The sequence below is a fragment of the Marmota flaviventris genome, chromosome 9 (assembly GCF_047511675.1).
Source record: "Marmota flaviventris isolate mMarFla1 chromosome 9, mMarFla1.hap1, whole genome shotgun sequence".
Taxonomy (NCBI): domain Eukaryota; kingdom Metazoa; phylum Chordata; class Mammalia; order Rodentia; family Sciuridae; genus Marmota; species Marmota flaviventris.
The window spans coordinates 8,289,399-8,566,664 of record NC_092506.1 but is presented as its reverse complement, the minus strand read 5'-3'; the positions used below and the strand labels follow the sequence as shown (position 1 = coordinate 8,566,664).

The 277,266-nt window shown below is 55.2% G+C and overlaps 7 protein-coding genes, 1 long non-coding RNA gene and 1 pseudogene across 19 annotated transcripts; 6 read left to right on the top strand and 3 right to left on the bottom strand.

The window, feature by feature from the left end:
• Positions 1-855: 855 nt before the first annotated feature.
• Positions 856-2,762, bottom strand: LOC114099770 (uncharacterized). The gene is made up of 2 exons (XR_003583952.3): positions 2,018-2,762; positions 856-1,497 (listed from the first exon to the last, which is right to left on the bottom strand). It is a non-coding gene; the product is annotated as an uncharacterized lncRNA (long non-coding RNA).
• On the top strand, positions 1,491-62,230 carry Mark2 (microtubule affinity regulating kinase 2). 8 transcript variants are annotated; one of them, XM_071616085.1, is made up of 20 exons: positions 1,491-1,839; positions 29,526-29,615; positions 46,658-46,837; positions 47,070-47,123; positions 50,319-50,367; positions 50,679-50,744; positions 50,832-50,902; positions 51,047-51,103; positions 51,797-52,033; positions 52,354-52,473; positions 52,579-52,678; positions 52,756-52,868; positions 53,788-53,920; positions 54,150-54,328; positions 54,600-54,697; positions 55,480-55,641; positions 56,243-56,500; positions 57,453-57,479; positions 59,418-59,462; positions 60,099-62,230. In XM_071616085.1, the coding sequence occupies exons 2-20, from the start codon at positions 29,580-29,582 to the stop codon at positions 60,457-60,459; spliced, it is 2,346 nt and encodes a 781-aa protein (XP_071472186.1). In that variant the 5' UTR covers positions 1,491-1,839; positions 29,526-29,579; the 3' UTR covers positions 60,460-62,230. The 8 variants fall into 8 exon arrangements, with proteins under 8 accessions (XP_071472186.1, XP_027800034.2, XP_027800038.2 ...); XM_027944233.3 differs by lacking the exon at positions 29,526-29,615; XM_027944237.2 differs by lacking the exons at positions 1,491-1,839; positions 29,526-29,615 and adding an exon at positions 36,053-36,229.
• Positions 62,231-62,486: 256 nt separating this feature from the next.
• On the bottom strand, positions 62,487-68,235 carry Rcor2 (REST corepressor 2). Its single transcript, XM_027944241.2, has 12 exons — positions 67,629-68,235; positions 66,884-66,940; positions 66,513-66,593; positions 66,112-66,164; positions 65,862-66,023; positions 65,651-65,775; positions 65,505-65,574; positions 65,198-65,413; positions 64,800-64,877; positions 63,810-63,867; positions 63,444-63,673; positions 62,487-63,336 (listed from the first exon to the last, which is right to left on the bottom strand). Exons 1-12 carry the CDS (start codon positions 67,753-67,755, stop codon positions 63,022-63,024), a joined length of 1,572 nt encoding a protein of 523 aa, XP_027800042.2. The 5' UTR covers positions 67,756-68,235; the 3' UTR covers positions 62,487-63,021.
• Positions 64,355-64,455, top strand: LOC114100166 (U6 spliceosomal RNA; annotated as a pseudogene).
• A 21,780-nt stretch (positions 68,236-90,015) lies between the features above and the next one.
• Naa40 (N-alpha-acetyltransferase 40, NatD catalytic subunit) lies at positions 90,016-107,022 on the top strand. 2 transcript variants are annotated; one of them, XM_027944754.2, is made up of 8 exons: positions 90,016-90,276; positions 97,200-97,295; positions 98,415-98,467; positions 102,380-102,475; positions 102,562-102,720; positions 102,873-102,956; positions 104,117-104,194; positions 104,458-107,022. In XM_027944754.2, exons 1-8 carry the CDS (start codon positions 90,271-90,273, stop codon positions 104,597-104,599), a joined length of 714 nt encoding a protein of 237 aa, XP_027800555.1. In that variant the 5' UTR covers positions 90,016-90,270; the 3' UTR covers positions 104,600-107,022. The 2 variants fall into 2 exon arrangements, with proteins under 2 accessions (XP_027800555.1, XP_071472184.1); XM_071616083.1 differs by lacking the exons at positions 90,016-90,276; positions 98,415-98,467 and having other exon boundaries at positions 97,248-97,295.
• Positions 107,023-113,981: 6,959 nt separating this feature from the next.
• Positions 113,982-116,701, top strand: Cox8a (cytochrome c oxidase subunit 8A). The gene is made up of 2 exons (XM_027944405.2): positions 113,982-114,182; positions 116,374-116,701. Exons 1-2 carry the CDS (start codon positions 114,069-114,071, stop codon positions 116,467-116,469), a joined length of 210 nt encoding a protein of 69 aa, XP_027800206.1. The 5' UTR covers positions 113,982-114,068; the 3' UTR covers positions 116,470-116,701.
• An 8,365-nt stretch (positions 116,702-125,066) lies between these two features.
• On the top strand, positions 125,067-133,172 carry Otub1 (OTU deubiquitinase, ubiquitin aldehyde binding 1). Of its 2 annotated transcripts, XM_027944057.3 has the most exons (7): positions 125,068-125,177; positions 127,048-127,109; positions 127,359-127,457; positions 131,944-132,062; positions 132,283-132,367; positions 132,482-132,676; positions 132,817-133,172. In XM_027944057.3, the coding sequence occupies exons 1-7, from the start codon at positions 125,120-125,122 to the stop codon at positions 133,012-133,014; spliced, it is 816 nt and encodes a 271-aa protein (XP_027799858.1). In that variant the 5' UTR covers positions 125,068-125,119; the 3' UTR covers positions 133,015-133,172. The 2 variants fall into 2 exon arrangements, with proteins under 2 accessions (XP_071472183.1, XP_027799858.1); XM_071616082.1 differs by lacking the exon at positions 127,359-127,457 and having other exon boundaries at positions 125,067-125,177.
• Positions 133,173-133,961: 789 nt separating this feature from the next.
• On the bottom strand, positions 133,962-271,675 carry Macrod1 (mono-ADP ribosylhydrolase 1). 3 transcript variants are annotated; one of them, XM_027944056.3, is made up of 11 exons: positions 271,245-271,675; positions 262,204-262,305; positions 261,477-261,593; positions 146,856-146,885; positions 135,781-135,897; positions 135,195-135,316; positions 135,059-135,089; positions 134,833-134,906; positions 134,426-134,507; positions 134,285-134,320; positions 133,963-134,131 (listed from the first exon to the last, which is right to left on the bottom strand). In XM_027944056.3, the coding sequence occupies exons 1-10, from the start codon at positions 271,537-271,539 to the stop codon at positions 134,316-134,318; spliced, it is 975 nt and encodes a 324-aa protein (XP_027799857.1). In that variant the 5' UTR covers positions 271,540-271,675; the 3' UTR covers positions 133,963-134,131; positions 134,285-134,315. The 3 variants fall into 3 exon arrangements, with proteins under 3 accessions (XP_071472182.1, XP_027799857.1, XP_027799856.1); XM_027944055.3 differs by lacking the exon at positions 134,285-134,320; XM_071616081.1 differs by lacking the exons at positions 134,285-134,320; positions 146,856-146,885 and having other exon boundaries at positions 133,962-134,131.
• On the top strand, positions 164,899-234,784 carry Flrt1 (fibronectin leucine rich transmembrane protein 1). The gene is made up of 3 exons (XM_027944054.2): positions 164,899-164,968; positions 221,342-222,279; positions 232,085-234,784. Exon 3 carries the CDS (start codon positions 232,134-232,136, stop codon positions 234,156-234,158), a length of 2,025 nt encoding a protein of 674 aa, XP_027799855.1. The 5' UTR covers positions 164,899-164,968; positions 221,342-222,279; positions 232,085-232,133; the 3' UTR covers positions 234,159-234,784.
• Positions 271,676-277,266: the final 5,591 nt, after the last annotated feature.

The following is a 277,266-nucleotide window of genomic DNA, read 5'->3' as shown; positions in this document are numbered from 1 at the left end:
ACTACTGCCTCTTCTTGGTGGGACAGTCAAGGGGGAAGCGAGGAAGGACCCAGGTTGTCACATGGACTTTCTGTTAGAGTCAAGAACTTCCAAAGCTGAGGACATCAGATTGCATAAATCCAATAAACTCACTTTACTGATAGGGAGAATGAGGCCCAATAGAAAGAAAGAAAAGGAATTTCTCCAGAGGCCCATTCTTTTTGCCTGAGGAAACTTTTTTGTTTGTTTTGTTTTTTTCTTTTAGTACTGGAGATTGAACCCAGGGCCTTTTGCATGCTAAGCACATGCTCCACCACTGAGGTACACCCCCAGGAATTTCTATTTTCAACATGTTTCCTTTTTCTTTTCCATGAGTTCCTTTGTCTCAGAAGGATAACTGAGATGCGAATTAAGATGAGAATATCTCTCCTGACTTAACCTTGTAGGACATTTAAAAAGGTAATTAGAACTCAAAGATGTTATTTCAAATGTCAACGCTGGAACAAAGGAATGGATCCTTTCAAATATAAGGAAGAAGAGCCTAACCTCAGAGATGTTATGTGATTTTCCAAGACCACACAGCATTTTCATTTGGTAGGGCTGGGGCTGAAATGCAGGGTCCTGCCTCTGGATGAGAACCCTGGTCTTGAACCTTGCAGAGCCCTGCACACTAAACTGAGAGAATGTCAAATAAAAAGAAACCACATAGACAATGTCATGTGGGAGGTAGGTAGACAGGTAATAGACTGACATTGCATTTAGCAGGTGACACAAATGTTGATAGAAAGGTTGGATGATAAACAGAAGAGGGATTTTATGAGCTGACCAACAGATGGACAAACGGAGACACAGACGGGAACCAAAGTATGCCAATCGTGGGTTGGGTAATAGCTTTATTTTCTATTCGGTCCAATAATACGCACAGGTGACCCACACTTTCTGTTCAAGATTTGAAAATAACCAAAAACTGACGGAAAGAAACGAAGAGTAAGACCCTGGTACTACACAGGGAAATAACCCGGGGCTCGGCAGGCCTTCGGGTGTTGCCGGAAATGGCCGACGACCGCCCTCGGCTGAGCTGAGGGATGGGGGCGTGACCCGCGCAGCACGCGGAGCCGCTTCGGGTGTTTCCGGAAACTGCCGAAAGCCAGCTCGAAGTGGGCGGGGAAAGGTCGGTGGGCGTGGCGGGTGGTTCAGGAGTGCCCGGAGTCACTTCGTGGGTTTCCGTAAACAGAGCCGAAGCTCGGTTTTCGGAATCGAAGAGGCGCGCGCGTCCCCGGGGGTTACCTTCTTCGGTTGTTTCCGGAATTTATCCTTAGTCGGTGGCAGAGAGGAGAAGGCACGTCCCCCTCCCTTTCCTAGACGCTTCGGATGTTTCCGGCTGCAGCAGGCGGAAAGAGCCGAGGGCCGGCGGTGGTGGCGGCCATGTTGGGAGCAGCAGGTCCGGCGGCGGCTGCCTGTGTGCCGGGCGCGGAGCAGTGCCGCTGAGGGCAGGGGAGGAGCGAGGCAGGCGGCCGGCTGCGGCGGCAGAGAGTAGGCGGAGCGGCGCGGCCCGGCCAAAAGGCGGCACAGCCCAGCCGGGGGTCGGGGGGGTGCGGTCCGGAGCCGCTCGGAGCCGGCGCGGCCTAGCCCGAGCGGCGCATCCCCGGGCTAGCGTGAGCGGCTGCCCGGCCTCCCCGCACCCCCGGCCGGGGCCCATGCGGCGGGTGTTCGTACTGTGAGAAGCCCCGCCCGGCCGGGCTCTGCGCTTTCCCTTCCCTCCCTTCCTTCAAGCTTCTCGGTTCCCTCCCCTGAGATACCGGCGCCATGTCCAGCGCCCGGACCCCCCTACCCACGCTGAACGAGAGGGACACGGAGCAGGTAAGGAGCCCCGAGGGCTCCCCGAATTCTCTGGATGGGCCCCTGCACCTTGCGGAGCCTCCTCCCTGCTCTGCTGTCCTCGTGCCCCTGCTGCCATCCCGCAAGCCTTGGCTGTCCTGTCATCTGGCCCCGGGATCCGGCCCCCACGTCCCTCTTCGAGTCCTGACCTGGGACCCACCTTGTCTTGACTCGGAGCTGCACACTTGTCTTTCTGCCAACCCCTGTCCCCTCACCACCGCTCTCCTGCGCTCTTCCGTGTTACCTCCCCAGCTTCCCCTTCTCTTCCCTTTTTCTCTCAGGGGCCTTTCTGGTCTTCCTCCACCCACGCTTAAAGCAGCCACTCTCCCGCTCCTCGAATAACACCCCGCGATTTGCCACGCGATTTGTCCATCTCTTTCAGCGTCTGCCTGGCCTTGCTTCCCTTCCACCCGCACCGGTTCTCCCAGTCCCAGTCCCTGGTTATCGCCCTCAGGGTCCTTGCCTGGGATTGGGTTCTAGGTCCCCGTCCCCTTTGACTTCCCCAGCTTTTTCTACCCTGCTTCTTCCCGTTGCAATTTGTGCTCTCCCTGTTGTTTGCAACCCACCAGCTCCACCCTCATCACCTTCCCAAATGGTTCGCCTACTCTTTGCTCATCACTTTCCCTTCTTTTCGCCAGGAGCTCCCTGGTTCCTGGCTGTGGCATGTGTTGCTTCCGTGTTTCCCATACAGCTGTCATGCGCATAGTTTTCCCACAGGTTGTCTTTGGGGTTCCAATCACCACTCCCTTCAGACTCTGGATCCCTTTGGTTTTCTTTCCTCTGAGGTTTGGCTTTTAAGTCCCTGGGCCTCCTGTTTCTTACTGTGTTCTTCCAGCCTTTCCCTCCCGCTGTGGTAGGAAAGACACTCACTGTTGCAGTCCTGCTATTGTAACATAACCTGTTGCTCGGTCCTTTCCCTGCCTCGCTGCCTCACAGTCCCTGCCTTTCTGCCCTCTTTGCCTGCTGTGAAAACCAAGATGCTTTCTATCTCGACACTCTGTGACTGTCACTTCTCATAGTGTCTTCCTCTTGCTTGTTGCTTCCTGTTTCTCAACCTCACCCCATCTTCTTTAGTGCGCCTCTTATTTGGTGTTGCCTTTCATGTCCATGTGAGTCTCCTGCCCTCTTCACAGCATATTTACTCCCCAACCCCGTGGGTTCCTATGCATTCCCTTTCTGTTGGCTAGTCTTGGAAGTTCATGAATTTTGCATGCTAGTCTCTTATGCTACATGTCATCTTCATGACCCTACACACTTCCCCTTATCCTGGCAATAACTGTCACCCAAGCCTTGCCTTTTCTGTGTTCTCATCTCACCTCTGAGCCGAGAGGCGTCCACTTTCTTTCACCATCTCCAGTGTTCCTTTCTGCCTGGTCTGTGGAGAGGTCTGTGCCCAGCAGGCCTTTCTTGGTAAACTTTACTAGGCAAAAAAAACTTGTCTTGAAAAAGGAGCCCTTCTACCCTGAGGCTGCAGTGCTTTTTGCATTCTATTCCCTTATTACACCCTTTGTTCCCTCTTGTTTCCTTTTTTCTTCCTGTCCTGGTAAGGTAGAGCTGTTGTTGTAGTCTCTTGCTTATTAACCTCCTCTGCAAAAGGTATCTCTTTTCATTTATTGTGCTTTTTTGTCTTTTTCCCTTTTGCTCTCTATCACCTGGACAGTTAGGAACTTAAGAGGAGTCTGGATGGAGCTTTTCTCTGTATACAGTCATTGACCCTTTTGTTAATGGAATATATGCTTCAGGGGTGAAGTAGGGGTTGAGAGGGAGGAATGGTTGATTTGTTTCATCACTGGGTCTGGCAGCTGTTTTTGCACGGCACAGTGGTCTTTGGAAACCAAGGAGTTGGGTCTGTGTCCCATAGTCCCTCGCTTGCCAGCTGGTTCCCTCCTACCAGAAACCACTTTCTCCAGGCCCTCTTGAGGTTGCTTGTTCCATCCTTTTTCTTCTCACAATCTTTGTTTTAGCAGGTAGATCCTGCTTAACTGGAGAACTTTTCAAACTGTTGAAAATGAGCTTGTAGGAGGAGGCCAAGTGACTGGCACCTTCAGGCATTTGGGGAGAGGCTGGAGTGCCTACTCTCTGTGAGGCTGTGGGGGCATTGTGTTCAGCACAGAGTAAGAGACTACCTCAGTGTGATTTCTAGGTGCTGTTTACTAATGGCAAATACATCATTGCCATGGTCTATTTCTTGTGATGTGTGCACTGATTTCCTCTCTTCCTTAACATGTCTAGCATACTACTGAGCATGTGGTAGGGACTCGTGCATGTCCACTGATTTCATGACAATAGTCACTGGTGACCATTTTGGAATGTAAGCTGCTCTGTGATAACTTTATCCAGAGCACTGGCTGCATATATTATCCTGTTCCAAATTATGAATTACTCATCCTGTCTCTACTCTTTATGGACTTAAGTTCCCTGTAGTTCTCAGGATAGCCAGTCACACTGTTGATGTTATGTTAAGTCTCATACCAGTGAAAGCCCAAACTTTGGAAAATCTGGGATGCATCTCTTCTGGGCAAGTGCCTGTAATTCTGTTTGTTTGGTTGTTTTGGTGGGGATGGAACCCAGGGCCTCCTAGTGCTTTTATCACTGAACTTCATCCCCCAGCCACTGTATTCTTTAAAGTAGAAAAAAGAGACAAGAAGCAGCTTCTCTGGTCACAAGGACAGGGATGTCAGAAATATTGGCCTCCTTTAGAATAGATCATGCCACCAACTGAAAGTAAGAACCCTTTTCTTGGTCCTGTTGTAATTTTAGCTAAAGTAGCCTTGGGAGCTCAGTCATTGCAGTAATGTTAATGTTAGGAAATAAGCAAGGGATTTGGCTGAGCAATTCGTTCCCTCCCCCCCCCCCCCCAAATAAAGCATCCACAATCACCTTATTTAAATTATTTATAAAACTTGTTTCACTAGAAAATAGGTAAACAGCTGGAGCATGCCTATAATACCAGTGGCTCGGGGCTGAGGCAGGAGGATCGCGAGTTCAAAGCCAGCCTCAGCAAGGCACTAACCAACTCAGTGAGACCCTGTCTCCAAATAAAATACAAAATAGAGCTGGGGATATGGCTCAGTGGTTGAGTGCCCCTGAGTTCAATCCCCAGTATCTCCCCACAACCAAAAAAATAAATATAGGTAAACAAACTTCAGTGATACCTTTAATCCATTTTCTTGCTTTTTCTCCCTATTCTTTAAAAAAATGTGGCTGATGAGAAGCTGTTTCTAGGAGCTCTTTGATCATATCTGAAACATACACAGAAAATGTTGAAGCATAAAAATAAACCTTATGTTGCAGGGAGATTGCCTGTTTGCTGTCAACTCTTCTTCTAAAAGAAGATAAAAGAAAGTCAAGCCCTGTCTTTAAGATGATTTTTGTGACACCTAATTCTAGCTATGTTTTCACAGCCTTCTTTTTGCAGAAGGATTCTGACCTGGGGCGGGTAGTTTTGGGGTTTCTTAGTCTGTGAACTGAGCTTTCTGTTCACTTCTTTTCCAAATGGCTCTGCTGGCCCGGAGGCTTGGCAGTCTTGAAAGCAATCAGCAAGATGACTGTTTGTCTTCCAGCCAGCACAGCAGTAATAGGCAAGTGTGGAGAAGGGTCCAACTTCCAGAGTTCACCTGCCGCCAGCTGGAGCATTTGGTAACCCCGGGGGAAGGGCCACATGGCTTGAACCTACCCTCCTCTGGGTCTCAGGAGCTGAGACAGAGAGCTCCTAAGAGAAAACAGGAGCCTTTTGCTGCCCACTGAGCTTTTGCTGCTATGGTCAAGGGAAGGCACTGTCACCACTCTTCCAAAGTATGAGTGGTATAGTATATTCTTTCAGATAGTTTGAGAAAGAGGAGTTCAGAAGTCTTGATGAAAAAGGGCAAATCTAAATTATAGGATCCTGTAAAGAACAGCTGAGGGGCTGGGGTGTGGCTCAGCGGTAGAGTACTCGCCTTGCGAGACCCTGGGTTCGATCCTCAGCACCACATAAAAATAAATAAGTGATATAAAGGTATTGTGTCCAACTATAACTAAAAAATAAATATTAAAAAAAAAAAAAAAAAAAGAACAGCCGAGCCACTAAACACACCTTCATCAGACCCTGGTGTCGACTCTGGCCAGTGTGGCCCTGGACGCTTTGTCTCTGATCTCCGCCAGGTCAGCTGGCTGGATTAGCTAGCTTCCTAGTTCCCACATTTTGAGCTGTGTGTCACCTTGCTCCGGGTGCTGGTGCTAGAGTCTGGACTTGTTCTCTGGCAGAGGCTCCTTGATGGGGTTGCTGCCTTATGCTCAGGGATGCAGGCGAATATCTGACCAATGAGTCTAACTTCTCCTGGGCCCTAGAGATAGTGATGAGGTGTTAATTAGAGCAAGGACTCCATGAACCTATAGTCTTGCCATGTCATATATACTCTTTGAACCTGATGAAACTAAGTAGTCAATTATAATAATTTCTGTACAATCTGTGAACTTGGGGAAGTAGTTGAACAGAGGGATGCAAGGCAGTCGTTGAGAATTGGCCTGCTTCAGGTTAAAATTCAAGCTCGGACTAGGTTATCTGAATCTTTCAGGTTGTAACCAAAGATTGGGCTGGAGATACTTTTCAGCAAACACATCATAAGCACAGTTGATGCCTAGGACGTGGGAAAAGATGGAAAATGTGTTTGCCTAAGAGGTTTGCATGGTGAGATATCTTGGAAGTCGAGCCTCTCAGGCTAGACTGTTTCTCCTTTGGAACAGCAACCCAATTCTCAGTGGCCATTTGACCAGGACCAACCCAGGCCTTCATGAACTCTTTGCCATTGAGCACTTAGCCACCTGGCTGGCATTTCCCTTCTCCCAGGAGCTTCCGTGACATTCCTTTCCTACATATGTATTATGTCAACTAGAATGAATATTTTATGCCTAGAGTGCAGCCAGGCCTCAGACATTGTGGACCATTATTGACAAGTGGGGTGGGGGCTGGGCGCCACCTTTGGCCCCCTGATAGTGTCTCTGCTAAATGGACTCCCCCAGCAGCACTTTGAAGCCCATTAATGGATTGGCATGAAGTAATCTCAGCGAATGGAAAGGGCCAGAAGGATGGTCATCTTCCTTCCCTGGAACGACTTGATGAGGCTTCCTGCAGTGCCCAGGAGCAGCCCTGATTCCCTCGGCTTGGTTAAGCTGGGGGCTGGAGGTGTTCCCTTTTAGCTGTGGTGGTGCTGCTAGGCTCACCACTTTACTATCAGCAGAAATTGAGAGGGATACAGAAAGGGTGATGGAGTGCAAACCTGGCTGTTCCTCTTCCTTAGAAATGAGGAACAAAATGACAAACCAGATAGGTGGCCGAGTTTCCTTCTCTTGATGGGAGATTCCAGTATTTGTACATTTTGCACTTGAAGCTTGGGTTCTCCAGGCTTTCTCCCAGCCTTCATCAAACACGAGTGAGTCACTGAAGTGTTAGCTGTGCATTTCTCCCCTCTGTCTCAGCACAGGGAAGAGTAAGCCTTTACAAACCTTGTGGGGGAGGAAATCACCCTCTCCTGCTGCTGGCATGGAAAGAGGCAGGCTATCCCCAGGTTAACCCTGAAAGTTCTTACTCTCCCAGTCCAATGTCATTGCCCCACCTCTGCCTTTTGGTGTAGGCCATTGAATGTCATTGCTCATACTTTGGAGAGGTGGTACAGCCCATTCTGAACAGCACCGAGAGAGAACCTGGCCTCTTGGTTTGCAGTTTTCTCTCAGGAGGCATCCCTGTGCCTTCACAGACCATTAGAGCAGCTCCTCCTTTGGGGATGTAGGTAGGCTGGATCCCTTGATCTGCAGGTCTGTTTTTGTCGAGTGAAGTTTCTTGGTTTCTGTGGGGAGTTCTTTCCATAGATGTCTTTAGGTTAGCACTCATTTCCCCTATTTCTAACTATTCCTTACCTTTCTCATTAGAAAGTAGCAAAGTGGCCCAAAAGAAATGAATTTCCCCTTATTCACCAATTCATTAATTTTAGCCTTATAAAGCTATAAGATCACAATGTTTGGTAAAAAAGAATGTGAGGTGGATACTGATATTGGTATGGGGTGGGGATGGGGGTCTTGAGGACAGCTGGAGCTGGGATGAGGAGAAAGAGAATAGGGGTGTGTTCAGTGACTGGCTGCAACTGGGCGAGGTGACACAGGCCTGTAATCCCAGCTACTCAGGAGGTCAGCTGGGGCAACTTAGACCCTGTCTTGAAATAAAAAATAAAAAGGTCTGGGGATGTAGCTCAGTGGTAAAGCCCCCCTGGGGTTCAATTCCCCAAGTTGGGAGTGGGGACTGGACTGGTTTCAAGCCACCTTTTTGGCTTTTTCTTTTAAACATAAGGAAGGTGGAACAGACCAGGGGCTCCTCTGTAGAACCAGTTGAGCTGGTTTTGAGCAGCCTTGGCCTATTTTCCTCTGAGCTCTCTGGGAAGTTGACAGTACAGAGGTCTGCCTCTTCTGGGGCTGTGCTCATTGAGGCATGCATTTGGAAGATGTCTGTAAACAACTCCTCCCCCTCCCCAAATACCTAGTGGGTCTTGGAGCTGGTCCTCCACTCCTGTGAGGGGGCTTTCTTTGCACCCCGTGCTGCCCAGCAAGACCTCTGGTCTATCTTGTACACCTTCACTGGAAGCTCCAAGGCACGGCTTCTTTATTGGACCTCCTTTTCCAATTCAGTTTGGCAGAAGGCCCTCAGCCTGGCCAGGAGGAAGGGTCTGCTGTTGGCTGCCCATTTGTGCGTCTGGAAGGGAATCAGGACTCCTGATTCCTGGTCGCTGTGATCTGGCCACTAAATTCAGTGAGACCCCAGACCTTTGGGGTCAGTGCAGTGGGACTGTCTCTAGGCCTGCTGGGAAAGAGTGAGGGAAAATGGTTTTTGGTGTTTGGCAGGTCACAGAAACTTCAGCCCCAGGAGATGGATTGTCCTCTCCCCTCTGCTCAAGGTGAGAGAGAGGAGCTCTCAGTTGCCTGGCGCTTGTGCCCCCTGAACAGCACTAGGAAGCCTTTCTCAGGGAGTAGGACTGAACCAGATTTGGGGACTTGTGCAGCCATCAGTGCTGGAGCAGAATTGTTTTCCAGGGCTCATCACTAAGTAGAAACTTCCCAAGTAATTCCTGAGTGAAGCCACTTGCAGATGGAGCTCCAGTCTGTGCCCTTATCTTTGGGGGCTGGCAGCTCCTGTCACTGCTACAATGACCTACTCATTGCTTCTATTAAGTATTATTTTGCAGGAGTTTGTTTTGATTACTGATAGTCCATATGCAGGGTGTGTCTCCCCTTTTCCTCCACCTTTAGACCTTTGCTTATGCCATCACTTCCTACCTCCTCTCCACGGATGGCCACTATTTGACTGTCTTTGCATGTAGTGTTGGAGGCACTTGTGGATTGTTGCTTTTTGTCCTTGTTTATGAGTGTACAGTAGTCTCCCCTACTCCTCCTCCTTGTTGCTGGAGATAGAACCCAGGGTCTCTGTGCATGCTAGACAGACGCCCCTATCCCTCCTTCAGAGTTTGAATGACTGGTTCTCCAGTCACGGGAAGTGAGTGGTCCCCATTGGCCAGTTAGATCTAGCATAGCATACTGGTGGAGCTTCTGGCAGAATTGAGAAGAGATCCCACTACTTTCTGATTTCTGTCTAGCAAAATGGTTCCCCTGGGATTAAGAGCTGGTTTTGCAGCTAGACTTCCTACATTGAACTCTATGCCACCCTTAGCTTCCATAATCCCTCTGTGCCTATTTGCTCAATTGTGAAATGGGAGTAATAATAGTAACTATCTTACAGGTATAGTTGCTGTGAATATAAAAAGAGCTAATGGCTGGGCGAGGTGCCACATGCCTGAAATCCCAGCAGATAGGGAGGTTGAGGCAGAAGGATCTCAAATTCAAAGCCAGCCTCTGCAAAAGCAAAGCACTAAGCAACTCAGTGAGACCCTGTCTCTAAATAAAATACAAAATAGGGCTGGGGATGTGGCTCATGGTCGAATGCCCCTGAGTTCAATCCCTGGTAAACCAACTCATTACACCCTACACTCTCTACCCCCCACAACCCCCCACCCCCGCCTGCCAACAGAAAAAAGAGCTAATGAGGGCTGGGGCTATAGCAGTTGTGTGTAGCCTCCTGCATGTCTGGGAGGTCAAATCCAAAGTCACCAGAGCATACATTGTGTCAGAGTTGGGCCCCAGGTGTTAAGAGGGAGCCCTTGGGCTGTTCTCGGCAAAGACCCACCAACTGCATGGATTTCTTTCATCACATCTGTTTTTTGGTGGGCAGTTTTGATCCTTTGGCCACAGGGTAAACCTCTTTGTTTCTCTTAGAGACCACAAGGGACTTGCCAGCACATGATTGTAGGTTCCTCTTTCCCTAGCCCAGAGGGCCTTCAAGGGCAGGGTCTCCTTACCTCCCCTTTCAGAGTTCAGAAAGATGCAGTGGTTTCTCAGATGCTCTGTGAGTTTGTGGACTTTGGATCTTGGGCTGAGATGATGGTCTCTAGGGGTTCCTGGTTTATCTTCATCTCTTCCCATTTCTGGAGCAGGAATGCCTTGTCAGAACAGTGAGTAAGTTGCTTGATTTTTTCACACTGCATCTGTGGCCAGGGACAAAAGTAACAGCATCCATTCAGAGTTCATCAGGAAGCGTTTTCTTTCACGTATCTTCACCTTTGGACCCCTCTGCTGACTTGCTGCGCTTTCTCCTTTCTTTTTCCTCCTTTGGTGTTCCTGGACTCCCTTCTTTAATCGTCCCTTTTCTGTTCCAGTTCATCTCAGGTCTTCATCCACTTGTTCCGCCTTCCCTTACCTGTTTCTGTGCTGTTTGTGGCATGGCCCCCAAGAGGCATTCCATCTCCTGAGAGCTTCTTCATACCTAATAGGATCCCAGCATTACCCACTCCTTTCTTTTTTCTATTCCTCTGATTTCTGTAAAATTATTGATTTTCTGCTTTGGAAAATATGTTCTTTTTAGGTCTCTGGAGCCACCTTCCTCAGTAAAGCCAGGCTTGTCAATCTGGCAACTTATTAGGGACAGGATCCTGGCATCCTAGTTTTCCTGGTGACAATCTAAACCAGTTCTGGGCTATTTTCTCTGACCTGTCAGGAATGCCATAGGTCTATACCCTGCCTTAAGATATCTGGGAAGTTGCTGGTTAATTTTGGATGGTACAGTTTTGAATTTGGTCTAAATGTGGTCTGGGGGTCCTTGGGGACACTTAGACCCTTTCAGGTGGCACATGAAGTTAGAATTATTTTCATTATAACATGAACACAGCATTTGCTTTTTTCACTGTCATTCTCTCACCATTGTACAGTCTTGTTTTCCAAGTGTTAAATGATGTGTGATGACATCATGCATCACTAATGGCCAATGAAATATATAATTCTGTATTCTTGTATTTTCTTTTCTTTCTTTTTTTTTTTTAGAGAGAGAGAGAATTTTTAATATTTATTTTTTAGTTTTCGGCAGACACAACATCTTTGTTTGTATGTGGTGCTGAGGATCCGCACGCACGCCAGGCGAGCGCGCTACTGCTTGAGCCACATCCCCAGCTCCTGTATTCTTGTATTTTCTAGATTTTTTTTTTTTTTTTTTGTACCAGGAGTTGAATCCAGGGGTGCTTAAACCACTGAGCCACGGCCCAGCCCTTTTTATATTTTATTTTTTATTTTTTTTTTTTTTTAAATCTAATTTTATATATTTTTTTTAATTTATTTATTTATTTTAGTTCTCGGCAGACACAACATCTTTGTTGGTATGTTGGTATGTGGTGCTGAGGATCAAACCCGGGCCGCACGCATACCAGGCGAGCGCGCTACCGCTTGAGCCACATCCCCAGCCCCCTTTTTATATTTTATTTAGAGACAGAGTCTTGCTGAGTTGCTGAGGCTCGCTTTGAACTCAAGATCCTCCTGTCTCAGCCTCCCAAGCCACTGGGATTATATAAGTGTGGGCCACTGTGCTGGCTATTTTTTAGAAATTTTAAGATAGTATTTTCAGGTGTGTGTATGAATTTTTCAGTGATGAACTCAGTTTGTTCTTGGTTCTTGTGCTCTTATTAGTTTTCTTTGTTCTTGTTGGTGATTGGGGTGGAACCCAGAGCCTGGAACATGCTAGGCAGGCACTCTACCACTGAGCTATATACTGGCTCTCTTTGGTTATTCCTGCTATAATTTCTCTATAAAACTCATTGTTGTCTAATAAATCATTATTTTGAAATCTCAACACTTTCATAGCACCTTTGAGGAAACAGTAAGAAGTAAGTACAACTTGTAAAACTTGTAAAAATTTTTGAAAACTTTTATTTAAAAAAAATATTTCTAACTTAGCATTTAATTCAACTTTATTATTATTATTATTATTATTATTATTATTATTATTATTATTGTCTTATGGTACTGGGGCTTTAACCCAGGGATGCTTTATATATCCCCAAGTCTTTTATTTTTTATTTTGAGACAGGGTCTTGATAAGTAGCTTAAACTCTCACTGAATTGCTGTTGCTGGCCTTAACTTTGTGTCTTCCTGCCTCAACCTCCCAAGTTGCTGGGATCACAGGGTTTGCTAGTATACCAAACAATTCTGCTAGATTCTGAAATAGCTTTTATTTTTTTTGGTACCAGGAATTGAACTCAGGGGCACTCAACCACTGAGCCCCAGCCCCAACCCTATTTTGTATTTTATTTAAAGACAGCTCTCAATGAGTTGCTTAGTGTCTCGCTGTTGCTAAGGCTGGCTTTGAACTCACGATCCTCCTGTCTCAGCCTCCCAAGTTGCTGGGATTACTGGCATGTGCCACTGTGCCCGGCTTGATTCTGAAATAGAAAATAATTTATGTTTTTCTTATATTTAAGGATGGATTGTTAGCTTTAAAAAGGGAGATCTGCCTGTTTGTTTATTTATTTATATATGTGGTGCTGAGGATTGAACCCAGTACCTCACACATGTTAGATTAGCACTCTACCACTGAGTTACAATCCCAGCCCGCAGATAAGAATATTTTAAAAAGGCCGAGTATTAATCTAGAAGATAACTTTGATATACACTACTTTTATAAGATTTTTGTTTTGTTTTATACTTGGTCTTCATTTTTTATACATTAAAATAATTATGTATATATTAAAAAAAAGTCCGAGTATGGTAGTGTACTCTTGTAATTGCATTGACTCTGGAGGCTGAGGCAGGAGGATTGCAAGTTGGAGGCTGACCTCAGTAACTTACTGAGACCCTTTCTCACAATAAAAATAGAAAGGAGAGGCTGGGGCTGTAGCTAAGTGGTAGAGCACTTGCCTGGAATGCGTGAGGCACTGGGTTTGATTCTCAGTACCACATAAAAATAAATAAGATAAAGGAATTCTGTCCATCTACAACACCTACCAAAAAAAAAAGAAAGAAAGGACTGGGGGTGTAGCTCAGTGGTAAAGTGCTTACTTTGCCACAGGTTCAATCCCCAGTACCAAAAAAAATAATAATAATAATTAAATAATAATGAATGCTGTCTCCTCCTTTCTAGATGCTAATAAATTATTAGCATTATTGTATCATGTTTTTGTATAATGTTATGGTGCCAGTCAAGTTGCAGCATTCTTACAAGATCATTATTAATAGTGTTTTTTGTTTTTTTTTTTAAATATACCTAGGATTGAACCCAGGGGTGATCAACTACTGAGTCACATCCCCATCCCTTTGTATATTTTTATTTTGAGACAGGGTCTCCCTAAGTTGCTGAGGGCCTCACTTAGCTGACAAAGCTGGCTTTGAACTTGAGATCCTCCTGTCTCAGCCTCCAGAGCCACTGGGATTACATGCTCAGTTCATTGAGTTTAAAGAAAAAAGGAATTTAATATTAATAATACATACTATGATAGTGGCTCAGGAGGCTGAGGCAGAAGGATCACAAGTTCAAAGCCAGCCTCAGCAATTTAGTGAGGCAATTCTGGACTGCTCCCCTTTCCCTCTTCCCTTCCCCCCTGCATTGGTTAGAAGGAGAAAGAGTCATAGCAGGTGTAGTGGCGTACGCCTGATATCCCAGCATCTGGGGAGGCTAAGGCAGGAGGTTTGTGAGTTCAAAGACAGCCTCAGCAAAAGTGAGGCTTTAAGCAACTCAGAGAGACCCTTCTCTAAATAAAATACAAAATAGGGCTGGGGATGTGGCTTAGTGGTCAAGTGCCCCTGAGTTCAATCCCTGATACCACACCACCCCCCCGGGAGAGGGGGGATACATACTATGAGCACTTTTTTGTTTTATTTTTGGTACTGGGGATTTAACCCAGGGATGGTTTACCACTGAGCCTCATCCCTAGCCCTTTTTATATTTTATTTTGAGTCTGGGCTGATCTTGAACTTGTGATCTTCCTGTCTCAGCCTCTCTAGCTGTTGGGATTACAAATGTGTGCCACAGTGCCTAGCACTATGAACACTTTAAAAGACAGAATTTCTTCCAACTTTTCAAACTAGAGTTGAAAAAGTCACTGAAGCCCTGTACTGTTGTTCTATCATCTTGTTGGCTGAAGTCCCCCACATAATAGCTGAGAGACTAATTAAGTCTTAGCTGACACTCCTGAATGCCCACTGGATGAAAAGCAGTAGAATTCACAGCACTTCAGATACTATAGGGCCTGGTGAATAAAGATTAGCCACAAACATGAAGACCAGGTTAATATCTTGTTTACAGATTTTACTTTCACCTAACAGGAGCAGATCTATAGATAGGGCTCAACTTGCCTCACTAGCACCTACTACTCTTTGAAGAATTACTTCTTTTATGTGACTGCTCAGACACAAGTGCTGATAAATATTCAAAGTGTTGAAAAAAAGTTTTTTTGTACGTGGGATTGAACCCAGAGGTGCTTTACCATTGAGACATACCCCAAGCCCTTTTAAAATTTTGAGACAGGATCTTGCTAAGTTGTTTAGAGCCTCACTAAATTGCCAAGGCTCCTGCCTCAGCCTCCTGAGCTCCTGGGATTACAGGACCGTGCCACAATGCCTGGCCTTTTTTTTTTTAAATATTTATTTTTTAGGTGTAGATGGACACAACACAATGCCTTTATTTTTATGTGGTGCTGAGGATCGAACCCGGGTCCTGCCCGTGCTAGGTGAGCACTCTACCGCCACAATCCCAGCCCCTGGCCTTTTTTTTTGTTGTTGTTTAAGTTGTTGCTGGACCTTTATTTTTATTTATTTATACATGGTACTGAGAATTAAACCCAGTGCCTCATGCAAGTGCTTTACCACTGAGCTACACAAACCAAGCCCCTGCCTGGCCTTTGTAATTTTTATTTATTTTTTTGTTGGTCCTGGGGATGAAACCCAGGAGTGCTCTCCACTAAGCTACATCCCCAGTCTTTTTTAGTTTTTTTTTGTTTGTTTGTTTGTCTTGAGACAGTCTAAGTTGCTGAGGCTGGCCTTGAACTCAAAGTTGTCCTGCCTCAGTCTTCTGAGTGGCTGGGATTACAGGCATGGGCCATCATACCCAGCTCCCTGAATGACTTTGTGAATCTCACAGTTTACCCTGGAACGACTTCATTTCCATTTGCACTGTTGGTGCAAAGCAATGGCACAGAAAACTGTTGGTGCCATAACATGAATCGAGGTAGTGGCACCAAACCACAGGTGATTGTAGTCATGGTCATTACACACTTGCAGTTGATGGAGGAAAAGCCATTTGCACTTAAGTATATCATGAATGAAGGACTATCATTATTGATTTTCATTAAATACCATCTATTTAATAAAGATTCCTTTAATATTCTGGGTGGCAAAATGTAAAATTTGAAGCATTGCTTCTGTGTGCCATTGCACAGTGGAAAAGCACCGGTGTGGCAGAGCTGAAGCAGCTGCATGGACTGTCATTTTGGGAGGCGGGTACCGGGAATTGAACTCAGGCACTCTACCACTGAGCCACACCCCATATATAAATAAATATTTTATTTAGAGACAGGGTCTCACTGAGTTGCTTAGCGCCTCTCTGTTGCTGAGGCTGGCTTTGAGCTTGTGTGGATCATTTTTTTTGCTTGAGATAATAACCAGTGGACAATCTATAGTTATTCAATCTTGAAAATCTATAGTGTTGGGCTGGGGATGTGGCTCAAGCGGTAGCGCGCTCGCCTGGCATGCGTGCGACCCGGGTTTGATCCTCAGCACCACATACAAACAAAGAGGTTGTGCCCGCCAAAAAACTAAAAAATAAATGTTAAAAAATTCTCTCTCTCTGTCAAAAAAAAAAAAAAAAGAAAATCTATAGTGTTTTTTCCTGTTTTTAGATGGGGTCTCACTGTGTTGTCTAGGCTGCTCTTAAACTTCTGGACTCAGGGGGCTTCTCTTGTCTTGGCCTCCTGAATGCTGGGACTACAGGCAGCTTGGACATTTTCTTGGGAGGGAATAAACCGAACCCTTCATTGTTGCCAGTGATAAAATTTAAATTGTCAAGTGAAAATTAGAATTTTAGAAAATTTGTATCTGTCAAAGAGTTTTAGCAAGACCCTGTCTCAAAATAGAAAATAAAAGAACTGGAGGTTGTACCTCAGGGGTAAAGTGCACTGGTTCAATCCCTAGTACTATTAAAGAAAAAAAAAAAAAAAGGAATATAAAACAATGCAACTCTTTCATCAAATTTCAATTTGTTGCCATGGTGTGGTGGTACATGCCTGTAATCCCAGCCACTTGGGAGGCTGAGGCAGGATGATTGCAAGTTTGAGGCCAACCTCAGCAACTTAGTGAGATCCTCAGCATCTTAGGGAGAACCTGTCTCAAAAAAGACTGGGGATGTAGCTCAGTGATATAAAGTACCCCTGGGTTCAATTCCCAGTACCAAAAGAAAGCTTGAGGAGATCCTCCTGGTGTTGATGGCGGATCAACTTCTCGTGGAGCCCTTGTTTTGTAGCTCCCAGCCCCTTTGTAATCCCTGGTGGGTCTCAGGAAAACTCAATCCTTAGAATTTTCCAGCTCCATAAGATGGTTGTCTATGAAGTGAGGCACTTTGAACCAAACTTAGCTAATTTTCTTCTGATTTTCCTTTTCTCCCCTCTATTTTTTATTTTTTAGGCTCATCTTTTTTTCTTTTTCTTTTTTCATTAATTTGTTAGCTGTTTGCTATGTGTTTGTGTGTGTGTGTGTGTGTGTGTGTCTCTGCCACTATGTTTTTTTATATGTATTTTTTAGTTGTAGATTAACATAATACCTTTATTTTATTTATTTATTTTTATATGGTGTTGAGGATTGAACCCAGTGCCTCACACATGCTAGGCAAGCGCTCTACAACTGAGCCACAACTCTAGTCCCGCCACTACAGTTTTTAAAAATATTTATTTTTTAATTGAAAGATAATGTATGGGTTTATTTGGTACAATATGATATTTGAACATATGTGTGTATATATAAGGTGTATTCATTATCTATTTATCTATCTATCTGAATATGAATGAAATGATCAGTTCAGGATATTAGGTTATCCATGGTCTGACCAAAGAAATTTTCACAAATGAAGACCCTGTGTTGGGGCTGGGGCTGTAGCTCAATGGTAGAGCACTTGCCTAGCATGTGTGAGGCACTGGGTTCAATTCTCAGCACCACATATAAATAAAAATAAAGGTCCATCGACAACTAAAAGAAAGAAAGGAAACTTTAAAAAAATAATTAAAAGACCCTATGTACACAAAGAAATAATATATTTCTTTGAGATGGGAACATTTAAAATCCTTCTAGGTGTTTTGATTTATATAATACAGTATTATTAGCTGTAATCACTCTTCTGTGTCATGATATTCCAGAACTTAGTCCTCCTATCCAGCTGTCTTGTACCCATTATAACCAGTCTCTCCCATCTCCTCTTCTGTACCGTTGTGTTTTCTTTTGTGTGTGTGTGGTGTTAAGGATGGAGCCCAGGGTCTTAAAACATTCTAGGCAAGTGTTCTACCTCTCAGCTACCCCCAGCCCATGGTTTTGATTGCAAATAAGATCAGTTTGCAGATTTCATTTGGTATATGTTTAGTTGTGATTTGAAAAATATAGTTTTATTAAATTAAAATAACTCATTTATGTTTATATGTAATAAGTGTATTAATGTCTTTTAAATGAGTTGATACATAGTTAAAACTTGCACTTCAATTTCTAATATATTCTGGTAGATATAATCCATGTAAACACAAACTTCTTGGGAAATCACTTATTTTTAAGAATGCATAGAGTTCTTAAGACTAAAACATGTAATAATCATACTTGTAGACTAAATTTGGGCTGATTTTTCCTGGTTTATTGGTTGGCTTCTCTATAATGTAAGAAACCTTTATTTTGCAATTCCCAGCCCTTCTTTAGTCTTGGCTGTGCCTGTGGAAGGCATTTGCTGCTTTGGATTGCAGTTCTTATAACTGAGGAAGCTAGTCCCAGTGACCTGAGGGTCTCTGATCAAAGTTGACTTGTTTCCTCCTTTGAATACATAACATCAACCTTCTGAGTTTCTTTTAGGAAAAAAACAAATTGTTTGTTTTTAGGTGCTGGGTGTTGAACCTGGGTCCTTGCACATGCAGAATACATGCTCTAGTACAAAGCTATACTCCCAGGTTCTGAATTTTATTTTCTAAAACTTTGAGATAATTTTAAACTTGACAAGAGTTGCAAAAATACTCCAAAGACTTTCCATGCATTCTTTACCCAGCTTCCCCTTATGTTAACATTTTATGTAACCGTAGAACTGTATCAAAACTAAGAATGAATCTTAGTGTGATACTGTTGACCAAAATACAGAATTTACTCAGATTTCATCAGTTTTTCCACTCTTGTATTTTTCATGTTCTAGGATTCCCTGTCCAATTTAATTTTAAGCAGGGTGTGGAGGGGCACACCTGTAAATGCTAGCTACTCAGGAGGCTGAGGCAGGATGATCTCAAGTTTAAGGCCAGTCTGGGCAACTTAGTGAGATCGTGTCTCACAATAAAATAAAAAGGGCTAGGGATGTATCTCAATGGCAGAGCGCTTGCCTAGCATGCACCAGGCCCTGGGATCAGTCCCCATTGCTGCAAAAATAGTTTGTAAACATAAATATGAGAACTACTTCTGTAGGTAAATATCAGGCTGGTCAGCACTACTCTTGATTAGTTGGTGACTTGCTATGACCTCATAAATGAGCCTCTGTTTTGCAATTTCCAGAGTCCTGGCCCAGCCTCAGGAAGGCACTTGCTGCCTTGGTTTGTAGTCATTCTAGCTGAGGAAGCTGTTTCTCAGTGACCCAGGGGACTTTGACCAAAGTTGGCTCATTTCCTCCTTTGAATGCATAGCATTGGATTTTTTTTTTTTTAATATTCCATTAAAAAGATCATTTGGCTTACTTGAATTTCATTATAACAGTAGGTATTTTTTTCTTTTTTTTTATTTTGTATATTGGCTATTGGTCAGTTCCAAATTTGAAAACTGCAAAGCTTGCATAGCTTCTATCCTTGAAGAACCTTGGTGCCTGCAATAGCTGGAGGCTGCTAGGCTGCAGTCATTGAAGCCAGAATACCCATCAGCCTGTTCCTTGGATGGCTACAGGGCCTCCATACTTTTTTCCTTCTTCTTTCATACTTTACTTTCTTAGCCTCTGCTTCTTAGTGAAGCATGCCTGCCAAATCCCACACTGAGGCAGGTACTCTGTATTTTGTCAGGTAAGCATATTTGGTGTGTTTGTAACAGGGTCTCTTTCCTTGATTAGTCTTGAGAGGCAGGTAAAAATGGCCAGGCGTAGGGGCTGTGGCTGTAGCTCAGTGGTAATGCACTTTCCTGGCACGTGTGAGGCACTGGGTTTGATTCTCAGCACTGCATATAAATAAATTAAAATAAAGGTCTATCAACAACCAAAAAAATATTAAAAAAAAAAAAAAAAAAAAAGGCCAGGCGCAGCGGTGCATGTCTGTAATCCAAGTGGCTCGGGAGGCTAAGGCAGGAGGATTGAGCGTTCAAGACAGCCCCATTAAAAGCAAGACACTAAGTCACTCAGAGAGACCCTGTCTCTAAACAAAGTACAAAATAGGGCTGGTGATGTGGCTCCGTGGTTGAGTGCCTCTGAGTTCAATTCCCGGTACCCCGTTCCCCCCAAATGTAGTAGACATATAGTTTCTAAACTACTCTGTAATTCTCAACTTTGTTCTTTTGACATATTCATCCCCCAATTTCCATAGCACCTGTGACTTTTAAAAGCAACTACTACAAATAGTAGCCCGAAGGCCTTCTCTAATAATCACTTAACACCAGCTTTAAGCAAATCATTTGCTCAGAATTACATTGGAATAATTTTTAAAAAACAACTGTTTAGTCAAGTGTTTAACTTCTCTTAGTTTGAGTCTACACATAGACTTCTAGGATTATAGCTCCATTTCCCATCAACCCTCCGTTCTTTACACAAAGCATATTTCTTTTCGGATTCACATGTGGCTTTCATTTTGATTCCAGAATTGAACTTGATATGTTATTTTCGCTCTGGCTACTGGTGTGTACAGAAGATAAAGACTTTTGCTTTCAAAAATTTGTGTACTCCTATTAGCTAAGACAGTGACTCAGTGGTGCCTCCTGGAAGGCCCTTTAGGTTATTATTCTGTCCCAAGTGGTTGGGAAACTTGGTCCTAAAGGAGGGGACTGAATACTTGAAGAATAGGTAGTGCCTCACCCCTTCCCATTCACTTCAGCATGGCTTGCCTCTGCAGCTGTCTTTCTGTAGCTATTCACAAAATAGCCACCATTCATTTATTGAGCACTTTCTCTGTCCTAGGCTCTTATTTAACTGGTTTACATTCATTAACTCATTTACTCTTTGTGAGAGAATAGGTCTTATTATTTTGCTCACTTTACAGATGAGGAAACAGGGTTAGAGATGTTGAGTCACCAATTTAAAACTGAAGACCCAAGTGGCCCTGAGTGAGTGTTGTGAGTGTTTTTGGCTGTGGATAGCCCTTCATTCATCCCTGGCTTCACTTTTATCCTCACAGTAGAAGGTACAAGTTGAGCATCCCCAATTCAGAAATCTGAAATCATCCATTCTAAAACGGAGACTTTTTTGAGTGCCAACATGACTATACAAATGGAAAACTCTGCAGATGACTCTTTGTCACCAGTTGCAGTCAAAACACAGGTTAACTTAAAATTTTCTATGAAATTACCTTTAGACTGTATGTATAAGATATATATGAAATATAAATGAGTTTCATGTTTAGACTTGGGTCCCAACTCCAAGATATCTCTCTCTCTCTCTCTCTCTTTCACACACACACACACACACACACACACACACACACATGCAAATCCAAAACAGTTTTGGTCCCAAGCATCGTGAATAAAGGATATTGAATCTGTAGTTCCCTGAGGATTAGCTTCTTTAGGTGTGGGGCAAAAAAAAAAAAAAAGAATGTCTCACAGACTGGATTTTGAGGGGTAATGGGGATTGTATCTAGGGGTGCTCTCCCACTGAACTTCATCCCCAGCTCTTTTGTTATTTTTGAGACTGGGTCTTGCTAAGTTGCTGAAATTGGCCTCAAACTTAATGATCCTCTTACCTGAGTCTCCTGAGTCCTGAGACTACAGGCAGCACCACCACACCCAGCTCATAGATTGGATTTAGAGTCCCCTCTGACCTCAATGGTTTCTGTCTGTCATCTATTTACACAAGTGACAGCAGTGGTGTGTGCAGTAGCTGCAGCTCTAAGGTCATCTGCTGAGTACACCCTGAAGAACCATGGGAAACTCAAGCCATCTTCTTGTTTGCTGTTTTATCTTTTCACATCTTCTGGAATTTCAAGAACCCCTTTAGTAAAACGGAAGTCCTGTTGGTAACCAACAGGTAAGAACCTCATGGAAAGGACAGTTTGGATTTCTAGATTTGGCTGTCCTGCTCAGTGGCGCCCATGAAATGATGAAACTCTTTGGGTTTTTTAAACCCCCATCCTTTCCCCCACAAAGAAAAAGTAAGAAGCTTTTGTGTGTAATTCTTTACTGTATGTTTTTGTTCCTATGAAATGAACTCAAGTTCTCTCTTTACAACCCTCTGTGTGCTACTTGCTCTTTTTTTTTTTTTTTTTTTAACTTTTAATATTTATTTTTTAGTTTTCGGCGGACACAACATCTTTGTTTGTATGTGGTGCTGAGGATCGAACCCGGGCTGCACGCATGCCAGGCGAGTGCGCTACCGCTTGAGCCACATCCCCAGCCCGCTACTTGCTCTTAACCTAGACTGTTGAGAGTGCAGAGCACCATAGCTGGTAGTGTCAGACATCTGTGTGCATTTGGGGCTTGCTGTTTCAATCCTGGGAGTTGAACTCTGGCCGTCCTGATGTGTCTTTAGCCTGTGGCTTGTGTAATATGCCACTTCATACTATTTGCATTTACTTGGTCTCTTTTTGGTTCATGTCTCTCTCCTGAAGCTGGTGCTTATAGCTATGCCTGTGGCCCTTCTAGACCAGGAGTGGATGCTGTGTTGTCCTTCTACAGAGTTTTAGTTAAACTCTAGTTTAACTTTGAGTTAAACTTTCCCTTGAAGATGCCAGTCTGGGGTGAGGGCAAAGGGATGAGCTGTAGGCCTAGATTCAAGCAACAGTTTGCCACTTATACGCCTCTTGGTGCCCTAGTGGAGGAGAAGCGGGAGTTTGATTATATGTTGTTCGTGCTCAAAGCTAATGCACTTCTCCAAAATTATGGCTGTTATATCTAAATTACTTTAGAACTCATCTCTGGTAGAAAAGCCAAGGTCCACATGAATGACTTGGAGGAGCACACAGCCTGTGGACTTTCTTATGAGTGGTTCTCCCCTCCCCACATTCCCATCTCAACATACATTTTTCTCTCAGCAGAGGTAGCTGCTAGTCACACGCAAGCGCTCTTCAGTGTTGCAGCCACGGCTTCCTTGGAGAGTGCGTGGCAGGGCTCTCCTCACTAATGAAAAGGCTGGCATGTTGGGCTAGTCCACAGGGGCTCTGCCCTTCTGTACTCTATTCCCAAGGAGAAAGCATTGTACCTTAATTACCAACGGCATGCTGGCAGAGAGGAGTGGCTGCTAATTGATTAGATGACAGTCCTTTGCGTGGATGTGGAACCATTGGGGTGGTTTTGTTTGGTTTCGTGTTTTTGAGTAAACATGTAGATTTGGGCCAGGTAAATTGACTTTGGAGAGATGAAGATCTGTGTAGGGATTCCCTTTATTAATCTCATGTTGTTAATGTCACTTCTGTGTCCTCATTTCCTTTTTAATGTGATACTGGGGATGGAACACAGAGCCTTGCATTTTCTAAGCACATGCGTTACCCTGAGCTATATCCTCAGCCCCATCATTTCTCACTTGGTAGTAAGAAGTCCTGAGTCGGCCTGCTTCTGTTTTGGTGCAGGTGGTGAGTAATATCTCTTCCTACCCTGTTCTCCCTCTGGTGTGCCCCCTTTTGTTTGGCAGCACCAGATTCCTTTATTTGGTTTGGTTTTCATTCCTTCCTTCTGTCTTGGAATGGTTGAACCCTATTCTAAAATATATTTTTAAGATAGTGTTTGAAAAGCAAACACCCTGCCTTCTTGAAACCACAGAAACTGCTTGTGAAACAGCCTATAGGGCAGGCTGCCAAATCTAGACTGTTAAAACCAATCCTTTAATGACAAAATGTCAAACACTGATGTTAAACCTTCATTATGATTGTGGTGTAAGGATTTTTCTGAATAATAAATGTTTAGATGCCGAACTCCCAGCTTCACATTCAGCATGCGTACACTATAAAATTCTTCATGGTAAACCACTCCACAAGAGTCTCATGTAGCTAATCTGCTCTCTAAGGAAAGGTTTTAAACAAACCCATTCCTATTTATGCTCATGTGCATTTTTTTCTTTAATTCCAAGAAGTGATTTATTTTATTTTTTTTTTGCAATGATTTGGACCCATCCTTTCACCAATTTTCATATTCTTTTTAAAAAACTATATGTTTAAATATATATATATATATATGAATGATATATATTAGTTGTAGATGGACACAACACTTTAATTTATTTATCTTTATGTGGTGCTGAGGATTGAACCCAGGGCCTCACATGTGCTAGGCAAGCACTCTACCGCTGAGCTACAACCACAGCCCAGCTTTTCTATTCTTAAGGCAGGAGAAGAACTAGTTTAGAATTGTGTTTTTCACCCCACAGAAAACCTGGCCTTAGTGTTTATCCCCAAGCGCTGAATTAACTGACTTTTTTTTTTTTTTTTTGAGATGGCAGAAAATCTTCTGTTTGTCTAGGCAGTTTTCTTTCTTCCCAGTTACCTTCAGGAACAAGTATTTATTTCTTCCTGATCTCTTCCTGAAGAGCTCTGAACCTGCTAGAAGACTGAAGGATAGGGGTAAGATTTTAAAACTCGTGTCAATTGAACTGAACTATAGGGACCAGGCTTGACTCCCAGCAACTGGGTAATAAAGGGAAAATATACAAACGTGCCTCCCTATTTACAGCCAGTGTTGAGATAGGGGTTCTGGTACAGAACTTCAGGAATCGCTTCCAAATCTTTGCCAGGATAACTGGCTTCAGTTTCTGTTGTAAGGGCTTTTTCTGACTTTATTTCTGTGACGAAGAGTCCTGAGCAGCTTTCTTATTTTGTGCTTTTGAAGTTCTCATATCATCTTTGCTTGTACAGTAGGCTTGACTGTAGCTTCCAGATGGTGATGAAAGACAGGAAGGCTAAGCCATGCCTCACGGAGTCCCTTGAGTTGTCGTCGTCGTCACTCTGGTACTGCGGGACATGGTACACTTGGTGCATAGGCGGCCCATTCATTAACGACCCAGGGTCTGGACAGATCCTGGCAGAACTGATAGTCCTCACTGGAAGTGAAACCTGGCATCTTCTGCTCTGATCCCTCTTAGCTCATTGTTCCTCTGAAAAATAACAAAGACCACAGACCACTAATAAATCTGGGTAATTAGGCCAACCGTAACTTCTTGGCTTTGTCTGTACTGGACTGTGTGATTTGTGCTTCTCTCTCCTGTTAGATTGTCAACCCCTTTGAATGGACCAAGAACTGTGAGAGGTTGGGCTATGTTATTCCTCCTGGTCCTACTTCCTTCCCCAAGAGCCTATTAGGGTGCTTCGCACATGGTCATCTCACTCTCTCTCTCTCTCTTTTTTTTTTTTTTAAAAGAGAGAGAGAATTTTTTTTTTTTTAATATTTATTTGTTAGTTTTCGGCGGACACAACATCTTTGTTTGTATGTGGTGCTGAGGATCGAACCTGGGCTGCATGCTTGCCAGGCGAGCACGCTACTGCTTGAGCCACATCCCCAGCCCAACATGGTCATCTCTCAATGAATTATTTGAGAAATAAAAAATGGGCTGGAGATGTAACTTGGTGGTAGAGTGCAAGCTGTTTGATATGTTGCACCACAAAAAGTAAAATAAAATAAAAATTGTAATATGGGTGTTCTCCACTATAACCATCCTCAAGAAAGTGTATATATACTAGTTTGTAACCCAGACATCTGTCTCTATCCAGTTATTTGGTTATTTAAGTCTTTTTTTTTTAATGTTTATTTTTTGTTTTTTAGTTGTAGTTGGGTACAATATCTTTATTTATTTATTTTTATGTGGTGCTGAGGATTGAACCCAGGGCCTTGCACGTGCTAGGCAAGCGCTGTACCGCTGAACCGCAACCCCAGCCCTCAAACTCTTAATCAGTATCTTAGGTACAATAATTACTAAAAATAACTCCTTTTTGGAGTGGGGATATAGCTCGGTGGTGGAGCATTTGTTTATCTTGCACAAGACCCATGCCAGCACCAGAAAAACAAAACAAACAACAAAATACACACAACTTTTTGAGGATGAGAGGGAAGGTTTACACTATTGCTGGATTAAGAATCAAGAGAGGAAACCACAGGGAGAAAATCCTTTGCTGAGGAATCCCTGCCTGGCTTCCCGAAATAGGGACCAAAGCAGAAAGCTAAGCCCTTGGCTCTGCCTGAGTTCTATTCTTGCTCTTGATGCTCAGGCCATATATGCTGGGACTTTTGCGTCACCAGCCTCATCCTTTCCTCTGTGTGGTGGGTGAATAGGTACTCGGAGTGTTGAGAATTTTGTCCAGAGTTGGAGAGATCATGCGCTCTGTGTCAAATAGCTGCAGTTATTTATAGGGGAGAAAAACTTGGGAGCATGGCACAGGAAGAACTGATTTCACACCAACTCAGCGCCTGGTGGTGGCGAGGACCCAGATTGTGCTTCAAGTGTCTCAGGAGATCAGTTGCTTTTCTCCCATTCAAGTACCAATCAGGCCAGCCCTGCTTAGCTTCCAAGATTACACGAGATCAGGCACATTCAGAGTGGTGTGGATATAGACTGGTTCCTTTTCTGAGGCCCAAGAACTGTGAGGGGTTGGGTGCAGTGGTGCATGCCTGTAATCCCAGTGACTCAGGAGGCTGAGGCAGGAGTATTGCAAGTTTGAGGCCAGCCCCAGCAATTTAGCAAGACCCTATCTAAAAAAATAAACAAATAAATAAATAATTAAAAAAAAAAAAGAAGACGAAAAGGGGAAAAAATAACTCCGAGGAAGTCAGGTACGAGGTTTTCCAGGACCATTTTGGGTAGGGCAGGAGTAAGAAAGATGACCATTTTCTCCCTTCTTTAGTCCCTGTGGTCTTCGTGTAAAAGCTCCATATGACTTCTCTATCTCCCGTTCTGAACCCATGAAGAAGGCACCAGCTGGCAGGGTAGTTGCAAGAAGGACCTGTTAGACTGGTCTGCTTGGGTCTCCTCCCCTCCCCCAGCTGGGCACAGAGACTGAAACTGCTGCTCGCTAGGCTTTGCCAAATCAGTTTCTCCTCACGGATTATCTACTGGTGGCAGTCAGGTAGCTCCCCACCCAGGAGCCCTGAGGAACCGAGCTGCTATGGGAACCATGCAGGTGGGGGCAGGTGCCAGCCCTAGGTGTGCCGCTCACCCCACCAGGGGCTGCGCCTACTCAGCTGCTCATAAGAAGGTTGCAGAGCCCTGGGGCCTGTGGGAACTAGACTGTGTCTGCATGGTTCCTTTCCCAGCACCTTGTGGCCATGTTCCTGGTGTTTAGAGAGGCTGGGAAGGGCCAGTAGCTTGTAAATGGGGTAATTGAAGCTGGGGCTGGGGGGTTCTTCCCTAGGGCATCCTAGGTTAGGGTTGTGTGTTTGCAAGGTGTGCAACTTCTGGAGTTGTCACTTATCTTTAAAATCTTCATCCTAGGTGAGGTCTTCCAGTGTGGGAGCCCTATGTCCAAGATATGTTAGGTGATGTTTACTTACGCAGCAAGACTTTTAGGCAGGTTGACTTGACGTAAGCCAAGGTCAGGAAGTGGTTTTCAGGACTTGCAGCCCATGCTCACTTCCTGCTGTGGTCTTGGGGACAGGACTGAAAGGCTTGTGAGCCCAGAGGTACCGAGAGCCCTCACATCCACACAGGACAGACCCTTACAGCTTGTCTTAGTCCCCACGTTCTCAGTGTAGAAACAGGTCCCAAGAGGGTAGATGACTTGTTCAAGGTTACATAACTTGTTTGGGTAGAGCTAGGTCTAGAATAGATCTCCCCTGGGACCCTTGGCACTATGCCCCCATTGCCCACACTTCAGAGGCAGTTGTGTTGCTTAGATGGCCTGTGTGGGGACTACCTGTAGGCCTCATGGAGGAAGCAAACTGGGAAGGGACAGCTGGAAGAACAGCAGGCCCCAGCTGCACACACCAGAGATGAGCTCTGAAATCCTGCCAGAGATTGTGTCCATTAAGGCCCCAGAAAACCCTAGGGAATGGATTTAAGACAGAGGACACCCAGCATTCTAGCCCTAGCTCACACTGAAGGGGTCACATGGAGCAGGGCTGTATCAAGAACTACTGGGTGAGAAGCCTCTCTGAACAAAGCAGGAAAACCCTGACCCTATGACCTTCCAGCATGTCTTAGGGATGCATTTCTGGAGAGACTGAGGTGCCAGGCACTGAATCTGAGCACAATGACAGAGAAATAATTGAGTCTTGGAAATTCCCCTGAGGTTGTGGTCAGTCTTGTTGAATGGTGAGCCACATAGCCACCAAATGTCAGGAAGGCCACTGAGCAGCAGTGGCGTCCTGAGTGGGAGATCACTTGGAGGGGCACACTAGAGACCCATGAACTGAGCTGGGTGGGTGGTTGGGTGGAGCTGGGAAAGCTTCCTGGAGAAAGTGAGATCTGGGTGGCTCAGCAGTAGAGTGTTCGCTCGATCCTCAGCACCACATAAAAGTAGATAAATAAAGGTATTGTGTCCAACTACAACTAAAAAATAAATATTAAAAAAAGAAAAGAGCCTCGCATGCACAGGGTTCAATCCTCAGCACCACAAAAAAAAAAGATCTACAGAGAGGCTTACCAGGAAGAGAAAAGGGAGTGGATGGTCCCAGAAGGTGGGAGGCTGCAGCAAAGACCTGGAGGTCTGTGAGAACATTCTACGTTCAAACACAAATGTCTGGAGCCCAGCTGCAGGCAGAAAAGATAGCAGCCAGGTCACAGTGCCATTGTAGAGACAGTCCAGGAACCTGTGGGTCTAGAGCGGAATCAGTTTTACATACACACATAGGAAGACATATGAACAGTTGTGATGTGGAGAGGTTTTGTTTTGTTTTGGTAAAGACGTACTTTGTATATAAAACCATTGCTTCCTGTTCCCAGGGCTGGGTGCCCTGTGTAGAGGAGGCTTGGTGCACCATCCACTGCAGTAGTGCCATGTTGTAGAGTAAGAAGGACTGGTTTTTCTGTGCAGGTTCCTGGCAGGGGAATTTATGGCTGTGGATTTGGCTTTGCAGCAGGGTTGGCCTGGGACACTGGGGCTGTATCAAGCCCAGGGGTCAGAACTGCTTTCCCTTTTCTCACGGGGGAGTGACTCACAGACCTTTTCTGCCACTGGAGGTTCTGCAAGCTTCTCAGGCAGCCTGTGAAGGAGGCCCATGGTAGCAGTTGGTGAGAAAGAAGTACTTCATGGCCACCACTCCTGAAGAACATTTGTCTCGCTAAACAGCACCTCTCTGTGGCAGCCTTGGACTCTGTGCTGGCAAGAGAGGCACCCTCCCCTCCCTGTGGGAAGCCATCATCTCTGGCTTCTGCTCTGCCCCTGGCCACAGACTGAATTGCACAACACAGCCCGTGAGAGTCCTGCTCTCCTGTCATTGGCAGTCAGTGGCACAAGTGCTCCGAATAACAGACCTTAACTGCTAGGATTGTTGAAATGACCGTGCTCCACACTGCAGGGGTCAGGGCACAGCAGCAAAGCATGTGAAATTGACCTAAGGTTAGAATGTGACTGTCCGGCTGGGAGAAGCTTCACAGGACCGCATTTCACTTCTGGCTGCATAGACTGTCTCTCTCCCACCAGGGATGAATCCTGTTCCATGCTAGTCTTTTTTTTTTCAAACTGTTTCCCTTTTTGCCTTTCCCAGAGACCATACACCTGCCCTTCTCCTGTTGTGTTCTAGTTATGATAGGAGTACCATTCAGAGTTCTTGGCAGGAGACCAACCTCTTCTACCCCAGTTGGTTCCCCCTCCTTTCGCCAGCTTGTTTGATGTGCACATTCCCCAGAGTTCTCCTTATGCAGCTGGTTGGCTCTGTAGTGGCCAGAGATTGGAGCTCCTGCAGTGGAATCCAGCTGCTTCCCTCCTGGGCTTTAGAGGCGGGGCTTGAAAGTAGAGAATCATAATCTCCCTTCCTCCTCCTCCCCCTACCCCCATGCTGCCAGGCAAACTGGAGTGACCAGCTCTGAGTGGGGACTCAGCCTGCCTCACTGCTCTGCATGACAACAGCGATCTGGAGGAAGATTAATGGATGTGTGAGTATGTGGACGCTGAAGTTCATTACCAACTCTGTGTGCACATTATGAGAGCCACAGAGGCTTGCCCTATGTGGCAGGTACGGACTCATTTTGATATTAGTGGAGGCAAGGGATCCTTAGGGGAGATGGTGACCCAGCCAGGTGTCTGCCAGGCCTGCCCAAGGCCTACCCCTGATCTTCAGGAGAGCTGGGTGGGTGGGTGATATGGGAAGTGTATTCTTGGAATTCCTTGCAGCGCCACCATCCCCACCCCAGCAAAGCCAAGTTCTTTAGTTCCTAAGCTGGGAACTTTCATTCCTGACTTACCTCCTTTAGTTTCTTTAGCATGGATTCATCTTCCTCTCAACAGGATTGTGGGTAGAAGGTTAGAAAAGCAGTAGCTGGAGAGGGAGCCCAGGTTCCCCTTCAGCTGGTTAGAGGAGGGGCAGCACCACAGCCTTCAACCATTCTCTGGCTCCCCACAGGACATCCTCTTGCTCTGAGGCTGGAGTGCCTAAGGCAGTGGTAGCAGCCAGGCTTGCTGAGTGGGGAGGCTGTGACAAATGGTTTTACAGAGGAGCAGGGGAGAAAGAGTCTGATTTCACAGAGCCAAAGGCCAGCTTCTGTAGGCTTAGCTGTTAGAGCCAAGATTCAGGTGCTGGTGCCTTTTACTGTCCTTCCTGTGTCTGTGGCTGTCATTGTCAGGTTGACCTGCTGCTTAACCCTCTCTGCCCTGGAGCTGGACCTAAAGGCAGTTTTTTCCTTCCCAGTTCTGACATGGGAGAGAGGCTGTGGCTCAGTGGTAGAGCACTGGCCTAGTATGCTCGAGGCCCTGGGTTCCATCCCCAGCACTGAAAAAAGAGACAAAAAACAAACCATAAACAAACAAAACCCAGTTCTGAAGTTCTCTCAGGCAAGAAATGGTCATGGAAGATATTGTTTTGGTAGTTTTGCTATTGGTCGGGAGTTTAGATATCTCAGAACTGAACTCTTTCTCTAACCAAACATACAATCAAAACATTCCCAGTGATTTGGGAGTCTGAGGCAGGAGGATCGCAAGTTCAGAGCCAGCCTCAGCAACTTAGGTTCTAAGTAATTTAGTGAGACCCTGTCTCAAAAAAAAATAAAAGGGCTGGGGATGTGGCTCAGTGATTAAGCGCCCCTAGGTTCAATCCCTAGTACCAAAATAAACCCCTCTTTCTCTTGAGGCTGTAGCTTGTGGTAAAATACATGTCTAGCACATGTGAGGCCCCCAGCACCACAAAAAAGACAAAATGTCCTTTCTTTTTAAGCCCTGTACATGTATGTCTTGGTAGGCCAGGAAGGTGTTGCTTTGCTATTCCTTGAAATTTAGGGCTTTTTAGGGGCTCTCTGTTGCCCATTTCCCTTAGTCTCCCCTCACACCCAAGCCCCCAAACATAAACCTTTCATACAAAGAACATTGGAAAAATTAAGCAGTGCCTCAAGGTCACTTGATCATAAGTGGTATTTGGCATAGGGAGCTGGTTTGGCATTTAGTGAGTGATTTCTGCTTTATATTTGAGCAAAAGATTTCTTGGCAGGAGGCCTCTCTGCTCTGTTCCCAATGCTGTCCTGTGCACAAGGTTTGCCCCCTCCCCTCCTTTGACAGGTTGTTTTAATCCTCCTGCCTATAAACAAGTGCAGCAGAACGTGTCAGCCCAGTTCATATGACTGGTTATCTCTTCACAGGGTAGCCAGCATCAGCGTTAGATACCATAGCCACTTGACAGAGTAGAGCTCTCAGGTTAAAGGGGGAGATGCCAGGCAAGCCTGGGTCTGCCAAGGAACGGAAACAGGAGGGTGTGATCCCTTAGTGAGGACCACGCATGAAAAGTGAGCGTCCATGGAGCAGGACTTTAAACTGTGGGAAGATGAGGGTTTCATTCCTTCTAGGTTTTGTTTTCCTGAATTCTTAGTTTGGGCATCTCATTTATCTTTCTTCTATTCTTTGACTCTGTCTCCAGGGGCCTAGGACATGCAGCTGTCTCAAGAAACTGCCTCTGAGACAGATGCCTGCTAGTTCATGGGAGACAAAATCCAAAACCCCAAATCCCCTCTCCCTCAAACAGTGAGCCTGTTATGTTGTGTGAAGGACAGCTGGCAAGTCCCAGGTTGGGTTTTCACCACCACCATCACTCCCCGCCGCGCCCCCTGCATGCACACACGCTTCCTCCTCTCACAGCTGAAGTGGCAGCCTGAGCTTTAGTAAGTGTATGAGGTGCACTTGTTCTGGTCCACTGCACATTCGTGTGTCTGAAACACATTTCCTACTGTGACTGCTGATTTACACAGCTTCTAGGTCTATATATCTAGAAAGTCCTGGCAGGATTGCTAACGCTTGGTACCTGGGGAGCCGAGGTGTGCTCTTGTCTTTTCCTGGGGTGGGATGTGTATGTTTAAAGTGCTTTTTAGGGACTCAAGTTGAGGCTCAGTGGTAGAGCACTTGCCTAGCATGTATGAGGCACTGGGTTCAATTCTCAGCACCACAGATAAATAAACGAGTAAAATAAAAAAAAGTCCAACATCTAAAAAATATTTTTAAAAAATAAAAATAAAGTGCTTTTTATCTGGGGCAAGTGAAGTGGCCTTTTATGGAAGGGATAAAGCAATTGAGCCGCTGGAACCTTTTCTGGCTCTGTTAAGAAACTCAAGTCCGTGTCTGAGCCATGGAGGAGACGACTAGAACTTGACCTTTGACCAAAGAACTCTCTTGGGCCAGTTTGAGAAGATGCATCTCTTTTTAGAAATGCAGAGTATTTGTGGCAAGTTTCAGTTAAAGCCTTCCAGACTGTATCTTCTGGAAACCTACCGAGTAAGGAAAGTATATAGAATTACCATCGTACTAGCAGGCATGTCGTGAGTAGTTGATACTCGCAGGCATTGTTCTAAGTGCTTTGAGTGGTATTGATTATTTGCTAATTTCTGATTTTACTTCTGTTTTCAAGACTTGGTAGAGACCCCCTTATTCCTGTGGGGTTCTTTGTCCTTGGTTGTTATCAGGGACTAAAATGGGCAACAGTACAGTTAGCAATGACCCCCTGCTGCCCAGCCCGGTTCTGATTGGAGGTTTTGGGTGGGTTTTTCCTTCATTGCTGGATTTAAGTCACCGTGCCTGTTGGCAATTAGAGCTGCCCTTTAGAGTTTAATGGGAGTGGACGAGATATGCATTCTTCTTGTAGCCCTCCTTTCTTCCCTGCCCTTGTTGAGTGAATTCAGAGGTGGAAAGCTGCAGACTTGGCTGCCTGCCTCCTTCAGAATAACCAGCATTCTCTTGTAAGGCCTAAAAGTGGCCCCCTTCCTCCCCAGCACCACCTGTTAATTGGTAGTTCTAGTTCCTGAGGGCTTCCACCAGCACATGAGCTAATCTTCACCAAAGAGTGCTGTTGTCATGTTCCTGTCAGAGTTCAGAAAGCCCAGAACCCAGGTCTGCCAGCTGCCCTGGCCAGGGCTGAGCTGGCCCTTCTCTGGACCATTCTCTTCCCTTGGAAACTAGTGTATTCACGCTATCTTCCTACGGGCTCTGAAAAGATGAATTAACATGCAAAAGTGTTTTTAAGCTGGGTATGGTGGCACAGCTGAGGAGACTAAGGCAAGGGGTTTCCAAGTTAGGAGGTCAGCCTCCACAGCTTACTGAATGAAAAAGGACTGGGAGTGTCACCCAGGGGCATCCCTGGGTCAAACCCCAGTACTGCCAAAAAAAAAAATAGTTTTTTAAGAAGACACTTATAATGGAAGATGGCTTTCATCTGGTTTGCTATACTCTTGCTCTCAGACCAAAAGTACAAACAGCCAGGGCCCCCTGAAGCAAAACTTTTGTTGCTGCCATTAATTGAACAGTGTTCTTAGGGTGCAACAGTGCACCCTGGGCCTAGAGCCATAAGCTTACACACACTGGGTCTCACTGAAAAGTTCGGGCTTTCCAGTCGTTACCTCACTGCTAACAGATGAACCTTCTCCCATTTATGGGGCAAGTGAGCCAAGGTGCCCATTCAGGCCATGACCACTTAGTGACAGGTCCCAGCATTCTCTGCCTTGAGCTGCAGTGGTGGCAGGCCTGGGAAGGGAGATCGGAGGCACCTCTCCTGCTTCAGTTGGCAGTCGGGAAGCCAGCTCTGGAAAGCTCTGGCCCTTATGTTGGGACACTGGTGCAGGCTCCCTTCTCTCCAGCAAGAGATTTCCCTCTTTGGTCTTCCTTCGCTAGCCCTCTCTCCTGGAAGGCAGCACCCATTCAACTGTCTTTCCTGCAGCCTCAGCTTCCCCTTCACCTGAATTCTCGCCTCCTCCAGCCCAGTCTCCTACTTTACTGCAAGCTCCAGCCACCCCAAGTGCTTTGAAGCCCTCATGTTTAAGTCCTCACCCAGAGTTTGGAAGTTAGGGAGCCCCAGTGTCTGCTGCCCTTGGTGCTTAGAGAACAAAGATATTTTCCAGGGTTCCAAGTTCAACTATTATTTAGCTTTTTTTTTTCTTTTTACTTATACTTGACAGAATGTATTTTGACATGTCATATGTACTATATGGAGTATTAACTTCACAGTCTTGTTGGTTGTACATGATGTGGAGTGAACACTGGTCATGTATTCATATATGAACATAGGAAAGTGATGTCTAGTTCATTCTACAGTCTTTCCCATTCCCATCCCTCTTACCTTCCCTTCACTCCTTCCCCCTCAACCTGGTGAACCTCCACACACACACACACACCCCACCTATTTTGAGTCAACATCTGCATATCAGAGAAAATATTCGGCCTTTGGTTTTTTAGGGAGAATTGGCTTATTTCACTTAGCATTTCATCCTTCTTTATAGCTGAGTAATATTCCATGTATATATGTACCACATTTTCTTTATCCATTCATCTGTTGAAGGGCACCATATCTTAGCTATTGTGAATTGAGCTGCTGTTGACATTGATGTGGCACATCGCTATAGTATACTGATTTTAAATCCTTTGAGTATATGCCAAGGAGAGGGATAACTGGGTCAAATGGTGGTTCCATTCCAAGTTTTCTGAGGAATCTCCATACTGCTTTCCAAAGTGTTTGCACCAATTTGCGGTTCTACAAGCATTGTGTAAGAGTACTTTTTCCCCCACATTCTCACCAAGAGTTATTGTTACTGTTACTTGTTTCTTGATAATTGCCATTCTGACTGGAGTGAGATGAGATCTCAGTGTAGTTTTAATCCGCATTTCTCTAATTACTAGGGATGTTGAACATTTTTTCATACATTTGTTGACCGTAATTCTTTTTTTTGTGAAGTATCTGTTAAGCTCCTTTGCCCGTTTATTGATTGGGTTATTATTATTTTTGGGGGGGTATTAATTTTTTTGTGTTCTTTAAGCTCTATCTGAGGTGCAGGTAGCAAAGATTTTCTCCCACTGTATAGGCACTCTGGTTACGTTCTTTTTTGTTTGTTTGTTTTAAGAGAGAGAGAGAATTTTTTAATATTTATTTTTTAGTTTTCGGCGGGCACAACATCTTTGTTTGTATGGGGTGCCGAGGATCGAACCCGGGCCGCACGCATGCCAGGCGAGCGTGCTACTGCTTGAGCCACATCCCCAGCCCTGGTTACGTTCTTGACTGTTTCCTTTGCTACATCATTTAACTTTAAGTACAGTTCTTACCACTTAGATCCAGTGGTGGACCCTTGTGGGCCCACCTGAAAACACGATCACCATCAATAAGACGTTTTTATGAAAAATAGTTCTTTCAGAAGGAAACTTTTTTCTTTTTTCCCTGGTGCTGGGGCTGGAATCCAGGGCCTGTGCGAGCTGGGCAGGCACTCTACCCCTGAGCTGCACCCTAGAAGGGAACTTCTGGTAAGTAGGGGGTTTCTTGAGGAAACCTGGCAGCAGATTTGCATGTGCTTGTGGAAGTGTTTTGCACTTTGTAGTCCTAACACCATCTAGCTCACAAGTAAGTCATGTTAGATGTCGAATGGCAAAGTGGAAAAGAAACACCTCTCTTCTGCCCAGGGCAGTTGCTGGGGGTTGCAAATACTTGTGATGGCACCAAAAGATAGGTCTGCCTTCCAGCTGATGAGCCATGGTCCCGTAGCCTCATCCTGCAGCTCAGGACCCTCTATGGGTTGACTGTGAACTGCTGCAGGAAGCAGACAGCACTCTGTCCACCAGTGAGAGCAGCCCAGTGTGACTTTGCTTCTGGAAAAAGCAGCCAGTTGGATATTTAATGGTCACTTGGTGGAGCAGCCACAGTGCTGAAAGCTTGGTCTGATAGGGACAGTTGTGAGGCCAGGGTGGTGGGAATACCCTTGGCGGTTTCTGTTGTTTTTTTTCTTATTGGCACTCTACCTCTGACCATGATGACTTCTAGAGCAGCAAACTTTGTCCCAGTGTTCTTTCTGACATTTATTCTTCCTTCTTCAACTTCTTTGAACCTGGAGGAGTAGGAGGCAGTAGTTTTTTCCTCTTCCAGGGGAAGATGCAGTGGAAAGAGGCGCATGTCTTGTTCAGCACCTTCCAGCGGCCACTGGAACTGGACAGGAGCAGGAAGGCCCGCTTCCCAGCCTGGGGATGGCTTCGCTCCTCAGCATAAAGGCATCAAGGAAACCACATCCGCAGGACAGGAACAAAGGGTTAAACCTACACCCAGGTAGAAAGGCTGTTGCATAAATGCTGAGAGGTTTTTTTCTTTTCTTTTTTTTTAAGATCTCGTGCTTCTTTTTTACTTTTGTGTTGGCAAAAACCCCAGGAGAAGATGGGAGACTCTGGGAGGAGATGATTATGCTGGTGAGTCAACTGAGCTCCCAGCTGCCGTTTTTAGTACCATTGCTTTGCTGTAACTGGAGGCAATTTGGGAAGGTGGGGGCAGGGTAGAAATGCTGTTTTGTGCAGCAGGACAGGAGACAGGTGTGTATTGGTGAGTTTTTTGGCCTCCTAGGATTGACAGGGCCTTACGATCAGCACATTGGTTCAAGAAGGAATCATTAAAGCAGGGCTGTCAGTGTGGTAGATGGTAAATAAATGTCTTCAGCGAGCCTGATATGGGTCATGATCACTTAGCTGATGAGTAACTTTTGGAATGGCTCAAGTTGCATTGCATTCTAGAAACAAAGCACAATGGTTTTTTGTTGTTGTTGTTGTATTGTTGTTGCTTTTTTAAAAAATATTCTTTTTAGTTGTAGATGGACACAGTACCTTTATTTTTATGTGATGCTGGCGGTCAAACCCAGTGCCTCATGCATGCTAGGCAAGTGCTCTACCACAACCCTGGCCCCACACAGTGGTTTTGATAGCAAAGCAGTGCAGGGGCTGAAAGTAGAGAGGCAGAGAAAAAAACTGTCTATCACTGAACTACATCCCAGTCCTTTTTAATTTTTATTTATTTATTTAAAAAATATTTTTTAGTTGCCAATGGATTTTTTTTTCTACTTTATTTGTTTATTTATATGTGGTGCTGAGGATCGAACCCAGAGCCTCATACATGCCAGGTAAGCACTCTATCACACTGAGCCACAACCCCAGTCCACTTTATTTTTTATTTTGAGAGAGGGTCTTGCTAAGTTTGCTGAGGCTGGCCTTGAACTTGGGATAGCCTGCATCAGCCTCCTCCTGAGTCTCTGAGATTACAGGTGTGCACCACTGCACCCAGCAGGCCTGGGTTTGATTGAGGGGGCATCAGGAGGCAGGTAGAGTGGGCCCTGTATGCCAGTATTCTAAGTCTCTCTTCAGTTTCCTTTAGTGAGTACCTTTCATCCAGGGGGTTATGGGACTCACTGTCTACTTGAATGTCATCTGTGTACTCTGATGGGGTTATCAGTTTTGGGTTCCAGAGACCATCATGAAGATACCTCAACATGTTTTCTTTTTTAACATTTTTTTAGTTGTAGATGGACACAATATTATTTATTTTTATTTTGTGCTGAGGATCGAATCCAGTGCCTCACACATGCAAGGCAAGCACTCTACCACTGAGCTACAGCCCCAGCCTCCCCAACATGTTTTCTTATTCATTCATTCATGCACATTTATTTGATCAGTACTTGATTAAATACTGCATTAGGAGTCCTTCTGGGTCACAAATAAGACAGACCAAGGTTCCCTCTCTTTGACAGTAATCAACCAACTTCTAAGGCAACAGCGCCCTGAAAGGGGAAATTGGTCTCGTGGCAAGTTTTGATCTTCCTTCCTCTGCCTTTTTCTTCTGGGGTCAAGAGAAAGCAACTTTAAGGATCAAAAAATTGAACCTGTGAATATGTTAACTTGGGCCAGCCAGGTGTGGGCATTGTTGGGCACTAAGGGCATATGAAGGTGAGTGAGACACTGGCTCTGACCCTTCAGAGAAGGAGGGAGTTAAGGTTGTGGAGACAGTAAAGGTAGTATGCTGGGAGAGTCCAGAGAAGGCAGTCACACTTCTAGAAAATATGTGAATTTGGAATAAACAAAGAGAAAGAGGATTTGCTTAACCGGATCCCTTAAAAGACGGCATCATGGACTGGAGTTGTGGTTCAGTGATAGAGTGCTTGCCTCACACGCGTGAGGCACTGGGTTCATTTCTCAGCACCACATAAAAATAAATAAAATAAAGATATTGTGTCCATCTATAACTAAAAAAAAAAAGACGGCATCATGTACTAGATAGTGCGCTTCTCCCCCAGTGCAAGTGCACCTGCATAGTATGTCCCTACATGGCATCCAGAGTGGGTGGGGCTGCATCCCACCACAGATCTAGCTTCACAGTGACCCCTTCCCTGCTGTGCCACACAGCTGCCCAGTACACAGCAGCAGGGGTGGGGGTGGAAGCCCAGAGTGCAGAGAATACACCCAAAACAAACTGCTCAGTTAGGCTAGCAGGAGGCCCAGGCACCTCAGGTGCACTGGTTAGAATTCATGCATTCCCCCCAGTTCCCTGTGAAGTGAGCCAGACCTTAGGCTGCAGACTGCCTTCTGCCTCCCCCCACCACCCCCATCCCCCAGAGCCCTGGGCTGCTGGCAGGCTGGCTCTCCTGTGATATGGAGGAACTTGCTGGTCTCCATGGTTACTGTAACCCACTGGTATGGGAGGAGCCAAATGAAGTGCAAGGCTGGCAATGTGAGCTTCCCCCAGCCCTTGGCACCATGTGGTACTGGTATGTCGGCTGTTTCTTGGACCTTTTTTGAGAGGAAGAAGTTAAGGAAGTAACAAGGAAAGGAAAGACCTGGGTGGGAACTGTCAGGACAACCTTCATCCTCCTTGGACAAAACAGTGCAGTGGCATGAAACCTGCTCATTCATACATGCCTCTTGGCAGGAGGGCTTCATGTTAGGAAAAAGGGTCCCCTTTGCCTGACAGCTCAGCCATGGCAGGAATTTGACTTTTCCTTGTTCTAGGAGGAAGACCATGGCGGTGCAAATCAGCTTAGTGGCACTGATACTTGTAGTCACTACGGTTCTTTGAGATGTGGAACAGAAGTGAACAGAGGCAATAGGAAACATCAAGACATTCCTGAGCATCAGGCATTGTGGATAAGCACATGGGTGCTCTCATTTAACCTTCACTTTGGTCCTAGGAAATGGGTATAGCTGGTATCTTCATGTTCCAAATCAGAGGAGTAAAGTAATCTTGCTCAGGTACAACCAGCTAATAAGTAGCCTGGCAGTGCTCGCTCTCAGGCTATCTGCCTGCCAGCCCACCTCCCCACCAGCCCACCTCCCCTTGAGCCAGCAGTGGAGACTACAGATGTCCTTTCTGTAGTTCCCCTCTTCTGAATCTCAGAAGCAGGCATCAGTTCTCACTCAACTTTGCAGCTGACCCCTGTCTGCAGAAGTAGGTGCTCAACAGAGTCTTGCTGGATCAAAAGTAGTTGGGGCTGGCTATATAACTCAGTTGGTAGAATGTTGCCTTGCGTGTACAAGGCCCTGGGGTCAATCCTCAGCACCAAAAAAAAAAAAAAGAGAGAGTATTTGGAGAGAGACAGAAACCAGACTACAGTGAGCACATTCTCAGGGATGAGGTGGTGCTAGAATCTTCTGAAGTCCTGGGTTCTCAATAGATATGCTGTTTGGGGCTAAGGCTGTAGCTCAGTGGCAGAACACTTGCCTAGCATGTGTGAGACACTGGGTTCGATCCTTAGCACCACATAAAAGTAAATAAAATAAAGGCATTCTGTCCATCTGTAACTACAAAAAGTTTTTAAGATATGCTGTTTTAAAAGGAGCCCAACATTTCCCGTGGCTCTGGGATCCAAGACTGAGGCAGGCTATTGCACTGTGGCTTCCAGGCATGAAGGGCGAGAACTGGAGTTCTCTGTTTTCTGACTTCTTGCTAGTTCCACCTGCTTTTCCCTGATAGCCTCTGGCTTTTGCTGTGGGGCTTCTAGTCAGGGTTTGAGGCGTGCTCTTTCACTGGTCTCCTTGCCCAGGGCTGAGGATTGTGGCTAAGAGGGCAAAAAGGATAGCCAACAACCTAATCATTGGCTTAAATTGCAGACTCTGCTGCTGTCCCTTACCTGGTGGCATCCACCCTGGCTGGAAAAAGGGAGATTCCTTTGAAGCTTTGCATAGTTCCAGCTTCCTGCTACAATGGGATATTAAGGGAATGTGGATGTTCTCAGTTAATTTGGGAGGCTTTTTTTGTTTGTTTGTTTGTTTTTGGTACTAGGAATTGAACCCAGGTGTGCTTTACCACTTAACTACATCTCCAACTCTCTTTAATTTTTATTTTGAGACAGGGTCTCACTAAGTCCCTTAAGACCTCACTAAGTTGCTGAGGCTGGCCTTAAACTTGCTATCCTCTAGCCTCAGCCTGCTGAGATTACAGGTGTGTACCACTGCACCCTGCTCCTTTGGTTTATTGATTTCTTCCAGTTGAGAGTGACAGTTGCTCAGGATCAAAGGATGCAAGGAAGCCTCCTGGATACAGTGAAGGAGGGAGGGAGGTTTGAAAAGCTGAAGGTTTCCACAGCCAATACCTTTTCATCTGATCTACCCTACCTCTCCATAGCCTCTCTTTGAAGTCAGTTCTTGCTACTTCCTCAAGTTCACGAAACCCCTTACTGTCTCCCACACATAGGACTGGGGAAACAATCCTTCTGTCACATTGCAAAACCCTGGGGACTGGAAAAACCAAGTTGTGTGATCCTTCTCTGGCTTTTAAGTTTGCCAGTTAATGAAAGGCCAGGTGGTCCCAGGCCAGCCTGAGTTCGGGATCCAGTGTAAACCATGACCTCCCCTGAGATCAGGGTCTATTGGGGAGGGGTAGGAGGAGGAAGGCTTGCTGTGGGACCATCTGGATAAATTCCCTAAAGCCAGACTCATTCCTGGTCCAATGGAACCCTTTTTTCCTGTCGCCCCAGGCACTTTACTAAGCTTCTGTCTTCTCCTTCAGCTAGTCTGTAGGAGCCAGTCTTACTTTTGGGGAGAGGTACGCAAAAAAGCAAATACAGGGGTAGGGGTTGTAGCTCAGTGGTAGAGCACTTATTTAGCATGTGTGAGGCTCAGTGTCCCTAACAGGATGTTTTTTTGTGGGGTGAGTCGGGGTTGGTAACTAGAGACTTGGAGATGAGCAGAAACCTAAGGATAGACTTCCAGAAGCAGGGTTGGAAGGGACTTAGGAGGAACATTTGGATTGTTCAACCCGAGTGTAATCTAGGATTAAGACTGTTTATTATTCCCAATTTATCGAAAAAGGCATCTAAACCTAAACCTCCAAGGGGCTTCGCAGTGTCCTCAAACCCCTGATATAATCTCTAAAATACTTAATACTTGGTATCCAAGCAGGGTGTGCATTTTTATAAGGCTAAGTGCTGTGTTGTTTGGAAGTGGGAGGTTCATCTGCCACTGGGGGCTTGCTGGCTCTGCTGCAACCCTGAGGGAGGCTTGCCGATCTCACCAGGGTTGCCCGCTGGGCCAGCACATGTGAGTCACACATAGCCTTCCTGGCCATGTTTGAGGCCTTGTTAAAATGCTGTGCCCCTACGCAGATCCCACCTGCTGCAGGTGAGATAAGGGCTTTATGATTGCCCTGGCTGAAGGGAGTCTCCTCCTCACCCTCTGCAGCTGTTACCCAGCAGAACACCTAGGGAGGGTGGGGCAGCCCACTTCCGGGGAGGGAGGAAGGGGGAGGGGATAAGGAAGTTGATCTAAACCCGCCTCTTTCTCTGTTGCCCTTCCTGCCCTGTGTCTCCTGCCCCTCTCCTCCCACTCTGATCTTGGAGCACTGTCCCAGAACTGCACACCCTTCCTGACCACCAGACCCTGGTCTTCCAGAAGCCCCAGGCTTTGTCCCCGTTGCTCTCCTTGCCAAACCACTCTCTCTCTCTGCTAGTGGTGGTTTCGGTTGCAACACAGACCAGGTTCCCAGGCAGGAGCCACTCAGCCTGGCTGCTTTACTCCTTTTCACTGAGGAGGTGGTGGAAGGTGTCGCCTGCTCCGGCTGAGTAAGGGTGGCTGGCTGAGCAGGCAGCCCCCGCCCTGGGCCTGGCTCTTTTCGGCCTCTGTACTTTGCCCTCGCTGCCTGACAGGTTCTGCTGTGGGCTGTACTGAATGGAAGTCGCTGATAATCTTTGTCCCTTTCTCCGACCGGGTATGTTTCCCCCTTTTTACCTCTGAGACTCCTCTCCTCTCCCCTCCCTCCTACATGAAGCAAGGGTCTCTCAGGAATTGCTTAGTGGAGCCAGGCACCAGCATGGAGTGAGTGGTAGGAGTCACGGGAAGGGTGTCCCAGTGCAGCGTTGAAGAGATGTGTGACTAGGAAAGGAAAGTCTCCTCTGAGTTTGCATCTGCTGGGGCAGATGGAGGCCTGGAAGGTGAGCTGCAACAGAGAGGCACTCAGAAGCTATGGTGAGGGCCAGCTGGGATCTCAGGCCAGTGCCCAGGGGACGTTTTTTTTCACTGTGCCTGGCCTTGTTCCACCTCTGGCTGAGGAGAGCCTGCCGATAGGTGATAACCCCTTCCAGCCCTGGAGAAACCTCAGAACATTTCCATGCTGAGTCCCAGAGCATAGTTTCTAGAGGGGAGAACTGTTGGTGGGAGCTTCCAGCATTCATGCAGGGGGCCCTGCCTACCTGAGTCAGTGCCCAGCCTCTCAGGGTGGAGGCTCTTCCGGGCAAGCCTGGCAACACGCCTAAGCCAGGTTCTCAGCTCCCAAGCTGAAGGGCTCTAGCAAACTGTGTGGGTCTAAACAACTCTTCTCTTACCCTTAGTGCCCTGCCTTCTATCCTCTGTTTGATTGCAGGCCCCAAGTTGTTTTCACCTCACTTCTATAGGATCAGGCCTGCTGAGTAATAGTAATGGGTCTACCTTGGTTCCACGTACTGCCTTGCAGGGGAAATCCCTTATTTCTGAAGTCTTTTTGGGAGCGTTGGGGGTCTCCCTGGGATAGATGTAGATATAGGCCAGAGCTTTGGGGTGTCTGGTGTTGTACATCCTACTGTGAGCAGGGAGTTGGTGGTAAAAGGGAGACCAGGGCTTTAGCCAGATCCTGTTTCTTTGGCCTACAAGGGCAGATAGGCCTCAGCCTGCCACCCCGTTGGTGAGATCCAGAGCCAAGATGAATGGGCCTTGTCTGAATCATAGAAGGGAAACTCCATAATAGCCACCTGCAGCTTGCCTCCTCTTCACCCTTCAGAGCAGCAGTGGAGGCAAGGAAGTTGCCTCGCCTGAGGCCTTGGCCCAAGCAAGAAGCATTGTCAGTGGGAAACTCCTTTCTCTATTCCTATCTTTTCCTTTCTCTCCTTCCTCCTGGTGGACTCTTCCTTACCCTGTCCTACATCCCTGCTACAGGAAACATTCTGCTGCATAAAAGAGGCATGATGAGAAGAACTGAGTATTTTGAGTCCCAAAAGTTAGGTGGTTCACGCCTGAAAAGGCAATTGGTGACTCTGGAACAGGGAGTCAAAGCCCACCCCATGTGAGTGTCTGGTTCTCTCCTGTCTTGTGAAGGCCACAGGTGCTGGGATGGAGGCTAGCACATGCTCAGCCTGGACCAGTCTCCCAGGTAGAAGGTCCCATGGTATCTGATGGCCTGCAGCCACCTTACCAGTACTTGGCTTAGATGTAGACATTTGTAGACAGACAGACATTGGCTTAGTGGACAATAACATTTGTTTTTGTTTTAAGAATTTTTTTAGTTGTAGATGGATACAATACCTTTATTTTGTTTGTTTACTTTTTTTTTTTTTAAATGTAATGCTGAGGATCGAACCCAGTGCCTCACACATGCTAGGTGAGCGCTCTACCACTGAGCCACAACCCCAGCCCTTTGTTTGCTTTTATTCGGCATTGGATAAAGCATTTTAGGTGGATTTTCTCATCTACCTATGAGAAGTAGGGAATGTTTTATTTCTTTTTTATGAGATAAGAAAACTTGGGCTGGGGATGTGGCTCAAGCGGTAGCGTGCTCACCTGGCATGCGTGCGGCCCGGGTTCAATCCTCAGCACCACATACCAACAAAGATGTTGTGTCTGCCGATAACTAAAAAATAAATATTAAAATTCTCTCTCTCTCTCTCTCTCTCAAAAAAAAAAAAGAGAGAGAGATAAGAAAACTAAAGCTAGTAGGTAGGAGAACCAGTACTTAAATCTAGTTTTGTTGGTCTGTGGAACTCCTTAGAACCCAGTAGATTACCTCACAGATGAGTGGAAACACCCATGGGTCATCTTTTGAGTGATTTCCCCCCAAACTCCCACCTCTTGCATCCTTACCTTCTTAAGGATGATGTTAATGAAGTTAACACATTAAGTGGCAGCTAGGATTTGAACTCTGGCAGTTGACCTCTGGTATCTACACTCTTAACCTTAACCAATAAGGAAGAGGGTGGATGGCGAGTACCACTTATGGTTGTTGATGGTTCTTTTTTTTTTTTTTTTTTTTTAATTTTTTTAATATTTATTTTTCAATTCTCGGCGGACACAACATCTTTGTTGGTATGTGGTGCTGAGGATCGAACCCGGGCCACACGCATGCCGGGCGAGCGCACTACCGCTTGAGCCACATCCCCAGCCCCTGTTGATGGTTCTTGAAGTCCAGCATGTAGCCAAAGCTGAGGGGGATGCTGTCCAGCTGTGCCACAAAGACAAGCTCCAGGGCCAAAATCACCAAGATGGATGGACAGGGCGGGCTCGGATGGGCGTGGCGTTCCCGGCTTTGCCCCATCCCCTGGTAGATGCCAAGTCCCTATTTCAGGTTCAGGCTTGGAGGCTGTCAGGCTCTTGCTGCCTTTGGCTGTGCCCTCAGAAAAACAGTGTAACCAGAAACCCAGAAAGTGCATTAGAAGCTGCCAAGGAAGCTTTCCCACCCATCTTCCTCTCGTGAGAGCTGAAACAGAAGGAAGGTTTCTGTTGCTGGCTCCCTGGAAGTGGGACAGGGGCACTGAAAGTCCAGCAGCTTGTCGGGGAGGATGAAGCTGAGAAGTGGTAGGCCCTGGAGGCTGGGCCTTCAGACCTACTGGATGGGATGAGTATCCTTCAAAGGAAACACCCCACTTGACACCAGCAGGGCCTACAACTGCCCTTGTCTCCAGGGGGTGGGAACCCCGAAGTTCGTTAGGAAGGGAGAAAGCAGGCATGTGAGAATCTGGTCATCTAGCCGGACTCAAGACTCGGTACGGGGAGAATCGTAGACCAAAAAACTCTGCAGCTGGATGGAAGACAGAAAGGATCGGTGTCTTCATGGGGAGACGTAGCAGAGAGGGCCATGGAGGCAAAAAGGGACTCTTTTGGTCTGTCAAGAGCCCCTGCTTCACAGTTTGCCATGTGCATAGGGTCTTTTCTCCTTCAAGGGGCTTCTGGGATCTGCTCAGGGAGCTCAAAAACATAGCCCACATGCTGCATATAGTGGTGCAGTCTTGTAATTCCAGCAACTGGGACAGCTGAGGCAGGGCTGGGATGTAGCTCAATGGAAGAGCACCCCACATGTACAATGCAAAGACCCTCTGTTGACAGATTGGCAAGCAGGGCGAGTCAGAATCAGGGTGCTTGTTATTTTTCTGCTTGAGAAGTATCTATCGAGCTAGCAAATGTCTTGCAGTTCCTTGGGTTGTAGCAAGTCATGCTTTTTCTCTGTGGTTTTAAAGTATTCACTTGGAGCCAGGTGGGGCCAGGAAAGGAAGAACCTTGACTCACCCGTTTCTGATCACCCTATTATCCTCAGTCTCTTTGAAGTTTCTAAGGTAGCTCCAAAAGGATCTGGAATGAGGCTCTGGCACCAGGTGATTTGGGGCTCAAAATAGGAATTAGACCAGACTCTTTCTTTTCTCCTTTTATTTATTTAATTTTGGGGGATTGAACCCAGAGGTGCTTAACCACTGAGCATCCACATCCCCAGCCCTTTTTATTTTTTATTTTGAGATAGGGTCTCACTAAGTTGCTTAGGGCCTTGTTAAGTTGCTGAGGCTGGCCTCGAACTTGCCATCCTCCTGCCTCAGCCTCCTGATTCACTGGGGTTACAGGTGTTACTCCACTGTGCCCAGCTGAACCATAATGCTGTTTTATATTGTCTTATATTATTATATTTGTATACATGTTCAGAGCCAGTTATAACTTCTGCTGCCATGCTTGGACCCAGTTATTCAGTTCATTTGTTGTGCAAGGATTCATTTAGTATCAACCGTAGTTCAGTCTGTCTAAGTGCTGGGATCTATCAGTGAAGAAAATAGATATGCAGGCCCTCATGGGTCTCTCTTCTCACTGGGAGCCACAACAAATAAATGTAAAGTGTAAAGTGATAAAGGGGTTGGGTGTCAGTGAAGGCTTTGAAGCAGTTCTGCTCATGCTGCACCTGTGACTTTGGATGTGGTGATCTTCTCTTGTGAACAGGACAGTAGGAGGCCATTTCTTCTACCTGAGGCAGAGGAGCTATTGCTGGGGCCTCAGTAGCACCCATGCTGGAGCTGCGCTGTTCCCTGGGATCTTGGCTGTGCTTTATGCCATGCTCCTTTGGACTGAAGGCTGGCCGCCATGTCCTCCCCTCCTCCCTTTTCTCCCTGCCTATCATCCCCTTGGAGTCTGCCCCCGCCTCTTATGTCTCTTGAAGAGAGCTGAGGGCAGGGGTCTAGGGAACCTGAAGGTTAGTGTGTAAAGGTATGTCTGTTTCTACCTACAGCCCACCTTGGGACACCTTGATTCCAAGCCCAGCAGTAAGTCCAACATGCTGCGGGGCCGCAACTCAGCCACCTCTGCTGACGAGCAGCCCCATATTGGCAACTACCGACTCCTCAAGACCATTGGCAAGGGTAACTTCGCCAAGGTGAAGTTGGCCCGGCACATCCTGACTGGGAAAGAGGTGAGCACTGGGCTAGGGGTATGGCAGCAGCTCCCATCCTGTCGACACTCCACAGGTAGTGGGGGGACACCAGCAGCCAGCCTCTTGTTTATCAGGCCGAAATGAGATCTGACTGAGGTGCTAAGAACTGAGGGATGAAAAGGAGCAGGAAATACAAAGGAGGAAGTAGAATCAGGTCCTAGGCTTAGCCTGGTCAAAGAAGTGATCTTGGGCTTTGTTGTCTCATGTTCAGGTAGCTGTGAAGATCATCGACAAGACTCAACTGAATTCCTCCAGCCTCCAAAAAGTAAGCACCAGCTCCTCCTCTCCCTTTCCAAGCTTCTCTCAGGGCTCAGTGATCTACTGGCTCCATTTGGATTCCTACTTTAAGTCCTCTGGCAATTCCTCTGTGTCCACCACCCACCCCACGTGGCCCTGCTCTCCAGGACTTTGCTCAGATCTCTTGGGTGGGCCTACTGGCCTCAGGCACTGGCTCTTCTGCAGTCTTTCTGTCCCTTTCCAGCCACTAGGCCCACCTGTCTCATCTGCTTCCTATACCTTGTTCTCTTCTGGCCTGTGGCCAGCCCTGTGCAAAAACACGTGTTTACAGCATTACTAGAAATACACACAAGCTACTCCAGCCTGGAGGAATTCAGGAGACTGGCTCTAGAAGTATAGGGTAAAGAGGCAGGGAACCTGGCACTGTGTTCTCTGCCAGCTCTATTTCAGAGTGTGAATATGGAAGACTAGAAGTTTTAGAAGTTGGACTGTAGTTCTGAGTCCCTGACAAGGTGTTCAGAATAAAGAGAGGTACTTCCAATTTGCCTTCTCACCTCTAGGCTCACTGTGCTAAATGTCACAAGTGATTTGCACATGGGTTTTTTGTTTGTTTGTTTGTTTTTGTTTTTGTTTTTAAATATTTTTTAGTTGTTGATGTACCTTTATTTTTTATTTATTTATATGTGGTGCTGAGTGCCTCACACATGCCAGGCAAGTGCTCTGCCGCTGAGCCCCAGCCCCAGCCTCTGCACATAGTTTTTGCTGGAGAAGGTTGAACTTTTCTTTCACTCATTTAACAGTGGGAAACTGAAGTCCTCCATATGTAATGGAGGAATCCCCCAGCAGTAACACAAACCCTCTACCCAAGGAACTTTAGAGTGTGGTAGAAGTAAGAAAGGAAAGGGAGACTTTCTTTCGCAGAGGGGGACAGCTTGCCAGTGACTGATTACCATAGAACTGGAAACTGCCTGTCTTCCCTTCCTGGGCTCTAGCAGTTAAGAGAAGGAGAAGGCGCCTCCCTGGCTCCATAAAAGTTGTCCCTATTTAGATCTGTCAAGCTTCATTTGGGCCCTTCTGTAGCTGACCCTGACTCAGATTTTCTGACCAGAACCTGGTTCTGTATATCTTGTGGCCAGTGGAGTTTTTCTATTCTTTCTTTTTTTTTTTTTTTAACATTTGTTTTATTTATTTATTTTTATGTGGTGCTGAGGATCGAACCCAGGGCCTCACAGCATTCTACTGCTGAGCCACAACCCCAGCCCCGAGTTTTTCTTTTCATGAGCACATTGTGGTAATTGAGCACTTTTTTTTTTTTTTTTTTTTTTTTCTTTTTTCTTTTTGTGTGCTAGTGATTGAACTTAGGGCCTTGGGCATGCAAAGCAAGCACTCTACCAACTGAGCTATATCCCTAGCCCCACATTGTGGTAATTGAGCCAGGTAGGAGGGTGACTCCACGAGAAGTGTCAGGCGAAGTGGTATGAAGAGGCTCAGGACTAGGGGCCGGGGACTGTTATGGAGGGCAGTGCTCCTGGAACTATGGTAGATGGCACAAGTTTCTGATAAGCTGACAGCTGGAACCAAGGTGTTCCCCTGTGTCCCCTGAAGGGTTTGGCTCAAAGGAAACACTGCTGTCTCACCAGGGCTTCCCTGCTTATTACAGGAGGATGGGAAGAAGGACTGGTGTTTATTTTATTTTGATATTGGGGATTGAATCCAAGGGCACTTTACCACTGAGCTATATCCCCAGCCTTATTTTTTGTTTTTGTTTTTTGAGACAGAGTCTCACCAGATTGCTGAGGCTAGCCTTGAACTTGTAATCCTTCTGCATGTAAGCCTTCCGGGTTGCTGGGATTATAGGTGTGCACCACTGTGCCCAGCTCCCAATTTTTTTTTTTTTTTTTTTTTTTTTTGAGACTAAGGTCTCAAAGGTCTCACTAAGTTGCTTAGGGCCTCACTAAATTGCTGAAGCTGGCTTTAAACTTCTCATCCTCCTGCCTCGGCCTCCGGGAGTCACTGTGATTATAAGCATGTACCACCCACCCAGCTCCCAAATCATCCTTTAAATTTGATCTTAGCAGTGATCTCTAAAGCATCAAGAAGATAGCCCCTTCAGGGTCTGGGCAAGCCCAGAAAACTCCAGTCTCTCCTAGGAGATTGCTGCTTCCATGCCAAGAGGATGTCCTCAGGGGAAGAATCCTGGCTGCTGGTTCTGGGCCCCATTACAGTGCTGCTCCCCATTACTGCCCCTGAGGGGAGTCTAGGATTCTTTACTTTTTCATCTACAGTAATTGTTGAATCTGGGAAGGAAGCAAGAAAAACCTGGACCCTAACAAAGAGGGAGCTGCTAAGGTTCAGGTTCCTACAGATCAGAAAGGCACTTGCCTCTTTTCCTTTCTCGTTAACGTTCACTTTATTCTATAAATTGTATTATGGATTAGGGCTCCAGACAGCCCCCACCCCAAATCATAAAACAAAAAACAACTGGTTCTGTTCTTTGTGCAAGTGGTGAGGCCTAGAAGTTACCAAAAAACTCCACCTCCGATTCTCTGGCCCCCGCAGGGAGGAAGGAGTTCATTTCTGTCATCTTTCTTTATGGAAATGTATGGTTTGGAGCCCCTGATTTTGTTTCACAAAGAGAGCGTGAGTGTGTGGAGGTGGATTTGATTAAAATTGGCATCAGCTATATATAGGAGTGGCTTCTTCTATCACCACCCCAGAGGCCCGGGAGAGAAGGCCTATCCCCCAGTGCAGGCCCTCTGACTTCTCCAAGCTTAAAGAAGATGGGTGCCCCTCGAGCTCCACCCCATCACTGGGCCTGCTGGGGCATGTCTGGTCACTGAACTGGGGAAGGAGTGCTATGCTGAGGATCCACTTGCACTGGCTCATGGTCCCCAACAGAACTCCTCAGCCAGACCCAGCTACAGTCTTAGGGCTGGATTTGGGCAGATGTAGAAGGGGAGCCACTGGCTCATCCAATTCTGAAGCAGCCTGGGGTGGCAGGTCAGCAGAGGCCAGCCTTCTTTCACCCCTGCCTCCCAGCTGCGGGAGGCCACAGTGAGCCAGAACACTGCCCTGTTTCTTTCTCCTTGCCTGGCTTTGTTGTGGTTGTTGTTGGGGGTTTTTTGTTGTTGTTTTGGGGGGAAATTCCTAGAATGGGCTCTGTTTGGAGGGATCTGAGGAGAGAAAGGGAAGCAGGCATGACCCCTGGTGTTTTCTCTTCTAGCTCTTCCGTGAAGTGAGAATAATGAAGGTTCTGAATCATCCCAACATAGGTGAGGAGCAGCCGCCATTCCCCTCCTCTTCCCTCTTAGCCAGGCTGCACTTGGCAGTGGAGTCCTTCCTGCCGGTGGCACTGCCTTCTGGAGACTGTAGGCCTCCAGGGTGTCAAGGAAGCCTCTGGGGAGGCTCAGCTCCACGTCCAGCTTTACCCCTGGCATACTGGCTGGTCTTAGTAGTTTGACTTGTCCAGACGAGGGGAGACTGGAAGTAGGAACCTCCGTCCCTCCCATGCCCCTGGACATTCTGGGCTTAGCATGTGGCCCTGTTCCCTGTCTGATTCTAGGCTTGGCCTTTTCTCTTGTAGTTAAGTTATTTGAAGTGATTGAGACTGAGAAGACACTGTACCTTGTCATGGAGTACGCCAGCGGCGGTAGGTGTGGAACCGCCCCTTCCTGTTGTGCTCCTGCCTCTCTCAACCCTAATGGGCTCTCACTGGGCTTTTGCCCATCTCTTTCAGGAGAGGTCTTTGATTACCTAGTGGCTCATGGCAGGATGAAAGAAAAAGAGGCTCGAGCCAAATTCCGCCAGGTGGGTGTGCCTCCCTCTGTGGGCCGACCACTGCCTTTTGGGGTTTGACATACAAGGAAGAGCTGCCCAGCTGTAAGTGGCCTCCACCAGCCCTGTGGCCCACTCTCAGACACCCCTGGACTGACCCTTCTTCCTTCCTTTCAGATAGTGTCTGCTGTGCAGTACTGTCACCAGAAGTTCATTGTTCATAGAGACCTAAAGGTGAGGCACGTTCTCCTCTCCTGTGCCTTGGAGTAGAGCTGGGTGTTCCCCCTCTTTCTTCAGTGAAATTGCTATCAGTGCCATCAGGCCCTGTGTATTCAGGAAACTGCGAGAAGCCCCTAGGATTGGCTCTGACAGAGGCCTTGTGCCTGGACTCAGCCCCCCATTGCAGAGGCAGCAGGGGTCTCTGCCCTTTCTGAGCTCCCAGGCATGACTGCAGCACTACAGGCTCTCCTGATCCTTCAGGTGGCCTGGCAGCTGCCCAGGGGAACAGTGAGTGTTCCACAGTGGTGTCATAGCTGCTTTGCAGGCACGCGCACACACACACACACCGTCTCTGTTACCAGGGTACTTGAGTTTGAGACTACCTGTGAACCCCCTGGCCGCTGAGTCCTCGCAAACATGATGTGACTGTGAATCCTAGGCCTGACTGACCCTGAAGTTTTGTGCTGCTCCCAGGGTCTTGAGGCTGTGGCTCCCAGCTCTACCTTGGCTGCCTGTGTGAGGGGTGGCCTGCATGCCTTCCTCCTGCCCAGCCTGCTCATGCTATCTGAAGCCCTGCCCTGGAGTTGGTGAAGAAAGTTCTGAGAGTGGAGACGACTTCCCGTTGGGTCTCCCTCCCCTCAGCTCCTGCGGCGCAGTGCCTCGCTGTGATCTACTTGGTGTCCTGACATTTTCCATCTCACCTCCCAGGCAGAAAACCTGCTCTTGGATGCAGATATGAACATCAAGATTGCGGACTTTGGCTTCAGCAATGAATTCACCTTTGGGAACAAACTGGATACCTTCTGTGGCAGTCCCCCTTATGCTGCCCCAGAACTCTTCCAGGGCAAAAAATATGATGGACCCGAGGTGGACGTGTGGAGCCTGGGAGTCATCCTGTACACACTGGTCAGCGGATCTCTGCCTTTTGATGGACAGAACCTCAAGGTGGAGTGATGTCAGGCTTAGATCATTTTTGTCACTTCTCATTTCCTCTCAACCTCTGGTCTTATCCCTCACCTCTCCCCTTTTGCAACTGTCTACATTTTCCCCAAGTCAGAACTTCAGAGAAGGGCCTGCTAAGGTAGCCACAGTTCAAAGGAAATTAGTAGCCTTGATTCCCATCTCACAATGGGGTACATTGTGTGTGTTCACCCTCCAAAGCACTCTGGATGGCAAGCATCTGCCTAGCCGTCTTCAGGTCTCAGGGTCCTGGATAATTAGTGTCTTCCCTGGTCCTTGGGGTGATTTAAGTTTTCTAACCACAGGAGCTACGGGAGCGGGTACTGAGAGGAAAATACCGTATTCCGTTCTACATGTCCACGGACTGTGAAAACCTGCTTAAGAAATTTCTCATTCTTAATCCCAGCAAGAGAGGCACTTTAGAGGTGAGCAGCCTTCAACACCAACTGGCCCAAAGTCCTGGGGGCCCCATGTTGACCTCTAAGCTGAGTTTTTCCCCTCTGCCCTTGTCCCTTCCCTTTGCTCCACAGCAAATCATGAAAGATCGGTGGATGAATGTGGGGCATGAAGACGATGAGCTGAAGCCTTATGTGGAGCCCCTCCCCGACTACAAGGACCCCCGGCGGACAGGTGAGGCTGCTGCTGGGCCAGGAGGTTGGACCTACGTAGAAGTCGAGGCCAGCCTTACCTGTGTGTTCTCCGTGCAGAGTTGATGGTGTCGATGGGTTACACGCGGGAAGAGATCCAGGACTCACTGGTGGGCCAGAGGTACAATGAGGTGATGGCCACCTATCTGCTCCTGGGCTATAAGAGCTCTGAGGTGCGTGTTCCCTACCCCATTCCCTGTCCTGGCCACCCTTGCTCTAGGTAGCACCCCTGCCTTGAACACATGTCTACAGCAGAGGCCTGTTTCCAGGGGGTATGCCCTCTGCCGACTGGCATGAAGCCTTGACTGTGCTCAGGCCTTTCACTGATCTCCCTGGTGAGGAAGCTGAGGGGACTGGGCTCAGGGCTGGGCTCCCTACGGATGAGTTGAGCTGGCTATTCTGCATAGATTAAAATGGGACTCAGTCGTCTGATGGGCAGTTCTGTGTTAACCCAGACATCTTTATGTTACTCCATGTCTGGGAGTGTACGTCTCGGTTGAGGTGTATGTCTCTGTCTTATGGAAGTTTTAGTCTGTGTGTTGCCTCTTCCTGGTGCTTGCATCTGGGCATATGTTTCCATGTGCGTGTGTGTGTCCTCCTGGCTATGAATCGGAGGCCTTAGGATTAATTCTGCCCATTTGGGTTTGGTTCGTGCACTCAGAGCCTCCCACTCGATGCTTTCCCTGAGGCCTGGTGGGCCCCCTGTGGGTTCTCACTTTAATCTGCTTAAGCGGTGTCTGGCAGCACTTGATATGGGCCTAGATTGCTTTCTGGGGGTGGGTGGGCAGGGGGCTGGTATCTTGAGCCTCATTATGTGTTCTTGTGAGTATTCATGTCTCTGGTTGTGTGGACATGTGTATCCCTCTCTGAAGACAGGGTGTCTTTCTGTTGGGAGTGTCTGTGGCCGTGTGTGTCCCCATCTGTATCAGGGCATGTCTCCAGAGTAGAGGAGAATATGTTTAGGTGTATGTTAGTTTCGTGGGGTGATGTCTCTAGTGAGCCTGCAGTGGTTGTGAGGCAGGGCAGGAAGGTATGTGAGAGGGATCTTTGCGCAACTCCTGCCCTCCTTGATACCATGTTTTGTTCTTATAGCTGGAAGGTGACACCATCACCTTAAAACCTCGGCCTTCAGCTGATCTGACCAATAGCAGTGCCCCATCCCCATCCCATAAGGTACAGCGCAGCGTCTCAGCCAACCCCAAGCAGCGGCGCTTCAGTGACCAGGGTATGTACTTTTGAGAATCACAGGTGGGGCCTACCCTTCTCCAGAGCCATCACTGGTTGTGGTAGCTTTGGAGATAGTTGAGTTTCAGTCCTAGTTCAGCCTCTTCAGGGTAGCACAGCCAAGGGCAGGTCATTAGTTTTCCTCTCCGTCTGTGAAACCGGGACACGCATGGGGTGGGTCTTCAGCGGGCAGTCGCCTGACCTTCTCCATTGCATCTCTGGCCCTCCAGCCGGTCCTGCCATTCCCACCTCTAATTCCTACTCTAAGAAGACTCAGAGTAACAATGCAGAAAATAAGCGGCCTGAAGAGGACCGGGAGGCAGGGCGGAAGGCCAGTAGCACCGCCAAAGTGCCTGCCAGCCCCCTGCCGGGCCTGGAGAGGAAGAAGACCACCCCTACCCCCTCCACGGTGAGCCATGGCCCCTACCCAGCCCCAGGTCCTCCTTCCTGCCCTCCACCCTTCCTATGTGGGGCCTGGCCCTCTGACTGCTACAGTTGCTTACTATGCAAGTGTAGGGCCCTTCCCGCCTTTACCCCAGAAGTGCAGAATCTCTTTTTCAAACCTGCAACTGTCTACTTGAAGGGAGGAGGAAGGGAAGCCTGTCCGTCCCCTGGGGGAGAACCTGGCTAGAGAATACTTGGCTTCCTATGAGACCACTCTTGCCCTTCATTCCTCACAGAATAGCGTCCTCTCCACCAGCACAAACCGAAGCAGGAATTCCCCACTTTTGGAGAGGGCCAGCCTCGGCCAGGCCTCCATCCAGAACGGCAAAGACAGGTGAGTGCGGGGCTATCTGCTACGCTCACAGGAGCCGCCTCTCCCAGCGGCTCGTGGTGCCTGTCAGTAGCACCGTCTCCTGCCCCCCCCAGAGCACTACCCCTGCTCCCTGGAGTCCCGTCGTCCTGGCTCTGTTTAGTCTGGCCGTCCACCTTCCCCTCCCCTGCTCCACACCATCCCCCCTCCCTGTCCTCCTCTGACTGCTCCTGTTGTTTGCTGAGGGTAGGATTCCAATGGTCATCACGATGGGCTTCTTGCTTCTTGACTGTGGCCAGGCCTGGAGCTACCTTCCTCTAGGTATTTAAGGCTTTGTCTTTGGGGCCCCAACGCAGGGCAAAATCAAGAGCTGCCCATCTGAGGGGGACTCCAGCTGTGCTGGTGAGAGCACAGCCCCAGTCTTGACTGTTAGCCTTCCTCAGTGTCTCAGATTCCTGGCTCTACCTCTTCTGAGCTTGAGGAAGGTCTCCCCTTAGCAATATCTGCTCTTCTGTAGAAGGAACAGCCTTGTTGTTAAAGTTCCTAGGAGACCGATGCAGCCAGAGGCAGTGGGCTCCCCTTGACTTTCCCTCTTCCCAGGCTCAGCCTTACCTTGTTGCTTCCTCACCCTGCCCTCCACTTCCCATCTTGTCACCCTCAGCTCTGACTTGCCTCTCACTGCTGCCCACCAGGCCTGAACTGCATCCTGCTGATGCTCCTAGCTCTGGCCCTGTCCTTGCTTCCTAACCCAGGCTTCTACCTCACCCACCCCTAACCCGGGCCTCTCCGCTGCTTTTGTCTCCTAGCCTAACCATGCCAGGGTCCCGGGCCTCCACGGCTTCTGCTTCTGCCGCAGTCTCTGCGGCCCGGCCCCGCCAGCACCAGAAATCCATGTCGGCCTCCGTGCACCCCAACAAGGCCTCTGGGCTGCCCCCCACGGAGAATAACTGTGAGGTGCCGCGGCCCAGGCAAGTGTGCTGGGGCAGCTGGTGCACCTGCTGCCCTCAGCCTGCCCTCCCCCTTAACCCCAGCCATCTCTTCTTCCCACCTAGGCGACCTGCTCTGTTCTTATCCTCCTAAACACTAGAAATGGCTCTGTCCCCTGAGGCCAGGAAGTGGAGGGCACAAAAAAATACCATTAATGTCCCTCTTTTCCTCTAGTCTTCCCTCTTAAAACAGGTATGCAGGAAGCTGTTCAAAACTCCAAAGGGAAGCCTTTTCTGTTCTGAACCTTCCTGGATTTCCTTAGGGACCCTCAGTCCTTGAGAGTTGGTTCCCAATGTCCCCTCGAGGGTCCAAGGAGCCAGTTGTGTCCATTCTGTACTGCTTTCACAACATAGGTCCTTCCTTGTCTCCCTTCCTTCCTTCCCAAATCATCTCCACCTCCACAAGACTCCTCCTCACCGCTGTCTTCAGTGGTCACACCCTTCCTTCTGTGTCCTCTGTGATGGCTGCCTCTGCCCTAGCATTCCCCCTCCCTGTCCCCACCGCAGGATATTCCAGATGCTCAGAGGTGTTTGGCTTTTTTGTACCTGACATGTTCCCTCGGCCCCGCCTTTTTTCCTACAGCACAGCCCCCCAGCGTGTCCCTGTCGCCTCCCCCTCCGCTCACAACATCAGCAGCAGTGGTGGAGCCCCAGACCGAACTAATTTCCCCCGGGGTGTGTCCAGTCGAAGCACCTTCCATGCTGGGCAGCTCCGACAGGTGCGGGACCAGCAGAATTTGCCCTACGGTGTGACCCCAGCCTCTCCCTCTGGCCACAGCCAGGGCCGGCGGGGGGCCTCCGGGAGCATCTTCAGCAAGTTCACCTCCAAGTTTGTCCGCAGGTGAGCAGGGAGCTTAGTGTGGCAGAGAGGCTGGGGCCAGGCCTTGCCCTGGGAGGCGGGTGGAAATACCAGGACTGGGATTGGGTCCTAAGGGTTAGAAGAGGCCTCAGGAAGCCTAAAAAATTGGGTCATTGTCAACACTTTATGTGTCCAGACCCATCCTCTTAGGCCTCTCCCCAGTTCCTCTCAGGCACCCCTCATTCTGTGGCCCCAAGCAGATGGGCAATACCGCCTCCTCTCTAGGGGAGTGTGAACTCAGATGCTAAAATAAAAGCCCCCCCTCTTCTCTCCTGGGTTCCCATGGAAACTTATATTTGGTGACGCAGCTGCAAAGTCATGAGGCATGAGCCAGGCTGAGCTGACAAGGAAATTTTTTCCTGGTCTCTTAACTTGCCCCCTTGACCTCCTTTCCTCCACCAGTTGGTGGTGTCTGGCTGCTGCCATTTCTCTCTGGGGTTCCCAGAGTGAAGCCCACAGTGCAATAGCTGGCAAGGGCCTACGGTGGCCTCCTACAGCCTTGGCTCCGACAGCTGCCCACTGTGGGTCCAGCTTACACCCGAGCTCCTGAGATGGTCAGGGGCATCCAGCCTCTTGGGATGTTCTCTGTCCCATTCCCCTCCCCCACCTTGGAGTTACAGCTCAGGAAGCAATGGGGGCTTTGGGAGAGTGGGCCTGCCCGCCCTGCCTCCCGCATCACTCACTCACTCCATGGGGCTGGAGTAGTCGAAGATACTGCCCTGCCCAAGCCGCAGGGTACAGGTGTAAGGACTGCAGAGGGTGGGAGCAGACCTGATAACCAGGATTCTAGTCTCGCTGAGCGGCTCTTCCAAAACTGGGGTGACCTTTGCACCTGGGAAGCCCACTCCCCACCTGCTTATCCACATACCGTCTTGTTGGTTTTTTTTTTTTTTATTTCTTTTTTTATTTTGTCTTTTTTTGTTTGTTTTTTTAGAAATCTGTCTTTCAGGTTTGCCAGAAGGTAGGCGTTGAGCCCACTGTGTGTGTGTGTATGTGTGTGTGTGTGTCCTGTGTCTGTCCTGCTCCATCACTAACCCCCCCCTAGCTCTTGATTCCTCTCCATCTGCTCACCTGCTCTGTGTGGCCCTCCTCTCTGCCATCTTAAAGGGATGAAGACTGCTCTGACTAGGCCTCAGCCTCAGTCCACCTTCCCTGCCCCATTCAGACAGGCAAGGCTCAGAACATAGGGCCCCTCCGAGGCGACTTTGAACCCCCAAGGCAAATGGCTTTGAAAGTAAGGGGTCTTCCTTGGGCCACAGGTATACCTTTCCTCAAGCAAGAGACCTTTTCAGGGATTCTCCCTTTAAGATTGTCTCCTTACCCACCCCAGGTTTTGGTCACAAGCATTGGGTTCCTTCTCTGGCCCTTCCCCTTGTTGTGTGCATGCGCTATGAGGAGGCTCCACTGGGGTAAAAATGCATCTGGGATGGCATCTCTTGGGGTCTCTTGGATTTGCTGAACTTCAGGGCTGTGACCTCTTCCTCCCTGGCCTATCTGATGGCAAGATTTTTGAGGTACTACAGGGACATTGGGGTCCCTAGGCTAAAGTCTGACTCTTCCAGGCCAAGGGAGCCTTTGCCTCATGAATGGGGCGCAGCACCCCCTTCTGGCAGCTCCTGCAGAACCAGCCTAGCCCACCCTGCCTGGCATATTGCCTCCGGCAGCGTTTGATGAGTCAAGCCTTCTCTCCTCCGGGCTGCTTCCTCCACATGTGTCCTGTGCCTGCCAAAGAGCCAGGAGCAAACAATCTCTGACAGGGGCCATTCTGCCTCCAATCCCTGACAGAACATCAGGAGAACCTCACTTGGGGCCAGGATCCTGGCTCTTTGAGTCCTGGCCTAACGTCCTCTCTGTGGCCCTGGGTGAGCCCGATACCAAGCTGCAGACCAAAGACCAGGTGGGACCCTGGGTCACCTGGTAGGCATATTGGTATCCCAGCTGAGGGAGAAACAGGCCAGATGGGCTTCTCAGGACTTCCCTGTTCCCTGTCCACCCCCTCCTGCCCAGCTCACTGCATGGCTGGCTGGGTCTGCACTGCAGGGGCCTGAGGACAGCAGCTAGGGCTCCTTCCTGTCACAGCTGGGCCCTGCTCACAGTGCGCTTGTTGGCCTCCATGTGTCTGTGTCTTCGTGTCCCTTTTACATGTGCTGCTGCTGCTCTCCCTCCTCAGCCTTTCCTCCTTCCTGCCTTCTTCTGCTCTCCCCAGTTTCCCAGCTTCAGGCACCCATCTTTCAGGCAGGAGCTGGAGAAGCCGCTCAGCGGGGCCAGACCTCTTCCCCACCCACCCAGGTGTCTTCCTGGCCTCTAGCCCCGCTCCTGTGTGAGCAGCCGGCCTGGCAGGCCAACCATAGGGGAGTTTCAAGTGCATGGAGCAGTGGCCTTTCCCATCAGCCACAGCAGCTGCCACACAGTTTGGTCTTGGCACTTTGAGCCTCTGAGAGAGGCTTCTGAATACCCCCAGCTCCTTCCTCCACGAAGACTTTGATCTGAGACCCTGGTATATTGGTATAAAGGACCAGCTCCCAACCCGCTACCCCAGTAGAGCATGAACCAGGCAATGGACCCAGGGTTAGCGGCTCCTGCTGGGCGGGGCTCTGTGCTTGCTCCTGCGCAGCCACACCTCCTCCCCCAGCAGAAGCTCCTCCCAGCACACGGCTCTGGGAGTGTGGGGAGGGACAGGCCCCATGTGCTGGGCTCCTTGTTGGTAAGGGACAGTTGAGCTGCCAGTATGAGGTGCTGCAGAGCCATGTTGGCCTGCAAGTGACGGGCAAGTGGCCTTTGGGCTTGGTCCTGTCCACCCACTGGTGGCACCTCCCCAGACCCACTCTCATCTGGGTCTGTGGCGGCGGAAGGAGCGAGAGATCCCAGCACTAAACTCTCCCTCGCTCTGTTTTTTGAGGAACCTGAATGAACCTGAAAGCAAAGACCGGGTGGAGACGCTCAGGTGAGAGGGCCGGAGCCAGCACTGGCCCTGCCCAGGCCACCGGGCTTGCCACAAGCCGCCTGCTCCTCTCCTCCTTCTGCCTCTTGGCCCTTTCTCCGGTGGTTCTGCCCTGTCCGCACCCTCTTGTGGGCCTCCCTTTCCTCACAGAATTTCCCTTTCCCAGGCGCACTTGCAATAGTTCTGGGTCCTTCTCAGATCGTAATGTATTCCAGAAGTCAGAGCCTAGCGTCCGGCATTTGGGGCTCTAGGTCCCTGCCCCTTGACTGCCTTCTCTGCTGCCTCAGCCTCTCTGGAGGGACAGTCTGTGCCACATTGCCTTGAATGCACTCATTCCTTGCATAGCCCTCCCCTCTTCAAAGAAAAAAAACTGTAACCGCATGGAACTGTCACCCCACCCCACCCGCCTGGCTTCTCACCCCCTACCCTCTACCCCGAGAGACTGAGGGCCAGAGGACTGCCCCCGCCTCTCACCCCGGGCTGCCCCTGGACCAGAGTGTGACCCTCCCTCTTCCAGCTCGCTGCTCTGTGCTCCCTCCCGCTCTCCTCCCTAGTCTCAGGGTCTGTCTGCCAGGGTGGCTCTCCTGTGGGTGGGTTGCCTCAGCCCCCAGCTGACACCCGCCTCTGCCCTCTTCGCAGACCCCATGTGGTAGGCAGTGGAGGCAATGACAAAGAGAAGGAAGAATTCCGGGAGGCTAAGCCACGCTCACTGCGCTTTACGTGGAGTATGAAGACCACGAGCTCCATGGAGCCCAACGAGATGATGCGGGAGATCCGCAAGGTGCTGGACGCCAACAGCTGCCAGAGCGAGCTGCACGAGAAGTACATGCTGCTGTGCATGCACGGCACACCGGGCCACGAGAGCTTCGTGCAGTGGGAGATGGAGGTGTGCAAACTGCCGCGGCTGTCTCTCAACGGTGTCCGGTTTAAGCGGATATCAGGCACCTCCATGGCCTTCAAAAACATTGCCTCCAAAATAGCCAATGAGCTGAAGCTTTAACAGGCTGCCAGGAGGGGGGCAGCAGAGGCCTGCCAGCCGGACTTGGCTGCTGGGGCCTGCCCCTGTGCCCCACCTGGGCGAGACTGCAGCAATGGATTGGCGTGTCTCCCCTGCTGGCACTTGTCCCCTCCCTGGCCCTTCTTGGTTTTTTCTTCCATGTTTGTGGGGGATGGGAGATGTTTCTTCCCCATCCCACATTCACCCTGCCCAGAAATCCCTCCTTCCCCTCTCTCCCCACCAGAGGCAGGGAGGGGGAGGGGCGGTGGGGGGGCAGGGCTCCCCCTCGGTACTGCGGTTGCACAGAGTATTTCGCCTAAACCAAGAAATTTTTTATTACCAAAAAGAAAAAAAGAAAAAAAAAAAATCCCAGCAGCCACCTTTCCTCCCTGCCCCATTGGGACAGTTGAGACTGGATCTGTGGGGTTTCCCGGGAGGGTGGCTCAGGGCTGGAACACTCTCAGGCAAGAGTGGTGGAGTTCCCTGGCAGGCCCTCCGCCAGGCCCACTTTGGGCTTCTCCCCTCTCCTCCCCTCCTTACCCTCCAAGCGAACCACCAGAGGTGGCCTTCCCCTGCCCTCAGGCCCCTGGGCTGCAGGCCTGGGCAGCTGGGGGCTGGGCGGGGGTGCTGCACAGCCCTGGAGAGGACAGGGCCGTGGGCGGGCAGGCGGCAGGGGCCCAAGCCTCCCTCCACACTGTATCCTCTGCCCCCCTCCCCAGAGCTGGGCATTCCTTCCACAAGCTGCTGTGGGGACGTTTGTTCCCCTCCTCAAAAGTCTGTGCCATCTTCTCCTACCCCTCCCAGCAGAAGGAGGGCTGACCCAGGGCTGGGAGAGGGGAGGGGACTGCGGGGCAGATGGGCTCCTCGGCCCCCAGGGGGCCACTTGGGCTGCTCATCTCCCTGACAGGGACGCTGGGCTTCTCCGTTCTGGGAGAGTCTTTGTCTGAAAGCACAGCCCCTCGCCATCCCTCCTCCCCACTGCTTCCCCGTCATTGGCATTAATCTGGGCACCAGCTCGCTCCACAGCAGTGACTGCCCGCACCACTCTCATCTCGGCCTTGCCTTCTTCTTCCTGACACTGTCGCCCCTCCTCTCAGGAGACTGCCCAGGGCCTCCATGGCCGCCTGGCGGAAGGCTGGATTGGGCGGCAGGGCCCGGAGTGTCTGCCTCCCTGGGGTGGGGACAGATGGGCGAAGCGACCCCCGCTTGCTAACCTCGGCCAGTGTGGGAGTGGGTGGCTGTGGGCGCTTGGCTGGTGGTGGCCACTGCATCCCTTAATTTATTTCTCTGCTGTTTCAGTTCTTGAGAAATGGGGGGAGGGAGTCCGACAGGCTGCCCCTGCCCTCACCTGAGTTGTACATTTTTTTGTGATGGGTTTTATTTTTTATTTTATTATTTTATTATTATTATTTTTTTGATTTATGATGACTCCACCCCTGTTCATCACCCCCACTCCCAGGCCAGGCTCAGCAACACATCAGAGCCCTTGAGTCCCAGGAAGGGGCCTCGCCAACCTCAGCCCTCCTTACCCCCTGCTCCACCATGGCTCCGGCTCAGACCAAGGGCTCCCCCTCCCTCCCTCCTCCTGCCCTTCGGAACAGCCCGGGTGCTCCTAGGGGGCCGGGAGGGCATGGCTTGGCTCCCAAAGGGGGTGGGGGCCAGGGGCACCCAGGCCAGGTGGCCCCTCCCCACCTAGCCCCTTCCTCCCACCCGGCCCTGCACTTAGTTTCTCCTCTGGATCAAACACGTAATAAAGAGAATGTTTGGAATCTGAGCTGCCTCCTCCAGTTTCTTCTCCCAGCCAGGCAGGGACCCAGTCCCCCAGGGGCAAGATGTAGCCTGGCCTGCCAGCCATCCTTACAGGAGAGAACTGATTGTGTCAGCTCTGAGGAGAGTTGGTGCTGAGGGAGGCTAGTGCTGGGTGGGCCAGCTCCCTCCCACCCTCTGGGCACCCAAAAGTAAAAGACCCAGCCAACTTAGGAGGTTGTATTTATTTATTCTTAAAAAACATTGAAAAATAAACCCATGTCTCCCTAAGTTTCCAGCCCCCCTTTCCCCAAGCTCCAGGGAGGACGGGTGAGGTGGGCACCCTCAGGGCCCTTCAGCATTCCCACCTGGTCCTGCAGAAGAATGGGACTTCCTTCAGGACTCTGCCCACCTCCCCCCACCCCTCCCCACCTCACCCCAGACTTATTGCTAAAAGGAGGGAAAGGGGAATGAGGACAGCCAACACCCCAAACTGTCCTACCCTGCCCCCATGCTAAGGTCACTACCCCCTACACACAACAGGCAGGCCCAAAGGCCAAGCCCCTCGCAGATAAGGAGGCAGCCATTCCAGTCCTAGCCAGGAAGCAGAGTCCTCAGGCCAGCTCTGAAGGCCCTTTAGCCCCAGCCTGCAACTCAGCTGCCAGGACACACGCAGAACCCACAGGCTGGGCTGTGCCAACTGGCAGCTCTGGGTCTTTGAAAGATCTGGCAAGAGCTCTAGTCCCTTCTGTCCTCAGAGATGCCGGAGATGCCAGCAAAGGGGTTCAGGAGCCCGTGGGTGGTAGAGGACCCCAAGGCTCAGAGTGAGGGTGCTGGAGGTTCCAGAGGGGCTCCGATCAGGGTAGGTGGGGGCTGAGGACCAGGGCGGGCACTGTGGCGGGAGGCAGGCAAGGCCGGGCGGATGAGAGGTGGAGGGGGCTGATTGGGAGCGAGCCGGGGCTGCAGGAAGCGGCCCTGCTGTAGTGGGGGTGGCTGGCGAAGCAGGGTGGGAGCCGTGGGCAGAGGTGGCCTCAGCAGCGGGGGAGGCTGGGACAGCGAGGAGGGCAATGGTGGGGGTGGCGGTGCAGGGGGCACCGATCTGGGCACAGATGTTGAGACAGATGTAATCTGGACCTAAGGAAAGAGGAAAGAATGAGAAGGGCGCTTATGCTTGCCCCCGGCCAGCCTCGGGGCACTCCAGCACCTCTCCTCCCCTCTGAGGGCTTCGTTCCCCTTCTCACCTCATCGTCCTCCTCTAGGGCTGGGGCTGGCAAGGGAGCCCCTCTCCTGGCCTGCTCCATGGGCACTGGGGCTCCAGGGGCCCCATCCTGCTCGGCCTCCCACTCCTGCAGCACCTCCTCCAGATTGAAGCGGCGCCGGTAGCTCACAAAGAAGGTCTTCACCTGGGTCAAAGTCTTGTTCCCAATCACCTCGGCAATAGCCCCAAAGTCTTTGCCATATCTACGGATGGCTGCAAGGGTCAAAAGGGCAGCAAAAGTGTGAATATCCTTCAGAACTAGTTACTTCCCTGCCCCTTCCCATCAGCTTTTTGGAAGGTAAGAGGTGGATTCCTGGGGTCTTCTGTTCTCCTCCATAGTCTAACCCACCTTGCACAGCCAAAAGCTGCTCATCTGTGGTCCATCGGGAGTTGAACTTGGTATTGGCCTGAAGAACAAGGGATATGTTTTGTTTTGTTTTGGTACCAGGTTTAAACCCAGGGGTACTTTACCATCGTGCTACATCCCCAGTCTTTTTTTTTTTTTTTTTTTTTGGTACCAGGATTGAGCAGAGGGTTTGTTTAACCATTGACCACGTCCCCAGTTCGTTATTTTGAGACAAGGTCTTCCCTAAGCTTCTGAGGGCCTTGCTAAGTTGCTAAGGCTGGCCTCAAACCTGTGATCCTCATGCCTCAGACTCCTGAGGCCCTGGGATTTCAGGCTTGTGCCACCACGCCCAACAAGGAATATATAATCTTTATAAAGTAAAAAGTTATGGAAACAGGGGCTGGAATTGTAGCTCAGTGGTAGAGCTTACCTCAAACGTATGAGGCACTGGGTTCGATCCTCAGCACCACATAAAAATAAATAAATAAAATAAAGGTATTGTGTCCATATACAACTAAAAATATTTTTTAAAATATGGAAAACAATGTTTACTTTAGCAGCAAATATACTAAAATTGGAATGATACAGAGAAGATTAGCATGGCCCCTGCGCAAAGATGACACAAATTTGTGAAGCATTCCATATTTTTAAGTAAATGTATTAAGACACGAATGGTGTAACTCCACTTTGTATACAACCAAAGATATCAAAAATTGTGCTCTATATGTGTGATATGAATTGAATCACATTCTCCTGTTATATATAATAAATTAGAATAAATTAAATTTATATATATATGGAAAACAGGGGCTGGTGATATAGCTCAATTGGTAGAGTGCTTGCCTCACATGCACAAGGTCCTGGGTTCAAACCCAGCACCACACACACATACACACAACAAAAAAGGAAAACAGAAGCCCTGTACCCCTTATCAATACCCCCTTTCTGTTCTGCCTCCGAGAACCCCCTTTTCCACCCAGTTGTGAGCCTTACCTCAGGGGGGCGGAGCGGGTCGATGCCACCCTCCAGGGCTTGGCGGAGGCTGCTGTTGGCCTGCTTCATGCTCTGCACCTGAGAAGGCCAGGAGGGAGGGTCATCTAACCCTCTGTCCCAGGAGGTCACCATCCCTGCCTCACCTGAGCCCCAGTGTGCAGTCAATCCCACGTTCCCCAACAAAGAGCTGTGCCACCACTGGGCACCCGGTGCATCACAACCACTCAGTGGAGCTGACACTGAGAGCCTCCCCTGTTTGCAAACCACTTTTTAAAGAGGGCCTGCATCCCAGAGGATGGGGCCATGACAGGTGTCACACCTGCGCCATCTCCCCTACATCACAGCTACCCCAGAACTTAGTTCCCAGGAGCTGCTGGCCTCCTCTCCTAGGTCCCCACCTGGCGTTTGAGGGAGATGAGCTGGGAATCGAGACCCCGGAGTGTGAGGTTGGCAAGGTCTGGGCTTCCTGACACTGCAGTGAGGCCCTCAGGACTCAGGTACATGCCCTTGGGTGGGCGTCGCCGGGTTCGGAGCGGGTGGTGGCGGTACTGAGACACCTGGACCTCCTTCTTTCCAGGGCCTGGGCGTGTATTCAGGGGCCTAGAGGGCAGAGGCTGCAGAGAAAGGAGAGAGGGCAGGTGGTGCAGAGCCGGAGGGCGGGGGAGGCAGGTGGGCAGGTGGGGCCACAGCAGCTGGAGACCTCACCTCTCTCTTGGGGTCTCCAGCATCTGGCTCTCCCTCACTCACGGCTCCTCGTCCCTCTTCAAGCTCATCGCTGTGGACACAGGAGGGAATGAGGCAGGGTCCCAGGAAGTCTGTCTGCTCCCACCCTGTGATGACCCAGACCCCACCTGTCTTCTTTGTCCTTCCGGCCACCCAGCCGCCGTGCCTGTCTGTCCATCACACTGGTTCGGCTGCGGGTCTTCTTCCAAGAGTAATAATACTTCACCAGGCTGGGAATGAGCTTGTCAGGCAGCTGGGGGAGCAAGGCCAGAGGTGGGCACCCAAGGGAGCTGGTGGGAGTGGAGGGCTGGGAAGCGCTGGGGGCGGGGCGGGCGTTACCATCTGCTGGATCCGCTGGAAGCACTTGCCGTGGAAGCCAAAGGCCTGCTCGAACAGCACCTTATCCTCCACGGTCCACTCATCAGGGAACGGGGTGAAGTTGGCCAGGTCAGCCAGTGACTTCTCCACATCATGTTTATGCCACAGGAGCATGCCCAGTGCCTGGCCCAGGACAAGGGGCAACTCAGGCTGCACTGCCCCCAGCACTGTCCCATCCCCTCCCCCAGATCTCCACAGGGGCCAGGTTCACCTGCTCGATGTTGTAGCCATGCTTCTCCTTGGCCATAGCAATGTACTTGTCAACTGCAAGGGAGGGCACAGTTCCTAACCCAGGCCTGTCCAGAGAGGGGAGGGGTACCCCACTCTGGAGCGAGGACCCTAAACCTGAGTCCCAGGGCAGAGGTGGAACCCTCAGTACAGCCTCCAGCCCACTTCTTTCTTCTTCTTTTACTTATTTATTTTTTGGGGGGTAATGGGGTCTCCCTATGTTGCCCAGGCTGGTCTCAAACTCTGGGGCTCAAGCCATCTTCCTGCCTCAGCTTCCCAAGTAGGTGGAACCATAGACACAGGCCTCAGCACCTGGCTTTCTGCCTCAACCCAAGCCACCCCCTTCCAGGGCTGAGCCTGAGCCCGGGGTACTGCCCTACTCACGCTTAGCATCTGACACGCAGTGGTTGGGTGACCACACCAACATCCCCTTCAGCTCCTTGTTGCTGTAGCGAGCTGGGCTCTCTGAAAGGCAGAGAAGGAGGAAAGACACTCAGATTAGCCTGGTGGCTCTAGCCTGGACCCAAGGCCAGAGGGCAGCAGGGGAGTGGGGCCTGAGAGGTGAGGCCCAGAAGGGAAGGAGGAGCAGAGACCAGACAGGAAAGCAGAGCAAGAAAACTCACTATGCCATGGGGCCACCCACCCCCGCCTGCCCGCCAGCCTGTCCTTCCAGCCAGCCAAGGGCTCCCCAGGTGCGGCTGCAGGCCAAGCCAGCGGCCCCCACCCCTCCCTCTGCCGCCTGTCCTGCCACTCACCAGGCTTGCACTCCGGAATTACGGCCTGGTAATTGGTTCCAACTCGGATCATGCTGTCTGTGGAGCCAGGGGAAGGCAGTCAGGACTCCAGGGAAGGAGGGAGGGCGGGAGGATGTGGCGGGGGAGGTAGCTGGGCTGGAGTTCTCCCTCCTGACCACCCAGGGCCCCCACCTTCCAGGAGGCTCACTTTTCCCTGATCTTCCCCCAATTACCCTCAGCCAAAGAGGGGACTAGAAAAGAGAGAGACCCTGCCTAGTCATGGCCATATCGGATGGGGAGGGGGCAAGCCAGGCCAAGCAGAGTGCTTTGTTCCAGCAGAAGGTGGGGGCTTGGAGGGCAGACCCTAGACCTGGACCACAGCCCTGCAAGGAACCCAAGGCTCCTCCCCACCACATGAGCCTCAGCTCCGAGTCGAGGTGTCTTTCCGGCCCTTGCCCCAGCCAGACCTCAGTCCCCTGCAAGGTGGCAAGGTATGGGGGACCCAATCTATGCGAGGGAGACACGCCTAGGTCTCTCAGTGAGTAAGGGCAGGGCCAGGGCGGACAGGACTACCTCCATGGCCAAGCCTCCAGATCCCCTGGGCCAGCAGCCCCAGACTTGAGGGAGAAGCAAGGCAGAGGCTCCAACCCAGGAGGACAGGAACCATCAACATAATATGCTCCTTAGTCTGCAACTCTTCTCCCTCCCCCACTTCGCGGCCCCTGGGCCAGTCAGTGCGCCTTTAACCCCAGGCCGCCGGGCTCACCGTGCGAGTGCTCCTCCTCGCTGCTGTCATCCTCCGAGTGCGGCTGTCCGCCGTTGGGCGCCGTCTTGGCCCGGCTGCGGGACAGGATCCCGGAGCCCGCACTCGGCTTCTCCATCACCGAGGGCATTACCCCGCCCGGCTGCCCCCGGGGGCGCGGGAGCCTTCGGAGAGCGACGGTGGTTACCGCGCTCTCCTCGAGTGCCACGCGCAGCCCGGCCTGGAGAGGTCGCCACTGAGGCTACAAGAGGCAGGAGGTCAGCGTGGCTAGGGTCCGGCGGGGCGGGAGCCCAAGGGGCAGCCCCAGCGCTCCCCGCGACCCCCACGGGCGAGGGCGTCAGAAAAGTTTGTGCAGAAGTGGGGTACGCGGGGGATGAGCGCAAGGTCCGGCGCTGCTGGGGCACGCTAGCTCTGTGCGCCCCTCGGGGTTGAGGCTCCCCTGGAGAAGTCGGGGAGCCCTGCCCTCGGGGCGCCCGAAGCCCGGCCGTCCGCCTGCCCACGCCGTTCACCCGGCGAGTGCTGCAGCGTAATTTACGTCCCCCGCGGGCTCCGTGCCTCTCGGCTGCGCCAGGGATGCCCCAGTCTCGGGGTTAGGACCCCTGCCCGAACCAGACCCTCAGCCCGCGACGGCAGCCGGCGGGGCCGCGGCGGTGGCGGGACGGCGCGCACGGCGCGCGGCGCTGGGGCAGAGTTGCCGGGAGGCGGGCGGAGCGCAGCCGCGGGCGCCGCCTCGCACCCTCCCCGGCGCGCTCGCTCTCCCCGCCGCGCTCGCGCTGCTGCTCGCTCGCCCGCTCTCCGCCGCCGCTCGCTCCTCGCGCACACAATGAAGCTGCTGGCAGGGAAGTAGTGCCGGCTGCGGCCTCAGCACCCCTCCCCCAGCCGATGCCTCCGCCAGCTGAACATCTGGCCCTGGGGTGGGAGGGAGGGCCCGGGGGCGGGGCCTGGGGGCCGGGGCTAGACCTCCAGGGGGTGGGGTCAGGACCGGGGTGGGGAGCGAGTCCCTCCTTGGGGCCCTCTGCAGTCCCTGGGCCCCCAGACTTGCTCCTGGGGGAGATCCCACTGCCCCACAGGAGTAGCCGGGGGTCAGCCCCACCCACGCGCTCACCGGCCCCACACACCAGTGGGCTCGGGTTACTGCCGCCTGCCCCGGGGGCCCAGAGGCCGCCTGCCCGCCCGCCCGGGTGGAGCCCAGCTTTTCCTTCCATTTCCCTTCCTGCCAAGGAACTCCCCGCCCCCCCTTCCGCAGGGGGGGACCCCCCTTCATGCGCCCTTGGGGGCCAGAGCGGATGGGAGGCCGGACAGGCGAGGAATAAATTCCTCCAAGAGCTACTGGGCCAGAGCCTGGCTTCTGGTGGATCTGTGGGTCCCCAGGGGTCACCCCAATTTCCTTTAACTACTGCAGCCTGCACCCCCAAGACGGTGGCATCAAAGGCTGAGGGATAGAAGTGGAAGGTCGAAGGGAAGGTTTGGACTGCTAGGAGAGAGAGGGGTGGGTCTCCTCCCCACTGGGTTCACTGTCACCCCAGCTGGAAGCAGCATCCCCCTCCCCCCGGACAAGCACGGGCAGAGTGACAGACAGGGAAGCGGGTAGGGAGGCACAGACGGAGATGGGGGAGGGGGTGGGCAGAGACTTTCAAAGCCAGACCCAGCCACCCTGCCAGGCACACAAAGAGCCAGCACACACACCGGCGGCGGCTCTGAGACTGCTAACAGCGCCGAAGCCCGTCCCCGCCGCCCAGGGCACGTGCGGCAGCGCACACAGGCCCAAGCCCCCGCCCGCCGCCCCTCCCACCTGGAGCCCGGGACTCTTGGACACGCCTTCACCCGGTCACACCCCGGTGTGCCCAGACCGAGTCGCGCCTGCACTCGCGCCCTCTCTCCCTTCCCTTCCTAGGCCACTCTGTAATCAGATTCCTAAATTTAGAAGCAGCCCAGGGCTCAGCCAGGGATCCCTGCCCCCACCCACACTGCCTGTGGCCAACCGGTCTGGGTCCTGCGGTGGGGCCACGACCTGGCTGGGGCCGCCTGTTCCTAGGGGGCTCCTTGCGGGCGGCCAGGCAAAGTCAGGCGCGACCCCACCCGGCTGCTGCGCTATCCGCTGTCGGGGCATTTGGGGCCACCCAGCCAGCAGCCACGTTGCCCGCCACACCTCAGGCCAAGGCTATGGGGCCTTTTTTCCTCCTCTTAAATCATGGATTGGGCACCAAGCCCCAGGGTGGAGAGGTCTGGACAAAGGAGAAAAGTGAATGGACCAAAGACCCGGTCGGAGCTTAGGGGTCTGCTTCAAGATGAAAAGTCTTTCCAGACTGAGCCCTCCTGAGTGGCGGGGTGCCATCCCTGCCCCCAGCACCTCCACCCTTTAGGGAGGCTGTCACTGTCCCGTTCTGCCTGGCAGGCAACCATTGTGTGCACCACCCTCTTCCACCAAGGCATCTTTCATCTTGCCTGCTGGGGCCTATTAGGCAGGGCCTCAGTTGGGTCCCCCATCCCCCTCCTTGCCTCTTTGCATACTCAGATCTAGGGTCCTGGGCCCAGCCCCCTAAGCACCCCCCTAGGCCTCAGCATCTAGCCGATTCCTCACCACCACCCCCTGCACCTCCAGTGATGCTTGCCTCCATCTGCAGGATGCCGAGACCGAGACCGTCCCCAACCTGGAGCACCTAATTCTGTTCACACTTCTCTTAGGGCCAAAGGAAGATCTGCTCTGGAGGTGGGGGCAGGGAAGAAAGGTTTATTCCTTGGGGTGGGGGATCGGGTCCCTAGGCCCTATGAAGTGAGGTTTTAAAGAAGTAAGACCTGACACCCAGGGCCATGGTAGGAGTTGGGGGCAGCTGTGGGGGCCACGGGGTCCAGAGAGGAGGGGCATTCCTAGTGAGCAACCTTCCCCCAAGGGGCAAGGGCACACAGCAGGGTTCCAAAGGGGAGGAACAAGGCCCAGCCCTCCCCACCTGCTGCAGCCGCCCCCTCCCCAGATGGCCCCCTCTTTTGTGCGAAGGCACACAAAGGACAAGGGGCCCCGGCCGGCCTGGCCATCTGCTCCCAGCAGCCTGAAGGCTCTTAAAGAGACAGCACCCCCTCCCTTCCGCCCTGGGGCTATGGGGTGCTGTTGTACCACAGGACTGAGTCACAGCAATACCCCAGATCCCACGTACCTTTCCCTGGCCCCCTGAGTTCCCACTTTAGGAATTATCCTCCCACAGACCTGGGGTGCAGAGGTGCCACGTGGCCAGAAACATGGGGTATGGGAGGGGAGAGGAGAGGCAGCCCAGGGACCAGCCCCTCCTCTCCTCCACCCTGAGGCAGCGGAAGAGGCCAAAGCAGCCTGGTAGCCCGGCTTGTCAGCCTGCTGTGAGAACCAGAATCCCTCACCTCCCTGATGCTACCTGCCAGCTTGGCAAGTAGAGCCGGGAGCCGCAGGTCTCCCTGGAAAGCCTTCCCCACCATTTCAGCTGGGGCGCTCTACTCATCCTTCAGCCGGGAAGAGGGATGACAGCGCCTTCTCTTTGAGAGCTGCAGGCCAGGATGCAGGCTGCCTAGCAGCTCGCAGAAGCTGGTGAGCAGGGCGCATTTGTTTCCTGCACTCTTCAGATGAGGAGACTGAGGCTCCCACACCAGGCCTCGGCCCGAAGCCTTCCTCCCTTCTCCAAAGGCCCCTTACCCCTCAGGTCCCCAGGGAAGTTATCCCTGGCCTGGCCAAATGCACTTGGTGCTCGGCCACACAGTTCACGGACACAAATGTACTTGATTTGTATGATGGTGTCACTGAAATCACTGCTGTGTTCTCAGGGCCTGTCATACAGCAGGCACTCACTCGGGATCAAGTCGGGAGCCCCACAGAGCATTCCTCTCCTCCAAGCTCTTCTGCAGTCTGCCAGCCAGGCATCCTGTGTCTTCCCGCAAGGTGAGGCAGAGGGGACAAAGGTTGCACAGGGATGCTGGGAAAGGAAAGGAGGGTGACCTTGGGTGAGCCATCCAGCCCCCCTCCCTCCTCCCAAAGGCGGGGGCAGTTCCAGCCAATCCCCAACCCTCAGGCCTGCCAGACAGACTGGGACTGTCCCCAGTGAGGCAGTCCGCTGTGGTGTAGTGCCTGGGACCCTGGCCAGGCCCTCAGTGGCCACAACCAAGGGGCTAAACTTGGGGAGGAAGGCAGGCAATTAGGCCTGGGTGAAGGAGGGAGGGTGATAGGGCCTGGGCAGGAACCTGGCTGAACTGTCTATCATGGAGGCTGAAAGTGCTCCCCTCAACTGGGAGTGGGGGGAGGTGAAGTCTCTGTTGCCCTCCCCCCATGCTGCCCAGACAGGAATTTGGTCCCTCCCTGTCTTCACACCCTTTGGGCCTTCTGATGTGTGGCCCAGGTAGCTACCCTCCCATTTCTGGGCCCTCCTGGTGACACTCTGGCCTTCTAGCCAACTCTACCCAGAGTCCCTTGTGAAAAGACAGAGATGACAGAGGTAAAAGGCTGCTGCTTGGGGGAAGGACAGAGCTAAAGCTGGCATAAGGTCAGCAGGGAGACCCCAAGCTTCCTGACACCCAGGATGAGGAAAGCCGACTCCTTGAGCCAAGCAGGAACTGGAGGAAGGGTCAACAAGACCTCAGGAGACAGAGACAGAAAGGCAACAGTGACCTCCTGGGCTCCATGAGGGGGCAGCTGCATGACCCAGGAACCCACTCCTTTTCTCTGGAAGCAGTGGTGGGGGTGGTCTTCCCTACCCCTTACCTGGGCAAAAGCTGCGCCCTCTGGTGGTGGCAGCATGAACCAGCGGGGTCCTACCTTAGCCTGGACACAGACATTTTCCCAGGGAGGCTGAGCCTGGCACACGTAGGAGCCCCAAGTTCCTGGGTTGAGTGCCTGGACCATGGTCCCCTCAGGGCCACCGAGAACCTCTCAGAGTAGTCACATGCAGCAGAGGCCCCTAGAAACATAGCAGTGGAGACTTAAGAACAAGAGTGTGGAGGACAAAGGCAGACCAGGAGCTCAAATCTAGGGTGAGTCCCAGCTCACTGTGTGGCCTCAGTGCAGGTCCTTGGCCTCTCTGGACCCCAATCCCTTCATCTATAAAGGGAATGAGAGGGCTAGAGTTGTAGCTCAGGGGTAGAGCGTTTGCCTACCATGTGTGAGGCACTGGGATTGATTCTCAGCATCACTATATAAAAAAATAAATAAATAAATGTCCATTGACAACTAAAAAAATATTTTTTTTTAAAAAAGGTATGACAATCATCCTGATCTCATTGATTATTAAGAGAATTAAATGATGGAATGTAGTTAAGAACATCAATTGAGCTGGGCACAGTGGCACACACCTGTAATCCCAGTGGCTCCAGAGACTGAGGCTGGAGGATCACAAGTTCAAGGCCAGTCTCAGCAACTTAGACCCTGTTTCAAAATGCAGAATAAAAAGGGCTGGGGATATGACTCAGCGGTGAAGCGTCCCTGGGTTCAATCCCCAGTATGAAAAAAATAAATAAAAGTCATCAATTCTGAAGCTGGAGTCCCTACTTGAGCACCCTGGCAGGGCCCTCTCTGCACATGGCTCTTATAATACCCTATAGACCAGCTCAAGGTTATCCCTAGTTGGATTCCTGGATCTAACCTCTAACCTCCAGAGCAAGAAGCTTCCCCTCCATGACATCAGACAATTGACATCCTCCTTTAGACGTGTCAACAGCTCCACATTCCTGCCTCAGCCTGATCCTTCCAATCCTTTAGGCACACAGAGCTGAAAACACATTTTTTTTGTTTGTTTGTTTGTTTTTGTACTAGAGACCAACCCAACGACACTTTACCACTGAGCTACATCTCCAGCCCTTTTTAGTTCTTATTTTGAGAAAGGATCTTGCTAAGTTGCCTTGACCTTGTGATCCACCTGCCCCAGCCTCTTGAGTGGCTGGGATTGCAGGTATGCTCCACTGTACCAGGTGCTGAATAGAGATTCTTATCTTTCTTTCTTTCTTTTTTATGGGGGGGTGGTACCAGGGATTGAAATCAGGGGCACTCAACCGCTGAGCCACATCCCCAACCCTATTTTGTATTTTATTTAGAGACAGGATCTCACTGAGTTGTACAGCACCTTGCCATTGCTGAGGCTGGCTTTGAACTTCTCCTGTCTCAGCCTCCCCAGCCGCTGGGGTTACAGGCATGCGCCACCATGCCCAGACAGACTCTTAAATACAAATACAACTTGGATCTGTCCCACTCCTGCTCAGCAGCCTTCCAAGGTTCCCCACTGCCTTCCAGGCTAAGCTCTCCTCTCCCAGCCCAGGACTCAAGGGTTTTCTATCCTGTGTCTGATCCAGCCAAACAGGTCTGCTCACTACCCACCAAGCCCCACCGGATACCCCAGAACGCCCCACCCCCCCTGCAAATCCTGGCCTAGTCCACCCATCCGCAGGCCCCATGCCCAACCCTTCAGGACTGCTGGGTCCTGCAGGTGAGCTCTGCCCCCGGCCCACCGCGCACCCAGGGCTTCAGGTCTGGCAGCAAGTACCCCTCCCACCCCACCTCCCCACCATGGCCCTCCACCACTCACCACCACCCCACCTTCTGTGTGGCTCTTAGCCTTGCCTGTCACTTCCGGAGAGAACTGAAGCCATCTGGGAAGAAGCCCTTCCGTGTCGTGGCTGCCCCTGCTCCCACAGATCCAGCTCCTGCCCTCTCCTGCTAGTGTGGATGCACCTCTCCCTTCAAGCCTGATCTCACTCCCAGGGTCCATGTGCCCCGTGGGTCCCTGCAGTAAGGATTGTCTCCCCTTGAGCACCAAAAGCTGCTCCCACCCATGCCCCATGTGCTGCTGGCCCTCTCTGGACCTTGTCACCCTAATGGCCCCTTTCTGCTAAAGCTTCTGCTGCAGAAAGAAAGGAAGGAAGGAAGGAAAGAAGGAAGGAAGGAAGGAAGGAAGGAAGGAAGGAAGGAAGGAAGGAAGGAAGGAAGAATCTTTTTCCCCCAAATTGAGCTTCTTGAGTTATTCACACCCCTCCAACTTTGTCCTCACCTCCCACTCACTCCCCAACCCCCTGCAGTGCCACTGCAGCCTATGCCACTCCACAGACCATGTCCCTGCCAAGGTCACAAGTGGTTCTGCTATCTCTAAGTCCATAGGCCCTTCTGGGGTATGGGCTCACTCAGCCTCTGGGCAGGACTGGACAGAGAGGGCCACCTCCTTCTCCTGCTCGCCAGCTCCTCCCTGGCTCCCATCCTGGGACCTTCTGTTGGTTCTTTGGGATCTGTCCAAGACCTTCAATTCCTCCAACCGAGTGCTGTGGACACCCCCAACTTCCATATCCCCACATCCAACCAACTACCTTCTGAACTGAGGTTTAGCTTGTTAACTCTTAGATCTGTTCAAAAGTGATCTCAGAATCTTTATCATCATATGACCAGCAGGCACCCTCCTTCCTGCCAAGATTCAAAGGAGGAACTTGGAACTGCCCTTCACCCTTCCCTCTTCTTTACTCCCAGATCCATCCATTAGATTCCTGTCAATGGGGGCTAGAGTTGTGGCTCAGTGGTAGAGTGCTCACCTAGCACCTGCAAGGCCCTGGGTTCAATCCTCAGCACCACATAAAAACAAATGAATAAAATAAAAGTATTGTGTCCAACTACAACTACAGAATAAATATTAAAAAAATATATATATGCTGTAAATGTACCTCCCCCAATGCCGCTACCCAGCCTTATCCCATTTAGGTTTTGGGTTTTTTGTTTTGTTTTGTTTTGTTTTTTATCTTTTTTTGAATACCAAGGGTACTCAACCATTGAGCCACCTCCCCAGCCCTATTTTGTATTTTATTTAGGGACAAGGTCTCACTGAGTTGCTTAGCGCCTCACTGTTGATGAGGCTGGCTTTGTGCTTGTGATGATCCTCCTTCCTCAGCACCACGCCCCCAGCCCCTTCATCTGGCTCCATTGGGTTTTTTGTTGGTTTGTTTTTGTTTTTGCTGTACCAGGAATTAAACGCATTGGTGCTCTACCACCAAGCCACATCCTTAACCATTTTAATCTACTTATATATTTTATTTTTGTGGCACTAGAGATTGAATTCAGGGTGCTCTACCCTAAGCTACATCTTAAGTTCTAGTTCTTTTGTTTTTTTTTTTGTTTTAACACCCCCTTGCAGAGTTGCGGAGACTGGCCTTGAACTTGCAATCCTCCTGCCTCAGCCTCCTGAGTCAGTATGATTACAGACAGGCGCCACTGAGCAAGGCTTCTCATCCCAGTATGGAAAGAGCCTGGTCTCAAGGGGCCTCCCTGACTCCTCTAATCTGTCCTTTATTCAACAGTCAGATCAGTCCTTCTGATCAAGTCAATCCTCTGTTTCTCATTATCCTTGGATTACGTTCAAGGTTCAAGTTCAAGCTGCTTATCTCCTTCTTCAAAGTCTGTGCCCCTAACGTCCACTTGCCCTTTCCTGTTCAAGGATCCTTGTGGTGCTGTGGGTTTTATCCCACCTCCATGTCAGCCTCCCCAAGGCCCTAGACACCATGATTGGCCCAGAAGTTGCCTAGGACCTGAACTGGCCCAATCAGCTTGCTGCAAATATGGAACCAAGCCCAGGAAGCCCAGGAGCTCTGCCTGCTGTCTTTGATCTTCACAAAAAACCAACATTGCCGAGGGTAACTTGAAAAGATGGAGAAAGCGGCCCACCTGTAATCTCAGCAGCTCTGGAGGCTGAGGCAAGAAGATCACAAGTCTGAGGTCAAAATAAATTTGTTTTTGTTTTGTTTTTGTGGTGCTGGGGATTGAACCCAGGGACTCATGCATGCTAGGCAAGCACCCTACCACTCTTCTGAGCCACCTGTCTAGCCCTTAAAATAAAAGTTTAAAAGGGCTGAGAACATAGCTGTGTGATAGGGCACTTGCCTAAAATCCAGGAGGCCCTGAAGTCAATCCTGAATAACACACATGCACACACACAAAGACACAAAAGAACTGGTTTCTCAGTGACAACATTGAGCCTCTAGACCAACTTGAGCTGAAGCCACAGAACCTTGGAACTTTTTAGTCATGTGAGCTGATTTATTTTCTTATTGCTTGAGCCTAGTGAATGTCTATGTTCCGTATCCTGCAACCACAACCTCAGAAACAATTCATCCTAAAAAGGATTCTTCATCTACCTGCACAAATCGAGTCTTCTCTTGGGCCTTGGAGTCCTTGTACGTGTGATTCCTGAAATGCAGCTCCTAATTTTTTATTATATTTTTTTGGGGGGGCATTGAACCCACGGCCTCCTGTACGCTAGGCAAGCACTACCACTGAACTATATCACCAGCCCCTGGTTTCTGCTTTTCTTGCTGACTAATTCTTATTTACCTCCCAAAAGATAAAGCTCAGGTGTCACCTTGTCTATGACATCTGGCTCCCTCCCTCTCTCTCTCTCTCTCTTTTTTTTTTTTTTTTTTTTGATACTGGGGATTGAACCCCGGGGCACTCTACCACTGAGCCATTGAGCTAAAACCCTAGACCTTTTTTTGCTTTGTTTTGTTTTGTTTTTGAGACAGTGTTAAGTGGCCCAGAATCGCCTCCTGTTTGTGATCCTCCTTCCTCAGTCTCCTGAGTTGCTGGATTATAGGTATAGGCATTCACCTCTACCCCAGGCTCCCCCCACCCCCATCTCAAAACTGACTACAGTCTAATGTAACTATCTACCTATTTATCTTTCCGTCTCCTCCTCTGTGAGCCCAGAGACTTTGGCCTTTGTCTTATTTATCTGAACACCCCGGCTCTTTCTCTTTCTTTTGGGTGGGGGAGAGATTTCTGGTGATTGAATCCAGGGGTACTTTACCACAGAGCGATATACCCAGCCCTTTTTATTTTTTTACTTTGAGAAAGGGTCTTGCAAAATTGCTTAGGGTCTTGCTAAGTTGATGAAGCTGGCCTTGAACTTATGATCCTCATATCTTAGCCTCCTGAGTTGCTGGGATTACAAGTCTGTGCGATCCCAGCTTCAGTGATCTATTTTAATTGTACACACTAGTGGGATTCATTGTTACATACACAAAATATAACCATTTATTTGGGTCAATTTCTTTCCCTAGTACTTCCCTTTAAGCCCAGTTCTTCATTTAGAATAACAACTGGTATATGGTAGGTATACAATAAATGGCTGCTGAGAGAATCAGCCTAAGGTATCCCAATTACCACCTGCCCCAGCCCTTCTCAACTGCCCCACCCCCTTCACTCCATAAAGATTCACACTACTAGGCTCCATACTGCTTCTGCCAATCTTCCACTGATTTTACCAGTATATAAGGAGCTCCTTAAAGTCAAAAGAGTAGCAATAATAATAGAAATGAGAGTAAACCAAGCGTGGTGGCACACACCTGTAATCCCAGGGACTCAGGAGGCTGAGGCAGGAGGATCACAAGTTTGAGACCAGCCTCAGCAACTTCATGAGGCCCTAAGCAACTTAGCAAGACCCTGTCTCAAAATAAAAAATATTAAAATTAAAAAGCCAGATGGGGTGGCACATGCCTGTAATACCAGCGGTTCAGATCAGGAGTTCAAAGCAGCCTCAGCAACAGTGAGGCTCCAAACAACTCAGTAAGACCCTGTCTCTAAATAAAATACAAAATAGGGCTGGGGATGTGGCTCAGTGGTAAAGCGCCCCTCGGTTCAATCCTCAGTACCAAACAGAAAAAGAAATAAGAATGGAGGTCAAATGCCTATGAATTTTTCACATCCCCAGACCCTAATTTGTACAAATACATAGTAGGCACCTAATAATACTGTTGAATAAATTAATAGAAGAATAAACAAGTGAGTTAAATGCTTCACATAAGAAGAAGAGAAAGGGGGACCTACTTCCTTTAACTAGACCATCTCCTAAATTCCACTACTTTACAATAGCCCAGTAAATTATAAATCCATCAGTGGATTAACCCACAGAGGAGGTCAGAGACTTCATGATCCAATCACCTCTTAATCCCCACCTCTGAATGCTGCTGCATTGGGGAATAAGCCTTCAACAATGAGTTCTGGTGGGACATTTCTTTTTTATATATATATTTATTATATTTTTAGGTGTAGATAAACACAACACAATGCCTTTATTTTTATGTGGTGCTGAGGATCGAACCCGGGTCCCACCCATGCTAGGTGATCGCTCTACCGCTAAGCCACAATCCCAGCCCCCCAGGGTGGACATTTATGATCAAAACTATAAACAACAAGTTGGGCTTAATTGTGCACACCTTTAATCCTAGCGGCTCAGAAGGCTGAGATGGGAGGATAGCAAGTTCAAAGCCAGCCTCAACAAAAGTGAGGTGCTGAGCAACTCAGGGAGACCCTGTCTGTAAATAAAATACAAAATAGGGCTGGGGATGTGGCTCAGTGGTTAAGTGCCCCTGAGTTCAATCCCCAGTACCCCCCGCCAAAAAAACAAAACAAAACAAAAAAAAACTATAAACAACAATCTCTGCTGCCAAGTTGTTTTTTTCTTTTTTCTTTTTTGGTACCAGGAATTGAATCCAGGAGCACTTTACACTGAGCCACATCCCCAGATTTTCTGATTTTTTTATTTTGAGACAGGGTCTTGCAAAGCTGCTAGGGCCTTGTTAAGTAGCTGAGGCTGTCTGGAAATTTCAATTGTCCTGCCTCAGCCTCCCAAGTCACTGAGATTACAGGTGTGCACCAGTGTACCTAGCCTGTCTGCCAAGTTTTTTTTTTTTTTTTTTTTAAGAGAGAGTATGAGAGAGAAAGAGAGAGAATTTTTTTTAATATTTATTTTTTAGTTTTCGGCGGACACAACATCTTTGTTTGTATGTGGTGCTGAGGATCGAACCCGGGCCGCAAGCATGCCAGGTGAGCGCGCTACTGCTTGAGCCACATCCCCAGCCCTGTCTGCCAAGTTTTAAGCAGAAGATATTGACTGGCAGATATCCAGAAACTGCTGATGAAGACTCTAGTCTGTTGTTTGCTCCATCAATAAAGTATGCCAGGAGGGATTCTTGATGTCTCCTAGGAAATGGATTGGTGGGAGTCAGAGAGAGAGTCCACAAATTATGGGCAGAAAAGCCTGGTTGTGTTGGTGCACATCTGTAATCCCAGCAAGTCAGGAGGCTGAGGCAGGGGGATCACAAGTTTGAGACCAGCTTCAGTAATTTAGGGAGGCCCTCAGCAACTTAGTGAGACCCTGTCTCAAAAAAAAAAAAAGATTATGGACAGAGATCTTGACCTTAAACAGGAAGTCCCAGGGTCTTATAGGTTGAATTGTTCCTATCCAAAACCCCCATGTTGAAGTACTAACCCTCAGGACCTCAGAATGTGACTTTATTTATTTATTTATTTATTTGTTTGTTTATTTAGTGTGTGGTTCTGGGGATTGAAACCAGGGCCTCGTGCATGCCAGGCAAGTGCTCTACCACTGAGCTACATCCCCAGCACCTCTCTTTCTCTTTTTAATGTCCAGTGTTGCAGATGGAACCCAGGGCCTTGTACATACTAGGCAAGTGCTCTAACATTGAGCTACAACCCTAGCTCTGGACATAGGGCCTTTACAGAGGCAATTTCGTTAAAGTGAGGTCATTGGGGGACCCAAATCTAATATGACTGGTATCCTTATAGAAGGGGAAAATTTGGACACAGCCATGTAAAAAGAAGGCTATGTGTGCATGACAACCGCCTCCTGCAAGCCAAGGACAGGACCCTGCTTAATAGCACCTTCTCTCAAAGCCCTGCCAATGCCTTGACTTTGGACTTCTGGCCTCTGGAACTGTGAGATTCTAACAGTGGTCCACTTTATGCTTTCTGCCACTGCCATTTATTTTTAAAATGGACACAAATTTCTTTTTCTTCCTCTCTGCCCCTCCTTAATCTCAGGGGAAACAGGATTATCTTTCTTGCACATTTTAAGCAGATTTGCCTTTCCTCGATCACACACCCACCATAGGAAAGAAGTAATCCAGACTTTGGAGGTGCTACCAGAAAATCTCAGAAATGGCTATATCCCAAATTAACAAGTAAATTACAACTTCAACAGAGAATAGGGGAACATAGTTTTGAGTCACCTCTTTAAAAACCCCCTGTTCCTGCTGATGGGAAAAACACAGCCTTTGGGACAGGAGTCTCCTGCGTTTCTCCTTCTTTTTCCTTTTTCTCAAAACTGTGTCCTTGTTATTGGGTTGGCACTGGGGACAAGGACCAAGCTTTTGGCAACAAGATATGCTTTTGTTGTTTGGTCTTCCCCATCTGCGGCACTTGGTTACAGCAGCCATGGCAAACTAGAGAGGACAACAGTCTCTGTGCACAGCAGGTCTGTTCACGGGGGAGGTGAGTCACCTGGACAAAGACCTAAAAAGGCCATGGACCTCAAAGCCAGGACATCTTTCCTCTTCTCTGCCCTTGGGAAGCAATCTCTGGGTCTTAGCCTCCCTGGTTTCCAGGGCCAGATAAACTAGATGACCAATTAGATGGTCAGAGGAAATCCAGGGTCTCTAATATGCTTTTTTATTTTTTAGTTTTCGGCGGACACAACATCTTTGTTTGTATGTGGTGCTGAGGATTGAACCCGGGCCGCACGCATGCCAGGCGAGCGCGCTACCGCTTGAGCCACATCCCCAGCCCCTCCAATATGCTTGACAAGTGCTCTACCGAGCTATGTCCCCAAACCACATGGTCACTTTATTTATTTTTATTTTAATTTATTGTCTTTTTCTTTCTTTTATTTTCTTCCTTTCTTTTTTTTTTTTTTTTGGTATGGGGATTTAGCCTAGGTGCACTTTACCACTGAGTTGCATCCCTAGTCCTTTTTATTTTCTATTTTGAGAAAGAGTCTCAGTAAGTTGCTTATGGCCAGGCTAACTTGCTGAGGCTGGCCCCAAATTTGTTCCTCTCAAATTGCTGGGATTACAGGCTTGTGCCACTGCATCAGCTTATTTTGTTTATTTATTTATAGTTTTGAACCTTTAATGATAAATAAATATATATATATATATATATATATATATATATATATATATACACACTATGGAGTTCAAGAACACTGTCCTCATCATGCCATTGGGTCAAGGGCTGGGGTCACGCACTGCAGAACTAACAAACAGGGTATGTGTCAACAAAGATACACACACGGTCACAAAATGTAAAACTGGCGCCTGACACAGTTAAGTCTCGGTTTCCTCATCATTCAGCAGCATGATGGGCAACAGAGTTCCAGCCCCTATTGTGCAGTGTGTGCCCTCCAGCTCGTCCACCTGTAGGTAAGGGGTCCGGGCTCAGCCCTGGCAGCCTCAAGGCCGGAGGCAAGGGACAGGGGAAGCTGGTGAGGGTTGCTTCTCACCTCCAGTAGCACCTGGTGCATCTTTCTCTTATTCTGTTCATAGCCCTCAACCAGCTCTTTGAGCACCTCCACCAGGTGCAACTGCAGACAAGAAGCCTGAATCAGGGCTGGGCACATAGCTCAGCTGGTAGAGTGCTTGCCTCCAGGCCCTGGGTTCTCAATCTCCAGCACCACCAAAAAAAAAAAAAAAAAATTGGGACTTTGGTGGCCTGTGGGGTCTAGTAAGGCCGGAGAGAGGGAGAGGGACAGACCCCGGGTGGTACCTGGAGGCACAGAGGGAAGCCACGAGGGCCCCCCCCACTCCGGTACATGTGAGCTCAATAGATTATGGGTGAGCAGTCCACATGGTCATTTTATTTATTTGTTTGTTTGTTTGTTTGTTTTAGGTGTAGATGGACACAACACAATGCCTTTATTTTTATTTTGTCCTGAGGATGGAACTGGGTCCCACCTGTGCTAGGTGAGCGCTCTACCGCTGAGCCACAACCCCAGCCCCCCACCCCCATGGTCATTTTAGATGACTCCTTCCAGCCTTGACCAGCCTAGCACCTTCCAGAGAGCAGTGAAACTAGGTGTCATCCTTACATATAGACACCAAGGTTGCCTCCTACTGGGTTCTAGTGCGGGGGTGGGGCCCAAGGACCCTGTAGTTGGGGCCTGTCTTAGTGACATAGCAAATGAAACTAAATCTTCTGTGAGTCAGAATCTCAGGAACAATCTTATCTTTGGATCCTGATTCAGGGTTTCCCATGAGTCTGATGTCCAGATGCTGGCGAGGGCTTGACCCATCTGATAGCTTGACTAGTGCTGGGTGATCCTCTTCGACAGAGCCCCTCACTGAGTTAGCAAGCTGGGACCTGCTGTCAGGGAGAAGCCCTAGTCCTTGCTAGGTGGACTTCTCCACTGTGCTGCCCCTGGGTTCTGACAGCATGGCAGCTGGCTTCCCACCTCCCCAGAGGCAGCAACCCAAAACACCAGAGCAGAAAATGCAAGTCCTTTAGAATCTCATCTGGGAAACCGCATACTTTCACTGTGCGGTATTCTGTTGTCACAGGGTCAGCCCTATTCAGTGTGGGAGGGGGCTACTCAGGGCATGAATTATCAGGAGGTGAGTATCATTGAGTTCATTTTAATGGCTGGCACCACAATCTGGATATAAATCTGGTACTATCAGGGTTTCTAGGGACCAGGGGTCATGGAGGAAGAATTTTATAAATTGAATTTAGGAAATATAGAGCCATGGGAATGTATTAGTTTCCTAGGGTTCTTGTAATGAAGTATCACAAACCAGACAGTTTAAAACAACAGCAATTTATTTTCTCCCAGTTCTGGAGGCCACAAGTTTAAAATCAAGGCGTCAGCAAGGTTGGTTTCTTTTGGAGGCTCTGAGGGACAGTCTGTTCCATGCCTTTCTCCTTGGCATGTAGCTGTATCATTCCAATCTCTGCTTCTGTCTTCATATGGCCATCTTCTCTGTGTGTGTGAATGTCTCCAATCTCCCTCTCCTTCCTCCCTCTCTCTTCATCTCTCTCTCTCTGTACTGGGGATTGAACCCAGAGAAAGTTTACCACTGAGCTACATCCCCAGCCTTTTTATTTTTACTTTTTTAAAAAATATTTTTATTTTTTAGTTTTTGGAGGACACAACCTCTTTATTTTATTTTTATGTGGTGCTGAGGATTGAACCCAGCGCCCCGCGCATGCCAAACGTGCGCGCTAAGGCTTGAGCCACATCCCCAGACCTTACTTTTCTTTTTTTTTTTAAAGACAGGATCTCACTAAATTGCTGAAACTGGCTTGGAACTTGCAATCCTCCTGTCTCAGCCTCCTGAGTTGTAGGGATTATAGGTGTACACCACTGCTCCCAGCCCTCTCCTTCTCCCCCACCCCTTTTACAGGATCTAAATTGCTTAAGCCCTCACTAAATTACTGAGGTTGGCCTTGAACTTGAGATTCTCCTGCCTCAGGCTCCCTAGTTGCTGAGATTATAGGTGTGTTCCACCACACATGGCTCCTTTCTTTTATGAACACTATTAGATTTAATGTCCATCCTAAATCCAGGATGATAGCATCCTAAAATACTTGATTTAATTACATCTCTATATTCCTTCATTTTCTGTTACTATAACAAAAGACCTGAGGCTAGAAACTTTGTAAAAAGTTTATTTATTTCACAGTTTTGAAGGTTGAGGGCTGGGGGAATAGCTCAATGGTAGAGGTCTTGCCTAGAATGAGGGTGGCCCTGGGTTTGATTCCCAGCACCACAAATCAAAACAAACAAACAAACAAAAACCCATCGTTTTGGAAACTGAGGATTCAAGATCAGTTAGGTCGATTGGTTTGGCCTCTGGAGAGGGTCTAATGGCAGATGGCATCATGGTGGGAACATGTGCAAGACAGAGAGATCACATGACGATACAGGATGTTAGAGCGATCAGTTCTGCTCTTTCTGATTTGTTTTGTTTTGTTTTGTTTGGCAATACCTGGCCTCTCACATGATAAGCAAGTGCTCTGCCATTGAGCTACATCCCCAGTTCTTATTTTCTTTTGATTTTATTTTCAGATAGGATCTTGCTAAATTGCCAAGGCTGGCCAGGACCTTTGTGAGCCTCCTGCCTCAGCCTCCCATGTTGCTGGGATGACAGGCGTGAGCCACTGTGTCTGGCCAGTCCTTCTCTTTCATAACAACTACTCTTGCAGTAACTACCTGGTGTCCCAGGAGAACTATGTCTTTCCTAGGGTAATGCCCCCATGGCCTAATTACCTTGCACCAATCCCCACTTCTTAAAGGTCCCACTACTTCCCCCTATCACCACATCGGGGACCAAGCTTCCAACACATAAACCCTTAGGGGACAAACCTAAACCATATCTAAAATCCAGAAATCTGCAAAGACCCTATTTCCAAATAAGGTCACACAGGTACTAGAGGGTTAAGCCTTGGCTCTTCATTTGGGGAGACTATCACCCAATGTAGGAGGCATCACCATGGTGGGGTTTCTTGATGCTGTAACATAATGTTCCATTTTGGCTCAGGTGTCACCTGCTCTAGGGAGCCTGCTACCTCTCCTTTATAACTCATAATAGCACCTGTTCCTGCTGCCACCCCTGCCTATTATCCATCCAACTGACATTTACTGAGTGCCTGCTCTCTGCCAGGTGCCATTTGGGTCCCAGGGGTACAACAGTTAAGGTTTCCAAACTTAGAATATGAAAATATGGAATGCCCACTTAAATGTGAACTTCAGATAAACAGTGAGTTGAAGTTTGTCCCATGTGTTGAATCTGCAACCCTAACCACAGTGTAGGAGAAAAGCACAACCCCCCACTGCAGGGAACTGACAGTTTAACAGGGCAGATGGCAAGGGCATTGAGAGAGGCTAGGAAGATGCCACGTGGAGCAAGATAAGGCACCTGCCATCTAAGTTGGGATCTGAAGGGTGAGGAGGAGGAAGGAGAGGCCTTCTGGCAGAGGGAACAGCGAAGGCCCATGGTAAGATTCTGAGATGCTGAGACCCAGGGCGTGGAGTGGGGGGCCCTGGTGAGGTGGGAAGGGGCTGAATTTGCAGCCCTGCATGGACTTAACTGACCCAGCCAGATGTGCATTTCAGAAAAATGGAGAATGGGGGGTGTGTGGTGTCACAGAAACCAAGGAAAGAGGGCATGAAAAACAGGGTGAGATGTGGCAGGCAAGGCCAGAAGATGAGGTCCCAGACAGAGAAGTACAACTGGAGTTGGAAAAACCACTGGGGGTGTCCACAGGGGAAGGTGGGGTGCAGACCTCAGGGGTGGTGCGCTGAGCATGGTGAGACAGAAGTAGAGCTTGTGGGGGGAGGGGAGGCCTGAGAGCCTGCAGGAACCAGCAGGAGCCAGTGAGGGACAGAGTGGCCACAGAAAGGGACCCAGAGCGGCTGGTGGGGATGATGGGTGGTGGGAGGGGGGGATTCAGATTCTTTTTGAGAAGTCAGGCTGCCTCTCCTGTCAGTTCCCAGGCCCAGGAGAATACACAGAAGCCCCAGTAGTTCCCAGGACTTGACTGAGCCAGAGAATGAATGACTACATAGGAGCAGCTGAGGGCTGTGGAGTGTCAGGTTGGGGGAACAGCAGTGTTAGAGGCAAGGCGATGCAATCTTTCGGGAAGCAGAGGCAAGGAGTCACCCAGGGAGCCCTGAGAGAGGAGGGACAGCATGCCTGTCCAGAGAGGAGGGGAATGAACAAGGGCTGCTCAGCTCCTTAGTAGGGGCTGGGACAGTGGTTGAGTGGGCCATGCAGAAAGTCTCCTCACTGAAGGCCATGTTCGGTGGGAAAGGGAGGGGATTCCTTTCCTGCCCCGGGCCTCACCAGGTGTCTGATGTCACTATCCACCTTTTAATTCTCACAACCACCTCTGGGAGAAGATGCAGATGAGGGTGGTGATGAGGGTGGTGATTGCTTTTGATGGTCTCCACATAAGTGAGGAAACTGAGTCTCAGAGATGTTAAGTACCTTGCCTAATGTCAAAAAGCCAGGAAGCAGCAGGAAGCTGGTCTGCCTCCAAGGCAGGCTCTGCCCATCACCCTCCAAGACCAAGAAGGCCCTGAGCAAGGGGGAGAGCCCTACAGAGAAGGGTGTTGATTTGGGGGCAGGAATAGGATATTGGCTTTCTCAGGCTGAGGGCAGGGGAGGCTAGATGATATCATCTCCTCAAGGGACTACTGGGCTCCCCTTCCAGGTCTCCTCTGTAGGGGATGTAGTTTAGTGGTGGAGTTCTTGCCCAGCCTGTTCCAGGTTCTGGGTTCCATCCCTAGCACCACTAAATAAATAAATAAATAAAATCTAGCAGCCTGGGGGAGGGTGACCAAGAGTGGGGAGTAGCGGAAGGGACAGGGCACAACGGGAGCATTGTGGCTGTCATCTGCACTGAACAGCTGACCATAAAGTTCAGTGTGGGGAAGGAGACAGGAAAAGCCCCAACAGGGTGAAGGCTGCCTGGCTCAGTCCCTTGTCCTTACCCAGACTCCTTCAAGTCTCTCTGCTCTGCAAATACCTTGCTTTTGTTGGAATCTCATGCTTCCTCTCCTCTCCTTCAAGGACAAGCTCAGATGTCCCTTTTCCCCAGTTGGCCACCTTTGTCCTGTCCTTACTACCCTCTCCTGGTCCCCAGAGTGGTAGCAGCTGCAATAGATTCTTTTTTTTTGAAGCACTGGGGATTAAACCCAGGACTCACACATGCTGGGCAAGCACTGGATCACTGAGCTCCATCTCCAGCCTGGTTAAAAAAAAGACTCATTGATTCATTCAAGTCCACCTACGGCTCTCTCTGTGGGCTTATAATACCTTCCATATGCTGTTGTGATATTAGAAATCGAACCCAGGGCCTCGTGCATGTAAGGCAAGCACTCTACCAACTGAGCTATAACCCCAGACGAATATCCTCCATATGCTAAGTGGCTAAATGAGCTAAGATTTGTATCTACAGCCTGGACCCCTCCCCTGAACTGCCGACTGACTATTCCACATCTCCGTGAGAATGTCTAAAAGGCATCTCCAGGGCCTGGGCTTGTGGCTCAGTGGCAGAGCGCTTGCCTCTCACATGTGAAGCACTGGGTTTGATCCTCCGCACCACATAAAAATAAACAAACAACAAAATAAAGATATTAAAATATATATTTAAAAAAAGGCATCTCCAACCTGAAGTGGCCCAAACCAACTTCCCATCCCTACCACCCCAAAACCTGCTCCTTCTAAAATCATTTGTATCTCAGGGGCTGGGATTGTGGCTCAGCAGGAGAGCTCTCGCCTAGCATGTTCGAGGCCCTGGGTTCAATCCTCAGCACCACATAAAAATAAATAAAATAAAGGTATTGTGTCCAACTATAACTAAAAAATAAATATTAAAAAAATAAAATAATCTGTATCTCAATGGAAGACATTTTTCCAACAGCTCAAGCTAAAAACCTTGAAGTTACCTTCTCTTTCCCTCACACCCCATATACAATCTGCTAGCAAGTTCTGGTTCTACCTTCCCATATGCATCATTCCCTGAGGCCTTCTGACACATCTGCTCTATCCAGCTATGGGGCCTCAATTACACTGGCCTTTGAACTGTCCTTCCTATGGCCTTGCCCCTAACCTGTCTTCTCAACCCGCAGGCTTGTGGTCCTCTAAACACATTAAGCCACCCTTACCACTCCTCCACTTAACTTCCCAATAGTGACCTTGCTCACTGTAAATCCCAGTCTTTCAAAATCTACAAGCCCTAAATGATGCTCACCTTACCTGCCTAATTCTACCTCCTACTATTTTCCTGCTGACCCAATCTGCACCAGCCTCACTGTACTCCCCCCATATTGGGGATTGAACCCAGGGGCACTTTACCACCAAGTTACCTCCCTAGCCTTTTCTATTTGAGATGGGGCTTCACTTGGGATGGGGATATAGCTCAGTTGGTAGAGTGTTTGCCTTGCCTACACAAGGCCCTGGGTTCAATCCCAGCACCACCTAAAAAAGAAAGAGGGGGCCTTGAACTTGGGCTCCTCCTGCCTCAGCCTCCTGAGTCACTGGGATTACAGGTATGTGTCATGATGCCTAGCCTCCTTTGCTTTATTTTCCTTTATAGAATATCATTTAATGCACTGTGTAATTATCTGCCTCTTTCTTTTTCTCCTTTTATTTTTACTTTTTTCCCCCTGGGGATTGAACCCAGAGGCACTTAACTACCGAGCCACAACCCAGTCCTTTCTATTTTTTTATTTTAAGACAAGTATTGCTAAGTTGCTTAGGGCCTCACTAAATTGCTGGGCCTGGCTTTGAGCTTGCAATTCTCCTGCCTCAGTTTCCTGAGCTGCTGAGATTATAAGTGTTTGCCCCAGGCTTGGATCTGCCTCTTTCTAGGATGCAAGGACAGGGCTTTTTTGTTTGGTATTATTATTATTTTTTCCTCTATCTCTCTTTTTGAGACAGTCTCACTATGCTGCCCAGGCTGGCTAGAAACCCTGAGCTCAAACAATCCTGCCTCAGTTTCCAGAGTATCTGGGTCGACAGGTGCATCCCACCACACCTAGCTTGGTGTTATTTCTTTGCTGATTGGAATAGTGCCTAACATACAATAGGCACTCAATAAATGTTGCTGGAGCCACCACTGCACTGAGCACTGAAGGTGGAATAATAAAATCCAATAAAGTGCCGGGCAAGGTGATAAACACCCGAAATTCCTGCGGCTCAGGAAACTGAGGCAGAAAGACTGCAAGTTCAAAGGCAGCTTCAGCAACTTAACGGGCTCCGTCTCAAAATAAAAAATAAAAAGGGATGGAGATATGGCTCAATGGGTTCAATCCGCAGTACCAAAAAAAAAAAAAAAACAAAAAACAAACACAAAAAACAAAAAAAACAAACCCGATAAAGTCTGTGGAGTCTTGAGTAGCGGTTCTCTAATTCTCTGAATACACCTCTACCGGGGTAGAGTCCCTCTACTTGGGACTCTGGATGCCTCGGGGATTCCCGGGGTAGTCCCAGGGGTTTGCACACAGCACACACTCCCCAGGTGACTCCCATGCAGGTCATGGGGGTCCACCCTCCCGGCTGTGGGGACAGATTGAAATGAATACTACCCAGGACACCTGAGGTCTCATTTTAGCGGCGGCGTTAAAACAACTCAAGCAATCATTAGATCCTGTTTCCCTGTAAACAGCGAAGTTCGGGCGGCGAGGGCTTCTCCGGCTTCTCGCTGCGGTGCGGTGTGCCCCTGGACTCGGCGCGAGCAAATGAATGGAGGGCGAGTGAATGATTAGACGGCGGGTGAATGAATAACAGGACTCGGGCTAGAAAAGGAATTCCTAGAGCCAAGCTCTGGAGGGTGGGAAAGCTTCCAAAGTCTTCCGCGGTGCCTGAGAGGCTCTGGAGGAGTCGGTATTTCAGAGGTCGGGACGCGATTGGCCTGTAGAAGCGGCTGCTCCGCGCAGGGCGGTGGAGGCACCAAGCTCAGGGAGGCGCTGCCACCCACCTCGCAGCCCAGCTGCGCGGCGCTTCTGGGAAGGGCGCTCCGCCAAGCTCCGCGCGGCCGTTGCCATAGCTACAGACGCAGCCTGGCGAGGAGGTGGGGCCCGACGGAAACGTCATTCCCAGCGCGACGCTCCTCTGCGCCGCCCGCCCTGCTGGTCCGAGACCCTCCGCCGTCCTGGCGGGCGCTCCACCTGCGCGCTCTCCTCGCTCGCCATCTCCCGTTCTGCGCCGGCGCGGTGCCCGCCTGGGCGCGCGGGGGAGCTCTCGGGGCGCCTGCGCAGTGCAAGACCCGCCGCTCTGGTGTCGCCGCCGCTGCCGCAGCAGCCGTTGCCGCCTCCCTGCCTGCAAGTGTGTGAAGGAGGAGCCGAGGGTCGCCGCCGCTGCCACCGCCATGGGGGTGAGTTGGACAGGGAGAGGGCACAGGAGGTCCAGGGACGCCCCTCGTAACCCTCGCCCCCTTCGCCCCCATTGTTTCTTGAATCTCCTCACGTGACCCAGGCCCCCTCAGGCCTCACGTGACCCCCAGCCCCCACATGACCCAACTCCCCCATTCTGAGGGTCCCCAAGTTCAGCCTAGCCCAGGAATCCCCGAGAGCCCCCCTTTCCGGCCCCTCCCCCTCGGTGCCCCCTGCCCCTCGTTTCATGCCCGCCCCTTCCTGCCTGGGAGACCCGTTACCGGCCTCCCCACCTGCGGGTCCCCGCGGTGTAGCCCCCTGCTCCCCGGGGTCCCGCATCACCCGGCTGTCACCGGCGAAGCGGCTGCCCAATTCGGACGCCAATCCTGGCTGGGAGGAAACTGAGGCCAGGAGGAAAGAGGGCGTCCCGGCCAAGGTCACCCAGGCAGTGCCTGGGGCTGCAGACCCCACCTCAGTGGCTCCCGCTCCTCGAGTCTCAGTGTAGCCCGTTGCTGCGCTGTTGAAAGCTCTCCACAGTGCTCCTCCTGCCCTGGTGAAACCTCGTCTTCCCGTCCCATGCAGGCCCGGTGGCCAGTCGTCTTAGCGCTGCAGGTGGCTTTTCATGGGGGAAGATGGGGGACCGCTGGTGATGGCCATTGACCACCTGTTCTGTGCTGATAGCAGGGAGGTGCTAATATTTCAGTGCCCTTTCCTGGCATATAGAGATATAGGGTTGGGTAGAAGTAATTCCATGTTTCTGAGCTCACCTAAAGCCCAATTTGAGAAGTACCAGTCACTCTCCTAAAAGGATAACTGGTTCCCTCTATTATTGGTATTTACATGGAATTCCCACCACCTTAAGGGAACCCTGACTTGGAACCAGAGATGCCTCGGTGCCCCTACTAGCCATCTTCATTGGCTAGTAGTGTGACATTGTGCCAGTGACGTGGCCTTTTTGGATTTGAATTTCCTCACCTATGTATTGGGGGTGATGATACCTCCCCCTTAGAGTCCTAGTGAAGATAAAAGGAGTTAAAGGAAGTAAATAACCAAGTAGGTACCTCAAAAATAGTGGTGGTTATTTTTGCCTGTATTCTCAGCCTTTACTTGAGTGGGCTAAAATAAGTTGGTGCTATTTTTAACACACTGGATTTGTCCCTACTGTTATTAACCTAGATTTTTTTCTCTTACTCAAATATTTATTGACTGAACAGATAACTTTTTAGACAAAAATAATTGCCTTGTCCATGTCAAAACAGATTTTCCAGGGCTGAGGGTGTCCTTCAGTGGTACAGCCCTTGCCCAGGATCCCTGGGGGCCTGGGTTCATTCCCAGTACTGCAAAACAAAACAAAAAATCTTTTAGGGTCTGAGGATGTAGCTCAGTGGTAGAACATGTGCTTAGCATGTGCAAGGCCTTGCATTCAATCCCCAGCACCAACCCCCGTCAACAAACATTTGTCATTTTTTTTTTTTTTAAAGAAAGAGGGAGAGAGAGGGAGAGAGAGAGAGAATTTTTTTTAATATTTATTTTTTAGTATTTGGCGGACACAACATCTTTGTCTGTATGTGGTGTTGAGGATCGAACCCGGGCCGCACGCATGCCAGGCGAGCGCGCTACTGCTTGAGCCACATCCCCAGCCCCCATTTGTCATATTTTGATGAGAAATTTGGAGTACTAGTCTGACACTAGTGGGTCCTTGTATATTTTATATCTAGAAAATCAAGTTTGGAGACTTTAACCTATAAAGGTCCCAGACCCCAGCTATTGGAACTAAAGGAAACCTGTGTCTCTAGTATCACTTATGTCTACCCAGAGTGAGTCATTAAATATTGAGCCAAAAACAAGGATAAGGTGCCATTCTGGTTTAACACTTCTTCATTGGTTGAGCTGAAATATCAGGCTTTAGAGATACTGCAAACCTTGCTTCCTTTAGGCCCCAGTCTTATTACTCATACTTTATAGACATGTTTCTTAGAGCAGCCCCTGAAAAGTCTCTTCTGGCTTAAAACTCAGCAAGAAGCTAGTTGTGGTGGCCCATTCCTGTAATCCCAGCAGCTTGGGAGGCTGAGGCAGGAGGATAGCATGTTCCAAGCCAGACTGAGCAATATAGCAAAACCCTGTCTCAAAGTAAAAACTAAAAGGACTGGGGGTATAGTTCCGTGGTAGAGCACCCCTGGGGTCACTCCCCAATAGCAAAAAATAATGACATCTACCACCACCTTACAGCAACAGAGAGATTTGAGTTATCCTACTTGAATCAAAGCTGCAGAGCTGGAACCCTCTCAATTATCCTTATTCTACTTTAGTTGGGACTTTCTGTCACCTGATGACAGGACTTCATTATTCCTAGTGGTCACGCTTGGGTAGAGGGCCCTGTTTTCCTGACCTCAGGTTGAGAGAGAGTAGTGTTGAGATAGGACCTCGCTAAGTTGCTGAGGCTGTCTCAACTTGCAATCCTCCTGCCTCAGCCTTCCAAGCCTCTGGGATTACAGGTGTACGCCACCAAGCCCAGCTCCCTACCTCTTTTTTATTTTGAGTTAGGGTCTCACTAAGTTGCTAAGACTGGCCTGGAACTTTCTGATCCTTCTGCTTCAGCGTCCTGAATCTCTGAGATTACAGGTGTGCACTGCCATGCCGGCTCCCCCGTTCTTTTTGGTTTTTTATTTTGAGACAGTCTTGCTTAAGTTGCTGAGACTGGTCCTGAACTTGGGATCTTTCTGCTTTAGCTAAGTCTCTGGGATTACAAGAATGTGCCCTTGCTCCTGCTTACATAGCACTTTTTAACAAGTATCATATGTGATACAGTGGGAGGAGCATGGTCTTTGTGGCTCAAACCTAGATTTGAGTCTTAGATAATTCATCCAACAGATAGGAACTAAGTACTTACTGTTGGCTGAGCACCTAGTATACATTGGCAAATAAAGCGGATCTAGATCTGCCTCATGGAGTGCAGTCCAGTGGGAAGGTGTAGGAAGACTGCTGAGAACTCTGCTTACTGGCTCTGTGACCCTTTCTCCGCCTCTCTGTGCTTCAGATTTTTTTTTCTTTTATTTTTGTACTGGAGATTAAACCCAGCAGTGCTTGAAACCACTGAGCCACATCCCCAGCCTGTTTTTATTTTTTATTTAAGACAGGGTCTTGCTAAGTTTCTTAAGACCTCGATAAATTGCTTAGGGCCTTACTAAGTTGCTGAGGCTGGATTTGAAATTGCGATCCTCCTGCCTCAACCTCCTGAATCACTGGTTTGCAGGTGTGAACTACTACAGCCTATTAAAACAGATGATATTTATTTATTTATTTTTGTGGTGCTGGGGATTGAACCCAGGGCCTTTACATGTGAGGCAAGCACTCCATCAACTGAGCTATGACCCCAGCCCCAAAACAGATGATATTTATGAAAGCACTGGCAGTGGCTAACACTAGTGGGTCCTTGTAACTGACAAAAGATGTTAGTATGAAGGATTTTTTTGACTGGGTTATGAAATCCTTAATGCAATCAGTAAATTAATCCCCTGATGGGATTGAGTGGAAACTGAAGGCGAGTAAGGTGTGGCTGGAGGAGGTGGGCATTGGGGTCTTGCCTTTGGGGTATGTTGTTTCTGGCAAGTGGAGTCTCTCTGCTTTTATTTATTTTATTTGTTATATGTGACAGCAGAATGCATTACAATTCATATTACACATATAGAGCACAATTTTTCATATCTCTGGTTGTTTTCACAGTATGAAGGATTTTTATATGCAGTGTGTTATACCATTTTGTCCTCACAGCAGTCTCTTGGCCAATAGTGTAGGCATTGTTAGCCCCATTTTATGGATTAAGAAACTGAGGTTCAGAGAAACGGAGTAACTTGCTGTAAAGGTTTTCCATTGCCTACAGTCATACAGCTATTAAGTGAAAGAGCTGAGAATCAAATCCAGGTCTCTTGACTCAAAAGCCTACACTCTTTTATTATATAAAGTTCCCATGGGAGAGACACTTAGCCACAATGAGCTTTACTGTTCACTTACTTATTTCCCATTTTAATTAGGAGAGTTTTCCTATGTCCCTGCAGGACAGCCTTACCTCCACAAGGCAGGGGCAAAGCTAGTTGGAACAGTAGGAGACCACTCTTCCTGGTGCTTGCTTGCTGGGTCTAAGGGAGAGTCGTCTGCCTGGCTCAGCCTGCTGCAGCCTGCCTCCCACCTCTGCCCTGTGTTCTTCAGGCTGCAAAATGCTTAAGGCATACTCAGTTATCTCAGCCTCAGGCCACAGCAGCACCAAGCCTCACTCTGAGGATCCTCTGGCTTTCCAGTTCCTGAGTGTGAATGAGACAGTAAATCACCTGGAGGCCTGGGTGGCCCTCCTACTGCTTGTGCTTAGGAATTACTTCTTTGCTTAGAAATGAGATGCTGCGGTGGGAACCCAAGTATCAATGCTTTCTGGGTCCTGGGAGTCACATTTGCCTACCAGCACCTTTCATCTTTTGCTCTACATTGTGTTAGGGGTGGAGGAAGGGAGCTTGCCTCTGTTGCGAAGGTGTGCTGGTGTCTGACCTTCCTGCATCTCCTCCGTGAGGCCAGCTTTACATTCCTGTCTTGCTGGAGATGAGTTGCTTTCACAAGTCATGCTGTGGGTGGCAGGACAGCCATTGGCCTGATCTGGTTGATGCTAAAGCTCATGTTATTCTGCCCCATTGTGCAGCCCCAGAGACCCTCTGACTGGGCTTTCTCTCCATTTGCTTCAGTTGGAGGGCAGGGCCTAGGTGTGCTCTGTTGGCAAGCTGTTGCCAGGTGCTGCTGAGTGCTTCTGAGGCCCCTGGTCTTGGCAGGATGTGAGAAGATCTTTGTTTAATGACTGAGTGGAGTCCTATCACATTAGACATAGGCTATCCTACTGGGAGACAGTGGGGCTGGTGAAACAAACCCTGGATCTATGGCCTCACTCTTGGGGTTGGATCTCCCTTCAGGCACTTACTGTCCAGGAGAGTCACTTCATCTCTTTGAGCATCAGTTTCCATTATCATCATCATCATCATCATCATCATCATCATTATTTTGCAGTACTGGGGATTGAACCCAGGGGTGCCTACCATTGAGCCCTTTTTATTTTGAGACATGGTCTCACTAAGTTGCAAAGACTAGCCTCGGACTTTTGATCCTCTTGTCTCAGCCATCCAACTTGCTGGGATTATAGGTATTTGCCACCACTCCTGGCCTTGAGCCTCAGTTTCCTAATGTGTAAAGGGAGGTGATGGTTTCTGCTCTGGGATTTGAATTGCATACTGAGTTTTTGTTTGTTTGTTTGTTTTGAGGTATTAGTGATTGAACCTGGGGCCTTGGGCATGCTTAGCAAGCACTCTGCAACTGAGTGACATAATGTTTTTGCAAGTACTTTGCAATCTGTGAATGTCTGAATGTTGTCTTACAACCTAAATTCACAGAGAAAAATATGGATGTTGTAAAACTTACCCGAGGTAGAGAGAGAGTGGGTCTGCATCTGGATTGCAGCCTCTTGAGGACAGGCTATTTTCTGTTTGTCCTTTTCTCTAGGCAGCTGAAAAATGGGATCTAGACTGCCTTTTGCAAAAAGTGCTCAGCCAGACAGTTACTAGCTGGCTCTGGTGGGGTTTGTGCTTCTAAGATCAATCCCTGTGAATTCCTGATGTTTGGGCTCTGCTTCTTGTTGTTTGAAGTAGGAGTTAAGCGGTGTCATTTCTTAGAAATTTGCTGGGGCAGAATTTATCCTGAGAAACTTTTCCTAGCAGCTGGTTCTTTGACTCAAGCGCATGTTAATCGCTGTGTGTCCTTTCCTGGGGCCAGTGTCAGGGCTAGACTGTAATTGTGGCTTGTCAAAACCTTTCTCCAGTGAGCTCTGGGAGAGGAAGGCTGGTGTTGGAGAGGCCATGCTGTTGGTAAGAGCAGAACCAGCTTGCCCAGGCCTTTGGGGTACTTGGACTGGGTGGGTCAGTTCCTCTGCTATGCTGTCTGGTCCTTGTGAGAATGAGTACCATCATTTTTTGAGCACCTGTCATATAACCATCTTGGTGTTAATACCATCATGGAGGTATTAACTTTCTCTCAGACCAGGGAAGGGGCTTCAGAGAAGGGCCATGTCCTCCTAGGACCTGGAGGGACAGGAGGCTTTGCAGGAGCTGTGTCAGAATCCCGAGCCTGGCTCTTCCCCAGAGGAAGAGAGAACCTCATGTTAGCCTCAGAACAGGATCTATAGCTGTGGGCAGCTTGCTGTTTGCCCCTCTGCTCAGGGAGCCTCCCTTTTCCCCTCCCCTGCTGCCTGTGTACCCACCACTTGGTCCTGCTGACTGGCAGCATCGCCTTTGGCCTGAGGCGAACCCCTTGGGGCCCTTCACTCTGCCCTCATCGCTAAGTGAACAGTATGCCTAACACTGAGAAGGGCTGCTGGGAATGGCTCTGTATTCACAGTTCCCTGGTCCTTGCTCTGAAAGATGACCTAGCTCCCACAGGACTACCCCCAGTCATACCTTTGTCTCTTGTGGCCAGAAGATACCCAAAAGTCTTTGCATAAACTTACACTTAGAAACAGCTGTTAGTGGCTACCTCAGATGCCATCTCCCGAAAGCTGCCCCGAATGGGCCTGAAATTGGGTGTTTCCACCTCACAAGGGAGCACATGAGTGGATATTCATCACTGCAGGGGGCCTTCTCTGCTGCAGGGTCCTCACAGTGATTGGGGTCAGTATTCTTCTTGAAAGGAAGTCTAGTGACACCGCTTAGGGCTCATGACAAGGAAACAGTGTTCCCTGTTTAAGTCACACACCAAGTGTTTGGCCTTCTGGGTGGGAGGCTTCCTGCTGCTGGGCCAGGCCTGTGGTCGCAGGGACCCTTTGATTTCTTAAAGGGAAAGTCAAGTCTTTTCTTTGCTAGTCCTCAGTTCCTCCAACCAGTGTGGCTTTTCCCTGTTGCAGAGAAAGTCAAGCAAAGCAAAGGAGAAGAAGCAGAAGCGGCTGGAGGAACGTGCAGCCATGGATGCTGTCTGTGCCAAAGTGGATGCCGCCAACAGGGTGACTCTTCTTTTCACTTCTGCCTATTGGAACTTCAGCTTGCTTTTTAATTTGACTTCTTTTGGTGCCACCATGTGGCAGAATCGTGACACTGCTCACCTGTCCTCTGCCTCCTACCTGCTGAGGGAGAGTTGAAAAGAGGTGCCAGCAGTTGGCCCAGTTGTACAGGGAGATGTGGATCCCAGTGGCAGTGGCAGTTTCTCTTACTGATAGTAGAGAGCCTCGAGAAATTTTTGTTAGGAGTTCACATTTTGGGGAGAATTCCTCCCTAGTGAAACATGATATGAGTTTTCTCATTCATTCCTGCAGACATTTACTGTTCAGGCTGTGCTGGGCCAAGGGGACGCAGCAGCCTAATCCTCCAGGGGCCCCAGTCACAGGAGGAGTGTCTGTGAATCAGTACCAGATGGGCTGACTGGGAGCAACCTGGTGGCCACAGCCTCCAAACTGAACCTGAGAAATTCTGACCATCCTTCTGCCCCAGCCCATATCTCACCTTTTGTTATTCTTTTATTTTTATTTATTTGTTTTTATTTTGCAGTACTTCAGATTGAATCCAATGATGCTCTACCACTGAGCTACATCCCCAGCCCTTTTTATTTTTTATTTTGAAGCAGGTCATGCTAAGTTGCCCAGGATCGCCTTGAACTTGCCATCCTCCTGTGTAACTGGAATTATAGGCGTGTGCCACTGTACCCAGCTCCTTTTTATTATTCTTGTAGTTCTCTCATAATCAAAATTGCATATCTACAAGAACACAGCTTCGGACTGATTTTTCAATTTGGAGATTTGAGTAGGTGAAGATAGGAGCAAATCCTGTGGCCTCTGTGTTAGCTGTACTGTGAGCAGTATTCTGCCCCATAGGCCAGTGAAGTCTGTTCTTACCCTGTCAGGTGAAGCTAAACTTAACTCCTGTGCCTCTTGACCAAAGTTTCCCTCCTCCATGTAATTTCAGAATTTAGGCAGATGGAGGGCCCTGGGAAAGCTGCTTCTGGGGCCAGGAGCTCTCCTCCCCTCAGGAGTCCCTGTGGCATCCTACTCTCAGGCAGCAGGGATTTGGGGGCAGGGCCAGCACTTCCACCCACCTGTCTGTGCTACTCCTCTCCTTTCCCTCCACAGCTTGGAGACCCTCTGGAGGCTTTCCCAGTGTTCAAGAAATATGACCGGAACGGGTGAGTCGTACTTAACATTCTCAGAAGTTGTCTCCTTGATTGTCTTCAGGAATTCACTTCTCTAGAATAGGCTTTCTCAGATCTAGATTTGAAATTGCCGGGCACAGTGGTGCATACCTGTAATCTCAGTAATATCAGTGGGCTGGCTGAGGCAGGAGGATCGAAAGTTCAAGGCCAGTGTTAGCAACTTACTGAGACCCTGTCTCAAAAGCAAAAAATAAAAAAGGCTGGGGACATAGCCCAGTGGTAGAGTGCCCTGGGTTCAGTTGCTAGTACTGAGAAAAAAGAAAAGGGAAAAGCAGAAATTGGCTAATGCCTTCTGTTGCTGTGAAGTCCCCATTAGGGTGACACAGGAATTGGTAAATAGACAAAGATTTTACACTTAATCTCAGATTGATGTCCCTTTAGGACTTAACTCTTATCTCTGTAAGAAGAATAATAAAAGCTGAAATAAACTTGGAAAATTGCCCAGGCTGACATTCTCATTTTATAGGAACGTCGTGGGACACTGAGGCATAGAGAAGTTGAATGAGGTTTCTGGAGTTCCCCCTCACAGCCAAAGGGACTTTTTATTCCAAGTCCAGTGTATTTTTCCTGAGTATATAGTATAATTGTAGTGGCTGTGTGACCCTGAACAAGTTATTTACCTTTTCTGTGTTCTAATTTTCTTTTAATTTTTTTTTTCATTTGTAGATAGACACGATGCCTTTCTCTCTCTCTCTCTCTTTCTTTCTTTTCCAGACATTCATTCATTTATTTGTTTATTTATTTATTTTAGTTGGTTGCAGCATCTTTATTTTATATATTATTTTTATGTGGTGCTGAGGATCGAACCCAGTTCCTCACACATGCTAGGCAAGTGCTCTCCCACTGAGCCACACCCCCAGCCCCTGTCCCCTAATTTTCTAATCAGAAATTGACCTGATAATAGAGCTTTCCTCAGGGGGTTGTCAAGTGGATTGCTTCCTGGGGCACACTGAAAGTTAGATAAGTATTAATTGTTGTGACCCTGATTTGATTTGCTGTATGATCTGGATTAAAGGCCCTCTCTTGTTTTAGGTCCTTTGGTTTTAGAAAATAGGAAGCATAATCTGTTTTACCTGAGATGGTGTTGCTGAGTTAAATTTCTGAAATGGAATATCTTGGCTTGAGGAAACAGGGTTTGTGGCTTCCCGGGATTATGGGTTGAATCATAGCAGAGCCTCTTATTAAACCTACTTGGGTAATTCATTTGTTGTTGTTCTTCTTTTTTTTTTTTTAACTCTTTATTTTTATGTGGTGCTGAGAATTGAACCCAGGGCCTTGTACATGCTAGGCGAGTTCTCTACCGCTCAGCCCCAGCCCCAGCCCCTCAGTTGTACTTCTTTTTTTTTTAAGTTTTTATTTTTTTAGTTGTAGTTGGACACAATACCTTTATTTCACTTATTTATTTTTATGTGGTGCTGAGGATCGAACCCAGGGTCTCGCTTGTGCAAGGTGAGCGCTCTACCGCTGAGCCACAACCCCAGCCCTCAGTTGTAATTCTTTTTTTTTTTTTTTTTGGTATTGGGGATTGAACCCAGGGCCTCATGCATGTGAAGCAAGTACTCTACCAACTGAGCTATATCCCCAGCCCCTCAGTTGTAATTCTTAAGCCTCATTTTCTTACTTGTCAGTTAGGATGATGATGATGCCAACCTTCAGGGTTGTTTTAAGGAGGAGGGACAATCTATTCAGTACAGAAAGTAGCAGCAAATATGAGTATTTTAATGAACAAGAGAGACACAGATTTGTAAATTATGAAGCTGGCAGTGTTGTTTGCTTTTCGTGGCTGTGTTTCACAGTATCACGGCACCATAGTATTCCTTTATTCTGATGTCTTCCTATCTGTGAGCAAACATGTTACACTTCCTGAAGGCACTGTCTTTCAGCTTCTGGGAAGTCCTTTGACATGGTTTAGAGATCCCTTCCTGAGGTATCCTTTAGTGTTTCCATGTCTGTGTGTTCTCACTGACTTCCAGAAACAGGGAATAACTTGGAAGCACCTTTCCAGTTGACTCTAGGTTCCTCCGATGCCTGGAATTTTGTGTGATTCTTGTGGCCATGCTCCTACTTTCACAAACTTACTGAACACAGATTTAGTGGAGGAATTCTGCAGACTGGCCTTGGACCTTTTATGGCTAAAACAGAAGCAGTGCTGTATTGGGGCAATTCTTACTGCTGTGTGATTAGTACTTAAAAAGAAAGATTCTTAAAGGAGTAGGAGGTTCTTCGTTTACTAGTCTAAGCACATGGGCAATGCCAGTCAGCTGAGATATGGTGAATTCCAGTGGGAGCATCCCCTGGAGTTGGCATGAGAGGCCCCTGAAAGATTTGGACGTGTTGCTCCTTAAAGGCTTACATATTGCTGATTCCAGTCCATTCACAATGGGTGCTTCTTTGCCTCTCAGAGGTGGAAATGTATCACTTGGGAGCTTTAGAGGCTACAGATCTGGATGAAGGTGGAGGTGGCTGGGGGAGGTCCTAGCAATGTGATAGGTGTCATTACTGCCTCCTGACTCCAAAGTAAGTTTTTCACTATAAAGAAAGAAAGGAAAAGTAGCTGTCCAGAATGTCATTACTTATAGAATGCTATTTCATAGATTTACTGGGGAGTTTAACTTTATTTTACTTAAATTTCCTTTAGAAACATACCTGCCAGGCATGGTGGCACATGCCTGTAATCCCAGCAACTCTGGAGGCTGAGGCAGGAGTATCACAAGTTTGAGGCCAGCCTCAGCAATTTGGGTGAGACCTTGTCTCAAAGTAAAATAAAAAGGGTTGGTGATATAGCTCAGAGGTAAAGTATCCCTGGGTTCAATCCCCAGGACTAAAAAAAGGAAAGAAACAAATACCTTAATACCTATAGAATTTGTTAGTTTAGGAAAACAATGGTGGATTACACCCTGTACTACCCTCTTAATCAACTGAGAATACCCCCTGAGTCCTCAGATGAAGAGGCAGGTGGGGCTTCTTGAGGGGTATTGACCTGTAGTTGCCTTGAAGAACCCAGGGTCATCCAATTGGTTTTGAAGGCCAGATTGGTATAGATGAGAAGGAAGAGAGCCTGTGGGAGACCAGCAATAGTCAGTGCAGAATTAAAGCAACAGGAAGAATGCCTGAAGGCAGGAGCTAAGGGACAAACAGACGCTAGTGTTTATAACAAAAACAAGAGGCCCAGTGGGTAGGAAAAGAGCAGTAGAGGTAGCAGAGAGGAACAAGAGGTTGACAGAGTACTGAGTCTGATAAGGACCCGGCAGGGGAGGCAGGAGAAGGGCCCTGTGGTTAGGTGGCAGGTGTGGCAATGACAGTTGTTGATCTCGGCCCGAAAGGCACCTTCTTCAGTCATGTCTGGAGTCACCTTGGCTTCTCTTGGGAGAGTGTTTTAGTCAGCTTTTTTCTGTCTCTCTGACCAAAAGACCTGACAAGAACAATGTGGAGGAGAAGTTTATTTGGGGCTCATGATTTCAGAGGTCTCAGTTCACAGAGGGCCGACTCCACTGCCCTGGGCTGAGGTGAGGCAACGCATCATGGCTGAAGGGCTAGAGGAGGACAGCAGCTCCGGACAAGGCGATCAGGAAGCAGAGAGCTCTGCTCACCAGGGACAGAACTGAAGCCCGGTGACTTCCCTTTGCCAGCCACTTCATACCTGCTCCAGTTACCACCCAGTTGATCCATAGTGGGGGGTTACCACAGATTAGATTGCAACTCACAACCCTGTCATGTCACTCCTGAACATTCTTGCACCTGAGCTTTTGGGGGACACCACATATCCAACCCAAAATGGTAACTGAGATCAGGCGCACCTCTCTGTCAGAGTTGCAGGGTGGAATGCAGTGCCCTGGCAGGAGCAGAGACTCGACCAGCTCTCACACCTCCCTGTCCTCTTCTCAGGTTGAATGTCTCCATTGAATGTAAGCGGGTGTCTGGACTGGAGCCAGCCACCGTGGACTGGGCGTTTGACCTGACCAAAACGAATATGCAAACCATGTAAGCAGGGCTGACCAGAGGGGAGCCTTGTTCCCAGCTGGCTTTTCCCCAAGCCTTCCTGTCCTGACTGCTCCTGAATTCCTCAGGTATGAGCAGAGTGAGTGGGGCTGGAAAGACCGAGAGAAACGGGAGGAAATGACGGACGACCGAGCGTGGTATCTCATTGCTTGGGAGAACAGTTCTGTGCCTGTTGCCTTTTCTCACTTCCGATTTGACGTGGAGTGCGGGGATGAAGTCCTGTACTGGTAGGAGCCAGGGCCTGGGGGCGCAGCCAAGGGGAGGAGACCACGTGGCAAAAGCCTTTGGGTCTGGGCTGCAGGGACTGCAGGCTCCTCTGATGGGCCTTGCAGCCCCTTCATGCAGCAACCTGCACTCACCCTCTGCTTCCTTATTCCAGCTATGAAGTGCAGTTGGAGAGCAAAGTGCGGCGGAAAGGCCTGGGGAAGTTCCTCATACAGATCCTGCAGCTTATGGCCAACAGGTAAGGGCTGAAAAGAAAGCAAGGAACCCGGAGACGGTGAGTGAGAAGTGAAAGATGGAGACCAGGCAGAGATCCACACAAGAGTTTATTTGTCAGAGCTGACAAATAAAGGCCATCTCTCCATAGACGGAGAGAGGCGAAACAGGCTTGGGGTTCAGGACTTTTATGGGGCAGGCTCAGGGATTAAAGCTGGGCAGGTCCTAATGTGGGTGGTTAAGGATGAGATTGGTACGAGGAAGTGGTGAGCCTTTCTCAGGAATACCCAAGGGAAAGCAGAATTTTTCTTAAAATGGCGGCTCTCACTTAAGATGGCCGTCCAGGTGCTAAGTAAGGACCTTAAAAGGGCCACCTTCTTAGGAGATCCTGTATGGGTCTTTTGGAAAGAGCTACCTCTGAGTCCACTGTTCTTTGAGTCTCCTTGGAGGACAAATCATAAGAATGTTCTGGAGACAGCATCTAGAATCTGTTCAGTATCCTGCTCCTTGCCTTGCTGGACTCCAATTTTGTCCTTCAGTTCAGAGCGGGAAGCATTTCTTTAAGTTGTCAGTGGACCTTTATTTTATTTATTTACTTATATGCGGTGCAGAGAATTGAACCCAGTGCCTCACCTGTGCTAGGCAAGTGCTTTGCCGCTCAGCCCCAGCCCCAGCCCTGGGAGCATCTTTTCAGGGCCTGATCTGTGCTGAGTTCTGAGCCTAAGTAATGGGGCTACAGAGAAAGGGTGGGGAAGATCCTGGCGCAGTCTGACCACTCTGCTGTGGAGGGAAACACTGAGTGCTGTAGTACCTAGGGTCTTTGCAGGCTGGACAAGAGACTTGGGGACTCCTTTTGGGTTAATTTAGGGGAAAGTAGCAAGGACATGAGGGAGAGGAGGCATGGCCTTGACTCTTTCTAAAAAGTACTTGCTCTGCTGGGCACGGTGGCGCAGGCCTGTAATCTCATCTACTCGGAGGCTGAGGCAGGAGGATTGCTAGTTCAAAGCCAGCCTCAGCAACTTAGGCCCTAGGTAACTTGTTAAGATTCCATCTCAAAATTTAAAAAAGGTCGGGGGGCAGCTGGGGATGTGGCTCAGTGGTAAAGCACCCGTGCCTTAAATCCCAAGTACCAAAAGAAAAAGAAAAGAGAAAAGCTTCTTAAGCTCCTGTTCTGCTTTCTTGCAGTACACAGATGAAGAAGGTGATGCTAACAGTATTTAAACACAATCACGGTGCCTACCAGTTCTTCCGAGAAGCACTACAGTAAGGAGCTGGGCCCTGACGTGGTCCTTCTGGGTGGTCAGAGGCACTGTCCCTGTGCGGCATTCCTGGTTCCAGCCCCCATTCACAGTCCATTGGGGCATGGGAGGTTGGCATTGGTAAGATAGTACGTCAGTGTCCTTTGACTTGGTCCCCTGCACATTGGTTCCAGGGGTCTCATCAGTGGCACTGTTGGAAAGTTCTCAGGCTAGGGAGGAAGGCATTCAGCTGCCTGCAGTCAGCTCTTTCTCCTGTCTACCTTGCAGATTTGAAATTGATGACTCTTCTCCCAGCATGTCTGGCTGCTGTGGGGAAGACTGCTCCTATGAGATCCTGAGCCGGAGAACCAAGTTTGGGGACAGCCAGCACTCCCACGCAGGTGGGCACTGTGGCGGCTGCTGTCACTGAACTCCCAGAGCCACTTACGTCAGAACCTGCTCTCCTAAGGCCTGTCTTCTCCCCTGGTCTCACGTCACTTGCCAGGTGCCCTAAGAGCTGTGGTCTCCTCAACCCTGTATGTACCAGGTGGCACCCTAAGAGCACAGAACCCTGGGGAGGAGTGGTCCACGCTGCCCCGTCTCCTCTCTCTTGGAAGAGCAGAGTGCCAGGAGGGAATGGAGGGAGAGGGTGCTACAGGAAGACCACTGCGGGCCGGCAGGAAGCTCCTCTCTTGTGGCTGCCTCCTCACTCCACTCAGAAGGTTCCCCTACTTCCCCACAGTTGGATTCCTGATGGACCTTCCCCTTCCCTGGACAAATGGAATGTTTTATCCACTCTTGTGAAAGTTTTAAGAGTCCTGGTCTGGGGTCTGCTGGGCCCCAAAGAGGACTGGACTTTGTATGATCCAAGTGCAAAGCAAGAGAGAGAGACCCTGGTTCAGAGAGACCCTGGCTCCCTTACTCCTCGATCTCATGGATGGCGCTTGCGTGGAGACTGCATAGGCCTTCTACACCAAGATACAGGGAAGCTCTTTCTAGCCACATGCTTGTAGATCCACAGAGTGGAGTTGTCCAGGGACCGGCCAACCGGAAGGCTGCCTCTCTCCATTGCTGTCAGGGAGGGCGGACAGGACCAGCCAGGTGTCCTGGGGGCTGCCATGGGGATGCCTGCTTCTCTGGGCTCTCAGACTTTGCTGCATTCTAAGCTTGACCTCTTGATCTCATGGCGGTGACTTGAGCTTTTAATTCAAGAAGAAAGCCAGAGGCCCTGCCTGTTCCTCTCCACACTTTCTCCCCTGCCTCTTGCCTCCACCCCAGATACCTCTGTTCTTAGTCTCAAGGGGGGAGTAACATCAGGGAGCCTCTTGTCTTCCCCCAGAAGGATCCCTTGTTCCTGGTGTAGTTGATACTTTCCTCTCACCTGTTGGTGCTGATATCTCTCTGAAGGTGGGATGTCCCTCCCACCGCTGTCCTCCCTCTTCAGAGAGCCCCCAGCCAGCAGCAGGCCCCTCTGCCTGCACCCCCAGCCTCACCCCTCACTGTTTCAGTGAGGCACTGGTGCCACTGTCCTGGCCAAGCCAGGCCACAGCTCAGCTGCAGCAGGAATGCCCTTCAGTGGCCCAAACAGCTGCTCTGCTTTTCTCTCTCTGGTGTCATCCTGTGTCAGCAGGTTGGAGCAGTGGGAGGAGAAGGCCTTCCTCTTAGAGGTGTAGAGGATGTGGGCTCTGAACTTACACTCATCCTGATCTCTAGGCCTTTTTCCTCTTCCAGAAGAAAAACCAAATCTTTATCCAGGAAAAAGCACCTAACACCTCCCTTTTGACGTCCCAAGCTTTGCTTCAGGGAATGTCGTGAAGGTTCTAGCCTTTGTGCAGTTGTCTCCTGGGGGTCCGTCAGCCCCTCTGCTGCTGGAGTCTGCTCACTCCACCCTCTGCCCTTACTCAGGTGGTCTGTCCTGGCAGATCTCATTAGAGTGGTCCTTGCTTCTCACCCAGAGTCCTGCCTGCATAGCAGCCTGTGCTCATGAGGCCTCGCTTCCCAGCCTGGCCTCTGCTGAGAGCCTGGTGCTGCTCTCGACCCCACCAGCAGCGGGCCTGGCACTCCTGGGAGAGGGCCTCGCAGCTTTACACTGGATACGGCCACGGTCGCCTTGCCTGCTGGCTCCCTGGGGTTTTACCCCAGTGAGAGTTGAACTTTTTGGGTAGGGGTTGGCAAACTCCTAAGAATCACAAAACAACAAGAGCACGTTTAGGAAGAGTCTGATCCCTGTCTCAAAGTACAGAGTGCTAAATATTTATTGTCTTAGATCATGAATTTCTATACCTCCCACTCAAGGGGACCAAAAGGAACACCCAGTATAGACCCCATTTGAGGTGAGCTCAGTTTATGTTGTCTCTTTCCAGTCATTGGTAATGGGATGCTCAGGGCCATGCCCTGCTTCCCCCAACCTCTGCAGGCCATGTCCCAGAGGCGGCATCAGGAGGTTAGGCTGGGAGGTTAGGCACTGGCTGAGACTGCAGGTGTGGGTGTTGGGCCCTCATGTCTCAGATGGCAGTTTCCACCTCCCTTGGGTCTTGGTTTTGAGAAACAGCAGGCCTTTTTTTTTTTTTTTTTTGTTTGGGGCATGTTAAGATATATTTTTAAGTTTTTTTTTTTTTTTTTTTTTTTTTAAGTTGTATCTGCTCTATTTCAGGTTATTTGTTGGTGTCAGATATGTATGGTTCTTTTTAACCCTTTGTGGTTTTTTTAGAGAAAACTTGGAAGATAAACTTCTTGATATATATTTTTTTTCTTTAGCAACTTGTTATCACTGGAATCAAAGGGAAAAGTGATCTCTTTTTTGCATTGGTTGTATTTGTATGTCACAAATAAAAGACACTTTGTTCAGCTGCTGGGATGGCTTCCAGATGCTGGGGTGCCATGGGCAGCAAGCACTGGGCCTAAACCTTGGGAGGCACGTGGCTAGACTGGCCCCATGCCCCTTCCTGGGAAGGCGGGCTGGGTGTGTGGGGCAAACAGCCAGAGGTGGGAACAGAGACTAAATGTATGTGTTTGTGTCACTTCCCAGAAGTTCTGGATGTCCTACTGAGGGATGTCTACTCTATATCCTGGAGCAAATCCTAAGCCAAGCATTGTGACATTTGACATTTGCAGCCAAGCATAAGTTCCAGTGTCCATGTGTGGAATTTAATAGATAGTGTTTGTTTTCTCTCTTTTACTTTTTTGGGTTACTCAAATATTCTTGGTCTCTTAAAAAGATACCTCCTCTCTTCGCTGTCCTCCTGGGGGATAAAGGCTTAAAGGAAGGGTAACTGTCAGGACTGAAGGGCCAGAAAGTTATGAGCCAGGAGAGGATCAGCCTGTCTGCCCTGAGGGGCTTCTGCCAGTTCCTGGGCTGGGGCTTGCTAAGAGGGGAGTCAGGAAGTGGGCCATTGAGCTGGAGCTTAGATGCACTTCCTGTGGACAAAGGAAGGGCCAGCTTCACCTTACTCCTTGGTGATCTGCACATGTTAGGTGGAGAGGAAGGCCAGTGGAGCCCCTGATAACATGAAGTGTTTGGGGAAAGAGGAGTGGGGTTAATGGCTGTCAGTGGGTACCTGCTTTGTAGATTGTGACCTCTTTCCTGTGGGTGGGGGTGCACCCAGAGGATGGTTCCTGCTGGTGTCTGCCTTTGAGGTCCAAAGAAAGGTATTGTGACCCTTGGGAAGGGAGAGTGTTTTGCTGGTCTAATGATATAACTTGACAAAATTCTGCCCCTGGCCACACAGTTTCCTTTAAGGAAGTTCCTTTAAGGAAGTCTCAATCCCAAGCAGAAGTTTGTTTCCTCCCTTCCTCCCTCCCTCCCTCCCCCCCCCTCTTTTTTTTTTTTTTGAGTCAGGGTCTCACTTAAGTTGCCCAGTCTCACTAAACTGCCAAGGCTGGCCTTGAACTTGTGATCCTCATGCCTCAGCCTCCAAGTTGCAGGGATTGCAGACAGACACGTGCCACTTTGCCCAGCTCAGTTTTCTTTAAGTGTCCATCCTCTGTTGCACAGTAGAGCCAAAGCTGGAAGGCCGTGGCCAAGGGCCTCCTCCCGCCCACCTCCCGCACATTCTGTCCACCTCCTGCCCACCTCCTGCACATTCTGTCCTAGCCGTGGCCTCAGCCTTAACTGCTCCAGCTGCAATTCCAGCTTTTTCACTCAAGTAGTCCTAGCTGAACTGCCACACTGTTGGCAGGCAGAGAGAGCAAGGGTGCAAATTGTTAGTGGAACCTGTGCTGGCTTGAAAGGGACTAGATTTCCCCAGGTGGTTTCTGCTGCTAGGCCTTATTTTTTTTTTTTTTTTTTTTTTTTGGTACTGGGGATTGAACCCATGTGCACTTAACCCCTGAGCCACATCCCCAGCCCCCCACTTGCCTTTTTGTTTCTTTTTACCTAATTGTTAATGGACCTTTATTTAATTAATTATTTATATGTGGTGCTGAGACTCGAATCAGTACCTCACACATGCTTCAGTTCAAACTTAGGGGTGATTTTCGTTAGGTTCCTCCCTTCCATAGTATAGCAGTGGCAGGGATGCTGCCTGCTGCTGAGGATGAGGGTCTGGGGCAGGATGGTGTGCAGAGGAGGTCTTTGCAAGGGGAAGAAGTTGGCCCTGCTCAGGTGTCAGCTCCACCCTTGGTGCCTCTGCAGGGCTCTTTGGAATGCCTTCCCTGCATTTTTGTTTAATGTGCACAACCACCTTGTGCCATAGGTGGTGCTGTTACTCAAAGATAAGTGAAAAGTGACTTTTCTATATTTCCAAAAGGAAGTGACAGAGTCATGATTTGAACCCAGGGTAGGAATGTTATCCCCATCTGAAGAAACCTGAAGCCAGGAGCAGCAACTTGACTCCAAAGCCCCTTCCCTCCCCACTGCCTTCCCACAGGAGCCATCCCAGGAGGCCCTTTGTCTATGGTGCTGGGGGCCACGCCTGGGATCTGGCAGTGCCAGGGTGGGTGGTGATACCCTGGACATGTCTCTGCTGGAGTGGACAAGGGGGAACCTGTAAACCTGTGTTGGTACTTTGGGAGTTTCTGCTGTGTAGTCTTTACTTTCTTTTTTTTTTTTTTTGTACCAGGGATTGAACTCAGAGGCACATAACTACTGAGTTACTTCCTCAGCCTTTTATTTTGAGACAAGTCTTGCTAAGCTCCTTAGGTCCTTGCTAAGTTACTGAGGCTGCCTTTGAACATGTGATCCTCCTGCCTCAGCCTCCCAAGTCACTGGGAATACAGGCGTGTGCCACCGTGCCTGGCTGCTGTGGAGTATTGCATAAAAAGGAATATTTGCTATGAACCAATATCAGGGAAGACAGCTGCTCCTGCTGGGGCTGAGGTCACACCACAGGGCAGAGCTTAGTGTAGGCCAAACCAAAGTTGGAGGGATGGGCTTACAAGGACCTGGAGCTGGCTGCAGGGGCCCTGAGCAGTTGGGTTCATTTCTCCATCTTGGACTGTTGCTCCAGGATCTGCATCTTTGTGGTTCTGCTCTGGCACAAGAAGACACTATTACAGAGTGGGCATGAGGGGTGACCTAGACACTGGGCCCCTGTCTGGCCTCTCCCATCCTGCATCCCTTACCAGTGGTAACAAAGAAGTAGCAGCACTTCAGGTCTTCGTGAGATAGTGAGGTGTCCAGATGCTGGACTGAGGCAGTGCATAGCCCTTGTGGTGGGGCACCCTGTGAGTGGTGCTGTCCCCAAGCTGAGCACATGCCTGGTGTGTGGTTTCCACAGGGCCTTCAAACCTGGAAGTCAGGAGAGCACTCCTGGAATGATTCTGTGACCTCTACATTGGATTTGAGGGGTGGGAAAGGTGGGGTATGTGGATAGAGGGGCCTAGGGTCCAGAACTGGGGTGCTAAAGTACAAAACTTGAGGTCCCTCGGAGTCGGGCATTGAGATTGGGTCTCAGGGAACAGTGAGAAGGAATGGAGGATCTGAGGAGAGGTTAGGGGTCCAGAGGCAGAGAGCACTGAGGATTGGACTTGGGAGTCCAGGCTGAGGGCTTGAGGCAGCAGAGTCTGGATGTACCATCACTGCAGGGTAGGTGTATAGCTGGGGGCCAGAGCCATTGTCAAAGGTGAGTATGGTGACATTGTACGCATCACAGGTGGCTTCTGGTTGTGGACTTAAAAGAGTGGAAGGAGTTAACTACCTCTGGCTCCTGCAGATCCCCCAGCCCCCACCCTCCCAGTCCCAGGTGGCTGCCCTATAGTCTCCTGTGACTGCCAGACCCCTGGGGTGCCAGCGCAGACATCTGCAGGGGGAGCAGCACCCACCTGCTCCTGTGTAGATACCCTGTTGTTCCAACCCCAACAGCTGCACCTGGGCACACTGCTGGATGCCTGGTGCCTGGTGACAGCTGTGCCCCGGGAAAGAACAAACACCCCTCCAAGAACCTGCATTCCTCTGCCTGCTCCAGTTTCTCAAAGCAGCCTTGTTCTTCCAGTGAGGCCAGCCCCCCTTCCACTTTGTCCTGCTGAACCTAGCAGCCCCCCAGGATGGAAAGGGACATTCTCAAGGTCACCCAGAAAATCAATGTTAGACCTGAACCATCTCTATCTGGCTCCTCTTCCTCACCTTTGGGCACTGGGCACATCTGAGACTATACTGAGGTCTTCTGCTGCCACCCTACCCAGGGAGTCTGTTGTTCCCCCACAGGCATGTGGAGAGGCCTCAGCTGCCCTCAGTAAGAGCCTGAGGTTGAGCTCCCAGAGACCAGCCAGCTCTGTTTCTGCCCACCTCACCCTGCAGCCCTGTCTCTGGCTCGTCCCAGGAAGCTGTGCCTGGCACCACTCACATGCTGAGGAGAGTCTAAGCTGGCCGGGTGGTCAGGTTCTTACCAGCTCCAGGCTAGATGCTCTGGAAGGTGGCAGGGGAGGAAAGCATAGAGACTTCAGCTGTGGGCCTTATAGGACTGGCTGTGGCCTTTCCTCTACCCTTACAGACTTCGTATTTGGATATGGTCCTGGAAGCTATTGGATTTTTCATGAATAGAGAGTGAGGAATGGGGTAAGGGGCATCTAGTGTTCCTCCAGCCTGTGTTTAGCCTGCAGGCTGGAAGCCAGCTGAGATGGGGCACCTGGTGTCTTCTCAGTTCATGTAGTGGCCATCAGGGACTGGGAAGTCAGAGTGTGAAGCCGATGTGAGGGCTAGGGACCAGCTTCCCTGCCCATCCCCAAGTTTAGGATCTGTTCCTAGTGTACCCTTCAAGTGCCCTTGGATCAGAGATGGGATCCTGAAACCTTTAGGTCTCACCCTTGGCAGAGAGAGACTCCTGGCAGTCTGTGTGTCAGGGGCAGTTCCAGGGTGTGGGTGGCATTCCCGTTCTTGCAGGTAGCACAGCAACTGCCCTGTATGTTAGAAGGAATCTGTCTTGTGGAAGCCTGTCTCACCCTGTTGAGCAAACCTCCTTCATTGGACCATCGTGGACCACACCATCTATGTTTTATTACTGAGGCTGGCTTTGAACTTGCAATCCTCCTGCCTCAGCCTCCCAAGTTGCTGGATTTATAGGTGGCACCACTGCCCTGGATTTGTTGCTGTCTTGTCAAAGGACTGTCCTGTCCATGGTTTGAGTGAAGGTGGAATGCTGGGTGACAGAGAGGGAGCAGAAACATTGGTATTAGTTCAATAGACAGATCTAGGTGCAATCCCTAGTAGCTTCTCTTGCCTCCTTTCTGATGGGGGCTTTGAAAATAGCCTTATCACAGGGACCAAAGGAAAACTCTGGGAAAGAAGACATTCCTCTTTTCCCAAAAATACAGTTCTCCAAGGAGCCCTTCCTAAAGTGTTTCTAGGCCCCTTGTCTAGCTGTGCTCTCATCTGGGAGTCATTCCTGTGTTTCACAGTGCCAGGCAAGCCTAGGAAACAGTAGGAGAGTCCTTGCCCCTTCCTTTCCTCAGTGGGGCTCTTGCTTCTAGGGGTGGGAGAGGGGACTTTAGAAGCATCTGTCTAGGGGGCTTTTCCCCAGGGCCCCAGGCAAGGTAAGTGCAGGGGTAGGTAGCTGAGGGTGGGCCTGCTGGACATTAAAAATATTTTAAAGATGGAGTAGATTAGGTAGGGGAAGGATGAAGAGGGGCCCAGCTTGGAGCCTGGGAACACATCCCTCTAGAGATAATTTAGGCACCGTTTACCTTCCAGGGCACCTCAGGTCCATTGCCTGGGGTTGAGGGACTGAGGTTTCTTTCAGAACTGTTTTCCAGTCTCTAGCCAGCTCATCCCCACCCCTTTCAGCAGCCTTTAATGCTATTGACATTGATGTCAAAACTGGAACTTTTGGAAACTCGCTCTTTGCAGCAGCTTGTGGGGTGGTTAAAAGAATGGGTTTTGGAGCAGACAACCCTGTCCTAGAATTCTGGCTCAGCAGTCTTGTAGCCACATCATCTTGTGTAGGTCACCCAGCTCTCCAGGACTGTTTCCTTGTTTGTAAAAAAATTGAAACAGCTTCTTTGTGACACTGTTGTGAAGTTGGAATGAGAGTAGTTAAGCCTGGCTCCACGTCCCCTTTCCTGCTTTGCTTCTACCTATTTGAATACCTTTCAGTCTCCTGAGGTTCACGAACACTGTCCAAATGTCTGATCTGTGCCAGCTCAGTAGGAGACAGGTGGGGGACTTCAGCTATGGGCCCTATAGGACTGGCTTGGATCAGAGATGGGATCCTGAAACCTTTAGGTCTCACCCTTGGCAGAGAGAGACTCCTGGCAGTCTGTGTGTCGGGGGCAGCTCCAGGGTGTGGGTGGCATTCCCGTTCTTGCAGGTAGCACAGCAACTGCCCAGTATATTAGAAGAGAAGGAATCTGCCTTGTGGAAGCCTATGTTGAGATGGAGACCCATCCTGTGGCCAGTGCTATCACATCTGCTGCGGGTGCAGAGAAGGCTCAGGCCTGGGATGGCCTGTGGCAGGACCACCTCAAATCACTTCCTAAAATATCATAGTTATATTTTCACCACAGTGCTTACATATTTTCTCTTTAAGTGCTTGTTTATTGTCTGTCTCTGTCGTCCAGAATGTCAGTTCTTCCATGAGACCTTGTCCACCTTGTTCACTACTGGTGCCTAGAACACTTCCTGGCACACTTGGGGCTAATGAAAATTTGTTGAATGAAGTAAGTTTATCATTAAGAGAAGGCCAGAGAATAGGAGTTTTAAAATGTTCTAGGTAGAGCATAAAATGCAAAGAGGCAAAAGGCTTGGAGTGGTGGAGGGGAAACCCCCAAACAAAGAATACTGGGGGATGAGGCTGGAGAGTGACATCCAGGAATTAGGACTTGTTTAGAAAGCAATGGGGAGCCACTGAAAGTGTATCGGTTTTTCAGATGTAAGTTTGGAAAACAAGGAAAGGAGGAAGGAAGAGTAAAAGGAAGGAAATGAGGGAAAGAGGAAGGGGGATAGAGATGAATAGAGAAAAGATGGGAGGGAAGAAGGAACGGAAATTGGGCGCCAGTGCATGGAGACTGAAACTGAGTGGGTAAATGAATAAGTGAATTCAGTTACGAAGCTCGAGTTAGCAGTTCAGGCCAAAATTATGAAGGCATGGCGGACAGGAGAAGAGAGTGGAGAGATTTAGAAGAATGAATGGAGGGAGGAGTCAAGAGTGCAGCATAGACTTCTCGCTTAAGTGATTGGGTAGCCCAAGATGTCACAGGGATAGCCCTCTCGGAGTGGGGGAATAACCAAAAGAACGCCCCTCTGCTCCGCCCATCGGCGGTAGGGCGTCATCGATTGGCTATTTCGAGGAACGCGCCAAAAACTGCCAGGGACTGTAGGGAGGTGTAACCTCGCGTCACTTCCGAGATACTTCCGGGTCACCGTTTCCGGACCTTTTCAGTTCCGGAACTTCCTGTTGGCGCAGCCATTTTGACTTCCTGACCTTGGGCTCCTGCTGCAGATTGTCTGTGGTCTCATCCGTGTGATCATGTCTGTCTTGACGCCGCTGTTGCTGAGGGGCCTGACAGGCCCGGCCCGGCGGCTCCTCGTGCCGCGCGCCCAGGTCCATTCCAAGCCGCCGCGGGAGCAGCTCGGGACCATGGTGAGGAGAGGGCTGGGAAGGGCTCAGGAGGCGCCGCGGGCCCCGCTGTGGGTTCGGGGCCTGCCGGTTCCGGCGCGCGGGACCCCGGGCGGCCCTGAGAGTGTCCTGCACCTCGCAGCCCGCAGCGTAGCAAGAAGCTGCTGTGCTGGTTGGGCCTGTCTGAAGGGCGCAAACGCGGGGACACTGCCCGGGTGCTCATCAGCATGGAGTCTTTCCCAAAGCCCTAGGATCTTTGGTCCGACCCTGTTAGTCCCAGCCCTGTCGCTCACTCGTTGTGCAGCTTCGAGCAAACTTCCTTAGCCCTTTCAGCCTGTTTACTATGCATTCGTTCAGGAGGACTGTCAGCGTTATGGCTGTTTCCGCCATTAAATATTAATTGCTGGGGAGGGAGGCAAGCAGGTCTTTGGGTTTCCAGAAACGTAGGATCGTTTAACTCTCGATGACAACTTCCACCTGTTTGGAGCTTTTGTACATCTGCTATAGTAGCAGAACTTGGACCTGGATTTAAGTCTTCAGAACCCAGGTTTGTGGACCTTGGGTTAGGAAAAACAGAGAGCACTGCACCTCAGAAAATAATGATAATCAAGGCATGCGTTTAGCCCTAGCTACTGGAGAAGCTGAAGCAGGAGGGTTGATTAACTGGGCAATGTAGTGAAATCCTGCTCAAAAAAGGAAAAAAAAACTTGACTGGGGGTGTAACTCAGTGGTAGAGGATGTGTTTTGCATGGTGAGGCCCTTGGGTTGATTTCTAGCACCCCAGAAACAAAAATAGTGATAATCACTGGGACTGTCATTTGTTGAGTGCCTGCTGTGTGCTAGGCACCCTAAAACTCCTGTACTGGTTTCATTCATGCTTTCTAGTGACCCTGAAAAGAATAGATGATTGTCTCCATTTCTTGATTGAGGAACCAGAAACATAGGAGCAGGGTGTTGACTTGTCAGAAGTCACACTTTAAGTGGCAAGGAAGGGATTTGAATTCAAGACTGACTTCAAATTATTCTGATCTTAACTGCTATGGAGAAGATGGTAGTAGCTGTATCTGGTGTAGTAGCATATTACAGTATGCCTATAACCTCAGCTACTCTGGAGGCTGGGTCAGGAGGATCACCCATTTCAAGTTTGAGGCCAGCCTCTACAATTTAGCAAGATCCTGTCTAAAAAATAAAGAAGACTGGGGATGTAGCTCAGTGCAGGGTACTTGCCTACTTGCCTAGCATGTACACACCCCAGAGTTTGATCCCTAGCATTGGAGACAAAAAGATAAGTCACTTATCCCTAATCTCAGAGACCCTGACAGGTCTTTGGGTTTATAGAAATGTAGTATCCTACAGTCCTAGAGAGGTGGATTTTTTTTTTTTTTTTCCCTTGCTCACAATACTGGGGATTTAACCCATGGGCTCCCTACCACTGAGATACATCACCAGCGCCCCCCACCCCTCTTTTTTTTTTTTTTTTTAAGACATGGCCTCCAACTTGTGACCCTCCTGCTCAGCTTCCCTAGTAGCTGGGATCACAGATGTGCATCACCATCCCAGGTTAAGGGAGTAAAGGGAGGGTTTTTGGCGGGGGGAGGCTACTGGGGATTGAACTCAGGGACACTCAACCCCCGAGCCACATCTCCAGCCCTATTTTGTATTTTATTTAGAGACAGGGTCTCACTGAGTTGCTTAGCACCTTGCTTTTGCCAGAGCCAGCATTGAACTCTCGATCCTCCTGCCTCAGCCTCCCAAGCCGCTGGAAGGGAGGAGTTTTAAGACAAGGAAGGTGCAGTTGTAGAATTAACCAAGTTTCCAGGTCTTGACAGACCAACTTGAAAACAGGTTTAAATCCTCATGTTTGTCCCCCTCTGACTTATCATTGGGTGATAGATACTCCCTGGGTTCTAACACAGGCTGCTGCTCTTTCCAGTCCTTTGTCCCCATAGCTGTAATTGACTCCTTATATGAAGGCTTAGAGTAGCTTGGGTCTGTGACGTCCTCTTTCCTGAGGCATGGGTTCCCTCCCTTCCTGATTAACCCAGAGCCCTACTGTGCTAAGCACCTGCTCTACCATGTGGGAAGGTTGGATCTCCTACCTGCCTCTGAGTCTTGGCTCCCTGAGGAGGCTGGCCACTGACAGCACTGCTGGGACTTCAGAGTGCCTGGGGGGATCTTTACCCTTGGGGTCCTTCTTTTCTTGTGCTCTGTGTAGGATATCACCATTGGGCTCACCTCCTGCTTCCTGTGTTTCCTCCTGCCGGCCGGCTGGGTCCTGTCACACCTGGAGAGCTACAAGAAGCGGGAGTGAAGGGGTCTGTTCTCTCCCTCGCCCTGTGACCTGACCACCCCTGCCAGCCCATCCTGACCATGTCTGCATTCCTGGCTGGCTTCTCCTGGATCATGTCGTTCAATTCCAGTCACCTCTTCTGTAATCATGATTTCTCAGTGTTTCCATGGTGACATCTGGGACCACTATATTGGCCCTGCCTGGTGGGGTTCCCCTTGTAACAATAAAATCTATTTAAACCTTGCTTCAGAAACTCATAGTGCCTTCTGCTTGGGCTCCTGCCTCCACTCTTGAGCTGAAGATGGTGCTGGGTGGGCACGGAGAGCAGTGCCTGGCTGGCCACAGGTTCGGCACAGCTGACTGCCCCATGGTAACTTGTGTGTGCTTTGACCTAACTCCTTGTGTGCTTCTCTGCATTTATTTATGTATTTATCTATCTAACTACCTATCTATTTGATTATTAATTAGATAATTACTGGATATTGGGCCCAGGAGTGCTTCACCACTAAGCTACATCCCACCCTTATTTTTATTTTTAAGATAGTTTCTCTTTAAGTTGCCCAGCTGCCTTAGCTGCCCACAAAACAGGGGTTACAGGCAGGCACCACCACTGGAGCGATTCCTGCATTTAAGTTCTGCCTTCTTGTGAAAACAGTGTTATCATTGAGAGGTTCTTTTTTAAATTTTTAATGTATTTTTTTAGTTATAGGTGGACACAGTATCTTTATTTTATATTTATATGGTGCTGAGGATCGAACCCAGTGCCTCACGCATTCCAGGTGAGCACTCTACCTCTGAGCCACAATCCCAGCCCGAGTGGTCCTTCTTGCTCATCCCCACCACCTCCCTTCGCTGTGTTAAACCCAGTGGCTGCCTGTGTGTGTCTGTCCCTTTGGGCTGCTTTGCAGCTGGAAACTTTAGGGGACCGACCTTCCCTGTTCTCTTTCAGTAGTCCATTTCTTTTTTTGCGGGTGGTGGGTGTACTGGAGATTGAACTCAGGGACACTCGACCACTGAGCCACATCCCTGGCCCTGTTTTGTACTTTATTTAGAGACCGTCTCACTGAGTTGCTTAGCACCTTGCTTTTGCTCTGGTTGGCTTTGAACTCATCATCCTCCTGCCTCAGCCTCCCGAGCTGCTGGGATTACAGGTGTGTGCCACCATGCCCCGCTTAGTGGTTCATTTCTTAGGTGCTTATTGCCCTTTCTTGGTGGAGGGTGAGGCATTTGGCAGGTTTTGTTTTGTTTTGTTTTTGCAGTGCTGGGGATGGAACCCAGGGCCTCACCCATGCAGGCATGCTCTCCACTGAGCTACATCCCCAGCCCTTATGTTTTTTTATGTCAACTCAGGGCCCTTTTCCTTTTAGCACTCTAAATGCTTATTGACTAGCCTTCCTTGTTGACTCTGCTGATTTCTGTTTCTCTATCCCTGACCTGCAGAATTTGCTGCTCCTCAGTGATTCTTTCCTGTGGTGTCTGGGGGTTCCTTAGCAGGGATGGTGCTTGTGAAATGCTGCATGCTGCACTGGATTTTTTTTTTTTAGTTGATAGACCTTTATTTTATTTATACATGGTGTTGAGAATCAAACCCAATGCCTCACATATGCCAGGCAAGGGTGCTACTGCTGAGCCCCAGCCCCAGAATTTTTTTTGGCAGGTGGGTACTGGGGTTAAACTCAGGGACACTCGACCACTGAACTACATCCCCAGCCCTATTTTGCATTCTATTTAAAAACAGGGTCTCACTGAGTTGCTTAGCACCTCTTGCTGAGGCTGGCTTTGAACCCACAATCCTCCTGCTTAAGCTTCTTCAGCCACTGGGATTCAGGTTGCTACCACACCCAGCTGCCTAGGAGTCTTGACTGCCAGTGTCCGGAAGGAACAGGACCTCTGCCAGGCATGGAGGACCACATGGCTTTACCTCTCCTTTGCAGCTTCTCTGCAGGGGTAATTTAGTTGATTTCTGAACAAATGCAGGTTTAGTATTTATTCCCTGTGGAGCGGGGGCTGCAGGACTCCTGGCACTGGAAGTGAGAGCTGATGATCCCTTTGCTCTAGGCCCTGTGTGTCAGAAATTCTCATCTTCCCAGTGCCACTTCTGCAGGGCTCTTGTTTTCTGGTTTATGTCAACGAAGCTGCAGGTGAGCCTGCTCTACCACCCTTTTCTGTCCCTGTCCTTTCCATGTGGTGTCCAGGAGTGGCTGTGGGACACAGGGCATAGGTACTATAACAAGTTCAGCTCTGGCCTGTTTCTGCTTCCCTGAGGGTAGGAAGGTGCTCCCTGCCTCCTGGATATCTATTTCCTTCCACACAAACAGGCCTGAGGCCGAAGGGCAGGGCTTGGAGAGCCATGGAGTAGTTAGTTACCCAGGAATGCTGGGTCAGGGGCTAGGGGGGCCAGGTTGGAATATTGGCCAGGGGAGGGGGAACCCTCAGCTTGGATCTAAAGGGCTGCCTTGAGCCAGGCTGGAGTGCTGAGCTAGGGCCTCCCACCTGCCACCTACAGGTCTCTTAATGTCACTGTCCCTGGGTAGAGTGGCCTTCTAGCTGTTTCCTTCCACACACCATGTGTCACATTGGAAGTCTTTCCTATTCACAGTAGCTCCTGGTAGGGTGGTAGCTGAGTGCCCACTGGCAGCTCCCTGACTTCCTAGGGGAGGTGCCCAGCCCCCAGTGTAGGGGAGCTGAAGGGCCATTCTGACCAAGCCTCCACTTGAGGAGAGGACTGCATGCTACCTGGCTTTAGGTTGGCCCAGGGTTGCTTTCCTCCAGCTGTGGCCAGATTATGCATTGGTCTCAGAGCCACAGGACACCACACACCAAGGAAGGGGCAAAAGAAGAGAGCCATCCTGAGTTTCTATGGTAACGCCACTACACTGCTAACGATCTGACTTAGGTGTCTCCTGCTTTTGTGTCCCTGGAACTCAAAAGGAGTAAGAACCAGATGCTGTGGTACATACCTGTAATCCCAGCGATTTGTGAGACTGAGTCAAGAGGATCCCACGTTTGGGCCAGCTTCGGCAACTTGATAAGACCCTGCCTCAAACAATAAAGACCTGGGGGTACAGCTCAGTGGTAGGTCATCCCTGGGTTCAATCACTAGTACCCAAAAAGGAAAGAGGAGGAAGGTGGGTTATAGTTCCCTTGGTGGAACTATAACAGGGAGGACTCCATCCTAGGGGAACTCCTCCCACCCAAACTTCTGTGTCCTTTTTATTTTTGTAGTTGTAGATGGACAGCATGCCTTTATTTATTTTAAAGTGATGCTGAGGATCGAACCCAGTGCCTCACATGTGCTAGGCCAGTGCTCTGCCCCAGAGCCCCAGGCCCCCAAAGTTCTGTGTCTTGAGTCACTGCTCACTGTGGGAAGCCAGTGGCTGTAGACAGGCCCTTCAGGCCCTGGTCTGGAAGGCCCATGGTGAGCCTGTGTTCTCCCCTGGGCCAGCTCTACCAGCATATGTGGGCCTGGGGGTGAATGATGATAGGTTTGAGGACAAGATGGAGGATTTAGAGATCAGGTGACCTACTGTGCTTTAACCCTGTCCTCATTGGTCTTCTGTGGCCACCAGGCTGGAAATCTAGTCACTTTTCATTGATCTCTTATCCCCAACCGAAACAGGGGCCCCAGAGGAATACCTTATGGGGAAAGCAAGGCTTCATACTCTGAGTGGCATTTTGTGTCCCTGTCTGGATGTTTGCCTGGTGTGCACACTGTGGGAGGGAGACTGTGGTCACCATATAGTTGTCATGTCTGCAATCAGGGGCTGGGAGATGGGAGACTCAGGTGTGAGGCCTGGCACAGCCATTTACAGATAGATGACCTTGGACCTGTCATCTAGTCTCTCTGACCTTTAGTTTTCAGGACTGCAAAGTGAAGATGTGGCAGACAGAATAATGTCCCAGCTCTACTTCCTGGAATTGGTGAATAGGTTATCTTACATGGCAAATGTGATTTTGCTGCCAGCCTTAGTGGCCCACTCTTGTGATCCCAGGGACTCAGGAAGCTGAGGCAGGAGGATTGCAAGTTTGAGACTGGCTTTAGTAATTAAGTGAAGGCCTAAGCAACTTGGTGAGACCCTGTCTCAAAATAAAAATAAAAGGGGCTGGGGATGTAGTTCAGTAGTAAAGCGCCTTCAGGTTCACTCCCCAGTACAAAAAAGAAAAAAACAAAAGTGATTTTGGAGATGTGATTAAGGTTAAGGACCTTGATGGAGATTAACCCTGGATCACCTGAGTGGGCTCAAGGTGATCACCAGTCCTGACCTGCAAAAGATCCTGCCTGACCTTACTGGTTGGAGAATGAAGGAAGTGGCCTCTAAGAACTGGGAACAGCCCTCAGTTTACAGCCAGCAAGACTATGGGGACCTCAGTCCTACAGCTCCGAGGAACTGAATTCTGCCAACCTGTGGGTGTAAGTAGTAGATTCTTCTTTAGAGGTTCTAGACAGAACAGCTTCCCTGCCTCTTGATTTGAGTTTGGTGAAATTTAGACTTCTGATTACCAGAACTGTAAGATAATAAACTTGTGTCATTGTAAGCCACTGAGTTTGTGGTGATTTCTTACGGCAACGATGAGGAAAGTGATAAATCTGCCCTCTGAAGGATCTGGGCTGATTACCTTCAGTGATAGAAAATGAACTGAATGCTATGCATTCACAGGAAGATGAGTGACCCAAGAAGAATGTGAGGGTTTGAGTTGGGATTGGGAAGCTCTCCCTGTCACCTCTGCCCCTTGGCTTGCTTTCTGCCTCAGGTGACCTACATTCCACTCAGCTGCCGCACCTCAAACACAAACCCTGCTCAGCCCCATCATCTTGGCTACTGCAGTGATGACAGTCTCCCTAGACCATGATTTTAGGACCAGCTGTCTGTGGGCCACTGTAGGCCCACCAGTGGCCATTCATGACCCTGTGGGGACCTGACTTCCAAGTCCCCTGGGGAAAGACTGCCCGTCCTTTGTCTTTGGTCAAGGTTCTTGGTTGTCTGTGGCTTCCTGTGAGGACTGTGGCTATCAAGGATGCACATGGCATCCCTACCTTGGTCTACTCAGCATGGCCCCTGTCCTGTAAGGTGGAAGGGGGTTGGGTGTCTCTGAATGAGCTGTTCTGTACACTTTCTCTGTGGCTGAGGTTTCATAGTTCTTGGGTCCCAATGTGGGGCCTCCTCTCCCTGCATCTAACAGAATCCTGCGGACATGGATGTGGGGCTCATGGACTAATTCCAACCAGCAGCCTGATCGGCCGTGGCCTTGCACTGCGTATTTGGTTATAGGCCTTTGGCAGTCAGGGCCCATGGCACATGACCATTTGTGGTGGCATATTGGGAAGCAGAGACAAACGTCTGGGTCTTTTGCCAGGGACTCCTGGTATATCTGCAGGTGGGTTTAAGATGCTTCAGGATAAAGGGTCAAAATCCCAAAGTGGTGAAATTAACGGGACAGGGGCTGGGGATGTGGCTCAAGCGGTAGCGTGCTCGCCTGGCATGCGTGCAGCCTGGGTTTGATCCTCAGCACCACATACAAAACAAAGATGTTGTGTCCGCCGATAACTAAGAAAAATAAATAAATATTAAAATTCTCTCTCTTTTAAAAAAAAAAAAGAAATTAACGGGACAGATGGAATAGGGATAAGGGATCAGTTATTAACCACCAAATCAATGGGCATTGAAAAACCAGGTGTTGAAGCTGAGGATATGGCTTAGTGGTAGCGTGCTCACCCAGCATGCATGAGGCACTTGGTTTGATCCTCAGCACTACATAAAAATAAAGATGTGTCCATCTAAAAAACTAAAAATCAAGTATTAGAAAGAAAGAAAGAAAAAGCCAGGTGTTGCCAGGTGTGGTGGCTCACAACTGTAATCCCAGCAGCTCAGGAGGCTGAGGCAGGAAGATCGTGAGTTCAAAGCCAGCCTCAGCAATTTAGCAAGGCACTAAGCAACTCAGTGAGACCCTGTCTCTAAATTAAATACAAAAAAAGGGCTGGAGATGTGGCTCAGTGGTTGAGTGCCCCTGAGTTCAATCCCTGGTACCAAAAAAAAAAAAAAAAAAAAAGCCAGGTTCTGTGGCTGGGCCTGTGAGCCCAGCTAGTTGGGAGGCTGAGGCAGGAAGATTGAAAGTTTGAGGCCAGTCTGGGTAACACAGTGAGACCCTGCCAAGAAAGGAATAAAATAAAACAGAACAAATAACAGCTGGATAAAAATTGACCTGGAGGGGCTGAGGTTATGGCTCAGTGGTAGAGCGCTTGCCTAGCATGTGTGAGGCACTGGATTTGATTCTCAGCACCACATATAAATTAATAAATAAACAAAGGTCTATCAACAATTTTTTTTTTTTTAAATTGACTTCCTGGAGCTGGATTAAGAGTCAAAGCTTCCCTTTGGCCATATCTTTTCCATTCTATCTGACAAAATGGGGAGGGTTGAACACTAGAAGTAAGAGAGCACCCACAATTTGCAGCCACTGTGCACCCTGAGGGTGCAGGTCTATTCTTGAAAGCCCATGGCATTTATTTGGTATTGGCAGCCGGGGCTTAACCAGCACTGAACCATACAGGGAGAGCAGATGTTCCCTGTCCTGATTGTTAGGCCTCCCCTCACCATGGGCTGCCTAGTCCAGGAAAGGGAGGCTGGTTTCAAGATTTTTACAAAGTTCGCCTGCTGTGTTGGTGTATACCTATAATTCCAGCTACTTGGAGGATTCCAAGGTCAAGGCCAGCTTAGCGAGACTCTGTGTCAGAATAAAAATTTAAAAAGGCCTGGGTATGTAGCTCAGTGATAGAGCACTTGCCTAGCATATGCAAGACCCTTGGTTCAATCTCCAGTAACACACACACACACCCACAATTGAATAGAAATCAGGTCTTTGTCATAGGCTGTCTTTGCCCATCACTTACTAATACACATTCTGTCCTACTCGCAGATCTCATTAGCAGTTATGGATTTCATTGTTAATTGGGGGGAAGGAATGAACAGTTGATAGTTACAGGGTCCAAATTTGGTGGACCTTTTGTTTTCTCAAGTTTGGAAGCAACCCAAAGACCCAATGACTCAATAAATGGTCATTTGTAATGGTGCTGGGCTACAGATTTGGTGTTTGTAGTTATTGCTGTGAAAAAGCCAATGTTGGACTGTGTGGGAAACCCAGGCAGCAGCTGCACCTGCTCCAGTGCTGGCAGTAACTAATGATAACATTCGGGCCTATTCCATGCCTGTCCTTTCATGAACCAAGGGATCTGATGTGGCTCAGGCATAGCTTTCTTGAGAGCTAAAGGACCACTGCCATAAAAAGGGCCCTCCACAGTGAAGATGGGAATCACAGCTCCAGACCAACCTCTTTTTTTAAAAAAAAAATTTATTTGGTTTTCAATGGACCTTTATTTATTTATTTTTGTTTATATGCAGTGTTGAGACTCAAACCCAGTGCTAGGCAAGCGCTTTACCACTGAGCCACAACTCCAGCCCCCACTGACTAATCTCTTAACAGCATCATTGGAATCCATGACTTTGCATTTAAATTATAATTTAATGGTAATTTTTAAAAATTTTGAAATAGTTCACAGGCAATTTTAAGAAAATGTGCAAAAGGATCCTGTGTACTGTTTACCCGGTTCTCCCCCACTGGTAGGTAACATTAGAAAACTATGATAAAGCACACCCCTTGACACAAAGTATGGAGTATTTCCATCTCCACAGGTTCCTTTCCCTTTTGCAGATACATGCATTCCTCCATACCCCCTTGCAACTATTGTTTTCCTTTTCTATTAGGTCCTTGGTTTGTTTTATTTATAATTATTTTGCATTGCTAGGAAAGTGCTCCACCATTAAGCCACATCCCCAGTCTAACTTCTTGCTTTCACTTATTTTTTGCAATACTGGGAATTGAACCCAGGGGGCCCTCTACTACCGAACTGTATTCCCAGCCCTTTTTTAATTTTGAGACAGGACCTGGTTAAGTTGCTGAGGCTGGCCTCAAACTTGTGATCCTCCTGCTTCAGCATCCCAAATAACTGGAATTACAGGCATGCGCCCCGAGGCTGGAATAACTTCTTGCTTTTAAAATGACCCTGCTTTCTCCCAACCAGGACACGAAGATCAAAGTTAGGTTCCAGGCTTTTGCCTTGACACCAAAGGAGATGTTCTCTCTGTCGGAAGCAGGTCACCATGGCCGACTAAAGTACAGGCTCGGTGGGGAGGGGCAAGGTGCCACGAGGCCGGGGCCGAGGGGCGTCACGATGTTGGCACCACTTCCTGTCTCCTCGTGGGATGCTCCGCACTGCAGCTACAATCGCAGAATCCCACAGCAGGAATGTTGCTTTCGGTGATTTTAATTTCATTGTCCTACTTATCTCAACTCAATCCGAGTTTCGAACTCCAGAAACAGAAAACAGAGTTGGCTCCAGAAAGCTCTTATCACCCCTGGGACCTTTAGGAAGCTGGGAATTTGGAACCAAGCAAGTGTGCAGGGTGGAGGCGCGGGCCGGGCGGACCCGACTCTCACAGGGACCTCGGCCCGCACGCCTGAAGCCGCCAGAGCCCTGGACGCCATCGGTTGACAACCGCGGCGAGGAGCTCGTTGCTAGGGGCGTTGCCGAGGAGGGGCCACGAGGAGGGGCCCACTTCCGGGGGGAGGACAACTGGTAACCCGGAAGCGGTCGGCAGTGCGGCGCTGTTTAAAGATGGCGGCGGAGGAACCTCAGCAGCAGAAGCAGGAGCCGCTGGGCAGCGACTCCGAAGGTACACACCGAGGGAGGGATGTCCATCACGGGCTAGCCGGGGGCGAGGCCCTGCCGACTGTTCTCAAGGAGGTCGAGGAAGCAAGGCGGCCGGGGGCGAAGCGCGCGGACGGCCCTTTCCTCCGCCTCCGCTGCCTCCCCTCCCCCTCACAATGGAAGGAGCCGACGCCGCGACCCCCGGCCGGGCGGGGCCGACCGAGGCCGGCGGCTGTTTTCCCTCGCGCACGCTTGGGGCGGGGCCTGCGCCGTCCCGCCCTCCGCCCAGCCCCTCGGCTCCCGGCACCGACTCCTGGGCCCGAGCCTCTGGGCCCCGAGCCTCTATGCCCGGGTCTTCGCAGTTGGCTCGAGGCCTAGGTCGGGGCCGAGCCTTCCGTCCTCTCTAGAGCAGCCCGCGTCTGGAGGCGCGTAGTGACGCGGGGCTGCAGACCACGAAGGACCAGGCTGGCCGTGCAGGCTGGCGCGGGGCTGCGGGTGTCTGCCCCTGGGGCTTCGGGCAGCTTTCTCCCTAGAGCCCCCTCTTCTGGCCTTTCGGACTTCTTCTGCCTGCGTAGGCATTGTTTTCTTAGACCCTGGAGGATTTAGGGCTTTCCAAAAACAGCCACACCCTCTCCTTTTCTACCCAGAAGTTGGGCCCCTGTGGCCGAGTAGGTCACAAGGGTGTGTGAGGGACAGCTCTGCTCTGGGGCATGGGCCTGGCCCAGCTAAGAACCTGGGATGAGCTGGTCCAAAAGGATTGACCTTAAATGTCATTCAGCGCATACTCAAACCCCACTCCACCTGCACACTTGAGGAACTGAGAACTGGCAAACCCAGGCCCCCAGAAGGGCTTTGTTCAGGATCACCTATAGTCACATATATGTATAGATCACATAAGGCAGAGTCAAAACTAGAATTTGGGTCTCCTTGCCCTTTCCCAATGGCTACTTAGAGTGGGGTCCCCATAATGGACCTGTTCAACCCTTGGATGACTCCACAGCACTCTTAGGTACCACCTGCTATGGTGAATACCATAATATTATATTTGGAGGAAGGTGATAGTGTTAGCCCTATTTCACAGGTGAGTAAAGGGCTCAGTAGTGAACTGGTAGAGGAGAAATGTTGTGAACAGCTTAGACTAGAATCATAAATATGGATTTGACCACAGCTTTTTACTATTGGGCAGATTATTCACCTTTGCACAGTTGTTTTGTTATTTGTAAAATGGGCACCCTTAAGGATACCTAGGCTAGCAGGAAGAAGAAGAGTGTGATAGGTAAAGAGCAGGCTCACAGAAAGCTCCCATCTAGCTCAGGACTCCACCTCCTCATCTTACTTTCCCCAAGAGGCCTCTCCACGCCAGAGCACTCCCGGTCTGCTGGGAAGTGATGTTAGAAAGCAGGGAGGAAGCTGGTGTCATCAGGAAGAGTGAATCTTGTGGGGAATGATTACTTTTCTCCCTTATTTTTTAATTCTAATTCTTTGGCAGTGCTGGGGATTGGATCCAGAACCTCACACATGCTAGGCAAATGCAAGCTCTATGCTCCCATCTTTTTTTTTTTTTGAGATAGGGTCTCATTATTTTGGCCAGGGTGGTCTCAAATTCCTGGGCTCAAGTGATCCTCCTGCTTCAGCCTCCCCAGTAGCTCGAACCAAAGGTGTGTCCTATCATGCCTAGCTATCCTCTCAATTTAAAGATGAGGAAATGAAAGCCCAGAAGGGGAAGGACATTGCCAAGATTACACAGTGGGGTGGAGCAGGGTGTAAGACACTTGCTTCCAGATTTTAAACCTGCTTCTCTGCTCCTGGGCTGTGCTTGTTCCTGGCCCAGCAACCTGCAGCGGAGATGCCAGGACCTATAGTAATCCCCTTTTTTTTTTTCCCCCCTTTTCTAGGCGTTAACTGTCTGGCCTATGATGAAGCCATCATGGCGCAACAGGACCGAATTCAGCAAGAGGTGAGGGGCTAACGAGGATGGGAGGGAGTGGCTGGTGACCCCATCATGTGGATGAATAGACTAGGCCTGAGTCTGTTCTCTATCTGTACTTCAGAATCCCATTCCTTTCTAGGCTGTGGTGGATGCTTTTATGGGGGTTACCGTACCACTGGGTTATCAGCCTAGCTCCCCTTTTGTAGGTGTTCTGGTTGTTAGGCGTGGGTCACTGCATCTCCATGCCACAGCATGATGGGTTCCTGCCTTCTGCAGATTGCTGTGCAGAACCCTCTGGTGTCGGAGCGGCTGGAGCTCTCCGTCCTGTACAAGGAGTATGCTGAGGATGACAACATCTACCAACAGAAGATCAAGGTGGGAGCCTGGCTGGAGGGGGCAGGAGGGTGCCTGCTTCAGTCATGCTCCTTGCTCAGCCTGGTCTCTGAGAGGATAGGGTATTGAGGAACACCTGTCAGTGCTAGTGTGTGCATGCTCTGGACTCAAAAAGATAATTCTTCAAATCCACACTGCCACTTGGCAGCTATCTCCTTGGCAGGTCCTCCGTATCTTTGTACATGACTGTCTTCATTTGTAAAATAGGGATAGTGAGGGCTGGCAAAGTGCTTGCCTTGCACGCACAAAGCTGTGGGTTCCATCCCCAGTTCCAAAAAAGAAAAGGAAAAAAAAAATAGTGTGATAGTGAAAGCATCTACTTGTAGGGTGGTTTTGAGGTAGAGGGAGGTGTTGCTCTGTGGGGCCAAGTGCAGGCTGGGCAGGAGCCAGCCATCTTCATGCCCACTGAGGGGCTGACCAGGCTGGTGCTGAGCAGGGCAGGAGGGCTGCATAGAGATGTGCCCCACTGCCCACCTCCTGGACATTTGTGGAGAGTGGGCAGTGGTAGAGAAGCAGGGCCACAGGCTTCTACACAGGGCCCTGCAGCATCACTCAAAATAGGCAAGCTGCTTTACCACCCACCTTGGTTGAAGTGTGAGAGTGGGTATGTAAACAGCATTTAGTAGGCTCAGCACAGAGTTGATAAATGTTACTCTTCTCACGCTCCCCAAAGATCAGAGATGCTTAGACCCTTCCACCTGGAGAAGGCACCTGGCAGAGGCCAGGCAGGTATGATTGAAGCTGGTGAACATTGAAGGCACCATGGTTCACAAGCTGCCAGACTGTGACAGGGAGTATTCGGACTGTCACTCCACTGTTGCCAGAGAAGCCAGAAATAATGAAATCTCCTGACTTCTAACAGTTGGCAGCTAATTCAGACTTTAAATGTGTGGGGCTGGGGTATTGCTCAGTGCTGGAGTATTTGCCTAGGATGTGTATATGTGTGAGGCCTTAGGTTATGTCCCTAGCACCAAAAAAAGTAGGTCAAATAACCTACCTGAGGGCCAGATCCATCTGTGTGTGGTCTGAGATCTGCTTATACATTTTGCTCAGGGTGTCTGTAGTTTCCCCAAGAGGCCTGTGGGGAGATGCAGGCATTGCCTTAGGAGGCCAGTACACCTGGGTTCTTCTTGTGACCTCTGCACTCCATCTGTGTGGCCTTGGGCAATGCACTGAACTTGGAGCTTCCATTATTTGCTTATCTCTGGCTGGAGGGAGATGATTCTGATCAGATGCTGGTCAAGTCAGTGCTACTGCCCAGTGAGGCTGGGAAGCAGTAGGCTCCTCTTCTCCTATGTCGTGGGTGAGTGGAGTGCTGTCCCCATTTCCTGGCCTACCTGCCATACTAGGCCACTATGGTAAGGACAGGATGGTCCTTGGATTCTTCCCACTGAGTCATTCAGCAAATGTTTTGAATGTCCAGAGCCAGCTATCCACAGGAATGCACCTTAACGTCCCATTCTGATACCCCATTCTGTGTGCTTTGGCCAAGACCACCTTTTCTCCGTGGGCAGAGAGACAAGGTGGTAACAGAAGTGCCCATGTGGACCTGGGTGCAGACTTGGTTCCTCTGCAGAATGGGCCTGTGGGAGGAGTCTAGGATGATGATCATGAGCACTCAGCAGAGGGCTTGGCACTGTGTGTGCGTGTAGGCAGGGGGTGCTTCAAGGAGGCTTTTGCAGTAAAACCTGCAGCAGGCCAGAGTGACTTAGACCCAGGTGGTCCGGGTAAGCAGTGAGAATGGTTGGCTAGAGATGCAGTGAGGGAAGAATCTGAAGGATCTGCTGTAGGTGGAGATAGGTGAGGGAGAAGTGAGCAGAGCCACAAGGCTGGAGTGATTGAGGTGGGGGGGCCTAGGCGAGGAGCAGGTTGGTGTGAGGTTGAGACAGACGTGTTGGTTGATGCCAGTTAGACAATTCAGAGAGGTGTTGGGGAGCTGGGCACAGTGGCTTATGCCTGTAATCCCAGTGACTTGGGAGGCTGAGGCAGGAGAATTGCAAGTTGGAGGCCAGCCTTGGCAACTTAGTGAGACCCTGTTCCAAAAATAAATAAATAAATGAATGAATGAGACAAAAAGGGCTGGGGACTGGGGTTGTGGCTCAGTGGTAGAGTGCATACCTAGCATGCATGAGGCACTGGGTTCAATCCTCAACAGCATATAAAAATAAAGATATTATGGCAACCTAAAAAAGGACTGAGTTGTAGCTTAGTGGTAAAGCACCCTGGTTCAATCCCCAGTACCAAAAAAAAAAAAAGTGAAGCCAGGGGCAGAAGTGGAGCTGGTGGGTAAAGATTGACATTTGGGACTGCTTGGATTGTCAACACTGATGTCACCCAGCGAATGTAAAGAGTTGAAAGGTGGAAGCCATCCCAGGGCATCACCAGGCATTCCTATGGCCCTTTTCTGGCAGGTGCTACGTGTGTCTTGAGGAAGGGCACTACAGGTTTGTTGGAAGCCCCGCCCTTCAGAGTGCAGAGGGATGAGGGGCGGCCTGTAGGGAGGAGAGGGTGCAGAGTCCCCCAGCCAGGTAGGGGAAGTGCCCATGTGGAGGGCATGGTGTGGAGGTAGTGCTGGGAGGGGCCAGTCTGGGGAGGGCCAGATTTGATCCTCCAAACTAGGAGGGCTTTTGTGACATTGGCTGGAGCAAAGTCCTCTCACAGAAAGGTGAGCTGACTGAGCAGGGACAATGCTATGAGTAGTTTTGCTGCAGAGGAGCCAAGACAAGAGTGATGGCTGGAGAGCAGTCTGAAGTCAAAAGAGATTTTGCTTTTTTTTTCTTTCTTTTTGGAAACAGCGATTGAACCCAGAGGTGCTCAACCATTGAGCCACATCCCCTGCCTGTTTTTTATTTTTAATTTTGAGTCAGGGTCTTGCTAAATTGCTTAGAGCCTGGCTGTATTGCTGAGGCTGGACATGAATTTGTGATCCTCCTGTCTGGGATTACAGACATACATTTTAGTTTTGTTTTTGGTATCAAGGATAGAACCTGGGGGCGGTTTAACCCCTAAGTCACACCTCCAGCCCATTTTATATTTTATTTAGAGATAGGGCCTTGCTAAGTTGCTTAGAGCCTCACTAAGTTGCTGAGGCTGGCTTTGAACTTGTGATCCTCCTGCCTTAGCCTCTTGAGCTGTTGGGATTATAGGAGTGTGCCCCTATTCTCAGCTTGAGATTTTGCTTTTTTAAAGCAAGACATAACTAGATGTTTTCTGCTGATGGGTCTAAACTTGTTGGGAGAGATGATTTGATGCAGGAGGAGAGAGGACTTCCTGGAACAATGTCCTTGAGCACTAGAGAGGGAACAGGCTTGTGTGGAGTGGAGGGGCAGTTCAGGTAGCAGTTAGGACTGAGGGACAGATGGGAGAGATCAGGAGAGAAGGCAGTGGGTACACTGTGGTGGCTGAGGAGGTTCTCAGTTTAAAAATGACTGAGGTGGGGGGAGAGAGTACTCAAGCAGGGGAGCAAGGCCTGTTGGTTAGGAAGCACTGGTAGCCACTGTGGTGGGGAAGTATAAGAGAAGTCTCTCTCCCTTTGGGGAAGAAAGTGGAAAAGTTGAATGGAAGCCAGTTGCCGAGGCTTGGGAGGCTGAGACAGGAGAATTGGGAGTTAAAAGCCAGCCTCAGCAATTTAGTAAAGCCCTAATCAACTCAGGAAGACTCTCTCTCTAAATAAAATTCAAAAAAGGGCTGTGGATGTGGCTCAGTGGTTGAGTGCCCCTGGATTCAATTCCCGTTGCCAAAAAAAAGGCTGACTGGAGATGGTACCTGTGAGTAGGCAGGTAGAAGCTAGAAATAGACAAGGAAGGTTGTTTAAACCCCAGAGGACTGTGGAAAGGCTTCGGTGGGAAAACTTTTCAATTGGGCTGAGCTGGACTGTGCCGCGGGCTTTGGACACCTGGCTGGGGCGTGGTACTTGCCACTGCACCCCTGCCCTGATCTGCTTACCCTGAAGGTCTCTTGGATGAAAGACTGGAAAAGTTGCGTTATCAAAGACAGATTCACTCTCCTGCATGTTAATGTTTTAATTTTATCATATGTGTGTGCCCGAATGTTGCTGGGGATGGAACCCAGGGCCTTGCATCTGCCAGGCAAGAGCTCTACCTCTGAGCTACACACAGTCCCTCGCCTTTTTTTTCCTTTCCTGGTGCTGGGGATCAAACCCAGGGTATCACAAATGCTAGGTAAGCACTGACCTTGTGCATTTTTATAAACAAACAATGCTGTAGCCCAGCTGTATGGCCTGGCAGCAGTTTTCGCCACCCAGGCAGCTAGTTTGTACATAAGAGCACAGCTTCCTGAGTCACTGGGCAGTGATTCCCTTCATCCATTCTGCAGCCTGGAGTGGCTTCTTGGAGCTTAGTTGCCATCTGCTGTGTTGTGACCTTTGTTGGGACCATTTCTTGGGCTAGCCCTAGTCTGGGCAAATGTTGAGGGGTCAGGTGGGGGGGGGGGTGCTGCCTCTCTGCAGGACCTGCACAAAAAGTACTCATACATCCGGAAGACCAGGCCTGATGGCAACTGCTTCTATCGAGCTTTTGGATTCTCCCACTTGGAGGCACTGCTGGATGACAGCAAGGAATTGCAGCGGTGAGGAGGGTGGCGCATGGGCACCAGAGGGCAAGGCTTGTGGGCACCTTCTTCCCTCCTGAGGGATAGGAGGATGGTTCCACCTTAGACCAGGAGGTTGGCTGGACTCCTGCTGGGGGCTTCCCTTTGATCTGGGTTGAGGGTGGCCTGTCTGAGGCTGGACAGTGTGGGCTGGGCCCCTGCTTTGCTGGCTGAGGAGCTCTTCCGCTCCTACCCACAGGTTCAAGGCTGTGTCTGCCAAGAGCAAAGAGGACTTGGTGTCACAGGGCTTCACTGAGTTCACAATTGAGGATTTCCACAATACGGTGAGCTCTGCACCTGTCTCAAGCTGAGCCAAGATGGAGGGTGGTTGGCCTGGTTGGGTGGGGTTGACCCCCTCCTCCTCCCTCACCTTGCCCTTTGTCCCTCCATGGGGGCAGTTCATGGACCTGATCGAGCAGGTGGAGAAGCAGACCTCAGTAGCTGACCTCCTGGCCTCCTTCAACGACCAGAGCACCTCGGACTACCTTGTGGTCTACTTGCGGCTGCTCACCTCAGGCTACCTGCAGCGGGAGAGCAAGTTCTTTGAGCACTTCATCGAGGGTGGGCGGACTGTCAAGGAGTTCTGTCAGCAGGTGCCAAGCCCCCTCCCACTGGGGACCATCCCTTGTCTGTTGCCCCAGGGTGGCAGGTGCCAAGGGGGTGGGAGTGCACTAGGGCCCACGGGTCCTGGGGAAGGGTGCTGGGAAGGGCCTGACCAGTACCTGTGCTGCAGGAGGTGGAGCCCATGTGCAAGGAGAGTGACCACATCCACATCATCGCGCTGGCGCAGGCCCTTAGCGTGTCCATCCAGGTGGAGTACATGGACCGTGGTGAGGGTGGCACCACCAACCCGCACGTCTTCCCTGAGGGCTCTGAGCCCAAGGTCTACCTTCTCTACCGGCCTGGACACTACGATATCCTCTACAAATAGGGCTGGCTGGCCTGCCGCTGCCCTGCCTGCCTCCCCCTCTGCCAGGCGCTAGACATGTACAGAGGTTTTTTTTGTGGTTGTAAATGGTCATATTTCACTCCCTCCCTTTTCCTGTCACACAATCTTCCACGTTTTATTAAAGGGGATGCTGGTGGTAAGCTGCGTGTGTGCGTGTCCCTGCTGCTGCCTGCCCACTGGCTGCTGTGTGTCTGGCTGCCCCGCTTCCCTCAGGTGGGTCCCCCAGTTTTCTACCTGTCCAACCCCAAGCTTTCTCAGCAGGAGCAGTTTTGAGGGGGCTAGGCCTCCTGGGGGACCCTCCTGGTTGCTTGGAATTGTGCTCTCTAAGGCCTCCCCCTTCCCCCTTCCCCTTCCACACTTCCAGTTGTGGATATTTCTCTGGGAGTTGCCTAGGTCTCTGGCTTCCACCTTGCTGTCCTGGCCAGGGCCCCAGACCCCAGCCTTGTGCCCTCCACCAGGGATCTGCATGACTGGAGAGTCCTGGCAGAGAGGGCTCACAGGATGGGACTGGCCCAGGCCAGGTGGTGGAGGGGGACCAGCCTGCTGCGGGAGGAGTGGCCTTCAGTCCTCAGGTCTAGGCAGGGCTTGCCAGTTCCCCACTCTTCCCCACCTCTAGGCCCCCTGCCTGCGCCTGCTTTGCACCCTCTTTGCTTGGGCCAGTGTCTGCATTGCCTGCCTTTTGCCTTTGCTTCTCTTCTTCACCCACCCCAGCACATGTGGGGTCTCAGCCCCAGGCTGTGAGCTCCTTGGGGGCAGGCCCTCAATAAATGTGAAGTGCTGCTGCCGCCTTCGCTGTCCAGCCTGTGCCTCCACACCCGCCTGGCTCACCAAGAGCTCTTGCCAGTCCCTATAAGCCAAAGCGCCTGACTGAGGCTCCATTTTGGGTTGGCTTCCCATGCTCCAGCCCCAGAACAGTCAGAGCTCAGACATTGGGAGCTGAAATAGTCATTTTATTAAGAGGCTCCTTAGGGGCAGGGGGCGGGGAGCGGGGTGGGGTGTGGAGCTGAAGGAAAGAACAGCATGGCCTTGCCCAGGCCCAGACCGCAGGCTTCAGCTACCTCTCAGAGCTGGGAGCGAGGTCCTGCAGGCCCAGACAGGTCTAAAGGCAGAGCAGAGAGGTCAAGGAGCTGAGGGCTTGCAATTGCCCTGGCTTCCCCTCCTCCCTACCTGGGGGTGAGCCCAGTAGAGGCTGAGCAGGTGTTAGTGATAGGTTAGTGTGTAGGGCAGCCTTAAGGGGCCAGGCCCTGCTTACCAGTCCTGCTCAGGCTGGGCTGCGGGGAGCCTCAGGCTGGAAGGCAGAGGACAGTGAGAGCCCAGCCCAGAGCCGAGAGGGGAGGGGCAGGGTTGGCCGTGGGGTGGGCGCCTTTGGGTTGGGGCAGCGCGGGGCACGTACCCACGGGGAAGTAGTGGGGCAGAAGCTGCCGGTAGATGTTCTCGTCCTTCTCAAGGAATACGCAGATGATCAGCCGATCCACCTGCGTCAAAGGGGTTGTTCAGCCTGTCTTATTGCTCAGGCCCCCTATAGGTTTTTACCTGCCTTGCTCTGGGGGGGTCCCCTCCTCTGGCCCTGACTTTAGAGCTCACACTGAGCCTTCTATAGAAAGGGCTTGGGGTTGTGCTCCCGCCACTCCCTTCTCGCTGCTACCCATGAAGAAACAGGCCTCAAAGAGGGCTGGCACGACCCGATTGGCCCTATGCTCAGCACCCTTGCTCCCGGCGCGATGACCAATGTGGGGCTGGTGAGCCGGGCGGTGTTGTGGATAGCGCCCGCCACCTCACTCCACGGGGCCCAGGCCCCACCTTGTCTTTGTGCTGCTCCAGCCACTCGCGCAGCGCCGCCAATACTACTTCGGCCGCCGCCTCATTGGGGTAGCCTGGGGGCGGGGCGGGGCGGAGCGGGGCAGGTGAGTCCAGGTTCTGGCCCGCCCCGCCCCCTGTGCCTGGGCACGCCCACGCCCCGCCCCCCGCCGCGCCCTGCGTGTGGGAGTCCACTTCCCACTCCCCTCTTCTTCCAGACCCCACTCACCAAACACGCCGGTGGAAATGCAAGGGAACGCCTGGGACGGGGGAGAGAGGGGATGGGGACATCATCACTCTGCACCCCACTTCCTGCCAGCCTCCTCCCGCGGGCCGCCCCCGTTCCGCCGCTTGGTGACCCTCACCACCGAGCGGAGCCGGTGCTCCAGCAGCAGATCGAGGCTACTAAGGTAGCAGCTGCGGAGCTCCTCAGCCTGGTTGGCGCTGGGCTCCCCGTGGGCAATGGGCCCCACCGTGTGGATGACGTCTGCAGGGGGCAACAGGGTCAGCCGGGCCGGGGTCTCCGCTCAGACCAGAGCTCGCGCATTCCCCCTGCTGGCCTGGGTTGTAGGGGGGCAGGAAACAGCCTTCTCCCCCCAAATTCTGAGACTCCCAGAGGACCCCACCCTTGTGGGCACATGGGTAGGGTCCGAGTCCACACGTGCGCGCTGACCCGCACGCCCATAGCTCAGTGTCGCGTCACGGCCATGTCTGTGTGAACCCCCACTGAGACCTGGGCCCTGAGTGGGGAAGATGCCTCCCCCTCCCTTCAGGCCCCTGCTGTTCCCCAGCTCTTCCCTATCTGCTGCCTGGGATGCTGGAGAAAGGGTCAGGCCCTGGCACTTGAGGTTAAGAAGTGCCCCCTGCGGCTGGGAGACCGCACCCCCTCATGCTCACTTCCACACAGGTGCCCTGGCTGCGCCCCACGGCTGTGGCCTGTCAGGGACTCACACTTGGCCGGCAGTCGATAGCCACTGGTGATCTTGGCCTTGCCGGTATCGCAGTGCTGCAGGGTCCGGCACTCGTCGGTGAGGAGGGGTCCGGCGGCCCGGTGAATGCAACCGTCCACTGCGGGGGAGGAGGGAGTGAGCTGTGCGGCTCCCCGCGTCCCTGAGGCGGTCAGGCGTGGCTGACCCCCTTTACAGAGAAGGCTGAGTTCCGTGGCTGAATACTCCCAAGCCCAAGCCCAAGAATCCCTTCCCTCGGCTTTGCTAAGACTTCAGACACCGCGCCTTTCCCCGACAGCCTCTGTCCGCTCGCTTCGTCCCGCCGGGAGGTGTTTGTTTCACATCTGGGGAGACCCAGGTGTCCAGTGTGGTTGCAGCTGGGCTCAGCGGGAAGAGGCGCGGGGCGACCGGCAGGGGGCGCGCCCCGCCCACCTGCTCTTCCGGCCGCGCCGGAGGGGCTCGGGCAGGCCGGGCCCCTCACAGCAGAGCCCCCGCTACCCCGAAGCTCGCACTTTCATGTCTGCCCTGCGCGAACCTCCAACCAGTCGCCGCCACCGACAGGCCTAAACGTCGGATCCTGCCTCAAAGCCCATCGCCCCAGGCGACGCCCCTCGGGGCTGTATCAAACTCTAGGGCCCACTTTACAAATGAAGAAACCGAGGCCATCTAATTACAAGTGGCAGATCCAACCAGGGGTCTGAGCTTGGGTCCTTCTTCACCGCGCGGGGGTAAACCGGGCGGCGGCTTCCAAGCCACGTGCAGGTGTCTTAGAGCTCGCAACCCTCCTGCTGCCTAAAGAACCAGCAGCCATCAGCTTAATTGGGGCTTAATTGGGACCAGGCCAGGGATTGTTTATTCGAAGGTGGCTCCAGGGCCTTTGGAGCCACCCTGGGGACCCGGGCCCAGATAAACAACTCCGGAGCAGCGGGAGGCCGGGAGGAGTCCTCCAGCAGCCCACCCTGGTGAATTCCAGGCTGGCGCCTCATGGCTGCCAGACTGTCGAGTCCCTTCCTTCTATCTGGAAATTAGGGCCAGTGAAACACCTTCAGGAAAAGAGAAGAATGTAACACATCTTTGCCGTCTGATTGCACCCCAGGCCAGGATCCGAAGCTCCTCCAACACCAGGCGCCTTATGCTCCCAGTGCCTGGCATCAAGAAAGGACCATAATTTCCCCCATTTTACAGACACACAAACCAAGGCTACTTCCTCCTGTGGCTCCATCCCTCAAAGTCTTGGCACAGTTCCAGGGACACCAGCTGCACTAGACCCCTCTTTTTTCTGCTGTTTCTCTTGTGCCCTGTGGGGTCCAATTAAACCTAATTTTACAACCTCTCTCAGAGCCGGCACCAGGTGATTTCCCAGAGGTGGGTGTGGGTGGGACAGGGGTTGAAGAACACTGGGAGTGGCTCAGGACTGGTCTTTCCAGCCCCCTCCTCTCCTTTGGGGGAATAAAGACAGCAGCAGCCTCGGGGAGGAGGCAGTGAAACCCACCCAGGCCCTGGGAGCAGGTGCTGCAGAGCAGGGCAGAGCAAGTCTGCTCTGGGTGAGGGCACATCATGGGCCATAGCAGGGGCCAGGGGGCTGGGCGGCCTGAGAGTTTAAATCCCCCCTCTGTGAGCCACAGCTGTGTGACCCAGGGCACATCACTCAGCCTGTCTGGGTCCGATAGCAGTACCCACTTCATGGTGGGTGTTGGAAGAATAGTTAATTCTTTTTTTTTTTTTTTCCCTACAGATTTTAGGATCAAATCCAGGGCCTTGTGCATGCTAGGCAAGCACTCTTCTGCTGAGCTACATCCAGAGCCCCAAGTGAGCTGATTCTTATAACATGCTTCAGCCAGGACTTGGCATAAGCAGAAGTGAGTTTGGCTGGCTCTTATTATGACAGTATGACAAATGTGGCATGTTCAGGGAATGTGTGTACACCAGAGGTAGGTGTGCACAGGTGACCATGGAGTGTCGGGTCTTGACCAGCTCCAGTGGTCTCAGCCTCCTGGCACCCAGCTGCTAGTCTCCGGGCGCTAACTGCCCTGCAGGTGACCTTGGCGGGCTGTGGGAGCTGTGCGGAAGTGGAGCTCGATGAGATCTGTGTCTCAGAGACTTAATGTTTCCTGCAGAAGTGGACAGGCCTGCAGCCAGGCCCTTGGGACTGACCTGGGGGCACAAGGCAGGAGGGAGAGGGTTGGAGGTGGTACTAGCAGATGCTTTGGGCTGCAATCCCTCCAGCAACTTCTAGAACAAGGCCAGGCACCCATAGGAGGGGTTCCCCTAAAGCAAAGATAGGAGACAGGCCTAGGATACCACCTCTGCTCCACACCCCCAAGCAGGACAGAGCCCCGACTGAGCCACCTCTCCTGCCCAGCCCCTCCCTGTTCACCCAGCAGCCTTCCTGCTCTCCCACCCAAGTGCAGAGGGGAACCCAGCCCTCTTGTCTTTGGCCACAGGCCCAAAGGGCCCACTCCCCTCTACACTACCAGCAGCCCTAGGTTCTGGCCCCCAGGCCTCACCCTGGCTCTTACCTTGGCATTGGCTGAGACTTTCTGGGATCCTGTACAAGGGAGGTGTCCTTCCTTCCTGCCAGGCCAGCCCCTGAGCAGCTGGGAAAGCCCTGGCCCCTGGGGCTGTCTGGTGGGAGGTGAGGTGTCCCTAATTCACTGGTGAACCAACCCTTCTGCTCTCAAGACCCCTGCCACCAAAAACCCCTCAAAACTTTCAGCTCAACCTTTCCTGGGGAGATTGTTGAGCCCACTTGGGGGCGAGGACTTTCTTCAAGTATCTGTCCACCAGGTCTAGCTTTCCTCCAGTTGTGGCACCAGCAGATGCCCCTGAGGCCTACTCTGCCCCTCCTGTTGGCCCCTCCTGCTGCCTCCACCCCTCTGCCCCCACCATAGAACCCCGGGCCTTCCACACACTAGGCAAGAGCCCTACCACTAAGCTGCGCCCCATCCCCTATTTTATTTATTTTGAGACAACCTCTCCCTAAGTTGCCCAGGCTGGCCTCCAGCTTGTGATTCTCCTGCCTCAGCCTCCGGAGTAGCTGGGCATATAGGCCCTGCCCTGGCTTCAGCTGGCTCCTTCCAGCCCGCCTGCGGCCCAGGCCAGGCGCTGGCTTGTTTGAGCCTCCAGGTCCTTGGGAGGCACTGCCATTTTTTCTGATTTTGGTAGAAGACACTGAGGGCCAGAGAGAGACCTGGCATTGTCACAGCCAGAGGTTGGGTCGCTGTAATTTGGTATCCTACTTCCTCTAGGACCACTAGATGTCTGTCCCTCTTACCACTGGGCCCCTGCCCTGGCTGGCTGGCCTGGGGTTGCCCCACTTCATTCTAGACCTTCAAGGTGGCCCTGCCCTCATCTGCAGCCCCCTCCCAATCAAGGGACTTCTTTGGGGGACCCTCACCTTTCTCCACTGCCCGACTTCCCCTGCATGGTTGCTCACCACCTCCATCCTGCGGGCTCTCGGCCTCCAGGGCCCCCACTTGGCTCCCCATCCTTCCCCGCCAGGGAGGGGGAGGGGGCAGGGCGGGGCAGGCAGGCTCCAGAGGGGTCACCGCCAAGGCGCTGAGGATGAGTTGGCGGCTATTTAGGGTGCTGTAATATTCATGAAGGGAAGATTAGATATTTAAATTTATTCAGCAATAAATGCGTCTCAGTGGAGGAGCATTCCTCATGCTAAACAAACAAGCAAGTAGGGGCTAATTAATTATTTACAGGAACACAGGAGCCTGTGGCCTGGGGAATAAGGGGGGCAGCCATACCCTGCCAACGGGCAGGACACCCTGGCCAGCCCTCCACGGCCATTCCGCCTTCACCACCCTGTGGATCTGGCCCCAGGTACCCCTTCAGGAGTCTTCTTCCCAGAAATCCTGCCACAAGATTGCCAATGACTTTAGGCAAGAACCTGGGCCTTGAGAGTCACGGGAAGCAGTGACATTCTGGGAGGTGGCTGAGGGACAAAGCCTGAAGGCCAGAGGGGTGTAGCAACTTGCCCAGGGTCTCACAGTAAGAGGCAGAGCAAAAGCTACGACTAACCTCCATTTTACAGAAGAAGAGACAAAGGCTCAGAGGGGCAAAGCCACCTTCTCAGAGTCACATAGCAAAGCAGGGGTCGTAAGGCCTTTCCTGGGCTCTTGTGGGCCCAGAGAACAGGAAAGACAGCAGAGAGGACAGGTCCTCAAGGTCAACAGATCATGGCCTGCCTCCCCAGGGCCCAAGTCTCCCAGACTCTGCAATGAGCTCACTGGGGCCCAGTGGGGGCCCTGCTTCCAGTGACAGAGCAGCCCCAGCCCCGGGGGACCCATGGGCGGGGAGCCTCCCAGCGCTAGTCCCTCCCCGGCTCTTCCACCTCCCCACTGGCCACGCCTCAGTTCCTAGTCTCCATAGCAAGGCCCTCCTCCCTGGCGGGGCACCCAGGAGGAGAGGCCTACAGTGCCTGGTACTTGGTCACATTGTCACTCTTTCTACAGAGGGTGAGACCGAGCCGCAGTCGCAGGCCTTAGGCAAGCGTCTGCTGGCCCTCCAAGCCCTCAGGGCCTCCGAGACTCAGGAGCAGGCTGCACTGCGGGGTGGAGAGGTCCCTGGGAAAGACCTGTGCAAGGCTCCTGGCTGGGCCTCTGCAGCCTGGGCCTGGCAGGAGGGGCTGCCAAGGTAGCGGCCTGGGCAGAGCCCGGGGAGGGGCACCTCCCAGCCCAGGAAGGCACAGAGGTCTGGGGCTGGGGGCCGCCTGGGGACCTGGGGCGGCGCACACTGTGGCCCACCCTGTGGCCCACCCATGGCCCCCGCAGCAGGTCTGAGCCTCCCTCTTGGAAGAAGGAAACAGGGAACACTAGGCTGGAAGGGGCCAGGCCCCGCAGGGCAGATGGGAAATGACCTCCCCAGGAGGGTACCCGAGGATCTGGGGCAGAAGTCCGGGCTGCTGATTCTCAGCTTCCCCGCAGGGGGCAGGCCATGAAGCCTGGATAAATGACCACCAAAGGCCTTGTCCCCTCTTCTCTTCGGCCACCCAGACTCTCCAGTTGTGGCCTCTGTTCACTTCCTCGGGAGCAGGGACTGAGAGGATGCACTTGTCAGACCATCCTCTGGTCGCTCAGTCAGTCAACAAACCTGCACCAGCCCCAGCTCTGTGCTGGCAGGGGCTCGGTCCAGGGTGGGAGCAGGGCCCACTTCGCCAGGCCCCGCCCTCGAGGTGCCACCAGGGTGGGCACCCCAGGGAGAAGATGGATGGACGACAGTTTCACGATGTGATCTGAAATTCATTATGGGGTGAGATCAGCTCCTTAAATGGGGATTTGAAAACATTAGGGCTTCATTATGTACACAACGGCCGTGCTTCATTCATCATGCAAAAATCACTCCCGTTATTAAAAGTCCCCGTGGCAGCTGCATGCAGGGGCTTGGTGGCATCTCGCCTACTGGGGGCAGGGCACGAGCCCCATGGGCCTGCCTGGCCTACGCTGTGGCCGTGGAGAAGGGCCAGAGTCCCTGCTAGGGGAACGGTCCCCATCCCTTACCCAGGTGGGGGAGGGAGCACAGCTCCAGGGACCCGGTGCCTCAGCTTCCTCATCTGCCAAAGGAGGTGCCAATGGCGTGTCCCCCTCGGCACTGGGCTGAGGGCACAAGAGTGCGCGGAGAGGCCCAGCCGGGGCCTGTGGTCCGTTCAGTGAGCGCGTAGGAGGCGCAGTCACCCTTAGCACCGTCGTCAGCATGGGCTGCAGTCAGGCAGGTGCAGGAGGCTGCAGGCTGTCCCTGGGGAAGGGCACGTCAGCCCCCTGCTCAGCAAAGCATGCCAGGCCTCCCCTGTGCCTGTGGCCGCCCTGTGCAGGCCCAGTTCCAGGGAGGAGACGTCCAGCTGTGACGTCACCAGTACTGGGACGGGGGCAGGCACAGGAGGGAAGCAAGGGGCAGAAAGGGGTGGGGAGAGGCTTTCAGCAGAGGCCTGAAACTGGGACTGAGGGACACAGGGAGGAGAGGTGGAGGCCCTTGGACCAGGGGCCCGAAGGGGAGGGCCTGGTCTGCAGGTGAGAATTCTGGGAAAAACTCTAATGCTGTGGCGTTTTTTTTTTTTTTTTTTTCTTGGTACAAGGCTTTGAACCCAGGGGTGCTTAACCACTGAGCCAGGTCCCCAGCCCTTTATCTATTTATTTATTTAATTTTGAGGCAGGGTCTTGCTAAGTGGCTTAGGGCCTTACTGAGTTGCTGAGGCTGGCTTTGAACTCAGGATCCTCCTGCCTCAGCCTCTCAAGCCACTGGGATTACAAGCATGAGCCACAGCGGGCACAGTGGGCCCTTGTGGGGGAGAGGGGGAGTTGCGATGGCCTCTGGGCCTTCCCCTCTGTGCTGAACACAGCCACCCCTACCCTTCCCAGACAGCCGCAGCCTGCACTCCCACCAACCCGGCCAGGGGCTGGACTGGCTGGTGGAGCCCTGGGCCACCTGCTTCTTCCGAGCCCAGCACAGCCAGGGAGGGTGCAGTGCACAGCCTGGTCTTGAGAGCACCAAGAGGGCCCATGGGGCCACAGAGGCCGCATTATCTATCTCACTGAGCCAGGCCGCAGCTCATCAGCGCAGCCCAAGCTGAACCTCTTCCTGGAGGCCACAGGAAGCCATCGCAGCTCAGCAGCAGGGCTGGCAAGATAGTGCAGGCAGGGGCGGCGGGCTGAGTGACAGGCAGCCCTTGCTTGGGGTCTGAATGCTTAGACACCTCACTCATCTTGTCCATGAACAGAGAATGGGGGGGATATGATAGGGAGAAAGAGGAGGAGCAAGAGAGGAGGAGAAACAGTTTGAGAGACAAATGGGAGCAACCAAGGCAGAGGAAAGGCAGCAGAGAATACCTGAGACGGACAGAGAAGAGCAATAAAGAATGACTGAAGCCACGCGGGGCACACGCCTGCATCCCAGTGGCTTAGGAGGCTGAGGCAGGAGGACCAGAAGTTTGAGACCAGCCTCAGCAACTTAGTGAGACCCTGTCCCAAAATAAAAAATTAGGGGACTGGGGTTGTGGCTCAATGGTAGAGTGCTCGCCTAGCATGCATGAGGCACTGGGTTCAATCCTCAGCACCACGTAAAAATAAATAAAGGTATTATGTCCATCTATAACTAAAAAAAAAAAAAAAGGACTAAAGGCCTGGGGGTATAGCTCAGTGTGACAGAGAGAGAGAGGGAGAGAGAGCCAGAGAGAGCAGAGGGAAACGGTGCAGCCGTCCCCAGGTTGTGGGTATGAGGAGGGCAGAGGAGGGGGAGGGCTGGGCGGAGGGGGAGTGGGCAGGGCACCTGGGCACAGCCTGGCCAGAGGCAAATCTGTGCTGAGCACTGCCTGCCCTGTGCATGCCTGTAGGTGGCCCCATGGCAGGAGTCAGGTAGTTCCTGAACAACCACACAGACAAACATCTGAACATCAAGGCCCTAGAACACCAGCCACAACAGGCACAGGTGACCATACCCCAGTGTCAAGGACAATGCCAGGAGGCCCCATTAAGTAGAGCTGAGGCTTGGCCAGACAGGCTACCCCAACACAGAGCAGGTGACAGCTGGACAGGATGGACAGCAGAGGGGTTCTCAGGCAGCAGCATGTGCAAAGGCCCAGTGCCAGCTGAAGGCTATGAGGGAGGCCCAGCCACCAGGCTTCTCCCAGGCATGAGGACCCTTGGGGCCAGGTTCACAGGACACACAGGGATGTGCGACAAGGGCCTAGGAGCCGGGATGAGCACAGTCGTTAGGCAGGGGCGTGGCAGGCTGGCTCTTGAAGGTGGGCGGGGTGCTACCCTCTGGGAGTCCCAGGCAGGGAGTGTGGGTGTGGAGTACTGGTTCCCCCCAGCCTGCCTTGCCCTCCTGCCTGACCCTGCCCCACCCCCTGGAGCTGGCCTTTGGGGAGCTGGCCAGGCCCAAGCAGAGATGGCGACAGGCAGGCAGAGGAAGGCGGCCCTGAATTAATCTGTCACTAAAGCTTGGCCGTGGCAGGCGCAGTCATGATTTAGATGAATAATTGAAACGCTCCGATACATTTATTATCCCTTTAGTGCAAAAGTGGCAGAGAAAGACGAGGGGTAATTGAAAAAGAGCGCACAAATCTCCCCGAGAAAGCGGCTCCTTATCGCCAAGTAAACATTTCAGTCCTAATAAACAGGAGAGGCGCGCGTCAGGCCTGTCGATCCCACCCGGATCCAGGACCCGCCTCCCGCTCACAGTTCAACAGGAGAGTTTCAAAGTCCTTTATGGAGCCAATAAAAGGCTTTCCAGGAGGGAGGGGGGAGAGGGGTGGGCCTGGGGCCAGCAGCTCTGGGGGAGGCCGGGCTGCCCCCCCTGCAGCTGGCCGTCCTGCTACCCTTGCTGAGCTCCTATCCGCCCCTCAGAACCCAAGTCTAATGCCCCAGCTGCGGGGAAACCTCCTGTCACCCCTGGTCTCTTGGAGGGCGGAGTCCCCTGACCTCCTCTCCCCCCCCCAGGCAGGGATGGGGAGTGGGGCGCTTCCCCCAGACTCACCGGGTGAGTCACCGAGTCTGGGAGGGCTGCAGCCCCTCCTTCAGCTGGAGTCACTGCAGGCTCGTAGCTAAGACAGTGGCCACTGCACCCAAGCCCTCAGCGCAGGGCCTGGGCCCCCTTAGGAGCCCCAGCTGCCCCGGGCACCTGCTCAGCGTGGCAGCCACGGATCGCCAGCTGTCCCTCCCTTTGCAGGCAGGTGGCCCTGGAGGGCAGGTGCAGAGCAGGGCGGCTCTAGGGGCTCCATCTCCTGGAACCCTGTCCTTGGGGAGGGGACACCCCTCAGGAGGAGCTTCATGCCCACGGGAATTCCAGGGTCTTTAGGCAGTTAGGTGGGGACACGGCGGCCAAGGGTTGAGGCTGGGGACAGGGGTGGCAGCAGTCATGAGGCAGATCCGGGGGCAGGGGTGTCACAGGGACCTGTGCCTGGCTCCATTTTAGCCTGCGGCTGGGCAGGCCCCCACCAACCGAGGCCTTGTCCCCAGCACAGTCCCCTCCCCACCACCCCACCTTGTTCCCTTGTTCCCATCACATTAGCAGAGTGACAGCCCCAGCGAGCAGAGCACTTGGCGGCTCCATAAATCTCTGCAGCGTTAAAAGGCTGGACTCAGGTCCCACTTCCTCGGGGCGCCCCATCAGTCAGGCAGTGGGTCAGCTCCAGCCTCCTCTCACCCCCAAGGCCGCAGGGGGAGCCAGAGCAGCTCCTGTGATGCCCCAGACTGCCAGCGCAGGTGGCCCACGACTTCCCAGCGTGAGGTCACCACCCCTTGCTCTGCCTAAACCCACAGGTTCTCGCCCACCACCCTCAGCGCTGTCCCCGCTGTCCCTGCGGTTCATCCGCCATTCGACACACACGCTCTAGGCACCTACTACAGGGCCAGACCCAGCTCTGGTGGTTCAGTCTTTCCTTCTGGGGACGGGTGACAAGGAGCATCTGAACCGTGGCGTGTTGGAAGGAGCCACATGCTCCGGGAGAACCACACCAGAGCAGGGCGAGGGGCGGGGCGGGGCGGGGCAGCTGCAAATTCAGCTGGGGGTCAGGGGGGCCGCACTGGGAAGGGGGCATTGGCCACTTGGACCTCTGCAGGAAGAGCCTTCGGGGGCAGAAGGCCGGTGAGGGTGGCTGGAGCCCAGTGGGAGGGAGGGACTTGGGGGGACAGTCTGGAAGGTGATGGGGACCTTGCGGCACAAGGACCTAGGCCTTGGCTCTGATGGAGGTTCGGAGAGGAAGAGGAGCTGACTTCAAACTGAGACGCCCCCCTGTGTTCTGTCCCCACCTTCCCAAGTGGAGTGGCTGAACCCAGCCCCTTGCTGGCCTCTGAGGCTCCTGCGCCAGCCCTGGCCTCCCTGCCTCCGGGCCAGGCTCCAAGGACCCTGCTCCACGTCCTCCTTCCCGGTCTGTGCTGTTCCCTCTGCCTGGGACACCCCTCCGTCCTCTCTTCCTGGGTGCGTTCCTACCTGCCTCTCGCTGGTGCCAGTGGCACCTCCTACAGAAGCCTTTCTGGTGCCCCAGCTGGGACAGGTGTCCCTGCCCAGCTCCTGCAGGGCCCTGCCTCCCCGAGATCGCCCTGGGTGGTGGTGGGGCTCTGTCTCTGCCCTGTGAGCTAGGAGGGCAGGGACGGCCCACTGATGTCCAGCAGTGACTGTCCTGGCACCCAGCTTGGGGCCTGCACACAGTGGGAACTCGGTCACCAGGCGGTGACTGAGGGGACACAGGAGAGGGTGCTGTGGGTGCAGCTCGGCAGGCGCCAATCAGCCACAGCCCCCAAGTCCTCCCAAAACAGGCTGAGAGGGGCCTCTGAGTGTGTGCCACATCCCCTCCCGGTAGCTGTGACCTCCACAGGGACAGCTAGAGGAGAAGCAGGGAGGGAGGGGACAGTCTCCAGCCACAGCAGCCCCCCCCCCGGCTGGTCCCCCAGCTCTCAAGCTGCTGTTATTTATTCCTGACCTCCGCTGCCCCTTTTATTTTCCCCCTTTTAAAACCTGGCCTGGGCCCCGCCACCACTGCCGTAAACACAGCCCCCGGGATTTATCCGGCGTCGCATTAACCCCTGGCCCCCGGCTCACCAATCATCCTGCCGCCTGCTCAGACAGCGGCCGCAGGGCCAGCAGGGCCCACGCCGCGGAGGGGCTGTGGGGCCTGGTGGGCAGCTGATGGGAGGAAGCCACGGAGGCCACGGATGCCCCCTTACCCCGTGCACCCACTGGCCTTGGCCCGCATCCCTGGCGACCAGGCCCCCCTGACCTCTGACCTCCTGCTGGCCACAGTCCCTGCTCCCTGATGGACATCAGTCACAGTGAGTGACCAGTGCCCTAGGGCCTCAGCTGTGGGCGGAGCGCCCCTGACTTCATGAGACCTTGTCCTGGCTGCAGAGCCACCTGGGTCACCAGCGCAGGGCAGAGATAGTCACGTCACCCTCATAGGTGGGGACCCGGGCCAGTTGGCACAGGGCTTCCCGAGGCCACATGGCAGAGGGGTGCAGCACTGGCCCAGGTCAGGCCCTCGTCACAGAGCTGGACAGCAACCGGGCCTGGCCGAGAAGCAGGGGCAAGGAGACGTCACCAGGCCACCCGTCCCCAGCTGAGAGAGGAAGGTCCACTCACCACCTCCACCTCCAAGCAGGGAGCTGTTGGCTGCAAGAGAGAGAGAGAGAGAGAGAGAGAAGGTCAGTGTAGAGCAGCTTGGGGACAGGGGGCTGTGGGGACAGGGAGGGGGTGGCCCATCAGAAGCCTGTGCCCTCAGGCTCTAGGCACAGGGCCTCCCAGCCCGAGGAGGGACAGATGATGGTGGACAGGAGAGGGGCCAGGAGTCCTCCCCCATGGAGGCTCCCAGTGGACCTGAGGTTAGTAGGGTGACAGCGATGGGGACACAGGCCCCGGCTCACCCTGAGCAGCTGCACATGGGTGCAAGTGACAAGTGCCAAGGGTCTTGCCAGGCACCGTCCGTTCACCCCCAGTGTCTCCCGAGGCCCTTCAGAGGCTGGCCTGACGCAGGGTGGGAGGACAGGGAAGCCCTGCTCCTGCCCAGAGGTCCACCAGGGACACAGACTGGAAGCCACCAGGAGCAGCTGTGCCGCTGCACGTGTGGTGGGTGCTGCCTGGGAGCCACCAGGACCGGCTAGGCCCAGGGAGGGAGGAGTGTCCTTGTCCTCCTCGCCACGTGGGATCAGGCGGGACAGCCCCCTCCTGGGGTTGGGGTGAATGTCGAGGGACACGGAGCCCCCTGCCTGGACGAGAGCAGACCACCAGGCAGAGCAGGTCTGAAGGCCTCCACCTTCCAGAGAAGCCCGGTCCACCTGCCTCTGCTGGGCTGGCTGTCTCCTCCTGCCTCCACCAGGAGACTGGCAGCCCCTCCTCCGGGTGGCAGGGCTGGGCTGGTCAGTGCCCTCAGCCCGGCCTGGCCTCCCCCTCCTGGCCCCACAGAGTGCCTCTGTGCTAAGCAGGGGACGCGGTGCCAGGGAGCAGGTCCAGTGAGCAGGCCCCAGGTGGGGAGGCCAGCCGGGCCTCAGCCCCGGGCTCAGGAGGCCTGGCTCCGTGTGGGGCCTGGTCCGTCCCCACCTCACGGCCAGGCCTGGGGGCACCCTTGCGTGAGGCTCCCCCGGCTCTGGCCCCGGGGCCGCGTGCGGAAGCGGTGGACGCTGCTAAGTGGTGTCGGTGGCTCCGAGTGGCTGGTCTCCCAGACCTGACAGCTTTTCGCTTGGGGAATAATTAATTCCACAGCCTGAAACCCAGGGCTGCAAGACGCCACGTTACTGCGAGATTAATACAAGCAGCTAATTAAGATGGAGAGGCGAGGACGGCCCCGCGCTCCCAGAACAGGAGCGGGGCCGCGGGAAGGCAGGGGCCAGTCAGGTCAAAGCGGCCGCGGGGGCGCAGCATGGTGGCCCCCCGGGGGCTGTGGGCAGGCGGTGGGGGGCTGGCTCCTGGGGCGCTGGCGTGGCCTGTGCCCCAGGAATGCACATCTCCGCCCCCGCTGGGGAGAGCGTCTTTCCAGGTGCAGACTGAGTGCTTGGCACAGGCGACCCCATTTCCCATCACGGCTCGGCCACGGGCAGGGGCTGCTGTTCCCAATTTACAGAGAAGAAGACCAAGGCCCGGAGCGGTCCCAGTGGTAGCAGCAGGGTCAGCGCTGGGTCTGACTGACTCCAAGCAGGCAGACCCCAAGGGGGACTGTCAGGGCGGACTGTCTCCACCCCTGCCAGGCCTAGGGCCTGCCTCTGCCAAGTCCTGTCCAACAAGCGGTGGGCCCTGCCACATGCAGCCTTGACCCTGCTCCTGCCCCAGCAGATCTGCCCGCAGGGATGGGGGCGGGGCCGCTGGGCAGCTCTGCCCAGGAGCCAGCTGGAGGACAGTGCAGTTGGGGGCCCAGGTCCCGCTCTGGGCTCCCCCGGCCCCAGGGGCTGTGCCGGCGGCTGGCAGAAGCTGCCCTCCGTGGCCTCGCTCACCTCCCCCATCACCTCTCGCTCTTAATTAACACCGGCTGCAAACGAGCTGGCTCCTGCTCAAAGGGGATGCAGAGCCAGAGGGGTTGGCAGCCAGCCCTGAAGGGACAGGAGGGGGGCGCTGACCTGCTGTTCTGCAGGCCCCCGTCAGGGGATGGCCAGGCCGCCTGCCCGCACCCAGCCCCTCCTGGGTGGGCTTGGCCTACGGCAGCCAGCAGGTGACCTGCTGAGGCCGCCCAGCCAGGGACAGAGCAGGGAGTGGGCCTCTCCAGGGGAGGCCTCCACCAGGTGGTCGAGGCCAGGCCAGGTGGCCTTATCCGCCACGGGTGGGAAGGGGTAGGGAGGCCCAGCACCGGGGTCCCCGTGGTCATGGGCATCCTGGGGGCCAGTCTGTCGTGTCCCTTCTGCCAACCTCAGATGGCCCATGGGTGAGGGTTCTGGTGTCCTTGGCTGGTTCCCTGAGGCTCCATTCTCCTCTCCCCAGGGACCTTAATGACCAGCCAGCCACACGAGCCCCAGAAGGCTGTCCCCAGTCCCCCAGGGGGCCAGGCTGTCCAAGGGAAAAGGCCTGGTGGCTTCAGGAGGACAGCTGAGAAGGGCACAGTGTCGACAGACTCAGGAGGTGGTCCCTGGGTGTGGCTGCCACCCTGAAGCAGGGCAGCTCCGGGCGCTGTAGCTCCCAGACGCGGGCCTCTGGCTGCCCTTCCCGCCTCACCTGCCCCTGGGCCCCCTCTGCCCCCCAGGCTTTCCTCAGTGTGGAGGCTTTAATCACAGCTGGACCTCCACCCTTCTTTCAAACGGGGAAACTGAGGCTCCAGGGGGACAGGGAAGGGGAGGAGGTGGGCTCCGCCCAGGAGGGCTGCCTGTCACGGCCCATTTTCTTAACCCTGCACACTTCCCATCTGAAAGGAGGCAGGGGACATGTGACCAGCCAGTCCACTCCAGGGCCCAGACCTGACCCCAGCAAACGGGTCTGTGTGTGTGTGGATCAAACCACGGCCTCACGCGTGCTGGGCAAGGGCTCTACCACTGAGTTTTGCCCCAACCCCCTTTTGATTTTTTATCTTGAGATAGCGTCTTACTCTGTTGCAGAGGCTGGCCTCGAACTTGTGATCCTCCTCCCTTACAGGTGTGCACCGTCACACCCAGCAGTCACTTGAATTTTAAGATCCAAAACTGAAGAGTCAACTTGCAGAAATAGGTATTTGGTTTATTGTGTTCAAATCAGTGTTTTGATCAGAAATTCATATTCAGTAATAAGAATAAACAAAAATCAATTTGTGGGGTTTTTGTTTTGTTTGGTACTGGGGATCAAACCCAGTGACACTTAACCACTGAGTCACATTTTCTAGCCCTTTTTATTTATGTATTTATTATTTTTTTTTTAAAGAGTGTTACTTTTTTTTTTAGAGAGAGAGGGAGGTAGAGAGAGAGAGAGAATTTTAATATTTATTTTTTAGTTATCGGCGGGCACAACATCTTTGTTTGTATGTGGTGCTGAGGATCGAACCCGGGCCGCACGCATGCCAGGCGAGCGCGCTACCGCTTGAGCCACATCCCCAGCCCCCTTTTTATTATTTTATTTTGAAACAGTCTTGCTAAGTTGCTGAACTTGCAATCCTCCTGCCTCAGCCTCCCTCCCATGAGGCTGGGATTACAGGCATGTGTCCCTGTGACAGGGCCACATTAGTTTTTAGCTCCTGCAGCACTAGCGGTTGGCTCTGCCCAGAACGCTCCAGTTGTGATCTGCAAGAATATGTAACAACTGGCAGATTCTAGAAGCAGAGTCCTTTGAAAATCATTTAGCAAGATGAACAGCCTACTCTCCAAATAAAGAAAGACTGGGCGTTGGGCATGCACCTGTGTTCCCAGCTACTTGGGAGGCTGAGGCAGGAGGATCACTTGAACCTAGGTGTTCCAAGGCCAATCTAGGCAACATAGTGAGACCCTATCTTCAAATATGAGCCCGTGTGGTGGCACATGCCTGTAATCCCTGCAGCTCTGGAGGCTGAGGCAGGAGGATCACAAGTTCAAAGACAGCCTCAGCAATGGCGGAGGCGCTGAGCAATGCAGTGAGATCCTGTCTCTAAATGACATGCAAAATAGGGCTGGGGATGTGGCTCCCTGGTCAAGCACCCCTGGGTTCAATCTTTGATACAAAAGAAAAAAAATTCCGGGTAGTTGGCTAATAACGACCAGGTGCTGAGGGAAAAAAAACACCCATTTTGAGCCTTAAGGCGACCCCCGGGCAACCTGTTTCATACGTATTTTCATTAAAGACTGAAAAGGAATAAGCCCTCTGTCCTCAATTTTGTCCAGGAGCATAAATTTCTGAAGAGAAGCACTGCGTCTCAATCATCACAAACAACATATTCAAATTTCTAACCGCCATTGGTATTTTTTTTTTTTTGGCTGATAACTTGAAAATGCAATTCTCGGAAATCTCGGAATTTACAAAGACTGGACAGCAAAAGCAAGCTGTCCCCAACACGAGGCACCCAGGGGGATAGATCCAGAATCCTGGGGGCTGCGGCTGGGGCAGAGCACTTGCCGGGCATGTGTGAGTACTGGGTTCGATTCTCAGCACCGAATATAAATAAATAAACAACTAAAAACAAAAAAAATCTAAAATCCTGATTAAGGACCAGACAGAAATGACCACTACCACTGCCCAACAGAGCTAAGGAACCCTTGGCCATGGTTATGGTCACTAGTGCACATTTGAGATTAGGCTGAAAGGTCTAACCGGCCACCCTCTTCATGCCAGTTATACCTCTAAGGAGTCCGCGTGCTGAATGGCGACCACTCTGGTGCCGTGCACAGGTGGCCCCTCCTCGGCAGGTGGCTCCACGGCCCCCTCTACCTTTCAGCCGGGGTCTTTGGCCTCCGGGAGGGGTGCAGTGAGCCTGGTGAGGCTGACTCGGAGCCCTGGGGAGGCTCAGGGCTTTCTCAGGTCGGGTGGGGGGCAGGTCTCCACCTGGCACCCCACCTTGAGGCTCTGGAGGTGCCCCACCATCCCCACAGGGTCGAGGTGGTCCCCTGCCTGGGATGCGACCCTGGCCCACCTCCCTGGGCTCTTCATTAGCTGGCCCTGAGCCCAGTGCTGCCCCTGTGACGTTGACGTGCCTTGGATGCCAGTCATTGCTGCCACACATCCTCTCGGGCCCCTCCCGCCACCACCTGCTGCTCCTGCAGTGCCCTCCACCAGCCCCCCTGCCCCTCTGCCCGCGCCACGCCTTCCCAAGCCCAGGCCCAGGCCCAGGCTCCCGCTGTCCCTGGCCCTGGTGGCTGTCCCCGGCTCTGGTGGCTGTCCCGGGGGAGGGCAGGGCGAAGTCTCCCCAGTTTGTGCCCCAGCTCCCGGCCTAGTTAGGACCTGGCAGGTGGCCACTGCCCAGTGCAAAGGAGACAGCTAGACCCAAGTGCTTGGCCACTGTCACTAAAGGTCAGAGGAGGCCCGGGAACAAAGGCGACACAGGCCCCTACTTCACTCTCTACACGAAGCACTTTAATTGAGTGCCAACTGTGTGCAGGGCTGTGCTGGGCTCAGACCCGGGCAGCCCAGCCCCTGGGCCTCGCAGCCTCAAGCCTGGCAGGAGGGAGGGGAAGGGTCAGAGAGAGGTCTGAGACCCTGAGGCCTGGACTCGGGAGGCAGGGACAGGGGCCCGAGGAGCCTTGCTTTTAACAGAGAAAAAAAAATAAGTTTCTAGGTCAAAGAAAATATTTTAAAAAACAAGATAAATATATTTGTTTTATACCAACAAAGGCACAAATTATCAGGGTTTTTTTTGGGTGGGGATAGTAGGAATTGAACTCAGGGGCACTCGGCCACTGAGCCACATCCCCAGCCCTATTTGGTATTTTATTTAATGACAGGGGCTCCCTGAGTTGCTTAGGGCCTCACATTGCTGAGGCTGGCTTTGAACTCTCGATCCTCCTGCCTCAGCCTCCCGAGTCGCTGAGATGACAGGCGTGTGCCACCGTGCCTGGTTTAAAGTATCGTTTATTAACGGCTCTTTTTTATTTTCATTTTTTGGTGCTGGGGAGGGAACCCAGGGCCTTGTGCATGCGGGGCAGGCACTCTACCAGCTGAGCTATGTCCCCAGCCCCTTTAACAGCTCTTTAAGGGAGGAAGGGCCACGGAGGCACACGCTGGGCCTGGGCCCGTGAGTTCACCTGATGCCCACCCTGTCTGGGGGACACCCAGGGTGCTCAGCCACAGAGGGCAACCTGCTCCCCAGGAAAATCCCGACCACTCCGACTTCACCCTGGCTGCCCAGTTAAAACCGTCCTGGGCCTGGGGTGTGCGGGGCCCTGGGTTCCCCCCCAGCCCCACAATCAATCAATCAATCAATCAATCAATCAATAGGTTGATATTTTAAAACAACAAAAGTCCTTGAGACCCTCAGTGGGAAGGAGTTTCCTGTTTTCTCTCAGGACAGTGGCCACCAGCCTTCCCCCGGCCTGTGGGTACCTCTGTCCCCTCCCCCTTCTGCCTGGCCCTTCCTGACAGGGAGGACTACATCCTCCAGGTGGTGGGGGGAGTGGGGGTGCCCGAGGGGAGGCCGTGGTGCAGTGACCCGAGGAAAGCGCTGAGCAGGTTCTCGGGCTGGGAGCGCTGGGCGGCCAGTGGTGACCTTGCAGCCGGCCAGCCCCTCTGCGTGTCCCTGGAGGCTCCTTCCTCCTCGCCCTGCCTGTGGCTCCACACACCTCCCTGGCTGCCGGGACAGCTAGACAGGCGCTGGGGCTGCTGCCCTCGGTCCCCAGCCCCTGGCCTGGCCGCTTCCTCCCGTGCCCCTGGGAGCCCGGGGCTCAGCTCCTACCATTTGACAATGTGCACCCTGCCCCTGGGTGTTGGGGCACTGGGACACAGACAGCAAGGGCCTCCTGGTCCAGGAGGGGGACAAAGACAGCAAAATCAGTACAGCTGAAACCAGTGTCACTGTGAAGGAGAGGAGAGGAGCTGGCGGTGGGGCCAGTCCCAGAGGGGTGAACAGGGGCCAGCCCGGAGGAGCATGCGCCAGGCAGGCATGGCCGTGCAGGGGTCCTGAGGCAGGGGCCCCTGTGGCTGAGGCAGAGTGAGGGGAGAGGAGGGCTGCGGGGACAGGAGTGGCCCATGCCAGGGAGCCTTTGTGAGAGAGGGAAGGTGCTGGGGGCCCCCACTGCCCCTGACCCGCCCTGAGCCTGGCTCCCCGTGGGACTCCCTGACAGTCCTCCTGACAGCCAGGGAGGCGGCTATCCATCCCCTGCCTCCCGCAGCCCAGGTGGGACTGTGGTCCCCGGATCCCGTGGTCCCCGAGTCCCGTACTTTCACACAGGCTTCAGAGGCGGAGCAGTCCGTGGCGGAATCGAACGTGAGACGCGCTGAATTCTGAAGGTAAAACCAGAGACTCAGAGGCCTCCCAGCTGTGAGAGCAGCTGCCTTGTTTGACAAGCCGCGTCCCCCAGGCTGAGGTCACTGTCCCTGGTGGTGAGTGTGCTCAGGTGGGAAGCGGGGGGCTTGCTGGACACTCTCCTGGCTTGGGAGGGGACAGGGAGCGGGGGCCTCAGGGTACTTGGTGTGTCCCCAGCGAGCTTCATCATGGAGCCCCAGGATCCTCTCAACATACCCGCCCGCCTCATCCCCAGGGGTAGAAACTGAGGTCCATACAGATGAAATGACCATGGGCCTCCGGAGCAGCCAGTGCACCACGGCCTTGGCCCAGTGGCTCCACCTCCCAGGACCTTGGTGTCCTCTTCTGGGAATGGGGAGGTCGTTTAACTGAGGCCTTTCTGAGCCCCAGATGATAACATTAAAATTGCCGTAAAACCGTCACGGCGGGGAGGGCCTGTCTCAGTGAGTTTTCTGTTGCTGTAACAAAGTACTCGAGCCGGGTGCGGTGACGCCCGCCTGTGGTCCTAGCAGCTCAGGAGGCTGAGGCTGGAGGATCACAAGTTCAAAGCCAGCCTCAGCAACTTACTGAGACCCTGTCTCTAAATAAAAAATAAAAAGAGCCGGGGATGTGACTCAGGGGGTAAGAGCCCCTGGGTTCAATCCCTGGTACAAAAAACAAAACCCAACAAGATGCCTGAGTCTAGGGAATTCATGAAGAATAGAGGTCCACTGCTCTCAGTTCTGGAGGCTGGGAGGTCCAGGGCCAAGGCATGGGTACCGCGAGGAACCTTCATCTCCTCCCAAAGGCCTGCCTTGGAATACTATCCCCATGGGAATTAGTTTCCAGCACGTGAACTTTGGGGGGACACACTGAAGTCACTGGGCCTGGCTGTGGCGATGGACAGGGAGCCCGAGGCCCAGGCAGGAGGAGGCTGGGGGCGTGGGTGTGGTCACCAGCCTTTGAGGAGCCAAGGGCGTGCAGGGCCATTTCACAGCCAGGGCTGGCCTGAGGCCACCCGGGCAGGGGACGCGATGGGATCTGGACTCTGTGGGTCTGAGTCGGAGCTGGACTTCTTCGGCCCTGGCTGGTTGCCCCCCAGGGCTCGGCCCCTGCCTCTCCTCTGAGGGCAGCTGGGGTCGACGCCCCCTTCCTGGACTCTCCTTCCAGTGACCTCATTCCAGACCCTTCCCTTCCCCTGCACCTCCATCACCCTCCCTCCGCTCTGCACCCACCCTGGCTCCCCAGGCCCCACCCCTGGCCGTCCTGAGGGCTCCCGCCACACAGCTGTCCCTGCAGAAGCTGCCCAGCCAGTCATTTAGCTCCAAGGAGGTGACTTGGCTGTGGTCTCCTGAGACAGGGACTCTCTGTCCCCTTCCTGCCTGGGTTCCTTGGGCTCTGCCCCTGAGGGGCCCCTGGAGACCCATCTCCTGGCTGGGACGCCCAGCGGGACCCCAAGCCCCCGGAGACCCAGAGATCCCCTGGACACGGCTCTCTGCCCGGCTCTGGGCACCTTCCACACACTGGCGTTTGGTTACGCAAGAAATTCAGATTCATTGCCCCAAATTGGATAATACACATAAACAAACAGCGAGAGGAAAGTGAGTCACCCTGTCGCTCAGCAGGCAGCGCCGGCCTGTCACACTTCGTCCCCGTAGGAACTCTTAACTTTCAACCAAACCAGAAACTGGCTACTGGGGCTTTGACCCAGCACGTCGGTCCCCTGTCCCCTGTGCCTGGCATTGGGCCAGGGATGTGGGGTGGACCAGGAGCCCGAGGAGGGGGTCCTATTATTTTGGCCACTTGGTAGATGGGGAGAGGTTCAGAGGTCCAGCATCCCTCCCACCAGTGGCTTGCTCAAGGTCACCCGGCTGCCAAAGCTGGGGAGCTGGAGCTGGGGTCAGGCACTGGCCTCCCAGAGTCCAGAGCTCGGTGGGCCAGGTGCTGTGGGACCCCCGCTGCTGCTGGGCCTCCCCTCCCCCAGGAGCCAGGGCAGGCGCTCAGCATCCCGCCATTAGCATATCCATGAGCATCCCTGAAACCCAATTACCCAGAGGGCTTGGGCCCCAGCCAGCCGTCCTGCCATCTCTGCAGGAAGAGGGGCCAGGCCCTGGCAGACCGCTGGGGGAGAGTGCAGGTAGGGAACCAGGGGCTGGGGAGGGCCTGCTGGTGGCTGTGGACCCCACCCCTGCCCAGCGTTGGGCGGGCGGGCGGCCTCCTCTGCCCAGCTGCAGCGGGGTGGGTCCTACTTCCCCAAGGAGGCACCCTGGGTTCTGCTGCCCCCTCCAGCGTCCCCTCCCACCTGGCAGCCCCTCAGCGCCCCCCCCCCAGCTCCTGGGACTCTTTTCCACTTATTTCTTACATAGAAAAGCGCGTGTGTGTACAGATGTGAGCGCTACGGTCTGCAGGTCCCCCCAGCTCATGTGCTGGAAGCTTAACCCCACATTTCACGTGTGGATGGTGTTTGGAGGTGACCCTTTGGGAGGTGAGGAAGGCTCGATGAGGTCATGAGGGTGCCCCCCACCCCCATGGCATGGGTGGCCTTCTGCGAAGTGGGACCTGAGCTGGCCTGGTGCTCACGCGGTGTCCTGCGCCAGGCTGTGCTGCGGGAAGAAGGCCCTGACCAGACGCCCATGCCGCCGTCCTGGGCTTCCCAGCCTCCAGAACCAGAACCGCGACCCAAGAAACCTTTATTCTTTGTCAGTCACCCCGGCTCAGGCGTTCACTTAGAGCAAGGAAACGGCCCAGGGCCAGCCTGAAGGCAAGCGACAAGGCAGCAGAGGGCTCCTGCAGAGGCCCCACCCCTGATTTAGGGGAGTGCTTTCTTTAGAGGGCCGCTACATGTGCCCTGCGACAACAGGTTACCTAGGTTGGTGTGACCCTGGAAGGTACAGGCCCCGTGAGATTTGTCCACCAGGCCCACGCCGCTCACCCAGGCTGGAACGTTCCAGGGTGAGGCAGCCCCACACCCGGCGTCCTGTCCTTTCTCTCCCGACCCATGGACAGGTGTGCCCAGCTTTGCCTCCTGCGGGCAACGGCGGTGTCATCTGTGCACGTCTGTGTGCACATGTGCCGGCGTTTCTCTGGGAGCAGGTTGCAGGGTTGTGGTATATGCACATCTTTACTGGTTATTGCCAAATTGCTCTCCAAAGTGGTTGTTCAGATGATCGTTTTAAAATATAAATTAGATCATGTCACTTCCCTGATCAAAACTCTCAAATAGCTTCCTATTATACTTAGAACAAAATCCATATTCCCCTCCACGAATACCCGGCTGCATTCCAAAGTCTGATCTCCCCTCCCCCGCAACTTTCTGGCCTCCTTTTTTTAAATGGCCCTGGCTTTCTCATGCCCCAGGGCCTTTGTACATACTGTTCCCTCTGTCTCACACACTCTTCTTTTAGCTCTTTCCAAACTGGTTCCTTCTGATCTTTCAGGTCCCAGTGAAAATGTTACCTCCTCTAAGGAGCCTCCCCAGACCACCCAGTTGAAGTATCTGCCTATTTCTGTCATCACTTCCTTTGGAGTCCACAGCGTGGTTCTATAATGATCTTTTACTCTTTGCTTGCTGGTTTATCATTAATTGGCCTGGTGGCCTATGGCAGGAGGGCCTCATCTGCCTCATTTCCTCCTGGATTCCAAAGGCCAGCATGGGCCTGGCACCCAAGGGCTATTCTTAGGACCACTTATCCGTTCAATAGACCTTGCTTCAGCCACCATGTCTGGAGCGGTGGATGACAATGTGCCTGGTGTGTGGGGGGGTGGGCTACGGGAGAGGGGACACAGCAGAGGGGAGTGCGCTGAGTTGAAGGTAGGGTCAGGCCCACGGCCCCTCTGGAACCTTCCCCATGGCCATGGGGAATCATGGAAGGTGCTGGAGCCGGGAGCAATGGGGTTGGGCTTGCATTTTAGAAGTGAGAGGGGCAGTGAATTGCAGGAGGTGGTGGCTATGTGCACAAAACACTGCCCACGGCTTGAGTGGGAGGTGGACACCAGGAGGATCCTCCCTGGACCCCAGCAAGGCCCCTTCGACTGAACCCCCCCCCCACCTCGTACAGCTGGGAACTGAGACCCTAGGAGGAGAGGAACCCGAAGCAAGATGCTGAGGGTCCTCAAGTGGGAGTCCCCCCCTGCCCTGGACAGCCATCTGACCCCTCCAGGGTCTTGTCCTATGGGGACAAGAGGGCAGCCCAGCGGAGTCCCTGCTCTGCCCACCGCAGGGACCCCCTGGCTCGGGTATCCTCTCCTCTCTGCCCTCCTGCCCTCCCAGCTTGGGCTCCGCACGGGGGAAGGAGAGGGAGGAGGAGGCTGGCCGTGGCCGCCATTGGTATGCGAGGCCCAGCCTGGGCCCTCAGCGGCGCAACCTTCCTGCTCGGCTCTTTAAGAATCCCTCCTCGGAGCTGCCGCGTGGTGGTTGCCGGGCAACCACATCCCGCCCCGCCCCCACGGCTGGCGCTGGCTCCCTCCCCTCCCCCTCCCCGGCTCCTCCCTCCCCGCCCGCCTCAGCGGCGCCCGGGCCTGGGCACCTGGGCCTGCAGGTGAGGGGCTGGGGGTGAGCCCGCCCAACCTGGCCCCGGAGCAGGCTCAGTACCCCCGGATCTGGAGAGGGGGACCCGGGCTTAGCACATCCTTGCTCATCACCCTGGAGCCCCCCGTGGGGCAGGTGGAGACTGGGGGAGGGTTCCAGAAGACGATGTCTCTTTCTTCCCCAGAACTCTGGGAGGGGACCTGGGCTCAGAAGCCCAGTCCTGATTCCCATCCCCTCCCGGGGCTGGGTCTTGAGTGGTTTCTGCTGCCCTGCAGAGGTGGGGGGCTGGGGAGGCTGGGGGAGGCCCAGGAGGTGCCTGAGTCCCAGCGCAGGTGAGGGGAGAGGGCCCTCTCTCTGCAGCCCCTGGCCGGGCTGGCTGAGCTGGGCCCTTGGACCCTGGCATGAGGCCTAGAGAGCCCCAGGGTCCTGGGGAGACTGAGGCAGTAGCCATCTTGGACAGGGACAGGGACAGGATGGAGAGGGAGGAGGTGAGGACCCTAGAGGCTCTGGGTCCCTGAAGAACCCCCCAGCCCCTGGCCTCACCCTCCCCTTCCCTCTGGCCCTCAGGGGGAGCTCCTGATCTTGGGCTGACACCGCCCCCCACAGCCCGCCTCGCCCTTGCTGTCCAGCTCCCATGCTGTCCCTCTCGTGGCTGGCCTTCGAGGCAGAATCCACATTTCCTCCTGTGGAGGGTGTGTGAACCGGTGCACGCTGGCCAGTCAAGAAAGCCGAGGTCTCCACAGAAGCAAGTCCTCTCCTGGGGATAATGGCTGGGCATCTGGAAGGCGTGGGGACAGGCGTGGGGACAGGGGAGGTGGTATCACTGGTGGGAAGAAGAGGAGGCTCACAGGGGGAAGGAGGGGCCCATGAGAAAGGCTCGGGACCCACAGCCTCAGTCCTGCCGCCTGGAACCTCCTTCAGGTGGCAAGGTCCCGCCTGTCTGTCCCTCTCTGGAGGTTTCTCCCCACCATCCAGGGGCACCTGTTGGTCTTGGTCTCTACCCCCCACCAGCCAAGACCCCACCCTGCCCTCTCCCCAGGAGCTGTAAAGGGGTCTGGCCTCTCTCTGAGACCCTGGAACCATCATTCTGGGGGAGTTCCCAATTTTAGGAGTCATGGCTGGCCTTGGGACAGCTCTGTCACAGTGACTCGCCTCAGTGTTATAGTCATTCACTCAGTAATGCTGGGCTATGCTCTCCCCACGCACAGGGCTCTGTGGCAGGTGCTGGGGACACAGAGGGACCAACACAGATCCTGGCTGTGACTTCCCAGTGCTGGAGGTCAGGTGGAAGAGACGGGCACTAACCAGACACACATCTGGGGTACAGACCCCCGTCCTAAGTCACGTGCTGTTTTACATCTGTCCCAGGAGGAAGCCACCCCCTGTGAAATCATCAGCCATGCCCTGATCCCAGAGAGGGGCAAGTGGCGTCCAGTGGCTGAAAAATGGAGTCCCACGAGTCATGGGAAGTCACAAATGAACTAAGAGCCACCATCGAGAAGCAGGGAGCAGAGAGAACAAGCTGAGGGCGTGGTGTGGGTGTTTGTCCTCCCAAATCCATGTTGGAATTTCATCCCCAAAGCCATATGTTGATGGCTTGGAGGGAGGTTTTGGGCAGGTAATTAGGATCAGATGAGGTCATGAGGGTGGGACCCCCATGGTGGCATTAGTGCCTCCTGCCTGTCTTCCTTATGGTGGGCAGTCCTAGCCAGGTGGCACACATCTGGAATCCCAGGGACTTGGGAGGCTGAGGCAGGAGGATTGCAAGTTCAAAGCCAGCCTGGGCAACTTAGGGAGAACTTCAGTAACTTAGACTCTGTCTTAAAATAAAAAATAAATAATAAATAAAAAGGACTGGGATGTAGCTCAGTGGTGGAGCACTTGCCTAGCATGGGGGAGGCCCTGGGTTCAGTCCCCAGTTTCTCTCTCTGTCTCAGCCTGTCCATCTCCCCCTGCCCCATGAAGAAGGCTCCTCAAAGATGGCCCCTACTGGATGCAGTCCCTCAACCTTGGGTCTCCAGAACCAAAAGCTGAATAAACTTCTAGTCTTTATAAATTATCTAGTCTGTGGCATTCAGTTATAGTAAAGAAAACGGACAAAGACAGAGACGCAATCAGAATGGTGGGATAAAGGGAGGTTCTTGGAAGACAGGATGACTGAGCTTTGGTCTAGGGGAGAACAGGAGTCGGTTAGGGGTGGAAAAGCATGGAGCAGTGGGACCTGGTGTCGGGAGCAGGAGGGGCTCAGAGGTATGGGAAGGAGTGTTGAGGCAGGGACTGGACCTAGCTTGTGGGGTGCTCCTACTCTGGCCTGCAGCTTCCCCAGGCCAGCGGCCAGTCTGATCCTCCCTTGGGAGCGGCCAGTCTGATCCACCCTGCTCCCAGTGCCTTCTCTGGGGGGTAGGTGACCTCATCACACTGGCCTTATTTCTTCTGTGCCTGTTCCTTTGAGCACAGGGTCTGAGAGCTTCCTCCTGGACTGGAGGCCTGGGTCCCTGACTGTCCCTGAAACTGCTCTGGGCCCAGCCTGCCACTCCTTAGAGGAGAACCAGTGTTCTCAGGGAGGAGCCCTGGCCCCCTGCCATGTCCATGGGACAGCTTAGTGCAGGCTGGTGTGGGGGGGAGCGGTGGAGTTGGAAGCTGGGTCCCAGAAGCACCTGGAAGTTTCCGCTGAGGGCCGAGGTGCACAGAGAGCCCCCACGGGGCCGTGCTCGTGGATTCATATAAACATCCCAGGTCTCACCTCGCAGCCAAGGACTGGTGAATCCAAGACTGAGACCCCCAAAACAGGAGGAACAGGAAGTCTCTTCAGAGGCCCTCTGGCTCTAGGTGGGGGCTGGGAGTCCTCCCCCTGCCCCAGGAGATGGCGCCACCGTGGGTGGGTGAGCATTGCAGTCAGTCTTGGTGTGGACCCTGACCTCTGCCCCAGGATGGCCTCGTGCCTGGGTGCCTGGATGCCCAGAACAGAGCCTGCGGGGAAGGGTTCCTGCTGACTATCCAATGGGGAGGTCCTGTCCCTCCGTTGAGCCTGGTCACCTGCTTTTCCCGGCCCAGAACAGGCTCAAGCAAGACCTAGAACAGCGGTGGACAGCCGTCTAAGAGTGGCGAGTTGGGTTGCCACAGCGCTTCACAGTGTACGGAGCACTTTCCTTGGGACCTCACCTGGGTCTTAGGACCTAGCCTGTCACCCCAGGCCTTGGAGGTCTGGGATGGCCACATTAGTGTAAGAAACAGGTGCAGGGAGGCTGGGGGAGTGCCCCGGGCAGCAGCTGGGAGGGGGTAGGACAGCAGAGCCCAGAGGTGAGAGGGTGGCTGGGGAGGCAGGCACGGAGACTGCTGGCAGGACCAGGGTGACCTTGGCTGGCCAGTGGAGGGCCCCCTCACGGGGATGCTGGACACTGCCTGGGTTACGGCCACCCTGGGAGTTGGGGAGCTCGGGCTTGGCAAGCTCAAGGTTGAAGCCACAAATTGTGGTTGGGTGACTTACACTGGCCTCATTGCTGAAAGCGTCCCCACAGGTGCCCAGCTTGCAGGACTAGCTGTGTCCTCCTGCGCCAGGGCAACCCTGCCTTCTCCACTGACCATCACTCATGGAGCCCACGCACCTGAGTGCCATCTTCTCCATCTCAGCTGACTGTCCCACTCCTGGGACTACCCTCCCTCTCCGGTACTGCTCGTCTGCAGGCTGCCAAGGCCCTTCCCACCTGGCCCAGCTGACCTCGCCCCTCCGCCTCTCATCCCCCAGCTCCATCAAGAAGAGCTGATCAACACCGGGGCCTTTCCTTCTCTTGGCCCTGACCCTCTAATACCTAGGTCAAGAGCCAAAATCCCGGGCAGCTGTCCCGGATGTCCCACCTGACTCGGGCCCTGTGTCTGGGGTCACCTGGTAATCCTGTCTCAGCAAGATCCTCTACGCTGTGCCTGTCTAGGTGCCTGGCACTCTGGAATTCCAGCTTTGCCAGGGCGAGGTCCAGCAGGTCCGGATTCAGCCTTGGTCCCTGGTGCCCTGACCAACACCCAGCACACCGTGGACTTCCGTCAATCTTCCCTGCACCATGTGCGGCCCGCAGGTATGGCTGGGAGGGCTGTGGTACATCAGCGGGTGGAATATCACACAGCTATTAAAACCACAATTATGAAGATGATATTTTGATATCTAAGTGCAACGCGTCAAATAGAGCTGTATCCAAACCATCCGCTCCACCTGGAGGCTCGGAGAGCCTGCTCCGTGCTGGCCCCGGGCTGCGCGTGTCAGGGATGGAACGGGGTTCAGTTTAGAAGAGGAGGAAGACACGCACATAAATCTGGAGCCACACACTAAGGGACGCGATGGACGAATGGCAGAGCCCCGGGGCCCCTCGTCCATCTGGGGGCCTGGGCAGGCAGAACGGAAACCACTGCTCTGGAAAAATTATAGCTGTCCCTGCGTGGACCAGCCTGCAAGGGAGCAGAGGCACAGAGACTGTTGACGCCACAGGGCGGTGGCATTGTGGGTGATTTTTCCTTCCTTTATTGTTGGTATAATGCTGTTTGGGCAATAAATAAAAATTGGGAGAAAAAAATAGCTGTTTGGTGAATTGAGCAGAAAAGCAGGAGAAGGAAGAAAGGGAATTAGGGGGCAGGGAGTGGGGAGGGAGGAGTGGAGAAGAAAGGCAGGAAGGGAAAGGCGCTGCTCACAGCAGGTCAGAGGTGGCAGCCCTGGGCAAGGCCCCAGACTGCTCCCAGGTTGGGGGCAAGAGGGACAGCTTGGGGTCAAGAGGGAAGGACAGGAAAGCACAGGAGGAGGGAGAAAGAGGGGCTGGTGTCCCTGTCAGTGACCTTCTCCCAGGGGGACCCTGAAGGATGTACAGTGCAGGGGTGACTAGGCCCCTGGAACATCTGCACAGGTCTGGAGTTGGGACAATGGGGTGGGAGGTGTGGGAACAGGTTCAGAAAGGGGTCTCAGCCAGATTGTGGGGATCCTGAGGGTAGTCCTGGGAGCAGTGGGGCCTGGGGCCCTGGTGGTGGTGGGGTTCTGGGCAGAGGTACAGACTCAGGGGAGTGAATAGGTAGGAACAACTGAGCTCTGTGACACAGTGACAAGGTCCTACCTGGGCAGGTGAGGCTGGGTGGACTGGAGGGCTCCTTAGTGTCCCAGAGAATGTCAAAGAGGGTGGGGACAGTAGGCTAACCACCTCCTCCCATCACCCAGACCCCACACAGTGGAAGTAGACTTTTCTGAAATGCAGGCAGAGGCTCAGCCACCTTCCCATTCAAGGTCTCCCCAACCTTCATAAAAACCTTTGCAAACAGGCCCTGAATGCTCCCATTTCACAGTCAGGACACTGAGGTTGGAGAGGTTAATCAACTTGCCCAAGGTCACAGTCAGCTGGTGCAGGAAGGAATGGGCCTGGCATCTGACCCAGGCTGCCCACTTTGCCAGCTGGGTGGGGCACTTCTCAGAGAGAACCCAGGGGTTCAGAGCACACGCAGGAAGGGGGAGCAGCAGGTGAGGGGGTTTGAGTGGGGAAGGGGAAGCAAACAGGGAGGAAGGGGTTACCTTGGCAGCAGAGTAGGCGGTGGGTACCTGTTTGTGAATGAATGCATGGGTGGACAGATGGATGAATGAATGAATGGATGAATGAGTGGGTGCAGAGGAGGGGTGCGGGGGGAGGCGGCGCGAGAACGAGAGAGAGAACCCCTCCTCTCCCCTGCCCCCCCCTGCGCTGGAGGCTGGCTTTGGGCGCCTCCCTCCCCCCACTCCCTAGGGGGGCCTGCTTCCCATCCTGCCCTCCCCCCGGTCATTTTAGCGGAGGGTAGGAGGAGGGAGACGCGGAGGCCGCTTCTCTCCGGCAGGGCCAGAGTCCCCGCGCGGCGGCGCAGCCTCCCGCGCCGGGTCCCGCCGGCCAGTGCGCAGCGCGGCGCCCCCGCCCCCGCCGCCTCCTCCCCGCCCGCCGCCTCCCCTTCTCCCTCCCTCCCCGCTCCGCGCCTGCACGCACGGCCCCGCCGCCGCCGCCGCCGCCGCGAGGGGAGAGGCGGCCGCACAGCCCGGTTCCCCGCGCCCTGCTCGCCAACGCCGCCGCCGCCGCTTGTGCGGGCGCCGCTGCTGCCCTCGCCCAGCCGAGCGCACTCGCCCGGGCACACGCACCCCGCCGGGGGGCGCAACCCCGCGCACTCCTCCCGCGGCTCCGCCGGGCGCCCGAGCCGGGCAGATGCGCCGCCGCGCGCCCCCCGCCCCGGGCCCGCCACCGTGCTCCGCCGCGCGCTGGGGGCTCCCCTCCCGAGCTCCCCGGGCGCCCTCCGGCTCCGGTTCCCGCCCGCTTCTTGGAATAACCCCGGAGGCTCCAGCCGTCGCCGCAAAGTTTCCCGAGGAGACCCGCCTCCCCGGCCGCTGCGCAGGTAAGGCTGGTTGCGCCGGGCGGGGGCCGGGGGCCGCGGGTCGGGACAAGGCGCCCGGGCGGACGGGGCGGGGGCCGCGGGTGCACCGAGGCGCAGCGGGATCGGGCTGCCGGGCTTTGCCCCGGAGCGGTGGGGGACGCGCAGTCTTTGGGATTTGGGGAGGGGGGCCCTGAGTCGAGAGCTACAGCCAAGCGCCGGTGGCGCTGGCCCCGCCGCGGGGAGGCGCGGGGTTCGCGGCCGGCGGCTCCACTCCCCAGAGCAGCGGCTGGGAAGGGCGGGGGCTCGACTGGAGCCGGGGACCGAGCCCTTGCTGCGCCCCCGAGAGGCAGTTTGCCCGCGGGGGGCTCCAGGCTGGGCAGATCGGTCCCAGCTCCTGCCCCGCACCCGGGAATCGGAGGGTGAGGGGCGCGCGGCGAGGGCAGCGGGCCGGCCCGGGCGCCGCGCTCCCGTCCCCACCAGCCGCGTGAGTCACGGTTAGAGCGAGGTTTTATTTTTAAAACGACTTCAAGGGGGGCACTGGCAGCCTCCAACTTCCCTCCCAGTGCGCGCTGTGGACTGTCAGCCCCGAGCCGGTGGGGGACTGGGGCTGTACACCTGGCGGCTAGAACAGTGGGACTTAGGGGCTGGGGGCGCAGCGGGGTGCCTCTCCCCCCAAGCTCTCAAGACCAGGAGACAACAGACCCGGCGCACGCCCCTCGGCGCGGGGAGGAGAGGCCCATGGGTGGAAGGCTGGGGAGCGTTGTTGCCCAGCTGCAGGGAACCGTGGCTGATCAGAGCTCTCCAAGGAGGAGAAAGTTGTGAAGCGGCGACATCAGGGAGCTGCCCCAGGCTTCCCGGTGGCCCCCGGAGGGCTTCAAGGCTCTCTGGAGTGTGTGACTTTGAGAGAATACAGCCCAGCTGGGGTGTGCCAGGCCCGGGAGGCCCAAGACAGAGCTCTGATGTGAATAAATAAAGCCAAGGCAGAGGAGGTGGGGGACGACTGGGTCCAAACCTGCCCCACCTTGCCCCTGCACCCTCAGGGAGGATGGAGACCAGCCCCACCCACATCCCCTCCCCTGGAGGCTTAGTGGGTGGGAGGAGGCTGCTTGCTGGGGACACTGGATGCTAGTGGTAGAGGGCTAGGAGCTGGGGCACACTCTCCCTGCCCAGTGGCAGTGGGGGAGGCTGCCATGCTCAGGGGCTCCAGGCTCAGGTTTCTGGAGTTGAAAGCCAACTGCGTTCCTTCCTGCCAGCCCCAGGAGGAGAGCGCAAACATCACCTGTCAGCTGGTGCTGGCTCCGTGGGCGACTGTTCAGGGCTTCCTCAGAAGGTTTAAAATGGAAATGGCCCAAGCTGCCAGGGCCAGTGCCTGGGAGGGGATGCTGCCCAGCTGGGTTGGCACTGAGGGTCCTGGGAGGTCTGAGGGGCAGGAACAGCTGAGGGGCTGTCACATCTGGCGGAAGGGTCAGCCAGCGCAGGTCTGAGAGCAAACAGCTTGTATGTGCAGTGAATGGCGTGGAGGGGCTAGGTGTGCGCCCCACCCTGAGTTCCCACACGGAACAATCACTCAAAAAATTCTCCCCCGCAGAGCTGAGGCCAGGAAGGCCAGGCCCCGGCCCGCGTGCCCAGGGCCGTGCGTCCTGGGCCGACTTCACCCAGACCTGGGTCTGTGTGTCCGTGCTTCACCACCTACTGGTTCCAAGTCCCTCCACTTCTCTGTGCCTCAGTTTCCCTTGGTAACTGGGCTGCTTGCACGCACCCGGGCCCCCAGTGGGGGTGGGGACTGCTGCGTAAACTGCAGCTGCATTTGTTCCATTTCCTTAATGGTCCTGCTCCGGGGCCTGAGTCCGAGGGGTCCTCAAGGACTGAGGGGACCTGTAAAGACCTTGGAAGTTGGGGGGGGGTCAGGTTCCCCTACCCAGTTGTGTGCTGTTGCTGGACTTCATTCAGTCTTACCCTGGCGCTACGCAGCAGTCCCCTCTGTGTCCCTGCTCCGGGGTCCTATGAGGCCTCCCAAGGAAGCCCCTGGGGGACCCGCCCAGCTTGTTTCCAAGACCTTGGAGGGGAGGGGGTGTGGCCACCCTATGTGTCACCTGCTGCCAAGGCTGCTGCCAAGGTGTTGGCCCAGAGGACTGCACACGGAGGCCTGCTGGCCAAGCCTGTGTCACCCTCTGGGCCACCCAGGCCTGCAGCTTCCCCAAGGGCCACTGTGCCCCTGCCTCCGTGGGAGGACACGACCGCTGTCCTGCCCTCTGAGGATGGGTGGGTGCCCCAGGCATGGGTGAGCAGGGAAGGACGGTGTACAGAAAACATGGGCAGATGGTGTGTGCACTCGGTTCAAAGTTAGCAAGAAAGGGACTGAAACCCCAGGTGGCCCTGGTATAGCAGGTGTCCAGGGACAGAGAGGCAGGCCTAGAGCTGGCTGACTGCCTGAAGAAGTCCAGTGTGGTGCCGTTGTCAAGAAGTGGCTACTCTGGTGCAGGGGGACAAGTCCCTGAGGCCAGCTGGGCAGCCACCTCTGCAAGGTCAGGTGGGACTAGGCAGTGGGAGAGGCAGGGAGCATGGTGCTGGCAGGGCAGGCAGATGGCCCCACTTGGGAGTTGGGGACCTCCTGGCAACCCCTCTCTAGCCAACCACATTGCCCCAGAGTCAGGGCTGGAAATTGGCCTCATCTCAGCAATGGGGCCTGTCTGGGACTATGCAAGAAGACTTGTGGCTGGGTGGGTTCTCTTGCCCCAGGATCTGAAAATGATGTCAATCAGTTGTCATCCCAGCCGATTGTGTTCCTGACACTCTGGGACACTGCCCCAGGGAAGGATTTCTCTGCCTGGCTGGCCTTCAGCAAGTGCCCAGACCTCCCTGGGCCTCAGTTTCCTCATCTGTCAAGTGGGGCACAGGAGGTGACTCATACAAGGTGTCTAGTACAGAGTTCATGCTTAGCCATAGGGGTCCCCTGTGGTCCTCCCCCCGGGTCCACTCTGGGCTGGCGCTTTCAGCTTCTCTAGGCCTTGGGCTAGTAAGGAGGACTTCGAGGCCCCTGCCCCAACTGTCAACACCTGTTCCCAGATGGGCTGTCACCCCTGCTGTCCCTAAGTGCAAGTGGGAGTGTCCAAGAGCAACAAGAGGGAGGGGGTCTTCACTTTAGGCCCCTTGGGGGCTGGAGTATGTGAGGGGTGTGGGCCAGAGCCTGTGTGTTCGCACACCAAAGAGCATGGCCCTGGCGGAGGGTCGGAGTGCCCCTGCGGGCAGCAATGGGGTGGGTAGGTGAGCCACCATCAGGGGACAGCACAGGGCGGGGGTGGGGAGCACTGGCTCAGGCCTCAGCCCTGTCTGCCGCCCTTGAGGCTCAACCCTGTGTGTGTCTATGGTGGGGCGTCCCCTCCCCAGAACCTGGGCTCTTCCACCCTGACACAAAATTCAGACCCCAGCCAGGGCACAGCATGGCTGCATTCTGTCCTCTGCTGTGGGGTGGTCACCCTAGGCAGGCTGAGGGCGGGGCAGGCAGGGAAAAGGACAGCGCCCCTGCAGTGTCCTCCTCACCCACAGCCGCCTGCAGTTCCCTAGCAGGAGCCCGAGGGCCGCCCAGCCCAGGCCTGCGTGGGCCTGCATTTGCCTGTTTACTGCCGCCCGCCCGCGGGCCCCCAGAGCCTGGTTGCTCCCTGGGGTCAGCAGCTCTGCAGATGATGTCAGGATTCCGGGGCCTCGACTTGCTTTGTGGAAGACATCTGCAGGACTCCCACGCGGGGCTGGTGTGGGCTGCCCCCACCCAGCACGGCACAGGCCAGTGGAGCCCGGGGAGGCTGCGGGCAGGCTGGGGCTGCACTTGGAGGGCCCTGTCTCTCCTGCCTTCACCCTTCCCTCCTTTCCTGCCTGCCACTCATTCACTCCGAGTACCAGCTTCTGCCAGGGACCCGGCACAGCGCTGGGCTCTGGGACACAAAATCAGCCCCCAGGGGGCGTGCGGACAAGCCGGGGCCTCGGGGCTTCCTGGGGAACAGGGTGTCTGAAGGTGAGCTGAGTTGGTGAGCAGGGACAGGCATGAGGGCATGGTGGACACAGGGACAGAGAGGCCGTGTGCAGACCTCTTGGTGGGCGTGGGGAGGGTCCTGGGCCTCTGGAGGCCCGTGGGGGCTATTGGCAGCTGGTCGCTGTCTCCCCAGGTTTCTGCTGGCCTGACCATCGCTATCTTGCAGGACACCCAGGCTGCCCACTCTGGCCCTGCCTCAAGCACCCTCTATCTAGTCCTCCAGGGTGGGCTCCCCAGGCCCAGCAGATGGTCCCCTGCTCCTGAGAGCCGTGTGTTCACCTGAACACGAGGCCGTCCCACTGTGTGATGGCGGCCAGGGGCCTTTTGGGCACACTTTGATGAGAGCAGTGGTCCTGGTGTGGAGGGGGTGTTCCTGATGAAGGGGGTTCCTGAGACCCTCCCCCAGCTCTGAATGTTCCTGGTTTGGGGAAGGGTTGTTGGACGGAGAAGGAAGGCTGGGGTGCCGGCCGAGAGAAGGCAGAGAAGGCTGTCTCTGGAAGCCACAGCGCCCGGCTGTACAGGCTCAGCTAACCACTAGGGGACACTGCCTCCCAGGCAGAGCGCAGAATCCAGGCATCCAGCACCGGGCTCCAGGTGTGGCTGCTGTGCCCTGGGGGAGCCCGGGAGGCGGGCGGCTGTGCCCTGCTGGGAGGGCTTGGTAGTGATTGAAGCCGGGACTGGGGGACTGGGGGACCGTGCCTGGGTCGCGGGGCTGGCCCCGCCCCTCCTCCCGCGCGGCTGTGAGAGCAGCTCCTGGCGGGGGTTTCACTCCCTTTCCCTCCTTCTGCCTGAATTAATCGTTGGCACCAGATTACAACAGATTTAGCAAACTGTAAAAAAAAAAAAAAAGAGAGAGAGGGAGAGAGAGAGAGGGAAGAGGGAGTGCAAGCTAGAGAGGAAGACAGAAAAGGCAGGGGACGGCTCGGAGCGATGGCGTTTTTCTACAGAGGCAAATTGCTCCTGGAGAACCTGTCCCCCGCCCCTCCGCTCCTCCACCCTTGGTGACGCCTGGGAAATGCTGCTCGAAAATGTCCTTAAGAATGCCGCTGGCGCCAGGGGCTTCTCCTGGGGGCCTGTGCCTAGGGCTGCCTGGTGGAGCTTCTGCCGGTGGGAGCCGGGGAGGCTGCGGGCTGCGGGGAGCCCGGGTGTGGAGGGCAGGTGTGGGTGGAGGACACCTGACCTGCTGGTTCCACAGACAGTGGGCCTGGGGAGGGGGCGGGAGGCAGGGATGGCAGAGGGCAGGGTCTCCGTCAGTCATGGCTGCAGCCCTGGGCCCGGTGCTGGGCCTGGCAGATTGAATGAGCGCGTGGAGGAAGGAGGGACCACCTCAGGGGCTGGTGTGTGGCAGCAGAGGGGCCAGCCTGCCCATTGCAACCTCTGGGGGCGGAATCTGCTGTCCTGGGTCCAGGATCCAATGTGGAGATCTGACCAGCAGCTGCCTGCTGGCTTTTCTGGAATGACCCTGACTTACAGTCCAGCTAGACCTGGGTTCAGAATCTGGCTGCTGGCAGGCGAGCATCCTTCCCCAGAGGCAGGGCGAGCTGCAGAGGCTCATGGGAGTTTAGCCAAGCTCCTGAAGGTGCCTGGTCCAGTAAGGCACTGGATGGGGTTCGGCATGGCCCCTGCCCAGGGTGAGGGCTCCCTCCCTCCCTCCCTCTTCTCTTCCGGGCAGCAGCCCAGGTGGGCCAGGCCTGAAGGGAGGCAGGAGTATGTGGTGCTCACGCCTGAGGCCTCCTCCCTCCCTCCCTGGAGCAGCACCGGGCTCTGGCACCGTGTGCCCACCCACCCCGCCTCCAGGAAGCAAGTGCCAAGAAGAGGCTTGAGTGGCCGGCCCTACCCAGTCCCAGGACCCCTGCCCTCTGTCACCACCCTGGGGAGGGGGTGGGTGCACAGGAATGAAGAGCCAGAGTGACACCCCCTCCCCAATCCCTGCTCAACTGAGAGGCCCCAAACAGCTGACCTCTGGCCCTGGGGAGGGGCAGTCAGCTGGGCATTGGGCAGGGCCACCAGGCTAGCAGAGGGGCTGGCTGGTGAGCAGAGGGCTCTGAGGAGGGCCAGGGAGTCTCTTCCTGCTCCCCCCTGAGGCTGCACCCCCCAAGACTGCACACCTGTTTCGGGGAGGCAGACCACACACTCCCCTCCCAGACCCGGTGGGGCGCTCTGGCCTGTTTCCTTACCACTGCTGGACAGGGGTTGAGCCACAGGGCCCCTGAGGGCCCAGCAACGCCACCCATGGCTCTGGGACTCAGCCCCAAGACTTCCCGGGTTTGGGCTAGGGAAAGGGGCTGGCCAGTGCCACGCCCCAGCTGCCAGGCGCTGCCAGCCTCTTCCAGGTGTGTCTTCCCACAGAGAAGGGTGACCAAGCACAGAGTGGTGACAGGCTTCGTCTAAGGCCGTGTGGGAGAGAGTGCCAGGCAGCAGGGCTGTGGGACCAGAGTGCTGGGCTCGGGTTCAAATCCTGCCTCTGCTGCGAATCAGCTTAGTGCCCCGGGGCCTCACTTTGCCTCTCGGTGCCTCGGTCCCCACACCTGTGAAATGGGAAGACAGAGCGCTCTTACAGGGGGAGCAGGAAGACGGTGTGTGACGGTGTCCATGGAAGGGCTTGGTAGGGGCTGACAGCAACTGAACTCAGCAGCAGGACGGACCCGAAGGACGCAGTGCTGGGCCCTGACCGTGCCCACTCCGTGCACCACCACCCTGTGCACGTGGGTGGCTCATCTGCTGAGCCGAGGAGGGCCCTGCAGGTGGCAGGTGGAGTGGGCGGGGAGGGGTCTCTAAGCTGCTCCACTGTAATGTAATGTCCTGGGATGGACTGGGCAGGAGGGAGCCACTGAGGGCGGGGGAGGGCGAGAGCGAGAAGGGCAAGGGCCGGGAAGTGAGAGTCGGGTCCCCTGGGCGGAGTCTGGCGGAACCCCACTGGGTCTGCTGGATACCTGCTATGTGGCAGACCCCAGGTCCAAGCTGGAGCCAGGACCAAGGTGTCACCGGACCTCAGCCCTGTGAGGGCAGCAGGGAGGCCCTGACAGCTGCGGTCACCGGGGTCGACTGGGCCCGCCATGTGCTTTCTGGAGCACTGAGCTGGGGAACCCACTGTGCGGAATCTGTGGGGCTTCATGACAACCCTGTTTCACAGAAGACTGAGGCTCAGACCAACCAAGTGATCACCCAGAGTCACACAGTCAGGATGTGGCGTCCCAGAGCACAGCCCCTAAGCACACAGCAGAAGTGGAGAGTCCTGGTCACAGTGGTGGTGGCAGGCACCAGCATTACCTGATTTTACTCCAGGACAACAATGTCCTGGGATAAATTGAGGCACAGAGTGGTGAAGTGACCTGTCCAAGGTCACACAGAGGAACGGACACGGCAGCCTCGTTCATTGCCTTGTTCCTGGTCCCAGGCTGTGCGGATGGGACGCAGAGGCACAGAGACGCAGGTAGCTGCCCGCGGCCACCGGGGCCTGAGCTTTGGTCTTTCTCTTGGGGGGGTCTTGTGCCTCCTGGGGCCCTTCCTGGGGCCACTGGGCTGTCTCATCTGGTCACCAAGCTTCATACCTCTCTGGCGCCCTGCTCCCTGGCACCATTTCCTGAGGCCCCACTGTGTGCTGGGCGTGGTGCTGCCATGTGGCGGGGAGGTGGCCTCGCAGGAGAGGTGCCAGTGCAGCCAGGCGGGGGGCATTCTTCCTGGAGGGGACTAGCCTTGGCGGACCTGCGTCCAGGACAGTGGGTCTGGCCTGTGGGGCTGAGGCAGAGCGGCCTCGTTGGTGGCGGGTGGCGTGTGCTGAGCATGCTGGCCCCGTGACGTCAGCAGGTGGCCCAGCTCCCGCTGCCCACTGGAGCCTGGGGAGGAGGAGGCGGGCGGGCGGCGCGGGGCCTGTGGTCACGGAGCCATCTCCATTAGGGCCCGTGAGCGCGAGGCTGCAGCTGGAATCCTATTAAAAGCTTTTTCATTGTTCCCTGCGACGCGGGCTCCGCCGGGACCTGGGCACGTTGATAATTTATTTGTGGAAGGGAAGGGGCGAGGCGCGGGGGAGGGACAGCGGGGAGGCCTGGCCAGGACGCTGCGGTGGGGGGTCCTCGATGCTCCACCGTCAGAGGCCCCTCAGCCCTGGGCGTGGGGACTCCAGGGAGCTTCACTCAGCCGCCCGGGCTCAGCCGGCGCGCACCAGGACAGAAGGGTGCTGCCCGGGCCTCTGGCTGCCCAGATTCTGTCTTGGACATGGAAGCCCCACCGCAGGCAGGGGACAGGGGAGTCACAACCTCGCTGGGTGCTGAGGTACACGCTCAAGAGGTTGCTCTGGGGCCTGCAGAGCAGAGGCAGGTAGAGAGCCCCAACCCTGCAGCTGGCCAGCTGCGTGGCCAGGGAAGTCCCTGCACCCAGAGAACAGGGGGACGCCTTGCCTCTCTGGGGGACGGGAAGGCTTTCTGCACTAACAATGATGATACGACCATTCGCCACGTGCCCGCATGGCTCCGCATGTCACATGTAGCATCTCACTTAATGTTAGATAACATCTATGAAACTGAGACACAGAGGTCAAGGTCACACAGCACCTAATGGCCAGGAGGGATCTGAACCTCAGCTTCTCTTAGTGTGGCTACTGCCTCCGGTGGGGGCTCCCAGAGACCTGGGCCTCCCGAGCCGGGGTCCCCTGGAGTAGCCTTGCTACCCCTCCATCCCCAGGGCCCTGCTTCCAACATGAGGAAGCCCCGGGAGAGGGACAGGGCTCCCTTCCCGCAGGGCGTTCTAGCGTCAAACTGGTTGTTAGTCTGGGATATGGCTCAGGGACCGAAGGCTTGCCGAGGTAGGGTCCAGGGTTCTAGTCCTGCCCCACCAAACCAGACCAAACCAGGCCAGACCAAACCAGACCCCAAATCCCAAACTCAGCTGTGGTGGCTCCGTGGGGCACTTGGGGCACAGGCGGCTGAGAAACAGACTCACAGAAGCAGCTGCACAGATGTGGGGTGCAGCCAGGCAGCTCTGGGTCCCTGAGGATCCCCTGTGCTGGGTGTCTGCAAGGGACAGTCCCAGGCTGTGTGCCTGACTTCCGGGGGTAGACAGGCTGGGGCAGGGGGCGGGACCCGTGGCTGTTTCTGCCCCAGTCTCTTTCACACACCCTGACCCGCGGGCCCCAAGCCCAGCTTCAGGACCACATGGACCACGTGGAAGCTTCCCCATCCCCTCCCCTCCCCGTCCTCCCGCCCAGACACGGCCTCACATTTTGAGAAATTCTAAGTTAATCGAGCCCCTCCCTGACTCTGAGACCTTCCGTTGCTCCCTAGTCCCTGAAAATTCAAGTCCAAGTCCTTGGGCCTGGCATTTCAGACCTTCCCAGCCTCACCTCCTGTCCCTTCCCAGCCTTCTCGGGTGCCATTCCCCAGGTAGGAAGGCCAGCCTCGGGACCTCTGTGTGCGTCCCACAAGCCTTTCCTGGGGAAGGAACCAGACTTCCTGCCCACACCCTCCCAGCCCACTCCCTGCCCCACCTCCCCACCTGTGTGGCTCCTCCCTCCCTCCCCTGAACCCGGGAGGCGCTGCTTACCGCAGCCTCCAATCTAAGATTCATCAATTCATCCAGCCGGGGCTCAGGCTCGAGGCTGGGGCGAGCTGATAAATGACTTTCTCCTACGCAGCCCTAGGAGTGGGTGGCCTCGGCCCATTTTATAAAGGAGGAACCTGAGACTCAGGGAGGTTCTGTCACCTGGCCAAGGTCACTCAGCAATCAGAGGCAGAGCTGGGGACAGAGCCAAGCTCTACCTCTGGAGCCCCACCCTGTGGTGTCACTTCACCCCAGCTGCTGTGGGGTGGTATGGGGGCAACTGTCCTGGTGTCCGCCCTTGCCACTGCCTGGCAGCAAGTGGGGTGCTAAATGTGGGCCTCATCCTATCTTTACCATGGCCCTGAGGTAGCTGGAGGCTCTTGGGTGGGCCATACTGGGGATTGAACTTGGGGTCCTTTACAACTAAGCTACATCCCCAGCCCCTTTTATTTAGGCTCTTCTACCACCAAACTATGCCCCCCGGCGTCCTCCCCCAGTGCTGCTTTTAGAGATGTTTTATCTTAAGTTGTCGAGGCTGACCTTGAATGTGCAGTCCTCCTGCCTCGGCCTCCTAAGCTGCTGAGAGTACATGTGTGACCACTGTGCCCACTTTATAGATGAGGAGACTGAGGCTGGGAGAGGCAGAGCCTCAGATGGGGCTTTCCCGTGCCCCTGTGCCAGGCCTGCAGCTGCCCAGCCATAGTGGGGACCCTGGCCCATCCTGCCTACCTGAGGCCCATTCTGACACCCTCAGAGGAGGCTGAGGAGGCTGGTGAGGCAGCAAGCCCAGGAGCAGGGCTGGGCGTGGGCCCTGCCCCCATGCAGCTGCCTCCCTGGCCCAGTGGCCTCACAGACAGACGGGGCTTGTGAGAGCCGGGAGCCTCGGAGGAGAGCGCGGCTCCTGCCGGCAGCTGCTCAAAGGCCTCTTTGTGGCAAAAGGCTGGCCGTGGGCAGCTGCCCTGCCGGAGGTGCAGACAGCCCAGCCTTTGTGCCATCGTGCTGCCCCTGCCCTGACCTGGGGTCAGCAGGACAGAGGCCCTTGTCTGCAGGAGCCCTGGGGCGTCCTGCAAGGGGCTGCCCTGGACCCGCTGTGGGCTGGGATGGACCCAGGACCCCCGATGCCCACCACAGATCTGCCACGGAGGCCGAGGCCGAGGAGGGCCACAGAAGCCGAGCAGGGCAGTCAGTGGCAACAGCAGCAATGATAACAGGAAGACAGGGCTGCTGGCCTTTGGGGAGCTCTTCCTGTGTCTGCCCAAGAGCAGGTCAGGGGCTGCTCTGACTCCTCAGCTCTGAGGAGTGTGTCGGCCCATTTTAGAGATGAGGAAACCGAGGCTCTGCAAGGACATTCACCCCCATCACATAACTCCCAGGGTTCAGCCAAGTCCCCCAGAGCCCATTCTTCTTTTTAAGAGCTGGGCACTGGGGCACATGCCTTTATTTCATTTATTTATTTTTATGAGGTGCTGAGGATCGAACCCAGTACCTCACACGTGTGAGAGGAGCGCTCTGCCCCTGAGCCCAGCCCCAGCCCCCTCCAGAGCCCATTCTTAAGCACCAGAGCCACCCTGGTGCACAGAGCGAAAGCCGTCTCTGCCCTGTCCCCATAGAGTTCCCAGCCAGCTCACTGGACCCTTGCTGCAGTCTCATGGGAGGGGTCCCATCACCCCATGTTAAAGCCAAGGAAACTCAGAGGCGGGCCGGGGTGCCCAGTGCCAGGTCCGAGTGGGTGATGGGCAAATTGTGCAGGGACCCTTTGTGAGGGGGGGCTCCTTGCCTGCACCGTGCAGCTGAGGTGGCATGTTCACCAGGGTAGGGGACAGACGGGGAGAAGCGACGGAGCCTCAGGAAGAGACTTTGGGATTTGGGGACCAAGGCATGCCCACGGACTGTCCCACTCTTGGAAGGACCAACAGAAATCATCGTCAGGGAAACTGGCACAGAGCAGGGGTGGGGAGGGACGGCCCACGGTCCCCACCTCCTGGCTGGCCTGGCGGGGATGGGGTGGTGATGGCGGCTAAGCTCTGGCTCTCCACCTGCCCGCCTCACTCCATCCCACGGCCGCCCAGGGGGAGGTACTGGAAGCAGAGGCCCCTTCCCCGGGCTGCACTGACCTCTGGCACGGGTGCCCTGATGACTTGGGGTGGGGGTGCATGCTGGAGAGGGACAGGGGCTGGGGCAGACAGCCGGCTCGGTGGCCTCCTGCTGGGCAAGAGGGTGTGCTGTGGCCCAGCTGGCCTTTCATCCCAGCAGGATCAGTTTCCCCATCTGCGAAATGGGTGCTGAGCCTGTGTGGGTCCCCCGGGTGAAGCCTGGTCTGAAGACCCTGTTACGCTGAGGCTGGGACCTTGCTGAGCTGCTTCCCTCCTGTCTCCTTGGCCTCCTCCCCGAAGTCCCTTGCTCTGCCCTGGGAAGGCTGTGCCCCAGACCATGACCCACAGCCCTGGGGAGGAGGCCACGCCTCCCTCAAGCCCTGGTGGCCTGGGGATGACTCACAGCCCGCCCGCCCAGTCTGGATGCTGGGCTGTGAATAAGTAATGCCATTGATATAACAACGAGCAACCCTCAAGATGAGGCCTGTCCTGTCTTCCCCAGGTCCTCTCCAGAGGGCGGGGAGTCAGGCCCTTTGCACCAGCAGAGCCAGGTGCAGGTCCCAGCCCCTCCTCAACCTGGCAGCCCTGTCCTCTGCTCCCTTCCTGGACACAGCCAAGGAGATGGGTGAGGGCCAACGATCCCATTTCCCACTGGAAGGACCAGAGACCTAGAGAGACTGAAGAGCGAATCCAGGACTCCCCGAGGCCCAGCCTCCACCCTGCACACTTCAGCTGTGCTGGGCTCCCCCTGCCTCAGTCCCCGAGGGCCCTGGCCTAGGGGCCCTGAGAGCCCAGGCTGACCGCCCTGAGACCTGTGATCTGAGTGGGGCCTCCTGCGCCACAGCCTGGCCTCCTCCAAGCTCCAAGGTCTGGGCCTTACAGGCAGCTGAGCCGATGCTCCTGTGCGCGGCCCCGCCCTCCCCAGGATCTGTGCTGATTGAGTCTCCTGTCACAGGGCCGGACACTCTTGCGCTCCCGGGCGGCAGAGCTGTTGGCCTAGCAAGCTCACAGCTGTTGTTTTTTTTTTTTTTTTTTAATTTTTTTATTAGTTGCTCAAAACATTACAATGATCTTGACATATCATACATTTGATTCAAACGGGGTCCGTAATCTCAATCTTGCCAGGTGTACAGATTGCAGGATCACGTTGGTTATACAGCCACGTTTATACACAGGGCCATACTAGTGTCTATTGTATTGTGCTGCCCTTCCTCTCCCCCCCTCCCCTCAGGCTCACAGCTGTTTATGCAGAGATGAAGTCTGTCCAGGTGGACAGACGGCCATGGGCCTCATGCTGCAGTTCCACTGTGGGAGAGGACTGAGGGTAGGTGACGCAGGCACAGGCCCAGATGGTGCCCTGAGCTCTTGCAGCAGCTAAAGTTGGCCAACTCCTTCCCTCACGGCAGGGTCCTGTCCATCAGATGGCCTGGGAGTGGGCTCGGACCTTTAGGGATGCCCCCTGACTTCGGCACCCTGAACCCATGAACAGGTTCCCGAGGCGTCTGTCCACCTCTGTGGGTCTAGCTGGGCCCCCTTGGATATGGGGCCACCTGTCCCATCCTGAGGTCCTGTCTTTCCTCTCTAGGGGCTGTAAGGGACACCTGAGTGGACATTTCAAGGCCACCTGGTCCCTGGGCACCGTGGGGCATGTTTATGCCACCCCTGTCGGGTAAGTGCCTGTTCGAGTTGCGGCTGCTCACGCACCTGGCTGGTGTCTGTGGCGGCATCTGGGGGAGGAGGGAGCAAATCCCTTGGAGTGGCCCCAGGGCAGCAGTTGGCTGCAGACAAGCCCCCCAGAGCGTCCGTTCTAAAGCACTCACACTCAGTGCTGGGTCTCCCAGGGCGGCTGGGGGCTCAAATGAGCGTGGTCGGAAAGGAGCCCTTCTGAGCTGGGCCACTTTGTGCAAGGACCGGAGAGAACCGTTTCCTGAATGTGGGGGGCTAGATGCTGCTGTGGACAGGCTTTCCTTAGGGGCTGGGGGTGTGCAGAGCCTCCACCCCTCCCCACGCCCCTGCTGCTCCAAGAAGGGTTCACCTGGGACTGGAACCTGGAGTACTGAGTAACAAGTACTGAGTACCAAGTACTGAGTGCACACAGGGAGGGCCGTGGCTCCCTCTACAGCTGGGCCTGGAACCCCCTGTCCTGACTCCAGAGCTTCATGATCTCAGTGAGGCTGGTGGCCAAGGACCCTTTTCTCGGGGCCTGCGGTGCCTGTGCTGAGCCCACTGTTGCTCGGCTGAGCTCCCACCGCTCGGGCAGAGGTGGCCAGCCCGGGTCTCCCTCTCACACTGTCCCTCCCTCTTGGCCTGTTGACCTTTACTGGCTGCCACCTGCCTGCGCTGGGGTCTGATCACAGCAGCCAGGCCGTGCGGTATGCAGCAGAGTGTGACCAGGGATGCCGATCTCCCGCCAGCACACTGGCTGCCCGAGGGGTGTCTGGGCCCAGCCGGAGGGTCAGTGGTCCTAGGCTGGCACGGGCTGGGGGCCTGGGTCTCAGGTCAGACATGGGAGCTGAGGCCGAGCTCAGGCCTGGGGCGGGCATGCTGGGGGCTGGGGGGACGCTCTCCTAGTACAGCTTCATGCTCATTAGGAGGGAGTTCTGCTGGCTTTGAGGTTACCCTTTTAATTAAGCCAATTAATTAGTGTCTTTAATGAAGCAGATTAACCAGGCCGGGCTCTGTAAATGGGGGGCTGTCACAGCTCACACTTGCCTGCAGGGCTGGGTTTGAAATGGCTGCTAGGCCAGGCCTCCCTCCAGGGTGCTACGGCACTGGATTGGGCCAGGGACATCTGTGTCGTGCCAGGGAGTGTGGCCACAGGCCTGGGTGGGGGAGGCAAGGTGGGTCTGAGGCTGCAGGGAGAGTCCCCGACCCAGACACCTGGGCAGGAACAGGCCAGGGCGGGGCAGGAAGGAGGAAGGTGGGGACTCTGGCCTGGGCTCCCTGGGCTCTTCAGCGTGTGGCCTGGGCCTGGGGTTGCCCGTCTCCTTCTCTTGCCCTCCCTCCCTGAGGCTGCTGGGACCTGGCAGCTTCTAGCCCTGGGGGTGGGCAGAGCCTCTGGAGCCCCTCTCCTGCTCCCCCGCCTGCAGAGCGGGAAGGGGGTCTGCTCAAGGTCACCCAGGAGCTGTGGCAGGGCCGAGATGGGAGTCCTTGTCCCTGCGTTCCTCCCACGTCATCCTGCCCACCCACCTCTGCTGGCGCTCAGCTTCCCAGGGCGGTTACATGGTTATGGAGCGTTTCCTATGCGCCAGGCACCATGCCGAGCACTCCACGATCCTGAGATCTGCTGGATGCCACTCTCCAGCTTGGGAAGGGCTGGAGGGAAGGCCCTGGCCCTGGTGGCAGGAGGCAGCTGTCACCTGAGCCTGTGAATGGAAGGAGAAGCCAGCTCTAGGGCTCCCGAGTCCTCCCACCGAGCAGGAGAGGGGAGCCCCACTGTTAGCCAGGGGCAGCGGAAGGATGAGGAGCCACAGGAGGGGAAGGAGGCCCCCACCTCCCTGGAGACGTCTGTAGGTCTCACCAGGGAACGGAGGACAGATGGAAGCCTGTTCCAGGGTGGGCTAAGCCCTGGCAGAGGTAGTTGGCTCAAGCCATGACAGGAGAGATTTAGGTTAGACAGAGGAGGAACTGCCTGACAAAGGGGATTATTAAGTTTGCAGAGGCAGGAAGCGCCGCCTTCGCCCGGAGACTGTGCTCTGTGGTGGCGCGGTGACAGTGGGCCTTTGGAAAACACATGCTCTACAAATCCAGGGTGGCACCTCTAGTTAATATCAACCAAGTATGTGCTGGGTACGATGCCCTCGCAACTTTCACCCCTTTCATCTCCTCTCTGCCTAGGGGCATCTGGCAGGGTGCAGGCTGGCAGCTGACCAGCGGGCCTCGGGTTGGTCCCAGCCCCAGGGCAAGCCAGGGTTCCTGGGCCTCAGTCTTCTCATCTTTTAAAGGGGTAGAGAGCTTCCTGGGGAGAGAAGCGCGCCTCTCAGTGCCCAGAGAAGACAGGAAGGCCTTCCCTGCTACCAAATGGACGTACTTTCTTGTCCCTGTTCTGTCCCTCCACCTGGCCAGCCCCTCCCTGCCCCGTGGGCCCTTCCCTTGTCATTTATTCTCCATCTTCTTGAGTGTCCACCTCTTTGGGTGGCAATCTCCAGCCAACTTTCAAGGGCCCTGTGTTGTCACTTGTGAATAATGACCCCTGAGCTGGGCTGTCGCTCACTGGTAGAGCAGGTGTTGAGCATGCGTGAGGCCGAGTTCATCCCCAGCACCAACACCCCAAACCTCTGGGGCTCTCCTTTCACCTTAGCTGCCGTCCTCTCCATCCACCCTGGCGCTGGATTTCTCAAGTGGCTTGTGACCCTCCCTCTGCAGCCCCCTGCACACGCCTCCCACTTCCACAGAACCTTCCTTGCCTCTCCCTGGAGACACCCCTTCCTCCCCGAGGCCTGCTCTGCTCCCCCAGCCTGGTCCAGAAACTGGTCCTCCTCACTGCCAACCCGTGGGTCCTGAGAGTGACCTTCAGCCCTAATTGCCCCCAAACCCCTTGCACCCAGCGTAGAGGCTGCCCGGGAGCAGGCACTCCTCTGGGGCGGGGGCGGGGTGAGGGGCAGCTGTCCCTGCTGGCTAAGTCTCTGATATACCCACAGAGGGACACTGCGGGGTGGGCAGGAGACAGCAATGGGAACAAACGCCATCATCACCTCGGAGACACCTCTTTAAAACCAGCTGGAAGCAGCCGGGTTCCTGGGTGGGTGGCATTGCCCTTCATTAGCGGGAACCACAGGGACAGGCGCTTTGTACAGGCCAGGAGGGAGCTGGAGGGGGAGCAGCCTGTCCCCATCCTGGGGGGTCTTCCTGCCTCAGTAGAGCTAATAGCCAGAGTCACCTCCCCGTGTCCTTTCCCAGCACTGGGTACTAGGTGACATTCTCTGCCTGTCCGTTTCACTCCCTGAGACAGTGTGCTCCGGAGGCCGTAGCCTCACCACGTGTCCCGTGTCCCCAGGGCCTGGAGTGTTAAAGTGGTGATGTCTGAGGATGGCGGCTGGGTGGTGCTGGGCGGTGGGTGAGCCCAGTGACACTTGACTACTCCTGGTGCCTTGCTTTCCTCTGCACAGAGAGGACCCTGGTGAGGCTCAGCCTTCCCCTGAGTACAGTTCTTAACACCAGTGACTGCTGGGTTATGTCCCTGTCCCTCCTGGGCTGCTGGGGCAGGCAGGGTGGGGACAGATGCCAACGGCTGTGTGCACAGGCTCTCTGGGATATGCTGTCAGGCCTCTGGGCCTGGCCTCCCGTCCACAGGAGGGGAGCACGATTTGTCAGTGTGTCCCGGCTGTGGGAAGGCTGGCGGGGGACGTGTTAAGAGCAGAGAGAGAGGAGGGGATTCCGAGCCCGCTCCAGCCCCGACTAGCAAGATGGAGCTGCAGAGGGACCCGGCCTCCTCTGCTCCGGTCCTCGGCTTCCTGGTGAAACCACCCGGGAAGGCGCTGCCTGTTTGGCTTTGGTGGAGGGGCCGTGCTGGGCAGCCTGCCTCGGCCTCAGTCTCAGGGTCCCCGCAGCCCCTCTCCCCACTCCCTGCTCCCCACCCGCCAGGCTCTGCCTCAGTGCTGGGGGGACTCAGTGCTGGGGGGACTCAGTGCTGGGGGGCCTCAGTGCTGGGGGGGGACTCAGTGCTGGGGGGACTCAGTGCTGGGGGGGACTCAGTGCTGGGGGGACTCAGTGCTGGGCGGACGGGGCTCCCTCCTGTGGAAACTCACACCCACGGGCCGAGCTGTCTGCAGGGAGGAGGTTGGTGAGGACGGGGAGCAGCTGCAGGAACAGGAGGCTGTGCGCGAGGGGGACAGACGGACAGAGAGACGGAGCCCAGATCTCCATCTGGAGGCGACAGCCTGGGGCCAGGTGGGTGGTCCACCCTACCCCCACCCAAACCCCACACAGAGGGGCGGGGCAAGGGTGGCCGGGCTGCCAGGGCTAGCTGTGATGAGGATGCGGGCCACCGGGTCCTGCCCACTAGCCGCACTCCCTGGGGACCGCCGAGAATCTGGTGGGGGTACTTCGCCAACCCAGGGGTCTCCACAATGTGGGGTGGGTAGCCTAAGCCCTGGTGAGAAATGAGGTGTCTGGTGGGTCCCACCCCTCAGAAGTTGTCCCCCACTGCTGTAGTCCCGGCCACACCCAGACTCCAGGCCCTGGGATCAGGGCGGCCTCCACCCCAGGCGCACTGGCAGGCCTGAGCCCCCTCTCAGCCTCGCATCCCTGACTGCCCACAGCCTGCCTGTGGCCTCTGCACCAGTGCCACCCATGGCTAGCCTGCACCCCCTCCCCAGGTGTCACTTAGTGAGTGCTCGGCTGGCTCCCAGGTGGCACTCTGGGCCACTCTGGGCCACTCTGGGCCCCCAGCCAACAGCTAGTTTATAAGGCTGGGGGAAGGTCTCGGGGCAGGCCCGGCGGGGGGCTGAACTTAAGGATGGGCACAGTCCACTGCCAGGGCCTCCCTGTACTGAGGCAGGCAGGAGGGACGGGGGTCCCTCTGCCCCGTGCACGTGCAGCTCCTGCTCAGTGGGCCGCGTCACCGGTGGAGGTGGAATTAGAACGTCCTTGCAGTGCCAGGCTCATGCCAGCTCCGAGGACGGGCAGGAAGCAGACCCGTTCCTGCCCTCAGGATGCCCTGGCCAGGAAGGACGCGGGGCCAGGAGACTCTCCAGAGCTCCCCAGAGATGAGGGAAGGACAGCATCCCGCGGCCAGCTGGCTGACTGCCCGCAGGGACGTAACTCCCAGGGGCCTGTGACCCGGGAAGAGCAGGGTTGAGAGAGTGAGCTGAAGGCCTCTGTCCACAGACCTGAGGGCGATCTTCCCACAGAGGCCCATGGAGTCCAGGAGTGGGGGCGGGCCTCGGTCAGGGCTCACTCTGCCCAGCTCTGCACAGGTTCCCAGCCCAGCCAACCCTCACAACCCGCAGGCAGGCGGCAGCGCCCCCAGTTCACAGATGCAGAAACGGAGGCCCAATGGGGGAAGCCGCAGGGTTTGGTCTCGGGCGGGTCTGCCCCCAGATCCAGGTCTTTTGCCACCCCTGCCACCCCTGTGCGGTGGTTCCCAGAATAATGCTAACAGCTGCCTCCCTAGCTCCCGCCTGGGCCCGGCCCCACCCACAGCTCGCCCTCCAGGGACGGCCGTCCCCTATCATCTGTGCGCCACATAATACTGCACAGTGGAATCTTCTAACACAGGGCGGCGTCAAGTACGATCACAAACCCATTACTGTCCCATTTTCCTAATATATGACACCCTTCCGCGGCCCCCAGCGACTGCAGGTCTGAGATAGACAGTGGAGTGTCGTCCACCCACGAAGTTATTAATCCTCTCATGTGGCAGGTGGCTGGGGGGCAGAGCATCTGAGCAGGGAGCCTGCTCCTGCTGCTGGGTGGGCACCTGCACACCTGGGTGGGTCGGTGTCAGGCCAGGCCTTTCCTGGGCAGCAGCTGCTTCGTGCCTTCCGGAAGGGGCAACAGATGCCCCAGGCCTGGTAGATGAGGACACTGGGAGGGGCAGCAGAGGAGCTGGCAGCTGCCGGGTGCGGCGGGCATGGCCCTGTAATTGGGCAGCCTGTTCCCAGATAAGGCCCATGACACTGAACAGCTTCCCTCTCACGCCGACCACGGCCGCTCATTTCCTGCTCCCCGGCCGCCAGTGATGCCAATTACCTCGCCTCCTGCTCGCCAGCGGCGGCTGTTGGGGCGGCCAGATGATTCCTCTGTCATCAGCCTGGGCCTGGATCCTTTCTAGAGGGTGGGAGGGCCTGCAGAGGACAGCCTGCGGGTGTGGGCAGGACTGCCATGGGGGCACTCCCAATTGCCTGGTCTCGGCCACCCGGGGCACAGCTGAGGCGGGGGCGACACATGGACCCAGGCCTCCCTGGGAAGCCCGTTTTCTTGTCTGCCCCCACCCCAAAACCACAAACAGGGGTTTGGGCCTTGTGAGTGGGCTGAGGAGCTGGTGGGTGGGCATGGGAAAGGCCAGCAAAGCCCGTCCACCCTGGGCTTCAGCCGCTCTCGGGCCTGGCCCCTTCCCCTGCCCGCCTCTCCCCTCCTCCCCCTGGTAGTGCTTTGGACCCAGCAGACCCGTCCTGCTTGTGAGGCCCTTGGGACCTATTGCCTCGTGTAAAGCTGGTGAAGGCAGTGACCTTAAAGCATGGGCGTGAGGACTGGCCAGATGAGATGTCTGGACACGGGGCTACCGCAGCAGAGAGGAGGCTCCTTCTACCTCAGAGCTCCACACTCAAATTCTGCTTGGTGGGTGGAATGAGGATGGGCACCCATTTTGCACTGGGGGAGTCTGAGCCTCACACATAGTTTTGATGGGTGCTGAAAGGACGGGACTGCCCCTGGCCCTTTTCCTCCTCTTCTGCCACCCCAGGGGACAGACTGGGGGGAAAGAGGGAAGGAACAGCCTGTGGGAAAGGGTCAAAGCCTGGCTCCAGGCTCCACTCACTGATGGGGAGAATGGAGAGGCAGGTCAAGGTGTCATCCAGGCCACTGCCGAGGGGACACTGTGTGCCTATCTGGGGGGACACCTTGGCTATCTGTAGGGGTGGTGGGAGGAGGCACACCCAGATGGGAGGCTGGACAGGAAGGGATGTGCTCGTTGGTTTTGAGGGGCACCCGGGCCCTTCTACCAGCAGACCCTGAGCACCAGCGCTTCCCAGGACATCCATGCCACAGGCACTGCCACTCTTTTTGGGGTTACAGGTGGCACTGTGACCAGGGAGGTGTCTGGGTCTCCTAAGGGTCTTGAGGAGCTGGGATAGTGATGGTTGGTGTCCCTCAAGCCCAGAGAGTGGCAGATCACCCAGCTACACCCCACCACTGAGTAGACCGAGACCTTCCTGTCAAGTCTGGATCTATTTCATCTCCAAGGGGATCAACCCAGATATTCATTTTGAGGATCCCAGGGGGGTTGACAAACCTCCCCCTCCACAGAAGCCCACTCCTATGTGCTGCTTGGTTGCCATGGATTGCCAATATTGGAGGAATCTGGACTGCAGAGGTGGGGGGGTGGTCAGTGGCCACGCTGGGGTGCAAGGGAAGGGGAATGTGAGGTTGAGGTGCCCTGGGCATCACGGGCAGAGAAGGGCGATTCAGGTGCCAGACCCCCTCCTTTGCTACAGTGGGGGAGGAGGGTGAACAACTCCCTAAGGGGCAACTAACAGACCAATTAAGCTGCCAATAAAAAATTTAATCAAGTAATAATGCACCTTACTTTGTTTAATTAGTGTTCTGTCAAGTGAATGAATATTTAAGGCACGGGCTGCAGTGCCAGCATCTGCCCAGTGGGCAGAGAGGCGGGGCCCACATTTCAATCGGCCTGACAGCTCCCCACGCGGGCATTGATCGCTGCCTCCCCACCCAGGAGGCCCCAAAGCGCCGTCCTGCGCAGCAGCTCTTCATCCCCTTGTACGCGGGAGCTGGGGCTCTGGGTCCCTGTCTGGGTCTCAGTTTCTTTATCTGTAAAATGGGAGGCAGGCCTCCAGACGAAACCCAACATTTCTGCTAATCTTAGAAAGCCCTCTGATGGATTTTGTTTATGGAACCCCAGAGACCCAGGCAGGTGCGGAAGGCATTTGGGATTCTGGGAGCCTGGTTTGTGCTCCCTGCATCCCCCACCTCATGGGGTGCTTGGGGTCTGGTAGCTCTGTGGCTGAAAGTCAGAACTCTGTGTGCCTGGCAGCCGTACCTGGAGAAGACTCCAGCCCTTTAAGACCCTGAGAGGTGCCCCCCACCTACCCCCGCCCCCCGCCCGCGCAGCCCCAAGAGCCCCAGGTTGGGGACTTAAACGGAGTTCTCTGGGCTGCATGACCTGGGGCAAGGGGTGGCTAGCATCCCTTCCCTCCTCCGTTCATTCGTCCAGCACCCTGGGGGCTGGGTTCTGTATGGCGCCCAGCGTCTTTTCCCGGGAAAAACGTGGAACTTCTGTTGCCTGCAAAGCCCAGCTTTGGAGTCCTGCCGCGGCTCGGTGCCCCCTTTCGCCTGGCCTCCCTCCGCCAGCGCGAGGCTGTGGGCGGCGGCCGGAGCCCTCGAGTCCCACCCCCGGGGTCGTTTGAATATTCATGACCTTGGCGGGCATGCGCACCTCGGCGGCGAGGCTCCCGGTCCGCCTGCGACGGGGCGGGCGGCGGGGCTCCGCTCCCCAATCCGAGACCCTCATCCGCGACCGCCGCCTCCCTTTTCTGCATGGAAAAGGCCTGGCGTCTCCCCCTACACCCAACCACCTGAGAGCCCCGCGCTGGAAGGACTTTGGTAATTATTTGTTTCAGTTGAGCTGTTTTCAGTCTAGGCTAGGCTGAGTCTTGTAATGAGTATGGATTTGCCAGTAAATAAGTCCCCCGCTTCTAACCCCTGTAATAAATGCATTTGGAGTAATCTGGCGATCACGCGGTGTAATTGCTGGCTGTCAGGGCAGATGGATGCTCCCCGGCTGACTTTGCCGCCGTCCGCCCTTCCTTCACGCTGCGCCTCCGCCCCCTGCCCCCAGCCCCAGCCTGGAGGTGAGGGCCGTCTGCCAGGGGAGAGGAGTGGGCCTGGCCTGCTGGGACCCCAGTCCTACCCCCAGGACCTTGGGGCCCCTCTTGCACCCAGCGCGGCTTTCCAAGTGGCCTGCCTCCGACCCTGGCGCGCCGCTAGGCAGAACCTCCGCGGTCTACACTGCGCCACCAGGGCCTTGTTCAAAAGGCAGGGTCCTGGCCACCCGTTACTTGCTGGGTTTGGACTGACTGTAGCTGGGATTTAAAATGCTTCTCCATGCCCCAGGTTAGGCATAGAGGGCTTTTGGGGGAGCATCAGATTCCAACTTTAATTTTCAGAAGAGTAAATTAGATGCTCTAGAACTTGGCTGTCTTCCCCCCACCCCCATTTCCACTGATTCCTTTTGGCTACTTTTTTTTGGGAGGGGTACTGGAGATTGAACTCAGGGGCACTGGATCGCTGGGGATACATCCACAGCCCTATTTTGTATTTTATTTAGAGATCGGGTCTCACTGAGTTGACTAGGGTCTCCTGTTTTTGTTTGTTTTTCTGGGTGGTGCTGGTGATTGAACCCAGTACCTTGTGCATGCAAGGCAAGCACTCTACCAACTGAGCTATATCCCCAGCCCCTAGTGCCTCCCTTGCTTTTGCTGAGGCTGGCTCTGAACTTGTGATCCTCCAGTCTTAGCTTCCTGAGCTGCTGGGATTACAGGCCTGCACCACCCCGCCCAGCTTGGCTATTTTTCCAAATAAATTCTGCTCTGTTCACGCCTCTGAGACTTGTCCAAGCCTCTGCCTTGTGGACTTTTGCCCCCTCTCTACAGTGGAATGCCCACTTGTCGGCTCAAATGCCCCTCCTCCATGAAGCCTGCCTGGACTTCCCCAAGGTTTCCATAGTTGGACATTGCAGCAGACTTTTTACACAGAGGCCTGATCCTGCCTCACTCTGAGCACGGCTCCTCCCCTTCACTCCTTTGCATGGCCCCTGTGCTTTGCACAGTGCTTGACGCACAGTAATCACTCAATAAACACAAGATGCATGAATCAGTGAGTGGTCAGCTCTGGCTGTCTCCCAGGGGAGCCCCAAATTGATGGGCTGGCTTGGGTTGGTTTAATCAAAGGTCCTCCCGAAGCTGGGGGTCTTATACCTGCCCATACGTGGGACCACCACTGGGTACACTGAATGGGGGCATGCCATCAGGTACTGGAAGAACCATCCCATCTCACGCGTGGCTGAGGGACACAGCATGGATTTCAGCCTCCGGGCACAGCCTGCTCCTGGCCTCTGGCACCCAGCTTGGGTGAGTGGGAGAATCTCCTCACTCTGGGTCAGGGTCAGCTCCTCTGGTTGGTTCTAGGTGCTGGGGATGGAGTCATCAAGAAGCCTGCAATGTCCTGTGCCTCTGCTCTGCAGCGAGGCTTCCCCGGGAAACCAAAGGCTCTTTATGCCACCCCTGCCTGCTGGGGCTCTGGATGGCTGGTGTGACTGGCTCAGGGCTGACCCCACACTCAGGAGGAGCCCCTCCACCCTGGCACCACCTCCCAGGCCAGCCCTTCCTGGCCTGCTCTCTGCCTGGCTCTTCGGTGCTCTGGCCTGGTGTAGGACTGGGACACCATAGCTGCGGGGGTCAGGGCTTCAGCTCCATTTTTGGCTGTGACAGGTTAAGGGAGGTAACGTGAGGGGAAAGTACCTCTCTGTGCCTCGGTTTCCTCATCTGGACAGTGTGGAGCGTTACAGTAGCACTCCCCCCCGGGGAGGGGGGATACTGGCTAAATGAATTGACAGCTGGAGGACACCTAGGGGCTTGCTGGGTGTAGGGAGGGGCCACACAAAAGCCAGCGGAGACCTTGTGCCACATGCCAGGGAAGCCCAAGGAGCGGAGGAGGCAGTGGAGGCCAACTTCTATAGTGACCTGAAGGATGGATGGGGTGTTCATCAGGGTTGGGGCCCCAGCGCCCCAGGAAGCTCCATGCTGCCCTGCGTCCCTGCTCCTGGGAGCTCCCTTAGGAACAAAAGTGCCCCGGAGGAGTGAGGTTTGGGTGATGTGGGTGTCTGCTGGAGGGTGGCCGGGAACACACCAGCCTGTGCTGAAGCCGCCACTCCCCACGTGGGCAGCCACTGCTGGTCCTCGCCGGCCGACAGCCAGCAATCATGTCTAATAAACGCCCCAAATGAGACAGCCGAACATGAGCACCTTGGTCTAACAATGCAATTAGCACAGACAATGCCTCCCGCTTCCTCCCGGGCCCCAGAGAAGGTGACGCAGGGTGGGGGACGAGCGGGGCCCTCCCCAGTGAGCTGTGGAGAGGTTTGAAAAGGAACCAGCGATAGACTAAGAGGTGACAATGAATCGCATCCGAGTGACGGGTGCTCTGGTTGTCAGGCAGCCGCGCAGGGAGGGAGCACATCTTCCCTGGATCTTTCCAGGCTGCCCGGCCGGCTTTGAACAGCAGCACCCACACAAACCCGAGGTCCCCTTCTCTCTGAGCTGTCTCTCCCGACCCTGCGTCTCCCCCGCCCCCCTGCATCCTCTCTCGTCTTCTGAGGACAGATGCAGGCTGGGTTTACATGAATAAAACATTAGCAAAGGGGGGAAAAATCCCGAACTACACAGCCCGGGGTTGGGGACAGAAAGCAACCAAGCAACACTGCAGCCTCCTGGTGCAGCTCGGTGTGTGCTGGGGGCGGAGGGGTGGCGTCTCATCCCAGGGAAGGCCCTGCTTACTGGGGCAGACCCTGTGGGACTCGGGCTTCCGATGAAAGGCTGAGCAGGGTCAGCGCTGGGGCTGGCACCAGCTCCTCTGGGCTCCGGGGCGAGCAGCAGTCTATTTTCTTTAGGCCAGAAAGAAAGGGCCCCCTCCATCCTGGCCGGGCGGGCAGGGCGGGTGCATGTGTGCGTGACGAGCCTCCCCGGGAGCTGCCTGGTGGCTGACGGATCTGCTTCTCCTCTCTGGCCCTATTGAAACCCCAGAGTGTCCTGACAACATCAGGGCAGGATGCAGAGCACCGGGCCTCTGGCAAGGCATTAATGGCCCAGAGGGAGGGAGGGGTCTTTCTCTGAGTTGTCCCCACTCTTCCCTGCGGCCCCCAGCAGGCAGCCAGGCCTGGCAGAATCCAGCAGAGGGGGGCTGCCAGCCAACCCTCAGGCACTCGGTGGCCAAGTCCTTGTTTCACAAGGACCTTGATCACTCATTCATTCCAAGAGTGCTTCCGGAGCCCACCCACGATGCCACAAGCAGGGTGCCAGGCAGGAGGGACACGGTGGGTGGTGACCCAGACAGACTGGGGTTCTTTCCCCATCCCCCAGCCCTGAAGCACAGCCTGGAGGGGAAACAGGCCATTCCTGGGGCAGTGACGGATGATGCTGGGGACAAGAACAGTGATGAAGCAGCGTGGGGTAGGCTGGGCCCAGGATGGGCACCTGAGCCACCTGGGGGCACGGGGAAGACTCCAGAGATGGGCATGGAGAAGGGGAGGTGGCCGAGAGAGGGTGCAGGAAGACGACCTGGGGTCCAAGCAGCCCCCAGGGGAGTGCAGAGGTGAAGGACCAGGAAAGGGGACAGGAGGGCAGAGGCTCTGGCAGGTGGGCAGGCCCCTTCCGCCAAGCTTGAAGGAGGTGGGGTTTTGTTCCAAGGGCAGCTGGGGCCTTGGAGGGTTTGTTCGTTGGTTGGTTTTGGTTTGGGTGCCCCTGAGCTCAGGTCTCTGCCTTGGAAGGTCTTAAGCCAGGTCCCGATATGGTCAGACTTACCACTTTCAAAGTCGTTCCCCTCTATAACAGCACTTCCCGAGGCCCTAGTGAGCTCCGGAAGGGACTGTGGTGGTTCTGGGTTACAGAAAGCTTAACAAATGAAAAATGAGTTGGCCAGGGGGGCACAGGCCTGTAATCCCAGCAGCTAAGGAGGCTGAGACAGGAGGATCCCAAGTTTGAAGCCAGCCTCAGCAACTTAGCATGGCCCTATTGAGACCTTGTCTCAAAATAAAAAATAAAAAAGGGCTGAGGGGGATGTGGCTCAGTGGTTAAGCACCCTGGGGTTCAATTCCTGGAACCAAGAAGAAAAACAAAAACAAGTCCATCCTGCAAGGACACAGGCCACAGCAAGAGCAGAGCACACTGAGGCTCCCAGGAAGGCTTCCCAGGGGAGGTGGCCTTTGGGTGGGTCGTGATGGATGACCAGGAGCTAGCCAAGCATTATAAAGTTGTATTTAAATAATCACTCTCCTTAGGGGCTGTGGCCTCCCAGGTGGGAACAGGATGTGAACCCCCAGGTATGAGGCTTACTTACTCTGCCCAGGTGCCCTGAGCAGCCTGACCCACCGAATCCTAACACCCATCCTGTAAAGAACCCCATTTTACGCAGAGGCAACTTGAGGCACAGACTAGAGCAGATGGCCCGAGGGCCAGGACATACAGAGCCAGGTTTAAACCCAGGATGTGGCTCCACTTCCCGGCCCTGTCCCCAGTGTGCTGGAGAGTCCCTCTCCTCCTTCACACCGATGGTTACTGCAAGATGGCATGAGGGGCCCAGTGTCCCGGTCCACTTGCGCGGGCTGGGTGGCTTCCCTGGGATGGGAGGCCTGAAGGCCGAGTAGGTGAGGCCCAGCAGAACGGGAGCCCCCAGTTCTCCTCAGGCAGGCTGCGGGGAGGCCGGCTCCCCCACCCTCAGGAACCCACAGCGCCCAGGCAGCACAGAGCAAGGGATGGGGAGGGCGGAGAGGCCTCCCTGGGCGGCCCAGGCGGAGGGCGGGTGGCCTCATTTAGAGGGCACAGCCTCCTCGCGCTCGCTGTCTCTCCGGAGGATGGTGAGGGGGAATCCATTATCGGGCAAAATAGCAGCTGCTGACGTGAAAATGAAATATAGATTCAATACCTGCGCCTTCCTGCTCACAAATCATGCCCCCGGCCCAGGTGATAGCCGGCACAGGCGCCCGGCTCAGATAACAGAAGGAGGGACAGTGGGGACAGAGGCAGGCCTTGCCACCCACCCCAGCTCCCCAGCAGTTCTCCCTGGAGCTCAGGACTCAGGCTCAGCCTCCCTGCGCTGGGGCCCTGGAGCAGGTGGGGTGCACAGGGGAGAGCGCCCTCAGCCCCTGCCGTCGGGGGGCCTGGCAGGCTGCAGCCAGGCTTATGATCTGGGGGTGGCCCCCAAGGCCGCTGGTTTCCCAGACTGCAGGCAGCTGTGCCACCCCCCATGTTCCCTCCAGCGCTGCGCCTGGGGGTCAGGGAGGAGCTGATCCCCACTTCCTGAGCCTGTGCATTGGTGGCGGTTTGCTCGACTTTTTACGAGTGGGCTGGCGGGGAGCTCATCCCGTTACGATGCACTCAGGGACCCTGACGACTAATTTAATTTAAAACAGCCTTGCAATAAAAGCTCAGGACGGAAAACCGCCGAGTCTTGGGGGTTATTTAACAAATTGCCTCACAGATAAATACATGACAATGATTCTCAAACCGGAGTTGTGCGAAGTTGAAGTAAAATTAAGAAAGTCGAATCAAAATGTAAATTAATGGCGTTGAGAGACAGCGTTTGAATTGGCAGGAGTCACGCTTTGGGAGTGTTGGCAACGTTTTTGCCTTCTGTTCAGTGACGTGGCCCCTCGAGGCTGGGCCAGAAGTCCCTGCAGTCCCAGCAGCCCACCTTCTGGGTGCCTAGACCATCAGCCCCTGCAGGCCCAGGCCAGGGACCAACAAGACTGGCCACTTCCCCTCCTCAGGCCCAGCTCCCAGCATGCCCACTGTACTTCTCTTGGTTGAAGGCAGCAAGGAACAAGGAGATTGGGCATGACAAGAGCTGGCACAGACTCGAGCCTGCTGCAAGCGCGAGGTCCTAGAAAGACAAAGCTTAGCCCTCTTGCAGTGTGTACCTCTGGATGAACTTGCAATATTCCCTGCCCCTGCAAGCCCATTTGATTGACAAGTAGACTGAGGCCAGGTAGGCACAGGCAGCCTGCACCGGCAGGACTCAGTGCACCCAGTGCTTCTTCCTGCTCCAGCCTGCACCACAGTCCTGACCTCACTTCTGAGGGCAGAGAAGCTGAGGGTGGGCTGGCTGCCAGCTTGGGTGCCCAGATAACGGGCTCAGAACCCATGGCACTCCTAAGGGCGTGTCCGCTCCTGCCCATTGTGGGCCTGTGCCCCCAGCAGCCTCCTACCTGGCCAAGGTCAGCCTTGGGGCTTCCTTGGAGGATTTTAGAAGTGATGGGTGCCCATGTCCCCCTCCCCCAGGCTGGAGTCACCTGGGGGCTGACAGTCAGTCCTGGGCTCCTTATCTGGAGTGGACTTGCTGGATGAGCCCTGTGCTAATCAGCCTGGGAGGGGGAAGAGGGACACCAGGGCCTGCGCAGGGCGGCACTGGGGCAGGAGATGAAGCCCTGGAGGCTGGACCTGGGAGGCAGGTGGGGGTGAGGAACCACCCCTCCCCCAGCCTTCAATCCTGGCAGGGGGCAGAGTGGACAGGGCTGGGCCAGCAGAGGGTGCGGTGGCTCTTCACCTGGAACCACAGTCCCATCTGACACCCTGGACAGCTCGGAACCTGGGGGGAAGGTGTCTGTCGGCATCCTGTAATCCCCTATACCAAGGAGTCGCAGGGACCCTGGGGGACAAAGGAGCCAGGTCCCTCCCCCAACCTGGCCTCAGAGACCTCCAGCGGGGCGTGGGGGTGACGAAGTTGCCAGCCCTGGGTAGGGGTGGGGGGAGCCCAGCCACCAGAAGGCTCTCCCGCCCCCCGGGTGGGCCAGTGGTGGGGTCAGGGCCCCCCTACGAGGCCTGACCCCCCTCCTCCGCAGGCAGGCAGGCAGGCGGACCCCTTCCCCGCGGACCCCTTCCCGCCTCCCCGCGGGGCTCCAGAACCCAGGCGGAGGGGCGCGGTGCCACCGCCCCAGCCCGGCCTGGACAGCTGCGTCACTTAACATTTCACCGGGAAACCTCGGGAGCTGCAGGCGGCTGCGACGCAACAGGCTTCTTATTGACAGTCATTAAGTCTTTAGCAAACGGTTGGGGAGAAAAAATAACCGCGATGAGGATTTATCTCGAGCCCATCCCAGGCCTCCGCGGCAAAGGCGCGTGCCACCTACCCCCTCCCAGCCAGCCAATGTCCCTCCGCAGGGGAGCGGAGCAGGGGGCGGGGGCTGGGGGACCGGAGGGGGTTGGTGAGAGGCGACAGCAGGGACCTAGCCCCCACGCGCGTGCTCCCGCACCGCCTCCGTCCCCCTGCGGAGGGCGCTGTTACACCCCTTCCACAGAGGTGGAAACTGAGGCCTGGGGACCAGGTCTCCGGCTTAGTTAGGGTCACACAGCTGGTGGGTGACAGAGATGGGAACCCTGATGCACCAAGCGGGGCATCTGACAGGGCTGATCAGCCCCGCAGTCCCCCAGGAGCCCAGGCCGTCGCTGGGGAAGGTTCCCTGGGGCCCTCGGAGCTGCAGGGGGGACTCAGCCTCCTGGCTTTTCGAGCTTGTTCCTTCTGTAAAATGGAGCCCGCAACACCTCCCCAGGAGGGAGGCGGGAGGGAGCGGAGGGAAGTGTTTGGAAAACTATAAAATGCCAAACAAACAGGAGGCTGGCGGGAAGCTTTCCCGACCCTCCCAGTAGGCAGGCTGGCGAAGGGAAGGCCTCCCGAGAGGAGAGGCGGGAGCAGGTCAGGTGGGATCCAGCCCCGCCCGCTGTCACCTCCACAGCGGAACTGACTGGGCTGTGCTGCGCCGCTGGGGCCTCCCAGCTGATCGGGGCAGATTTAACAGGACTTTGAAAAATAAAAAAGGTAAAACAGCAAAACCACTGCCCGCTCCTCCTGCTGCAATAAAAATGGATTTATTTGTTCGTGGAATGAAATTTAATAACTTTGGAGGGAGATGAGGCGTGAACAATAATAGTTTTTTTGCTCTTTCTCGTTTTGGAAGGGGGGAGAGCAGGATGAGGAGCAGGCAGAGGCCCCTCTGGGACACTGGGAAAGGGGACGCTCGGGGGACCAAGTCCTTGGGGGGAAGCAGACAGAGGAGGGGCTGTCTCTGCTCCACACTCCCAGGAGCAATCCGGACTCCAGGGGTCAGGCCTGCGCTCAGCTCTCAACCAGGCCTCTCAGGGCCTTTGCACCTGCTGGGCCCTCCAGTGGGGGGCGCCTTTCTACCCTCCTCAAAATTCTCTTCATTCCTGGGAGGGATGACTCCACAAGACGTCCTCCAAGGCTCTCCTACCACCCAGTTGGAAGCGGCCTTCCCAGCCTCCTCAGAGCCTCCCGTTCCATCTGTCCCTCTGGGAAGCCACATCATTTTCCACCCAGTGCAGGGCCGTGTTGTGGGCTAGGATGCTCCCAGATTCCAGCTGGGATCCTGGTCCTGCTGGCTCCATATCTGGGGCCCAGCCCAGGGCAGCTCTCAGGCCATGTTTGTTGAATGAATGAGTGAAAGTCGAGGATGGAGACCCAGGGTCCACTTTTCCCCTAACCAGGTATGCCCAGGGCTAGGGCTGGACTGAGGCCAACAAGAGTGTCCCTTTGACTGGCACCCCAGGTGGCCATTGCTCCTGAACTGGCCTGGGGCTAACTTGGGGCCCCTCTTAGACCAGGGTGCTGCTCTAGGCAGGGTGACAGGCCTTAGGGCCCCACCCCAAGAAACTACTGCTCCTCCAGGTACAGGTGGCGTCCCCTTGCCTCTCTGGGCCTCGGTGTCCCCACCATGAAGCGGGCACCACTGAGCTTCCCAGTCTGGTGGTCATGGGGCCCTCTGTCCAGTAGGAGGCCCCAGGGCCAGGCATGGCTGGCGACTGGCCTAGCCCCTCCTCCCCAGGGCTGTGGGGTGGATGTGTCTCTGAGTGCCTTGTGGGCTGGGAACCACCCAGGCCAGGCTGTGGGAAGGAGCTGGTGGTGACAAGAGGCCTTGGAGGGGACCTCAAGGAGCCTGCCCCACCAAAATCTGCCCAGCGGAGATTCCAGGGCCCAGCTCTGCAGCCCAAGCGGCTGAGGGGACGTGGCCGGCTCCGGAGCTGCTTGGCAGGTCGATAGCAAAACAAACGCACTATTGACCGCGGCCTCGCACTAAATCCTCCCCGCAGACGCAATGATGTGAGCCCGGATCCATCGACTGCTGAACTCTCTCCCCGGGCAGCCGGGGAGGGAGCGAGTGGGAGCGGCTGCTGGACCTGGGGCAGTGGGCGTGCAGGGTCGCCCTGCACCATCTCATAGGCCTGGCGTGGGGACGCCAGCCCTGGGAGTCAGGCCAGGGAACAGCAGCCCATGAGCGCACCGGGCCAGCCCTTTGGGGGCCGCCTCTGTGGAGGCAGGAATCCCAGGAGCTAAAATTAGGTCCAGCCAGATCCAGTCTTTAATTACATAACAGATAAATATCAAAAAAATGCGTGGGGCATCGCTCAGTTCCGAAGCAAACAAACCAAACACCAGGTGAAGCTGCTCACGGACGGAGCCCAGGGGCTCAGGGAGGGCAGCCTTCCTGCTGGGTGGCTCTGGGCCCCTTCTTCACTAGTAGCGCTTGGTCCCCATGGCCATGCAGTGGGCACAAGGCGCCAATGACATCTATGCTGAGGACGACATGAGTTAAGATCTGTGCGCTGGGGGGACATGGGGCGTCTGTTCATGGCTTCGCTGGCCGCGCTGCAGCCTGACCCCGGCTGTGGCTCCGCGGTGCTGAGCTGAGGGTCTGCCCCCCAAACACTCCCCTGCAACCTCAGTATGGGCGAGGGCGTTATTTTTCTCGAAAACGGGTCAGATTCTCAAAGTGACCTCCCCTAAGCGGATCTGCTCCGACGGCCCGTTTTATGAAGGGTTCTGCGACCCTGACAGGCGTCGGGACTTACCCTGGCCAGCTTGGGCAGAGCCACAGGCCTGGCTCCCAATGGCTCAAAGCCTCTCGTCCCTGCTCCAGGACACCTGGCTCTGTCCAGGGAGCTGGAGAGAGCCAGTGACCCCCACTACAGGTTTCTGAGACACAGACCCCCTGCCTCAGTTTACCCCTCACCCAGCTGCCCGCTATTCACAGTTCCTGAGTGCCAATGGGACACTAGCTGTGATCCGTAAGCTGTCCCCCAGCGCTTGTCCTGTGGCCTCTGCAGACCCCCACGCCCACCCGCTCTCCTCTCCGAGGCAACCCAGGCCAGACTTGGGGTCCCAGAGTCCTGTCTTTGAGCCCCACTTGCCCGTTCTGATGTCCCCTCTGGGTGAATGCGTGTCTGCCCAAAGCCTCGCCCTGGGCATCCCTGAGACGGACAGAACGAAACGAGGATTTTTGGAAGGATTAACTGAGGTCATATGTGGCACTTATTAATTAACTTATTAATTCAGAATTAGTGCCAGTCTCCTGCAGGGCCGAGGCCGCGCGCCCTGGCCCGGGGAGAGCACATCTGCGCTGGGCGCGGAGCCTGTGGGTCTGGCGCGTCAGATGGTGTGTGAGTGTGCGCGTGGGTTCTCGCCTCCCAAACATACTCCTCGAGGAGAGAAAGCCAGGCCTTGGCAGGGTAAACACCGCAGCTTCCCACGGAAACCCAGCAGCCACCTCCAGCCCGTCGCGGGAGGGAGGCCGTGCGGGCCCAGGTCCTTGCCGGACCCGAGTTGTGGCCTGGACCTGGGTCTGCCCAGCCGAGCTGGGCTCTGGGGTTGGAGGACAGGCTGGGCTCAGGTGGGGCAGGCGCCGAGGCCCTGGTCGTCAGGCGTGTCTGGGAAGCCCAGGTGCAAGGGAGAGGAGTCTGGCCAGCCCACCTGCATGCCCACCTAGGGTGGCCTGGGGATCCCGCCATAGGAATGAGGTGGTGGCCGTCCCCTCCCCTCTCTGGCCTCACCTCCCTCCAAAGAAGAGTCACCTGGAATATAACAAGCACAGAGGACCCAGCTCAGACAATAGTCTCCTTCTATAGTGGGGAAACTGAGGTAGAGAGTCAGGAAGGGCCCCCCAGTCTAGCTTCTTGCCACTCTTTACCAGGCTCAGGGGGAGGCTCCTCTTCCTTCCCCACCTGCTGAACTTCCATGTTCCTCAAGGCCCCCCGCTCTGGCCCCTGCCTTAAACCTCTGAGGGTCACAACGGGGTGTCCTGGGCCAAGTCTCAGTGGAGTGCCCCACCTGCAGAACAATCCTGGGAGGGAGGACCTGTCGTGTGAGGAAAAGAACTCAGAGAGGCCGAGTTTCTGGCCCAAGGTCACAGAGCAAGTAAGGGCTAGGGAAGCAATTCCCCTGCGGCTTCTGCGCTCCCTCCACAGCAGCGCCTCTTCGATGCTGAGCCTGGCTTTTCTCCAGAAGGTCTTTGCCTTCCCAGCACATCCTGGTCATCAGACCCTTCTGCCCCCGTGACCAGATACTATCACATCGCCCCCCGTGGGTCCCTGAACTGCTGCTCTAGTAGGGGGCTGGGCTTCTTCTGTCACCTACTTCGTGCATCAACAAAGCCGGTGGGTTATCTGGCCTCTGCCTTCCTCTTGTTCCATCCCACCCTGACACAGCATCCACCTACACGGCTCTCGGGGTGGACAGGGAGGCCCCAACCCTAGTGGGAGCTGGAGGGGAACAGTCCCCAGGCCCCCACTGCACACCTCTCTCCTCTAGCTCCCAGCCACCCATCCTGCAGCAGGAAGCGGCTCCCCCAATGCAGCTGACCTTGCCAGCCAGGCCCTTGTCCTGGCCCCTGCTGTCCTCTCCCAGCTCAAGTCACACAGCAAATACGGGATGCACCTCCCCCTCTCTCCACCGCACCAGGAGCTCCCTGCCCCTTCACCTCACCCTGTGGGCTTCCGCTTCCTCAGCGAGACCCTCTGACATTCGCCAGGTGGCCCCCTTGACCTTCCACCTTCAGGGTCAAGAACTGGGACAGGTCTGGAGGCTTCTGGGCCCCCATAGCAGCCCATCACTCCCCCAGGGCCCAGAGCAGTGCTTGGCACACCGGGGCCAGCCGTCTGTACTGAACGAATGATCTCATCTGTGCCGGGTCCCGAGCTGGTCCACTGCTCTACACCCCCAGCCAGGATCAGCTCTTGTAATCCTCACAACAGCCTCACCTGGTGGACAGCATTAGTATCCCCATTTTCCGGAGGAGAAAGCAGAGGTACAGAGAGGAGGTGATGTAGCCCAAGGTCACACAGCCCAGGAAGAGGTCGCCCTCTCTGTAGGAGCTGGGGTCTGATCCAGGTGAGCCCTGGGACGACCTTAGAAAGTTCATGGCACCAAAGCAGAGGGTCTGCCTGCTGCCCAGGGGTGGGGTGGGTGGGGCAGCCAGGGTTCAGAAAAACACCTCTCGACCTCGCCCACTCCGGCAGCGGGACTGGTTGAGGCAGGGAAGTGGACAGACTTGCTCCAAGGAAGCAGGGTTGCCAGATTTACCAAATAAAAATACCAGATGCCCAATTAAAGCTGAATTGTAGCTAATTAACCAGTCATTTTTTTTTTTAAAGAGAGAGTGAGAGAGAGAGAATTTTTTAATATTTATTTTTTAGTTCTCGGCGGACACAACATCTTTGTATGTGGTGCTGAAGATCGAATCCCGGCCGCATGCATGCCAGGCGAGCGCGCTACAGCTTGAGCCACATCCCCACCCCATAACCAGTCATTTTTATAGCAGACAGAAATACACCTCATGCAATATTTGGGACATAAACTAAAAAATTATCTGTCATTTGTCTGAAATACAGTTAAGTGGACTCCTGCATTCACCCAGCAGCCCTGAAAGGAAGGGTACAAAGGGCCCAGGAGGTGGGAGCCAGGCTGTGCTGAGGCCAGAGCAGGAGGAGCTCGCTGTTGGCAGAGGTTAGGTGGAATCTAGGTCAGGACACCTGTCTGCCTCTCGGGTGACCAGACCCGGTGCCGCCCCTGCCCCCGCCCTTCCTCTGCCTCAGGCATCGTCCCCCCCCCCACGCTCCCCCACGGGCTGGTCACTTGGGGCTCGACTTCCTCACGTGGAAGGGATCGGCTTGGAGTGAATCTTCACAGCTGGGTTATCACCTCCTAAAAATAGGGCCAAGTGATGGATGGGGCTGTCGCCAGGCCCCGGAGCCAGGCGGAGTGCATGGGAATGGCGGGGGTGGGTGGGTCACAGACCCCAGTGCCCTCAACCTCAGGTGACACTCCCACCCCCGTGGGCTGACCCTCTTCCAAGGACCAAGTAGCTGCTCTGTGCGGAGGTCTTCAGAGCTGGGGCTGAGCTTCCAGAGGAGCCTCCTGGGTGGACCTGGGACTCCTCCTCCTGCCAGGGGCCCTGCAGGGCAGCTGGGAACTCGGCAGCTGGGCAGCTGGGCAGGTCGGGAGCGCACACCATGTGTCAGGGGCCACGCCTCTGGAGAAACGCCTGAGAAGAGACCCTGGGACGGTGCTGCCGGCCTCTTCCTCCCGCTGAACGTCAGTCTGTCGTTCAGGATGCATCGGGCTGACCTCAGGATCCGGGCCAATGGCGGCTATGGAGGACTGGCTGGACCTCAGGCCAAGGTGGGGCGCGGCTGCCCCATTCCTAACACAGAGGCAGATGCCTCCGCCGACCACCTGACCCCACGCAGACGGGTGGACGCGCACGCTGACGGAGGCACACGCTCACTCGGACACACAGGCGCCTACACATGCACACTGCCCCCAGCACAGGCCTAGAGGGAAGGGTCACTGTCCATCTGTGCATGGTCACCTGGGAGTGGTCAGCACTGCGGAGGGAGGCACTCCCAAGCCACCGCTGGACTGGGCTCCCGGCTCCCCAGGGCAAGGAGGCTGTTGGCTCCACACTTGGGCCGGGCTCTCCCTGCGACCTTGGGGAAGCTCAGGAGCCCGAGGCCTTCAGAATGGCAGCGACAGCTGTGCGTTCACCAGCTCTGGGGACTGTGGTCTGCATCCACGTGAGCCTGCGTGGCCCCTGCCCAGCCCGGACTCCCAGCCTTTTCCTCAGCTTGCGGCCAGGGCTCTCCCACGTCCCAGGCCTGGGCCTCAGGGTGCTGGGGCAGTTTTGCAAATGCCCCTTTCATGGCCTTGCTGGGCATGTGCCTGCAGGGGGGCGCTGGGGACAGTGGCTCCTTCCTTCTTCCCACCCCCACGCCTGGCCTCTTCTGTGCGGAGGCCCCCGCTTGCCTGCAGGCCTCCCCCCAGCCCGGACCGTCTGCACCGCGGGCTCTCGAGGGCGAGACGGCTGCGGAATCACGACATTAAATGCAGCTGCACCGAAACATGGTCTCAATCCAATTACGCCAGGAAACAAGAGGAGCCGCTTAGGCTAATCTGGTTATTCCGCCCCGGCCTCCCCTCGAAGCCTCGGAGGGATGCCCAGGAGGGGAGCTGTCTGGGTGGGCAGCCACCTGAGCTCAGCCCTGTCCCCAGGGGCCCCACGGGCGGCCATAGGACTGCCCGCCTCTCTCCCAAGGAGGTCACGCTCCTGCGGGCGGGGAGACTGTCCTTCAAGGTGCCCCAGCCCCAGTTTGAAGTCACCTGGCCTGTCGCAGGCAGGCCCCGTGCAAGGCGCCCAGGCTGGGCAGACAGGCCTGTGGGGTCCCAAAGACCATTTCAGGGGATGGCTGCAGGGAGGGGGGCCCGTCTGAGGTGACGTTGGAGCAGAGGCCAGCACAGGGACAAGGAACTGGCTGGGGGAGACGACTGTCCTGGCAGAGGGGACAGCCGTGGAGAGCCTGCGGCAGGTTCCAGAACGCAAAGGCAAGCCCGCGTGTGGGGAGGGGCCGGAGGCTGGGGTCCCCCGCAGAGAACCCGGTTTGTTCTAAGGGCTGCTGTGGCCTCTGGGTTCCCAGAGGCTCGCTCTCCTGCAGCTGCCTGTGGACAGGTCAGGGGCAGAGGGAAAGCCATCGCTGTCTGCCAGGGAGTACCCAGGGCACGGTGGGAGCTGCCCAGGGGAGGGCGGGGGCCGGGCCCATTGGCCCAGGGAGAAAAGTTCGCTGAGCATGCGACTGGAGGAAGGCGGGTCCAGGGCGCCCAGTAGCCGGGCAGCGCACACGGCTGGCCTGTCCCAGGACGCTGCAGTTACAGGACAGACGGATTTGGAACAAGAGGTTATAGGAGGGAAGGGGACTATGGGGGAGTGAGCAGGGGACACTGGGTACTGGAGCCAGGATCAGAAGGACCAGAGAGAATCGGCCAGGCTAGCGGGGCTGCAGGGTTGGGCATGAGCACTGCCCAGGAAGGGGGCCAGGGGCGCAAAGACTGGGAGGAGAGAGACTGCAACCCGCTGGAACAGAGAGGGAGGGTCTGCATGAGAGGCCCTCAAAGCCATGGCAGCTGAACCCCCTGGAGGAAAGGAGAGGTGGAGTGGATGGGGCTAGGGACAGAGGGGACAGGAACACGGAGTAGTGGTGAGGAGGGAGAAGAGGGCACTTCCATTTGGAGGTGCAGCCAGGTCTGAGAAACACTTGGGCCTGGGAAAGAGCCAGTGGGAGCCAGTGAAAGTTCTTGAGTGAGGAGCAACAAGACGAAAGCTGTCTTCACTCATCAATGAGGGAGGCAGTTTTATTTCCTGGGAAGCCCTCAACTGACCTGAGTTTAAGTCTCAGTTGTGTTATCTGTTCACGTAAAACCGTGAGTGGTTCCTTCCCATCTCTGAGCCTGGGATTGGCTTTCTAGTCCTCTCTTTCTCTTTGTTATCCCTGGTGCTGGGGACAGAACCAGGGCCTTGCACTCTACCACTGAGCTACACTCCCCGCCCAAGGGATCGTTTTTTCTTTACAAGCCTGGTTCGAATTCACTTTTAAAAACTAAGATATATTCAGCCCTCGGTATCCACAGGGAGTTGGTTCCAGGGTCCCCCCCAGGACACCCAAATCCGCAGCTGCTCCAGTCCTTTGTATAAAATGGCGCTGTATTTGCATATAACCTGCGAGCATCCTCTAGTATGCTCTAAATCATCCCTAGATTACTTATAATTCCTAATACAATGTAAATGCTATGTAAATAGTTGTTACGCCGCGTTGTTTAGGGAATAATGACAAGAAAAAATATCCGTATGTGTTCAGCACAGATACAATAATTTTTCCTTGAGTGTCTTCCACCCGGGGTCGGTTGGATCCTTGGATACGGCTGAGGATATGGAGGGTCAGCGCTCGCCCACCGTGAGGTTCGCCCCTTAGACATGCAGAGCGGAGTGGCTTCCCATGTACCCACAAGGTCGCGCCAACGTCTGTTCTAGAACACTCCCACCACCCCAAGAAGTCTCAGGCTTGTCATCTACAAATTGGGGATAAAAATCAGCCCGAGGCTGGCGGTGCAGGCTGGGTGCGCAGCAGGCACGTGACAGGGGGCAGGTTCACAAGCGGCGCCAAGCGTGGCCCTTTCCCATGTCCCTGTCCTCCTCCGTCCTGGGTGCTTCCTCCTCTGCACTCACACTGCACAGCCTGAGGACACCCCAAGCCAGCCTGGGACAGCAGGAGAGGAGGTGGGAGGTGGGAGGTCCCCGCTGGGCCCCATGGTGGCTGTTAGAGCTCGCTGCTGCTCAGAGGGGACTGGAGCGGACCCGGGTGAGGACAGGACCCAGGGCAGGGGTCGAAGGTGCTGGGAGTGGGCCTCAGCAGCAAGTCAATGGGTGCCATTTCCAGCACCGAGGACTCAGGTGAGGGGGAGACTCAAGCCTCCTGAAGCCCCTACACTGTGGGAATTAAGTGACATTATAGAGTTCCTGACCCCCTCCCCCACAAAGGGCTGCCCGCTGAATCGTTCACTACTCCATTAGGACTGGTTGGGTTATCTGTCTGCCGGGCACACTCAGTGACGTCACTCTGGGGTCCTGGGGCCTGCCCTGCAGAATGCCAGCAACGGCCCAGGACCGGCCTCCCTGGGGTCTGCCTGGCAGTGGGTTCTGCAGGTGTCAGTGTAACTGTCCCACCTCATGACCCTGGTGTCCTCAGAGCTGGTGGCTGAGGGCCACAAAGAGGTGCCAGGGGACAGTCTAGTTCTATTGTGGACAGTCTAGCATTCAGCTGGTGCCCCATAAATGCTTCTCCACTTGAACCCAGCAGGGAGGGGGGGTTGGAAGCCTGATCCTCCCAGGAACACCCCAATCTCAGGACAGGGCTGTGCCCGTGAGCTGCTGGGCAGGCAGGGAGAAGTGTGGGGGTCCCTCCTCCCCAGTCCACAGACACTGAGGCGGCGGTGCTGGGCACTCGGTGCCAGAGCCAGGGCTGGACTCCTGGGGCTCGAAGCTCACTTCTACCTGCAGGGTTCTAAATGGCCATGTCGTCCCGAGAGCCGTGGCAATTAATCAGCCATTTAAACAGTGTGTGAACTGCCCGGTGCTGGGCTGGGGCCCAGGCCGTGGGTGAGGTCAGGGCGCTGTCTGCCTCCAGGCCCCTTCTGGCTGCCAGGCCTGGAGCCCCAGCACGGAGGCAGGACCAGCAGCAGGCCACACACACCTGCTGGACACCCGCAGTCCCGCAGCGCTGGGCACCTGCTCAGCAGAGGGCGGCCGGGCCCTGGGTGGAAGGAGATCTGCCTCCTGCCCTGCTCAGCAGGGATGTGGGGAGGCCATCAGCCAGAGGGAGGGAGCCCTAGGCGCTGGCCTCTCCTGGAGCGGGGCAGTGAGGGGTTTGGGGGCACTAGGGACTGGGTCACCGTCCGTGGGGATAGGCCGGTGCCATGAAAGTCAGAGCTCCGTGCTGAAGTGGGTTCAGATCTGGGTGAGGCTCAGGGATCCAGGGGCTGAGGACCTCTGGGTGCTGGCACCAGGTGAGAGGGAGGGGCTCCCAGCCTGGATGCCCAGGCTCTCGCCCTTTTCTTCCTCCCTGCAGGTTCCTGGGCCCCGCAATGGAGAGGGTAGGGTATCGGGATCACCCACCGGTCTCCCCCTGAGAGGCATCTGGGGGGACAGGTAAGACCCCGGAAGTCATGAGCCCCCTGCCCCCAGACCCACCCTTGGCTCTGGCTTTGCCACGACCTGGAAGGTACCAGGCACAGAGACGGGCAGGGCTGTGCCTGCTCCCGCAGCTGCCCCGACCTGTTCCTCTGCGTCTTCTCTCCTGGTCATATTAACCGCTTTCCGGCTAGCGACGGAACCGTGGCCTCGGGCATGCTAGGCGCCCGCTCCATCACTGAGCCACACCCCAGCCCTTCCTGTCCATCTCCCCTTGTCCCACTGAGCCCCGACAGCGGGCAGTATCCCTCCCACTCCACAGGCGTGGACCCGAGCTCAGAGAGGGGCAGTGACTCTTAGGGCAAAGGTGACTCCACGGCAGGATCTGAACCCAGCCCAGGAGCTTCACGGCCGGGTCCCCGCCTCCCTCCTCTTGATCCGCTAGTATTATGTGGCATTTCTGTAAGCTGCCGCAGATCCTCAGCCAACGAGCCGGGAATAAATAAATAGGTTCATGAGTAAATAACGAGGGGCGGCCGTGAGCTTCTGATGGGGTCTGAGCTGGGACCTGGTGGGGGGAGTGGGGGCAGCACCGGTGCAGACTGGCACCTGGCCTTCTGCTAGTGGTGGGGCAGGCCCTGGTACCCCAACCCAACACCCAGCTGGGGCTGGGCACACAGGGAGGGTGCTGGGGGGGCAGGGCAGGGGTGTGGCTGGCTCTGCTGGCAGGGTGCCCACGGGGACCAGGAGCCTGCTCCCAACCTTGTGGCCCCCCTCTGGGAGCTCAGACCCTGGTGCTGCTGTTACAGTGCAAATATGTGGACACATGAATCTCCACCCTCAGGGCACAGAGAGGATCAGGACCAGCGCTGAGTCCCCAAGACGCTCACCTGAATGAATGGGAGCAGAGCTGGGGACAGCAGGAGCAGTTTGGCGAGGGCTGAGTCCAGGCTCCCAGACCAGGGGTTCCCAAAGAGGGACCTCAAGTTCTTTGGAGGTGACTAAAAGGTGTGAGAATGTGGGGCAGGTGCTCCTGTCGGGGGCAGAGCCCGGGTGGCACTGCCCGCCCATGTGCACCTCCCACCCAGACCCTCCCCCATGGGCAGGAGCTGGAGACAGCACGGAAGCCCGAGCGCAATGGGAGAGGTGCGGGCTCTCGTCCAGGGCTGTCTTGGGCCATCCTTGCTAGAGGCCTGGGGCAGCTGAGCCTCAATTTCTGTACCTGTAAAATGGGTGGGAAGTGACCACTCTGGGAAACATCTAGAAGGATCCAGACAGCGTACTTGGGCAGGGCTCACCCCTGGGGACAGGCCAGCTGGGCCACTCTGTCCACCTGCCTGTGCTCTCAGCCCTGACTGGACCCCGCCTTGTGCCGCAGGGACCCCAGCATCCCTCTCACCCACCTGCCCCAGGCTGGATGGGTCAGCAGCTGCTGGTCCAGGACCAAAGGTGAGGTGGCCTGGCAAGGCGGGAGCAGGACACAGGCTCACAGGACCTGGGATGTGTGGGTCCCAGAGCCTCCGGGCCGCAGCGCTGTGCGGGGACCAGGGCTGCCACTCGCCCAGGGCTCTCTCTCTTTTTTTATTTTCTTCTTTTGGTGCCAGGGGTTGAACCCGGGGCACTCCACCACTGAGCCATGTCCCCAGCCCTACTGTGTACCTTATTCAGAGACAGGGTCTCACTGAGATGCTTAAAGCCTCACTAAGTTCCTGAGGCTGGCTTTGAACCCGCGATCCTCCTGTCTCAGGCTCCGGAGCCGCTGGGATGACAGGCGCCCGGCCAGGCATGTTCTCTTTATGTTATGATGGAGTCTCCTGAGAGCTGGGGGATACTCTTGTCCCCGTTTTACAGATGAGGACACTGTGGCTCTGAGAGGTTTGGTCACTTGTCTGAGATCCCCAGCAGTCAGGCCCCAGGGTGTAGGGGAATGGGGGTGCTGGTCAGAAGGCGGGGCACACCCTCGTGGCTGAGTAGGGGTCCCTCCACACCGAGGGGGGCTGCAGGCTCAGGGAGGCTCCTGGGGAGCAGAGTGGCTTCCTGGGCACCACGGGAGGCCACAGTGGAGGTGGTTCCCGCCCAAAGCCGATTCTGTCCTGTTCAATTTCAGACCCAAGTGCAAACAAGCCGCAGCCTCGTCCCAAATCAAATTGGTGCTGTGATTTCTCTGCGGACAGCGGGTGGCGGGCAGCCTTCCGGGGAGGAGGGGGAGGCTGGCATGGGGCACGAGCCGGCAGGGACGAGGCCATTTGTCTGGGGCAGCCAGCTTGGCTGGCCGGGATCTTCCACCCAAATTAAATTTTAACCCAGCTCATAAATCTTCCTCAGGTCTGTCCCCCGCCAGGCCCACCGCTGGCAGCACTGTGGCCTGGCACGGGCAGCTTTGTCCCCCCAACAGCCTGCCTGTTGGGGAGTGGGGACAGTGGCCCACAGGCAGGCTCTGAGGCCGACAGGCTGCTGGTGGTCCCGGCAGAAGCTCTATTGTCCCCTGCGGCCCGTGGACCCAGGGGCTGCAGCTGAGCTCTGTGCCCACAGTCACGGCGTCTGCACCGAGGTTCTCAGCGCTGCTTCCTGGGCCCCAGCAACACCCCCGAGGTCAAGGCCCCAGGTCCCCAGCTGAGCAGTGGGCACCGCCTTCCCGTCAGAAGCCAGGGAGGAAGGAGAGAGGTCCCAGGGCGGGAAGAGGTGCTTCCCAGGGGCCACTCCACCCCCACGGAGGCCAGGCGTCCCTCCCTGCCCCACAGAGTGAGTGGCAGGAGCCCCGGGGTGTTGGGAGAGGGGGCTGCTCTGCCGCTGTCCCCCCCTGGGGCTCTGGGGCTGGGAGTGAGCTAAGTCTGCCCTGGGAGGCTGGACTAGGCAGGCCACCATGCTGGGGGGCCAGGACTCAGCAGGTGAGCCCCAGGCCCTGCAGGCAGAGGGCTTCCTCTGTTTATTCGCTGTAGTTCGGGTGTAAGGTGCCCACACCCAGCCCCAAGACTTACAGCCCCAGCTCAGAGAGCAAGACATTCCCTGTGGCCCTGCATGGCCCGCCTCCCTCTCCACTGCCAGCTGTATACTCTTCAGTCGGAGCTGCCTTCCCTCTCCCACTGTGCCCCATGTTCTCAGGATGGACAAAGTCCAGGCCCCTTCCCCACTGACCTGCCCTATGCTGGGCTTCCCACCACACACCCCAAAGGCAGCCTTCCTCCTGCCCCTGGGCCTTTGCATGTGCCGCTGCTGCTGTTGGGGTGCTTTTCCTCTCCCTGCAGCCTCACTTTCTTCCTGACTCCCTTCTTGCCCTCAGTCATGCTGTATGTGTCCAGCCATGTTTAGGGAAGAGAGATGGGGGAGGGAGGAGCGAAGGAGGAAGATCACGGTGTTGGTGTCTCGGTGCACTGAGGTCAGCAGGCTGGGCCAACAGAGCAGCCAGCGGAGGGGAGTGGAAGCGGACCCGCACTCCTCGGCCGCCCTGTGAGGCCTGCAGCTGCAGCAGGGATGGCGGTAGCTGGAGCCCTGGGCCCTTCCAGCCATGGGAGCAGACCTGGTTTCTCTCCAAGGACGCGTGCGGAGGCCACCAGAGAAGCCTTTCCATGAGGGCGATGACCCCAGGCATGGCCCACAGCTCCTAACTCGGGTGTCCAGCTGCCCCAGACCCGCTCCCTGTCCCTCCGCCAGCCCTGCCTGTGGGTCCCGGCAGCAGCTGTTTCCACGTGTGGCTGCCACGGGGATTACTCCCCAAAGGTGCGCCTCCTCCCGCGGGGCACGGTTAGCGCCACAGTAACCACTGTCATTCACCCGCTCCTGCACACGGGCCACAAAGACATCACAGTAAATGGTGGCACGGAGAAGGGTGGCCCCAGATCTGCAGGTCTGGCGGAGATGCACCTGTGCACACCCGGGGCCCCACCTTCCTGGGGACACCCCTGCCCGCTCCTGGGGACGGGGCTTCCCTTCCGCCAAACCCCCCCAGCCCCACCAGCCTGGCCTGTAGCCCCTTCCACCTCTGATCAGCCCCCAAGAGCCCCCAAAGCCCGCTCTCCTCAGGACTCCTGGCAGGACAACAGGGCGGGTTCGGCTGACTGAGGGTCCCCTTGGGAGCTCCCACCAAGAAGGCCACATTCCAGTTGGGTGTGGGGCGCACACCTGTAATCCCAGTTCTCAGCACCCAGGAGGCTGAGGCAGGAGGATTGCAAGCTCAAGGCCAACCTGGGCAACTTGAAGAGACCTTGTCTCCAATCCAAGAGGGCTGAGGACTTAGCTCTGCGGCGGAGCAAAGGAAGGAAGGGAGGAGGGAGAGGGAGGGCGGAGAGGCAGCACAGCCCCGAGCCCCCTGGGTGGTGCTGGCCACACCTCCCACCACCAAGGCCCCCGGCGGCAGCACCAGGTAGGGATCCAGGTCCCGGGGTGCGAGGTCAGCAGCACCTTTCAGGCTTCAAGGCCCACGTGTGGACGCAGCTGGGGCTGGAGGTTGGGGCTGGACGCATGGCCCAGTCCGCCATCTCTGCAGTGCCATGGTCTTTGGACCACTCTCCCGGGGTCTGTTTCAGAAGATCAGGAAACAGGTGGGCCAAGGCCTGGATCCCCCTTTCTGGGCAGGGGTGAGGCAGAGAGGCCTGGGTCATGGGGGAGGGGTGTCCAGGCCTTGTGAGCTGAGGGGAGCCCCTCAGGCTGGCCCTGGGAAGGGTGAGGCCAGAGCCCAGGGGCCTGGCCCAGGTCACCCACAGTGTAGAAATTCCTGAGGAGGCGGAGGCCCTGCATGGGCCGGGGCAGGGGAGGCCAGATAGGAGGCCCGTGGTGCTGCCCCCCTGGCTGCCTGCTCTCCTGCCACCTCCCCTCGCTCCTCATAGGCACTTGACCCTCCTCCTGCCCCCACTGAGGGCACAGGGACTAAGTGCTCAGCAGAAATCAAGTTGAGCCACCTGAGGCCTCATCCTCCAGGTGAACCCATGAAGCCACTGCCTCCCTGGGGGAGGGCCAGCCACTAGGGAGCCATAGCCCGGAGCCGGGAACTGCAGCTGCGTCAGAGGCTCAGCTACAGTCCAGGGCGGGCGACCAGCTGTCTGGTTTGCCCAAAGTCTGTGCCTGAACTAGAAACGTCCTGGTCAAACTGGAACTCCACCATCTCCCAGCCTCTCCCGCGTGCGTCCTGGAGGTGCTGCCGGCCTCCTGGAGCTGGACTGGGGTCCTACCAGGTGTGGGCCCTGGGACAGGCCCTCCCCGGCTCCCTGAGGGTTCCCCCAGCCTCCTCCCTGCCCCCCTCCCAAGTGCTGATTGCATGGTAGGGGTCTTAGAAAACACTTGGAAACTGGGAGGATGTCCTCAGAACAAGTAAGTCCCCCCAGCTGCAGCCCACCTGCTCCTGGAGCTGATGGGGTGACATCTGATAGAAGCTGGCCTGGGCCTGGCACAGAGTAGGGCCAGGTGAGGGAGGAAGAAAGAGGGGCCCTGCCAGGGCTGAGGGGAGGGACAAGGCCCCCACGCAGGTCTCTGTTGTAGAAGGTCCTGCCACCATGGAGATGGTCCTGCCACCAGGAAAAGAGCAAGGACCAGGACTCTGGACCCCACTCTGCCCTGTGTGACTTTGGGCAGGGCACTGAACCTCTCTGAGCCTCAGTTTGCCCCACTCTAGTGTCAGGGGGTTGAATCAGGTGGTGCCTGAACAGTCCAGCAGTATGACAGATCCCAAGTGACAAATTAGAAGGGCAAGATGATGGCTGTGACTGGGACCCAACGGTCGTGCCATCCTGTACCCAGAGCCTTCTAGAGGGAGGCCAGAGAAGTGAAGACATAGGGGCTGGAGACGCATCCCCCTGGCACCTTCCCAAGCCCCAGCAGCCACGGCCTGGGGGTGGGTGCTGGGAAGTGAAACCGGTGCCTCAGCGCCAGCACCAGGCCAGGCGTGAGGGCCGGGCCTAGCCACCCCGGGAAGGATGGCGGGGTGTCCTCCCGACCAGGAGCCTAATAGCCAGAGTTATTCATCGTCGTGTTCCTCGTGGGAGGAAAGCCACAGATAAGGAAGTGCAGGCGGCAGGGCACAGTTACTGAGCCCGGAGCTGTATCTCCCCACTGGCTCGCTCCCCGGCTGGCTTCGCTCCATGGCGACTTAGGATGCTGCTCCACGGGGAGCGGGAGGTGGGCTAATGGCCACCTCTGCTTACAGCCCTGGGCTGGCTCTGCAGCTCACAGGTGGCTGGGGCAGGACCGGATGCAGGGGGAGGATGTGGGAGAAGGGGACAGTGAGACCTGGGCAGGACCCACAGCCTTGGACCAGGGGCGTCCAGCAGTTGGAGCACTGGGCAGCCCAGGTTTCGTCCCTGGCCACCAAGACACCCTCTGCGGCAGAGGAGCCACCAGATAAAATGAGGGCAGGGGCTGCAGCAAGTCCCCACCAAGTCTCTCGGGGCTCCTCTCACATGGGGCTGGGCAAAAGCACAGCCTGCAATGGGCTTAGCGCTTGGGCTCAGGAAAAACCTCGGGTGGGCTGGGAGGCAGGGAGGCCGCGAGGCCAGGGAAAGGGATGAGCCAGACATGCAGGCCAGGGGACTCTGGAGGAAACGGCAGCAGGGTAGCACCTGGGCCAGGGCTCAGGCTTCGGCTCTGGTCCCCCTGGTCAGGGACTGTGGGCCTGACCCATTGCAGGAGGAAAGGTGAGCCTCCAGCCCTCACAGCTCTCAGGGCGGGGCACGAGTCTCCAGCTGCATGGCGGCTTTTACCCTGCCCTGGGGGCCGCCAGGGCTGATTTAGGTTTACGTAGGGATTTCATCATGTTTCTTCTTCTGTTGAGTTTCCTGCTGTTACAATTTCATTCTTCCCTTTGGGGATTTAAGGATGTTAAACTGGGCTGCGGTGGGGGTGGCTCCTTGGTATGGGGGAGGAGGTTGGGGAGGAGGGGCCTGTGGGGAGGCGGGGCCTGGAAGGAGGAGCCTGAGGAGGAGGGGCCTGAGGAGGAGCCTGAGGAGGAGGACCTGCAGGAGAGGGGCCTGGGAGGAGGAGCCTACAGGAGAGGGGCCTGGGAAGGAGGAGGAACCTTGGGGAAGGAGCCTGCAGGGGAGGGGCCTGGGAGGAGCCTGTGGTGCCCTATAGCCAGGGCTTTGGCTGGGAGCTATGGCTGGGAGCAAGAGGGGGTTGCCCGGGCACCTGGCAGAGGGAAGAGGCCTCCCTGGCACACTGCCCCCAAGGCTATAATAGTGGCTTATGGATGCACAGGAAACCCGGCTGGCCCGGTCCTCTGGTGCTCACATGGTACCCGGTGCAACCCTCTCCACAGGCCTGGGATGCTGCTCCCATCCTGCCCCCATCACACAGATAAGGACATTGATGCCCAGAGACAGTAAGACACTTGCCCCATGTAACAAGCTATTACTGATCTTCCTACAATGGCCCTCCTGATGGCAGGAGGCACCCCGGGAGGCAGCTGGGACCCAGAGTCATTGGAGCTTGTCCAGGGTTATCTAGTTGAGCCCTCCATCTGGCCGCACCTCCCTTGGACTGTGACAAACACACTGCGGGTAGTGGGGTCACAGAGGTCCCCTCTGGGCATGCTCAGGCTGCAGCAGGGACACCGGGGCAGCTGTCCTACAGGACACCAGCTCCGTGAGGGGGGCCACGTGGTCTTACAGAGCTGGGGGAATCTCATGTGCAAACGGGAGGCAGGAGGCAGCCTGACCCCCAGCTCTGTGTGCGAGCTGTGCTGGCGACGGAGCCAGCACCCACACGTAGTACGCAGGCTCCCCACCACTGAGCGCACCCCAGCCCTGGCCACCCACTCAATTGACAGGACACCTCCCGAGCCAGGGCCTTTGGCACACCCCACGTCGGCCCAAGGCCATCACCTGTCTGGTGCTGTCCCAGCCTGCGTCAGGAGCAGCGTGTCCTGGGTGGCTGGTGTCCTGGCACAGCCTTCATCCAGCCCCCAGAGATGGCTCTGGAAAGAGGCTTCTTGAGGCTCTGCCCCAAGTAGTGCCCCCTGTTCTCGTCTTTTCTTTCTGCCTGGCTCTTAAAAAAAATTAAGCGCGGATGGTTTCATCTGGGGAGAATTAGTATTCCAGGCAGGGACCTGGGATGTGACGGGAATGTCAAGGCTGCAGCCACAGAGCTGGAGGGGAGGGAAGAGGGGCCGGGCCTGGCAGCCGAGTGGGGGCAGAGGGCGCTGATCCTGTCTGAGGAGGTATGGACGCCCCGGGGACCAGCTGCTTCGGCCTGCCAAGACTCCCTGGGGAGGTCAGGCCAGGTGTGGACAGAGGGTTTGCCACAGATCCAGGACAGGAGGAGGAGATGGTGCAACTCATTGCAGAAACCACGTCTGGCTTGGACCTGTGGCTTTCTGTGGCCCCACCCCAGCTCATCACACCCCCACCCCCATGTGCATGCCTACTGTGTGCTGAGCAAAGGCCAGGAACCAGAAGAGGGCAGGGGCAGGCCTGTCCTCACTACGGCACGCCACCGACACAAAGCCCCTGTGTGACACACAGAGGTCACCAAAGACAGGTTAAATGGCTGCATGGACATCACGCAGCACCTCCCAAAGATTGACAGGTGTCACAAAAAAATAAAGTCAGCTGGTAATGACTGGAGCCAACCAACTGAGATGGGCATCTTTGCCTGGGACTTTCAGAACCTTTAATTGCTAAGGTACCTTGGGGACCTACAGAGGGACCTGGTTCTGCCACCTGAGTGTAGATCTTTTGTCCCTGGCCCCACAGGAAAGGTTGTTGTGGCCCTAAGGGCACACAGCAGAAACAAGAATGGGTTTGCCATCAGGCTCTGCACTGTATGACCCTGGGCAGGTTCCTGAACATCTCTGTTCCCTTAGATGCAAAACTGAAATGGTCTTGGTGTAGCTGAGTCCTTCCCAGAACATCCTCCTGGCCCTTCTAGATGCTGGGCCCCCGGAACACATCAGACGTTTTTCCTCTGGACCTAGAGTACCAAGGACAGGGTCTGCCCTCTGTCCTGTGCTGGGCTGAATGTCTGTGGGCACTTCTCACCTGCATCTTGTGGAGCCCAGAACCCAACAGTGTTCCTGCTTGATGTGACCAGGGCGGAGGCAGGGAGGGGGCGGTATGGATATCACCTTCATTGTGTGGTCTATTCCTCCTTTAATGCAGCCTGTCCAGGAACGAGGGCCAGGTGTTCCTCTGTATCTGGAAGAGTCAGCCATCTTGCTCCACAGAGAAGGCCAGGCTGAGAGACAGCAGAGTGCAGGGGGCCTCAGTGGCCCAGAAAAGAAGCTGGGGGCAGAGGGGGGTCAGGGAAGTCTGCCTGGAGGAGAGGACAGTTGTCAGAGCCGAGTGGTAGGTGCCCGGAGTGAAGGTCTTTTTATTCAGGGCCTCATGCACGCGAGGCAAATGCTGTACCCTGAGCCACATCCCTGGCCCTGAAGACCTCTGGGTTCCCTGGTCCTGCTGTCTAGTTACTCACATCCTGGGACAGAGCCCCCAGAAGCCACCCACGCAGAGACAGCATGGAGACAGGCTGTGTTGTGGGCTGCCCAGGGGGTCCACGGAAACGGAAGTCACAGCCAGGTCAGGCCCAGGAGGGGCTGCAGCCCAGTGCCCCCTCCCTGGCCTGCACCCTCCGAGGGCCTGCAGCAGCCGTCGGGATGGGGCAGGGCCGGGCCCTGGCACCGCAGGCTCGAAGGTGCCTGGTTAGCTGCTGCTTCAAAGAGGTTCATTATGAACAAAGCGACGGCGGATCTTTTCCCTTTTCCTTCTCTCCTTAAAGCAGGCGCCCAGCTGAAAGGGAAGCCACCGTGAGAGGCCATAAGGAAACCCCAAGGAAAGGCCGTGCGGTGCCGGGAAGGCCGCAGCCCCGTCCACCCGGGCTGGCTGGGTTATTTACTTAAAAATCCTCCCCTCCCCTCCCCCGCTCAGCCGGCCCCTGGGCTGGCTGTAAGTCCTTTTGAAGTGTTACAACCATTTTCTCCTCTTTCAATTAACAACAAGAAAAGGAACTAATAGCTTCCTGGGCTCCTCGCTGTAAATATGAACACAGCCTGGCCCTCTGCTGCTCTCCAGGGCCGAGGTGCGCTGTCGGGAAGGAGCGCGGGTGGGCGATTTCCAACACACAGGCGAAAATCCCCTGGCACGGGCTTCTGACGGTGCAGGGAAATGGGAGCGCTGGGGGGCGGGGAGCTGGGCGAGGGGCCCGTCCCCAGGCTGGCACAGCAGTGCGGAAGGAAGCACAGAAACGAGGCTGTGGGGGGACACTTCCGGAGGGAGAGGCAGCGCCCTCCATCTACACCTGGGTCGCCTGCGCACAGCTGGAGCGTGGCCCAGCTGTGGCTTTGAGTGTGCTTGGTGGCAGACATCTGAGGACTGGCCGCTGAGGGGCAGGGTGCTGATGGTCCCCAGGGGTGCACACTGGGCCCCCCAGCACCAGCACAGGGCCCCTGGGGAGGCTGGAAGTCTGGGGTCCTAACCTGCATTGGGGAATTGGAGGCTGGGGGGGGCAGGGCCTGCAGAGAAAGGGAGCAGACACCCTGTGCAGAGGCTGGGTTCCCTGAAACCCCTTCAGCCTTCTCCAGGGAAGCCTCTGTGACTATGGCCCTCTCCCCGTGCCTGTCAGCCCTGAGGCACATCCTGTGGTGGCCAGCTAAGTGCCCCCCAAACATCTGTTTGAGAGCAACAGTGCTCTACCTGCTGTGGCGCACACCTGTGGTCCCAGAGACTTTGGAGGCTGAGGCAGGAGGATTGTAAGATCAAGGCCAGCCTCAGAAACTTAGCAAGACCCTATCTCAAAATTAAAAATATAAAGGTCGGGATGTGGCTCAGTGGTAGAGTGCCCTGGGTTCAACCCCTGGTACCAAGCAAAAGCTGCCGCGTGTGGACAGCACAGGCCTGTCTCGCAGCCAGGGCTGCCAGGGACTTGTGCAGGGGCCTCAGCCCAGGCAGCCAGAGGGGGCCAGGCCTGCCTCCTCTAGGGGGCCAGCTAAGGCCGCCACAGCAGGGCAGGGCAGGGCGGGCAGGTCACTAAGCCAGCAAGATTGCCGGCAGAAGCCGCCTACTTTACTGAAATCCAAAGTCGTGACCTTGGCTGGTGGCACCAGACACATCATCGCAGGCTCCCTCTAGGCTCCTTGCAGACCCTCCTGGTGAGGTCGGAGGATGAGCTGCCTCCCTCCTGGGAGCCCCAGGCAGAGGCCCAGGCCATCTTCTGGGCCTAGAGTCACTGAGGGCAAAGGAGCCGGCCAGGGGAGGGCTACCGCGCCCCCACCACGTGCACAGCCCCCTTGGGGTCTCCTCCTCCAGAGGCCGAGGACAGCCGCCTGTCCCTCCGTGAGCCTGGAGGAGTGCACACTGCCCTGGGCCAGCCCTACGCGGTGCCCACTCTCCTCTCGCCCGGGCTTGGAGGAGGTTTCAAAGGCAGGAGAGCCCTCAGATGCGCTCCCCTGCCCCCCGCCGCCCAGGGGTGACGTTCTAGATCCCCTGCATGGTGGGGGCAGCACCTGCAGACTTGGGGCCTCGGCTCCACCTGGGGCCTGGCAGAAGGAGGACTCTGAGCCCAGCAATGCAGGGCCCCATGGGATGGGCAGCTGGCAGGTGGCCGCCTACCGTCCATCCCCATGTGACCTGGCCCAGCACTAGGGGACAGGAGTGAAGTCCCAGGCCAAGAAAGGAAGGAGGGACCAAGGAAGGAAAAGGAGGGAGACAGGAAGGTCCATTCAGTGGCCGAAGTCCCGTGTTATGTCCTTCAGAGCGACCATGGCCCAGAAGAGGCCTAGGGGCCCCAGAACTCTCATCTGCGCTGAGCCCTGCCCCATCGCCCATTTCCCCAGCATCTGTCTCTGAGGGTGGGCACTGGCAAGGGTCCAGGCTGCTGGCTGGGCAGTGTGGGCTCCCACGGCCACCCACGGCCAGCTGCCACACTCGTGCGCACGCCCATCGCCCATTGTCCCTGGAAGTCTGGGTGTCGTCAGGAAACTGTCTAATTAGCAGAGTGGAGGTTCACACCGCCTAAGCAGCCTCTCGCCTCCACCCCTCAGAGCTGCCCAGCCAGGCCCCGGGGCCAGGGATGGAGGGGGCAGGGAGACTCGGCTCACAGGAGCCTCCTGCTGCCTGCCGCTGCTCCAAGCCCATGACCTGCTCCAGCTGCCCAGGGACTGTGGGCCACAGCTCAGGGCCAGGCTGGGAGCCCCACAGCCGGCCAACTCTCCACAATGCTCCCAGAGGCACTCAATTGCCCTCCAGTGAAAAGGATGGGGTCCACTTGGCCCGCAGGCCTGTCTTCAGGGAGAACCACAGAAGCTCCCAAGTCACTCGAGGGGAGACAGTTCAGCCCTGCCTGGGCACCCTTGGAGGCTCCCCGCTCCCCTCAGTATGAAAACCAGGCCCCTCAGCACCGCCTGCAAAGCTCCCCCAAGACCAGGCTCCCCTCTCCCACTTCAGCTCAGTGATTTGGCTCTGGGTCCGTCCGCCTGCCCAACGTACCCCGCCCCGCTTTGCACACGCTGTTCCCTTGGCCTGAAATACTCTTCCCATCATTTCCCATCACGCTGACCTCGTTCCAGGAGCCATCCCAGTCCCGAATGCAAAAGCCTTCCCTGGCGTGCGGCCCCAGCCCCAGCCCTCTGCCCCTGCTGCCCTCCGGGGACAGGAGCATGACCGCGGGCACTGGCATTAGGGAGGAGCAACCACTCTCGGTGATGGGGCGGAAAGAACAGGCCCTGTGGCTGGCTGTCCTGGCGGGGGGAGTCTGCAGCCACGGAACAAACTCCGGGTCTGATCACAAAGGGCCTTTTCATCTATAAAGGTCAGATTCGGATGCTGACCTCAGCCTGGAAGTCCAAATGAAAGCGCACCGGGTCTCGCGGCTCGCTCCCGCGCCGACCTGCCGACAAGGATCTAAACTCTGCCCCCTTCAACTCGGGGCAGCTCTGCCCAGGGAGGGGCCGACACCTTGATCACTTCAAATGCCGCTCTGCTAGGTCACCCGCCACAAAGCCCCCCTGGGCGTCCAGCGGCACATCCCAGGCATCTGATTAATGACACGCACAGATAAATCTGTCCCCAAGAGCTATAGGTGGAAACCAAACAGGAGGGCTAATTGCTAATCTAGGACTGGTATCAGGGAGCGGCCTGGCTGGAGGCAGCCAAGAACTGTAAAGCTGAAGACCGCCTCCACTCTGGAGGGAAGCCCTGGCCGCCAAAGGTGGGCACAGCTCTGGAAGGAGGACGGGTGGCCAAGAGGGACACCTGGGGCCGTGTCTGTCCCACTTTGCATTGCCACTGAGCTCATGTGAGTCTGAGGACCCCAGACCACGGCAACGTCTTCCCCAGGACGTCTCCTGGGACGTCCCCCACAGGCTGGGCAAGGTGGCGCCCTTGTATGTCTCAGGCCAGACTCCTGCAAGTGGGGGGCTTTCCCGTGAGGCTGCAGCCCCCTGGAGTACAGGGGCTCCTCTTGGGATCCCCAGTGTCTTGTACAGTGCCTGGAGCATGACTGGACTCGGCCTATTATTGCTAAGTGGGTGGAGAGCTGGATGGATGGGTGGATGGACAGAAGAACGGAGGGAGGCAGGGCTGGGGGCTGCCTGGGGGGCCTCGGTGCCGTTAGCTCTGTCGCCTGGGCCTGGAGCTGCAGGGGGGGGGGCTGCTCTGGGAGTCTGGAGCACCAGCTTTTCTGCAGGTCAAGGTTGTATAATCCGGGACATGTCCCTTTCCACCTTGTCAGCCTGCACCATGAGGTGGTCCTCCCTATTCTGCCAGCTGTGTTGGGCTGTTCCAGGCTCAGAGGAGATGGCAAAGCAGAAATTACTGGAACAGGGTAAGGTGCACGTTTCCCTGTGGGGAATGGACGGGCAGATCTGGCCAAAATGCAAAACGAGGTGCAGATCTGCGGGACTGGGGGCTTGGCTGGCTTCTTTCCTTCTTCTTCTTCTTCTTCTTTTTTTTGAACCCAGCAGGGCTTAGCCACTGAGCCACATCCCCAGCTTTTATTTGTATTTTATTTAGACAGGGTCTCGTGAGTTGCTTAGGGCCATGCTAACTGGCTGAGGCTGGCTTTGAACTCAGGATCCTCCTGCCTCAGCCTCCCAAGCCACTGGGATCATAGGCATGTGCCACCTGGCCCAGTTTGCTCTTTCCTTTCAAATTTCTTTTAATGCAACCGTGATGTTGTTGTTAGTAACAAAATAAAATTGTGTAAGCATGTCAGAAAAAGAGGGGGGGGGTGTTTTTTGGTGCAGAGACCTGGAGCCTGTGGGAACAGAGAAGGCCCAGGTAAGAGGGGCTCCACAGAGCTGTCACCTCTCCAGAGTCTAAAGAGGCCCCCACTCCTGATCCCTTGGGACCCCATGGGTCCTTTTGTCCTTGGCTGACCCAACTGATCATGCGGCAAGTCTGCCCAGAGCCGTGAGCTTTGCCGCTGTGGCTTTACCAACCCAGTACGCTGTGGGTGCCGGGGCTCTGGCGGAGGCGTCTGCCAGGCAGACACATTTACATATGTATTCCTGGGCCGCATTTGGTTCAGTGAATGCAGGTGGCCACTGATGATCGTCATTATGCCGCCCCACGTGGGGAGAGCCACAGCGGTGCCCAAAGCTCATGCTTCCCAACCACTACCAGCCAGGCTCACTTGGAAAGCCCATGCACCCCCCACGCCCACGTGGCCCCACTCACCCGTGGTGGGGACCTCCAGGAGCCCAGTATCTGCACATCAGGGTTACCAGGAGGCTTGGCAGGATGCGGGGGATGGGTGGGGGGCCAGCAGGGAAGGCTGACCAGGGTGTGCAAAGCTGGACAGGCCCACCGAGAGCCTGGCTCAGACCCTTGGTTTTCGAAATGAGGAAGCAGAATGAGAGTTTGCTGGGTGCACTTATTAAGCACCTTCTGTGTGCACGGTACAGAGCCAGGTGCTGGAAGATCCAGTCTTACATCCTCCCTTGAAGCCAGGGAGCTCACTTCCTGTGCTATGTCACTGCAATCATGCTTAGTGGGGCCACGTGCCTGGAGAGGGAAGGTGGCGATATCGCAGGGAGGGAGGGAGGGTGACGTCTGAGAGGATGCTCATGGGAGGGGAGCAGCAAAGGGATGGGCCTGTGTTAGGAGATGTCCACGGGTGGGCTGCGCAGGGCCAGGCCCTGGGAGGCCCTGGAGGACTTCCCAGTGTGCCTGTCCCCAGAGCCCTGGGTGGCGCTAAGGGGGAACATACCTGTGTATGAGCCGCCTCCTTCCTGGATTTGCAATCTCAAAGGCAGAGGGTGGTTTGTGTCTGTCGTGGGGAGGCGGCTGGAGTTTCTGGGCTCCCAGGACTCCATCTCCACGTACTGAGGCCCAGTCGCCCCACCCCCACCCCAGCAACAAAACAATTTCCTGGCCTGGCCAAGGAGGCAGGTGACCTCATTGGACTCTTTCCACCTCTCACTTTCACAGAGAAATTACAATTTATAATTGGATGAATCGCACCGGTGGGGACAGCATGAGAGCTCGTACTGCAGTCTCCTGCCCTCCCTGGGGCCCCGGCCACCTGCCCACCTCACCTGCAGTGCTGGCCAGGCCTGGCCCCTCAGGATTCCCCCCACAAAGCCTGCTGGCCTCAGGCCTCCTGCCACCTGTCTCCAGAAGCCCCGCCTTACCTTGGCAGCCCCCTCGCCCTGACACGCGTTCTTGCCCCGTGTTCCCGGCCGGCGGTGTACTCATGAGCAGCCACCTGGGGTGTGGTGCCTGGGTGCCTGGTTTTTGTTTGTAATCGACCCTAGACAATGAGCATTTCTCAAATCAGCCACCTCTGGCCCCAAAAAGAAAAGCCCCCAGAGGCAGCTGAGCCCCTCTGGATCTGATTTAAACCAGCGCTTCTGCTCTCAGATGTGTCATGAAAGCCCTTTTCCAAAGCGGGGGCCCCATGGGGAACCGGACACCGAGGCCCAGGCCTTTCACACGCCACGCTAATGAGGGGTGGCGTGGGGGGCTCTGGTTTTGTTTTAGGATTCCCAAGAACAGCCTGTCCTGACCCTGGGTCTCTGCAAAAGGGCAGAGCAGTGGAATTGTGCAGGACTGACCCCACCTAAGAAATGGGGTGGCCTCACACCAGCAGCCAGGGACACCAAGACCTACTTCCCAGATCCCCGGTGATCCTACTTCCCAGTCGGAAAAGCAGCTTGTTCTGGAAGCCTGGGCTGTAGTGGTCCAGTTGGAGCCTTTGAATGACATTTACCAAGAGGGGCAGGTGCTGGGGAAACAGCCAGCCCTGGGCTGGGCGGGTGGCCCTGCTCTTCCCATTCCTTCTGCCCCAGGGAAAAGGAAACCAGGTAGATCTAAGGAAGGGCCCTGGGCCTTATCTGGGTTTGGAAAGAGATGGGAGATGCGGAACAGTGATCCCAGTAGGTCCCTGGCTCCTAGGGAAGTGACATTCAAGAAAACAGGCTCTGGGCTGGCGGTGTTGCTCAGAGGGAAATTATTTGCCTGGACTGTGCCAGGCCCTGGGTCTGCAGCCCAGGCTGCCCCCGCCCTGCAAGTGGTACCGCCGGGCCTCGCCTCCTTGGGCCTGATGGCTTGTGTTGTTTTTGGCAGGTGAGGAGGCAGGGAGTCGGTGAGAAGGACTCTTCTTTGGAAGACAAGACCAGGGAGTGAAGCTGGAATAGCCCCCCCCCCAAGCAAGAGAAGCTTCTCCACAAACAGGGGCAGCCAAGCGAGACCGAGCCCCCGGCAGCCCAAAGCATCTTTCCAAGCAGGGCCCGTGGGGCCTGACAGCTCAGGGGCCCAGTCAGCGGCTCAGGCCCGTGAACGTCTGAACTCCTCGGTGGGGGGGCGGCCCCTCCCTCCCTGGAGGCCAGCCTGAGTGGCAGGAATCCCGATTCTTTGGAGAGCGGCTTCCTCTCAGCTCTGTCACGCAAGAACGCTCTCTGCACCAACCCATTCTGCCAAGTGACTTAAAGGGATTTAAAAAAGAAAAAAAAATGTGGTAAAGAAAAAGGGGGTAAAAGCCACGCAGCCGCCTTTCAGAGGAGGTGGCCGCCTGCAGACAAAGGGCAAAAGTTGAAAGAGGGCCGTGGAAGTGATGGAAGTGACAGGCAGCCAGGCTGCTCCCCGGATGGGCACCGGTCGGTAGGGCATGCCCCAGGAGCAGGAGGTCAGAACGCCCGCAGGCCCCGCCCGGGAGCCCCCCAGGCCGCGGGGCTGCCCCTGTGCACTCCGAGCGCACGACCCTTGCTGCAGGAGGAGCCAGCGGCGCCCCAGGTCGAGGACCACAAGGATGCTGCCTGGGACCTGCAGCCTTGCCTGAACTGGGCAGGGGAGCCCGGAAGTCAGAGGCACAGGGTCCCTCTCCGCGTCCCCACGTGCCGCAGCAGCACTGCCCACCACCCAGGTCTGCAGGCTATAACCAGAGCGGGCTTGGCCTGTTGGGGCCCTGGGGCAGGAATGTGAGAGCAGCCCGCTGCCCAGCCCGCAGGAGCCCCTGGAGCAAGACCCCAGTCGTACCACAGGCTCCAGTGACAGCCGTGAAGGAGGTAAGATGGAGGGAGGTGGAGGTGGAAGGGCCCAGGATGGCCCTCAGAGGTGCCCACGGGTTCCTCATGCCTAGAGAGGGCACAAGACAGCTGGGCCCCCTCCTCTAAAGGCCCCCGTCCTGACCAGGTCACACAGGGCATCTCAGCAGAGCACCCGGGTCAATTTTACAAAACATGGGGCTTCTGCTTGCTCAGGCAGGAAAGATGTGCTACCTCATCGCAGGGAGGCCTTGTCGTGGGTTAGGGAAGGAGCTTTGGGGACCAAGGCCACTGCCTTGGCACCTGTTACCCTTGAACTGGAGGATGGCCACAAGACCTGTCCCTCTGGGCCTGCCCCTGCTCTGACTGGACAGACCCAGGGTGGACCCATCCAAAGCTGTCGCCCGGCTTCTATTGGCCGGACATCATCTGCTCTGACTTCCAGTGCTGGCCCTTGGTTGGTGAGAGGAGCAAGCTGAGGCCCAGAGACAAGCAGTGAGTGCCCCAGGGTCACACAGAAGGTTCTGAGCGCTCCCTCTTTAGATCTGAAGTGGCCTGGGCGGGGCCTGCTCCCCTGGGCGGGGCCTGCTCCCCCTGGGCGGGGCCTGCTCCTCTGGCTCCCAGAGGCAGGAGGGAGGGCGGCCACGCCTCCACAAACACACATCCCAGGCAACCTCAAGCAGCAGCGCCCTGGGCAGGGCAGGGAAGCCCCAATTCATTACCAAGATGGAAAATGACACTTCCCTGCGCTCTGCCCCAGGAGAGGGGCTGATTTATGACTGCGCCAGGGCCTGGGACATCCGTCAGCGCGGCGCGGCGCACGCCGGCTGCGGGGGCATTAATAGCCGTGTTATTAGCCACCGGCGTGAAGGATGCCCTGCGGATGGGCTATTTGCTGTTATTTATTATGAAGGCGCGCCAGCCCGGCAGGCAGTAGGGCCGTGGCGGTGAGCCCCAGCGCGCCCCTGCCCCCGTCCACTCCCCAGCCCACATCCCTTCCGCCGGCCCAGCACTGGTCCCTACCCTCTCCGGGGCAATTCCCGCTGGGGAGGCCGAGCCAGACGGGGGCAGCTGCTGTCCCCAGGCCTGCTGCCCAAGTACTGATGGTGAAGCTGCTGGCCGGCTCGGAAGCTTCCCTGCTCCAGCGGCAGAGGCACAAAAAGGACCAGAATGGGTTGCCGGGCTGGACACACTTGGGCTGGGCCCTGGCCTTCAGGTGTGAGCCTTGTGACCTCAGGCAGGTCCCTTCTCCCCTGTGTGCTTAAGGGACTGAGACCCTGAGGGGCAGTGGCCAGCTGGGAAAGGACACTGCCAACACTACCCCACCTGAGTCCACAGGGTAAAAGGTGTCTCCTGACCTGCTCGAGGTGGGAAACAGCCCCACGAGACCATCTTGAGTTGGGACGCTGCCCACCATCACCCTTCCTGGGCCAAACCTTTCCCCTGGGAAAGGATTTGATTTGGCACCTGTTACCCTTGCCAAGGCTGGAGGTGGCCGCCGGGGAGGGCTGTGCTGGGCCTGGCCCTCCCACACTCTGGGCCTCAGTCTTTCCTCATCTGTAGAACACAGACTACCGCTGAGTCCTTTTTGCTCCCAGATTCCGCGCTCCTGGGGCTGGGGTCCCCCATGGTGTGCATCTGTGGGTGGGCAGGAAGGGGAAGAGGCCTTCAAGCTGGGAAGGTGGGCCCAGGTCAGGAGCCTGAGACGCCCCTGTAGCCAGCCACCTGGGGTGGTGAGCAGGTCTTCATGGGTTTGCTCCCTGCAGAGCCGAGCCCGGGGAAGGTGGGTGCGAAGGTGCTGGGTGGTGATTCTAGGGAGGCCCAGGCTCGTGCCGGGTTCTTCGTGGCCTACTGCACAATTCAGACTAAGCCCTTTGCCTGTCTGGGTGGCTGTGACAAGGGTCACGGTGACTTCCCTTATAGACCTGAGGATGGTGCCTCCCTCTTTCGTCCGCTCTACCCAGTCAGTCCCGGGTTCTAGGTGCTAGGGCCTCGATCATTGGTTCAGTGGATGTTTCAGGGCCCCTTCATGCCAGGGAGGAGCCAGACGATCCACTGGGGACAAAGAAACTGGTGGTAAATAAACAGGGGGGTCCTGTTAGGAGCAGGACAGTAGTCCTGCCTGTCAGGGACACCCATGGTTCCTGAGAGGCCCCAGCTCCAGGGATCCTCTGACTCCGGATCAGGAAGCCTTAGTCACCAGCGGTGTTTCCTGCCCACGAGCTTCTGTGGTTCCCTTGCTGTGGCCCAGGATCCTGCTGGTGGCAGAGGAGCCAACAACACAGACCCTCTGGCCACCCCACCCTGGTCTTGGCACTGCCCTACCTTCCTTCTACCTAGCCCCCCACAAAATAAATGCCCATCGACTCTCCTCCCGCTGACCCTCCACTGGGCTTTCCTCTGCTTCCCAGGGGGATGAGTCTCAGTGTAGGCAGGCGAGCGTCAGGTGGGAGCGCCCGATTAAATGATGCTGAGGCAGAAACAAAGTTACACGTGTCTCCTTTCATCGCCACTACCCCTTCCGGCCCGAAGAGCTGAATATCGAACAGTGTCACCAATATAATTAACCTCCTAAGACACAACGTTAAAGTCTGGTTTTTTGAAGCCATCCGTGTTCTCTGAGGCCCAGGAAGCCCGCCTCTGGGCACCGGCCCCACCCCGATGGCCCAGGCGGGCTAGGGCACGGGCTGCGCCTATCTAGTGGATTTGCATACCTGTCTGCAATTACCGCCAACATAACAGCTGATGCATAATGCATGCAGCTGGAAATTAGAAAAATAATTAACTTTAGGTTTTAAAAGGATCCCCACCCCCACCCCACCGCATCCCCAATGCTGGGTGGCACTACTGGACAGGCGCCGGAAGTGAAGTTGGGGCGATGGGTGAAGATGGCTAGCACCTGCAGGTGACAGAGTTAGAAGGTCCTTGAGGGGCATACATCTGGCCCACTGTCATGAGGGAATGCCACTATGGGCCTGTGGGCCCTGGGCCTGATGAGGACCTGGGAAAGGCCCTCTAACAGTCTTGGCTCCCCTGTCTGGCCCGCTAGCACCTGTACCTGGGGAGGTGCCACCACCTAGGGCTGGTGACTGTGGCTCCCTCACTGAGTCACCTTATTTTATGCTCTGAAGAGCCTGGGGAAGTTGATCATTTATGGTCCCATTGTACAGAGGACCTGGGACTGGAGGCCACCTCTCAGCAGGCCCTGCAGCTGCACAGATCCCTGGCTGGCCGCCAGGCTACTCACCTTCCTAGGAGGGGGCCTTCCTGGGAGGGTGGGGAGAGGACGCCCCCCAGGCCGCCCTGAGCACCAGGCTGCTGCGGGCCCCTTCCCTCCGTCTAGCTGACAGCTGAGCCCCCAGGACAGCTGCTGGCGGGGAGAGGGCCCTGGGGTCTGAGCAGTCCAGGCCAACACCAGGCCACTGCCAAGGGCTGGCCAGCAGGGTTGGCAGAGAAGGCGCAGTGCCTGACGGGCCAGTGTGAAGGAGTGAGGTGGCGAGAGGTGGCCGCCAGCCTCCTCTCCGCAGCTTCAAAGCCTCACAGTCATGAGCACGTGTTTATTTTCCTACCAAAATGTTAAGGGGGCTGGATGCTTGCCCTCTCTTACTGGCCCCCTCTGAGGCCCCCGACCCTGGCTTCCCAGGACAGCCTGCTGGCCCCCCCTGCTCAGCAGCGGCCCCAGAGGGTCTTCTGCACCCTGAGCGCAGCTGCAAGAGCTGCGAAGGACACTGGAGAGAGGAGAGGACCAGGCCTCAGGGTTTAATGGGGGGGCACCACGTCACAGAGGTAGGTGAGAGTGCTGTGGGTTCAGGAGGGGCCCCGACATTCGAGGCAGCATGCTCAGGGAAGGCTGAGGCCTGGAGGGAGGGAGGGCGGGACTTGGCTGTGTGGAGAGGGAAAGAGGAGCATTGCCCAGGCCAGGTGTATAGGGAACTTAAGGCACCAAGGGAGGCCCCACGTGGGGGGCACTATGGAGAAGGAGGGCCACATGTCAGGTGCCACCCCAGTGTCTGGAACACGTGGGCTTCTCAGCTTGCCCTGAGTGCTCTGAGCCCCTCTCCGATCTGTCTGCAGGACCATGTGTGGGGAAAGGCCTGGCAGAGGCCAGCCCAGGCTCCTGGCACTGGAGTGGACTCAGGCCTCTGGGTTGGGCTCCCCTGACCAGGGCGTCCACCCGCAACACCCCCAGCATGGGGAGCTCCAGGCATTATTGGCAAGAAGTGAGCGCCCAGCACCTCCTGTGCCCAGGCCACCAGCTGCCTCAGGGGCTGGGCATCCTCCCCACTCCACTCCTGCCCTGGCCTCCTTCTGAGGAAAAGGCATGTAGGAGCTGCCCGGAGCCCGGCTCAGAGGAGGCCCTGGGCTCTTCCTGGGGGCAGAAGCTCCCCTTCCAAACCAGTCAGGGCCTGGGCCTCGTGCACCACCTAACACCCCGCCGTCACCACCCTCCCAGGAAGATGGGTGCCTCCACAACATGGCCCGAGAGCGGGGGCGGGGACGCCACCTGTGGACCCTGCTCCTAGGACCTCCTGCTCTTTTCTAGTTCCCACGTCTCCTTCCTGGGGCCAGTGAACCTAGAATTCCCTGTTTCCTCTGGGGACCCGCATCAGGAGGTCCCCGGATGAGCTGCCTTCACTGGTAAACAAGGAGAGCTGGGACCGGCAGCTGGCACCCGGGCTCCGGCCCAGCCTGGCTTCCTGCAGGAGTGCGCCGCTGTCCCCCCAGGCCGGCAGAGTAGGTGTCCAGGGGGCTCACCCCCACTCCCCGGGGCCTCTGCCAGTCCCGGCTTGGCAGGATTTGGGGAAGACGACAGAGCAGGAGCCAGGAAGCCAGGGGTGACAACTGGGCACCCATCCAGTTGGTGGACAGTGACAGGTGCTGCCAGACCCTGCTGCTCCAGGCAGGGGGTACAGGAGCGGAGCGGGCCAGCCGCAGCCCACAGAGCTTCATGAGGGGGCAGTGAAGTCAAGGCCTGGGGCAGAGTGAGGTGGCCTGTGGGGACAAGGGGAAGGGTAATGATGGCCCAGGAGCAGAATAGCATGTGCAAAGGGCCCAGGGGCGCTGCTGGAGGCAGTGTGGCACGTCAGAATTCCAGGGGTTCCAAGAAAAGAGCCGAACCGTGGGCCGCAGGTCCCTCCCCACCCTGGGCCTAGGCAGCCTCCCACAGGGGCTGGGGCCACATGGGAGGGCCTGGTGCTGCTGGGACCAGCTGCTGGCTCTGTGTGGCCCAGACTTGGGGTCACTGTTTCCAACTCAGTGGGGGAGGGTATTGCCAATGGGGAGCATGCCCATTGTCAAGTAGGAGCAGGTTGGTGAAGAAGGGGCCCCACAGACTAGCCCCATGTGCCCATGAGCAGGTAGGGGGCAGCCAGAGAACCAGAGCAGCTTTTAATCTATGCGTCCAGGACACACAGGCTGCATTACAAGGAGCTTCTGGGAGTATCAACTCATCGTCCTCTCATTTGTAAGTTTCCGGTGTATAGATGAGGAAACTGCAGCTCAGAGAGTGCAAGCAAGGTGCGCAAAACCACACAGCCTGTTAAGTGGCAGAGGCAGGACTTGAACCCAGAATTGTCTATCCTGGAAAGTGGCGGGAGCCAGCAACAGATAGAGCACCAAGCATGAAGTGCAGCCCCCCTCAGCCAAGGGGGACCTCCAGCCTAAGTCATCTGCGGCTCCCCTCCTCCACCACCAGTGGCACACAGCTGTCAGTCACACGGCCGGCAGGTCATAACTCACACCTCAGTGGAGTCTGCCGGATCTGCACGACGATGACAGGTGATCCCGTAAAAGACGGGCCATTTACCAGGTTTAATTTGATGGCCACATAAACTACCAAACACACAACAAGAAGGAATCCCCCGGGCAGCTAAGGGCTCCTTGGCGAGGTGCCACCTGCTGACGCCCTCCCCTCCCCAAGCTCCCCTGTTCCTGGAGCCCCAGGGCTCACTCTCCAGGCTGGCCCTGGGGACGGGGGCGGCAGGGGAGACTCTGGCCAAGATGGATGAGCCGGCAGACGGAGGAGCGGAAAGGCCTTGGGTCCCTGCCTCCCGCGCGTCCCGGTTATCCATCACGCATCTCTGAAAGGTGCAGTTTAGACTCTATTATGACGCCGGGGCCTCTGGAGGCTCAAGACCGTGGCCACGAGCTGAGCGGGTGCCAGGAACAGATGTCCATGCCAGAGAATGTGGGCTGGCCTTGGCCTTGGCCTTAATAAGTCTGCCCCGCCACGGCCAAGGGCAGAAGCCACGGGGTCCCTCACGCCAGACTCAGCAGTGACAGACCAGGGAGGGTGTGTGTCCTCGGGCCAGGTGCAGGGGCCTGGGCAGCAGTGCTCAGACATGATCCCAGAGACCAGGATAGGTGGCCTTTGAGTGGGTCCGGGTCTTCCTGGCTCCAGGCCCCACTGCCCGCCCGCCTTCCCAACTCATAAGCCCCCCGGACAGGTTCCACGCCCCTCATGGTCCTGGCTCTTTACCCAAAGGGGAGCTGGCAGCCTGGGCGGGCTGTGACCCTGGACAGGCCCCTTAGCTCAGAGCCCCAGCCTGGTCCCTTGCAAAACAGAACCAAAGACCTGTGTGAAGGTGATGGTCAGGCAAGGTGCCCCCCCTGGGCCTTTGCACCTGTCACCAGGGAAGAGGGAGCAGGCAAGGCCTGGCCTGAGGGTTCACCCGTCCCTGTGCCCTGAAGGCTGGCTTGCCCGGGCCACATGCCATCTTCTGCTTCAAGACTGTCCTCTGCCGTGACCTGGTGGGTGCCCTTCTAGTCCCAGAGGCAATGAGAGGTGACGGCTGGGTGCCCACGTGTCCATCTGCTCTGCTTACACCACAGGCTGAGCAGGCAGGAGGCACCGCAGAGCCTTCAGCTCCGGCCCCGTTCGCCACCCCTGTCCCAGGGCAGGCGGGGACTCGTCCCCAGCAGAGCACTCTGGTCAAGCCATGAGGTCCCACAGTGAGAGAGGCCTAGGGTGGAGTCCAGGCTCCACCACCCCCTGCCAGGGACAGGGCCAAGTCTCACATGCCTCAGTTTCCTCGTCTACACAATGGGCCCAGGGGCACAGCAGCAAAGAAGACACAAAGTTGCTGGGTTGTGGCACTGCCTCCTAGGCGAGGACTTTTTTTTTTTTTTTTTTTTTTGTACCAGGGATTGAACTCAGGGGCACTCGACCGCTGAGCCACATCCCCAGCCCTTTTTTATTTTGAGACAGGGTCTTGCTAAGTTGTTTAGGTCCTTGCCAAGTTGCTGAGGCTGGCTTTGAACTTGTGATCCTCCTGCCTCCGCCTCCTGAGTTGCTGGCATTGCATGGGCACCACCACACCAGGCTCCCGTGGGGTCTTAGAGGGCTTTGGTGGGGGGTGACATGAGGACTTTTCCAGGTGACTCTGGATGCCCAGGAGGGCAGAAGGGGCTGGAGAACAGGGGGCAAGGCTTGGATCAGAGGGAGTTAGGAGAAGGAAGGGGTCAGAGACCGGCTTGGGAGTCAGGGCCTCCTGGGTCACCAAGGAAACAGACAACAGAGACGTTGGTAGCTTTCCACACCACACAGAGCAGGGAGCTCAGGGAAGGGGGGGCTGGGCTCTGTGTTCGGGAAGCCAAGGCCAATCCCCAGTCTCCAGAGATGTGAGCAGGGGCCACTGGGGTCCTGGCTGCCTGGTCTGGGCTGGGGCTTCTTTGCCCTCCAGCTCTGGGGCAGGCCCTGCACCCTGCACGCCCCTCCCTCGCCCTCAGTTGCTTCCAGACAGGACCTGAACTGGGTCCGCCTCATAGACAAAGCTCTATGCCACCAAGGCCCTAAGAGGGGCCCATGCATACGCCAGGGCCAGGCGGGAGCTCTGCTGGCCTGGCCAAGTGGAAGTCCATGTGGGTACCAGAGGAGCCTAAGGGTGCAAGGACAGCTCAGGGCCTGCTCCCTCCCATCCTGGGTGGTCACTAAAGCCAAGCCACACAGGGCCACAGGGCCACAGGACCTGCCTTTAACACCACAGTTTGGTCAGGGGCATGAAAACACTAAGCGCCCACAGCACACCACACTCAGAGCTGCGAGCCCAGCAGTGAGGGGCTGCGGCCTGTGACCCAGAGAGCCGGGCCTCCCCTTCACGTCTCAAGCGGCCTTGAGCAAGTCGACATCTCTAAACTTTGGCTTTCTCACCTGTTAAATGTGAATAAGAAGGGCACGGGGGCCGGGATGTGGCTCACCGTGGCAGAACACCTGCCTAGCATGGGCAAGGTCCTGGGTTCGATTCCCAGTATTGACAGAAAAAAAAAAAAAAAGAACACTGATTTCACGTTTGCTGGGAGAATTAAATGACTTAAAAATTCAGAAAGATCTAAGCAAAGTCTGTATTATAGTGTGAGCTACTGTGCCCACAGAATGGGGCCCCAAGGAGCTGGCACATGGTAGATGCTCAGTAAGGTGTGCCGGATGGATGGATAGAGGCATGGACGATGGATCAGTGGGCAAGTGGATGGGTGGACAGAGAGTGGGTGGATATGGCGGATTGCTGGATGTGTGGATGGACTGGCAGATGGAAGCATGGACAAGTGGGTGGATGGAGCAGAGGACGCTCTCGCTGGGATACTTGGAGGACTTAGCAGAACTGGGTCCTGGATGGTGAAGACGAGTTTGCAGGGTGGAGAGAGTAGCCGGCCAGGAACAGACAAGGTTGGCCTGGTAGGGGAACAAGACACTCAGTCACTGTGGCACGAGCAAGGTGCTGGCTCTCCTCCACCCTCTGGGCGGCCCTCCCAGGCTGGAGGCTTGGCTCAGGCCTGAGAAGCCATCATGTCCCACCATGGAAAGTCTCACGACCCCGGAGTTTCCCAGTAGACCTTTGCCAGCTGTACAGAGACGCCTACCCTACTGAGACGGAAAGATAATTTCTCTTTAATTGATTTTTTTTACCACTATGAACAGTAAAATAATATGAGAAAAATCTACGCCGCAATTTTTCCATTTGTGAAAACTGGAATTACACCTTGCTGACAATTCCCTCAGCGTGCGGACGCCGTCTCCCTGCTTATTTGTCTCATTCCTGTAAATGCAAGAAAGCCGATATATATATAGAGAGAGAGAGAGAGAAATCTAGATAGGCATAGACACTTTTTTTTTTTCTTTTCTGAAGAGCTGAAAGTTTGGGGATGGGGAAGGGGCAAGGTGTGGAATGAGTTCCCACTCAGCACAGAACGCGGGGCCCGGGAAGGCGCCTCTGTAACAAGTGATTTCTGTAAATACACAAGAAAGCCGCTCTGCTGACACCTTCTCCTTCTGTCTATAAAGTGTACGAGCGACAAGCAGGAGAAGGTGTTTTGCCACCAGACAATGAAGCTCGGCGCTCGCCACCCACCAGTGACGCAGCTGCCAGGTCCCAGCGACACCCCCTGCGAGCTCTTTCAAAAGCTTTCCCTTCAGACCCTGGGCGCTCTCCATTCCAGGGGGAAACGGCGGCTCCAAGTCCACACAGCATGCCCCGAGTCCACCCCTCCACACTGACCGGCACCTTTAGCAGGGTCCATAAAAGTGGCTTAGCATGAAATCTTGCGAGAGGCCCGGCTGCAGCCTGGCGGCTGGGACTAACCTCCCCCAAGCCTCCCGGTGACACCCGGGAGCAGAAAGTGCCAGTTTAGCTCCTGGAAGGGGATGTTGCGTTAGCCGATATTACTGAGCCCAGCCTCAGCCAGAGAGCCCACCTGGGCCTTAAGCCTGGCGTGGCGCTGCCGGACGGACTTCGATGACCCCTCGGCAGCAGGCAGCTGGGCACACCACTCCTTTCTCAGGCTGCTGTCATTGTCTTGTGTCCTCCTGTCACCTGTCTTGTGTTCTCTGCAGGTGTTGAGGCTCCAGGTGAGGTGGGGCCCCGCTCCCCCAGCCGTCCACCATGGTGGTGGCACACCCTGCTGCCACCGCCACGACCACACCTGCCACCACCGTCACGGCCACGGTTGTGATGACTACGGCCACCATGGACCTGCGGGACTGGCTGTTCCTCTGCTACGGGCTGATCGCCTTCCTGACGGAGGTCATCGACAGCACCACCTGTCCCTCTGTGTGCCGCTGTGACAATGGCTTCATCTACTGCAACGACCGGGGGCTCACCTCCATCCCCGCGGACATCCCCGACGACGCCACCACCCTGTACCTGCAGAACAACCAGATCAACAACGCGGGCATCCCCCAGGACCTCAAGACCAAGGCCAACGTGCAGGTCATCTACCTGTACGAGAACGACCTGGACGAGTTCCCCATCAACCTGCCCCGGTCCCTGCGCGAGCTGCACCTGCAGGACAACAACGTGCGCACCATCGCCCGGGACTCCCTGGCCCGCATCCCGCTGCTGGAGAAGCTGCACCTGGACGACAACTCCGTGTCCACCGTCAGCATCGAGGAGGACGCGTTTGCCGACAGCAAACAGCTCAAGCTGCTCTTCCTGAGCCGGAACCACCTGAGCAGCATCCCCTCGGGGCTGCCCCACACGCTGGAGGAGCTGCGGCTGGACGACAACCGCATCTCCACCATCCCGCTGCACGCCTTCAAGGGCCTCAACAGCCTGCGGCGCCTGGTGCTGGACGGCAACCTGCTGGCCAACCAGCGCATCGCCGACGACACCTTCAGCCGCCTGCAGAACCTCACGGAGCTCTCACTGGTGCGCAACTCCCTGGCCGCCCCGCCCCTCAACCTGCCCAGCGCCCACCTGCAGAAGCTCTACCTGCAGGACAACGCCATCAGCCACATCCCCTACAACACGCTGGCCAAGATGCGCGAGCTGGAGCGGCTGGACCTGTCCAACAACAACCTCACCACGCTGCCCCGTGGCCTGTTCGACGACCTGGGGAACCTGGCACAGCTGCTGCTCCGGAACAACCCCTGGTTCTGCGGCTGCAACCTCATGTGGCTGCGGGACTGGGTGAAGGCGCGGGCCGCCGTGGTCAACGTGCGGGGCCTCATGTGCCAGGGCCCCGAGAAGGTCCGCGGCATGGCCATCAAGGACATCACCAGCGAGATGGACGAGTGCTTTGAGACAGGGTCGCAGAGTGGGGCGGCCAACGCGGCGGCCAAGACCACGGCCAGCAACCACGCCTCCGCCACCACGCCCCAGGGCTCGCTCTTCACCCTCAAGGCCAAGAGGCCTGGGCTGCGCCTCCCCGACTCCAACATCGACTACCCCATGGCCACGGGTGACGGTGCCAAGACCCTGGTCATCCAGGTGAAGCCCCTGACGGCTGACTCCATCCGCATCACGTGGAAGGCCACGCTCCCTGCCTCCTCCTTCCGGCTCAGCTGGCTGCGCTTGGGCCACAGCCCGGCCGTAGGCTCCATCACAGAGACCCTGGTGCAGGGGGACAAGACCGAGTACCTGCTGACAGCCCTGGAGCCTAAGTCCACCTACATCATCTGCATGGTCACCATGGAGACCAGCAATACCTACGCGGCCGACGAGACGCCGGTGTGTGCCAAGGCAGAGACGGCCGACAGCTACGGCCCCACCACCACGCTCAACCAGGAGCAGAACGCCGGCCCCGTGGCAGGCCTACCCCTGGCCGGCATCATCGGTGGGGCCGTGGCTCTCGTCTTCCTCTTCCTGGTCCTGGGGGCCATCTGCTGGTACGTGCACCGGGCGGGTGAGCTGCTGACCCGGGACAGGGCCTACCACCGAGGCAGCCGCAAGAAGGACGACTACATGGAGTCGGGGACCAAGAAGGACAACTCCATTCTGGAAATCCGTGGCCCGGGGCTGCAAATGCTGCCCATCAACCCTTACCGCGCCAAAGAGGAGTACGTGGTCCATACCATCTTCCCCTCCAACGGCAGCAGCCTCTGCAAGGGCACGCACACCATCGGCTACGGCACCACGCGGGGCTACCGGGAAGGCGGCATCCCCGACATAGACTACTCCTACACCTGAGGCCGGCTCCCCCAGCCCCAGCCCAGCCCCGTCCCCAAGGCCGACCCGGGGTGGTGACAGGCTCCGCCCAGCCCGCTGCAACCCAAGAGAGCAAGGAAGAGAAGGTCCATGACGACCGTCTGGCAGAAGGCCAAGTTTGGGGAGGGTCATTGATTTTGTAGAACACGACAGTGAAAAAAAAATTTTTTTTTTTTTCTCTAAACGAATAGAAGGCAGGAGGGGATTCCTTGTTGCTGGAGAGTGACTTACAACACGTCGCGCCAGTTGGGGAAGGGAAGGCTAAAGACGATAACTGCAGAAAGGGTTGGGCTGGGGATTTTTTTTCCTGAACTGGGAAGATACTACCTGTGCAACGTCTGTGGACACCTCGCGCTCTGTTCAGGGCCGTCACAAAAGAACCGTCAGGGAGAAGCAGCTGATCCGAAGCCCGCATGCAGCGATTCTACGGCCAGCCCCTCGCTGGCCACGATGTGATGGAAGGATTTTGGGACCCCCACAAAGGAGACAGGGGAAGAAGAGATCTTTCGCTATGGAGATATTGTCCTGAAACCTCTTCCCTGGTTCTTCCCATGCCATTTCCCTTACAGATTTGCAGAAATACGGCATCTTCCACTGCGTTCTTGGAACAGTTAATGTAGTCGATTAAAAAAAAAAAATCCAGCTTTTTTTTTTTTTCCCATGCTGAATGTTCTTCAGCTCCATGCAGCATACTCCGTAGACGCCCTGACGGAAGCTGTAGCTTTCCCTGCCACCTGGAGGTGCGTCTGTCTGCCCGTCTATCTGTGTCGCGTCTCTCAGTCCAGATGGGTAGACAGAGCCGCATAGACTGTCCTTAAAGTCCTTCTTGGGTCAGTTCTTACCATTTCCTGAGACAATAGAATTGCAAAAATGTTGCTTTCTCCTAGAAATCATTGAGTAAGTAAAACCACGTGTTGGGGATGGGAGTAGGTGGAGGGGGGAGCCTCAGCCTGGGTGGAGGGTATTGCTGTTTCCAGAGGCGGAGGCGTGTGTCCCAGTGGGGTGGGTGAGGGAGGAGCTGGGCACGGGGACCTGCATTTCCATTCCATCTCAGTGTGGCCAGAGCTGGGCCACGCTCCTTCCTGATACAGAGAAAAGCCTTCTTGGTCTGCCAGGACCCTCATCTCCCCTCTTTTCCCCCGCAATAGATGTAGTCATCTCAATAGCGTTTCCTACGTGCTTCCTCCTGGGGCAGGTCATTAGTGCAGGGACTGATAGCTAATATAAAATCAGCTGACTGGATCTATCAGTTTCCACGGTTGCACAAACAAAGCCCAGAAAAAGAGCATTTTCAGAAAGTCACTGGGAGACATCAGCCTCCACACCTGGGGCTCTGTTCTCGGGAATGAGAGACCAGATCTCTTTTTAAAAATGCCAGCCTCCAAAAAGGCTCTGACGGGGCCCTCAGAAGAGCTGGGATTTCATTTCCTCCCTCTGGAAGGGATGCTGCCATCATTTATCGGCTGACAGTGTTCCGAGGTCAACACGACGATGAAGCGCGGGCAGCGGCCCTGGAGAGGAGGGAAGCGCAGCCCGGGTTCTGAGGCCTGCTGCTTCCCGTGCTCGGAAGCGTGGGTCACTGTTGGTCAAAGCGCCACTTGCCCTGCACCAGGAAAAAGGGACATCAGAGAAGAGATGCTGGCTTGAGGGCAGGAGGATGAGAGGCTTCTGGCTCCTGGCAGTGGCACCTTCAAAGGCCTCTGCCACTTTGACCAAAGCAAAGGCCGGAAGAAGAGTCCAGCAGCATTCAGAGGGCTGCCCACGACGTGCCGGGTGCTGTCCGCTCGCTGGACATCAAAAGAGCTGAGCAGCTCTTCAGCGAAGAGGTGGGGCTGAAAGAAGTGGACCCAGCCGCTGCTCCAGGGGAGGAGAATGGGGCCCCGTCTCCTGTTGCTGTCCAAGCCGTCGCCCACCAATCAGGGACCGGATCCTCCAGCCCCAGGGAGTGCCCAGGGCATGGCAGGGTTTGTTTAAGGGAGACCATTTTTGTTCCCTTTTCCTGCCTGAATCCTTTCCCACACAAGGAGGTAGGAGAGAAGCTTCCCGAGCCTTAATTTCAGGTCTTTGTGCACATCAGTCCCCGCCCCCGCCCCCCGCTGCAGCCAGCTGCCCCAGACGGAGGAGCCAGAGGGGACCCCCCCAACACAAATGGGAGCTCACAGGAGGGCCAGGTACATGGCACTAGCCAGGGAGATGAAGTCCCAGGGCTCTGTATTTCTGAAGCAATGCATCTTCCAGGGTCCCAGGAAAGGGTCTCGGGCCCTTCTGGCCTCCCCACTGCAGGTCCCCAAGTCACCCCTCCTGCATCTGTGAGATGGCAGTGTCATCATGCTCTGTCCCTAGGTCACCTGGTCTCCCATCTCCTTTCCCTGCCCCAGGGAAGGCCAGGTAATCCCCCTTGATGGCCAGGAAGCCATTGAGGGGTGGCAGGTGGCCCTGCCTCTGAGAGCTACTGAGAAGGCCCTGCTCGGCAGGGAAGGAGCCCAGGGCCCAAGTGCCGGAGAGCAGCAGGTGGGTGGCAAAGCTCCCTCCCTTCCCACAGAGCAGGCCCAGGCCTGCCAGAGCCCTGCCGACCGCCCAGGCAGAGCACCCAGCCCGAGGACCACATGGGTCTGCTCCCCTGGCTGTCACACCAGGCTGGAGAGACCAGAGTCTGCCTGATGGGCCCCCACAGGAGGAGAGGCACCCCCCACCCCCAAGAGGGTACTAATGCTGGTGAAGGTGGAGACCACCCAGCCAGGGCCCTTGGCCCCCTCTAGGATCCTTTCTTGTCCTTTCTGTCCCTGACCTGCACAGTGTCCTTTCTAAGGGCAAGCCACCAAGTGTCTGCTTTGCCAGGGCCCCCAAGCCAGAGAGGGTGGCTGAAGCCAAGTCCCCTTTGGAGCCCCGTCCTCACCTGGCCAACCCTTGTAAGAGGGAGGAGGGGCCTGGTGCCCAGCTCCCCGCTTAGAAGTGTGCGGTGACGACACCCCGAGGGCCCACGAAGACCTCCCTGCCGCGGGCTGCTACATGCCCACCACCACCCTGAGCCGCGGCCTCCACCAGCCAGAACCACCTCACTGACCCCAGCATGGACCAGTGTATGTTGTGGCATTTAGACAGGTTTCAGGTTTAAACAAAAGCAACCCCGACACATCTCTGGTTAAGTGGTTTACCCTTCATAGTAATTAGACGTGGCGATTGGGATCTCTTTTCTATTACATGGCAATTTTCCTTTAAATTTCCCCTAAAAAAAAAAAAAAAAAAAAAAAAAACTGGAAAGGAAAGAACAGGCGAGGAAGGAGCGAAGGCAGCAGGCCGCGTGTCATTTGCATTTTGCGAATGAGGCCTCTTGTAAGCTCAGCTCAGGCGCGGGGCCCAACGTATGGAATGCTTAAGAGATTACTAAGAATAAAATCTATTAATTAGTCATACTCAATTCTGCAGACATGATGTGCATCAAAAGCTCCCTTTCTTCCCTTCCCGCTTCCCCCTTGCCTCGGAAGCCTGTCTTCACTAAGTGGGCTCCGCTTCCTGGCCGGCCTCCACGGTCGCCCTTCCTGCCTCTCCCACCAGGGACGGGAGGCTGGGGTTGAGGGCAGAAGCGGGGCGCTGCTCCTTCCTTGCTCTGGGCAATTTTGGCAGGGAAGGTGACCCTCACTGGAACACGGCAGGGACTAGGAAGGGCCCAGCCCTCCTTGCCCAAGCCCACTCTGCCCTGCAAGCCGCTCTCCCACCCTCCCCAGGCCCCGAGTCCCTCCACCTTCCCCAGGGGCCCAGGAAGGAGGGAGAGGGTGCAATGGGGCAGGGTCTAGCTTCACTCAGGAAAGCAGGGTGCTCCAAGGCCGAGTGGGGCCCCTCCCATCCACTGATTCTGGAAGGTTCTAGTTGGCCCAAGGCAGGTAGGAGAATTCCTGCAGGGTCGAGGGGTGAGTCTGAGCCTGCAGCAGGGCGTGATGGGCAGCGCTTCCAGGACCGAGGGCCAGCCGGAGCCCCTCCCCCAGAGCCAGCACTGAGGAGGGGACAGAACAGGAGCTGGACGCCCTCAGGACAGCATCCCACCCTGGCCAACAGCAGCTCAAGCCCCAAAGCCAGCCCACTCCAGAAATCTGCTTCCTGCGGAACAGCCAGGAGGACGGGGCTTCTGAGCCTCTCACTTATGAAAAATACAACAAGGAAAATTGGATGCGGCAGGCGGGGAGCGGGGGTGGGGGGTGGGGGGGGTGGGCTCCGCAGGACGCGGTGGCCGCGCCCCAGGACCAGACCCAGACCCCAGGGTCAGGGCCAGGGCGTGCCAGGGTCCGCAGGGCGTCCCATGCACCGTTTCCCCTGTTCATCCTGAAATCAGTGCAGGTGAAGGCAGCTGGCGCGGGCTGGCGGGGCGCCAGGGCCAGCACTAACAAGCAGTCCTCAGGCTTCCAGAATGCAGAACTAGGAGGCATTTTTTTTCTTAAGGAGGGATAAAAAGGCTCAAAAATGCAAATCATTACCGTTTACAACCAAGCGAGTCTGCTAAATTGATTAGGAGAGATTAAACTCCTTGGAGGTGAAGGGAAAGGGGGATTTTTTGTGGTTTATGGACCTGTCCCAAGGGGCAGTCCACACAGCAGGGATTTTTCTGGGCCTGGCTGAAGGGGCAGGGGCTCGTCTGCTCCTTCTGGGCAACTTGGAGAGCTGGGGGTCTCTGAGGGCTGACAGTGTCCTTCAGAAGCTGTCCGTGCCCCCAGCCTGAGACTCTGGCCCTGCCCTCCAGACTCTGTGTGTCTTCAGGGCAACGAGCCATGCCGTGGAGTAGCGGCTGGTGCTATCGCTTCGTAGGACTGCTGTTCTGGGACCTGCTCCCTGGGCACAGGGAAAGGGTAGCCCAACCACTAGGGAAAACCGAAGGCAGGGAAAAGAGACTCTGGCCCAACAAAGGAATCAGGCAGTGAGCTTCCCGTCACTAGGAGCATTCAAGCTCTAGATGGGGACAGGCAGACACTCTCCTGTGAGAGCCCGGTTGGGCTGACAACAAGACCCTGGTTCCAGCCTTGACCTATCAGGAGAAGCACAGACACAGGCCACTGCTTCCCCAGCAGGAAGTGAGGATGAGGGCTGACAGGGGCCACCTGCCGGCCCTCTGGCTCCAGATTAGGCTGCCCCGGGGCCTGTTCTCTCAAGCCTGAGCCTCCCCACAGCCACCACCGCACTCGGGAGGTTGCTGGCTGATCCATCCATCACGGCCAGTTGACGGCGCCTGGGGCACTGTTCACTCTGTGTTTTTAAGCATTTACGATTCTTTTGAAATGTTCCAAGTAGTTGCCTGAAATATCTACATTGGCTTCTTTTTAAAAAAAAACTGACAAAAAGATCCCTTTCGCTCTCCACCCCCTTCCTGCCCGGCCCCCTTCTGGTCTGTGCTCCCCGCCAGCCTGGGCATTTTTAATATATGGTTTTTCTCTAGTTTGGGAAATTCTGTTATTCCTGGGGTCGGACCCACTCTTTCACCATAAGGGAGGTTGCCAGGTGTGCCCAAGACCCCCGCCACCATGGGGGAGGATCCCCACCTCTTCTCTTCTGCCCCGGAGACGTCATGGCCAGGGCAGTTCTCGGCCCTGGGGCGGCTCCAGCTTCTGGAAGCTGAAGTGAAGTTTCATCCCTGAAGTGCCCCGCTTCAGAGTGGGCACTCTGAGGGCAGTGTGCAGATGAATGGGCTGGCCAGCCCCACTTCCTCCAAGGCCAGACCCCGAGGCACTGTAGCCACTGGAGCGGGCCCCGTTGGCCCTGCGCCCAGGCCCCTGACCTCCCACACCCCCACCCAGGGGGCCCTTGCAGGAAGGTCTTTGCTCCCCGGGCCTCAATCTCTACAGGAGATGGCCAATGGGTGAGAGACCAGGTCCCCTTGCTCCCCGGCAGGGCCTGGGTGCAAGCCCCTTGCCCTCAGGAGCTCACGGAGGCCACACAGTGCCTGGCACACGGGAGCGCCGGAAATCCTTTCTTCTCCTGCAGGCTCCTCTCATGTCCTCCTCCCGCCTGCCCCCTTGGCTCCGCACCTGAGGCCTGAGTGTCGGCCACCAACAGGCTCCTCTTGTCCTACACCTGCTGCTCTGGTGGCCTGGCATGGAGAGGGGCTCATCCGGGCACTTCTCCTCTTGGAAGCGGCTCGCCCCACTCTGCCGCGGATCTTGCGCATCTCCAGGCTGAGCCTGAGCCCGAGGGGGAGCCGTGGATTCGTGAGATCCAGCAAGGCTTCGGCCCCGTGGGTGACTCAGGTTCTCTTCTCCAAGTCTTGCCCTGCCTGGAGGCAGTACAGCAGCAGAGGGCCCGCCGCCCTGGCCAAGAACCCGCACCCTGCAGCCCTCCTGGAGGAACCCGTCAGGCCCTCTCAAGACAGACCCAGACAGGACATGACCGACAATCAAAGCCACGGTGGACCTGGGGTGCCCGGCTCATCTCCCCAGAGCCAGGGGTTCTGAGTAGCTCCCACCTGCCCGGATGGAAGACGTGCTGGCATGTTCCAGACCACCCCTCACGACTAGTCCCTTCCTCCAAAAGTTCTGGGCCTCAAGGGGGAAGTCACACACACACACACACACACAACCCTGAAAGTAGCCTTAGATATTCCCCCACAACCCAGCACAGCCGCCTGCCAGCAGCCTCGGTGGAGAAGCCCACAGGGCATCCCGGGCAGGTTCAAGGGCATAGATAGGGACCCTGCTGTCTTCCAGCTCCTAAAAGAGGCTAAGAACTGTGGGGAGGCCTGGGCACTGGATCTTCGTCATCTGAGAGAGAGAGAGAAGTAGGGAGAGATGATGTGGAAGGCCGGGAGGTAGCGGGCTGTGGTCACAGGCTCGCGGGAGACCGTGGCTTATGTGATTCTGCTTGTTGGAGCCACCAGGCAGGTGTGAGCAGGGAGGCCAAAGGACCCCAACCCCCACGTAGCTGCAGAGTGAGTGTTTACCAGCCACGCTCAGCACCTCCTCGCCTGATGTACTTGCTGGGTACGAGAAGCCTCCTGAGTGTGCCAGGGTAAGCCCTTCCCTGAGGTCTGAAGGGGAGAAAGGGCCCGGGAGGTCGCCCGACCCTGCTGAACAGGACAGGCCCCTTGCTACAGAAGGTGGGCTGCCGGCACGGGGCACGGCTGGACAGGCTGGTCCCTCCCGAGTCTGGGCGGAGGCCTCTTCTGTCGTCCCAGGGTCCCTGCACCAGCGGCCCCGGCCTCCCCGACCCCTGGCCTTCCTACCTGTAGAACCAGCCCCACGGCCCCCTGGCTGCACGCTCTTTCTCTTTTTTCTCTTTCTCTGAAGGGCAAAGCGCTCTCGGGGGGTCTGAGCGATGGCACCACCCCCGCTGCTGCCTGCTGCCGTCCGACCCGGCTGGCTGACAAGGCCTGGCTCCTCAAGGCCCAGCCGTGCCTGGCCTGGTGCCCGCCTGCCTCACTCCCAACCTCACCACCAGACAGGGGTTTCCAGAAAACCGCCACCCACCCGCCACCGCGACAACACAACCAAAGTGCACTGCGAACAGCCCTTGGGCCTCCTTCCTGTAGGTGCCTTGAACTTCAATGTTGAGATGAATGTGATTTAACTACTTGGTCCTATTTTCTGTTTGTCTGTTTTCATATGAGATGCCCAGGTCCACCTCCTTGTCCTTTCTTGAAATAAATAGAAAGATTTAACTTTTACAGTCACCACGGTTGCTCACTCTCGGTTCCATAGCCCAGTGCGCCCGGGGCCGGGGGTCTGTGATGCACGTGGTCTCAGCTGTCCACGGCCCTCCCCAGGCCGCGCCCCGGGGGTCAGTTCTGCTGCCAGGGGTCACCTGGCACAGAGGGGTCCACCAAGCAGGAGGGAGACGCTGGGGTTACTCAGTTCCCTGGAAATATGGGAATCGAACTAAGGTTCTGCTGCAGAAAGACAGAAAATGGGACTGTGGAGCCCGGCTGTACCCTGGGGGGCCGGGTGACACCAGAAGTGTCTTAAAGCAGCCATGCAGGGTGGACTGACAGCTAGACGCAGACTCGGAGAGGGTCTCCACGTGGAGATGTACTAATCAAAGCTGTGGATTATCCCCTAAGAGGCTCCAGCCACCGTGTGGGCACCCAGATAAGAGAGCAGTCTAGGCATTTGGGGACACGTGCAATAAGCTGCCCCAGTGAACACCAGCCTGGGTTCATCCCCCCAGATGCCCCTTGCCCCCCAGAGGTGTCCGCTGCACTCAATTCTTGTAGTCTTATCTGTGTATCTCACACCCGAAAGGTTGGGGGGACGGAGGTTGTTATTCATGAGAACAAGAGCAGTTTCTGCGAAGTTTAACATAAAATAAAAACCCATTACTTCTGCCTTAGATCTGATCTCGTGTCTGGATAGGGGTTAATGAGTTTCTTCCTCCTGTTCCAAAGAAGCTGTGATTTCTCCATGTGCGTGCTGGGTGGGTGGCCCCAGCTCTCTGGCCCCCCAGATGTCCTCAGCCCTCCACTCCCGTCCCGTCGCGCTGGGGGCCGGAGCCAAACAGGGGAGGCCACTCCAGACAGCAGCAGGCAAGGGGACTTCCAGGGAAGGGCAGCCTGCACACCAGCTTCTCCCTAGGAGAGGCTCGGTGGCCGCTCAGGAGGGCCATCCTGCCTCCTCACCGGAGGCACGTTCTCTGGGGCTGCCAAGGGATTGTTCTAAAACACGGCCAGAAGAGAGTCACTGAGGACCTACTATGTTCTGGGGCTGGGATGACACAGCATCCCTGCCTCACGGAAGGGCAGGTGGGACCACCCTGGCGGGCAGGGGCTTCTCTGGGGAGTCAGGGTTGCATTGAAAATGTCTCCATGGATGCGGAGGACAGGAGAGCAACAGAGAAGACCAGCTCAATGCCTGGGCGGGGCAGGAGGGTGCGTCCAATCTCCTCCTTCTGGAAGGCGCTGACCCTGCCCAGCCACCCCTTTTGGCCAGTGGCATCCCCCCTCCTGGCAGATGTGTGAGGACAATTTTCCAAGTACCACTGCCCCTGGCCATCCCAGCGTCTCCATAACTGCTTCAATTTTACCCCACCCCCACCCCAGGGATGGTCCGGCCCCCTCCCCCTTCCCGCCCCTCCCCTGCAGCAGTGCCACAACCCAGGGGGCACCTGAGGAGCTCCCTAAGCCAGGGCAGAAGGGCTGTGTTCCCAAACTGTGTTCCTCAGTCCCTAGAGCTGACAGAGGTTCTGCCTAGAAAGGGTTCGCAATCATCAGCCTTTGGAAACCACTGGGTCGTGTCCCCGCGCTCCTGCACGCGGGCCCTGGAGACCCTCAGAACTGGACTGGACCCACCATTCCACCTGTTCCTCACCCTCCCGTGCCTGTTTCCCTCTCTGTCAGGGTGTGCTTGGTAACAGCTGTCCCCACCGCTGTCAGGGGGCTGAGGGGGGATTCCTCAGCCCTAGGAGCCCACACCCGAGGGCTCGGAGGCCGTCCTGGCTGTCCTCTGCAGATCTCCACGCACCAACCCTGCGCTGTCTGCAGGCTCTGTGAGACGCCAGACCACGGTTCCTGAGCGCAGGCCCCGCTCCAGGGTTTAGGGAGCATTCGGGGCCCCCAGACAGAGCCTGGAGCCAAGCAGTGCCCCTCACAGAGTACACCGAGTGCCCCAGGGGCTGGCACAGGGGGGCAGCATCTGAACAGGACGGGGGCTACTCCTCAAACACCCTGCCACGGCCCAGGTCCAGGCTGGCCTGAGCCTGGGGCTCTGGGAGGACTGGGGGTTGGGGTGGGGTGGGGTGGGAGCGGGCGTCTCAGGTTTTAGTGCCTGCCTTCTGGACACCCAAAGGTAACCAGCCTGTTCTGAAGAGGAGTTGGGGGTCTGAGAGGCAGTGGGACCCCTGTGCTCACAGGAGAGCAAGCAGAGCTGGCCCTCTCCAGTGAGCACAGGGGATGGGAGATGGACATGAGTGCTGGGGCAGTGCAGGGGACTCACTGGCCCTGGAGACCCCCAACCTTGTCTATAGGCGGATGCCAGGAGAGGCCCCTCCAGCCCGGCAGCTTCGGGACCTGCCCTGCCCAAAGAAGTCTCAGCTTTGCTTATTGCTGAAGTTAAGGGCAGGGGTGGGTAAGACCTCCAAATGGCTGCCCCACAGCCACGGGGCACCCCAAGGCCCAGGGCTGTTGCTTCCTGGGTCCAACTCCACCTGTTCCACCAAGAGTCCCAGTTCTAGTGAGGGCCCTCAAGGCTGTCCTCCTGCCCCTGAGCCCTGCTCCTACCTGGCTACCACTGGGTTCCCAAAGCTTCCCTTCTCCTGTCCCCCCTTCCCAGGAGGGGTCTCTGGCTTCACCATGCATCCTGGAGATGAGGTGTCCAAGCCCGGGAAGAGTCTGACACCCAGATCTACAGCCCCGCACCCAAGTTCTAAGGCCGATTCTTGGCATCCTGCTTAGGAAGGTCCTAGCTGCACCGAGGCCACCCAGCCAGCCCCCCAACTCTGACTCAGGAGGTCTGGGTGGCGTTGGCCTGTCTACTTTCAGGCACCCCAAATAAAGCCTGCTCCCCGAGCCGACATGGCGGCCACCTCCACACACATCATCTTCCAGGGCTGACATGGCCACCTCCCTGCTGGCCTCCACGTCCAGCCCCTCTGAAGGACCCTCTCCTCCAGCGGCAAAGTAAACAGGCTCTCTCGAGTGCTAACTGACAGCACGGATGAGATCCCGCTCCCCCCTCGGAGATTTACAGGGGAAGTGAAATCTTATTTGCACTGCTGCCAAGCCTGGGACGCAATGAAATTACGCCTCGAGAAGAGACCCTGCCGGCTCCTCGCGGAAGCGGCTGCACGGGAGATGGCTTATTAAAAGCCACAGTGGCCACATTTCAACCTGTTTCAGGTGTTAAGTAATTTACTACCACCCAGAATTCAGTGGCAGGTTTTTATCATTTTTATTTTCATGATGCAGGCAAGTACCGGGGGAGCCGCTGCAAGGAGAATTGCAGATCCACATGTCCCCTGCCCGGGCACTGCCAGGGAAACGGGTGAGGGCAGGGCCACGGCGGCAGCAGACACCATGACCCTCCCCAGGGTCACACCGGGCTTGGTCAAAGCTCAGAGCGACGGGAAGGGCAGACCCTAAGACACGCAGCCTGCCCACATTTGGAGGCAAAGATCATCAGGACATTTTCTTCTTTTTGTACCGGGGATTGAACTCAGGGGCACTCGACCACTGAGCCCCAGCCCCAGCCCTATTTTGTATTTTATGTAGACACAGGGTCTCACTGAGTTGCTGAGCGCCTCCCTATGTTGCTGAGGCTGGTTTTGAACTCGTGATCCTCCTGCCTCAGCCTTCTGAGCCACCGGGATTATGGGCAGGGCCACAATGCCTGGCCTTGGGACATTTTCTGTGAGGAAAGCACCTGGCCACCAGCCACGAGGTCAGTGTTAAGGGCTGGGGAGGAGTTCAGCATGCACAAGACCCTGGTCTAATCCCCAGCACCCCAAAGTCAAGTCTTTACTGAACAACTGCTGTGTGCCAAGCGCTACTCAGACAGGGGACACAGCAGCCCAGGGGACTCCTAGGACCCCAAACCCATGGAGCGCAGGTTCCACCAGTGAGTGTAGAACAAATATTCCTGGTTGGTGAAAGAAAATGTCCTAGAGGTGGAGGACCCTGGAGCGGAGGGGCACGGAGTGAGAGCCCAGCTTCACCAAGCATCTGTGGCCTGCCAGGCATCTCGGTGGCCCTGGGCACAGGGACTTCCCCATGCCAAGCCTTGAGGTTCAGGACCCCATCCACTTCACTTCTCCGGAGAATGTCGGGTCCTTCCCCTGCAGCGCCGTAACTGTGGGGAAGCACAGCCTCCTGTTCTCAGAGAGCAGGGAACAGGGACCCCGGGGTCTGGGGCGCTGGGTGGGCAGCAGCGCGAGTCCTCCCGGAGCCCCAGCCCTTTCTCAGCGGTGCAGGCGGAAAGCTGTTGGATGCCTGCTGGCTTAGGGGGATTAAGACTATTACGAGGCTCGGGGCTCATCCGACGCCCTTTCCAACACCCCCTTTCCCCACCTGTTTTCAGAGACTCCAGGAAGACCAAGGGGAATCTTCAAAGTTCAGGCTGAGCCAAGAGCAGAAATTCTTTAATTAGCTTTCTCTTGGATCGGGGCCCTGGCGAATGGATTAGTCATGGAGCGGGCAGGAGGACGGGATCCGAGTCCTCTTTAAAGCTGAGATTACAAGCCTGGGGTGAAGGACTGCAGGGCAGTCTCCAGGGAGGGACTGTCCCCCACGCAGGCCCTCCCCAGCCAGAGGCTCCTGGGTGTTTGGCAGATGGAAGCCGCCACCAGGAAGATTCAGAGATGTGCTCTGTGGAGACCGCGGTCTTCAGGAAGCTGGCGCGGAGAGACACTTGGCACGGCCCAGGCTATGCGCCTGGTCTCCTAATGAATGTGCTTCTCCCCCGTGTGACCACTCAGATCTGTAACTTCATAATTAGGGGGGATTTCCTGAAGGGGTACCCATCTGTGAGAGGCAAGGCAGCGTGACCCACGGTGCCAGGTGCCAGGCATCTGTCACATGACCTGTCCTCAAGACAGGCTGGCACAGGCAGGGATTAGACCCAGGGGTGCGAAACCGCTGAGCCACATCCCCAGGCCCTTTTTTATGTTTCATTTAGAGACAGGGTCTCAACTTGTTGCTTAGAGCCTTGCTAAGTTGCTCAGTCTGGCCTTGAACTCGTGATCCTCCTGCCTCAGCCTCCCGAGTTGCTGGAATTAGAGGCCTGTGCCACCACGTCCTGTGCTTATTCCCATTTTAAAGGGAGCAAACCAAGGCCCACACCTAGGTCCTAAGCAGCTTGCCCAACGCTGCAGTGTCAAGAGGTTGGCGCTGGGGCTGGGGGTGTGGCTCAGTGGTACAGCGCTTGCCTAGCACGTGTGAGGCACCGAGTTTGATTCTCAGCACCGCATACAAACAAATAAAAGTTCATCAACTAATAAAAATATTTAAAGGGGCTGGTGATATAGCTCAGTTGGTGAAATGCTTGCCTCACATGCACAAGGCCCTGGGTTCAATCCCCAGCACCACAAAATATATATATATACATACATACATTAAAAAAAGAAAGAGGTTGGCGCTGGAACCAGGCTGTCCAGGCTCCTCCCCTTGCCCTGCAGGAAGCCTTCCTGTTAATCACTTACCACGGGACTGTACCCTATTGTCCCCACAGAGAGTGAGCCCTAGTTAGTGGCCCGGACTGGGTTTGATCATTCCATACTTCTGAATGCAGGAAGGAAGGTGGCCCTACCTCTGTCTGGGGGCCTAGAAGGAGAGATGCAGCACGGGCCAGGGTGGGCCTCAGGGGAAGGAGGACGTGCATGGGAGGAGCCAAGGGAGGAGGCTGCCGAGGACCCCAGGAGCTAAGCTCCCTGCCCGCCGGCCCGCCCGCCGGCCCTGCCCGCCTGCCGGCCCTGCCCGCCTGCCGGCCCTGCCCGCCTGCCCGCCGAGCTCTCCTGCTGACTGGTTCCCACTTGGGTGGGTGGGCCGAGGATGATTCAAGGACTCAGAGACCCAGATTCCCCAGGACGGCAGCCGTGTGAAGTGTTCCTCGCGCTCTCCCCTTGAGCTCCGCATCAAAGGCAGCTCCGCTGTGGTTGGGCCACTCTGGGCTCTGCAGATAAGGGAGTCTGGACGAGCTGGCAGAGAGGAGCAGCCCTGCCACAGGCCCGTATCCTCCCTCCCCAGCGTCTGAAGTGCTCCACGGGGCTCCCTGGCCCTGGCGCCCTGATGGGTCCACCTCCTGGGCTGGACCACTGCTCGTGACCGTGTAGCACACCAGGGCGCCCCGCCACCTCCCCTGCTCCCCCTTGAAGCAGCAGCACCTGTGGGATGAGGGGACACCCAAGAGGGACACCGCAGCCAGCTCGAGACAGATTCCTGGAGACGGCTTCTCAGCCAGGACCTAGAGGACGGCGAGAGCTGGCCACGGAGGCTGGAGGTGGGCATCACCCCTGAAACCTGTGGAAGTGAGCAAGAATGTGCAGTTTGAGACGCGGCCGGAATGAGGGGGGAGGAAGGGAGGGCCTCAGAAAAGGCAGGAGGGGCACCGAGGCCAGATGGTGTGAGTGGGACACGCAGAGGGTGAGGTCACAGCCGAGGTGACGCCTTCCCCCAATCGAGGACCAGAGGCGTGTTTGCAGAAGCCATAAGAGCCAGATGCACCCAACTCCAGGGTCTATTTCCGTCTGTTGTCCCCGAGCGCGGCAGTGTCCCAGCCATGCAGTGGCGCGGCAGAAGAAGGAAGCAGCACTCCCCTCCCCTGAAAGCCCGGCCCCAAAGGAGCCCAGCCACAGCCAGGGAAGCGCGTGGACCCCAGAGCAAGGGAGCCGGGCGGTGACGACCTGCAGCTGGACCTGCTGGAGCATCTGTGGTGGTGGCCCGTGCAGTGGAGGAAGCGAAGGCGGCAGAGGGGACAGGAAAGGCCCTCCTGCCAGCAGAGAGGACTTCTATGTGCTGTCTTAGAGTGAGCACTTGGGAGCACCTCCATGTGCCCATCTGGTGGGTGCCACTGGGCAGGAACACCCAAGAAGGGACCCAACCCCCACCCTGTACCCCACCTGCCCGCACAGACACCCCCAGTGCCCGCCTCCTGGCGGGTGAAGAATGATGGCCCTTACGTAATTAGCCTCTTCCTGACGCGGGGAGCTCTGCTCCCTGTACTTATTTACTGGCCGTTTGTTTTCCTCCTACCGGGAACTGCCCGTCCAGATCTTTCACCCATTTTTCTTATTGATTTGTAGGAGCTCTTCGCATATTCAGAGGGGAGGAGAGAAGCAGCCTTCTCCTGGGGGCCTTGGGACCTCCCTGGAGGGTCCTTGGTCCCAGGAAAAGGAGGAAGATGCGTGCAGGTCTGGATGCCCCTGCCCGGTCTATACCCTCCCAGCTCCCCACGGGCCAACTGTGCCAGAAGATGGAGCCCCTCCTGTAGGGGAGCCCCCGCCAGGCCTGCATGGGCCAGCGGAACCCAACGGGCCTATTTTTACTCACACTGAGAAGTCTACACTGCCAGTGGCTGGCAGGGCGCCCGGGATGGCACCCAAGGGGAGCTGGTTGGCACAGCAGGCATCGAGGAGGATGGAAAGACTTCCACCGTACCAGCCAGTCCAGTGGGGACCATCCAACAAGAGGCACCGGTCCCCAAGGCCTCAGGCCAAGGCTCCACCACCATCCCGCCCCTGCCTCAGTCCTGGCACATCTTTTCCTTGTCCCCAGCCCCAGTTATGATGGTTCCTAAGGTGTGACCTTGGCCTGGGGGTGTCACACTGGAGCCCTGCCCCCTGCCCTCAGCCTAACGACCTTTCAAGGCCCAAATCATCCCTGAGTTTATCTCCTCGCCAGCGTGTTCCACATTTCAGTGGACAAACAACGCAGACCATAAAACTGATTTCCAAAGCCCGTAAAAGCAATAACATTTAGGGAGACAGGGAAAATACAACCCCTCCTCTCCCAGAGTAATGGCCACCACGAGTCCTCGGGAGGCCCTTTCTGCAGCTGGAGGTGGCTCGCAGGGCTGGCCTGCAGACTTCCCTACACCAGGTGGTAAATGACCGCTCAGCACATGTTCCCAGGGCCCACGCAGCCAGAAGACTGCAAACTGCCTGCTTAGCCCTTCCCTGCTCCCCTGTCCCCAGCTCTATGGCTCCTCAGAAGGAAAGGGGCTGCTGGCAACCCTGGGCCACCCCTTGGACCACCTCCACTAAGCTCCCTGCAGGACACCTGGGGCAGCCTCCAGGACCAGGCCACAGACCACAGCCTTGGTGCTGGCCAAGGTCACCTCTGCTGCAGCCGGAGCCGGAGGCCACCCAGGCTGAGGGCGACCCAGTGGGTGTCCTGGGCAGCCAAGCTCTCGTCCTGCTCCCGCCACGCTCCGGTGATGACCGCCAAAGCAGTCACCGTGACCTCTTAATGGCAGGAGGGGGATGGGGCCTTTGTAGGGATCTGGAAAGCTCAGCTGTCTCCAAACCCCCCATCCTGGGCTGTGACCCAGCCACTAACCAGGAGGACACCCAGAGAGGTTCCCTCAAGGCCCAATCCTCCTCAGCCATCACAGGAAGTTCCCAGGAAACAGTGGAAAGACTGGATCCCAGACACGTCACTGCAGGTCCCTAGCCACGGCCTCCCAACAGGGACAGCAGAAGGAACAGCAGCCACCTCCAGGTCACGACGCTGGTTGTCCCAGGCTCAGAAGTGCTGGAGGAGGCTCCGCCCATCTGGCCAGGGCCCATGGCAGCCAGAAAGACGGCAAGGACACCTCCCGCAGCTGCAGGGCAGGAGGCTGGGCTCCCCTGAGGACAGGGCACAAAAGGCAGGCCATGCCAGCCAGAGGGGAGCGCCCACCTGGAGGCAGGGGGATGGACCAAAAGGCCCCAAGAGGCCCTTCAGGGAAAAGATGCAACAAAATCGGAAGTTATCTGGGACTAAAAACCCTGCCGGAAGGACAGATCTACTGTGCAACCAACAGGACTAGGGAGGACTAGGGAGTGCCCCTGACCAGGAGGGACACACAGATGACTTCTAGGGGCCCATGCCCAGAAGTCACTCCCCTCCCCCTCTGCAATCCAAACACCCTGTGACGTGGCCTCGGCGGGGCCTCAGCCTCTTGCTCAGCTGCAGGGAGGTAGAGAGAAACCAGGGGAAGGGGCTTCCACCCAGATGCCCCAGGAGCAGCAGGGTGGGGAGCGGGTGCCAGCCCGGAGCAGCAGGCAGGGCCCGAGGCTGGCGTTGGCAGGGGGAGCCCCGTGGGCTGGAATTTATGCAGCTGCCTGTGACTCCTAAGGCGAGACGAATCTCCAGGCCGCTTTTCTCAGCAGGAACAAGTCTTTCCCTCAAATCGATGGTGACACATTTTTAAACTCCGATATTAAGGAGGGAAAGATTTTGCCGGCCCCCCTGGGGGCAGCCCTTATTAATCACGGGCTCATCTGAGAGAAGCCGCAGCAGCAGGCCCCATGGGCCTGCGCAGGACAAGAGGCCTAGAGGCCAGGCTGCGCCACCAGACCAGACAGTGGACACCACACAGCAGCACGCGACAGGGCAAAGCGGCCTGGGGGCTGGAGGGAAGCCACACGGGAGGGTGGGGGGGTCTCTGGAGAAGATGACAGTGGGTTCCATCCCTAGCAACACACACACACATGCAGAAGGAGAGTGAAGAAAAAGGTACAGGGTAGAACGAGAAAGAAGCATTAATATTAATATAAAATTTAAATCGGCTTCCAAGTTTGGAGTTACGAAACCAAAATTCCTGTTTTGTGGGGTGTTTTTTTTTTTCTTTTTTGGTATCAGAGACTAAACCATGCTAGGCAAGCGCTCTGCCGTGAGCTACAACCACAGCCCCCCTTTTCTTTATTTGTGAGACAGAGTCTTGCTAGAACTTGCAATCTTCCTGTCTCCGTCTCCCCAGGGCCTGGGATTACCGGCTTGTGCCACTGGGCCCAGCTGTTTCCCTTTTTATACTGGCTGCTAGGAAGCTCAAAGCTGCATCTCATATTCAGTTGGAATAAACTTGCTCAGTCTGTTTATATATATATATATATATATATATATATTTTAGTTGTTGTTGGACACAATACCTGGCACTTTATTTATTCACTTTTATTTGGTGGTAAGGATCAAACCCAGGGCCTCACGCATGCTAGGCAAGCACTCTACTGCTAAGTCACAACCCCAGCTTCTTTTTTAGATTTTTTTTAAGACAGAGTCTTACCACACTGTCCAGGCTGGTCTCAAACTCGAGTAATCCTCCTGCCTCAGCCTCCCTGGTGTCTAGGACAGTAAAAGCACACACCATCATGCTCAGACTCACTCTAGTTTTGAAGTGTCATCTGGGCTGGAGCCAGGGTAGGAGCATAGACTACAGGGCAGGCATGAGCCACGGTCCCTGGGTAGACCAGATGCCAGCTTCAAGCAGCAGGCTGTAGGGCTGAGAGAAGGCCAAGACCAGGAACCAGGCAAGAGGTAGGTTGGAAAGGCTGAAGGGCTGCAGTTATGGCCAAGAGCACAGGGCACATTCTAAAGAGATGCTCCATCAGGTGTGGTAGCACAGGCCTGAGAGGCTGAGGCAGGAGGATCTCAAGTTCAAGACCAGCCTCAGCAACTTAGCAAGACCCCCATCTGAAAATCAAAAATAACAGGGCTGGGGATGTAGCTGAGAGGTAGAACCCCTGGGTTTAATCCCCAGCACCAAAAACGTGAGTCAATGAATAAATGCCTAAGTCAGAGCCCTCTCTCTGTATGGCTTGGTTGCTGTTTGGGTTTTTCTGGTGCCAGGGCGGAACCCATGAGTGTTCTGCCACCGAGCTACATCCCAGCCTTGGTCTGGTTCTTTTCATTCCTGTTTAAGGATTCTTGGTTCTATTGTACTTATTTTTCAGTGGGAATCAGTAGGTTAAACATTTTTTTTAAAAAATCAATGGCAGCTCACACGCCCACTTCCTGGGTAAAAGCAGTCACCATTTATTGAGCTCCAACCACCTGTCAGGCGTCCCAGGCACCGCCCACGGCCTGTCAGCACCTCCGGAAGGCTCACTCGGAGGCTCACAGAGGAGGAAACTGAGGCTCAGGAGGAAGGCTCTCCTGCCCAAGGTCACAAGGGCTCCCAGTGGCCAGGGCAGGACTTGAACCCAGCTGAGTCCTGTCTGACCCTGACATGCCACCCTCCCACCCCCAGAGCCTCGGGTCCCAGCAGCCCTCCCTGGCACCAGGGTGGCTCCCGCCTCTAAATTAAGAAGAGAACAGGCTGAGTCCAGGTCACCGACTGGGAGGTGGCCAGCTGACCCGCAGAATTCCCTCCCAGGGCCCCGGCCAGGCCCCCTCCCAGCCAAATGCCCGCCTGAGCCTCCGGGGGAGGCTGCCTCCCGCTGCCGCCGCAGGATTTAGCTCCTGTGACAATCCTCGCTGCCAAGCCCCCGCCGCAAATGTCAATTCTGGGCCATTTGCTTCGTAGGTTTCCATGTTCCTGCTTCTCCTCCACATCCTCAGCAAGGTGGCTCTTGCTCTTCAAAAGGGACGTGGCGTTTGATGGTGTTTAAGCCGAACGTGAAATACAGCCAGGCGGCAATAATAACAGCCCGGCCGCCGCGGGGACGCCGCGGGGACGGCTGGCAGCGGGGCCACGTGCCGCGCGCTCCTTCTCCGGGCGATTGCAGTGTCCAGAGGGGGAGGAGGGGCGGAGGGACAGGACGGCTGCAGGGGCCACCTGTTGCTGCTGGGAGGGGGGGTCACGCCGTGCGCTGGCCTGGCCTGGCTGCAGAGGAGGACCGCCCCCGCCGTGTCTGCCCCCGCGGCCCCACTCCGCGCGCCCTGCTGGCCTCCGCCCCGCCCCACGGCCTCCGCCTGGGTATAAATAGCAGGGCCCCTCCCTGCCCGCCAGCGACAGAGCAGCCTACCCCGCGGCCGCGTCCACCTCAGGGTCCCCAAACCTAGAGAGTCTGTAGCCCCTGCCCGCTCTGGCTCTGGCTGTTCCGAGGACACACAGCGCAGGCACCCGGCGGGGCTCCCCGCAGGGACCAGACCCAGCGTCAGCAAACTGGCAGGTGGACCCCCGGGAAGACAGGACTTGTGCAAGTTGGTGGCAGAACCGGATTTTAGCTCTGTTCTGTCTCATGAGCAGCCACAGCCCAGGCCACCTGAGCCCTGCAAGGATGGTGCCCACCAAACAACTCCAGGGGTGGGTCCTCCCTTGGGCACTCTTGTCTCTATTTTACAGAGAAGAAAGAGGAGGCTCAGAGAGGTTCAGTGACTTGACCAAGGTCACTCAGCTAGTACACAGGGAAGCTAGGACTTGTACCCAAGTCTCCAAGTCCAAATTACAAGGTGTCCCACTATGGAGACCCAACAGACGGCATGGGAGGTGAGGAGCCAGGGGCTGGATCCCCTGAATCTTTGTCAGCTTGTGCTGTGTCCCTGAGGCCAGCCCAGGACTCACCCAGGGAGCGGGATCTGGGTCTGGAGTGTGCAAGAGCCCACCCTAGGGGTCTGGCGCGAAGATTCAGTACAACCCATCTACCAATGTCCCTGCACACAGCCCGGGGCGGGAGTCCCTGGCTGCCCCTGCGGCTACGGCCAGACCTCTTCATCTAGGGACAGGGTGCCCATCTCTTAAACAGGCAGGCAAGCCACAGCCTCGTGGGGAGTCCTGGGGCCGCCGGCAGCCCCGTGCCCAGCTCTGCGGGTCCCTCCAGGAGAGCGCGCCAAGGCTGCAGCGCCAGCCCTTCTCATGCTTGGCCGGTTTAATGGTCCCCATTAATTTCAAAACACATACATCCCCCGGCTCAGGCCTGCTCAGCTCAGTGCTCGGACAGCACGTCAGGGACACGGGCAGGCGTAGCACAGGTGCGGGCGCTGAGGCCAGGTGGCCTCAAGGACAGGGGTGGGGGGAGCTAGACAGAACGCCCTGGGGGCCCTCAGCTCATGCAGGAGCAGGCGGCCACTCCATGGTGGGATGAGCCCGCGACACGCATTCTGACACGAGTGACCATGACGAGGAGAAAAGGGACAGAGAGTGGCCCAGAGCCGAGAGTCAAGAGTCTGGGGAGTCTGGGCTCAGGCTCTGCTATGCCTGCTGTGTGACCCTGCGCAGGTCACTGTCCCTCTCTGGGCTTCAGTTCCTGTCCTGTCTTTCTCCCCAGGCCTGTAGGGGCCTTGAAGGCAGCCTCTGCGTCTTACTAAACCTCGCACCCACAGAGGCCCACAGAGGCCGAGGATCCACGGGAGGGCCCTTAAATGTCCGCCACCATCCTCATTTGTGAATCAGTCAGTACCCTCTGGCCCAGCGGGGTGGACAGAGGGCTGAGCGGAAGCAGAAAGGGGTCCCACAGCAGGTCACTGGTTCTCATAGTCCCTGTGCCACTTGACCCAACTCCCAAAAGCATTTACTCAGTCATTCAACAAAACATGTACTGAAATCCAGGACAGAGTTCCCGGGTCCAGGACCCGAGTCCCTCTCCCATTCCCTGGGGGCAGCAGGAGGCTCTGGCCAATGCACAGGAGGCTTGGTGGAAGACCTTGGGGTGCAAGGACCTTCAGGGTCCTTCCAAGTCCCGCCCACCGGACAAGGCTCAGCTCACTGGACCAGGCCCTGCAAGCCCAGGAGGGCATCTCAATAATTCAGGAGATCCATCATTTATGAATTTATGTAACTCGGTCGACCTTGTGGAGTGAGCCACCCGCCGCCCACAGCGGTGCAAGCGAGGTCCTGGCGGTATCTGGATGTCCAGGGCTTTTTAATGTGGGGAGGGGGGCCACCTGGACCCCAGGCCCCCCAACTGCCTCCCCATCCTCTCTGCCCCTTGCTCCCAGACTGGACCTGGGTGAGAGCTGCTGTAAAAGCAGAGCTGGCCGTTCCCCGCTAAAGCCCCAGATCCAAGACTGGTGCTGTGACCCTGCAGGGGTCTCAGTCTCCTAGTCTGCAAAATGGGGGACATTGTTAGTCCCAGCCTCAAAAACAGGCCATGTGGGCCATGGAGGGCAACCGCTGCACAGAGACACTCAGAGACAGGCAGGTGACAGGCAGCCCAGCCCGGCGGGTCCATGGTACACACCAGGATGGGGACTTAGAACACAGGACAACTGGGCAGCTGGAGCCCACCACAAGGCCTCATGGGGTCAACGAGCCCCAACAAACCCCAGATGTTAGTTTAGTTCTCATGACAAACATCAGCCCCCCTCACCTTCCCAGCAGTGAGGTCAGGAAGGACACGCCCACTCTGGGAAGCAAACTTCCAGCCAGAAAACCAGCTCCTGCGGCTTCTGGGATCTGGAAAGTCTTCCATCCAGCTCTGCCACCATTTAGCTGTGTGACCTTGGGCAAGTTGCTTCCCATCTCTGAGCCTCAGTTTCCTGGCTGCTACAGGACAGGGAGTGAACGCAGCCGAGGCCTGGGGGAGATCTTCCCCCAACTTCTGGGCTCCTGTCCTCACTCTCACGCACTCCCAGGCTGGAGCCCAAGGGAAATGCCCACAGCACCACTGACCAAGTGCCCCCAACTCAAGACCTGGCCACAGCACAGGCCGAACCCCTCAGAGCTGGCCCACAGCACCCCACCCACCTACCTGGCCAGTGCTCTCCCTCTCCCCCCTGGAATGGCCTTGCCCAGTGTTCCTCTCAGCCTGCACTCCAACTCAAGTGCCCCCTCCTCCAGGCAGCCTTCAGGATTGCCCCTCGCCCTGCAGGCAGGATTGCTGCCTGCCCCCCGCCCCCCCCACTGGGGTTGGGATTAGGGGTTGAGTGTGTTTGAGGCCCAGGCGCCCCATGGTGCCCAGCAGGCCCACCATGGAGGCTTGCTGGATGAATGGACAAAGGCCACCACTCACAGTTCTGGCTGTCACCTGCCCATGCTCCTCAGCTTGAATACCCACATGGGGTGACCCTGCCCACCCCTCGGCGACGGTGGCCTTACTCCACCTGCTGAGGACCCGCCTGGCCGTCCCCTCTCTGTGCTTGGTGTCCCTGGAGGAGGCAGCCAGGGCCCAGCAGGATCAGGAGCTGCTAGGACAGCCCCGTCGCTGCTGGCCACGCGCCTGCCACTCTGGCCTGTGCCGCCCTCGCTTGCTGCCGGAGGGTTCCGCTGCCTCTCGGCCGGCAAGCCTCAGCAAACACATTTAAATCTGAAGTGACAGATAAAGCGATTTACGGCGACAGTTTAGCGTCAGATCACTTCCCACCAGGCAGTCGCGTCCCTGCGGCCCCCCTGCCTGCCAGTCCATCAAGGCGGTCTCTAAATCACCACTCCAGCCGCAGCGGCCTGGGGACAGCTGGGAGCAGGGGGCGCCGCTCGGTGGCCACTCAGTGGTCCCGGCCTCCTGGCCGCGGGCTCCGCCCCTCCGGGCAGCAGGGGGATAGTCGAGGGCTTGGAGAGCCTGGGCCGGATGAGGGCTGCAGGTCTGCAGGAGCCCGGGACTGGAGGCAGCTGAGCGCCACTCCTCGCCAAAGTTTATATAAATAAGCGGCTTATCCGTCCCCCTGTGAGGCCACTCGTCGCTGTGAAATGCAGCTTCCCACCGGATCTTCACAGCCAGCCCGGTGTCCAGACCCCACAAAGACCTCCCCGACCCGCCTCGCCTCGGGCCACCTCCTTAAGAATCAATTAGTCCCCGCAGGTACGCGATTCAGACACCACCACCCCCACCCCGCTCACATTATCTTCTACTTAGTTGCTCTGGCCCGACTGCCCCAGTATTAATCTACCCGGGCTCCCGGGCTGGGCCCACACGTCATCCTCCCACCCACCCTGGCGTGGGGCTGGCGGGGTGCCAGTCTTCTTTTTTTTTTTTTTTGTACCGCAGTTTGAACCCAGGGGCACTTAACCACTGAGCCACGTCCCCAGCGCCTATATATTTTTTTCTTTTTTAAAATTTTTTTTTAAATTTATTTTCTAGTTTTCGGCGGACACAACATCTTTGTTGGTATGTGATGCTGAGGATCGAACCCGGGCCCCACGCATGCCAGGCGAGCGCTACCGCTTGAGCCACATCCCCCAGCCCCATCTGTACTTTTTTTATTTTGAGAGAGGGCCTCACTGAGTTGTTTAGGGCCTCACTAGGTTGCTGAGGCTGGCTTGAACCTGTGATCCTCCTGCCTCAGCCTCCCAAGCTGCCGGGATTACAGGCGCACTGCGCCCAGCTGGATGCCATTCTTCAGATGAGGCTCTGAGGGCAGGGGCCAGCAGGAGAGCTGGGGTTCCAGCCCACCCGGGCCTCTGCATGGACAGCACCCTGGCACTCTCGGTGACGGTGCTGGGCTGGGACTGCTTTGAAGGGGAAGACCCCTGTGTCTTTACACAAAGCATCACGTTCATCTCCGCGTCGCCCGTTGTGTCCCCAAGGCCCAAACTGGACAGCCAGACCCCTGGGTTGACCAAGAATGGGGGTCTATGTGCCCCAGACATTTCCTGCCTGGGCCTTAGCTGTCTGTCAGGAACAGGGGCCTGGCACAGGCCTGGGAGGCAGAGGCTCCAGGCGTGGAGACAGCTGGGCCAAGGTCATGCCCCTAGGGCCAAAACAGACACGATACTCGGACGCCATGGGCTCCCAGGATGGAGACCCCAGACCTGAGCTCCCCTAGGGCCCAGTGATGGGGTCACAGGCCAAGCTGGAGAAGCAGGCGAAGAGAACGGGGTGGGTGAGGGCCTGCCTGCTTATCTTGCCAGCATGGCAGCCCAATTTAATTAAGATGGATGTGGCATGCCCCCATGGGCAGGAGCCGTGGCGGGCACAGATGGCAGGAGCCGGAGACTCTCCCAGGCACTGCCCTAGCAAGTGGCCTTGGCCACCAGCCCGTGGGGAGGGCAGAGGTGTGACTGTTGCACAGACTTGGAAGGTCTGTCCCCAAGTATGCTCCTGCGACCTCAAGCCCTGCCACCCACCAGATACCCCACTCTGTTCTCTGCCCACCTCACCCCTACTGCGTACCTCCTGGCATAGCTCTCTGTCACGTACAAACCCCCCCGTCCACCATCATGCCCCCCCCCACAGCACTACACATACCAATAAAGTGGGGTGAAAACCAGTGCTGGGGTTGGGATGCCAGGTGGCCAGTGGGAAACAGTCCCCTTTCCAAAGTCTGCAGGGGGCCTATGGGTGGAGCTTCTGTCCCCCCTCCCCCCCTGAAGTGGGAGGGGCACGGTGTCCCCTCTGCAAGCCCCCTGGGCCCTAGACAGAGGGAGAAGCCCACAGCCTGGGAGTCCCCATCCCCCTTTCCCTCGCAGCCCCCCATGCCTCCCCTACAGGGTCCCTGAGCCAGACCCAGCCAGTGACACCCCTCCCCATCTGGTAGCAGGGACAAAGAGAGACCCCTCCTCACAAAATCCAGAAGCTCTATCCAGATCTCCAGGCCCAGCCAGCCCACACCCACACCATCCCGGGGGCCACCGACACCCGCAGGGCCAGCACTGCCCATGGCTTCAAAAATAAAGATTTAAAAATTCCCACCCGAGATAATCGCTGTCTCCTTTTGCCTATTGTGGTGGCTCCGCGGTCGGCGCTGAGAAGCAATTATTCACGGCTAATGATTATAATCAAGTCAAATAGAATTTAATGGACACGTATTCTCTTCCTGCTTGAAACTTTACATATGAATTAAGCACATATGGGTTTCACGAGGCACAGACGCAGATTTATGCAGCCCCGAAAAGCCCCGCGTTGCCGACGACTTTTATTCCGCTAATAAACAGGCTGATTTATGGGCTTGGCCGGAGCCGCGAGCTCTGCTGCCCCCTGGCGGGCGGCACGCCGGGCGGAGCCACAGCGCCAGGACCCGCCCCCCAGACTGAGGACCCCCCGAGGTCTGACCCGGGCCGGGGCTGCCAGGACACCCCGCACCCAGGCTCTGGAGGGGAACCCATGTCCAAGGCCTGCTTCAGCCAGTCCCTGTGGTTCCAGGACAAGTTCTAGGTCCTCTTGGCTGAGACTAGAAAAAGGAGATCCCAGGAAAACAGGCCAACAGGGTGGGGTAAACTGAGGCAAGCAGAGGGAGGTGGAAGCCATCACCTGCCCGGGAGGGAGGCAGTGCAAAGTGCCTGGCATCCTAGGGACAGGGATGGTGCTCAGGATGATGCCAAGGGCCTCCATGGAGCAGGGGTGAGCTGGCACATACCACACACCCACGGCAGGGGTGCCCCTCTACCATCCCCTAGTGCAGGAGAGGGAACGGCCAGGCAGCTACCACCCTCGCCCCAGCCCAGGGCAGCAAGATGCAGCCAGCGGCGGAGTGCTTCTCATGAGCAGCTGACAAGCTGCTGCACCCAGCCTGGCCAGTCACAGGGCACTTAGGAAGGGCCATTAATCATGCCCGTAGCCTCCAGAGCCCCCAGCCCGCTCCATCTGCATCTTGCTGATACCCGCCAGGGTCCTCCTCTGTGGTCCACGACACAGCCGTCCACTGGTGGGCTGGGAAGGAGCTCATGAAAGTGTCTCCCTCTGGTCACCACAACTCAGCAGGAAAAGGACCAGAGGGCCCCTCCTGCACCCTCGCCAATGACTGGGCAGCCCCATGACCTTCATGATCATCCCCAGGGTCAGCCCAGCCCCTCCCGGCACAAGACCTTGCTCTTTTTCCCTGGGCCTCCAGGACATCTGCCAACCCAGAAGTGGGCTGTCTGAGTTCTGTCTGCCTAGACCGACTCACAGACCTTGCTGCCACCCACCAAGGGCAAGTGGCCCAAGGGAGATACACCAAAACCACCAGCAGTAACAAAGACCACCCAGCTCTCCCCACCAGCCACTCCGAGTGGGAACTCCTGCCTCTGTGTGACTTGTCACCTGTGCACCCACCAGGCCATGTGCAGGGACAGAGCAGTTCCACAGACCCCATGGGAGGACAGCTGAGCAATGCCACTGCCAGAAACACTGCAGACCAGCAGGGGGGCCGGGGACACAATGAGCAGCCCCCTCTGCCTGGACCCTGCAAGCCCAGTACCTAAGGAGGACTGGGACCACTCAACACAACCCCACTGGCCCCCTCTCTGGCACTGAGGGCAAGCCCAGCGGTGAGAGGGAGGAGATTCCAGAACCCCGGGGCTGTCCTGGACCTGCATGGGTGGGGCAAGGGTCTTCACGACTTGGAGCCCAAACCAAGAAGGCCTGCCCTGGTGTCACCAGCCTCTAAGAGGTGCCCTCCTCTGATGCCGGGTGCGGCGTCTGCTGAGAGAGGGAGCAGGCTTCCAGCGCTGGGGTGCAGCACACCTGCCCGGGGAAGCACCCCTCGCACCTGCGGGGCTTGGCCTGCCCTTGGCGCCCCACTCCTGAGCACCCGGGTCCTTTCCCAGAGCCCTGCGACTCAGCCAAACGGCAGGGCCGGGCAGAGGAGCGGCACCTTCCTCCCTTCCGCCTCCCGCCTCTGTATCATCACAATAAACTGCCACGCCAGCAAGAGGCGAGGGACACCAGGAAGCCAGCAGCTCGCGTTTCCAAGCGCTGGAGGGCTGCCAGGGGCCGCGGGAGGCCTCTCCACCCGCTCCCAGCTCCCTCACCTGCCCGGCCGCAGGGGGCAGGGCGGCCACGCAGAGGAGGGGGCGGCTGCAGCCCCCACCCGGGACGACCGGCTGGGCCTCGGCCTTCCTGGCAGGGCTGCCCGGCACCGTTCCAGCCCGGCTCTCTCCCTTCGCCAGCCGCTAATGGCTTTCGAAGCTGCGAGGCGGCCCAGCGAGCGAGGCGCCCCCGACACAGCGGGTCAGGGTTTCAAGGGAAGAGGAGCCCAAGTGGCCGGCGCGCTGCGCTCCGGCGGCGCCAGCAGCGCTCCTCGCCCCATCGGGAGCCTCTGTGGAGCGAGGTGGCGCCCACCCGCATCCAGCCCAGCAGACCAGAGCGAAGGATATGCAGCCACCAGGTCTCTGACCAGTCACTCACCTGCGTTGACGATGGCATCCACCTCCAGCTTGGTGATGTCACCACGGAACAGGGAGATCTTCTCATTGAGTTGCTTGTCCTTCTTGAACTTGGGCTCCTCCACCTTTGCCGCCACCCCTGGAATAGGGAGGAGCCACAGGGGTCACGGGGAGGCCCCCCTGCAGAGTGACCAAGGCAGGGCCCACAGGTCAGGTGCAGCCCCACTGTGGCAGTTTGCAGCATGGTGACCACTGATGCTGGCGATGACATCCCACCCTGAGTGAGGACCTCCTACGTCCTCTTGAGAGGCCAAGGTCTTGTGGCCTCTCATGACACCGTGAGCAGGTACATCGTGCCGCCCACCCCAACTTCACAGATGTGGAAATTGAGGTGTAGGTGGGATAAGTGACCTGTCCCAGGTTACCGGTTACCAGGCCAGCATTCGAAGAGTCCGGGAGCTCACCAGCCCACCCCCCCCACTGCAAGCAAGCTTCAAACCTGGCTCCAGACAATCAAGTAATGGGGGGGCAGGTGGCTTATATGGCCTGGGGCTTGCTTCCCAGTGGTGTCGTGGGAATAAAAACTAAACTGGTCTCAGGCTGTGTAATCATTAAGTGAGGTGACACCCACCGGCAGAGTCCCACACACAGCAAGCCCTCCACCCGTCCATGTCGGATGCTTCTCATCTGCATAACTCTCCCAGGCCACACGTCTGAAGGGCCACCGGGCTGGCTGTGGCAGGGCCTACCTTTTGCCGTCTCCTTCCACGTGGGGATCTTCTTCAGCCTGATGAAGTCCCTGCAGAAGTAATGTTCCTCCCTCTGCTTGTCACTCAGGCCCTTCAGGAAGGCTGCAGGGGCGGAGCAGGCAGGGAGGAGAGTCAGGAGCGGGCAGTCCAGGGCACTCTCGCACGCCAGGCTGTCCTTCCCACAGCCAGGTGGGGAGGGCACATCCTAGGTGTGAGTGTCCGAGAGTCCCCAGAACATCCTGCCCCAATCTCTGTGTTCCAAGTGGGAAACTGAGGCAGGGGAGGCTGGGGGACTGCTTGACACCTTGGACCTCTCAGTTCAGAATTCAGTGTGGCCACTTACCAGCCGTGTCCCCATCTCTGTGGGTCCCTCATTCCCTCGTTTGCAGATGAGGACTAAGACTTCCCTAGCAGAATAATTTCCACCTCACACATAAGCCAGGAGGTGGGCGCCCTCTGTTACCTTACCAAGGTCACATCAGCATCATGACTTGGGAATGGCAGGAGAACTGTCCTCAAAGTGCCACAGAACCAAGCAGATCTGGCACCTGTTGTCAACATCCCCCCAGCACTGACTGAGGGCACCCACGGATTTCTGCCCATTCTACAGATTAGGACACTGGGCCTAGGGAGTTGGGAGGCCACCCGTGGTCACATAGCTAGTGAGTGGGGAGCCAGGGCCCCACCTACTCATGGATTCTGGGTCTGCGGGGCGGGTCCCCTGCTGCAGCCCCGCCTCCTGGGCTGGGCCAGCCCTGTGGCCACACCAGGCAGAAAACCCAGAGCCCAGCTCCCGGGTTTCTCTGCAGGGCAGCGCTGGTCCCTGCTCGCGGCTCACGGGCTCCTCCTGCCGGCCGCAGGACGCCTGCACACCCAGGCTCGGCCCAACCCGGCCCCCTGATGGAGCAGCCCCTCTGCCTGCCTGCAGGGGTGGGCGGGGGCGTCACAACTCCCGGCAAAAATAGGTAGGAGGGGGCAGCAATTAGAGGAGGTGCTGAAAAGGGATGGTAGCCTCCTGGAAGCTTCCATGGAAATGGCGGGGGAGCAGGTGTTCAACAGACAGGCGGGTCCCCCAGGGAATGCCCTCTCACTGCCAAGGCCATCTAGTCCATCCATCCAAGCCTCTGTCTGTCTCCTCATCTGCCCACCGGTGGCTCTGGTGACAACACCCCCAGGATGCCAAGATCGTGGCCTGACATAAGTCACAGAGAGGCTGGGTTCTGAGTGTGCTCACAGCTGTGGTGGGATTGCTGTTCAGGCCAGCAGAACCCCCACACTGCCTACCTGTGGCCCGTGCCAGAGCCACACTTTCTGGCAGCCACTTCCCGGCCCCTTCCACAAGCATTTATTGGGCACCTACAACATCAGATTGGGCCCTGGGGATATGCAAAATGTGGCAGAAGTGACCCTGTGGATCTAAAATCCAGCCGGGGACACTGAGGCTGAGGCAGGCATCACACAATCAAGCAACTCAAACTCTGAGATGTGCTGCAAAGGGATGGGCAGGAGAGGGGGTAACAGAACCCTGAGGCCTGGGGAACATGGAGGAGAAGGAGGGGCAGGCATGAAGGATGATCAGCTGCAGAGCCCCCAAGGCTTATTAAGGTCTGACCCCATCCCAGGGATGCCATGACAGACTGCAAAGTGTGTCCCCAATTTGGGGGGATTACTTACTCCCCAGTAATCCCCAGGACCTTGTGCATGCTAGGCCAGTGCTCTACCACTGTGCCCAGCCCCAGCCCCCTCTTCATTCTTTCTAAGGGGACAGAAAGGCCCCTCCATCTCAGCGTCATCCTCCTGCACCCTATTCTCAAAGGACTGCCCTCCCTCGGGCACACGTGGCAGCAGACTGAGAAGCCTCCAGGGCTCCCACTTGCCCCTTTCTTAGCGTGTGGGAGGACTAAGGCTGGAAGGAGCTCAAGCAACCCTCTGGGCTTGAAGCCTCCAATGCCCTCTTCTCTAAAACAAGGGTGTGGCATGGTGGAGCACACCTGCAGCCCAGGAACTCAGGAGGCTGAGCAGCAGAATCGCTGGAGTCCAGTAGTTTGAGAGCTGCTGGGCAACAAGGCAAGACTATAAACAAACCAACCAACCCCCCCGGGGGGGTCTGGAAAGTCGCCTCTAGCATCCAATGAGAAGTGGGCTGGGCTAGCACGGTACCCAGTGAAAGGCGGGTCGGCTGGCAGGTGGCACCACTGAGGGCAAGGAAGGTCCTAGAGGAGAGGCTGGCCTTGAGCCAGGCTCTGTCCCTCGCTGGCAGTTTGAATGCAGATCAGTTAATAAATATTTATTGAGCATCCGGCCCAGGGGCGCAAGGCAAGGTGAGGTTCCGAGTCTGACTGAGAAAAAGGGGAGAACAGGGAACCTTCTGGAAGGAAGTGATCCAGCTTCTCTGCTCCGTCCCCAGGAGCTGCAGATCACTGGAGGAAATCCCCACCTCCAAGCAGAAGGCTCCTGCAAATTCCTGACCTCCCCTGCAGCACCTTCTGCCCAGACCTCCAGCTGCTGCTTTGGGAGTGCCCCCCCTTTCCCCAGCCAGCTCCCCTACTCCTGCTCCAGCCACAGAAAACAGGCGGCCATCAGATGCCGCCTCCGCCCCCACCAAGCTGGAACCACCACCTGCCAGCACCTCGTCCTCCCTCCCTCCCTCGGGTCACCAGGCATGAAGGTCCTTCCTCTCGGCTGCCTTCCAGCCCTGGCAGCTCCCCTGGGCCCTCCCACACGCCCCTAAGCCCACCCAGGGGGGTCCCCGCACCACTTCTCCATCAGGATGAAGGTCAGGCTGGGGAGGAGCTGGGAGGTAGAGCACTTGCCTAGCATGCACAGGACCCTGGGTGCATTCCTAGCACAGGGAAAATTTTAAAAGATCAAGGTCGGGCCGGGGTTGAGGCTCAGTGGAGGAGCACTTGCCTAGCATGTGTGAGGCCCTGGGGTCGATCCTCAACACCACATAAAAAATAAATAAAGTTCCATCAACAACTAAAAGATATATTAAAAGAAAGATCAAGGTCCAGGTCACCTGCCACACAGAAAATCTCCCCTTTGCCTCACCTCTTCTTTCAACCTGCACCTCCCTAGGTCCCCACATTATCTCCACGGATCCAGCCTCTCTTCCCACACCTCCAGCCCCTCCTGACTCCTGGGCCCTCCCCAGGCCCTGGCTGCTCTGCCCCTTAAAGTCACATCGGCAAAGCAGAACTCTACTCCTTCCCCAAATCCGTGCTTTCTCACAGCTCTCCTTTCCCGCTTCCTTCCTTGGGCCCAAAGGTCTTTCCCTCCCCTTCCTCTTACCCCCAGATCCCATCCAGCTATGAGCCTGTTAGATTTATCCCCTTGACGCCCCTGGGGCCGACCCCACCACCACACCCTGGACCGACCGCTCCATCCCCAGCCGGTCCCCCAACTCCACATCATCCTCTCACTTTTTTTCTGGTACCAGGGTTTGAACTCAGGGGTGCTTGACTTCTGAGCCACATCCCCAGCTCTTTTTATATTTTATTTTGAGACAGGGTCTCGATAAGTTGCTTAGGCCTCACTAAATTGCTGAGGCTGGCTTTGAACTCACAGTCCTCCTGCCTCAGCCTCCTGAGTTGCCGGGATTACAGGTATGCGCCACCATGCCCAGCCCACATCACCCCTTATCCCATTCCTTGTACAGCTGCCCAGGGAACCTAGGAACATAAGCCAGATCCTGTCTCTCCTCTGTAAAACTCAGCTCAAACACCAGTGCCCCAGTGACAGCTCCCCCTCATCTCCTACCAGATCACTCACCATTCAAAACAACCAAATGGTTCCCTGTCTCAGGGCCTTTGCACCTGCTGTGCCCCCTGCCTGGGATGCTGCTCTTCCTTTGAAGTCCCTTCCCCACCACCCTTCCTCTCCCTTCCCTGCTTCCTAGACAGATTTGCCTTTGTTTTCACTTATTTCTGACTTTGACCTTGGACACCGCCTTGTTTTACAGAAGAGGCAACAGGATCTGCCTCTGGTCACAAAAGTGAAAGGAACTTGAGACAGGGCTGTCCTCCCCATTAACAGAAGCCTGGTCTAAGTGACACAAAGCTGCAAGACCTCCTCTCCCTACCAAAGTCCCAAAGATGCCACTTCTTCCCGGAGACAGCCTCCTGGCTCTGCCACCAGCCAGCTGGGTGCCAACCTTGGGGACATCTGTCATCCTGTGCCAGTCTCAGGCCCCCGCGTGCACATCTCAAAAGGCCCGAAGCACTGGGCTGGGCACTTGCCCCTCACATGTAGAATATTCCACCTCCCGTCAGAAGGACAGATGCAGATGTAAAGCACAAGTGAGTTTTATTTTTTTTTTAATAAAAGATGTAAAACATGCATTTTCATTTTCCTTCATTTTTGAAGAGGCGAGAGTATTTCACAGCTCACTGAGACAGGTGTTGTAAAAAGATGTTCGCAGTAAATTTTGATGGGGGGGCTGACCCCAGACAAGGCTCCCCGCGGCTGGCGGGAGGAAAGGCGGGCAGGCAGCTCTGCCGGGCCATAAAGCGCGCTGGGAAAGCGGGAAGCCAATGATGTGTTTTAAGAAGTGTCTTTATGGCGCTCCGCGGGACGGGGCGGGCCTTCTAGAGGAGGCCAGGCAGGAAGGGCTGATAACGCCCGGTGCCCATGACAAGGTGGCAGTTAGACTCGGTGGCCGGGGCATTAATCACCTGTGCCCGAGGTCCCCCAGGAGCAGGGCTTGTCAAAGCCTGTGGCAGGAATGATGGGGACAGGGCACAGGGCTCCTCAGAGCTTTCCTGCTTGCCTCCTCCCACACGGGGACATGCCAAGCTGCATCCGGGCAGATGGAAGATCACCCCCCATTCCCAGGTGTGCCTGGAGCATTTGCCGGTTCAGCGGCCACATCAGACACTTGATCACTCCGGATGAGCTCCCGCGGGGCCTGAATTAGCCCTGGCCCCTGCCCGCGGGATCTGCAGCTAGAGAACAGGAGCCCCCGCTTGAGCCACCTGGGGTGTGCGGGGGGGGGGGGGGGGGGCGCGGTGAGGCTCAGAATGTGCAAGGACAGGGTCTGCAGGAGCCAGTGTCACTGTGCCCAAAATGGACCTGAGTGAGACGACCAGGAAGCGGGGTCACGGGACCCTCTGCAGGCCATCGCCGCTGATGTGATCTCCATCCCATCTCACAGACAGGGAAACCGAGGTTCAGGAGCAGGGGCAGCAGCTCTGGGCCCACCCAGGTCCAGTGACACCCATGCTCCTTCCCTTTAGCACACAGCTCTGCCCCCACATACAGGTTAGCGCGAGAAGACAAAACCAGGCCCCTCCTGCAGTGACACAGCAGGCCTCAGGTGTCCCCAAGAGTTCCACCTTAAGGCCCCTCACACCCAACCACCTTTCCATGTGACGCTCTGCACGGTCTCATGGTGGAAATGCACCAGGGGGATTAACGTGGCACTACAGGACTGAGACGACCGAATCAGAGAAATGAATGCCTGGGCAGTGAGATCGGACACTGCCAAAGTATGGAAAAAAGATCGAATGCCTCCCAGCCAGCAAGACCTGCCTGAGGGTCTTTACTGACCGGAAAAGTGAGTGATGAATTTGGAAGTGAACAAACCAGGCTGTGTGCAGGGGCACCCTGGGCCCAGGCCCAGAGCACGCACTCCACACCTCAGGGACTGAAATACTGAGCAGCCAACCAGGTGAGGAGATTCTCAGTGGGCGGTGGGTCCCCTCCCAAGAAGGGAAGCTTGCCATCCTGTCCTGGGACTAGCTTCCAAAACCATTCCACCAACCCCTGGGTGAGAACACGCGCTGCTGAGCAGACCTAAGGCTACCATCTGGCTTCCGCGTGGCTTTTCCACAGGGGGAGGCACCCCCCTGCCCAAGCACATGAGGGTTTCAGCCCATTAGCATTCTGTTTCCCCACTCATGAACTGCACATCTTCCTCTGACCTATACATCAGTCTCTTGTGAGTTTGGTTACTGCCAATCCTAGAGAAAAAATCATATCAGGCAAGCTGACAAGCATTTGGAGGCCTATCTAGCTATATTCTTGAGAGAAATGAGAGCACATGTCCATCAAAGATATATGCAAAAATGTTCAGAGCAAGTTTTATCCATGAGAAATGCCCATCAAGAGAAAAAACAGGTAAACCATGGTACATCCTTAGGATGGAATATTAGACAGTAGTAAAAAAAAGACAACCACACACTGTTGCTTCACCCGATGATATTCACAGATCACACAGACATGGAGTAAAAGGAGCTGGCCATGCTGTTTCCACAGAGCTCAAGAAGACATAAAACAGACAGTGAGAAGAGTGACGGCCTCCCAGGGTTTCTCAGGGGTAGTGGGAGTGCGCTGGCCACGAGCCCGAGGAGGCCGTACATAGATGCATAACCCGCCAAGAGCTGTGGGCTCCTCACACTCTGCTGCGGGACTGACCTCAGCTCCAGATGCAGTTTGAATATAATGAAAACAACTGTAGGACATTGAGGACCATGGGCAGACTCCAGTTAGGGGCAGTCTAGCTGGGGCAGCTCTGCTGACCTCCGGCAGGACACTCTTCTGTTCAGAAGGCAGAGCCTGGGCTCACCCAGCACAGGCAAGGCCTGGGCCCTGATTTCCCTCCCTGGAGAGTGGCCAGGCTCCCAGACTCAACTCTGGATCCTAGAACAAAGTGGGAAGAGGCCGTGTGGGACTCTGACGACTAGGCCACCAAAAGGGACTGTAGCTCCCGTTTGGGTCTCCTCTGTCCCCTATGCTTTGGGGGAGGCCAGAACACTCAAGAGCCCTATGGGGAGGTCCCCAGGATGAAGAACTGAGGCTCTAGCCCACCACTGTCATCGGGATCACTCCTCCAGCCCTAACTGGACCCCCACCAACTTTAAGGGAGACCCTGAGCCACAAACACCCAGCTTGGGTACTCCCAATCCTGACTCTCAGAGACTCTGAGTTAATATGCGTTTGCTGTCTTGTCACAAAAGTTCGGATCACTTTATTCATTTCTTTATTTTGCAGTATTGGGGACTGGACCCAGGGTCTCCCACACGCTAGGCAATGTTCTACCACAGAGCCCCAGCCCCGGCCCCTTTTTTAATATTTAGACACAGGGTCTTAGCTGGCTTTGAACTCTCGATCCTCCTGCCTCAGCCTCCCGAGCGACTGGTTCCCAGGTGTGCGCCACTGCCTGGGGTGATTTTTATGCAGCAACAGAGGCCCAAACACCAAGAGCTCTGCACCTCACCCACGAGCCACTGGCACCTTGGTGGAGACACCTACCTGCGTGCTGCTGTGAGTGGGCTTCTGGGGTGGGGGTTAGGGTTAGAGGCAGGAGACCCCCAGGTCCTTTAAGCCTGACCAGCTGTCACTCAACAATGGGCCTGGAATGATGGGCCCAGCCAGCGTCTTCCCATTTGGCTCACTTAGTTCAGGCCACCTTCCCTGAGAAGCCCCCCTGCCCCCCCAGCTCAGTGGCCCCCTCTAGCTTCTTCCTGGCACTGACAAGACCTGACACTGTCTCTCCTGTATGAGCTTCATGAGGGCAGGCCCGTGCCTGTGCCACTCACCACCAAATCCCTGGCACTGTGGGGCTACCTGCCAAGAGAAGATGCTCAGTAGCAATCTGCCAAAAGAATGGCTGGAAATCCCAGCTCCAAGCAGAGGAAAGAGCCCTCGGACGCCACAGCAGCCTGGGCACCTCTGGCTCCACCAGCTTCCACAAGTCCAGCTGTTTTCAAGGGTACCAAGGAATGGGGGGCTGGGAGGAAAAGGGCCTGGTTCCTAAGAGCCGCAGCAGACCCCAGAACAAGTGCAAGGGACTACCTGTCTCCCCAGTTCTTTCCCACCATCCTGGCTTGCGCCTCTCTGACAAAGAGTGGCTCCCTGAGAGGACAGTGACACCCCTGCCAGGTGTCTCTGACACCCTACTCCTGCCCTAAGGGGTGGTTAGGGCAAGGGCTGACAGTGTGACAGCCTCTCCGTTTTCCCAGTGAGTACAGCAGGTGTTTCAGGATCCAGGGTATACAACAATCCAAATGACAGCAATAAATCATTTTGATTGCTACTGCTACTGTCGCCAGCCCCAAGATAGCCACCTTCCTTTTACTTCCAGGCCCAGGCCAGCTTGCCCTGCCCCATGGCCACACCCACCAGCAGCCCAGCCAATGAGGCGCCTTTCTTGCTCTTTTGAAAGAGGACCCGGCCAGGAGTCGTCACTAGAGCCCAGGGGGCAGGCCCTGAAGGGCAGGGGCAGCTGGACAGTCCAACAGGGCTATTTGGAGTTCCTACTCCCCTTCCCAGTCCAGGGATTCATGGCCCCTCCATAAATTGTGGCAGGTACAGAGGGGGAGGAGTAGTTTGATTCTTGGCGGCGACAGAAGGAAGGTGTCAAAGGTTCTCACAAGCAACGCCCCATCTCCGTCTGCTCCCCAGCCCCCTAACCTCCTTGCCCCCAGGAACGCGGCACAGACAGCTGCAAGTGGCCAGAAGCCAACAATGAGGACAAAAGAGTACCAGACCGTACCCAGGAAGGCCCTGAGCAGGGCGGTGCTAAGAGCAGGGCAGTCCTGCCTAGGGAGGTCACTCTGTGGGGCTATCTGACCACCTAGATGCACGGCCTGCCCCAGAGCTATTTCCACTTGGTCTCAAATGCCACCACTTGGGAACCAAACTACAAGTATGGGGAGGTCAGTATCCTAACTTCAGCTCAAGGAAAATCGCGGAGTGACCTTGGGGAAGTGGGTTCTGGCCCTGGGCCTCAGTTTCCCTCCTGCACAATGGATTAAAGTGGTAGGTCCCAGATGATTTCTGGGAGTACCCAGCGACCCATTCCAGAGGTTTGGCCGCTGTCCTCACACTGCCCCTAACAGGAGACTCGACCTGGTCTTGTGTGAACCGGAGCGTGGGGCAGGGCACCGGGTAGGGGGCGTGGCTTTGAGTGGGGGAGGTTCCGACTCAGGGCAGACCCGGCCTCAGCTTCCCCAGGTCTCCCGGTGGAAGGGGCTGCTCCGGGGTGCTGACCAATCGGGAGACCCACGTGGGCCACCCTCGCCCCTCGCGCTTCCACTTACATTTTGCCTCCTTCCAGTCGGTGGAGGTGCTCAGGTCCACCTTCGCCGCCATGGCCAGGGGGGCCCAGGTGCGCACCCCGGGTCTCCGCCCCACCGCCTCCGCCCCCCAAGCCCCAACTCCCGCCGAGGTCCGCGCGCGGGGGCCGTGCAAGCCCAGGGACGCCGGAGGGCCGCTCGCACTGCTGCGGGTCCGCGTGGGACCCGAGGGGCCGGGCCGGGGGCGCGAGGCCACCAGCAGCTGCCCCGCCGAGCGCAGCTGTGCCAGGCGGCGGGACACTCGGCTCAGCAGAGACATGAGCAGGCGGCGCGGGACAGTTGCCCGCCCACTTGGACTCTATTTAAGGTGCTCGGGAGAGTCTCTCCCTATTTACTCGGGGACCGGGTGGCGCGTGCCAGCCCGTGGCGACCTGCTTCGAGCCGGCGGGCGGAGCGGCCAGAAAACCCGGGCGCGCCGCTGGGCACCCTGGAACTTGTAGTTCGGCCCGCCGGCGGGGACCTAGCACTAGTGTACACACGTGCGCGCCCCGCCGGGCCGCCGCCGCCCCCCGCGCGAGAGCCCCGCCCCCAGCTGTCCGGGTCTGTGGTCGTTCGACGGCCGGCGCCTGCTGCAGCCCGCCCCGCTTCTGCGCCCCAGGCCCCTCCGCGGATCGGGGGCCCCGGCGCTCCGAACGCAACTCAGGAAGCAGGCGCCGCGCCCTTGGTGCAGATGGAGAGACCCGGACTTTTCTCTCCACCGTCACCCCGGCGCCGCCTCCACGTCCCAAGCAGCTCCCTATCTCCTCCCAGACCCCAGGAGAGGCTAGTTCTAGCCGGCGCCGGTGGGCAGAAGACAGGTGCCCAACCGGTATTCCGGGTGTGGCGACTTTCCCAGGCCGCTGAACGTCTGCCTTCTAAAAAGCCCCAGGGGTGGAGGCCAGCTGGAACCTGAATTTAGAGCAACTGGGGACGTAGGGACATAGTTGAATCTGAAGGCAGAGATTTGGGTGCCCTGTGGCTTTCTCGGGTGGAAGAATCAGGTCGATTTTTACCTTTATATTTTCCCTAACTTTTTACAGTCATTAGGACAGATAGATTTTTAATTGAAATATTTTAATATTTTCCTATACTATTAAGATCATTTTTATAATAATGGGTAGATTTCGGGACTGGGGGTGCAGCCCAGTGGTGGAAGCTTACGTAGCAGGCACAGGCCCTGATAGGTTGATCCCCAGCATGAGGTGGGGGTAGGGAGATGCGGTGGGAGTTTCAGTGCCTGGGAGTTAGAAGCCAGGATTCCAGAGAAGGTTCCCATACTAGCTTTGCGTCCTAGGATACACTGGCCTCTTAGGCCCCAGCTTCTGGAGCTGTACATTAGGGATGAGCCGGCGCCTCAGGAATGCGATCTGGCAATGAACCTGCCCCTGCAGCAATAGCCCTGGCCATCTGTGAGGGTGGCTGATCTGCCCTGTGGGTGCGGGTGGCACCCCCACTGTGACCATGGCCTTGCACTTCAGACAGTAAATCAGCTGGAGGGTGGGCCAGCCCAAACCCTGACAGTGACACGTCCTGGTAGAGAGGATAATGGGGCCAATCAGAAGCCAGGGGCCAAGAACTAACTCCCCCAACCCCACTTGGACCCAGATCTGATTGGTCCCCATCTGATAAGTCTTCTTTGCAGATGTCACTGATTCACAAAACAGGGGGCTGACCCTCTGAGTTCGGACCTATTGGTACTGTAACATTACCACAAATTACGTAGTAGCTTAAAGGACACCAATTTATCTCATCTCTAGGTTTCCTAAGACAGAAATCTGAACACAAGTTGCTGACATCCAGGGATCCTCAGGGCCACATTCCTTCCCAGAAGCTGAAGGGGAGGAGCTGTTCCTTTTCCCACTTCCAGAGACCACCCACATTCCTTGGCTGGTGGTCCCTTCCTCCAGCTTTGAAGCCAGCAGTGCAACAGCTCTCTTCGACTTCTGTGGTGGCCTTTCCCCTGGATCCCATTTCCCTGTTCCGTTTTCAAGGACCCCTGGGTTTACCTGGGGCCCGACGGATAATCCGTGATAACCTCACTACTTAGGGTCAGTGGATTTGCTACCTAATTCCCTCCTTGCTGGGCAACGTTTTCATAGGCTCCAGGTTTAGGATGTGGACGCCTTTGGAAGGCCTTTATTCTGCCGTTTCTCTCCTTGCTGGCAAGGTCTGGGGAAGTGGATGCTAGGAAAGGCAGGGATCCCAGCCAAAGAAAGTTTGGTGCCCAATTAGGAGGTCGCCTCTCACCTGGGCCTGAAAACCTTGCATGCCCTGGCACCTCCTCCAGCGGGATGCCTGCTGTGTAGCAGCCCCTTCTCTATGTTTATGCTGGGATTCAGCTCTGTTTTCAAGTGGTAGCTGGGATGGTGAAGGTCCCAACCAACAGCCCTGTGTGACTTGGTCTGTCAGGGCCTGGGTCATGATTCTAACTAGGCTAGGCTCTCTTCCTAGAATTTGATCTGGGCCTTTTGGGAAAAGTGAAATTTTGCCAGGTGCCAAAGGTACATGTTGAGGGCACTGCAGGCAGCGGGACCCCCCAGAAGCAAAGGCATTGGAAGTCTCTGGAACACTGAATCCTCCCCGTGGAGCTGTGGCATATCAGCTGATGATTTTTAATGTCGGAGAGGACTTTCATGCAGAGAAAGGCTACCTACTGCTGCTAGTGTTTAAATTAATACTGTATTTATTAAACATATAAATTAAAAATTTTTCTTAAACATCCAAGTGCAACTTACGAATCTAGTTTTCTATTTATAAATCTACAATTTTTATAAAAATAAGAGTGATTACTTTCACTATTCTTTGATTAATATTTAATTAACTCTAAGTTTAACAGATTAAATTCCTCTTAAAATGAATGCCAGTTATAAACTTAGGTAATTAAATTCCCTAATAGATTTTAAACTACATTTCACAGAGTGGAAATACATCAGTGGGTCCTCAAACACCTTATACTCCAACAGAAGCGATTACACATCTAACAAGCACAAATTTTTCCTGATCATTTAAGCAACTCTTGTACACTGATAGACTAGACTCTAAAATGTGGTGGTGGGTTGTCATATGGCACACATCTGTAATCCCAGCTATTCAGGAGGCCAAGGCAGGAGGATTATAAGTTCAAGACCAGCCTGGGCAACTTAGCAAGACCCTTTCTCAAAGAAAAATATATAAAAGTCTGGGGATGGAACTCAGTAGTAGGATTCTTGCCTAGGCAAGTGAGTGGCCCTGAGTTTGATCCCCAGCACTACAAAACAAATGGAAAAAAAAATATATGATGAATCAATTCTTATAAATCCTCAAACACTATTTCTGAATTTAGGTCCTCTTATACTGTGTACTTATCTATTGCTTCATAATAAACCAAAAAAAATTTCCTGGTTTAAAATAACAACCATGGGCTGAGATTGTGGCGCAGCGGTAGAGCGCTCACCTAGCACGGGCGGGACCTGGGTTCGATCCTCAGCACCACATAAAAATAAAGGCATTGTACTGTGTCCATTTACACCTAAAAATATAAAAAATGTTTTAAAAAATAACAACCATTCTAAGCAATCTAGGCTGGTATGAGCTGGATGGTTCATCACCTGGTATCACCTTGGTCACCCTGCACCTGCAGCCTACAGTCATCTCGCAATCTCATGGGGGCGTCCAAGATGGCCTCACTCATGCAGCGGGCAGTTGGCGCTAGCTGACACCTGAGTCCCTCGGTTCTGTTCCACATGGCCTCTCATCTGTTGGGGACCACATCTAATGAGGCTTTCCTGGTACTGGTCCACCTGCAGTTGAAAACCAGAACAGGACCCAGGGGAATGTGTCCACACTAACTCCTCCTGCTGGGGTACGAAGCATCACTGTGCCCTGAATCGGTCACCCATCAGCCCACCCCATTTTAGCCCGACTGTCTTTCTGCCTTTTATTACTTCATTTAGTGGATGAGCTTCCTTGCCTCCTGCTCTGGGTCCTCTGATGTCTGCTCTGGGTGACGATAACCTGGCATGCAACCCCATCCAGGCTGTAACTGTCTCTTCCTATTTTACTTTATCACCTGCCTACATTTCATTTTACTGCCTGTTTCATTGGCCATATTGTATAGTCATTATGTTGAGAGGTACATAAGGACAGACAGGTGACAAGGTGATAAATGTCCAGAGCTTCCAGCTATAAACTAGGAGCCAGGACAGCAGGACACCCCTCCTCCATCTGACTCCCCACAGGGTGGGTCTGAGGATCATTTCAGGTGCCTGGGAAAGGCCTTATGATCCAGACAGGGTCAGGCAGGTCCAGGATGCTCTTAACCCATAGTGCCTTCCCCAGAGGGGCCTGAGTAGGCCAGAGCCGGAAGTTCCCGAAGCTGGCTGAGGGAGGCTGTCACTACCCTTGGACTTCAGAGAGGGCCTGGGAAGGAGCTGGATGCTCAGGGGACATTTGGCTTAAAGTGCATGAAAACCTTTAAAATAATAATTTATTGTAATGAAATTAAGCAATGTAGAAATAGAATAACAAAGAAATAAAATAAAAAGTGAGGCCCAGGGGCATAGCCCAGAGGTAGAACATTTGCTTTGCACGTGTGAGACCCTGGGTTCCATCCCTAGCACCACCAGGAAAAAAAAAGAGAGAGAGAGAGAGAGAGAGAGAGAGAGAGAGAGATGATCCAGTTGGAATGAGGCCCAATGATAGTAACTAAAATGCTTTCCCAATCTCTGGGCCACTCTAGCAAATAATTGAACCCAAGGGACGGGTCATGGGAACCCTCCATGTACAATGAGCTGGTCAGAAGTACGAGGGGTCCAGGACTTGCTACTAGTGATGAGGGTGAGCCCTAATGCAGTCCATCAGTGGGAGCTGTTTTGTTTTGTTTTGTTTTTTCGTACTGAGGATTGGACCTTGGGGCACTTGACCACTGAACACTTCCCTAGCCCTTTTTTATACTTTGTTAGAGGCAGGGTCTTGCTGAGTTGTTTAGGGCCTCACTGAGTTGCTGAAGCTGGCTTTGAGCTCATGATCCTTCTGCCTCAGCCTCTGGGATGACAGGTGTGCGCCACCGTACCCATCCTGATCTGTGTTTTTACAAGAGGAAAGTTGGCCAGGCACGGTGGCCACACCTGTCATCCCAGCTACTCAGGAGATTGATACAGGAGGATCACAAGTTCAAGGCCAGCCTGAGTAACTTCTGGAGACCCCGTCTCAGTATTAAAAAGGCTGGGGATGTAGCTCAGTGGTAGAGTGCCCCTGGCTTCAATCCCCAGTATCACAGAAAGAAGGAAAAAAAAAGAGAAAGAGAGAGATGAGAGGAGAAAAAGAAAGTTGGGCATACAAAGAGACCCCAGGAATCCTAGGGCACAGAGAAAAAAAACCACTCGAGGACACAGCAAGAAGGCAGACCTCTGTAAGTCGAGGAGAGAGGCCTGGGAAGAAGCCACAGCTGCTGATGCCTTGATCTTGAACTTCTAGCTTCCAGAACTGGGAGAAAATCCTTTCTGTTTTGAAGCCCCTGGGTCCATGGTCCTTTGTTATGGCAGCCCTGGCAGACGTGTCCCCATTCCGGAGCCACAGAGGTACTTACTTTAGCCGTTGGCTGTGTACCCTTCTAGACTTTTTTCCATGCATATATAATAAAACATGGAGATTTACATGCATAATTTTTTGTGTCCAAAAATAGGGTTTGGCCATACACAGTGTTCCACAGCTACTATGATCTGTTTTTGATTCACAGCACTTCTGACACCAATTGGGTGTCAGATTCTGACCCATTCTCCAAAACCAACTGGGTATCATACAATTCAAATGCATCCTGATACTAGATACCCGGAAGTAACATCAGATCCCACAAGTTAAGGGCTCCATCACGTGAGGTGGCCCCACATCAGCTGCTAGCAGCAAGTCTAGGACGGGACTTCCTGCACTTCTGACCAACTGGGTATAGATGGGGAAATTCCCATGATCCCCCCCTTAGGGTCAGCAATTTGCTAGAAAAGTCTACAAAACTAGCTGGGTGTGGTGGCAC

Excerpts from the sequence above, each read along its gene's own strand:
- Mark2 (XM_027944233.3), top strand. The coding sequence starts at position 1,786 with ATGTCCAGCGCCCGGACCCCCCTACCCACGCTGAACGAGAGGGACACG. Across the intron at positions 46,838-47,069 it reads ACATCCTGACTGGGAAAGAG|GTAGCTGTGAAGATCATCGA; the intron begins GTGAGCACTGGG and ends TCTCATGTTCAG. Across the intron at positions 50,368-50,678 it reads TCTGAATCATCCCAACATAG|TTAAGTTATTTGAAGTGATT; the intron begins GTGAGGAGCAGC and ends TTTCTCTTGTAG.
- Rcor2 (XM_027944241.2), bottom strand. The coding sequence starts at position 67,755 with ATGCCCTCGGTGATGGAGAAGCCGAGTGCGGGCTCCGGGATCCTGTCC. Across the intron at positions 66,024-66,111 it reads ATGGCTACAACATCGAGCAG|GCACTGGGCATGCTCCTGTG; the intron begins GTGAACCTGGCC and ends GTCCTGGGCCAG. Across the intron at positions 64,878-65,197 it reads TCATCTCCCTCAAACGCCAG|GTGCAGAGCATGAAGCAGGC; the intron begins GTGGGGACCTAG and ends TGGCCTTCTCAG.
- Naa40 (XM_027944754.2), top strand. Across the intron at positions 102,957-104,116 it reads CTGCAGCTTATGGCCAACAG|TACACAGATGAAGAAGGTGA; the intron begins GTAAGGGCTGAA and ends GCTTTCTTGCAG. Across the intron at positions 104,195-104,457 it reads TTCTTCCGAGAAGCACTACA|ATTTGAAATTGATGACTCTT; the intron begins GTAAGGAGCTGG and ends TCTACCTTGCAG.
- Cox8a (XM_027944405.2), top strand. The coding sequence starts at position 114,069 with ATGTCTGTCTTGACGCCGCTGTTGCTGAGGGGCCTGACAGGCCCGGCC. Across the intron at positions 114,183-116,373 it reads GGGAGCAGCTCGGGACCATG|GATATCACCATTGGGCTCAC; the intron begins GTGAGGAGAGGG and ends TGCTCTGTGTAG.
- Otub1 (XM_027944057.3), top strand. The coding sequence starts at position 125,120 with ATGGCGGCGGAGGAACCTCAGCAGCAGAAGCAGGAGCCGCTGGGCAGC. Across the intron at positions 127,458-131,943 it reads TCTACCAACAGAAGATCAAG|GACCTGCACAAAAAGTACTC; the intron begins GTGGGAGCCTGG and ends GCCTCTCTGCAG. Across the intron at positions 132,677-132,816 it reads TCAAGGAGTTCTGTCAGCAG|GAGGTGGAGCCCATGTGCAA; the intron begins GTGCCAAGCCCC and ends CCTGTGCTGCAG.
- Flrt1 (XM_027944054.2), top strand. The coding sequence starts at position 232,134 with ATGGTGGTGGCACACCCTGCTGCCACCGCCACGACCACACCTGCCACC.
- Macrod1 (XM_027944055.3), bottom strand. The coding sequence starts at position 271,539 with ATGTCTCTGCTGAGCCGAGTGTCCCGCCGCCTGGCACAGCTGCGCTCG. Across the intron at positions 146,886-261,476 it reads GGATGCCATCGTCAACGCAG|CCAACAGCTCCCTGCTTGGA; the intron begins GTGAGTGACTGG and ends TCTCTCTTGCAG. Across the intron at positions 134,907-135,058 it reads CATTTCCACCGGCGTGTTTG|GCTACCCCAATGAGGCGGCG; the intron begins GTGAGTGGGGTC and ends CCCCGCCCCCAG.